Source organism: Podarcis vaucheri (assembly GCF_965113315.1).
Source record: "Podarcis vaucheri genome assembly, chromosome: 6".
NCBI classification, from domain to species: domain Eukaryota; kingdom Metazoa; phylum Chordata; class Lepidosauria; order Squamata; family Lacertidae; genus Podarcis; species Podarcis vaucheri.
The window spans coordinates 60,675,377-60,963,734 of NC_138764.1; the positions used below are offsets into that span (position 1 = coordinate 60,675,377).

Sequence of the window (288,358 nt, forward strand, 5' to 3'; positions counted from 1 at the left end):
GACACCCGGGACGGCCCACACCCACCACACACCCCTTCCTATGCCACCGGGCCTTGATAACGCACAAGGCTATCCCTCTGTATCTCTGTGTGCTTTGTGCCTGATTCTCTCACTACCTGACAGGAATGGCCTGTCCTGTTTTGCCACCTGAGACGAAACAGGAAGTGCTGCCTCCTTGCCCTACATCCCACTTCCGCCATGGCAGGGCCCCATCTCTCACCAAACTCAGCGGTAGCCAGGGCACTCCTCCAAGTGTTGCCAATTGGCTTACCCCGGGATGGGGGGCTCCAGGTCTCACTGAACTCAGGGGAGCTGGGGCGCCCCGCAAATTGTTGCTACTTGCTTGACTTCTCCTTCTGGGGGCAGGGAACACAAGCAGCAATGTCGCGTACTAGAACCGCCCCTCTCAGTGGTGGAAGCAGTGGGGCAGGTGGGTGAAGTGCCTCTTTTTGCACTTCTGCTGCCTGAGGCGTTCACTTAACCAGGCATAATGGGCAGGCCAGTTCTGTTACCTGCCTATCAGCATGCAGGTGAAATGTCTACAGGCACCTCTCCCTTAGACTGGTGATTTAAAAACCACCTAGTTCCATGGGATGCTTGGCACATTGACTTCTCTGTCACAGAACCCCTGAGTGCTGAAGAGGGTAGCAACAGCACAGGCCAACCCCAATGCCCCTTATGCAGAGCCGTGGGGGATTTATTAGCAAAGGGGTCCCCGTGACAGTTCAAGCTTCAGTGCCCCTGAAATGTAGGTCCACCACTGACAGCAGGTGGCACCCCAACCAATGGCAGGCAGGGCAACTCAATTTGAGTTTTGTCCCGTGTTCTACAAGGACAACACCAAGACTGATGTTATAGGGACACCCCACGGACTGGCTGTAAGAAAGACAGGAGGCAGGTCAGTGGGGGTTGACTGAGGACAAACTAAGACTGGTGGGGAAGTGCCCCATTTGTCTTAATGGAACAGCTTTCACCGCAGCTATGAGTGCCTGAGAGTGAAGCCCCATAATCTCTGCTGACTTTACAAGGAATTCTGTAACACGTGTCAAATTGGTGGCAAAATCCATTGGGCAGGTAGTCCTTTCTCTCTGCTTTCAAGGACTTGCTGCCCTTTCCCTCTCCGATTTACTGCCTTCATCCCTGCATGACAACCTTCTCCTTTGCATCTCCTCCTATGCAGCACAATATCCCCTGTAACCTGCAGGTTTTTTTTAATTGCCATTCCAAACTTTATTTGGGAACTACAAATGTCACAAAGTGCGGATCTCGTCTGGTGGCTATTTCCCTTCTCTTTTTTTGGTCCAATGATAGATTATCACGCTGCACAACTTCTAGGGGGAGGGTGTGTATGGCATGAGAGATGCTACAGAGAACTCATCCTTCTGATACTACATTGTACTTCTGGGTTAAAAGCTGAGGGCATTGGGGTGGGAGAAGATTTGTCTCACAGGCCAAGAATTCCTCCTTTTATATTTTCTCTCCCTGGAGAATTCCTTCTCTCCCTGACTTGGCTGTGAAAACAAAGCGTCCAGTGTCTCTTCTGCTCCTTCTAACACAAAGGCAGTTAGAGTCATTTTCACTTTCACATTGCCAGATACTTCTTCCTCAAATGCTTGCTGGGCAGTGGCTGGCTTACTGATGGCCAGATAACATTGCAGTGCAGAAATACTTGGCTGCACACACTCACTCTCACATGACTGGCTAGGCTGTGTGGTTGCAGTTGTGGCACCCATGGGTGCAGCTGCATCCTCTACGACTTCCCGGGTGCCCATGAAGTCTCTGACTGCCACCAACCCTCCACTCACTGCACCCTTTCGTTAGGAGGTGGCAAGGCTGGTTCCATTTCCCCCACTTGAAAAGTTTGTCAATTGGAAGAGCTTCCAATTCCATGAGTTTTTACAAGGCTCGTATCAGCAGCTGATCAGGAAAGCAGAGCAACTGGGGATAGGAGGGAAAGAGAAATGATCTGAGAGGATGGGAGGCAGGGGAGGGACACAGAGTAGCTGGGGGGCAGGGAGACAGGAGGAGAAATCAAATCACCAGCATGAACTGGGAAGAAAGACTTCTTTCTGAAAAGGTGGAGAACTGCTGCAAGTTAGAATAGACAATGCTGAGCTCAGCTAGATGGATTAAAGGTATAATTCAGTATAACACAGCACCCCCACATGCAGGTGCTGATATTATGGCCTTCAAAAAGCCCATCTTGTATTTCTAGGACTCACCTTCCAAGAATGTACTGCCTCTCTGGGGTGTTTGTTTGACCTCTCCTATGCCTTTCTCAAGCATGTTTTGCAATGTTGTTTGATGCTCGTTCAAGAGAAACCCGGGGTAGGTCTGTTCCACTCACATGGTTAGAACAATTTGCACCCCATTTTCTTTTCCACCTGTCATTTGTTCCACCCCCAAGAAACTGCTCTCTTTTGTCACTGCCTCTGTTGACATCCGCCCACACTTCTACCCTAGTTGTTATTTGGAGTCTAACCCAGTTTCCAGCGGCTGTGAAAGGAGCCTTGCTTTGATGTGGTCCCGCATGACAGCCATGGTGGGCATCATTCCTTCCTATGTGACATCTTCCTGCCAGGGGGAGGGCATCTGTGCCTGAGCATATTGGTGGTCTGTGAAGCTGAGGGAGAACATTTGTTTAAATGCAACGGTGTGAAAAACATGCCGAAACCAAAACTGATCCAAGGAAGGGTGTGCGCGCACTAGGAGTGGGTGGAGAGGCTCTGGTGCCAGAGGAAACTCCAATGTGCTGGGATGGGGAATCCGCAGCTTGAAAAGCTTCCCGTTGATGAACTGCAGCATGGAAAAAGAAGGCAAGCTAGCCAAGAAGAGAGACTGTGCCATGGAGACAGATGACTCTGCTGCCATAACCACACTGAGTCACACCCAGAAGTCTCTTGCAATCACTTCCTTTTCAAAGTTTTCCTAGATCCCCTGGTTAATATACACTGAGAAAGGATGCACATTTACAGTTAGATCCTTTCCCCTTGAATGGTGGGACTGGAGGCAGAGATAGCAGACTGCATGGGGAAAAGAGCAGACAGATGGGAGCAGAAAGGCAGCGTAATGATGACTAACTTGAGGAATCACCTCGCAGCAACGCCCTTCCATGCACCACTTTTCTGAGATGATGTCTCAGCCTCCCCCTCCCCCTCCCCCAAGATCACCAAGCCTTTCTGCAAATGTGGTGCATGTTGTTTTCAAGACACCAAGAAGACATATCATGCTGTGGCTTCTCCTTTCTCTCCTTCCTCTCACATTGGTTCTTCTGTAATCTCCATATACTCTCATTAATAACCCCCTTGACTCAAGGATTCACTAAGGTCTCCCCCCACCCCAAAACAGGTCTTATAATTATAATTATTATTAGGTTTTATAACCCAAAACAGGTCTTTTAAAACAAATTAGCCCACCAGTTTAAGTTATCCTGAAGCTATAGCTCTTCGTCTCTTTAATTTCTGGCTGGTAAACTTCCAAGATTCAATGGGCTAACTGGAGGTGATGTGGATTAAATGGCAAGGAAAGTGGTCCTGGTTAATGAGTAGCTCCTCAGTATTAGAACTCCCTCCACAAATTCATAACTGTGTCCTCAAAGGTCTCTTAGTAAATGGCCATTATGTTATGCATTCCAAGGGGCATGGATTTAAAACTTCAGTGCAGGCATAGTGCAAACGACCAAAGACAAAGAGCAGTGATTCATGGTTGAAATATCGTGGGATTTCTTGTCCATGTTAATGAGAGTTGCTAATTCAGCATAACAAACCTGAATCAATGATTTCTGAAGCAAGATGAGGTATCAAATTCCAGAGGGGATAATCTACTGCTGTAGCAGAAAAAAGCAAAAAGTCTTGTGGCACCTTCAATGCTCACAGATTGATTGTGGCATCACCTTTTGTGGACTAGATGCCATGCTGGCAGAGGGATGAAGTCTTATTCTGTTGGAAGACACACACACGATGGTAGGGAGGGAGAAAATATTGGCACCAAAAAACACAAAATGCAATAAATCTGTCTCATGTCTAAGCAAAACTCAAATATGCACAAGGTAAGCACAGTTACAATCAATGTAGTGGTAGTTGGTAACAACACTGTATTCCTAGCTTAGAAGTGCTAATTCAGGAGAGAGCAATGTTTTTCAGACCAAGGGCCATCTTTCATTCTGGACAAGCTTTCAAGGGCCACATGCAAAAGGGGAAAAGAGGGCATAGCAACTGATGTAATATCTGCCTTTGTGCAAGAGAGGCACAACCCCTCTTGGCACGCTATCTAGAACAGGGAGGTTCAACTTTTCCTACCAGGTGGGTAGGCTTCAAGCAACTGGTATTCAGAAGCATGACTTCAACTGTGGAAGCAGAGCAGAGCCCCCATGGCTCTGCCTTCTGCATGCAGAGCTTGTGAGATAAAATGTCGGAGTTGGCTGTGGTGTACGAAATGGAAACATGTCTACTCACTCCATCAGGGCCACCCCCCCCAGATCCTTACAAATCTTCAGGCCTGGACCATAAATTTGCATAAAAACCCACATGCAAATTTAGGGTGACTTTAGCAGGAAAGCCACCATGTAAGCAACATTTTTAAAAGTAGAATAAAAAAGGGGATAAGGGGCAAAGGCCCTGAAGTCCTTGTCAAAAGGTTAGGAGATAAATGTGACAGCTCTTGAGTAGCTGGGGAGAAGAGAGTGTTCAGTGCAGCTCTTAAAAGCGAGACCCAGTTTCAAGAGCAGCACCGCAGCTAAAAAAGCAGTGAGTTAATTTCTGACTGATTATTCTCCATCTGGGATAAAAGTTTCTAAATTTGCCCTGCTCTAAAAATGCAGCATTTCCTGACAGACCTGAATTTGCAGTGCCCCTGCAAAATCAGCATTACATGGTCTCCTAGCTCTGCCATATGTGTTGGTGTGTAATAGATCCCTGAAATATATCAAAGTCTAAAAATTGTTTGCATTCTGGAAGAGAACAGAAGGAAATAGATTTCTATTTTTAAACGTATTTGTTATTACAACAGAGGCAATAGGTAAATTTAAAAGGCAGCACATGGAAATGCAGAGCCATCTGCTGAAGATATTGTGCCTTCCACATCCACCTGGTGCTGATTTTAATGCCTGGAACCACTCATTTTAAGGCCTGGAATCTGCTCAGAGGTTCAGTGACAGAGGCTGGATGACCATCTGTCAAGAACTCTTTAGCGGTGATTCCTGCATGTAGGGGTTGGACTAGATGACCCTGGAGATGCTTTCCAACACACCAACTCAATGATTTTATGGTGTGTGCAGTCTCCTTCGAAAGATCCACTGTTAATCAACACTGTGGACTATACAAATCAGCAATTCACAGGGCTGACCCAATCTGGCAATTACTGCCTCTGTGTACTGTCAAGAGGTAATTCCTTATTTTTTTATAAGCTTCCTATGTAGGGATTTTTAGATAGGTTCAGAGTTATGCTCAGGGCATCCTTATACCTCCAAAATTCCAGAGACAGGATAAACCATAGCCAACAGTTTTCTAATTGGCTATAACAAGAGGACTTGCAACAAAATGTTGCAGTGCCTCCTCCCTCCTAAAATGAGTAATCCTTTTCAGGCAGGAAGGAAGCCAGCCAGCCAGCCATTCCCTCCCCACCCCACCCCACCCCACTTTCCCCTTTTCTTTTTCTAGATCACTCTAAATACTATGTCTTACTGAGCGTATTCAGTCCTCATTGGGCTGTTTTAAGTTTTGTTGCCACTTGGGATTTTTGTAAAGCCCCTACCCTTCTGCAAAACTTGCTTTATTTTTTCTACAATCCCTACATTGTATGGCAATGACCATAAACTTTTTTTTGAGGGGTGGGGCAGCCCTCTAAACTATTTTATTGAGGCAGGGCCAAAGACCTCTCGGCCCTTAGAAGCTGGCTTCTATGCAAGCAGGTGTGGTGTATTTTGCCTGGTGGGGTTCAGGTGCCTTTATTGGTTGCAAGGCAGGCAAAAACTTCGATGGTGAAGCTTTCTTCATCATTGTATCTCCACACTTGGTAAAGCTGCGCAGGAGGAGTTTATAGCTGTTACAGACACAGGAGCCAAAACGTATTTTTATATGCTGGGGTTTGTGGGTGCAGGTCACCCATAATTCTTAGAACTGTCAAAAGTTAGAATTAATCAAGGTGTGATTAAACTGCCAAACATGGACTTTCCTGGGTTTAGCTCATTCTAACAAGCCAATAAATGTGAGATGGGCGCACAAACCCCACAGTCTGTCAAGACTGGCCCGTTCGGGCAGGGGTACCTTTACCTTTTAACAAGCCAGGCTAGCTTGACAGGTCTTGCTAAGTGGTTCTCAAACTTTTTTTCTTTGGGCCACACTTTCAGAATAAAAACTTGCTCACGTCACACCAATTTTTTTTATTGGTAGGAAATAAATTGCAAAACAAAAAGAAACAACTCCTAGCAATGTTTGATACATAACAGAACACAGCTACTTTATAATATGCTCATGGGACATCCAGAAAGTATAAAAACAATGTAGCTACAGAAGAGCACGAATCATACTGTTTCTGGTTGTGTCTGTGTATATATAAATATGTAATTTTGATACTACACTACACCACGCTGAAATGTTTATGCTTCTTTGATTGTCCTTTAGTCTTCCCACCCCACTTGCCCTCTCTCCTGCCACACCCTTTCAGAACCACTGGTGTAAGTCATTAAGACACAAAGACTAGTGACAGCTCATCAAGGAACCCATCAAGCAAACACTGTCAGCAGTGGCGTAGCGTGGGGGGTGCAGGGGGGGCCGGCCGCACCGGGCGCAACATCTGGGGGTTAGGGTTAGGGGGCGCAAATCCATGGGTTAGGGGGCGCAAATTACTTGCCTTGCCCCGGGTGCTGACAACCCACGCTATGCCACTGACTGTCAGACAAGCTGTGTGTTGGTGGGCAGAGACCAAAGGGGTGTAGGATTTCAGGGTGGATGATGTAAGTGAACAGGGAAAAGGCGTCAAGCAAGCGGGTGGGTGGGTTAGTGGTGGGGGGCAACTTGATGTGGGCTGTCTGGGAGAAGCTGTAACAAAGAGACACAGAGGAGGGCCTTTTGCTGTTCTTTAAATACAAAGCTGCGTTTATCGAGGAAGCCTGGCCTGCTTCGGAAGCGAATTCTCTGCAAACCTTTCATCTAAGTTCAGGTTTGTATATATGTGTAAATAAACCATACACAGTGGTACCTTGGAAGCCGAACGGAATCCTTTCTGGAAGTCCGTTAAACTTCCAAGACGTTCGGAAACCAACGTGCAGCTTCCGATTGGCTGTAAGGAAGCTCCTGCAGCCAATCGGAAGCCGCGGAAGTAGCGTTGGATGTTCGGGTTCTAAGAAACATTTGATAATTGGAACAATCACTCCCGGTTTTCGATTGTTTGGGAGCCAAAACCTTTGACTCCCAATGTGTTTGAAAACCAAGGTGCGACTGTATCATAAAGACACTACAGTCTCTGTTGTGCCTTGTTGTCCCAAAAGGGATCACAGGCTCTGGTAGGTGCACCTGAAACACCTGGAATCTCACACCGCTTGGGAAGATTGTTGTGGTGTGCAACAGCATCTAGCAAGCAACATGAGCACCAGTGTGGTATATCGATTAGAGTGCCTGACTAGGACCTGGGAGAGCAGGGTTCAAATTCCGACTCAGCCATGAAGCTCACTGGGGGACCTTGGAGTGGTGGTCACACACTCTCAGCCTAACCCACCTCACAGGGCTGCCGTGAGCATAAAATGGGGAGGCGGAGAAGTCTGTAGGCCCCTTTGAGCTCCCTGGAGGAAAGGCGAGATATAAATGTAATAAATAAATAAACTTTGAAAGGAAGCCAGAACTTCTGGCACTACCTAGATGTTTTGGTACAACTCCCTCTCTTTCTGAAAGTGGTAAATACTGTTGTTTCAAAGAAGTTCTTTTGCGTGTGTCAAATACGGGAATCTGTTAGCTTTTTTTTTTACAGGGTTAAACTGATGTCAGGTTCCCCTTTTATCTCCGCCCCTCCTTCTTTCCCTGGGTCGAGCAGATTCTGAGAATAAAGGGCCGCGGCCCCTTTAAAAACAACTACCGTAGCTACTCTACAGCCAAGCGAAACAAAAGGGAGAGTTAGCCCGAGCGAGTCTTGGCTTTCTGCTCTTTCTCTCTCTCTCTCTCTCTGGCTTTCAGCGTGTCGCCGGAGGCTGAGCTGCAGCGCCTACCTCGACAGGAAGCCCGCGCGGCCGCTTGCCCGGACCGCGGCGAGAGCACTCTCGCGCGCAACTCCCGGCTTCAGCGCCACCAACTTTGCCCCCACGTGAATCAGCGGCGACGAAAGTATACGAAGCACGGGTGTGGAGTGGGCTTGTGCGTCTATGCACGTGTGCGTATATGCACACGTGCGCTCACTGATGTGCGAATTAAGAGCATTTCTCCTCGGATCGGATTCAAAAGCCCAAGAGAGAGCGTGGTAGGACTGTGAATGGAGAAGATTGGTGTAAGGAGGAAAAAAGAGGGGCGTGTGTGTGTGTTTGTCTGTTTGTTTTCATTCTTCATTGTCTTTGGCAGGAGCCTCGCGCCGTAATCGTGGGCAGTTCCGGCAAGAACAATCAGATAATGCTCCTTTTTGAAGCTCACCAAACGCACACACACTTCGGGCGAGGGCGGGGAGGTGGAGCAGAGGAAACAATTCATTTCCCTCCCCACCCACCTCCCCAAGTTTCTTGTTCCCTCCACATGCAAGAGAGGCGCTTCTTCAGAAGCAAAGGACTTTTTTTTCTTGCTTTCTCAATGCTGGAAAAGTTTCTTCCGTGGGTGGGAGGGGGCGTGGCCAGCAGGGGTGTGGCTTTTCCGCCGCCACCCCCCACCCCCCAGCTCGCAGTCCCAATTTGCATCGAATGTTTCATCGGGACTTCCTGATCGCTTTCTATTGGCTGCAGGTAGAGAGCTGGACGAAAAAGAGAGAGTGTCTCGCTGGGAACTCATGCAAATCTCTGGCCGATCTCCGCCGCTCCCCCCCCCCTCCACCGCGCGCCAGCCCCAACCACACAGCCGCGCTTCTTTCCCTCCTCGTTTGCTGCCGAGCCGAGCCGAGCCTCGTCCCGGCGGATAAGCCCAAGCACGTGTGAACGGAGGGCGATCCCTTGCCCGGACGCCCCTCTCTGGCGGAGGAGCCTTTGGACCATTGCATCCTGGTGCCCCGCCGGCCACATGGTGGATCGCCCGGGTGGGAGGTGAACAGCTCGAGAGAGGAGAAAGGGGGGAGGCGGGCAAGGCGTCGGGACACCAGCCGAGTTGGAATCATGAATGAGATGTCCAGCTTCTTGCACATTGGGGACATCGTCTCCTTGTACGCCGAAGGGTCGGTCAATGGCTTCATCAGCACTTTGGGGTGAGTTTGCAGCGCCCTTTCCTGCGGGGTTGAGGAGGGTGGGAGGAGAGAGAGCCAGTCCTTGCGGGGAAAGGAGCTCGGCGGCGGCGCTGAGAAGGAAACGGAGCCGTTTCTAGGGGCTGCGATGGCTTCACTGGTCTCATCGAGGGCGATGCGCGAGTCTTTCGTTAGCCTGAAGTTGAGCTGAAGTTCCGGAGAGCGCCTGAGTTGCACACACACCCCACGGCCCATGGTGTTTGTTTGTTTTTTGAGAGTGGTTGGAGCACAGACGCGGGCATGCAAGCGCTGCTAAATGGCAGCGGGGATCTCTTTCTGTAGGGCCTGGATCGAGGGTGAAGTGGTTTGTTGTTCGCTTGTTTTGTCCTGCAAGGATCTGCTTGCCGAGCGTGGTCAAAAGCTCGGCTGGTGTGGAGCTCGAGATGTCTTCCTGGTTTGGGCTGTAATTTAGTCCCTAGCCAGCAGGGGTCCGGGCTCGATGACAAGGGCAACTCAGCCTCAGAATCGCAGAGTGGGAAGGTACCACGAGAGTCATCCTTCAGTTCAACCCCCTCCCCGACATTACAGGAATCTTTTACCCAAAGTAGGGCTTGAAACCTGAGTCTCATTCTCTACGGACTGAGCGGACAGTGGGCTTCCTTGAGCCTCTTTAAGTTTTTGGGAAAGACAGTTGCTTTGGCCATAAAAGTCAGTGCCTGCTCTGGCAACCAGGAATAAAATTGCTCTGACCTCTGGGCCAATTTACACAATATATTTTTAAGCCACCCAGTTCTTCCTGGGTTTGCACTTTCCTGGGCGGATGTAATTGGTAACAAGTTATCATGCATATTGTCTCCAGAGAGCACCATGACTGTGACAATGGGGGGGGGGGAGTATCTGAACAGTCCTGGGGATTGTTGCCGCCCCCATGTATGTGATTGCCTGATCAACACATCAAGTGTGGGCATAGCCAAGGAGGAGGCAGGGAGGCAGCAGCCCCCCAAATCAATACAAATCTGAGGTTCTGCCCCCACTACCAAAACCCCGCCTCCCCTAACAAAAATCCTGGCTATGCTCGTGCTTGAGAGCCCCATTTATCCAGAACTATTTGCTAGGACATAAGATGTACTGAATGAACTAGCCCTAGCTGGCATTTTGATCCCCGAAGTGACAGGGATTTACTTTTCTCCTGCTCATCCCTGCCCCTCTTAAAGTTTTCAACAGTGATGTTGATAAATCCTGTTACTTTGCTTCTCACTTGTGATCAACAACACCCCCTCCGAAAGAAAAAAAGCATGACCCAATACCATTAATGCAATTAATACTGTCAATGTTGTACAGATGAATGCTAATCTGCAGCAAAGAGAGTTCCTGCTTTTGCCTTTATTTTAGAAAAACAAACTGTATCACGAACTGTAGACGCCTTTTCCTGAATCACCCTGGCCTGGCCTCGCTAGCGCTGTCTGCTCCCAGCTCACCCTCCCACCCTTGTTCCTCCTCTCTCCAAATCTCTCCCTTCGCTTTTGTCCTGTCTTCTGCTTAATATTGTGAGCCTGCTGGGCAGGGACTTTGTCACTTCTGCCTTGTGTGCAGCACCTAGTGCAGGGCTGGCGCTCCATAGCCGCTAATTAACAGCCATGAATCAGTGCCTGTAAACTGTGACATAACCTGCCAAGTAGCTTGTCAGTGCACAGTACTCAGTAGCTGCTAAGACTGTGCAGTCCAGCTGTGCTAATTTATTCTTTGCTCTGGTGGGCTGTTTGTATCCTCAGCAGACCCTGTAAGCCTTCCCCGGGAGAAGAAAAGGAACAAAGTAATGTTAGTGGCTGGATGTGGGTAGGTTCTTGCTTGCTGTCTGCCAGCCAAGGATCTTGCTTAGAGTTGTGCTGTTTGTAAAAACTATGCAGGATGCCTGCAAATCTAGAGTAGGAGTTAACAGCGATGGCGCTGCCCCCACAACCGGCAGACCCAGGCGTTCTTTTTTAATGGGCCTAGCAGTCTGCTTGTGCCTAGATGGCAGAGTCCTATGTTGATTGCTCTATATGGGGATTTATACATGGGTGCTATGTAGTCAGTCGCTGAGGACAAGAAGAATTCCCTTCCTGTCTGAAATGGAAGTGTTGAAGGGGGAGCACTGTGTTAACATCACAGCAGGTGCCATGCAGGCTGTAAACTGCTTTGTGTTTCTTGCAATCTTCCGTAGTTGGGAGGAGGTGCAGCAGAAGGCCCAACGAAGACTATGCAAGTTGGATACACTTCAAAGAAAATGCCTGTTAGATGCATTTGGACTGGTGCAAGCAGAACGTGAGTGACAAAAGTCACTTTATCCTCCTCTGGAAACAGGCAGGGGGTTTCTGTTATTGCTCTTCACTTGGTTCGAAGAACGGACTATAGAATTCCTTTAAGGGCCTGTAGCACTGTAACCCAGGAAGTTAGGACCAACTTTTTAGGAAGCAGCTACTTGGGTCCTGTACAACTGAGCATTACATTACCTGTACAACGGCCATTGTGGTCTTTGTGGGACACCACAGGATGAAATCAGATGATACATTTGTCTTTTCAAGATTCAACTTAATTTATTTGTCCACATCCACCCTGTCTCAAGGGGATGCAGGTGGCACTGTGGGTTAAACCACAGAGCCTAGGACTTGCCGATCAGAAGGTCGGCGGTTCGAATCCCCGCGACGGGGTGAGCTCCCATTGCTCGGTCCTGTTGCTCAAAAGCACATCAAAGTGCAAGTAGATAAATAGGTACCGCTCCAGCGGGAAGGTAAACGGCGTTTCCGTGCGCTGCTCTGGTTCCCTCGGCCAATAAAGCGAGATGAGTGCCGCAACACCAGAGTCGGTCAGGACTGGACCTAATGGTCAGGGGTCCCTTTACCTTTACCTTTTACTCTGTCTCTGCCTCCAAACTTGGGTTGTCATGTGTCTCTTTTTCCAGGACACGCCCTCTTTTTCAGGGGTAAAATTTGAGACAAATTGCATTTATTTGCTTTGAATGGCTGTCATATTTTTTTTTCTTTTTCAAAATATGGCAACCCTACTCCAAGCACCTTTTCTGGCACCTCAGCTGCCTCTCCCAATTCAGATGAAACAGAGAGATAGAGCTAGGTGCCACCTACTTATTGGTTTCATTTCACTCAGCAACTCATTATGACCGCTCCCAGATCACTCAGGAATTCATCAGAGTCTCAGAGATCAGTCTCAATTGGTCCCCCATCCCAGCAGTGTCAAATAAAGGCATTCAGCCCATCCCTTGCCAGGAAATGTGGTGGTTGCTCTTATATATCTATTTTCATTTGATGTGCACTTAGACACTGCAATATTAAGCAGCATACAAATTATTAAAATGAAAAAAACACAAAATTTGCAAATGTGAATTGCTTTGATGGTCCCATGTAGGGTGGCAACTTACTCAACCCCAAGAAAACAAATCAGGACACAGATTTACACAAAACATGCACGTGCTAGTTTGTGTGTACCAGTATATATAGAGATTTAGAAATGCTTGCTTTTAGTGATGCATTAATACAGTAACCCAGACTGTCGTGGTTAGGTAACTTGTGTGCCTGCAAGTATCTAGGTGCTAACTGAAAGGCATCTTCAGGGCCCCTCCTGCTTTCCCTTCTAACGGTTCTTAGGCTTTAAATCAGACAGCCCTTCAAATAGAGGACTGTCCTCTTTAAAATAGGACACATGACCACCCTAGCCCTGTTGCATGGGTAGGCAAACTAAGGCCCAGGGGCCAGATCCGGCCCAATCACCTAAATCCGGCCCACGGACGGTCCAGGAATCAGCGTGTTTTTACATGAATAGAATGTGTCCTTTTATTTAAAATGCATCTCTGGGTTGTTTGTGGGGCATAGGAGTTTGTTCATATTTTCCCCCCAAAATATAGTTCGGCCCCCCACAAGGTCTGAGAGACAGTGGACCGGCCCCCTGCTGAAACAGTTTGCTGACCTCTGCCCTATTGGAAAGGAGTAGTTCACTGCCTTTGCCACTGCAGTAGTGCAGATCAGTTAGAAATGGAATGAACTTTCAGTTGCTCATTTTTTGAAATACCGTAGTTACTTTCTCTCATTGAACTCATTGTTTAAGTGTAGTTGGACTGTGTGTGTGCCCTTTGTGCATAAATTTCAATCGCAGCTCAAGCTCTTTGCTAAGGTTGGTATTGAAAGCCTGCCAAAACACTAAAATTGCATGAAATGACAAGGTTGGAATGAATGCAGGAGACAATTAAAGACTTCTTGCAGAAATGAAAGGCTTGCTCTCCTGCCTGTAACAGAAGAACCCGTTGGTGACCAAACATGTCAAATTACCCTAAGGCTAAATAAAGCTGCCAGTTACACCCTTCCCATTGCATACTTAGTTTTGAAGGCTTTGCGTTAATCTCATCAAAGGTGGAGGGGGTTGGGGAATCTACCAATGATGCGGGATTAAAGCAGCAAACATGAGCACAACTGTGATCACAAGGACAGTTATTAAAGAGGGGCTTATTTCTATTAGCAGATGCAAGCCCTTATTTTGCTCATTCCTGTGTCTCACTGAGGAGTTATGTCTGCCCAGATAGTGAACCATTATTGTATAATTACAGTGACAGTAGCTTGGCTGTTGCCATGACTAAAGAAATGACACTCAGTAGCCATGGAGGTTACAATTCTACATCTCATGTGCCTTGCCATGAAAGGTCTTGCAATAACGTGGCTTTTAATTTGCTTATCTAACAGAATCTTTATTTAGGAAATGCTCCTGATATTTTTTTTCTATGTTCAGTTCAAACATCCATATTGGCATAATAACTATACCAACAACAGTAAGGGGTTAGAGGGGGATAGAGCGTGGAAATACAGGCTGATTAGCTTAATGTCTGTCCCAGAAAAAACTGATGGAAATCATTGTTAAAGACAGAGTTACTGAGCATATAGAAGAACAAGTCTTGCTGAAGCAGAACTAGCATGGCTTCTGCATGTGTAGGACCTGTCTCACTAGCCTACCCAAGTACTAGAAGAGTGTCAACAAGCATATTGATAGAGAGGTTCCTCTTGCCACGGTGTACTTAGACTTCAAAAAAGAATGTTTAGCAGTGATGGAGTGAGAAAAGTCATATTGCGGATTAGTAACTGATTAACAAACATGAAGCAGAAAGAAGGAATAACTGGATAGTTCTCCCAATGGAGGGATGTGGAGAATGAAATCTGCAAGGATCAATATACCCAGTGGCGGAGCTTCATGCTCCAGCACCGGGGGACGGAGAGCAGGCGGGGGCGGGGCTGGCGTGTGTCCCGGGAGCATGGCACGCTGCCCGTAGGGGCGTGGTGCCCAGCGTGGGCGGGGGGGGGGACAGCCATGATGGCACCCCACCAGGATCGCACTGCCAGGGGCGGTGCGCTCCCCCCGCACTCCTCTTCCTCCACCAGTGAATATACCTGTGCCTTTTAACTTTCTATAAGAAGGGAAGATGGGTAAGGTAGACCTAGGAACTGCTTCTGTTTTTGCTCTTTACTAAATCAGGACAGTGGTCTGTGCAGTCCACTTCTGTCTGCCCTGATTGGCAACTCCTCTTAGGATGCAGGTCTTTGCGAACCCTCCTGATGGTGATGGACCCTAAGACGTTCTGCATGCTAGGAGTGGGCTCTGTCAATGAGTCATGCACATTGTAATCATTTTCAGCCATTTTCAGATAAAGGCACATTCTAATCATTGCCCTGTACAGATGGTCAACTAGGGCATGGAAAGATTGACTTATTTTCAGAGTGTGACTGGACAGCAGATTTGGCTTTCAGTTCTTAGTCCTTTGTCCTAATTGTTGCTTCCTTCCTTGCTGCTTAGCCGTGAGCTAAACATACAAAGCTACCTTATATTGAATCTGGCCTTTGTCCCATTAAACCCAGCGCTGTCCATTGGCAGTGGCTCTCCAAGGTGACTTACTTCCTAAATGTACTACCTGAGGTCCTTTTTAACTAATGATGCCAGGGCTGAATCTGGGGACCCTCTGCCAGCAGCAAAAGGCAGCCCTGCTCTCCAGTGTGGAATTGGTCAAAGGGATCTATACCAGGCATAGGCAAACTTGGCCCTCCAGATGTATTGGGACTACAACTCCCATCATCCCTGACATGCATTGCTAGTGCTGTAATGCCAACCATGGCTTGGATCCCAACTACTCATACTTAGCATAGACCCATTAAAATCAATGGGATTTAAATTTGCTCTGGATATGACAAACCTGGATTTAGTCCTATAACTCTGGATGGGTATCCAGTGAATCATGAGAATTTGGTGAGAGAACTGAGCTAGATCTTCCCTACTGTTACAGTTCCCAGAGTACCTTGGGGAAAGCAAATTACTGTTAAACCTGCAGTGTCAAGACACCCCAAAGCTGACAGGGATAATTATGGCAGAAGGGTGGGCAGAAGCTAAATTGTGACCTATTACCCTGTTTCTGGTGAACCATTTTGTAATGTCTATGGTGGATCTATTCCTTGATCTAGACCAGGATTCCAGAATATAGACTACCGGTAGTCTATCCCAGGACTTGCAGATAATTCTGGGAGGAACAACACCAGTCCGCATGTAACTGTGAACAAGGAAAATACTCCGAAAGAAACCTCTTCATTTAACAACCATAGTCTCAGTCCATGTTCTGATTTCTAAGGGTCCCAGGCCTCTGAACTCAGCACTCCTAAATCCCTTCTGGTTGCAGGTTGCAAAAAGTGCTGGACTATGTGAACCTTGACTGGATCCACAGGACACTACTTATGTCTTTTAGCAAGAGTTCTTAGTCATAATTCTCTAACACGATGCCTTAAAAGTTGAGAGAACTTGAACTTAAATAAATAAATTATGCTTTCACAGTAAATTGGTACATATATTCTTCACTATCCTCCTCTCACTTTGAACAGGCAGCTAGTGTTAGTAAATGTTAGTAAAAGAGAAGAAGAAAAAGGTGGGAAAGTCAGTGTGGACCATAGGAAATTAAACCAACACCTGTTAAAATGTGTTTGGGGCAACACACACGTAGTTTCAGCCAATATTGTAGACACAAATGCAATTATTTGAATTAATAATTCTTTACACCACAAACCGCAAACTTGCGTTCCATCAATGTAGAACTACTACTGCTTATTGTGAAGAATGGAGCATGCAAACAGTATGTCAGAAAAGAGAGTATGACTATGTGCTGGAATTGCACTCTGACCTGGTTGAAGAGGAAGGGCTTTGAGTAAACATGGCTGTATAAGTGACTGCTATTTAGTTTTCAATCACACCTTCAGATAACTATTATTGTGGCTGCATGTGGATTTGCAGGGTGAGGCTCCATGGAACAGGATTTAGTACACAGGAAAACAGCAGCAGCAAATCTACATGGTGTGAAATATCATTCTGTCTGCAACAATTAAACAGGCACAATAACATGGCTTTGGCAGTTATTGTCTCATGCTCTTCCAGTGTTAAGAAAGAATGGGATCCATTTCAATTGGCTAGTAGGGAGGTAAATGCTCAGAGGGCACAGAAGACATTTTTATAATGCAAAGATTTCCTTCTTATGAGTAGTCAATATTGTCACGAGCCCTGTAGTGTGCAGTCAGAATTTGGTTGGATTGGCAGGCTCTGACTCAGGTATAGGCAAACTTGGCCCTCCAGATGTTTTGGGACTACAACTCCCATCATCCCTAGATAACAGGACCAGTGGTCTTAGGGAAGAGGGAGCAGGGATGCTAGCTTCTCCTCATTTTCCTGTAGAGTGGAGGCTGGGGAGGGCTTGGAGCAGCCATGTGGGGAGGCAGAACTGGAGGTAGCAACTGAACAGGAACCCGAGCCGAAGAGTGCAGTCTTAAATCAGGTGCTACCTTCACAGGTGGGAGTAACAGACCCACCCACCCGAAAGGTGGGTGGGTCCAACATTCCTGCAAGGCAAAGGTGTTTTGCAAAGGAGAGTGCCACACCTTGTCTTTCAAAGCTTGGTGGGTGAGGCGTGGAAACTTGTTAGGGCATCTTCATTGCTTTCATCCAGTTCTGAACTTCTTGTCCTGCTCTTCAGCTCCTGAGCCATGACTCCTGTTTCTTGTGCCTGCTGCTGAACCTGGACCATTGTTTGCCTGGATAAATATCTCTTTCTTACTTACAAGCAAGAGCCTCTTCTTGGGTGTGTCAGGGTGGCAGTCAGGGCAGATAGCCAATGTTCTCTGGTGCCAGCTTCTTGAGGCACACATGTTTATTAAGCTTATGTTGGCTGGTTTGGCTGTAAAGTAGGAATTGGAGGTTAGCTTCTAACATTAAACATAGTGCATGAATGATAGAAACAAAACCCACATCCTTCCTCTCACCCCTCTCCTACTCTAAAATGGTTTCTTCCACCTTTGCAGATACCCGATGTGAGCCAAGGGAAACCACCTTACAGCTGTGGAGCATGGGAAATTAAGAGAGAGGAAGGAACAGGTTTCATTCCAGTCCTCTATGCACGTCATTTAATTTTAAAGTTAACTCCTCCTTACCCACCCACCCCAAGCTGATGTGTTAGAATCTAATCAAATTCTTTCCAGGCTTAAAAAATGTACACATATGCTTTTTGGACTATGTGTGTTCTGTGAAAGAAAGTTTTATATATGCAGATAGTTAAAGAAGGCACCGATAGCTACACACATTGTTTGGGTAAGTTCACATTTTTGGCACCAATACGTGATCTTCTTCATAAAACAATATTTGTTGCAGTCAGTACTTCTCATAAGATCATTGAAATAGTCTTAACCAGGTCAGGGTCCTTTCTTCATTTGGACACTGTCTGCAGAGGAAGAATGTCCATTTGAATCTGAACCTTGCTAGCATATGGACTTCAGTAACTGCTATTCAGCACATTTAGCCCCTTTGAACTTGGACAGGGGTGTGGCCAGGCAGACCAAGTTAGCCCACTGGGCAATGAGGAATGACTGACTTTCCCCACTGGCCAGATCCAGTTCCATAGCTCTGATTTTTCTGATGGTGTCTTATGTGAAAGCGTAAGAAAAGCCATAGAACATCACCGTGTACTTAATGGAACACAAACAGTCCTTGAAAATTGCTCATAGCAATTTAAAGCGAATCTGCACACCTAATTGCGGCAATGGCTTGCTAATTTGCATGTGCAAAATTGCCATCTCCTGATGAGTGATGATGATGGTTCATTTGTTCTTACTGCCTCAGGCAATTATTCAACAGGAGCCCCTTCCCTCTCCCCATATCTGCCTTCACCAAATACCCATCGGAAGGGAAGATGGAATCAGGCTTGCTGTCACTGCTTTGTGCACTTGGTCAAAGGTGCGGTTAGAGCATCTGTGTGTACAAATAGACGCACACAGGCTGTGTACATGTACAGGGACCTTGCCTTTTGCAGAATTCACAGCTGCATGGAGAGAGCCTGTGCTGCTTGTTGAGATGCTGCAGGCCCTATTCAAGGAACACTCACAGGCTGGAAGTGGGGGCAGAGGGTACAATCCCATCCTGTCTTCAGAGAATGCATGAAAACAGCTAGGAAGGAGCAACACTGAAAGGAAAATAAGTGTGTCCTGGGTTGTCTCACAGCTTGCCTTAGACTGGATTAGACTGAATTATCCATTGAAAACCCAACAACCATGATGAGAGGTGCCTTTCAGGATCTCAGTCAGTGATCTGTTTACAGCAGTGGTTGGTTGAGTGTCTTTGGCTATTCACAAGCAGGGTGTACAGAAATGACGGTCTGTGTTTGCCTTCAGCACCTGGTTTTTTTGTATCCACTGCTGCAGAATGTGATGCTGGCTGGTTGAGCCGCTAGTTTCAAAGGACTAGACCTGCTTTCTCCAATATGGTGCCCCCTAGATCAGTGTTTCCCAACCACTGTTCCGCGGCACACTAGTGTGCTGCGAGATGTTGCCTGGTGTGCCGCGGGAAAAATTAAAAAATTTGAAAGATTTTTTTTTAAAAAAGTCAAATTTTCGATTGGGGCGCCGTCACTAGATGACCCCTGGGGTTCCCTCCCTCCCTCCCGCTCTGCACCTCCCTCCTCCTCCTCCTCCTCCGGGGAGGCCCTTCCTGGCTCTCGGCCAAGGCTTGGCGGCTGCCACTCACTCACTCGCTCGCCCACCCGTCCCTCCATCCCTGCACCTGGCCTCTCCCCCTCCGTCCCTGGCGCGGGGGCTGCCGGGATCCGTAGTCCCCTCGCCCTTGGGCTCCGCGCCCGCACGGGGTGCGCGAACTACGTTTCCCAGCGTGGCCTGGCGGGCCGGGCGTTTTGTTTGAAGCGCTCTTCTCCCGGCCATGGAATGAGCGCAGCGGCGGCGGCTGGGCGGGCAGGGGCTCTTCCGCGCAGACCCCACGCAGCCTGCCTGCGCCCCCGCGGAGATCGGGCGGCAGGATGGAGCCCGGGGATCCCCGCAGAGGCGGAGCGGCGGAGGCGGAGGCTGCCTCCCAGGTAGGGCTGCGTCGGGGGTGCAAGGCAATGCATGCGTGCAGGCGTTGCATGGAGTGCAGTGCAATGCAATGGCAATGCGGCGCCCTGCATGCATGCATGCAACTTCCACCGGCGCTCCGGACTTGGCAGGTGAGGGGGGTCCCCAGTGGGCGGCAGAGAGAGCCGGGAGGGCGAAGGGGAGCCGGGGGGGAGCAGCGCTGCTCCCCGAGCCGAGCCCGGGGGGAAACTTCGGCGTCGTTGCGCGGGGTGTTGGAAGCGGAGGCTGGCGGGGGCCCCTCACCTGCAAAACCTGGTCGCCTCTCATATATTTCGTGCATTGCATTCATCGCCCGCTTTCTCCTCCAAGGAGCTCCCGGGGGCGCGCGTGGTTCTCCCCGTGTTATCCTCGCAACAACAGCCCTGCAAGGTGGGTCAGGCGAGTGGCCCAAGGGAGCACCCAGGGATTGTCCTGGCCAGGTGGGGTGATTTGAACCCTGCTCTCTGCCCGGTCTTTGTCCTCATTTAGCCCCCACATGTGCATGACTGTGGTTTTCCCCCCTCGTCTTGGCTATGGTGTGAGTCTGTGCTGTTAATTAATGGGGTTCTGCCTTCGGAGAAGATGAGCCAGCCCTCAAGGAGGTGATTATGTAATTTGCTAGCAATTCATGTCCCTCCCGGCGTGACGCTGCGCACTGATGTCACGGGGCTGTAATGGTGGTGTGCCTCGAGATTTTTTTCATGAAACAAGTGTGCCTTTGCCCAAAAAAGGTTGGGAAACACTGCCCTAGATGTTATTGGATTACAACTCCCATTAGTTCCAGCCAGCATGGCCAGCAGTCAGGTATGATGGGAGTTGTAGTTCAACAGCATCTGGAGGATACCAGGGTGAGAAAACTAGGACTAAGTCTGACACCTCAGTGGTGTTTTGTTTTTTTAAAGGCTGAGATCACAAATGCATTCCCATCACTTTATGCTTGCAGCACCGGAAAATGATTTGAATGGAGCTTCATGTTGCATTTGTTTCTGAAGTGTGTCTTCACAATTCACTAAAACAGATTATAGATGGATGTTGATCAAATGGTGGAGAAGCAGGAATTCTGGTGGCAGATGTGTCAGTAGGAAAAGTGCTAAAACCACAGCTTCTATGTTTCCCTTTAGGGATTTTTTCCCCCAGGACTGTGTGGTTCATGGTGTGTTGCGAGGCTGCATTTGCAATTTCCATGTCACAGTTCCATTCAAGTGAAAGCTCTTTAGCTAGCTGCCTTAGACACCTAGAGTGGCCAGATGGTGAAGAGGAAAGGACTGCTCTACCTTGAGTAGTTATGTAGAATAAGGCACTTCAGCAGTTATAGGTCTACTCTACAAAGTCAGCACCACTGAAGTGCAATGTCTGCCACATATGGATAGCTTGAAGGGGCAAAATCAAAGGGTAGGGCCACACTTTAGTGTTGTGATGAGGGCAAGGGCGCTTGCCTTCAAACTGAACTACTATTTTTTCATTGATGGGAGAAAGGAGTACCAGGGAGTGGAGTGAACCATCCTTGGCTGAGAGTCTTGGGTGGGAAATAGCAACCTGGGTGAGAGCCAGAAAGCTGCCCAGAACAACACATGAGTGTGATTGCTGGGTGGCAATATCTTAAATATTTTATACGCTTCTGCCAATGTTTTTACTGTTGCCTTGATATTTTGCTGCAGACTAGATTGAGAGATTGGTGATTAAGAAGGAAGTGTTGGAGAGATTGGGTGGATGGAGCATTTGTGAGTATTGGTGGAGGTGTGGGAGTAATATGGCATGAGTGATAATGGATGGGGGCGTGCGCTGTGATTTGTGTTTATGCAGTGTGAATGGTCTGAGTAAGGAAATCGCTTGGGAGTAGGTAGAAGACAGAACTGGGTGTGATGTGCGTGTGTTAGTGGGGCGAATATGGCAATTTGCGAGTCTGACTGTGCTTTGGCAAGACTGAGGGTAAAGAGAGAAGGGATACTGCCCCTATCCAAGTGGTTATAGGCAGCATGGTGGGCAAGGAGGTGGATAAGGTTGGAGGGCTTGAGGGCAGGGTCAGAATAGCTGCAGACAATACCTCTCTTCTGTTCTCCATTCACCTTACTGACACTTGGTGGCCAGGCTACTGAGCCATTTCCCCGATTCCTAAAAAGTTTTCTAAGAGTGTTGCTACATTTTGGGTTTCTTAAAAAAAAATAAAAATTGTTTCATCTGTTATTGCAGTCTTAGTTGTATATTGTTATTTCTGTTTTGTTTGTCTGTCTATCTATCTATCTATCTATCTATCTATCTATCTATCTATCTATCTATCATCTATCTATCTATCTATCTATCTATCATAATCTGTCATCTGCCCCCCCTCCCACTTGTTATCTTTTCGTAAACTGCTTAGAGCAGGGGTCAGCAAACTTTTCCAGCACGGGGCCGGTCCACTGTCTCTCAGACCTTGTGGGGGGCTGGACTATATTTTGGGGAGAGAATAAAAATGAATTCCTGTGCCTCACAAATAACCCAGAGATGCATTTTAAATAAAAGGACACTTTCTACTCATGTAAAAACAAGCTGATTCCTGGATCATCCGCGAGCCGGATTGAGAAGGCGATTGGGCTGCATCTGGCCTCCGGGCCTTAGTTTGCCTACCCTTAGTTTAGATAGTGTTCTAGTATTAAGTAGCATATAAATATATGAAATAAATAAATAGAATAACAGACACTCCAAGTGTCCCTATTTTCCAGGGATGTCCCTGATTTAGAAAAGCTGTCCCGGTTTCTGATTTGATCCTGGAATATCCTGCCTTTCCTTAGCATGTCCCTATTTTCATCGGAGAAATGCTGAAGGGTATGGAATAACGCTTGCATTTTGAATCCTAAGAACAGTGCCTTGCTATCTAGATTGTCCTAGATTAACATCCTGTAGATTCATCCCAGCCCTCTGCTCTGTAACTGTACAAGAAATGCAGGATTTCTATTTTGGCGAGTTCCCTACTGGGACAATGCAGTGTGAATGCAAGTGCATCAATGGCCCAGCCTGGACCTGTGCTAATTAAACACTGGTTCAGCTTCCTTAGATCATGATACACTAATTGCCTGATTCTAACATCTAGATAAGGAACCCTGAATGGCCTAATTACAATACGGTTCTGTGTGCCTCACCTCCTTGCTGAATCTACTCTTGTATTAAATTCCATGTGTTAACTGTTTCACATCAGCAACACTTGCGCATGCAATTCGCTGCAGCTAATCCTTGAAGGACATTTCAAGGGAAAGCAGAAAATGTGTTTGATTCTCTTCTGACCCTGCTGCTTTTTCATTTCTGGATGCCTTAAAACAACTGCAAATTGGCATGTATTTTGTTCTGTTCAGTCATTGTGCTGACCACAGCAATGACATAACAAGATAATGAAATCAATGCACTACATACATAACATAAAATTGGGGATCACCAAATTCATTACAAAGTAAAAAAAGTACCCAAGGAAATAAAACAGTTGTCCACTTTAAAAGCAATCATTGACACAGCCTCCCTTTGTCTTCATGAGGCTTTGAGTATCCACAAATTCTTGTCACTCAGTGGGCTTAAACAGCACAGCGGGTGCCAGAAAATTGGATAGATACATACTGCACAAACAGAAGTTACACAACTTCTCTTTGAGCAATGTGTAGATCCAAACTTTCGTAATGGTGCAATCCTCTACATGCCTCCTTAGGGTTGGTCCTATTGAGTTCAATGGGTTTATTCCTAGGTAATTTGGTATAGAATGGCAGTCTAAGTGTATTTTGATTTTCTTTGTTGCTTATTTATGGCACTCAAAGATAAGCAACTTTTAGTAACAGATATTTATGCTCAGTAATTTTAAATATCCACAAAAATGTCAGACACCGTGTGAAATGCACCCTTTAGCTTTTGTTTAACAGTAACCTCTTGAAAACCTTTCATTGAAATTACTGTAAAAGGTTATTAAATTAAATGTTCTAATGTGCTTGTGATGCTTCTTTGATTCGCTCACCTTTGATTTGCAAAGGCAACGAGAGTCAGTGTAAGTGAGAGCCAATGTAGAGTGTCACTCTTGAGTCAGAAGACCTGGGTTCAAATCCACACTTGGCCGTGAATCTTACTGGGCGACATTGGACCACCAGCCAGTCTCTCTCAACCTAACCTACTTCACAGGGTTGTTGTGAGGAGAAAATGCTTGTAGAATGAGTGAAAGAGAATGAGGTATAATCTTTGGAGGAAAAACGGTTTAGAAATGCAATAAGTAAATGCAAAATAATATACTACATAATTAAGAATATGGTTGCAGTCATTTGAATCTCAAATTTCAGATTTACCTCCTCTCTACTAGAGTGTTTTATGGCCTGTTTTCCCCAACATAGCCCCCATTTGCGCTGGACACATACCCTCCAACATTTCTCTGATGAAAATAGGGTCGTCCCATTCCATAATGCTAATTTTACGATTTATACCCCACACATCTTACTGAGTTGCCCCAGCCACTCTGGGCGGCTTCCAACATATATAAAAACATAATAAAACATTAAACATAAAAAACGCCTTCCCTATACAGAATTGCACTCAGATGGCTTGGGGTTGGATAACTCCATACCTTCCAACATTTCTCCAATGAAAATAAGGACATCCTAGGGAAAAGTGGGACATTCCAGGATCAAATCAGAAACCGGGACAGCTTCTCTAAATCAGGGACATCCCTGGAAAATAGGGACACTTGGAGGGTCTGCTGTACATTTAAAGCAATACCATACCACTTTAAGCAAGCCATGGCTCCCTCCCCCCAAAAAGAATAATGTAAATCATAGAATTGTAGAGTGGGAAGGGACCACATGGGCCATCTATTCCAACCCCCTGCAAAGCAGGAATCTTTTACCCAACGTGATAAAGAGTCTCATGGTAGCTTGTTAAGGGGTGGTGGGTGTTTTTAGGAGGCTCCTATTCCACTCACAGAGCTACAATTCCCAGAATGGCTGAACAATAAATCCTTCTCCCCAGTGAACTCTGGGAAGTGAAAGGCAAGCTAAACATGGAAAGGAGAGAGAGCAGGCTACTTTCTTACCAGAAAAAAACGAGAAGAATGGTATATGTGCATTTTATCCCATATCTCAGATTCTACAAATGCTAGTGTGGTGTAGTGGTTAAGAGCGGTAGTCACGTAATCTGGGTAACCGGGTTCGCGTCTCCGCTCCTCCACATGCAGCTGCTGGGTGACCTTGGGCCAGTCACACTTCTTTGAAGTCTCTCAGCCCCACTCACCTCACAGAGTGTTTGTTGTGGGGGAGGAAGGGAAAGGAGATTGTTAGCCGCTTTGAGACTCCTTAAAAGGGAGTGAAAGGCGGGATATCAAATCCAAACTCTTCTTCTCTTCTTCTTCTTCTTCTTAGATATTTATTCTTTTTTTAAAATAATGAAAGCTGGCAATCTGGGGATTATGGTTCATCCAGTGAAAGCAGCTGCCCTTCTCTTGCTTGCCTTCCCCATGTGGATGGCCATGGTGTGGAAATCATTATTATGAAGTTGCCCCCTGGGGAATTAAATATCAGGAGAGGAAATAGACTATAAACAATGTGTCAGGCACACCTTAGTCATCACTGTTTTTGTCTTTGCAAAGTGAATATTGATGACTAATATCTCTGGCATCAAATATGTCTTTGTTTCGTACGCTTGTATCATTGAAGATTGTTCTCTTCTGTCATTATCATAAAATAAGAAAATAAAACCGACCATGTTTGCCTTTTTCCAGAGAGGGGAAGTGTCAGGCACTAGCCCCCAATTCCTGAATAATTGTGCGTACTCTTTGGAGGTGGGCATGGTATAAGTGAGATAATAAGACATGACAATTATTCTACAGCACTTTGAAATCTTTAAAGTCTTTTGCATGCATTATTACAATGTCTTGATGACAACCCTGGGAAGGTAGATCTAATAAACGATGAGCAAAGAGTTTTGTTGCTTCTGAGTCAGACTGGGATTTGGGAGAGGGTGGAAATTCAGAAGTTTCTAGAATGCAAGCTTCATTTCTTAGTCTTTATCTTTCTCTCTAGAGGACTCAGATAGATTGGGAAAGAAAAAGTGATTTATATGCGTTGTATATACGATATAACATTGTGACACTAGATGGTGCTGTGGAGTCCCATTTGTCTCTACCTGTTTTCCCTGTTTAAATTTACAACTGAAATGCTTCTTTGATTTGTCTAGATCCAGCCTCTGTGTGCTAGCATTCACGGTTACTCACTGTGCTATTGAGTTAACAGTGCACTTCTGAAGGGCAATTAAGATTCTCTGTTTGTTGGAGGCAACTCCCAACATTCACCCACCCCTCTATGAAAACAATAGGATTTATGCCCAAATATGAAGAAACGTAGAATCACAGAGTTGGAAGGGACCCTGAGGGTCATCTAGTCTAACCCTGTGCAGTGCCCACAGCCATCCCTGGATGGACTCAAACCACCAGCCTTCCGGTTAACAGCCAGACATACTAGCCCATTTCGCCCCAGGAGAAGTGTGTGATGGTTTCAGGACAAGCAGGACTTTGAGGCTCGGCACACATTAGCAGCTTGAAACGCAGCAAAGTCCACTCCTGGCCGCTGTGTTTCAAGACACTTTTTAATATTGCTGTTCATACCAGAGAAGGAGGGGAGGTGTCTTCACCCAGTCTCTGTTACCTGATTTGTTTCCCCTGCACCAAACTCCAAATCACGGAAGCTGTCATAGGTGCATATGCTATGATCTGTGCAGGCACAAGAGCTGCCTGAAATGTACTCGCCTTGGTTTAACTGTGGCTTCTGTTTTCTAATCCCATGGAAACTGGCGTGAGAGAAAGAGCATCAGGCAGGAGTGCTTCTCAAGAATCAACAGGACGCTTATGGCTTGTAGCTAAAGTCATAGAATCATAGGACTATAGACTCGGAAGGGAACCAAAGGGTCATCTAGCCTTGTGTACTTGGGGCTTCAAACTCTGCATTGATTACTGCAATGTGTTATATGTAGGGCTGCCTCGGAAGACGGTTTGGAAACGTCAGCTGGTGCAGAATTCAGCGGCCAGGTGGCTCACTGGAGAAAAATGGTTTGAGCATATTACACCAATCCTGGTCCGACTGCACTGGCTACTGATTAGTTTCTCGGCCCAATTCAAAGTGCTGGTTTTGACCTATAAAGCCTTAAAAGGCCCAGGGCTGCAATACCTCAAGGACTGCCTCTTTCCATAATCTAGTGAGCCGGGTTCAGGTCTCCACTCCTCCACATGCAGCTGCTGGGTGACCATGGTCCAGTCACACTTCTCTGAAGTCTCTCAGCCCCACTCACCTCACAGAGTGTTTGTTGTGGGGGAGGAAGGGAAAGGAGAATGTTAGCCGCTTTGAGACTCCTTTGGGTAGTGATAAAGCGGGATATCAAATCCAATCCAAACTCCTCCATATGAACCTACTTGGACCCTGAGATCTTCTGAGGTCCTCCTTCATGTGTCTTCTCCTTGAGAGGTCCAGAGGGCGTCAACACAAAAACGAGCCTTTTCTGTGGTGGTTCCCTGCTTGTGGAATGTTATCCCCAGGGAAGTTTGTTTGGTGTCTTCATTATATACCTTTATGCACCCAGCAAAAAGGTTCATTTTTAATTAGGCCTTTGGTTGAGCTGATCAACATCCCATACCCTTTTAAAATGTGGCTCCTTTTCGGGGGTAGTATTGGGTTGTTGCTTTTATTTTTGTCTTATATACTGTGATATTTTCTGTGAACCGTCCTGAGAGCTCCGGGTATAGGGCGGTATATGAATTCAATCAATCATTCAATCCATCCATCCATCCATACTCTGGTGGTAGGAGCATACTAGAGCCAGAGTAAGTGTTAATGTGTACACAGTTGGAGTTTTGATGTAGGTTAAGAGCAAGCACAGCACATTTGCATTTATCCTTCCCTGCCCCATATCTAATTATTTCCTCTTCCTTCCCCTGCTACAGATGGGCAGCAGAAAGAAGGGGTTGAAGGAAATGTTTGTGCGTTAGAAACCTGGGGAATAGCTGATAAGGTTGGGAGGGGACACGCCCCGTGTAGTCCCTTTAGTTTCATTTTCATGGAGCGTTTATGCCATCCTATCTCTTAAAACAGATAAGATTAGAGATACTGCCTTTTAATAAATAAGAATCAAACAAACCACAAATCAATGAATAAATATGCAAATAGAGCCTGGATGTTAAACTTATGGCTGGGTGGGTTAACAACTGGCCACGTGGCAACCCTAACTTAAAGGCATGCACTGCGGACTCTCAGAAGCAGGTCCTGGTTCTTGATATATGAACAGAAGCAGCACAAGCTATGGAGGTCCGGTGTCATGTAAACCCAGGCTGTGTTTCCAGAGCATCTGCTGCTACCTTTTTGTTGTGTTAATTAGGTCACACATCGAAATGAATGCTGCAGGATGCCCATTCGAAAGGAACAGATCCATTAGCCCATTTGGGAAATGAAACCCCACTAGTCATTCCAGGTCCCATTATGTGGCTGTGAAAGAATGTGATAAGCTGTGTAACCGGGGTGGGAAGAGGAGGTGGAACAATGTGGAAGGACCAGGAAGAGTGAATGGAAAGGTGAACTAACAGCAAGGAAGTTGTGTATGTCAGCAAAAACTGATTGGATGGAAGCCTGATAAATAGAAATAACAAATAGTTTCAGGGTTAAGCATGTGACTGATAGGAATACATGGGGAAGACTATTGTTGTTCTAGTTGGTCTGCTTCTCTGTGTCTCTTTTCCACTCCATATTTCCTCCTTTCTAATCCATCTCCTGCCTCTATTTTCTCATTCCAAAAGTGGATCCTGGGATAGCAATCTCTTCCCTGATTGAACCTCAGGAACTAAATCCTTCTCTTCACATTGTAGACAGAGTTTCATAATCTCCCCATTGCCCTCATTCACAAATCAGACGTCTTCAAAGCCAGGCTGCTGAACACACTCCGTTACTCTCTCATCTTCTTCCTACAAAAGTATATTTTTGTTCTTTTCCTTATTCTTTAGGTTTACATCCTGCCCTTCATCACTTTCGTGATCCCAGAGAGGATTGAAGCGATTTAAAATCTGCACCAAAATTAAAACAAGCCGTTTGCTGTGTAAAGCACAATTGTAAATCAGCAGCCAACAGCAACTTATCCCAACAAAGCGCAGCAGCAAATATATCTGATCTTCTCCAGCTGCATTACAGCAGCAGGCACATCCATCCAAGTATCTCTCATTAGCCCCACCAAAAGCCTGGGAGAATAAATATGTTTTTAATTGGTGTTGAGATATGCTCAGAGACAACCCTGAGTCTCGTTTGGAAGGGAGGGAGTTCCACAGCCAGGATGCTATGACAGAGAAGTGGCCCTATTTTGGGGTCACCACCCCACCCCTTGGTAGAATCCGAAGAAGGGTCTCTCTTGCAGATCTTAACACTCAGGCAGGATAATATTGGAAGAGGCCTTGCTGCAACCTGACACCTGTGTAAGCAGCATCATTTGAAAGTTTGCTGCATCCTTCCCCATTCCATTGCAGGACTGTGGCCAGAGGCAGACTCCATAGCCAACTCTTCTCATCCTCTACACTTGTTTTTTTATTTGGTTTTTCAGATTAAAGTTTTACAGCCAATTATCCAACATACAACATAAAAACAAGATTCCAAAGAATCTCCTGGATTTCCCTCCTCCCTTTTGTGGGCCCTATTGTTAACCATTTCCTCTTGCATCTTTTTGTAATAATCCAAATCTTTTACATCTCCGTTATGTCCAAAATTCAGCATTAAACTACAAGTGTTATTCCAGTCCTACTTATCCTCCACACCTTTGATTGCTGTTTACTATATAGTCCAGGGACAAGGAGCTTTTCAGAAGTCTTTGGAGCTGTTGCCCGCCTTCATCAGGACTTCCTGCTGCTCCCCAAGGCTGCCATTTTAATTATGATTGATAATTGTTGGTTATTTATATTTCCAGACATTATTTCATTTACTTTCCTAAGAATTTGGGCTGGAGTTGATGACAACTTTATATGCTCATCAAGGTGCTTTATTATATTTTAACTAATAAAGATGTGGTCCGAATATGGATTTTGGGATCCATCTCCCCCTGATGGAACGATGCAGCTAACTTTACTTTTTTGAGTTTTCTTCCTGTAATTCTATCTGTCCCTCCTTCTTCTGACTTTCTACTTGATACCATACTTTCACAGGGTTACAGTGTGGCAATTAGTGACAAAGCTGCCAAATGCTCAAATAAACATAACATTTGCCTTTTGGGAACAACTTCTTTTTTTTTCAGAGGCCCAACCTGTCTTATTTTTACAACAAGTTTTACTTTCTAACCGTGAACATCACAAAGCCATGTTCAAATATATAAAAGGATGTCACATAGAGGAGGGAGAAAGGTTGTTTTCTGCTGCTCCGGAGAAGCGGACACGGAGCAATGGATCCAAACTACAAGAAAGAAGATTCCACCTAAACATTAGGAAGAACTTCCTGACAGTAAGAGCTGTTCGACAGTGGAATTTGCTGCCAAGGAGTGTGGTGGAGTATCCTACTTTGGAGGTCTTTAAGCAGAGGCTTGACAACCATATGTCAGGAGTGCTCTGATGGTGTTTCCTGCTTGGCAGGGGGTTGGACTCGATGGCCCTTGTGGTCTCTTCCAACTCTATGATTCTATGATTCAATCACGGATTTTACCAGTTAGGCACCTAAATCAAACCATACAAACACGTCCCATGAAATGCCCCTTTCAGTAGTCCTGGCCCAAACCATTTTGATGCCTTGAAGCAGAGTCCAAATGGCAAACTGCTCCCTCCAATAGTGGTTGATGGGGGAAGTGTTGCTTACCTGGTTTCCCAATGCCAGGCTCACTATGGTTACCAAGAGGGAGACAGGTGAGGCAGCAGGGAGGTTGGTGTAGGAGTATTGCGAGCATCATCAGATTGGCTGCACCTGCATCTCAACAACCTCCCTGCCGCCTTGCCCCTCTCCCTCTCAGTAACCAGCACCATTTGACATTTATAATCTCATGCAAATCAGTGCTTTAATTCTGATGGTTTTAAACATATCGCCCCAATACAAGTGGTAGGCCATGCACCAAAAAGCTTTTATGGAATGCTTGAAAACAACTTTTAGGTCTTAAGATAACCAGTGCCTACTGTATAATATTGCTTGCTCACTGTCTCAGCTGAATGGAAATTTATCTCATCAAGAAAAGACCAAGGGCACATCAATTAAGTGCTTAGTAAAGATGCTGAAGCATATTCTGATTTCAGCAACCTTGATGTCAGATCAAAGCTGCTATGTTAGCTTCACAGAGATTACACTAGGTGCCAGAAATGAGAATATGTCACCTTTTGCTACATCATATCTGTAACTCAGTCAGAAGAACGTGAAGTGCTTCTTGTCAAGGTTGCGAGTTTGAGCCCCACATTGGGCAAAAAGATTCCTGCTTTGCAGGTGGTTGGACTAGATGGCCCTTGTGGTACCTTCCAACTCTACAATTCTATGATTCTTTGCTTCCTTGCACCTCTGATTTCCAGGATGGTTGCCTAATTTTTTTTTGTTACATCCAGGTTTGGGGGATCCAAATGAATTAGAGAATCTAAATACGAATTCCAGTTGGCAGAGCAACAAAAGAGAACGCTCTTCTCAGATTGTGAGAACAGTTCAGGGGATGGAAAAGGCTTCTTGTACAATCTTCATAATTTGAAGTAGCTTGAAAGCACTGCACTGAGAGACGTTAGGCCGTCTATTTCTCTCACTTAAGAACAGAGGCAAACAATGTTTGGTTTCTGGGTTTGTTCCAAAGTACTCAAGAGGCCTCTTGCTGCCTAAGTGCTTGCATCTATTTCCCAGCTCTTCGTTGTTCTCAAAGCCCTTGGGATAAAAGACTGGCTGGCCCTTTGCATGTCAGAGAGGTGAGCAGATTTTCAGTTAGTCGGTCAATTACACATATCTTTTAGGGAACTCAAGGTGGTAGATGCAGGGTTGCCTTTGAAGACAGTTTAGAAACTTCAGCTGGTGCAAAGTTCAACAGCAAAAATATTCAATTGTGCAACTGCCAGGACCATATAACACCACTCCTAGAAGATCTACAGAACGCTGGTTAATTCTTTGTTTCGCGTTCAACATAGTATTACTGTTTTGTTTTTTAATCTTTAAAGTGTAAGGCATCCTAGGTCTTGCCCTAGATTATATTGAGATTGTCAGAAAAGGTATTTGAAGTACTGTTGCTCACTATGAGATCTATTCTTGAGCCTTTGGAGTCAGATCTTTGCTCCATCTAGCTCACTATTGTCTACATTGGCTGGTAGCACTTCTCCAGGATTTCAGACTGGGGACATCTGAACACGTGTCAGACTGGGGACACGTGTCGACAGCTGAACCAGTGACTTTCTGCATGCAAAGGAGATGCTCTGCCACTGAGCTATAGCTTTCTGGATGCTGGTACCTTGGCTCCGGTAATCCCTGCCCAAGGAACCCGGGAACCTGCCTTCTATGGAGTCAGGCCATTGGTCCATCTACTTCATTATGGTCTACACTAACTGGAGGAGCCTTCCAGGGCTTCAAGGAGGGGACATTTCAACCTGGAGATGCTGGGAATTGAGCCTGGTACCTTCTGTAAGCAAGGCAAATGCTCTGCCTCTGAGCCTTTACCCAAGTTGATGTATATTCCCATGGTTTGCTTTCTACTGGCTTTCAGGTGGCAGATGAACTTCATATTTCTGAAAGCTCTTAATTGACATAGGGTTTTTTGGCTGGAATCTGCCGAACTTGGTTTCCTAACTTCTTTAATAAGAGAGTTCCCCACCACGCCATAAAATCACTTTGCCCTTGTTTGGGACATAGGGTTGTATCCAATCATGTTAGTCCTTTTCAGAGTAAACCCATTAAAATTTCAGGACATGACAAACTGAGGTCTGTTCAATTTACTCTGAGTACAACTTGAGATACAGCTCATCCTATCTAACTAGGGATGTTTACAGCCATACCTTTCAGGGTGTTTTCACAAGTTGCTGCCTGCCCTTTTCTTTCCTGCATTAACAGACACTCCCCTCCACAAGATTAAAAGCTCTTCTCAGTGTCACTTGTGAAAATGCCCCATACAGTACTTTTTCACTTGTGCTTTTGGGTGCTAGTGATGGCAGGAAATGCTTTTGAGTAGTGAAACAGCCAGAGGTGAAAAGGTTAAGTTCACCCCCTCCTTTTGTAGTCATTTTGTCTGCTTATGTTTTAAAAAAAGAAAGTTGGGGAGGAGAGATGTTTGTGAATGAGCATCACATGTAGTTGGGGTCACAGTGTCAGTAGTGAAAACCCTTCTCTGGATTCTTCTACTCCTTATTCACCAAGGTTCACTGCTGAAGTGTCCACGGTTAGATAATAGTTCAGCAAACAAAAAGAATTACTTTTTGAAATGGAAGAAAAGAACTCTTAAATTTGGATAAGTGTGCAGTATCATTTCACGGAATGCTAATGTCAACATGAATCTGGTGAGCCAATATACATTTTTTATGGTTAGCTGGCACACCCAAAAATGTTGAGTTAGTACTGGTAGTGCCAGTAGCCTCGGTATCTACCATAACCTAGTAACGGATCTTGATCAGTCATATTAGAATTGCTTGTTGAAGACCATCTCCAGTCACAAAGAGAAAGGATTACCGCTGTGGGACCCAACCTTCACCCTGAGCCTTCATGCTGAGGACACCTTGGCAATGTTTGAATGCATTGAGTAAAAACTGGTGTACATTTGAAATTTTGGCTGCCTGGTTAATGTGCTTCCCTAAGTGCCAGGAGCAGCTAGCTGTTTGTTTCACTACCATAGGAAGAGCTGGAAAGGAGACAGATGGAATGAAGTGCTCTAGCAGGCAGAGCCTGATTCTCTGGAGCAACAGGGTCCCCCGATATATAAGCAACAGGTTGTTCAACACGCAGCTGTTCTCAGATCCTGCTGGAATCCCCCTCGCCGCCTTTTGCAACATTCTTCGCCCAGCATAATGTATTGACAGCCTGTAATATGGCACCGTATTGTTTCTGTGAAGGCAATGGGGGGATTATTGTTGTTTAATCACCTTTCACATATGCCCCAAGGTGATGTAACAAATCTAAAAATAAAAGCTAAAGAACAGTACACAATTAACAGAAGTTGAGTTTAAAAACAATGCAAAATAGACATCTGTGGCACAGTCGTATTCATCCAACTGGAAAATGTGCTTTATTAGTAATCGGGGGGGGGGCCTAAAATAAGCTTATCACCTACACCCTGGTCATGTTTTCACTTGTACACTGTTGTGTCTGCTGCTCTGGCTCTGACTTACATGGCACGACTAACCTGCATCTCTCTGGCCCAAGGTGTGGTGGCTGGTGCCAATTGGTAGGGTGGCAAGTCAGGGAAGCTGAGCCAATGATGCACAGAATGATCCCTGAGTTTTGTCAATAAGAAGGCAAGCTGGTGGGGGTTTGGCTGAGTCAGACTGAGATTGGTCAGCCAGTGCCCCCTTTGCCCTAATGGACCTGCCTCCCTTGCCTCTGACTCTGAGGACTGTAGCTCAGAAACCCTCATGCAAGGACAGGGAACCTTTGGTCCTCTAGGTTGCTGAACTACAGCTCCCATCATCCTGGGCCATTGCCCATTCTTGCTGTCCCTGATGGGAATTGCAGTTCACAACATCCAGGGGGCCACAAGGGTCCCCCCCCCCGTTCAAGTGGAACCACAGGCCCTTCCACTCTGTTGAAGTTTATGACAGCTCAACCAAGGTGGTCTCCTTTCTCATAGAAGGCAGAGGGAGCTAGTCAGACCTGCAGCTTCTTAGTCTGAGGTTGACTGCTGCTGGAACATGTGGACTCTGTTCATATGGATTTTCCAGCCTGGGCACTTCATGGAGCTGTCCAGTCACTGTCACTCGAAACTAAGTTGCCTCAGAAGTTATGAGGGCATTTTCCCAGCTTGGGCTGGTGCAGCAGCTGCAACTGTTCCTGGATCAGAATAATTTGCCTGCAGTGATCCATGAGTTGGTAATAATCTCAAGCCTGGATTACTGTAGCACACTCAATGCTGGGCATGCTTATATGGTCTCCATATCTTGTGCCCTTCCTTCTTAGCTCCACTGTTTAAACAGTGACACATTCGAATGATTAAACATTCAATTACATGTTTTATCGTTTAAAGCTTGCTGCCATAGTCAAGATAGAAATAAACTTCAAAAAAGGGCAAGATGCATCAGGGTTATTTTGGCTCCTGAAATGAGGGGGGTGGGAGCCCTAGGTTTGAGGAGGTACAACCCCAGCATCTGTGTTATACTACTGGCCGCTATTGATTTATGATGACAGTGTTCTGCACTATGTTGCAACTGGAAGCATACATGCCAAAATACACGGAGGAGTTATGTTATTTTATATACTGAGAGGGATGATGGCAAGTTACCAAACCACCTTCCTCATTAGCATAGTGCAGAGGGGTTTCTGTTGACAAATAGGAAATAACTTTTTAATTGCACAGAATGTTTATGTATTAGGTACTGTTGCCTAAGCAGGCTGAATGAATTATAGTGGTACCTCGGGTTACATATGCTTCAGGTTGCATACGCTTCAGGTTACAGACTCCGCTAACCCAGAAATAGTACCTCGGGTTAAGAACTTTGCTTCAGGATGAGAACAGAAATCGTGCTCTGGCGGTGCAGCGGCAGCAAGAGGCCCCATTAGCTAAAGTGGTGCTTCAGGTTAAGAACAGTTTCAGGTTAAGAGCCAGTGTGAGACAGCCAGTGTGGTGTAGTGGTTAAGAGTGGTAGTCTCATAATCTGGTGAACTGGGTTCAGGTCTCCGCTCCTCCACATGCAGCTGCTGGGTGACCTTGGGCTAGTCACACTTCTCTGAAGTCTCTCAGCCCCACTCACCTCACAGAGTGTTTGTTGTGGGGGAGGAAGGGAAAGGAGAATGTTAGCCGCTTTGAGACTCCTTAAAGGGAGTGAAAGGCGGGATATCAAATCCAAACTCTTCTTCTTCTTCTCTTCTAAGACTGTCTCATATGTTTCATATCCAAGCACTCACTGAGTTCTTATATTAGCCAATGTGAAGAAAGTCTCCATTGTGGAGGAAGAGTATGTAGAGAGACAAAAAGCTTCTTCAACATTTAAGATCATATTGAAAAGCGTTCAAAAACATGAAAGGTTATCACTGCTGATGTTGCGTTATTTCCAAAATGAAACAAAAAGGAATTGTAATTCTTTGGTTATTGTGGAAATGATTGTGCATAATAGAGACGTTAGTTGACACTTAGAATGAAAGCGATTGTTCTCAAATATATGGGCTGTCAGAAAGATGTACCAAATTATGTCTTTTGAGTAACTCAGTAGTCTGGTATGAGTAACCCTAGATGTTCAAAATCATGAATTGGCTTCCTCAAAGTCACAAGATTAGACTTAAATTATTCTGCAATTTCAACACATAATACATTTTGAAGCTTTTGCATTAGCCGTCTGTTTTAGAACATCTTGGCAAATGATAATTTTCAAGTTTCGCTGCACTCCTACAGGATGTTCAAGATTTATTTTTATTCAGTTTTTTTTTAAAAAATGGAATTTTTAATTTATTTTTGAAAGCACATTTGGTCTCTGGTGTGTGTGCGCAAACAAAAACAAACAAACCAGATGCCTGATTCTTTGGATATCCCACCCCAGCGTGCTGCTGGTGTACCATAAAATAATGATGCTGTATCCCCCAAATTTATGACTAGGTCTAGGAATCTGTGTTATTGCTTTGAATTATTTTTGCAACTTTAGCAAACACAAAGCAGGACGTCACCCTGTGTCTCCTGTTCTCTGTGATAAAGGTAAAGGCAAAGGTAAAGGAGCCCTGGATGGTTCAGTTCAGTCAAACTTGAATATAGGGTGCAGCACTCATCTTGCTTCAGGCTGAGGGAGCTGGCAGAGCAAGGAGACAGTAGAACAGATAACTTTTCAGACCATTGAAATCACTGAGTTCAAAGTCAAATACCATAACTGAATATTTTCTTGCTTGTTTTTCAGGCTGGTGGATGACCGGTGTGTGGTGGAACCAACAGCTGGTGATTTGGATAACCCACCCAAGAAATTTCGAGGTAAGAGACTAATGAAGCAGTAAAGTCAACACTTTTGCTGGATCAACTGTTCTGAGATTCCCTAAAAACAATTCTCTGCTTAGGTGCTGATTTACAGTTGGCTTTAGCAGTGAGTGGCACAAGCTATCACTGTTACAAGTCTAGCATCATGGGTACTAATTTAGTTGTTATCCACAGCCCTCTCACAGAAAGACAGTTTGTTGGGATAACCACTAAACTTAAAAATCCTTTCCTTGTTAGCTCTGTCAAAGACAAAACACATTTCAAGCTTTTTATATTTTGGTGCCTTCAGTTTTGCACTCTTTGAGATAGTCAGTGATATCTTATTGATATCTTTAATTTTTTATCACATCACATTTATTCACTACATTAGCCCCCCAGGAAACCCTATTATTAATTATTTTATCTTTTTATTATCATTATTTTATTTTGGTTTATTATAGTCTTCACATTAAGGTCGCTGGATAGGTCCCAACAATTTAAAATACAACATTCAAAACAGTTTAAACAAATCACAAGAACAGGGTGGGTCCCAAAAACATATAACTTAAGTGTCAAAAGCTGGGATAAAGAGGTGTATCTTCAACACAGACAAAAAGGTGCCAGATATATTTTTGTAGGGAGGGAACTCCACAACCTAGGATCCCTCTCCTGGGCCACCAGTCCTTGAGTTTTTCTGAGGGTGATGGAACTACCAAGAAGACCATATCTGCTGATGTTAACATCCAATAAGGTTTGCAGGGAATGAAACTGCCTTGCAAGTATTTGGAGTCAGGTCATTAAGGCCTTAAAAGTTAGTGTGAGCATCCTGAATTGGACCAGGAAACAAACCGACAACCAGTGCGGTTGTTCTATAACAAGGGTTGTGTGGGTTCTAAACCAAATCCCAGCCAGTAACCTGACAATTGCATTTTTGGATGACTTCTTCTTCTTCTTCTTCTTCTTCCAAACTTCATTGACAATTTTAAAAACAATTACCAAGCACAAAGTGTTGTCTTCCAGGACAAATGCAGGTACAGATATTGAAACAGACTTAGAAAATCTTTTACTTTGGAGATTAAGCTCATGTCCTCAGGGTATACTTCAATCTAGAGTGTTACGATAATTTCTCCATAGTGACTGCTGTGACTGAGACAGAAGGGAAATCACTGTACTATTGTTAATCGTTTCTGAGTTCAAGGGCAGTCCCATGTTGAGCACATGGCAATAATCCAGTCTGGAAATTACTAGAGCATGGAGAGCTGAAGTGTAGAGTACAGTATAAACAAATAGAAGTGAACGAAATGCTTTTGTTTTCGTAAAAGGTCAATAAAAATATTAAAAAAGCAAACAAATAGAAGTCAATAACAATAAATCTTGACAAGGGTTCATAGCACAGGAGCCAACTCCTAGGGGCTGAGGTCCCTTCACCCCCACCCCATTCAAATGGTGTGCGCGCACTGTGTCATGTGGTCAATTATGTGGATCAGGGTTTTCCTAATCTTACTTTTCTTACTAATCTTACTTTTAAGTTTGGGATTGGAGCTGATTGGGATTGTAACAATTGGAAGTACAATCTATTTATGCTGTATCAAACCAATTGGATAATTGTACGGATGGATGGGAGGAAGCAAGCAGACAATGATTGCATTTCTTCACCCCACACCCCTGTGAAAGGAGCGAGAGTCACAGTGGGCTCTCCTAAACCACCGCAGCCATCTCCTCCCCATCCCCATCCCCATCCCCATCCCCATCCCCATCCCCAGGCAATTTCCATGCTTGGCGCTCTGCTGTTGTGTCAAATACCCCACAGGCCAAACATTTTAAATGGAGTCCCTCCCCTGCACCTTGCATCCAATATCCCACTCCACCCACTGCTCCCTAGTACACAGCTGCTTCCCCATGAAAAGCAGGAGCAGAACAAGAACGGGTTCTAAGGTGAGGGCATGAAGGGACCCCCCCCCATTTAGAATATCTGGCACTGCAGGAGCTGCTGAACTACAACTCCCATCTGCCCCAGCAAGCATGTCTAAAGGCCAGGGATGATGGGAGTTGCAGCGCAGCAACATCTGAAGGACCAAAGTCTCCCCATGCCTGGTTTAGAAGGATGGAGAGGCCTTCTGACATCCAGCACACTCAACGTGGCATTGGCTGGCATGAATGCCCAGGTACGGAAGGGGAGGCTACCTTGGTTTCTTATGAAAGGCCTTTCTGTGCCTGCTCCCCTTGTACATGGTGTAGGGTTGCAGCTTGTGTGTTTCAGCCAAACGCTGAGCAGCCAAGAAGCCACTCAAGCCAATGCCAAAGCAATAAATTTTATTGGGAGCTTGCACTGGCTCTCTAATGCCGGTTAGATGGCTGGGCTCCCAAGCACATTCAAGTCAGTTGGGATTTTCTTTTTTAACTGAATGCATTCTCTGATCTCTCTGGCTGATGCATTGACTTGGTTAAAAAAATTATTTGAAGTTAGACCAAGCTGGGGTAGAGGAACATGAGTTAAAGACAAAGCAAAATCTGAAACTTAAAACTGATACAGGGGTAGAATATTTTTTTGTATCATATAAAATATAAATCTTGGTTCTCAAGATTCCCCCTGCCAAATGCTATCGTTAAAGGGAGAATAATACTTAACTTTTTATTGTGCTTTCAAAGTTTTATTGGTGTTCAAAGTTATTTTTTTTTTTGGCATCTATTATCCGGATGCAATCCTTACCTTTAGGTAAGTCAGTATTATTATTAACCTCCATTTAGCAGTTGGGAGACTCAGGCTGAGAAAGTGGATCTCCCAGTGCTACCCAGTGAGCTCATGGAGTTGTGAGATATGAACCTGGGATGTCCTGATTCACAGCTCAGTTTCTGAACCACCACACAATGCGAGTTGTCTTCTCTGCAGTTTGTTTCATTCACTCTGTTCCGGCAGTGTAAGATACTTGGAGGTATGTCAACTAAGGAAGGGCACTTCAGGAATACGGTTAATTTGCTAAGCTTTGTGTATGTTACCTTAGATTATCTTTTAGTCGTCTCTGTGGTGCTTCTTGAGCTCTGTTAATTTATTGGTAACAAGAGTCAGTGACGTTCTGTCAATCAAACATTAAACATTGTTGGAAATGTAAAGATGAATGTAGGATGTATACCTAGGAAGGTGAAATCAATCTTATTGTATTTCAGTTCAAGGAACATTCCCCCAAGGCTATTGGTGGAGTGCCTCTTTCTCACCTCGTTCAGGGATGTTTCCATCTGAGCACTGATGAAAACAAAATTGCAGGTGTGGCTAAATAAACATGGTGCAGAATTACCTAGTCTGTTTTTCTAGTGATTTGAGGGAAACGTTGGGTCAGGGTTATCTAGCCAATGTTTCCTCCATCTTGATTTCTTTGACAGCTACTGTTGATAGGTAGCCATGCTGCCCCCCACCCAAGAAGATAATTCGGCAAGCTGCCAACAAGATCAGAGCCACCTCATGCTAGTTGCTAGAACACACAGTGAGAAGCAGGCCCATCCAGGGATATTGGAAGTTTTGTTCTCTCTCTCTCTCTCTCTCTCTCTCTCTCTCTCTCTCTCTCTCTCTCTCTCTCGTAATATGGGAAGGTACAGTAGGTCCTTAGCTGAGCAGGAGAACACCTGCTTGGCATGCAAAGGGCCCCCAGTTCAACCCCTGGCATTTCCAAAGAAGGCTGGACAGGATCTTCCTTTGAAATCCTGGAGAACCACTACCAGTAAGCATAAATAGTGTTGTTGTTTAGTCGTTTAGTCATGTCCGACTCTTCGTGATCCCATGGACCAGAGCACGCCAGGCACTCCTGTCTTCCACTGCCTCCCGCAGTTTGGTCAGACTCATGTTCGTAGCTTCGAGAACACTGTCCAGCCATCTCGTCCTCTGTCGTCCCCTTCTCCTTGTGCCCTCCATCTTTCCCAGCATCAGGGTCTTTTCCAGGGAGTCTTCTCTTCTCATGAGGTGGCCAAAGTATTGGAGTCTCAGCTTCAGGATCTGTCCTTCCAGTGAGCACTCAGGGCTGATTTCCTTCAGAATGGATAGGTTTGATCTTCTTGCAGTTCATGGGACTCTCAAGAGTCTCCTCCAGCACCCTAATTCAAAAGCATCAATTCTTCGGCGATCAGCCTTCTTTATGGAGTACTGAGGTAGATGAACCGATGGTTTCGTGGGATAACTTAATGTCCCCCATGATGCTGAATGCTGGTAGTGTGGAAATGTTGTAGGATAGTAGGAGAGGATATATTGATTAAATATTATCCTTCCCCACTCACGCTAGTGAGTCAGTAGCAGAGTACATTCCCCGGTGTATAGCAGGAAGCTAGTTGGTAGATTCCATTGAATCTCTTTACTTAAATAATCCCATCTGCCTTGTCCAGATTGGGTTTGTTCCTGGTAAATTCCCTTTGTTCCCTCTTAAAAAGAATAAAGACACAAAAGTCTTCTTTTAAAAGTAATGATAAAAAGTTTACTTGCATTCAGTTCACAATAGGTTCCCTGAAGGCAGGCATTAGCTTGTAGTTACAGAAAAAGGTTTGAGTTAATCCCGTATGGGAATGAGCCCATGTGCTGCTGGCTGAGAGCCAGCAGACAGCAAAATAACATCAATATCAGAAGAGAGTCAAAGAGGAAGATGGCTGTGTGACTGGCCCTTTTACAGGGTCTCACAGGGTCACACCCATCTACCTGGTCACATGCAGGGGGAGGATGCTCCAGACAGGTGTAACAGGAAGTCCTCCTGGCTGGAGTAACACCCCCCTGTGTGTCCACTCTGGGCAAACAGAAAGTGTTGTACTTGACTGCTTATGCTACATCCCACAGGAAGAGGACAGACAAAAGGAAGAACACTCTTCCCACTGTGCATAGTCAAACTATGGAATTCACAGCCACAAGATGAAGCAATGGTTCCCATCACCAACTTTAAAAGAGGCTTTGATAAATCCATGGATGATAAGTCTACCAATGGCCATTGACTGTGATGATGACTATGTCCTACCTCCAGTATCACAAGAGGTGTTCCTCTGAATACCAGTTGCTCAGGAGTACAATGGTTAGAGTGCTGCCGTGCTCAGGTCCTATTTTTGGCCTTCCCCTTGGCATCTGTCTGGCTGAGAGTACAGGCTGCTGGACTAGATGGGCCTTTGATCTGATGTAGTAGGATTCTGAAGTTCTTAGATAATCTGGAGGGAAAAAAATAAACAGAAAAGAGCCTTATGAAACTGAAGCCTACCAACACTTGAAGCCCAGTAGGCGTTCAGGATGTATTATCTGCTAAAGGAGCATGACGTGTCACAAACCATAGTATCACGTGAGCGTTGTGGACAGATATGTCACTGCAAATATTGAGGATTGGTGAGTTGCATTTTGCCAGAGTTTAATCAGGAAACAGTCAGAGCTAGTGGCCTGGAGGGATGCAGGCAGTTCCACAGAAAGTCAAGCTGGGAGAAGCAATCAAAGCAAGGGCTCAGGCATCAGTCAGTAGCTTTTAAGGGTCAGATGACTGACTTATTATATCTGGGCTGTGCTGGCAGCTGCATCATCATCATCATCACCATCATTATTAATATTTCTTACCTGCCCTTCACCATAAAGTCCTACGGCAGGTTACAGCAATTTAAAAATACAATATTAAAAACAGTTTATAACCAATTACAGTTATGAGACTAGACTGGGAACTAAAATACTGTATGTATATCTATATCTTCAGGTATCTCTATATATCCTGGGTGTCAAATACTAGGGTAAGGGTGTGTATCTTCAGCACCTTTGGTACCACTTTCTGGCCATCTTCTGTGGTGATCCGCTTGTGCGCTACCATAGTGGCATTGGAGCTGCCACCAGAGTCCTTGGTTTGCAACCTTTATACGTTATATCAGAAGTGGGGAGGTCCCCCCCCCCGGTTGAGGACATCATCGGTGGTGGGGGACCTGTATATCAGCAGTGGCTAGGGTCCAAAGTGGGTAGGTCAACCCTTCTCTCTTCTCTTCTTTCTCCCCATCCATTTTCCTTTCTTTGCTGCTCTCCTTTTAGACCTGGTGATTTTCTCCCTGGACACATCCATAATATGCAATTCCAGCACCTGTGGAAATGGGCAAAGTGCTATTGAGGCTTTTTTGTGCTCCTGTGCCTTTGATTAAAATGCTGTATACACTTGCCTATGAGTAAGCCCCATTGAACTGGGCGGACTTACTTCTGAGTAGAGCTGTAGAGAACTGCGCTGTGGAAATCTCTTTGGTGATGTGGACACGGTGCTGGGAGAAGAACTAACCTGAGCCACTCCCGTTTGGCACACTTCAGCCATGCCTTCCGTGACTCAACCTTTGCTAATTGTTTCCTATGCATGCGAGAGCCATGGATTCTCAAGCATGTCTTTGTGGTGTGTTGGCTGCCTGGTGTCCTGTTCCAAAGGGAAAAGGTGATGAGTCAGGGAAAGGGCAGGGCAACTCTTGGCCTGTGAAACAGGATGTCAGGGCCAAAGCACCGGGTTTCTTTGCTAAAACCATCCCTTCTCTTAGTCCTTGTCCATTCCAACAACCCCACTTTCTCTATAAGTATAGAGGCTCATTTCCCTTCTCAACGATTTCTCTTCTGACTTGCCTTGCCACCACACTCTGGCATAAGAATCCTCCTAAACACACCATTTGGGATGGAATTCATATGCTCCGGCTGTCCCTATGCAGCAGGGACAGCCATCAGGGCCGGCTCTACCATTAAGCAGAGTGAGGAAGCCATTTCAGGTGGCAGATTCTGGTGTACGTGGGTTGTTGTTGGTGGCAGCATCTCTCTCAGCTGCTCCTTCTGCTCTCAGGGACAGAGCTGTGTGTGCCCCCCCCCGGTGTTCCCTAAGCTAGCCAGCTGCCTTCTTTATTCCTTTTGAAACAATTTATTTATCAATACATTACACAAACATACAGAAATGAATACAAATACAAACATATTAAAAATACAAAAAGTATGATTCTTAAAAAGGAAGTAGGAGCGGAGGACAGGTATAGAGAAAACTCGTAAGAACAGTATTTAAAAGCAGTCATTCTAGAAAAACCATTACAAAATTCATCCCCATTCTTCCGTCTCCATGTTAAGGAGAAGGCTACATTTCAGGGGGAAGGCAGCCCACAACAAACAAACGGGGAAAGCAAAACCAGAACCTGAATTTTTTTGAGACGCAGACTTTTGACCTGTTGCTCAAGCAATGGCACACATTCCAAGCTGCCTATGCGTTTTGCAGCATTGTATAATGGTCATGGGTTGAAAATATCCTCCAGCTATTTGCAAGTTTAAACAGAGTAATTGGCAGCTTGTGTCAGTTTTACTGTGGCTATTAAATTGCTTGTTGCTCTTCCACCACCATTTTATCTAATCTTTTAATCCTTGCCCTTTTGTTTCCAGGAGTATCCTGTACAAGGCAACACTGTAGATATAATTGTATGTGGTAGTAATAATGTTTCCTCTATTTGAGATGGAAAGGGGTACAGTTATGCCATTGTCAGAAGTATTGGCTTTTAAACATTTGTGCATTTGCTTATTTCAAAATATATTTACGCTGCATTTCTATGCAAAGCCCATCTGAAATGGTTTACAGCAATAGAAGAACTATATCATTTAAATACAAAATAATAAAACCCATCCTATTCGTTAGGTTTGACTGGCTTGTGGTTTTCTGTGTGTATATATGTATTTGTGCTATGATATTTGTGCTTCTGGAAGTGAAAAATCCCCCTTTGCTCTGCTGTCACTTGTCCTTGTCTTGTTTCCTTTGCCACAGCTCAGAATGGAAACACACAGGAAAACAAAACAGAAATACACTGTATTTGGGGTAGAATGTTTTCAGGTCTGCAGACAGACATTTCTTTTCTGGGGCTTTCTGCATCTTGCTTCATTGGCTATGCAGTGGGTTTTTGAAGCAGAATGGATCTCATATTCTCATAAGGATATGCAACAAACCTAGCATGAATCCTCAGGTTTTTACACTTTGCCATCCTGGGATTCAGCAAATTTGACCCTGAATTCAATGCCAGCAGGGCATGTGCCACTCCAGGGCTGTTTCTCCTCTTGACATCATAGGATTTCAACAGGAGCAGCTTCAGGTTACTGCAAGGAAACCACTGCAAGTAACAGCATCGACTGGTCCAAACACTCAGAAAAATCACACTCTCTTGAAAACTGCTGGAGCTGACACACCTTTGGTGCAGAGTTCTATCTTTCAGGAAAATTCACTCTCAATGAATTTCAGAAGGCTGCTCAGACAGAGGTTCAGCACTTTTGATATTCTGTGATATAATCATTTACAGCCCAAGATTAAAAATGCTATCATCAACTGCTGGCCTTTGGCACATGTTATCACATCCTTGTGGGTCTTTGAGCTTTTTTGGTCCTAGGACTGTGTAGGGACTTACTGGGCAATTTCTAGAAATAGAACTCCCCCATTTCAGGTTCAGTTTTTGAGACAAAAACACATGGGCCTAGATTCAACAAAACAGTTGTATCAGCAATGAGTCTGGCTTGTGCAATGTGGCTTTCCCTCATCTTCTCTCCCCATGTGCCCATGCACCCCCCAATCAACCCCAGAGGGTTGGGAGAATCCCTAGAACAGCACATGGGAGCAGGAGAGCAAAAAATGGTTGTACTGGCAGAACAATAATAATAGTGTGAAATTGAATTCCTCCCATGGTTTTGTCGAAAAACAAGAGACAATCTATTCGCCAAGCAGCAGACATAGCTCTAGTGGTGACCTGCAGCAGACTACTTATGAAACCTCCAAATTAAACTAAACTAAATTGAACGAAGTATATAATTCTGAGACATGGATTTCTTTCCTGCCCTGATTTGGACCGTGGCATTTTGCTGACTGTATTCCTCTGATCCGCCTTAAGTCTCTTTTGTGGATTGGTCTTCAAAGATTACTGATGATATTTCACTTCATAGTGAAACTGCCCTGATATTCCTTTTTAAACATCGCCCCCCCCCCCGGACCCATGTAAATGTCAATTAAGGCTTTCCTGTGTGCCTCTGTTTGATTGCAAATGACACACATCCATGCAAATGGATATTTACAGAATCTGTACGTTTCTAGAGAAGCAGACTTCTGAAATGGCATTTGCACACCTCTTCGGAAACAGGTTTTAAGCTGCACATGTTCAAAAAGTCATGTTGGCGGCAGCCCTTAGAATCCAGCTAAAATCACATAGTTCAGCTATGAAGTGTCTGGACTTGGCTGGGCCAACAGAAATGTCTGATCACAGCTTGGCAGTTCCTGCTCCCCGCCCCCTTTCCATGCTTTCCCCTGAGGCTCTTTCAGCAAGGCAGATCCCCATGTTTGAACACGTTAGGGAAAAAAAAAATGAAGGCGTTCAAATCTTGTACTTTGTCAGAGAGATGACAATAAATGCTTTAAGATTTATTTTATTTTTAAAACACACTGTGGCTGGCTGGCTGGGTGTAACAGACAACATAATTGCACATAATCCCCACCCATTGAGGACACAGCAGCAGGACAGCTGATTCCATTCATATCCTCTGGTCAGATGCCGCTCGGTGTCCAGCAGGATCAGAAGGAAGCAGAGCCATTCCAGTAATGGATTCACACCTCTGCTCTAACTCTGGTGTTCAGTCCCCAGGGACACTTCCAGCTAAGTCACTGAACTGCTGGTGCAGTGTAACCTTGACACAACCCACTTGCAAGCACATGCATATTCCTTTGGTGATAATGGCAGAGGCAAGGAGTTGGGGGGGACGGGACCCTGCACTAAATGATGTGGGATGCATTGTCTACACTGACTGCCGGTGGCTCGCCAGGGTTTGAGTTAGGGTTCTTTACCAGTCCTACCCAGGGACGCGGGTGGCGCTGTGGGTTAAACCACAGAGCCTAGGGCTTGCTGATCAGAAGGTAGGCGGTTTGAATCCCCACGACGGAGTGAGCTCCCATTGCTCGGTCCCTGCTCCTGCCCACCTAGCAGTTTGAAAGCATGTCAAAGTGCAAGTAGATAAATAGGTACCACTCCGGCGGGAAGGTAAACGGCGTTTCTGTGCGCTGCTCTGGTTCACCAGAAGCGGCTTAGTCATGCTGGCCACATGACCCGGAAGCTGTACACCGGCTCCCTCGGCCAATAAAGCGAGATGAGTGTCGCAACCCCAGAGTCATCCGCGACTGGACCTAATGGTCAGGGGTCCCTTTACCTACCTTTACCTTTACCAGTCCTACCCAGAGATGGCAGGGATTGAACCAGAGACCTGCACACAGAGCAGATGCTCTACCACTCAGCTACATCCATTCCTTTTGCTGTATCCCTGGTGACGCCAGTGCATTGCTGTACCCTCAAGCTCCATTTATTCTCTGGGTTAACCCTTCTTTATTTAAGTGATGGTCTTTGGTGAGGGTGCAGGGCTGATTTCCAGGTAGGAATTTGACACAGCCCTCACTCTTGTCTGGCCTTCCTCAGAAGTCAAATTGACAGTATATATATGGCAACTATATATGGGCTCCCAGCTTGTTACCTGGAGGAGAAAATGTATGAAAAACAAGGAATGGTATCATTAATCTCCAGCACAGGCAATTGATGACGCATTGGGGCACATCATTTCTTGTACTGAGAGACAGTAAGAACCCACAGACCCTTCACACAGATGTTCAGTACATGAGAGGTTGTTTTGTGTGAAGCTCTGTCTAGTTTTCTATGTACAAGCATTTGTGTGTGAGGTTTGTCTGTTTGTGAATATTGAATCTGGGCATTTGTCCCATCTATGAGCACCTACCAGCAGTAGAACAGTACAGATCAGGCAGAGGTTGACCACTCAGTCTGCTGTTTGTGAGAAGCTGGTCCTAATTCATGAGGAGGAGACAGGACCTGCTAAAGTGGGGGGTTTCCAATATGATGCTCTCTAGATGCTATTGGATTGCAACTCCCAGCATTCCTGATGGTTAGCCATGCTGTGTGCGGACAATGAGAGTTGGGAGTCCAGCAAAACTGGGGGAGGGGGAAAGGGGGTCATCACATGCATTAACCATGTGCTAAGGAATTCCCCTGGCATGGGAGGTGAGGTGTCCTTGGTGTGGGACTTGCCAATAGCAGAAGCAGCCGTGCGGGATGAGACAACCAAAAAATGGCTTGCTTCCAGAACTGGTGAGAATAGTGTTTTGCGCCTGCTTATTCATCACTCTCTGATGAATAACTGACAGCAGGTTTGCCAGCAACTTGGGACGGGATCCAAGAATGGAAATTATTTTCTTCTAGTGTCTGATGTTTCTGTGGTGCTATTTTAGGAGCAATTAAGAGCCATCAAGGACTTTGGTTCCATCCACCTGGGACTGTCTTTCTAACAAACAATTGAAATCACTGCTAGGCCAATTTTCAAAGCAATTTTCACATGTTTTGCCAGGGTGGGGCAAAAATATCACTCAATGATTGGATTAATCTTAAAGCAGGGGAATTTAAAGAACTTTCTAGGGTAGACCTACCTTTAAATACAAGGTTGCTAGTTCCCCCTTTTAAAAAATGGTCACAGTGCAACTCTTCCCCCTGCCCCCAATGCCCAATGCTCACACATTGCAAGGCTGATTTTAATTCTTTCTCAACCCTCCTTTATTTTGATAATGCATTTTGTTCAGGGTCAAATGTGAAGAAGAATTATTCTTACTGCTTAATAGAACTTTTCCATCCTTGCCTAAAAGGTGTACATGCCATTACATTTGCAGGAATTGCTATTGCTTCCTAAAAGATGTATGAGAATCTCTTTTCCTAGTATTTGAGAGCTACAGGAGAGATGGCGATAATGAAAAACGTCCCTCTTTTTCTAGCATCTAAAAGCTGTAGAAGGATTTGCATTCTCACATAGCTCTTAGACACTAGCGGTGACACAAGGGAAGGTGGACCCCCACAGCCACGAGACTTGTCTTTTCCAGACTTTTCAGATATGTAACATTTACATTGTATTTAACCTGAAAGTTAACATTAGTAGAAGGAGAATAATTTGGTGAGCAGCAGCTCTTAATAATCAGTGGTGAGCGTTAGAAGAATGTAATGCTTTCAGGCTTCCCACAGGCAATTGGTTGGCCACTGTGAGAACAGGATGCGCTAGGTGGGCCATGGGCCTGATCCAGCAGGTTCATCTTACGTTCTTATGAATTGTGGTTTTAGCATGCTAACGCTTGCTAACTGTTATGTACTGAAGTTCTCACCCTGGGCCAGCAGGGGGATACTGTAGATAGTTTTCACTCAGGTCCACATATGCAAATAAGGGATTGAAAGTGACGTTCAGTGATTGGATAGTTACAGAAAATGGTTACTGTTGCGTTCTAGTGGAGCTCTATATAAGCAGGCTGGCTGAACCCTTCAGTTCTGTTCTGTTCTGGCCTGTGAATAAACAAGAGCTGTTTGAAGAATCGCTGTGTCGTCTGATATGTTCACCCACAACTTAACACTAACTTCTTCTCGTTACAGATTGCCTCTTTAGAGTATGTCCCATGAACCGCTACTCTGCCCAGAAACAATACTGGAAAGCCAAACAAACCAAACAGGACAAGGACAAAATAGCCGATGTGGTACTGCTGCAGAAACTTCAGGTATGACAAGCTCCAAAAAGGTATTAACCACATTTCTTTCTGATCTGGCAAGGCTGGAGGACCTTTCCATTGCTTCCTGCTTGAGACCTTGCTGTATTGTCTACCCTGGGCAGGAAGTGCAGTGGTGGCTGCTGCCCCCTGGAATTGGTAGGGTGGAAGGCAGGCAGACTAACAGTAGGGGAGAGCCAGAGCCAATGACAGGCAGAGACAATTCAAGAGGGGACCCTCTTGGTTTTTCTGCCACCCTCAGAAGCTCAGCGGTAAGGGATTCTTTGTGGCAAAGCCCAAGTTGCGGAATTCCCTTGCCGCAGAGGTTCATTTAGCAACTTTTATCATATCCTGGTCTCTCTCTCTCTCTCTCTCTCTCTCTCTCTCTGTGTGTGTGTGTGTATATATATATATATATGCTTTCATAGATTTTCACGGGTACAGGAATGCAGGTTTTGGTGTCTTCGGGTGTCTTCCCGTGTAAGAGTCGGGGTGTCTGGGCGACGTTTCGACGAGGTCTCACTCGTCATCTTCAGGCTGGTGCTTTCGGCTTCTTGTTACTGAACCAGATTCTGCTCTGTTCCAGTAACAAGAAGCCGAAAGCACCAGCCTGAAGATGACGAGTGAGACCTCGTCGAAACGTCGCCCAGACACCCCGACTCTTACACGGGAAGACACCCGAAGACACCAAAACCTGCATATATATATATATATATATATATATATATATATATATATATATATATATATGAGATACACTCTATTCTTGTGATAGTAAATTGTTTTTAATATTGTGTTTTTAAATTGCTATAACTCACCCTGGGAAGAAAAAAATAATAATAGTAAAAATAATAATAGTAGCAATCCTCCAAATTTATCTTCACTGCTTTATGGCATAAAAACTTTCTTTAAAAAAGAAAGAAAGCTGAGATTCTCAGGATGGTGAATTCTGTGCTCAGAACCATTCCTGCATGTGTGCATTGTGCAACTGGGAAATGCACACCGGCTTGACTATAGAAGGGCTTGTATTTGCACTGCCTTATTTTAGCCCCCCCCCCGTATAATGAGACCCAGCTGTTCTTCTGCTTCCCTGGATCACGTCCAGTGCTTCTCTCCCCCCACCTTGTGTAATGAGATTCTAAGAGTGATTCACACCATCAACAATTGTGGTTAGCCTACATGGAGACAAATGCGTAAATTAATATTTGAAATATAATGGAAGTAGATTTTCTGTGCAAGGAGAGGCATAGCTTGGCTCCATTGTTCCTCACCTCTCCCAGCTGAGGCATTTATGTAACGCGTTGATAGGCTGCCGCTCAGCCATAATTTCTGAGGAGTGTCCCCAGCAAAACAATAAATAAAAAGAGCAAAGCAAAAATGCAAGTCCAACACCCAAACAAAATAACCCACAACAGAAAAAAAGTTTTAAAACAGAGGCAGAAAAACCAGCTCCAACATTCCTGATTCTTCAAAAGTGCTTGTGTGTTTTAAGGCTACAATGCAGCCTTGTTGCAGACAACTTTTAAAAAATGAGGCCTGTTTTCATTTTTCAAGGACATCCTTTTCCCCCCTTCCCCACTGACCAGGTTAGGCTTATAACTGTATTTCAATCAGAGGAAATGATTTTCTAAAATAGAAACAGAAAGAACGGAAATCCAGTCTCACTTTTTTTTTTTTAGAACAATCTGAATTTTGCTGGGGCAATTCTCCCAAATATTTGAAGTTGAATGGCACCATCAGAGCCAGCCTTGCAGCAAAGTTTTGCACGTGTGTACTCAGTATCAAGTCTCAGTGAGTTCAGTACACAAATCCCTTTAAACTGTGTGTTGGGTTGCAGTCTAAATTCATTTTGGTGGCTTTGGTGAAATAGTAACCCATCTTTAAGCATCCTGATTGACTGTTATGCTCCATTAGGGTGACCAGAAGGAATTCCTGTACTCCTTCCCATGTTGAGCCTAGGTGAGACCCTGCGTTCTGAGCCCTTGTTATCTGATGTTCAGGCAGGAACAGCAACATCCTTTAGAGCTTCCCCCTTCTGATTTTGGGCCTTTCATATGGAACACCTTAGCTGACCAACTCCCTTCTGAGCCTTAGAAGACTGTTTTTTTGTTTTAAATTATTATTTATGAAGGCTCTTAAATTGTTTGGCTGGTGCGGTAGGTGGGATAGAGATAGAGGCTGCTTTTATTCAATCCTTGGCTATTTCCTGATCCCTGCTGGTTATGCCATTGTTTGCTAATTTATTTATTTTGGAAAATAATTATATCTTGCTCTGTATCCAACCATTTCAAGGCGAGGTATACAACAATCACTAAAACAACAAATACAGCTACAAGTCAGGAGCAGATAAAATACTAAAGTAACAAATAATCTTAACATGCAAATACCGGTCATTGCAAAATTAAGACAAGAGATTAACAAACAATTAAATGGCACTGTGATTTTTTATTGTGGGCGCAGGTTTTTCGGTGGGTGAGGTTTTTTAGAAATAACATTGATTCATATTAAAAGTAAATAAATGCACAAAATCCTCCTCCTTTACCAATCAATGTGGTTTGCAGGCTTCCACATGGGAAGATCTGTTCCCATGTGGGCTGCGGGTTCCCCTATGCACTGTGCTTGCTCAGTTCAAGCTCCACTCCTGGCCTAGCCTTCTGAAAATGGGATCCCTTACCTGCTTACTTGTTGATTTGCAGTTCCTTGCCACGAAGGTTATTCCTCCAGCTGTGCTCTGTCTAAGAACCAGTAAAGTTATTTAAGGTGGGTCCACCACTTACTCATAATTTACTTACATGATTGCAACCTTAGGCACATACCCAATGGATGGATGGATGGATGAATGAATGAATGAATGAATGAATGGAAAGTGGGGAAACTGTGCCACTGAAAGAGCTTTTTGAGTCCTCTGCTTTGCTGACCCAACTCTGGGAAGGGCTCTCAAGGGTTCTAGGAACCATGGCAAAGCAGAGTTCCCATATGTCCAACCCTTGGAGCGGATGTAAAAGGACACCATGACCCATGGTAACAAAATCTGCCAGGTTGTGGAACCAGGTCACACTCCCCCCCCCGTCTTGTTTCCAACAGAGGTGATCAAACAGGGAAACCAAACTATGTACACATTTTAAGCTTAAAATGCAGCTAAGGTCATTCTTATTCTCAATTTGGATCGAAGCTGGCTTGGGGAAAAACTCATCAAAACACAGTAATTCCTAAGAAACAACAGGACAGATCTAGATTGTAGCTGATATTGTATGTACACCACTTCCCAACTGCATTGGATGCAGAGTAAAATTCAGACACAAATTCAATCTGGACACAGAATTCAGGCTGGAAGCCAGATTGAAATGGAACTGCAAATAGCCCTATTGGTTCAAAAATATAATTGTGTCTTTTTAAAAGCTCTACCCTAGGCAGATGCTAAGGGCTTGCTTCCAATAATGCTAGCCAGGGGCTCCTGTTTCTTTTTGTTTGGAGTGGAGATGGGTGGGTGGGCTCAATTTGCACCTGTGCAGTGGCACTTCATTGTTCCTGGTGAGCCATAGTTTGTTTTAACTCTGGCTTCCGTTACATGCAAACTAGGCTGTACTATACTTTCTCCAGTCATGGTGTAGAGAAAGAAGCTACAGGTCACTGAGTTCTCTCCTCAAACAGTGGAAATAATCTGTCACGTTTTTAGTTTCTGAGACTACAAGACATGCTTCCAAACATTTTTTTTACAGCTGTTAAGGCATTCAAAAAGCAAGCAAACTAGAAAAGAATGGAGGTGCCTCTTTCTCCTCTCTCCTCTCCTCTTTCGTTAGGTTTCCCCTTTTCTTGTCTTTTCTTCTTTCTTCCTTTGTTCTATTTTAGACCAAGTAGCTGTTTTATATTGGTATATTATAAAAAGATACTTTGCAATTGGTATGTATTTTTGTATATCTCCGAATAAGTATCAATAAATATTTTTTTTTTAAAAAAAGCAAGCAAGAAATCTCACTAAACTGAATTTTGCATCTAGTATCTAATTCTACCCTTATGTGGAATTGGGAATATGCACAGCCCTGAATACAGACCATTGTGCCAGTTTAACCTTTATGGGCTAAAGGAAGAGCAAGGACTTCACTGAAGCACAGAGAGAATTTCAAATGGTGCCTTCATTTGCTGTTGTTTCTGATTTCTTCCTAGGACCAGAAGGTTCAGTCAGCCTTGCATACCTAGATCCGTTTCACTATCTGCTCCATCCCATACTTCCTGTACTCTGACCCAGCCCAGGAGCCTCAGGGGTTATTTGCTTATTTTTCTTGCAGTTCCTTTTGCTGCCGGTATTTCTCCTGAGCAGCAGGCTTGTCCCAAACTGTGCGTGCTCTGCTTTCCTCCCCTTTGCTACCAGACTGGAAACCGAGTCAACTATTAATCCTGTGTTTTGGAGAGATTAGGGTTTAATTAAATAAAAAGGGCAGTAGCGTTTCTGAGGGCTTTGGATTGCCAGTGAAGCATCCTAGAAGAGCCAGCCTCTGCCAAGGTGGATTTGTGGTCAGGGCACCACCTACTTGGAAGATGGTTTTATTCCATGGCTTGAAGTGGTTGACTCATGGCTAATGGCTGTTCTCTTGCACCGCAGAAGCAATTCTCTTTCCTGCAGGGCAACCTCAGAAATCCACCCTCACCGCTCCTTTATCAGATACTCATCTGACCAGCAATGTCCTTCCAGTTATATCCCCAATCATCCTGAAGTGAACTGAGAAGTAGCAAAGAGCTTAACAGGCTGAAAGGAAGTTTCCTTGAACTGATTTCATTTCAACAGTTCAGTTGTATGCAAAGTGGCAGGAACCTAGCACACGGGATGAAGAGTGGAGTTGTCATGGACATCAGAGCTGGTGTGAAGGGTTGACATGGACGGGCATCTGCCAGAGGCCTACATCCCAGGGGGGGTCCCACTGACAAGAGCTCCCTGGTCCTGCTCTTCCTCTTCGTCACTGCAAGCTGCCTGCTTGTTCACCTGCCTCTTGCTATGACTCTTGATTTGAAGTATTCCTTTCATTCTTTTTGTCATTCCTGGTTTGGATTCATTCTGCTATGGTCTGTGTTTCCATACAGCATGCTGCGCAGATGGAGCAGAAGCAGAACGAAACCGAGAATAAGAAGGTGCATGGGGACGTGGTGAAGTATGGAAGCGTCATACAGGTATGGAAGGTTGTCTTTCTCCTGAGCACTGGAAAAGGTGAAGGAAAGGCAACTCAAAGCTGTTGGGAGTGGGGTGGGCAGAGCAACTGGCCTACGAGGAAAAGAAAGGTTTAGAGAAAAAAGGTGATTGAGGAGGGATGTGGAAAAGCATGTATGGTGTGGGAAAATGTGGACAGAGAGAGGTTTTTCTCCCAGTCTCATAGGCTACCCAAGGAAGCTGAATCTTGGGAGAGTCAAGAAAGAAAGAAAGAAAGAAAGAGAAAAAAATCCCTCACACAGTGCATAGTGAAATGATGACATTCACTTCCACAATATGTGGTTATGACCACCAATTTAGAAGGCTTGGGAAGGAGATTAGATTACTTCCTAGAGGGTAAGGCTATCAATAGCTACTGGATATGATAGCTGGTTATGAGGTGGCATCCCTCTGAATACTATTTTATTTATTGGTGAACAACAACAGTGAGAGAGAGCAATTGCCCTCATCTCCTGCCTTTGGACTTCCCATTGGCATTGGGTTGCCTACTGTGGGAAGCAGAATTGGAGTGGTCTGATTCAACAGGGCTCTTATATATCTGATCTTACATTTTTGTTCTGAATTCCCTGACAAGAGCAATTGATTGTTAAGCCAGTCTGGGAATTGTAGCTCTGGGAGGGGTGTAGGGGTCCCCTATAAACTCTCAGCTCCCATAATGAACTACAGCTCTCAGAAATATTGGGTAGGGAGGAGCCATGATGAGTTAAAGTGTTATCATAGTGCTTTTAACATATGTTGTGAGTGTGGCCTAAGTTTTTCTCAAGCACTCTGTGTAACTGAGTACAGTGGTGCCTCGCAAGACGAAATTAATCCATTCCGCGAGTCTCTTCGTCTTGCGGTTTTTTCATCTTGCGAAGCACGGCTATTAGCGGTTTAGCGGCTTAGCGGCTATTAGCGGCTTAGCGGCTATTAACGGCTTAGCGGCTTTAAGAAAAAGGAAACAAACTCGCAAGAACTCGCAAGACGTTTCATCTTGCGAAGCAAGCCCATAGGGAAATTCGTCCTGCGGAACGACTCAAAAAATGGAAAACTCTTTCGTCTTGCGCGTTTTTCGTCTTGCGAGGCATTCGTCTTGCGAGGTACCACTGTACCACACAAGGTTCCAGGTAGGAACTGTCCTGCTTCGTGTTTGGTTTTCCAGCTTCTCCACATGAAGAGTAATAAATACCTGACCGTTAACAAGCGCCTCCCTGCCTTATTGGAGAAGAATGCCATGAGGGTGACGCTCGATGCCACAGGCAATGAAGGCTCCTGGCTCTTCATTCAACCCTTCTGGAAACTGAGGAGCAATGGAGATAACGTGAGTGTGTTATGGGGAGGCAGAAAATAATATGTGACTCTTCCCAGTAATACTGCTATAAGCTTTAGGCCATGTGGTGCCACCCAGCTGTGGCTGGACTACAACTCCCATCATCCTTATCCATGACCATGCTTTCTGGGGTTGATGGGAGTTGGTAGTCCAACAACATCTAGAGGTCACCTTGTTTGCTATCCCTGCTGTAAGCTATAGATCTCCAAAGGCTTTACAAGCTGAGATTGTTTTAGGACTGTCAACTTCTCGGTGGAGCAGGTGCCACTTTTAAGGAGGAGAAATCTCTGAGAGGGGCAGCAACTTGACTTGAAACATGCAAGGAATTTGGCTACTGAGCTCCCAGGGTGGATTCTCAGCCCCAAACCTAATTTCCCGGAAAGATATTTGCACATTTTCTGTCCTGAAATTTATTAAAGGAGAGATTGATTTCGGGGTACTGTGTCACGGAAAGGAGTACATAATCAGGCCAAGTTCACAGATGCTTCTTTATTACTCAGTGGTTGCAGTGTCAAATGATGATTTATGTGTGCGTGGCAACAGCTGCAGACTGAGTTTTCATATCAGCTCGCACAAAGTGCTTTTTGATAGAGGCGGTTCACATTGTTGCAAGTAATTGAATGGTAAGGTATCAACTTAAGAGCTAATGGGCGATATGCATGCATATGCGAATCAGCTCCCCCCACCCCCCCATTGGAAATGTATTTGCAATTCAAACAGATAACTAAAGATTTGGCAGGAAATGTGGGGTTTGTTGGCTGCAATCTTACACTTAGTTACCTGGAAGTAAGCCTCATTGTGCTCCTTGGGACTTATCTTTGAGTAGACATGCATAGACTTGTGCTGCCAGTTCCTCAATTGCCACATTTTATTCATGTTCACTGGAGATATTTTAGGGGACCTTACATACTTCAGGCCAATACTCACTGAGGTTCTCAGACTGTGGTCCACAGACTACCAGTGGTCTGCTTCATTCAGGTTGTCCATGGTGTGTCTGAAGAACACTTGCATGTTGAATTCTACAGCGTTCCAATTGTAAGACCGTAACCTACATACAATATAAGACATCAAAGAAGTGCTAAAAATACAATTAAAAATCCTACAGCATCTAGCACAGTGCATTACAGTTGCTACAGCAGGCAGGAAAGAATCATTAAGTGATCTGCCAACGTCCTCAGCAACATTTAAGTGGTCCGGGAGGGGGGGGGAGGCTTTGGAACTGCTGTCCTAACTATTATGACATCCTTCCTTAGGTAGTTGTTGGAGACAAAGTGATTCTGAATCCTGTGAACGCTGGGCAGCCACTACATGCCAGCAACTATGAACTCGCTGATAACCCAGGATGCAAAGAGGTACCAGGAATTGGGAGAAGGGAAGTGGTGTGAATATGGGGTGTTAATGACAGTGGCCTGAGCTAGATTGCTATTTTAGAACCCCCCCTTACAGGATTTAATTTGGGGCTAGTTGTGTGTAATGGGTGCGAGTGGTGCTGTGGTCTAAACCACTGAGCCCCTTGGGTTTGCTGATCAGAAGGTTGGCAGTTTGAATCCCCGCGACGGAGTGAGCTCCTGTTGCTCTGTCCCAGCTCCTGCCAACCTAGCAGTTCAAAAGCATGCCAGTGCAAGTAGATAAATAGGTACTGCTGTGGCGGGAAGGCAAACAGTGTTTCTGTGTGCTCTGGTTTCCGTCACGGTGTTCCATTGCACCAGAAGCAGTTTAGTCAGGCTGGCCACATGATCCAGAAAGCTGTTTGTGGACAAACGCTGGCTTCCTCAGCCTGAAAGTGAGATGAGCACCGCAACCCCCTAGTCGTCTTTGATTGGACTTAACCGTCCAGGGGTCTTTTTCCTTTTACCTTAGTCGTGTGTAGCATGTGGATCTTCTAATAGCTCATTGTTTTCCTAGGTGAATTCTGTCAATTGCAACACCAGCTGGAAGATCAACTTGTTTATGCAGTTCCGGGACCACATGGAAGAAGTGCTTAAAGGGGTAATAATGAGCGTGTGTCCGTCAGTCTTGAGTCTTTCTTCTGAGGACATCTGCTGAGTTTAGTTTGGCTTTCAAAGAACCTTGCTTTAGTGTTTGCTACATAGGTAGCGGGGCTCCTGGTTTAAAACAAAATATGGTTTGTCACTAAACAAGCTAATTTCAAACCATAGGCCATGAAGCTGGTTGGTTTAACTTATCATTGTTTTGAACCAGGAACCCTAGTTTTCACATAATGATAACTGAAAATTGTTTGAAAGGGAAACTCAGCTTGGCAGAAATATTCCTCCTAGTCTTGTGGGAGGAGGAGAAGGAAGCGGAAAGTGTTCAAGCTTGGTGTTTTACTTGTCCTTGTTGAAGCTCATCCACAGAGCTCTAAACCATGCTTTAGCGTTACTTTCAGAGTGTACTGTTATTCCCTTGCGTTGTGGTTTCCCTAGACAGCAAGGAACTATTTTTGCATATCTTTTTTGTATTTGACTGACAGGGGGACGTGGTCAGGTTGTTCCATGCAGAGCAGGAGAAATTTCTCACCTGTGATGAATACAAAGCCAAGCTGCATGTTTTTCTTCGAACTACCTTGCGGCAATCGGCCACATCAGCCACAAGCTCCAATGCACTCTGGGAAGTTGAGGTGAGTGCCAGGCCTATTTGCAGGTTTTTGCTTGCAAAAAGTTCCCTTTCCCTATATTGTTTATTTAATTTGAATGCATTATTACCTTTGCTTACATGGCAGGTCTATGTGTTCCCATTTTTGTGTCTCCCTGATGATCAACAACAGGAATGTCCTTGGGAGACAGCATTGCATTCTGGGTTGTTTTAAATAGTGACAATGAGGGATTAATTGTGCTCACATGGGCTTAGCCTTGGCATTTACTTTCAAAGCTTTAGACCAACCTTGGAACAAATAATTTTTAGAAATTTAGCACAGGGATAATGCGAAATTTCTCAAGTTTCAAATTCTTAGCTAAAATAAAGTGGTCTAAAGATTCCTTTTGGATTACTCTGCACACCAGGAGATGGTACATAACTCCCACTGAAGCCTTCGGGGAGCTAGAGAGACCAGGTCTCCTTGCTATTGATGCCTCTTTGGTAACAAAGAATAGCCTTATCACAAGAGCCAAAGCTAGGCTAGAAAAGAAGAGTGTATCCTGGGTAAATGTATAACAATAGTGTCATCAGATAATGCTTTGTTATTACTCATTGTCAGAGTTTGGCTAACACTTTACAATACGATAATCTTTATTGTCATTGTCCTATACAGAACAACAAAATCGGAAAAATCTACATCAGACATTCAAAACCAACAAGCCTCCTATCCCAGCCTGTTTAGCCCCCTAAAAGCTCTGATACCCCATAATTAAATACAATATACTCCCATAGAGATTACCTTACAGTGCGTTTAAAACCAAAATTGCATTTGGATAGAAACTGTTTCTCAGGCAGCTAGTCCTAATCTTAATAACCCTGTACCTTCTTCCAGAAGGCAGAAGCTGAAAGAGATCATTTCTGGGGTGCGCACTATCCTGCACTATCTCTGCAGCTTTCTTATGACACCTTGAAGCGTAGATTTGATCCAAGGTGGGAAGAGTGCTCCCAATTATTCTCTCCGCAGTCTTTACAACCCTGGACAGCATTGTTTATTCCCTGACCATGCAGCTCCCAGACCACACACGCAGACCATAAGTTAATGCACTCTCAACAGTACAATGGTAAAATGCCATCAACAGGTTCTTTGAAAGATTATTTTTCTGGAGGATTCTCAGATGCTTTTAAAAGCATCTCAAAGAAGAGAAAGGCTCTTGCTTCGCTTCTCAGCAAAATAAATCCGAAGGTGTTACCAAATGTTGATGTATCCTTTGTTTAAATCTATAAATTCCATGACCAGAGCCAATCACAAGGAGGGCTTCTGTGCAGCATTGGTGACTAATGCTTTAGTCAAGTGGCATGGACAGCTCAGGTAGCCAGGTGGCCTTGAAGAGCCAGAGGATTGAAGCATTCCTGCGCTTTGGCCAGCACTTGCAAAAAGGCAAGTATCAGACCTGTGACTTACAACACACTGATTTTGCTTTCCAGGTTGTCCATCATGATCCCTGCCGTGGTGGAGCTGGGCACTGGAATGGCTTATACCGCTTCAAGCACCTTGCCACGGGGAACTATTTGGCAGCAGAGGTGAGAGGATCTGAGTAGACTCTAGCAGGTTCTGTGTAGGCTCTAGTAGGTTGTGGTTTGGGTTCCCTTCACTAATCAGCACTACGTTAAAGCTGAACTTCAAGCTAGAACTTGGGAATATGTTAGGATGAGTCATCTTATTGGCTCCATTTAGGGTGAACTCTAGAGCCATGCCTTTTCATGTAGTATCAGTTTGACCTTTCCTCTTTCTTTAGCAAAGTGTCACAGACCCTAAAGCATCATAACATTCCAGAATTGCAGGCTGCATCACTATCTCCTCTGCACATCTCCCTGCCCCTGCAGCCTAAGTTTGACTGGTGGGTAAGGACTCTCACCTGTCAATTACCTGGTGTCCACAATGATGCCCAGTGACCTGTACTTGCTTCCTGTTATCCAGGCCTAATTGCCATGCCAGATCCAGGCTCATGCCAGAGCTGCCTACCTCACTCCCATCTTTTGCCCTGGTTGCTGTGAGTGTAGGGTTGCCGACGTGGTGATTGTTCTGCCACTTCATAAAACAGTGTTGTACAGTGGTACCTCGGGTTAAGTACTTAATTCATTCCAGAGGTCCGTTCTTAACCTGAAACTGTTCTTAACCTGAAGACCACTTTAGCTAATGGGGCCTCCTGCTGCTGCTGTTCTCATCCTGATGCAAAGTTCTTAACCTGAGGTACTATTTCTGGGTTAGCGGAGTCTGTAACCTGAAGAGTCTGTAACCTGAAGCGTATGTAACCTGAGGTACCACTGTACTGGGTGGGGAGTTAGCATTGCACCCAAATTCTGCAGAGTGTACTTCATATTTTCAAGATCACAAACTAGGCAGATTTTAGTTCGTGCTTTCATATAAGCACATGCAAATTGAACTAGGTACTCCCGTCATCTGACTATGCCGTACTTCTTAAGTGAATGCATTCTTAACAGTATATGTTCCATATAAGTGACATCCTATGGAGAATACCCCAGGGCTCTCCTGCACTCTCTATAGAGGGGCCTGCCATTTTTCTTATGTAGGACAGAGGCTCTCCAGACTCTTCTCTGATGCTGTTTACACGAACAGCCATTCAGAAGTAGGAGTGTGTGACTGCACTCCAAAGCGGGGTCCACACTCCTATTTCCTCCTTGCTCAAATTCCTCTGTCAGTGAGAACAGTAGGGACGTTATGGTGCATTGTGAGGTTTACTGTGCTGAAGCCACTCTTTATGTGAAAACAGCTGAAGGGGAGCCATCTTCTTTGAACTGATCTTTCTTCACTGTTCTAAATGGTTCTTGGGTGACTCTAGCCGCTCTCATAGCTCTTTCTTGCTTACAGTGGTGGACCAGGGCCATAAACAATATTATTGCTGGTCTCTGCCGCTCATGCCAGGCACTTCCCAGCAACTCAAGCCTACTGGTACAGCCTCTTCTGTTATGAAGCCTTTCATCACTTTATAGCCGTTTCCCTTTCTCGGCTTGATTAGTGGCTACAGAGGAAGGATTCTCTTTGTTTGTTCACTTTGAGCCAATATCTGCTTTCCCTTTTAGTGGATTATGCTCAGTGTTTAGTAGCTCCAAAAAAATGTGGCCTGGCAGGTTGCAGCTCACTCAAACATCTCTCATCCAAATCCTGTTTCCTTGTGCCTTTGGATAGTATGGTGATCTGGCCAAAGCAGCTGAAGCAGTTGCACAGGTGTCTCCCGGAGTCTGAATGTGTAGCATTATAAACTAAGTTATTCAACCTCTGGGCTTTTAGTGTCATATCACGGATTAAAAAAATATGCTGATATTTTTATTTCTTCAACTTTCCAGGAAAACCCCAGTTACAAAGGAGACACAGGAGAACCAAAGTCCACGGTAAGTTGTCTCTTGCATTTGGCTTGCTTGTGATAGTTTGGCTTAGCCAGGCATAGGCAAACTCGGCCCTCTAGATGTTTTGGGGACTACAACTCCCATCACCCTTAGCTAACAGGACCAGTGGTCAGGGATGATGGGAATTGTAGTCCCAAAACATCTGGAGGGCTGAGTTTGCCTATGCCTGGGCTTAGCAGTATGTAGGAGGCAACGTTTTAGATTGGGCTTTTAAAAAGTTCATTTTCCTTTTTTAAACTATATTTAAAAATTAATAAATTGTCCAGTAGCACGTTAGAGACCAACTAAGTTTGTTCTTGGTATGAACTTTCGTGTGCATGCACGCTTCTTCAGATACACAGTGTGCATGCACACGAAAGCTCACGGCTACCTACCTGAATCTTTTTAAAACTTACATTCATAAAATCATTAATTTATTTTTATCAATTTATTTATTACCCACCCTTCACCCTGAGATCCTGGGGTGGGTGGGTTACAGCATTAAAAACAATACTAAAAACAAAACCATGGGGAGCGTGAAACATTCCTCTTAGTAATAGTTTTCACAGCACTCTTACCTCAGTGCCTCTAACTGGGTTCTCAGGTTATGACATTATCAATGAAATTTTTATGCCAGTGTATGCCACAATGAATTGGCCTGGACAGGTGCCAGTCATTAAGATTTTTCTCTCTCCCACCCTCCTCTTCTCTCCCTCTCCTCTGGCTTAAATCGCTTTAGAAGTTTGTATCCGAAACTCATGGCCAGCAGCTGTGGAATACCAAAACTACATTTTGTTTGCTTTATTCTTTGATTTTAGACTTTTAGGTCGTGTGTGTGTATTGAAGGGGCATGTAAAAATGGCGGAATTTTAAAATTAGGACTAAATAATCAACAGTTCACTGAAATTACAAGAAAAACCACAACACAGAGAACAGCAGAAATTACTGCAATAACAAAAACAAAATTGACTAAATAAATTTTCATACCTGGACTGGCTTGCTGTAGGTTGGTGCCCTGGAACTCCCTGAAGATCCCATAGCAAGTTCATGACCATTTTTGGTGCATGAACTTTGGTGGTTTTTGCTTACACATAAATGAAAAAAAAATGCCTTATTTTGGAACAGGCCGGAACAAGTCGCTCCAGTCGGAGATACACAGGGGAAAAGATCAAATATCGATTGGTGGCTGTGCCTCACGGCAATGACATTGCTTCCCTTTTTGAACTGGATCCCACGACACTGCAGAAGACTGACTCTTTTGTCCCACGGTAAGTTGCTTTATCCAGGACGTCCAAAGAATCCAAGCCAGAATGTTTCAAAAGTTGAAATAGAAGGAGAGAAATATCTTCTTCATTCTTACCTTCTTGTGGTTTCAGGAACTCCTATGTCCGACTGCGTCACCTTTGCACCAACACTTGGATCCAAAGTACCAATGTACCCATTGATGTGGATGAAGAGCGACCCATTCGCCTTATGGTAAGTTTATTTCTGGGCCGGTGGCTGATTCTGCTATTAACAGAGAACTGGTCCTTGGTGAAGGGAGTACCAGCTTGTGACAGGAACCAATCTGGCATTTCCACCAGCCCTGTTAGTATCAGGAAGGTGGCCCTGTGGCTCTGTCCCACCACAAAGGCTGCTACTGCTTCTGACTGCTAGAAGCCTTTGGTGACTGATAGTGTATGGGCAGTTCCACAGTTCTGTTTCTCGTAAGCTATCTTGGAAGCATCCAGTACTGACTGCAGCTAAGAGACAGAGTTATGAGCTAGATGGATCGGGTGGTCATATTATTGTGGCAGTATAACGTCATGCTTGATTTTATGTATTAAGACATTTCTTTCTTGCCTCTCTCTAAAAAAAATTGGACATGCAAGGTAGCTTACGATACAAGGAATATGATGAAATATTGTTGTTTAGTCGTTTAGTTGTGTCCGACTCTTCGTGACCCCATGGACCAGAGTATGCCAGGCACTCCTGTCTTCCACTGCCTCCTGCGGTTCGGTCAGACTCTTGCTGGTAGCTTCAAGAACACTGTCCAACCATCTCGTCCTCTGTCGTCCCCTTCTCCTTGTGTCCTCAATCTTTCCCAACATCAGGGTCTTTTCCAGGGAGTCTTCTCTTCTCATGAGGTGGCCAAAGTATTGGAGCCTCAGCTTCAGGATCTGTCCTTCCAGTGAGCACTCAGGGCTGATTTCCTTAAGAATGGATAGGTTTGATCTTCTTGCAGTCCATGGGACTCTCATACATATGGCACACTATGAAACACCAACTATAAGAATCAGAAGAATAAAAAGGATTTAAAAACAAACCAACCCATGAGCAGAATCATCAGCTAACCCCTCCCCCCGCACACAAAAACCGAGTCCAGAACTTATGTCTCTCACCCAAATCAGGCACTCACTTGACCTGGGCACTTTTTGATCTGGCACTGAAAAGAAAGGCTGGCGTGTATGGCATGTGCCTCTTGGACCAACGTATTCTAGGACAGGCATGGCTAAACTTGGCCCTCCAGCTGTTTGGGGACTACAAGTCCCATCATCCCTAGCTAACAGGACCAGTGGTTAGAGATGATGGGAATTGTAGTCCCAAAACAGCTGGAGGGCCACATTTGGCCATGCCTGTTCTAGGAGGTATAAATTGCTTATTTGAGGGACAAAGCAAACTTTGGTATTTGATGACCAGGTTCTCTTTTCAGCTTGGCACATGCCCCACCAAGGAGGACAAAGAGGCATTTGCCATTGTCTCTGTGCCAGTGTCAGAAATCCGTGATCTGGACTTTGCCAATGATGCCAGTTACATGTTAGCCAATGTAGTGGAGAAGATGAATGAAGGATTCCTCAGCCAGAATGACCGGAGGTAAAAATACCCCAAGTATTTGGATTCACTGTGTATGGGAAGGCAACGGTGGAATGGGATTCACTGACAGATGCAATCAACATGTGTGGTTTTAGGTCCATCAACTTGAAGAACCAATAGCAGGTTGCATTTTGCAGGGAAACAAGTTTCATGTCCACGAGCATTTTATTTTGATTTGTATAATTTGTCTTGGACACATAAATTTGATGTTTCTTGCTGCAGAATGTGAAAATGTTTGGATGTAGAATTTGGTGTAGCTTTGAATTGTAAGGAAACAAGGCAAATTATTAAGTCCATAGTTCACATCTATGTTGATTTGGTTTCTTGTTAACTAAGTATGTGGGGTGTGTATGTATGGTGTTAATGACCCTGGTTTGAGGGAGTGGGGGGTCATTTATTGATGACGCTCACTATAACTTGTCTGGCAGGTTTGTGATCCAACTGCTGGAAGACCTGGTTTTCTTTGTCAGTGATGTGCCCAACAATGGGCAGAATGTTTTGGATATCGTTGTTACCAAGCCCAACCGGGAGAGGCAGAAGCTCATGAGGGAGCAGAACATTCTGAAACAGGTGATTGGGTCTAGAGAGAAAGACTTAAGATGGAGACAAGATCATTGCAGTATTAAGTGGAGCGCTTTTACCGCTTCTCCAGCCACAATTCTCTTCTGAGGCTACAAGGGAGTAAAGCACCTTACTTCTGAGTAAACATGTACAGACATGTCCTGCACATTATAGGTCTTTCTCCAACATTGGCGTATGTGGTTATCCTGAAATTTGTTATTCTTCCAAGTTGTTTCAACAGGAAAGGCTTTGCTTTATAACGTTGCAACTTAGCTTTAGAAGCTTTGTCCCTGACAGTTGGAGGAGCAACTGCCCTCTTGTAGCTTCTGACTCCTTGTTCCACTGTGATAGGGCATCTGAGGAGCTCACCATTTTCAACATCATTTTGTATTTTTTTGAGCAACAGGCAGGAACCTTTTTCTCTGCACCTAGATTAGGTAATCATAGTAAGGTGAAGGGAGCCTGCCATTACAAATTCCTCAGAATGAAAAGTTTATTCTACTTTGCCTGTTGCCTCAGTTTAAAGAGGGAAGGGGAAGAATGACCACTTTAGAACAGTGCCTTTCTGGAAGTGCCTCTGTAAACTGAGATGTTTTAACTCCCTTGTATATGTACCCTTAATAACTGAAGGGAATGTAGCCCAGTGGATCAAAATGGTCCTTAATAAAGACACAGAGGCCAAGGTGGAGCATGCCAGAGGCGGGTGCAAGATATTTATCATGAGGTATCTTCCTCACCATCTCCTAGTCCTGGTCCATTTCCATGGATGTTAAAGAGCATGGGGATGGAATGGCACCCAATGGGACCCCACAGCACAGCCATCATGGGTGGGGCCTAACAGAAGTCCTCCAGGGCCACTCTCCAGAACTGGTCCTGCAGGTCCTTTTCAGTTTGACTGGTAACTTCCATTTCCATTGGGTAGATCTTTGGGATCCTGAAGGCTCCATTCAAGGACAAGGGTGGGGAAGGCCCACTCGTACGACTGGAAGAGCTGTCTGACCAGAAGAATGCTCCCTACCAGTACATGTTCCGGCTCTGCTACAGGGTGTTGCGGCACTCCCAGGAAGACTATCGCAAGAACCAGGTAGGCCTTTACCAACATGAGGACGTAAGTCTGTGGGAGATAGAACTTGGGAGTTCTATTTTTATGAGACCTTTAGGCATAATGACGATGCATGTGGGAAACAAAGCATTCAGACAGTGAGGAATTAAGACTTGCAGCTCTAACTCAGGTGCGTTGTCCTCGTCCCGCAGGAACATATTGCCAAGCAGTTTGGCATGATGCAGTCCCAGATTGGCTACGACATCTTGGCCGAGGACACCATCACTGCCCTCTTGCACAACAACCGCAAGCTGCTCGAGAAACACATCACCAAGACGGAAGTGGAGACATTTGTGAGCTTGGTGCGAAAGAACCGGGAACCCAGGTGTGTGTCGCCCCACTGGCAGGGAGGCAGCCAGAGCTGCCAGCTTTAGAACCAGGCCTTTTAATCTGCAGCAGTTAGCAGGTGATAATATGTATCTCCATGGTAAAGAGCTTTAGCTCCTAAATCAAGCTGTTGCTAAAGACTGAAAAACAAGGCTGCCTTTTCTGGCTAGCTGGTGATCCGGGATACAGTTCAAGGTACTAATACAGAGGGAAACGTATTTCCCAATGCTTTTACTTTTTCCTTCCATGTGGTGCCTTCTATGGCAGCTGTATGTTGTGGCAATGCCTCTTGCATGCTTGGACGGAGGCTGGAGAGTTGGGCGTGGGTATATGTGAGAACCTCTGAAAGTTGCCGTACAAAGGGTCCCACACCTTTTGCTCCCCTTTTGCCTCTGCCCCCGCCATCACTGCCCTGCGGGCCCCTGGAAAGTTTCCCCCCAGAGAATGTGGCTGAAAAAGGTTCCCTTCTCCTGCTGTATGTGAACTCTACCCTTTTGTCAGTGTGAAAAACCACAAGCCAGTCACTCTTCTAGGTTTGTTTGACTAAAAGGAACTGAAGTGCTGTGGATATAGTGGGGTTGGCAGCAGATTGCTGGAGGGTAGCTGTGCTAGTCATGTAGGTGGAGGAGTTGAAGGAACTGTGGCAGGAAAACTGTTCAAAAGGATGGTCTGAATCAGACAAGGTGGGGAAAAAACTTACACAGTGTGTGTTGATAGCTGACATAACAGATGCACCGGGTTGTCCTTAAATATAAAACGTTGCAGTAGGATTTACTTCTATGTACCCATTTCTATGATGTTAAGAATGACGTTCTTGATGTTTGATTGCTATGTGCCAATGTGGGATCAGGAAGATGATTGATTTCCTGCCCGTAATCCAGCCAAAAGCAGCTCAGATACACCTGGGCGGAAGGTAGTCCTTGTAGGTTGTTTGGAAGATGATATGATAAAACCTCTCCTATGTCTCCTAGGTTTTTAGACTATCTGTCAGATTTGTGTGTGTCGAACCATGTGGCCATTCCCGTCACTCAGGAACTGATCTGCAAGTGTGTGCTGGACCCCAAGAACACTGACATCCTGATCCAAACTGAGTGAGTATCTAGAGAGCCCTGTTCCTTTGAACACTGGAGTTGCCTTAGTCTTCCGCTTAGAAATTACCTTCTCTGAGAAGGGTCACTTTCAGCCCATATCAGTTAAAAATGGGAAGAGCACCCCATATAAATAAAAAAACCAAGTACCTTGGGTCAATGAGTAAAACAAGTTAATGAAGAAGGTATTGAGAAGAGTTCTAATTTTTGATCTTACTATATACTTGATTTAATATTTGTATGCTGCTTTCCCTACTACAAAAGGGAGCTTCCAGGAAACCTGTTTATTGAGCATTTATGCTGATTCGTTTGCAGGGAGGTTAGAGGATGTGGCATCAAAGGAAGTTTCATCCCACACTTTCTAGTGCAGTTCCCCATCATTTTCCTTATTTCAAAAAGTCTGATCCTTTGAGGAAGTGGATTTGTTGCCCAATTAACTTTGACTCTGCAGCCTGAATTTGCCATATGTAATTGAATCCTATCTGAAAATCATAACAGTCTGAAAGCGCCCTAAGTTGAGCTCTGAGTGGCTGCCAACAGCAACAAATACACACAGCAATAACAGATAAAAACAACACTTCATCAGTCTAATGATATAAACAAACACAAGAGCATTTCAGTAAGCAAAATCCAGCAATTCAGTAAAAAAAGGACACAGTTCAATACAAACCCGTAATAATTCAGAAACAGTTCATTTCGGCAAATTCCAACTGTAGGTTATGATGTTATGTCCCACTCAAGTCTGAGGGTTGCCTTCCAAAACATTTCTCTATACTGTGAGCGGACGATCAACAAAGTTCAGTTTCTTCTAGATGTAGTTATTTCTCCAGCATGAATGAGGAGAATTACAGACAAATGGTGCTGATTACAGAGGAGGCATTATATTATAGCCTCCCTGAAGGAGTCAGTGCATCCTGAAGATTAAATTACTACATCATAATGTGGCCATTATTGGAGCCTCGTTCTGTAGTTGGAAAGCAAATTAGAAAAATAATGGACAGATTAATAGAAAGACAGGAAGGGGGAGAGACAGGCTACCATTGTCTGCCAGCTGCAATGTCAGTTGCTGGAAATCACAAGCACTGTTGCATTCAGATCCTCTTTGCGGGTTTCCCAAAGTCATCAAATTTGCCACCGTGAGAACAGGATGCAGACTCTTCATAAGTTCTTATGGGTGGAGAGGAGTCCCTTACCGGCTTTGAACTGACCTAGGGGTTAAATGGCATTCGGCAGGTTCCTTTTTTCCTCTTCGTTGCCATTCTACCTGTAAAGTGGGGGCAACAATCTTATGGGTTGGTTCAGTGTCCCATTCTGCTTTTCCAGGTTGAGACCTGTGAAGGAGATGTCCCAGACTCATGAGTACTTGAGTATCGAATTTTCTGAGGAGGAGGTGTGGCTGACTTGGAGTGACCGAAACAACGATAACCATGAAAAGAGCATCCGGCAGCTCGCCCAGGAAGCACGAGCAGGCAATGCCCATGACGAGAATGTCCTGAGCTATTATAGGTAACAAGTGGTTCTCCATTGGTATTGGTTCCGCCTGGTCCTCGACCCACCCTTTTCCTCTTTAGCAATTATTGCCTGTTACCCTAAGTCAGGCTTCCTCAAACTCGTTCCTCCAGATGTTCTTGGCCTACAACTCCCATGATCCCTAGCTAGCAGGACCAGTGGTCAGGGATGATGGGAATCGTAGTCTCAAAACATCTGGAGGGCTGAGTTTGAGGAAGCCTGCCCTTAGTAGCAATCCTAAAACAGTCTTCTTAGCATGTTTGTTTTTAAATAGAACTTTAGTTACTCTATTGTGATGATGGTATTTGCAGGCATAATTTGATTTCCCCTCTGTTGTATACATATTGGCTGCATCATGTTGTAGTGTTAATCTTTTAGTGGGGTGGGGTAGGAGCAGTGCTTTTTTTCTGGGGGTACTCAGGGGTACGCACACCCTAAACATTTTGTCAGTCTTTGTACTTTTGTCCATTTACTGTATTTATTTTTCCTGATTTGAACTATGAAACGGATATTTTCTTGAGTCAAAATGAGAGTGCCCCTAAACATTTTTAAAGAAAAAAAGCACTGGGTAGGAGTCTTCCTGTTTATAATACTGCAGGGTGATCACTTTTAGTAAATGTTGCTGTTTTATTCTTTTGATGTTTGTTTCACACTTTTGCATTTGTAAGTCTTTTTGTTAAACAAGAACAAGGGAACTGCCATGGAAGAGTCTTCAATTTTACTAATTCTTAATCTGCTCTTTTTTTTTTTCTACTTTCCACACATGCTCATACTTACGTGACTTTTTTCTTTTCACTCTTTGTCTCCTCTCCACCCCTGCTTTTGCCCTTTACAGATACCAGCTGAAGTTGTTTGCCCGCATGTGCATGGATAGGCAATACTTGGCCATTAAGGAAATCTCTAAGCAACTGGGAGTGGAGCTCATCTTCCTCTGCATGGCAGATGAGATGTTGCCCTTTGACCTCCGGGCTTCCTTCTGTCATCTCATGCTGCATGTACATGTGGATAGGGATCCACAGGAGAAGGTGATGCCCGTGAAGTTTGCACGTCTGTGGACTGAGATTCCTACGGCCATCACCATCAAAGAGTAAGGAATATCTGGAGGACAAGGGGATGCATGTATGGGGGGGGGGGACCATAGCAACTAGGACAGTGTTCTTCAACATTAGATCTCTGGTGTTGTTGGACTGCAACTCCCACCATCCCTAACCATTGGCTAAGCTGGCAGGGGATGATGGGATTTGTAGTCCAGCAACATCTGGAAACCAAGATTGAATAACTCTAATCTAGGTGCATATCCCACCCTCTTCACTGGTCACAGTAATAATAATAATAATAATAATAATAATAATAATAATAATAATAATAGTAATGATAATAAATACTAATTTATACACTGCCCATCTGGCAGTATGGAGAATATGGATGGCCCAGGTAGAATAACCTTCTAGGAAGTGTGTGTGCATGCCCAAATGATGTCATAAATGCAGCCACCAAGGTGATTGCAGGTAACTCACAACTTATGCTTATTTAACATATGTACCCTCAGCTTTGCATGCTTTGCTGAATAATAATAATAATGATGATGATGATGATTTTTAAAATGATGCAAAAATGGTGTATATAGGGGGGAAATAAGAAATGGTTTGAAAATAGTGTGCATGGGGAAAAAGAGGGTGGGAGAGCAGGAAAAAAATAGCCAGCAACCTTTGTGAGAATGTTTGGGTCTGGAAGAGGCAGTTGGAGAGGGTGATCGAAGGAGGCCAGAGAGACTTGAGGGGTTTGCAGCAGTTTTTAAAATGGGTTTTTTAATGGTTTTCTAGGGGTGGTGGTTTTGGCTTTATGCAGGTTTGCTTATATGTGCAATGGCCAGGAACTCAACCTCCCCGTAAATTACCTGTAATTCAATGTATTCAGAAAGCCTAGAGTTGATCTGTGGTGGAGATTAGGTACCTCATTCATTCATTCATTCATTCATTCAATCAATCAATCAATCAATCAATCAATCTCCTTTGCAGCTATGATGCCAATGTGAACAGCTCAAGGGATGACAAAAAGAATAAGTTTGCCAGCACCATGGAGTTTGTGGAGGACTATCTCAACAATGTTGTCAGTGAGGCAGTGCCCTTTGCTAATGAAGAGAAAAACAAGCTCACTTTTGAGGTCAGTTTCCCTTTGCCATATTCTGGGAGTTTGGCCCTGGCATACATTGCTGAATGTAAGCAGTTCTGGGTCTGATCAGTGCCTGGATGTACATTGCCTTGGATTCTGTGATGGCAAAAGATGGGATATAAATGTAAGAAAACAAATTAATAAAATAGTTGCACTTGGATGTCCTATCTTCTGTTTTTCCATAGGTTCTGTCCACACTGGGAAGAAATCCAGGTTATATTTTGCGGCTTTGGGGGTTGCCTTTGTTTCCTGTCATATAATGGCAGGCTGAACAATTGGGTTCTTTCCTGTATTCTAGACAAGCGTTTTTGGGTTCCTTTTGAGTCTATATTGTTGTTACAATTTACTATCTCACATAACACTGAAATAATATAACTGTGTGTGACTGTCTCCTTTCCACAGCCCTCATGAACTGGGCATGTGAGTTTTTAGGTACACAATCAGTTCTGGTACAATTTGTCAATTAACAATGTGTATCCTTTCTGTGGAATTCGGTGTATTTCCATTCACACAGTCTTTTGTTGTGTGTCAAACTGAAATATGGAAATCAGTGTCTTTTAAAAGCCGTTAAACACCATTGGCCAAGCCCCATTTTCCAGATTCCCCTCCCCACCCTGCCATACATACCACTTCCTCCAGCACTGGGTTCAAGGCTTTTTCATGGCTTGAGCCATAATATAAAGGGAAAAAATTCATGTGACATGGTCAGATCTTTCAATGTTTTGCTAAAAACAGCCTCCATGGCACCAGTGGTAGTTAAAACAAAACAAAACAAAATTTCCTCTCATGCCATTTACCCAGTATGACGTTACAGTGGTACCTCAGGTTACAAATGCTTTGGGTTATAAACACTTCAGGTTACAAACTCTGCTAACCCGGAAGTAGTACCTTGGGTTGAGAACTTTGCCCCAGGATGAGAATAGAAATCGCACGGCAGCGGGGTGGCAGTGGGAGGCCCCATTAGCGAAAGTGCACCTCAGGTTAAGAATGGTTTCAGGTTAAGAACAGACCTCCGGAAAGAATTAAGTTCGTAACCCGAGGTACCCCTGTATTCCCTTTATATGAAGTTGTTATTAACCAGAGGGGGAAATATACAGGTACAATGAATACCTGTATGTCCCCCCCCCCCCAGTTAATAGCAGCTTCAAAAATGTGAAATCCACCTTCCCCAATGCTGCAAGCTCAATTCAGATTTGGGCTCCAGTGGCTGTTTTTAACAAAAGTAAAAGGAACAGGGAGATCTGGGCCACAAGCTCTTTCATGTCACATGTAATTTGGCCCCAAGACCGAGGAAGAACTAGTTCTCACTGCTGCCACTGTCAGGTGGCACTATCAGGAAAATAAGTTGCCACTGGATGGCTTTTGACACCATCAGCTCTTATTGACCTCATTGGTAGTTTGGGGCATTTTTCAAGAGCGTTTTGAAGCTTAGGGTGATTTCATCTTCACTAGTTTGATAAAACCTCTCTCTCTCTCTCTCTCTCTCTCTCTTTTCCCAGGTTGTCAGTCTTGCCCACAATCTCATCTACTTTGGCTTCTATAGCTTTAGTGAGCTGCTGCGCTTGACACGAACTCTTCTTGGCATCATAGACTGTGTCCAGAACCCTCAACTGATGATGCAGGCCATGTACAATGATGATATGACTGGTATGTCTAGTGAGTCTTCGTCTTATGAGCCAAGGGTGAATTCCAACATTTAAATTAAAAATAACATCTATTTGTAAATGCTGCAGTCTAATAAAGCACTGCAAGGGTATGGTGTTAGATAGGGGTTGTTTGTCTTAGGTAGGACAGACGTGTGGCTCTCAGATGTGGCTAAACTTCAACTCCCATCATCCCTGACCATTGCCTTTGCTGGCTGGGGCTGGAGGGAGTTGGTGGTCCTACAACATCTGAAGGGCCACAGATTCCCCACCTCTGTTTTACGAATTACGGAAGAAGCATAATTCATTCCATTAACCTTGATAGGCCAGAAATGGTTAAAGTAAAACCCCACAATTCACCTTATATATTTCTCTTTTTTTGGTTTGTACATCACATTGATTCACTTAATGGATATGACCATGACTCACTCTTCATGGCCGGGGGTGTAATTTGGCAAGGATCATATAATGACCTGCACAGAATATTCATACACTGGACGACAATTCAGAAGAAATAAAGATGTCGACAGAATAATGAGGGGAAATAACTTGAAATTAGCACAGAAATAAAAATGTGCTCTGCTTACCCGCCAAGGACTCAGACCAGATATTTTTCAGTTTCGTAGTACTTTCCTTTGTACTATGCTTGTGGAGGTGCGTTTTCTGCTGATCTCCAGTAAAAGTCAGCAAATGGCCATTGCAAGAGGTCTATGTAAGTAGGACCAGCTTTCACCATGATTTTTGTGGTTGCTCTTCCAGGGAAAAATGTCCGGAGGTCCATCCATGGTGTCGGCCAGATGATGTCAACTATGGTGCTGAGCAGGAAGCAGTCCATCTTTGGTCCCTCAAATATGAATGCCGTGGTAGTTCCTGAACCTGCTGATAGGGGAAGGAGCATAGAAAATGAAAACATTGTGGTGATGGAAACGAAGCTGAAAATTCTAGAAATTTTGCAGGTTAGGGCAAGTCTGAAATTCCTGAGACCTTGTGGCCATGTGACACCAATAGTTGCTCATGATGGACCTTTTCTTGACAGTGACTTGGGGCTTAAGAAGGGAAAGTGATGATGAAAGGTTGGAAAGGTGTGCAAATTGGATTGATTGATTATCTCTCCGTACTCTCTGTTCTTCCTTAGTTCATCCTGAATGTACGTCTGGATTACAGGATCTCCTATTTGCTCTCTGTCTTCAAGAAAGAATTTGTAGAGGTCTATCCCATGCAGGACAGTGGAGCTGATGGAACAGCTCCAGCCTTTGACTCCACAAGTAATCTGCTACACCTCCCTTGTATTTTCTAGCTATTTGAACTGTGTCATTGATTCCTTTCTAACTTCATATTGCTTTAATAGACAATACAAAAGCTGGCAGGTGTTAGACCTTTACCTGCAGATCAATGGAACCCGTAACACTGTAGATGGTGTTGGATTACAACACCAATCATACATTACCATTGACCATGCTGACTGTGATTGATAAGAATCCAGCAACATCTGGAGGGCTACAGATTCCCCATCTGCATTCTAAACAGGAAAGCAATGGTGGGGAACTATTATTATTATTATTATTATTATTATTATTATTATTATTAGCCATTTAGGGTGAATCATGCCCGTCTTTCCCATGCCTGGATGCACTTCTGATTTTCCATTTGCAACCCTAGCTTGCATTTGGTGCTTTTTGAATTCAAGCCACAGCTGCAAATATCTCCCTTTGCATGGCAACAGAAAGGGGCATTGGATTTTAAAAGTATCAGATTCAAGCTGCAGCTGTGAAGGAGGAATCCCTATACTTCCTCTGCAGCTTGAGGTTTTCTGCACCTGATGAGGAAATGCCTGACCTCACAGGATGCATCTGATGTCATATGAAATCAGATTATTGAAAGGTGGGCCACCTGCCTGTCAAAGTGGTTCATGGAGTGTTGGCCACTTTTTGGTCCTGCCAAAAGTGGCTCCCCACCTTTGAGACAGATGGCAGGGTCAGAAATGTGGAGCTGTTCAGATGATTAGTTTTCCCTTCCTTTCTTATTTATGTTTCCCATTATCATCTCTGAGTTGTCTCCTAATGGTGCACAGCATTGCTCACTTCCTATGCATTTCCCTTTCCTGCAGCTGCAGCAATGAACCTGGACCGGATAGGGGAGCAGGCTGAAGCCATGTTTGGGGTTGGGTAAGTTCTTGTCACTTCCAGCTCTTCTTTTAGTGCTCCCAATTGCCTTTTTCAAAGAGCATCTCTTTGTTCGGAGCCAAAAGTGTAGGCATAGGAGATAATTAATCACTAGGAGCTACCATAAAAATATTTTTTTTAGATAATGCAACACATCGGGATTATTGCATGCAAATCATTATTGAAGCTCCAAAACCAGTGTTGGATATGATGTCCTTTTTTCAACTTGGCGGCAGGAAAACAAGCAGCATGTTAGAAGTCGATGATGAAGGAGGCCGGATGTTCCTTCGGGTGCTGATCCATTTGACCATGCACGACTACGCCCCACTTGTCTCAGGTTCCCTCCAGCTCCTCTTCAAACATTTTAGCCAGAGGCAGGAGGTCCTGCACACCTTTAAGCAGGTAACTCTCTGTGCCATGTGACTTCTGCCAGCCAGCAAGTCCTTTACACCTGCTTCCTTTCAGTGTTGTCTTACAATTCTTCCTCGATGGAACTGGCCACTTGGCTGTTGCTTCACTTTGTTTGGACCTAGCTGTGAAAGGAACAAGCATTGCCTTGGTACTGTGTGCATCAGGTGGTGCTTGATTCACTAAGATTCCCATCCGTCTGATATCAGTGTGGGGGCAGTGTGTGCCTCCACACATTCTTTGTTACGGGCAAATTTCATGATTAGAGGCATCGTAGCCATCTGAGGAACCCTTGAACAAACTGAGAGAGATACATGTCTCACATGCTATCTTTTAACAGAGCTAGGCTGTTGTCCTGGTTCTTTTTTTGACAGCCAGCAGCATCAGCAGATGTTCTTCATGGTATCTCAATGCAGGTTCAGCTGCTGATCTCGGCTCAGGATGTTGAGAACTACAAAGTGATCAAGTCAGAGCTGGATAAACTACGCATGATGGTGGAGAAGTCTGAGCTCTGGGTGGAAAAGAAGGGCAGCTCCAAGGGAGAAGATGGACAAGAAGGAGAGAAAAAGGAGAAGAAAGAGGTAGAGCTGGAGCGTCTCTGGGGCAGGCAGGGAGCACCTCTGCATTGCTGGTTCAAAGTCTGGGTGTGCTTTGAATGATGAATGAATGAGAATCAAGAGCCTGGATTGAGAACACTCCACACATTATTTCAGCAGTAATGTTTGCTTTGCCACTGAGTAATCCCTTGACAGGGCGCTTTTGCTAATCCTGGATCTCTTGTGAGTATCTATGACAAAAAGTGGATGGGAAAAGGAGAACACTCAATTAGGAATGGGTGTGTGTGTGTGAAACGACGACACAAGGTAGTCACTCTGAATCAGGTTTGGCTTTGCTTATTACACTATAGCATAATATGTACCTAAAAGATTAGTTTGTGTACAATATAGGCTAGCCTAGTTTTTGACTGCTATGAAGGGAGAGCAGGCTTCGCAGAAAACCCGAGGGTGCATTTCTTCTTCATTAGCTGCTGCAAGATGCCTGAATAGTTTTATTTCCTTCCCCTCCCCAGCGTACCGCAGATGAGGAGCCTGGGACCCCTGGAGAAAAAAGCAGTGAGAACTACCAGCTGGTTAAAGGGGTAAGCGTTTGCACCTGACATTCCTTCTTGGGAAGTTGTGAGGAAAGAGGGGAGAACCTTGCCCTGAGCTTGTTGGAGGAAGGTTGGGGTGGCAATTAATCCATACAGACACAATATACCTTGGGCTAAGCAGCACCCCTCAATTCTGGAGAGACGTGTGAGGGCACTTCTCATTTTGCTTCTCTAGAATCAGGGGTAAGATTGCTAGTTGCTTTCTACCACTAATTCATCTCCTGTTGGGCGGTGGTTTATGATTATGTTTTGTTTCAACTTGCTTTCCTTCAGATTCTGGAGCGGCTCAATAAAATGTGTGGGGTTGGTGAGCAGATGCGAAAGAAGCAGCAGCGCTTGCTGAAGAATATGGATGCCCACAAAGTGATGCTGGACCTCCTGCAGATCCCCTATGAGAAGGTGAGGAGGAGGAGATGAATGAGTGGCAGTCGGGATTAGGAGAGCAGAACGTGCTGGGCTGCTGGAGATCTCATGGGGATAATGCTGTTCTAAATCTGTGGGATTGTCAGCAGCGGCATGGGGGAGCCAGCAGTGGGGTAGAGTAGGGTGTGGCGAGGAGGTGAGAAGGGGAGAGCTCCAGGTTGGTGGTGTTGGTGTCCCATACAGTTGTCCCCTGATCTTGATGCCACTTCACCCCACTCATGGTCTACTCAAATTAAGGTACATTAAAGACTTTGCACCAGGGACCTACCTTTTATTCTCCGTGAACAGGGCGACACCAAGATGTTGGAGATCCTGAAGTTAACCCACCAGTTCCTGCAGAAGTTTTGTGCTGGCAACCAAGAAAACCAGGCCCTCCTCCATAAGCAGCTCAGCTTGTTCCTCACCCCTGGGGTAAGAGAAGAAGGAGCAAGTGAAATAAAAGGGGGGGGGGGTTCTAAGAAATGTTGTGTGCAGGCAGTGTGCAAGATATAATTTCCCATAGATCTCCTGTTTCTGTTCAGATTCAGCCAATACAGGCTTTACAACAGAGGCTTGTAGTTTCACTGTCCCACTTGGGTTGTGAGGCCATGTCTCCATGGAACCCAAACTATCCCAGTCTAATCTCACAGGGTTGCTGTGAGGATACAGTTGAAAAACCCTGTCTAGGCCTTTCCTAAAAGCTATGGGTGAAAAGTGGGATATTGTTTATTTTATGCTATTTCTTTACTCCAAGGAGCTCAAGGTGGGTTACATGGTTCTCTACCCCTCCCCTGTTTTTAACCCTGTGAGGTAAGTTAGCCTGAGGCTGTCACTGTCCTAACATCCCTCAGAAGGCTTAATGGGGATATGAGCCTCGGTCTTCCCAGTCCTAATCTGACACTGAGCAGACAGAAGAAAGAAATAGACTGGAAGATGTTCCAAGAAGCCAACGATCAAGGCCAGATATAGGTATGAGTGACACCTGCTGTGCCTCCTGAGGCCTCACCTTTCCTTCTTTCCTTCCAGCTTTTGGAAGCAGAGACAATGCAGCACATCTTCCTGAACAACTATCAGCTGTGTTCCGAGATCAACGAGACGGTGCTGCAGCACTTCATCCACTGCCTGGCCACCCACGGACGCCATGTGCAGTACCTGGACTTCCTGCACACCATCATCAAGGCTGAGGGCAAGTACATCAAGAAGTGCCAGGACATGATCATGACTGAGGTGAGGCTCCATCTCTCTCTCTCTCCCCCCTCTCTCCCTCCCTCTCTCTCTCTCTCTCCTCTCTCCCTGGCTGAGCAAAAAGAGGGAGGAAGTGAGGTACAGATCATGACACAAGGAGAAAATGGGAAGTCTTGTTCTAGCAGTAAGGAAATTGGGGTTTAAAGCTGGTAGGGTAAATCAGGCAGCCTCAAGTGTAGGCTTCCTTCAGTCCCTAACTGAATCGCCTGCCTGCAGTTCTCCCGTAATTTGAGGGGGAAAGCGTCAAGCTGCATGTTTCTGGCTGGGTTAATGGAGTGCCAGGCCTGTGGCACATGCAGTTACAATCTCATAGAAGGAAAAAACCTGACTTGGCTTGGGGGGAAGGGAAGAAGCGCCATTTTGTGGTAGGAAGGTAATAACAACAACATCAGCATCCGTAACAATGCACAGGCCTGAATAGCTGCTGTCTGACTATAACGGCTTTTTAAAAAAGAAGTAAGGAAGGCGCTGTGGTGACCAGCATCAATGCCAGTATCAGCCTTGGTGGGTTGCATGCTTGCTTGTGCAGCCCAAGTGCTGATGCAGGGACTGTTTAGCTGCCACCATCACCTACTGCCTTCTGGGTGATTATTTGGGGGCCCAGGATCTTGAGCCCCTACCTCTCAGGCACCTCTCAGACCCAAGTATATGGCTTGATCCCTATTGAGCCTGAGACTATGAGCTTTCCAGCTTAAGCTTCATTCTTCAGGCTGATTGTGAAATTATGCGAGGGGAAAAAACAGAACACTTACTGTATAAGCGATGGGGAAGAGGGACTTTCCCATCACAGTGACTACTGTGCTGTAAGATTGCCATCCTCTCATTGTATCTCAAGTCCTTAGAAGTATATTCTCTTTTGGATGAGACATTCCTCTTTAGCTCTACCACAGCCTGTATACAGGTGCAGTGGGGATGGAGAGGGGCTGAAAAGTACTATTTTTTTGCAGATGTTTGCCAACCTTTTGGAGCAGGGTTGGGGAACCTGTGGGCTTCAGCCTCCATTGCTCCCAATCATCATGGCCAATGTTCAGGGGTGGTGGGAGTTGAAGTCCTGCAACACCTAGAGAACCACAGATTAGCCACTTTTGTTTCTGGGCTGTGTTGCTTAGCCTCCTTGTCCTTTTCCCACAGCTGACCAATGCTGGGGATGACGTGGTGGTGTTTTACAACGATAAGGCCTCCCTAGCCAACATGTTGGAGATGATGACAGCAGCCCGGGACGGAGTAGAGGAGAACAGCCCCCTCATGTACCACATCTCTCTGGTGGATCTGCTGGCAGCCTGTGCTGAAGGCAAAAACGTCTACACAGAAATCAAGTGCACCTCTCTCCTCCCCTTGGAGGACGTGGTGCGAGTGGTCACTCACGAAGACTGCATCACGGAGGTGAGGACAGGATGTGGGCAGCTGCTTGAGGTGCAGGCACTGAATGGCTGTGGCTTTGTGGTTGTTCCTGGTTGCTGCCCTTCTAGGGAGAGTCATGATTCCAAACAAAGGAAAATCTGCTTTTCAAATGCATGTGAGGTGGTTATTCCCTAGTGTGATGTGGTGGATAGTGTCAGACACGAACCATTCCCTGCTTGGCCATGATACCCACTGGGCGACCTTATAGCCAGTCACTGTAAGAATAAGGAGCATCCTTCTGGATCAGGCCAGGGGTCCATCAAACCAGCGCATTGCTTCCTACTGGCCAGCCAGTTGCCTCTGTGGGGCCAGCAAGCAGAGCATGAAGGCATTTGTCTCTTGCCATTAGTCTCCAGTAACTGCTACGCAGTGGCATAATTCCTCTGATTATGGAAGCTTCATTTGGCCATCAAGAAGTCTTAATCTTCATCATGGAGTTGTAAGAATGCATCTTGGACTCCCTTTGCTCTTTGCAGCAGAGTGTTTAGATGGCTCAAATCCCCTTTTTCCATTTTCGTGTACAGATGTGGATTGGGGTTCAGGGAAGCATTTGGGGGGTACCAATATAAACAGAGATGCTCCTATGAAGTCTGAAGAGATAAGTGTGGAGGCTTCTTGCCTTGCCTCTTCTCATCCCACACCAGGCAGGGGCTTCTGACCCATCCCTTCTTCTCTTTCAGGTGAAGATTGCTTACGTCAACTTTGTCAACCATTGCTACGTGGACACAGAGGTGGAGATGAAGGAGATCTACACTAGCAACCACATCTGGACGCTGTTTGAGAACTTCACTCTTGACATGGCCAGGGCAAGTGTTGGTACCTAAATAGCATGGCTGGGGTAATGGGAGGAGAGAGAGAGGTTCCTACTGCCCTTTGTGAAAAGGAAAGCCTTTTGCTCATAGCATAAGCCTGATGTTTCGCTGACGGCAGTTATATGAACAGCTAGTCAGCTGAAGAATTGGCGGAAGGAGGAAGTGTCACACAACACCTCATCCATCTGTAGATTTCATTGCTGAAGGTGCTTTGTTGGTCATTAGCAAAAATAGCTGTTTTATTAAAACAAAAAAACCCCTGATGGGATTTAGTGACCACATGTGACGGATGGGTCTATTAGTGGCGCTTAGCCATGATGAAAAGGCAGGGTGGCATTAATGTAGGAATGAGCAGAAAGAACCTCAGAGGGGCACTAAATATAATTTATGGAACCCAATGTGTTTTTGATTACAGTTTTCATTTGGGGCGCTGTAAAACAAAACAGTGCTCTGCATTTTCTTGGTGCTCAGTTGCAAATGGATTAGCTGTAATAGCCAGCGTGACTTCAGAGTTTGAAGACGGTAAACCTCTGGCTACCAAATGCCGGAGGCTGTCAGGAGGGAATAGATATCCCTGATATGCCCTGCTTGTGAACTTCCCTTTGGCATGTGGCCAGCTGGAAGGTAGAATGCTGAGCTAGATGGTCTTGGCTCTTCATTACTGTTCAGTGTGCTGGAGCTGGTATGCCGTCCTCCAAGCAGGACGCTGTTTTATTGTCCTTGTGTTTCGTCTGACGAGAAATTGCTTCCTCAAATTATACTGTGCCATTATGATTGTAGGCAATGCACATTTGTTCCTGCTTGGCAGTATGCCCCAAGGCTAGGAACTCCCAAGCCAGGACCTACTATTACAGAATACTGGTAATTCATGATACAGACAAACTCTGCACAGTTCCCTGACTTTGGCGTTAGGGAAGGAGATGCCAGTCTTCTGTCTCACAGATGCCACCTTGGCTCTGAAAATATTATCTCCATGCTCTGTTTTCTGGTCCCATGAGCTATAATCCACTGCCTCAACAGTTCTGGTGGAATGGTGGCACTAAAAGCATGAGCTGAGGAGTCTCAAACTGAGAACTTGTCTCAGCCGCAAACCCATGAGGTGGCCTGAAGGAGGCCACTCAGCCACAGCCTCTTATCTGCAATGGGAGGATGATAATAATATTGACCTACCTAATAGGGTTGTGGTTAGGATTGCTAAGATAATGTTGAAGGAGTGCTTTGAAAGGTGAAGTCCTGTTTTTTCATCTCCATCTCCACAGGTGTGCAAGAAGCGTGAGAAGCGCCTGTCGGATCCCTCTTTGGAGAAGTATGTACTCACTGTGGTGCTGGACACAATCCATGCTTTCTTCAGCTCTCCTTTTTCTGAAAACAGCACCTCGCTACAGGTACAAATGGGTAGCTTCAGGTTCTCAAATCCGTTCCAGCGTAGGACCATAATTGTGAACTGGGAAGGATGTCACTGGTCCCAGTACTTCTAAGGAACAAGATTTGCAGTATAATTCTGTGTCTACATAGGCCAGCTGTAGCATGCCTTTCCCTTCTCTTCTGAGGGACAGATGCATTCATAAGGTGAATGCTACTTGGCTTGGCCTATACTTCGTTGGCTAAAAAGGTATTTGAGAAGCTCAGTGTCACCTGCTGAAGCAGAAGTAGAATATTCTCCATAGCTAAAAATTAGGATTCAGTTTGCACACTTTATATTATCATTCTTTCTTTCACTCCCACTTGAATCAGGATAGCAATCAGCAATATACTTTTTATGTTTCCCTCTGTGAGTTAAACTGCTATTTTGCAATTTTGATTTGGGAAAATGGTATGGGGGGAAAGGGTTAACCCTTCCCCAGTACCACAGCCCTGATCCTGTTCAGGCCTCCCCAGCTGCTGTTACATTCTCTTAAAAACTCCAGGATCTGTGGATCACCTATAGTCTAATCTCATGGTCCCCTCCTCTCATTGTATCCAAACAGAAGCTGATACAGCAGTGTAAGCAATGTGCTGAAACATTCCCCTTAAATGCCTCACCTCTCTTGCAGACCCACCAGACTATTGTGGTGCAGCTCCTCCAGTCTACCATGAGGCTCTTGGAGTGTCCTTGGCTGCAGCAGCAACACAAGGGCTCAGTGGAAGCTTGCATCCGCACGCTGGCTATGGTTGGTAAGGAACTGTCTTGGGCTGAGTGAGTCAGGGGGACTGTCTGGGCTTTGTTCCCTGAGGTCAACATGAGAAAAAGCCATCAGACCTACATCCTTCAGTGATCTGGTTTGGATGGACTACAAATCTTCTCTCCTTGCAGTTTAGGCACCTGAGATCTTGCATGGCTGAAATTCCTATCAGTGGCGGCCAACTGTGGTCTCCAACATGGGGTCTACTAGTTCTTCAAAGAAGGCTTGGCATGGGTGATCTGCCAGAACCAGGGCTGTGGGATATCACCCAGGTTTCCTGGGTGTACCTTGGAGCACCTTCCTTGTTTGTAAGCCTTCTCTCCTTTCAGCCAAGAGCCGCTCCATTGCGTTACCCATGGACCTTGATGCCCACGTCAGCTCCCAGCTGAACAGTGCCTCCATCAGCAATGCACAGAGGAATGCCTCCAACTACAAGACAGCCTCACGCACTTTCCCTCGGGTCTCTGCAACAACCAACCAGTGGGACTATAAAAACATCATTGAGAAGCTGCAGGTAGGGTCTGAGAAGAGGTCTTGTTTGGAAGATATCCAGGGTGTGCTTCTCCCTAAGGAAGGGCTTAGGGTGCTCTTCTGTCAGAAATAAAAATCTGAACGCCACTCTGAGGAAACTCCCATTTCTGTGTGCCCAAAAGGTGACAGCCTTTCTGAAGCCTGCATAAATGGGAGCTCTGATCTTTCGTATACAGTGGTACCTCGGGTTACAGATGCTTCAGGTTACAGACGCTTCAGGTTACAGACTCTGCTAGCCCAGAAATATTACCTCGGGTTAAGAACTTTGCTTCAGGATGAGAAAAGAAATTGTGCTCCGGCGGCGCGGCGGCAGCAGGAGGCCCCATTAGCTAAAATGGTGCTTCAGGTTAAGAACAGATTCAGGTTAAGAACAGAACTCCGGATTGAATTAAGTACTTAACCCGAGGTACCACTGTACTTGATATCCTCCCCTCTGGCTGTGCCCACACATTTTCAGGTTTCTCTTTGCAGGCTTCAGAACTAGAAACATGCATCTTCCTTTTTCTACAAAAGCCAAGATATTCAGGAGGCTGAATTCTGCGCTCAGTAACAAATGTCACACTGCTGCAGCATAATCTTATCTAGCTGCATCTAGCTTTGCCCTGACGACACTGTGCTTTTCCAGGACATCATCAATTCCTTGGAGGAGCGCTTGCAGCCCCTGGTAGAAGCTGAACTTTCAGTCCTGGTGGACGTCTTGCACCGCCCAGAACTGCTTTTCATGGAAGGCACGGAAGCCTACCAGCGTTGCGAAAGTGGTGGTTTCCTTTCCAAGTAAGTGGGTCTTGGAAGTCATGCTAGCCACATGGCTCAGAAAGCTGTCTGTGGACAAACGCTGGCTCCCTTGGCCTGAAAGCGAGATGAGTGCCGCAACCCCATAGTCGCCTTTGACTGGACTTAGCCACCCTTACCTATTTTACTTTTTACTCCTGGAAGGAGGAGATAAAAAGTGCTGGCATGAAAGAATTAAAGGCTTTGAGACTTGGTTGGCAAGACGGATGTGGCCTGTGGACTTGTCTATTTAGGAACAGGGTCCTTGGTATTTTGTAACATTCCTTGTGGGTGGGTGTGCATACTGGTAGTGGAAATGAGAGGAATTCTTCTTGTGTTGCTAGATTGGTCCAGCACACCAAAGACCTGATGGAAAGTGAGGAGAAGCTTTGCATTAAGGTGCTGAGGACACTGCAGCAGATGCTGATGAAGAGGAACAAATATGGAGAGAGGGTGAGTGGCTGAGGAGGTTTGGGCTCACATATAAGGTACCTCCACAGCAAACTCGCTTTTTCAGTCTGTTTTCCCTGGTAGGCTTTCTGGGCAAAGAGCCAGGCCGTGTTCTGAGAGGATCCCCCTTCTTGGTAACAAGACATTGCATCTCTTAACTACACAAAAACTGTCCAGTCACTGCTCTTTCACAGAGTTTAACTCATTCATTGAGAGCCTGAATGAAATGGATCATTAATATTAAAGACTTAGGAGGAGTTCTGCTGGCTTAGACCAAAGGTCTATGCAGTCCAGCATCTTGTTCCTTACAGTGGTCAGCTTTTTTCCATACTTACCTACTGGAACCTTAGGATCCTCTTTGGAGGCCCTGCTCCAGGTGCCTCCACTAAATGAAGTAAGGGAGTAATTCTCAGGGAGAGGGCCTTTTTGGTAGTGGCACCACTGTTAATGGATCAGCTTTTCAAATGAGGTTGCTTGGCATCATCTTTGTTAACTTCTGAGTGCCAGGTGGATACCTTTCTATTTACCTAAGCCTCCTAAACCAGTTATTGGGCCTCTCAGTTTTTAAATCCATGTTTTTAATCTGTGTATTTTCAACATTTGTTTAATTTTGACTTTGTGCTTTTATGCTTTATATTTCTTTCCTTTCTTTTTTCCTTTTTTTTTTTTACTGTAAACCACCCAGATAACTTTGTGTTATGGTTTGAAATACAAAAGATAATGATGATCATGATGAGCAGTTCCTCCCACTTCTTTCTCATGCCAGGGCAACACATTGAGGAAAATGCTTTTGTCTAATTATCTGCAAACCAAGAGGTCTGGCTCCAAAGGGGAGATTGTTGACCCTTCTGGAACTGGTAAGTGGTTTGCGGTTCTGGCTTTCATCTTCCTCATTCTTGTGTCATTTTCTCCCCATCCCTTCTCTGAGTCCCTTAAATCCATCTTCTGCCACTCAGGTGTGCAGGACACAGATATAGGATTGGCTTTTCAGATGTTCTTGAAGGTGCACATGTTGGTTGCATCCAGCTTACTGTGAGCCAGACTCCTGGTCCATCTAGCTCAGGGTTTCCTGGTGCAGACTAGCAGTGGCCCTCTCATGGTTTCAGCCCTGCCATGGCTTGGATCTGGGGCTTTCTATGTGCAGGAGATGTGCTCTGTCACTGAGCCTTGGGCCTTACCTTCCACTTTGCTTTTCAAAGCTATCACTGTGAACCAGGGGGCTGTTTAGTATCCCTGGCCAAGCAGAGAGAAAACTGATGGATAGAGGAGCCAAGGTAGCAAATACTATTTGCGAATACAAATTATTCACCATCACCAGCTACTTAAGCTGATATGTAGCCCTTAATACAGTTTAATCGCATCAATGGTTTTTGCATCTTTTTGTGCTTGATTGGGCCAAAGTCACATAAACCGCCCGAGGGTAGTAATTAAACGGAGCACCGTATTTTTCCATGTCTGAGGGTGACACATTAACTACTGAATTAGCCTTCCTCCCTGTATTAGTTAAGTTATGATTTTTAAGCTGTTCAGCTGCCTCCATCTCCCTCTTCCCCTAATGTTCTTTTTGCCTACAGGCCAAGATCAGGATTGGTCAGTCATTGCTGCCATTCAGTGCCGGCTGGACAGAGAAGGGGCCACCAAGCTGGTGTCTGACCTCATCATGAACACCAAGAATGAGAAGATTTTTCAGGAAAGCATCCGCCTGGCCATACGGCTGCTGGACGGGGGCAACACAGAGATACAGGTTTGTGTCTGCTGCGACAGCTTCCACTTAAGTTCAGATAACTACCCAAGTGCTCACTTTTTGCCTAGTGTAAATTCAGTTTAACTTCTAATGCCATACTGTGACTGTGGGGTACATATCTCAACCGTGGCAGGGACAGAGCTACCAAATTTGACTGTCCCATGGTGTAATGTGATCCTGCGGCAACGACTTTGGGTGCCCCAGCAAGTGAGTACAAAACATGTTTGGTGGAATTAACCCTTAAAAAATAATAATATTACATCAGTTGGTTGACTATATGAGTTGTAAGACATCTAGCCAGATTTCTTTAAAATCATACCCTTGAGATGCCTAACTGTAGTACAGTGGTACCTCTAGTTATGAACACGATCCATTTGGGGCGCTGTTTGCACCTTGAAAAGTCCATAAGTAGAGCACCGCTACTGCGCGTTGTGTGCAGATTGTTTCTGCGTGTGCGGCGAACCCAGAAGTAAACACTTCCGGGTTTGCCGCGTTCGTAACCTGAAAGTTACGTAACCAGAGCGGTACGTAACTAGAGATATGACTGTAATAGATTTTCTTAAACAACTTTTGCTCCCTCTACTGTGCATCTTTAAAATAGCATGTTGTGACAACATTTCACTTTACCATTAACATTCCTTTATTTTAGAAACCTAATCTGGGCATAACTAACTTTGAAATACACATATCCAACTTTGTTCTAATTTAAGCTTTTCTAAAAGTTTTTGAAAAGCTGATGGGAGTATAATTTTCCTCCACTATATCATGAATCATAAATCTTGTAAGATTTTAACTTCCCTACCTCTCAGGGAAATTGTTGATGAAGCGTGATGTCATATTATAAATCTGATGGTGCAGACCAAACCATGGACTTCCTCTGCTGCTGAGTATCCTTCCTTCCATTGTGGTCATTATCCTTTTCCTTCTTGATACAATCTGGAAAATGTTAATTAGTATGAGTCTGGCTTGTGGAAATCTGCAGGATAGGAATTTTGTGTTGTGACCATCAGATCCCAATTGTAATATGAAACCTGAACTGCCTGTCAGAAGACCTTGTGATTGCTAAAGGTAATTCAGATGGCCTTGGAAGAAATGGTCAGTCCTAGCAGGATAAGAACTTAACAGGAGCCCCACTGGATCAGGCCAAAGGCCCATTAATCCAACACCCTGCTCTTTTGCAACGGCTTCCCAAATGCTTATCGGAAGCCTGAAAGGAGGACTAAGTGTCTAACCACTCTCCCTGTTCCTCCCACCCTTTCTGAAGAAATCATTCTATAACTTGATGACGGGTGACAAGAAGTCAGAAAAGTTCTTTAAAGTTCTGCATGACCGGATGAAGAAAGCTCAGCAGGAAGTCAAGTCTACAGTGACTGTGAACATGAGCGATATTGGCAACAAACCTCGTGAGGACAAAGACTCCCCAGACCATACCAGCAAAGGTATGTGGAAACCCAGTTTATTCTGGGCTCACCAGAGCCTGTGACAGCAGAGAGGAGCCTGTGGTTTATGGGTCACATGTAACCCTCATCCTCATGTGGATGACGAGGAGAGAGACAGAGAGATAGAAGTGCCCCAACCACTTTTTGCGCTACCCTGCTCCCCCACACGCTGACTTTGGCCCTGCCCATCACCAGCAAGCATTCCCCCATAGATTACTCCTGAAGGAATGCAGCCCTCCATGGGAAAATAAAGGTTCCTTGCACTGAGAAACAGTACGGGTGCTATTTTTTTATCTCTATCCATCTTTAAGCCAGCTCCCTCAGCATTCTGCAAGTGTAGGGTTAACTTGGTCCTTAATAAACTAAAGCTCCAGGAAACACCCAGCTTAGGTGAAAGGCTGTCTGTCATCCAGGCTGGCAATAACTATATTAGGGAAACACCTAATTACTGGGGGCAGGGATCCTTGGTGTGTATCACTGTTGCCAGCCTAAACCACATGGTATTTCAGCTTCCTGGTAGGAGCCATGCTCCAGGACAGCAAATGGGTGAGCCTTCTGTCAGTACGTTACAAAGTCTTCAGTGGCCGGGTCTTCCAGAGTGTCAAAAAGGGGACATCACTTGAGCTGCTGGGTGATGCTTACAGGAAGGGAGAGGCTCAGTGGAACAAAGGGGGATGCCTGTTGGGGGTTCTTTTTCTGAAGAGTCAGACAGACTGGCTTTAGGCCTTCCAGACAGGTTGCCACAACTCATACACTAAGCCAGTAATCAAGTGTTGATTTCCTTGCAGAACGAGTCACATCTTTCATGCTGCCCAGCGCCCCATCCCGTTATCCAATGGGCGTAGGGCTCCGGACTGGCCATGATGCAAGGGATAGAAGCCAAAGCAATGAAATGGGTGTGTCCGTCTTGATCATGGAGCCAATTCTTCGCTTCCTGCAGCTGCTGTGTGAGAATCACAACCGGGATCTCCAGGTGGGCATCTTGCACTGAAATGGGTCCCTTCTGCTGCATATCTCATATCCAAGTGATGTCTGCTGTTGAAAAGATGCCTGCCACTGAGATGCCTCTTAAACTCTGCTCTTGGTTTCACAGAACTTCCTCCGCTGTCAGAACAATAAAACCAACTACAATCTGGTGTGTGAAACCCTGCAGTTTCTGGATATTATGTGTGGTAGTACCACAGGACGGCTGGGCTTGTTGGGCCTCTACATCAATGAATACAATGTGGCCCTCATCACCCAGACTCTGGAGACACTGACAGAATATTGCCAGGGACCCTGTCATGAGAACCAGGTAACCCCAACTGACTTGTGGATAAAATCACATTGCTTCATCATCCAGTGAAATCGTGAGTTCAGCTTGATTCACACACTCAGAATATGGAGATGCTGGATAGAGCATCAATTTTTATGTCACAGCATTTGAATAGGAGCAGAGATTTTGAGTCAGCTGTGAGCCAGTTGAGTAACTCGCTTGTATTAACCCACAGAGCTGCATTGTGACCCATGAGTCAAACGGCATAGACATCATCACAGCCCTGATCCTCAATGACATCAGCCCCCTCTGCAAGTACCGAATGGACTTGGTTCTTCAGCTAAAGGTAGATGGCTTGGCTGGAAATGTGGTGATGGGACAGGGAGGGATGGGAGATATGGGATGGCAAGAGATGCTTCATGTTGGGGGTTGACTTCCTGCATGCAATTATTTCATGGTCAGACTAGAACGTATTTGAATGTGATCATTCTAGCTCTTTGTGCCAAAACAGGGTTTTGCATGCACCAAACTCCGTCCACTTCCTGCCTCTCAAATACTGCCCACCCAATCATAGTGTGTGTTGGTTCCTCCTTGCTCTCCCTCATCCCTTTGGAATCCTGATTTCTCTTGTAGCTTTGATGGAGGATTGATCCTCTGCAGAGTGAGTGCGCTCTGGATACATGGTGTGTTGAAACCATCTATCTTTACTGCAGTATCTTTTGTTTGTTTGTTATTAGGACAATGCCTCCAAGCTTTTGCTGGCCCTGATGGAGAGCAGGCATGACAGTGAGAATGCCGAGCGGATTCTCATCAGCCTTCGGCCTCAGGAATTGGTAAGAATGTTGAGGGGGCTGGGATAGCTCTGTGTGGTCTTTCCTGCTTTTGAGAGATCTCTTGAAATAAAGGGGACCTGGAATTGTGTGGAGCACAATTGGGATATAGGACATCCATCCTTTAAGCAGCTTCTCATCCTCCTCTTTATCAGCTTTGCAGTTCCCTCTTGACAGAGCCTTGTAGAAATATAACCTGTTTTACTTCACGTACGTGGAATCCATTTGCTCCTAAGTAACTGGTCTCAGTCTGCACCATGTTAGATGGGTAGCATCTCTGAGCACTCTTCAGACAATATGCCAGCTACCTTGCTCCTTGGCAAATTCAGCAGAGGGACCAAGAGAATAATAGATTATAGCAGGGGTGTGGAACATTTTTCAGGCTGAGGACTGCATTTCCTTGCTGGCAACATTTTGGAAGCCTCATGCCGATGGTGGGTAGAGTTTGAGGCAGGAGTAGGCAGAGCAATGGATGTGACTCTGCAAAAGCCCAAGGTTTCTGTACCCACTTATCTCCATCTTCCAACAAGAAAAGCCACACACACTGTCCCAGTTCCAAGAACACATTCCAGCCAGGCAAAAGCCCTCAAAGAGGGTGTGAAGCAGGGTCTGTGAGGGACATGGCATGGAAACAGGGGAAGTGACCTGAGGAGAGTGGACATGGCCTTGGGAGATCCCTCACACACAATAAATAGGCCTGGAAGGGTCTTCATCAGCTCACAAGCCTGAGGTTTGCCCAGAGACCATAATACAGTAGGGTCAAAATTGAGACACTAGCTGGTCAGTTGACGAGAATTTGCCTTGCTGCCCTTTGGTTTCCATACTACTTGGAAACATTTGGCAAAGACTAGAATGGAATAAGGGGTTGGTGAGGTGGGTTGGAATTTGTGGACTCTAAGATGGGGCAGCTATGTGGGAGGGAAAAAGACTCAGGGCATTATTTTCAACCCTTCTGGATTCTGAGATTTTTAGTCCATTTCTCTACAAGAGCTAGTAACAGGAAAGCTGTGCGTTTTCTTATTAAAAATGAAAGCTGCGATTCTCAGGATACCAAATTCTTCACAGAATAGCAGATTCTCTGCTCATACGGCAAGCCTACCTGTTTACTATTCTATTGCTATAGCCTTGCCTATAGCAGATTCCTGCTTTAGTGACCAGGACTTATGTGTCAAATATTTCACAGGTTGATGTCATTAAGAAAGCCTATGTTCAAGAAGAAGAGTGTGAGAACTCTGATGTTTCTCCTCGGGAAGTTGGACACAACATCTACATTTTAGCCCTACAGGTATCCTTTGTATGAATGCTTTACTGCTTGATAAAGATTCCTTTCCCTTTTGCTAGGCGCTGATGCCCTTGAGGATGAAGGGTGGATTAGAAAGGGTTACTCTTCCCACATTCTCCCTCCAGACCAATTAAAATAGTTTCTCAAGCACAACATTGGAAGATTTCAGCCTCAGTTGACAGGTGGATGGAGCTGCAGTCTTGACCCGCATGCAATACAACACACTTCCAACGGAAAGAAATAGACATCTGGGGTTTTGTTCTCTCTTCAAACTCAAATCTGCTTTACCCTTCAGTTTTTATTCCTTCTTTCTCCACACAAACCAAGATCAAGGAAGTACATTGTTTTGTGTGTGTGTGTGTGTGTGTGTGTGTGCCATACTCTCATCCCACAGCTCCATATAAACCTTTAAATGGGGAGGAGGAAGCAATGGTGCAACTGATGGGCAGAGCAATTTAAAAACCCAATCTGCTGTGCTGGAGGGAGTTTAGATGTGATGGAGGTATCCCTCCACCCAGCCCAGCTTGGCTCTCCTGACCTTTGCTGTGGAGGTTGCTCCATCATTGGTGGGAAAGCCCTGCAAGCAAGGAGCATCCCAATGTTCCTGTCCAAATGATGGGCACCAGCGCTACTTTTGGTTGAACTGGTGATGTGCATTCTGAAAGGATGCACTGATGCAAAGACTTTTTTTTTTAATGATTGTAACTGAGTGACATCAGGCTTCAAAGCAAACAAGCTTTCACCTATCCACAAATGACTTTGTAGTCAGCTGTTAGGCTCTGGCAATTCAGTGTTTGTTTTCTTTACGTTTTCAGCTGTCTCGGCACAACAAGCATCTCCAGCATCTCTTAAAACCTGTGAAACGAATTCAGGAGGAGGAGGAGGAAGGGATCTCTTCTATGGTATGTGTATGCTCCCTATTGAAACAGGAAGGTGCTTAGGAAATACTGCTGACATATTGCGTCAGTCCTGGTAAGGGACAGTTCTGCAGCTGTTTCCCATAATTTAATTTTTCATCTGTTTACATTTTCCCATGAGGTGAAATGTGGAGATGGTGAAGCTACACAAGCCTTCAATGATCCAAATCCATAAGGATGTTAACTAAGGACATTGCTACTTTGTCAGTTTATAAAGGATTTTATTAAAACACTGTTGTAATGCTTTTGAGGTGTTTTGTGCTAGTGAAACCAAAGGCTGTGATTGAGAAACATTTATGCCATGGAATGTTCACAAGCATTTATTTTTTTTAACTGCGGAGGTAGTGAAGCTGTCTACATCAGCATTTTGGCAAAGAGTCTGTTTGTGAGGGAAATCAAATAGTTTCAAGGATTAAAATTATGCACAGGCCCAAGGGCAATGTGGCTAAGGGAAGGAGGCAGAGTTGGCAGTGGACCAAAAAACAGAAACTTAAAGATAGGTAGAAGAGACAGAGGCTTTGGGAAAAGGTGGTCGAAGAAGAGAAGCAGATATGAAACAGAGCTGTGGGTTGCAGGCAAACTTCAAACATTACTGAGTGGCTGGATGGCTAGAGTATGGCAGTTGGCTCTACTTAAGAAACTTTACTCACTGTTGTGGAGGTACACAAACATCAGAACAGGTTTGTGGACATATGCCTTATATTAGTGGCTATTTTTGTTGTATATATTATGATTTATATGGTGTTTTTACTGTTTGATTTTACTATTTGTTTTTGCTGTTTGACCCTGTTGAATTTGTTAGCTTCTCAGAATGACCCAATGTGCATGGTTAAGAGTCAGGTTAGCCAGAGGGTACAGGGAGGAATAGGCAATGGCTTAACAATAAAAGGTAAAAAAAAGAAAAGAAAAAAGGTGAAGGACCGCTGGATGGTTAAGTTCAGTCAAAGGAGACTATAGGGTACGGAGCTCATCTTGCTTCAGGCCGAGGGAGCTGGCACTTGACCAGCTTTCTGGGTCATGTGGCCAGCATGACTAAACTGCTTCCGGTGCAACGGAACACCGTGACGGAAACCAGAGTGCATGGAAACGCCGTTTACCTTTTCGCTGCAGTGGTACCTATTTATTTACTTGTGCTGCTATGCTTTCAAACTGCTAGGTTGGCAGGAGTTGCGGCAAAGCAATGGGAGCTCACCCCATCATGGGGATTCAAATCGCTGACCTTCTGATTGGCAAGCCCAAGAGGCTCAGTGGTTTAGACCACAGCGCCACCTGCATCCCTGGGTTCATAATAGGTCACGGAGGCACAGAATGGAACAATGAAATGGCCTTACTTCTTGGCCTTCAGATCAAGAACAGGGGGGGAAAGCTTTTGAGCGATAGTATGTTACACCAGAAGAGGAAAAAAGAACCCCATACACCAAAGTAGGAAATCTACTGGATGATTGTACAACTTTGTGTTGCTTTCCTGAGGGCATAGTGGTCTCTGTACACACCTTCCCTCACCTCCCGGTAGTTCTTTATACAGCAGTGCAGGTGAGTTTTCCCTGTGGTACAACCAACGTTCCTTTTATTTTTCAGAGATAGCCACATTGACTGCTTGGCTGTGAGCTTGTTTGCTCACATTGCACAGTCTAAGACCACAATCATTACCCAGTTATAATTCAATTTCTGTGTGGGGATTTATGGGCACTGATTTGTAATTTACAGATTAGTGGTCTTTGGCTGTTAATTAGTGTGCTGAATTGAATGGCTGTCTCCCAGGGGAAGCGCAGGCCCTGTCCACCCTGACTATATATGCTCCCCTCACCCCCCAGAGCTTGTCATACCTAGTAAATACAAGGAAATGTACTGCTAATACATAGCTGAAGGAGATTCCCCTCGGGCCTTTACAAGCTGAGGATATAGTATTTCCCCCTTCTCTTTCTCACAGCTCATTCTACACAACAAACAGCTGACCCAGATGCTGAAATCAACAACTCCTGTCCAAGAGGAAGAGGAAGATCCACTAGCGTATTATGAGAAGCACACATCCCAGATAGAGGTGGGGTTGACTTTTTTCATAGCTATCTCTACACGTTTTCAAATCTGCGTGTAATTAGAATTTTTGGGGGTCATGTCTGGTATCTGGATTTATCTAGCAGATGACCTAAACGGTGTAACATACAGTTCTGCATTTCATTATCTAACAGCATGTGGATGACCTGCTCCGAAATCTCCATAAGGGGCTAGTGAGGGGGCCTAGGATACTGTGATTCCCAGGCCTCCTCTGATTTGCCCTCACAAATGGCAAAAATGTACATCAGTTCTGAAGTTAGCATAATTGTTTTCTCTTCCATTAGTGTCAATAGTGGGAAAACTACTTTTCATGAAAGCTGAATGAAGGCAGTACACAATAGAAAACCTCCAGCTCTGGCTGGTGTGAGCCAGTAGGCTTTAGGAAATGGTGGTTTCTCCTCTACAGAATTTCTCTCCTCATCCTCAACTTTAGGATGGCTCTATTAGCCACCAGAGCTGCTGCTTTTGCAGCTTTTTAAGTTGCGTAACCAATTTTTCAAGAGCTCAGGCTCCTGCCTGTCAGCTGTCACCCCATTAGTTCTGCTTGAATGTAAGGAATCGTGCCGGAATACACTAATGTAGCCTCCTCCCTTGTGACTAGCAAATCTCTTTGGAAAATGCCCTGTGGTTGACTCAAGATTCCACCTAGTCATGTCCTTTCTCTACCTTATCCTGAGCCATATAAAAACCTTTATGCTGCTGCATCTGGTGATGCTAACTCTTGCCTGCCAGTGTTGAAGCACTGGCCCATGCTGTTTGCTGGTGCAGCGTCCTGGATTAGCTGCAACTCTAGCAGACATTGTGCCCCAACCCAGATGCTTATTTCCTGGGTTTCGCTGCTGGGGGTGCTTGTCACATATATAGATGCACTGGTTTTAGCTGTATGTTTTATACATACGGTTTTCAACTGCTTTGACCCATACGTAAGCTACCAGGATAAAGTGGGAGAAAGACCTAGGTCCCTTCCAGGATATGAACCAAAGACTCCTCAAATCTCTGCTTTCTCCCAGATTGTGCGCCTGGACCGCAGCATGGAGCAGATCATCTTCCCGGTGCCCAGCATCTGCGAGTTTGTGACCAAAGAGACGAAATACCGCCTGTTCACCACAACAGAGCAGGATGACCAGGGCAGCAAAGTCAGTGACTTCTTTGAGCAGTCGTCCTTCCTCCACAATGAGATGGAATGGCAGAAGAAACTGCGCAGTAAGACTAGAACAAGGCAGGAGGCTGTTTGTACAGATAATAATTTAGAATGCCAAATTGTATGTCAGCTCAAGCCCCTGCAGCACCTGTTGAGGAGGGGGGATAGTCAAGTGATGTTCACCGGGCTCCACTGACCCTGTCCTGAAGGTGGCACCCAAGTCATTCCCTGCAGCTCCCCAGAGAATCATGGGGCAATGCAGACTCCATAGCCCTGGAGAGGGCGCTTTGGAGCGATCATTTCAATAGCCGTTTCTGTTTCACAGTGAGACTACAGCTTTTTCAGGAGTGCCAACCACGTCAATCAGGAAACCCCTAGATGATTCAATAATCCATTGAATTCTATAAGTCTCTGGGGCAGACCATCTTATTTTATTTTTTTCTTTAAATTTGTATCTTGCCCTTCCTCCCAAAGCAACCCAGAGGCAGTCAACAAGTAGCAAAACAATAAAGGAAATATTTAAAACAATTCCAGGTGCAGACTGGGAAAGATTTCAGTGCAAATGTCTTGTTGAAAGTGGAAGGTCTTCAGCTGTTGCCGAAAAGACAAGAGATGGTGCCTGTCTAATATTCAGTAGTTCCACACCCCTGCAGGAGGATATTACTGTTGCCAGTCCAAGTGTCATCAAGGAATGATCTACCCATGACAATGAGCTCATTGCAAACTCTCTCTGCAGCCACTCGCTCTATAGCAAAGACCAGTTCAAGAGTGTGCCCTTCCACTTATTTGGGGCCTGTGATAAACTGAGATAGCCCCATAGTAGTCATGCAGGCCACAATGAGCTGAATTTGTAGAGGCAGCCTCTGCATGGACATTGACATCTCCCTACACTGCTGTGTGGGGATTCTCAGAGACCACCAGTCAGGGAGGTTGCTGGGTGGGTGGCACATCTGCAGCATCCCTATTCCCCTCTCTTAGCTCTGAGAGAGCTGACTGGATGTCCCTTTAAATCAACAGTGGCTAACCCATAGCTGCCCAAACTACAACTCCCATCATCCTTGCCATTGGCCATGCTGGCTGGGGCTGATGGGAGTTGGAGTCCAATAAGATATGGAGGGCTGCTGTTTCACCCTCCCTGCTTAACATTGAAAATCATAGTGAGCTTTTCTACAGAAAACAGGGGTAGAAAGAATGAAATGAGGACATGATCCTGGACCAGTTTTATGTGCTGCAGCCCACTGAAATGTGGTGAGCACAAATATGAGGTATCATTTGAAAATTATGTCCCAGTTTCTGGCAATTGATAGTGTTTGCAACTGGGTTGGGGAAACAAGAGCATTGATCCCTGGCTCTATAAATAATTGCACTGAGATTGCTGGGTCTTTGGAGAGTTCTGTGCTACTTTCCAAAAGCATACAAGATATACTCAGCTTTGCCTTTCTTTCTTCTCATAGGCAATCCACTGATGTACTGGTTCTCCCGCAGAATGACACTCTGGGGAAGCATTTCCTTCAACCTGGCTGTCTTCATAAACATCATCATTGCTTTATTCTATCCTTATGTCGAGGCATCCTCAATGGGTACATCAGGCTCACTTTGATTTTTATACAACCATTGGATCCCTTTGCAGGGGTACTCTGTCCACTTGGTATTCATGCAAAGAAAATGCTATCTGAGGCCCTGTGGTTCTTCAGTCAATTTTGCCAGCTAAGTCTTTGCAGCCAACTCGCTAGCAGTTCTTTACCTCAAATAAGCTATCATTTCAAAAACCCTAATCACTTACCTTTTTGTGAACATTAAAAATAAACCCCCTTTGGAAAGAACCTTTCTGCAAAACCTTTGGTAAACTAGTTCCCAGTAAGAAGCTGTGTTCTGTTTGACTATTATGAGTGTTTTTGGAAACAAACAAGCATGCAGATCAGTGGTTTTCAACCAGTGTGCCGTGGCACCCTGGGGTGCCTTGAATGATGGTCAGGGGTGCCACGGGCAACACTGGCCTCTGTCCATCTTTCCTTCCCTCCTTCCTCTGATGCCCTCTTGCATCTCTGCCTCCCAAAGGCTTGCACAGCTGTTTGTTGTAGCAGTCCTGGCTATAAGCTCTGCAGGTATTCACAAGGTATTATGCAGGTGTCAGGGGTGCTGGTTGCCAGGAGCTGAAGTGGCCTTGGGGTAAGAGAGCAAGTGGGCGACGTGATCAGTAGCGGGGCATGCAGAGCTATACTTCTGTCACTTGGAAGGTGTTGGGTGGGACAGGACAGTGGCAAGGTCAGGGCTGGTGGGTGGGTGGGTGCATCCAAACATCACCCTCCCCCACCCCTTCCAGGTAAGTCTCAGCGATGCCAATGTCAGGAAAGCAGTTCTGCTCCATCACAGCAGCTGCTGCTGAAGGTTATATTACAAACGTACGTCTGGCTACTTAATGAATTAATTTGTGAATTTCCAGGGCTGTTGGATTCTCCACTGATCCCCCTGCTCTCCTGGCTTTTAATCTGCTTCTCCATCATGGCTCTCTTTACCCGACGCTACGGGATCCGACCACTCCTTGTGGCGTTGATCCTGCGATCCATCTACCACCTGGGCATTGGACTCACTCTGAACATACTGGGAGCTCTCAATGTAAGTCACTTGGCTAACCTCAGGCCAAACTCTGGCTGCAGTCTTGTACGTATTTAACTGGGAATGAGTTCCATTGAACTACCATAAACTGTGCAACCCCTTGCCTATTGAGATCAAGTAGGTGCCTTCACTGTACTCTTTTCGACACCTGTTAAAAACATTCTTGTTTAAACATGTCTATCTAGATGCTTAGAAAATCAAAGTAATTTTAATCTAGTTTAGTATTTTAACTTTTGTGTGCTTTTAAGTTTGGCTGTGAAATTTTCTTGATTTTACTGTTGTATCTTTTGTAAAATGCTGAGTTGTTGTTTTTTTACAATCAGTGTATAAATTTTATTAAGGAGGCAAACCAACCAACCAACAAAAAAGCAAGGGGTTTTAGGTACTGGCACCATGCCTAGAGCTAAGACCAGTTTGTCTTTGCAAATCTAATGGCAATGGATTTATATCAGTGTTAACTGAAAGCAGAAGATTGCTATCAATAAAGCTAAAGTAGCATCATAAACAGCATAAACTCACTCTGGAAAGTAACTGCTTGCCTCTTTTCCCCTCTGCTTTGTGCTTGTTCCACAGCTGACAAATAAGATTGTGTTTGTGGTGAGCTTTGTTGGAAACCGTGGAACATTCATCCGAGGATATAAGGCCATGATCATGGATATGGAATTTCTCTATCATGTTGCCTATATCTTGACCAGCGTCTTGGGGCTCTTTGTGCACGAACTATTCTACAGCATCTTGGTATGCTAATTTCTTCTGTATTATCTGCCTGTTGTATGTGTAACATTTCACCTCTTTTTATGTCTGCCTTGTTCTCCCTAGCTAGCTAGGACTGCAATTATTCATTTTATGAAGTGGGCAAGAAAGAAATACAAATCATTGACTAGATGGGATGGTTTGGTACTGTCAAGCAACACCAAACCAATTCCTGTTTCGAGAAGCTGCTAGGCTCTTGAAGCAAGAGTCCAAAGGGCTTCTTGTTCCTTTACGGAAAAGAACGTTCACATTTATCTGTGAGAAAAGTGGGGATGTTGGTGATTAGATGAATGAATGGCAATCATTTTCCTGCTAATAAATACTATGTGCCTGAAGGACTACCACAGAACGCCTGTTCTCTTCAGACTGATTAGCAACTGATAAGCAAGTTATTATTATTTTTCTGTTTCAGCTGTTTGACTTGATCTACCGGGAGGAGACCTTATTTAATGTCATCAAAAGTGTGACACGCAACGGACGCTCCATTCTTCTGACAGCCCTTCTGGCTCTCATCCTCGTCTACCTCTTCTCCATTGTAGGCTTTCTCTTTCTGAAAGATGACTTCATCCTTGAAGTAGACCCATTGCCCAACATTAAATCAAAAGGTTTGCTTCCCCCACCCCACCCTGCTATCTCTCAAGTTTGATATTTAACAATAGGGTTTTAAATAGAAAGGATTTTAAGATTTGCTGACTTCTGAAGCAACCCATTTGTCTTCACCGGGGGTTCATCCAATTACACCGGAAACCTGTATGTTCCCTCCTGCGTTTATTTAAGGATTGGTTTTCACCTTGATTTTGTACTAGACCTTTCAACCAAGAATGAATAACTGGTAATGGGCAAGCTAAATCCACTCCAGCGTGTTTATGTCCTTAAGGCTTGCAATTTGGAGGCTTTGACGTTCAGTGCTGCACTTAAGGGAAGTGCAATTTGAGACTCCTGGATTGGGCACCTTTTGTGAGTGTATAAATAGCAGCTTTTACCAGCAAAGTACTGCAACTGTGTAAGAACTGGCTTGTATGTGTTTTGCATGGCAGTCTCTCCCCCCCCCCCAATTCAAAATACAACATATAACGACTCTTCTGTTCAGTGGGTTCAGATGCTTCACTTCAGGGGTTGCCAACCTGGCATCTTTGGGCATCAGTGTACCTCCCATGGCACCTGCAGGAGGTCTCTGTAAATCATCTCCTCAAAACCTTCAGTGCTTGAGACTTTGCTCTTCCTCCTTCATTCATGTTTTCACCTGATCAACTCCTCCTAGACTGAACATGCCCCCCTGTCAGGCTTCAGGGAATCAGCTTTCTCCCCTCGTGTCAGGAGATAAAAAGATAAAAGAAAGGAACATCTTACCAGTTAGAAACTTTAATAATCACAGTGAGAGAACAAAGAACACATCTCCTAGAAATGGTGGTGCTCCCAATTAAGTATCACACACTCCTCCATCCCTATTAATCTACGTCACTCCTCCGTCTTGTAATCTGAGTTTGTACCCTCTGCACTTTCTGTTCTGAGACTTTCTGAGCTCTTCGAGACTTTGGGGAGATCAGAGGAATGCTGTCCAAAGACTGTGAATCTGTTAACCGTAATCTCTTCCCGTGTTTCTTCTCTTAGCTGTTCCGCACCCAGTATTTCCCAGCTTCTGCCTTCTGATCTAGGCCCTTCTGCAAACCACTGTTCCAAATCTATACTGTCCTCCCGCTCCTGGGAAGATTCAGGCTCGGGGAAAGGGGTTGCTCCCACCATTCCTCCTCAGCACAGCCGTCCTCAGCATGGTCCCTGACACTCCTTAAACATGTCCACATGTCATTGAATGCTTGGACTGGACACCCTACCTCCCTTCTGTTCTGAAGAGAGCTTCTATTGGTGTGTGCACTCAATGCTGGCTGATGGAGATGCATTTTCCCCTCTTCTATTGACACAATCACTCCTAAGTGCTCTCTACAGCCATGGGGTATCTGGAAGGCTCCTTGGTTTAGTGAGGAGCCCTGAGTGATGAAGCAGGCCAGACGTCAGCTAGTGCAGGGAGTGCAAGTCCTGGCATAAATCTGACTGAATTGAGGTACAAGTACATAGTTGTTTGTACCACATGGCAGGGATGGGAGAAAGATAGTGTATGTCTTGGCCTCTATTATGTACTCAGTGAATTGTGCAGCAGAGCTATTCAAAGTGGTTGGCCCAGATCAGTATGGCATCATTAACAGACCACTCAATAGTCTCCTGTGAGAGATTTGTGAATTAGTCTGAGGGTAACATTACTTGGCTCTGTGCTGAACACAGTGTCACCATTAGTTCATGCTAGTTGGAGGTCCTTGGAGCATCATTCAAGTACAGCTTGTGGGATCGGTTACAGTTTGAGGATGTGGACAGGATGCTTGTGGTGGTGAGGCTATGTGACACTGGATACATAGCAGCCTAGAACAAGAACATCATGATGGGAGATACTTTTTGGCATGGCTTCAGTCAAAGGAACAACTTTTCTGGACTTTGTCATTGTTATGAAATTAAAGATGATGTTTTGACAATTCTGCTGCCTCCTGTCCTTCCAGGTACTCCTTTGGGGATGCAAGCAGACATGGACGCTTTCATGGAGACATGCAGTAGCGACAAAATGAGCTGCTCTTCTGGTGTTGCTAAGCCCAAAGTGATAGAAGGTAGGTGGGGTGGCTGAAGCAACTTTCTCTAATTCAGATGCTTGTGGGAGTGAAGAGAATTTTATCCGGCACCTTGAGAGGGCAACTAGGATGAAATTGATCTGTGTCCCGGAAGTCAGCACAAGATACTGTAAGATCGGATGTCCAAGTTAAGATGCAAAGTTACTTTGTTGGTACTTATCCACAGCATCTTACTGGGACTAGGGGCCACTCTATGTAAGTAAGGATGGCAGCCAACTAACTTATTTCTGCCACTGCAAGGATTTCTGCTTGCACAGTGGAACTCTTCTCCTCTCTTATCCCCCTGTGCCCCCCTCAGGTCTGCTTCAGAGGACCATGAGGACTCCCAGAAAAGATTTTTGGGGCAAACATGGGAGGAGTAGGGGAAATTTCGTTTCGCAAGTGGAGATCCTTGCACTGATGGAAAGAGTTGGATAGTGCCCTGACAATATAATTCAGGATGAATTTTAGAAACAAGCAGAGCTGTTGCCCGTGGCTATTGGAAATGTCTCTGCTATTTTCTTCCATCTTCTAAAAAGGAAGGATGAGGCAGAACAGCCAGGTATTTTCTGCATATAGTTAATGAAGCTAAGAAATATGGATTTCACAATACTGAAAGCTAATCATAGGTGCTCTGTTTGTGTTCCTGCTGACTGCACTTTTGCTTGCATTCCAGAAGCGGAGGAAGATAATTCAGAGCGTGCCTGCGACACACTGCTCATGTGCATAGTCACTGTCCTGAATCATGGCCTCAGAAACGGAGGTGGTGTGGGCGACATCCTCAGGAAGCCATCCAAAGATGTGAGTTAATTTGGGGCAACCCATGTTAGGCAATGCTGGCTAGAGGTCTAAACCAGCACACCAAAGGGTGCCTGTGCCCTACTGAAACCAGTGCATACCAGCGTGGTGTGCATATTTGGATTTTTCTAATAGTTTGTCTATTGCGCAGGGGCACCTATGCTAAATACCAAATGCCAAACGCCACATTATATGGGGCAAATGGGGTCCTCAACCTGAGGGGTGTGACAGATCTTGTCACATTGGTTTGCTACCTTCCCTTCTCACATTTTTGACTTTTAAAATTCAGATCTTTTCTCACAATTTCACCTTTTGTGAGATCTTACAATTCCAACATTATGCACACCTAACACAACCAATCCTTCCAAATATTTTCTTCATTGTTTACAAAACAAATCTATTCATCTTGTAGCCACTGGCATGTTGGCAACTTGTCTGCCAATTTCTAGAGGGTAATGTTTGGCATTTTTCAGCAAAGCACTGGATAAGAGAAGCCATGCTTTCTTTTAATGGCTGTCCTTGTCTTTCTGTCCTAAAGGAGTCTCTTTTCCCTGCTCGAGTGATCTACGACCTCCTGTTCTTCTTCATTGTCATAATCATAGTCCTCAACCTCATATTTGGTGTGATCATCGACACCTTTGCAGATCTGAGGAGCGAGAAGCAGAAAAAAGAAGAAATCCTGAAGACAACATGTTTTATATGTGGTAATTGCCCAGGGAAACTATTTATCCGGGAAATACCCTCATATATTCAGCAAACATCCAACAAGATCATTGCCTATCTGGTGGAGGAACTATCCCCTTCTCCAAAAGTAAACTAAGTATTCAGGGGATATTCTGCAGGCCCTGACAGAAAGGAGTTAGGCTTTGGGTGTTCATTTGACTGCAGCAGCTGAAACTGCCCACAATACAAACATATGTTGTACTTCAGATATTCATTGGTCTGCATACAGGATCCAAAACACAGCAGAAATGTATCCCATCTTAGTGCATTCAAATTTAAGTTTTCACAATTTCACTTTCAAAGCAAATTTTTATTGGCTTCTGATGGTCTGTCAGTGGGTGCAAAATGGCATAAGTGCAGTATCACTTGAGATAATATGCATAATATCTCAGCTTTCCTATTTTACACTGTTAACGTTGGTGTTTAGATTTCAAGAGGTCTCTTGAAGTGGATATAAACTACTCCATCCATCTTTTCTTTTAAGGCATGTTTTCAATTTTAGAGATTTCTTTAAGTGTCCAAAACAGGTACACTAATTAGAAATTTAACTGCTCAGCCGTGAACATTAGGCACTAGCCATTTTCTGCTCAAGACCTGCTAAAATTAGATTGGAAGAACCCCAAAGGCTTTCTCTTCCAGTTCCCTGCTGTGAACATGACCACCCATCCATTAGCACCCCACTGACCAACTTATGCTGTTCATATTTCTGTATGCTACAAGTGGAGGTCAAGTAGAGAAAAATGCGTGCAGAATCAGTCTCTTTAATGGGACTTATGGATGGGTGCAGCAGTTGCTAGATAACCTAGCATTCTCCTTTTCTTCATTACTTCCTTAGGACTCGAAAGGGACAAGTTTGACAACAAGACTGTATCTTTTGAGGAGCACATTAAATTTGAACACAACATGTGGAATTACCTGTATTTCATAGTGCTGGTGCGAGTCAAAAACAAGACTGACTACACAGGGCCTGAGAGCTACGTAGCACAAATGATAAAGGTAAAGGTGATCAATGCTCTTGCAAACACTTTGGAAAAAGGCAGCTTTAGTGGGCAGCCTGTGTGTGATGCATATAATCTCAAATAAAATCAGTTGCCCCAGGTCTACTTCCCTTCAGTTTTGCAATCTGGCTTCTGCCAGTGGCCAGATGTATGAGAGGATGTAACTTCAAGAATTGGTACCTGTACTGGCTTGTAAGCAAGGACTGCCTTGGTTTTTAATTTCTGTATTGTGCTTTTGAAGGGGTGCTATTAATACACTGGGTGCTCTAACTTTATTGCAGAATCACTTCTCCACCAGTGGATGGGTAACTCCTCTCTCTTGCTCCAACAGGCAGGACTTAGCAACAGAGTCTTTGTTCTTGACAGTTGACTGCCCTCTCTTAGGTTCTGCCCTACCTGTTTTGCGGTGCCAGGCTACCTTTGCTCTGATTCGTTATTCCCTTAAAACACTTGTTTCCTGCAATGACTGTTCCAGAACAAGAACCTGGACTGGTTCCCTCGGATGCGAGCCATGTCACTGGTCAGCAACGAAGGTGAAGGGGAGCAGAACGAGATCCGGTGTCTACAGGATAAACTGAATTCCACCATGAAATTGGTATCCCATCTCACATCACAGCTGAATGAGCTGAAGGAGCAGGTATGAGAAACTTTAGGAACAGGGTGCTTTGGGGAGGGACTAAGGGAATGAACTAAGAGAAGCAGCGCCTTTTCGGAACTTTGGGATGTCATAGAATTAGACCACATTTGCTAACCTTTCAACTAAATAATGCTCTCTGGGGGAAATATCCTGTTGTCTGAATGCAATTGCTTTTAGATGAAGCACAGAGCAGCCCTGGCAACATTCGTAGAAATACAAAGTTATCTTATTGCTTTGAATTTTGTGTAGGCTGTCCAGAGGGCATGCTTAATAACTGTCAAAATAAATAAGTAAAACGTTATGATTACAATTCACAATGTGGCAAATAGCTAGCCTTTGCCAGCCCTGAGATTCAAACTATTCCTCTCGTATAATCCAAGCACACAATCCAACTCGTAGCTATTGCCACAGTTAGTCTTTTCAAATAAGAGTTCTGCAAAGAACTCTTATTTGGTGAAAGCTAATAGCAGGTTGCCCCAAAAAGATTAACAGTAGAGGATGCTCTGTCCCAAAGATAACATCTGCCTTAACTGATCTCTTTCTACAGTGGGGGTAGAGAACCTTTATGGGCCACATCTTCATCTCCCCCACCTAACAGGACCACCCATCTGTCATAATTGGCCCACAGGCAATGGGGGGGAGAGCAACTATGGATTGAATTCTCTGTGCATCAGCTGATGAATGGGCAGCTTAATCCCCCCTGAAATTTTTAAGCATAGGCATTGCCATTCAAATAGTGTGTGCCTGCAGCGTCTTGTAATTAATCAGGGAGGGGCTTACTTGCCCCTCGGCCATATTTTATTCAAGTTGGCATCCCTGGCCTGTGGCTCAAGGTTACCCCTCTCCCTGCTCTACAACATGTAGGTCAGGGAAGTGTGGGTACATTTCTACATGAGTAATGCCAGTTAGCTGAGTACACCTAGCGAAAGACCTCACAAGCTTCAACATGCAGGGGTTCGTGGCAGAGAACACTTGTAAATTTGATAAAAGAATGGTGTTGTGAATTCAACTGAAGAAATGAAAACCATCTTTTAAATCCCCTGTTTTTATATTCCAGATGACAGAGCAAAGGAAGCGAAGGCAGCGGATGGGCTTTGTGGATGTCCAGAACAGCCTGAACCACTGAGACAGCAGAATCAACTTCACCAAGCTAAAACTCTACTTTACATATGCACTTCCTGAGGAGGATATTTGGTACTAGGTTGCCAGCACAGATCTCATCCATCAAAGAAAGCCGATTCATGTCATGATGATTCATATTTTGGCATTCCGGCACCACCTTCTGTTCAACTCCAGTAGGGCTGATTGCATTTTATTCAAGAGAGAGACCTGAAGCTGACAACTAGTATGATTTGTCGCTTTGTGCGGATTCATAGTTTACCATACATTTGGGAGCTTTGCTGCTCCTTATGATAGCTCTGTTGCTATAACATGGGTTATCTGTCTCCATGCACTACATTTTGATGGCTTCACAGCCAGGTGCAAATAGGATTGACACTGTTACTAGCAAGTAGTAGTTGCTATATTTTAACTTATTTTAACAGAGTCCATGAAATTCAACATACATGGATCTCTCTTTACAAGCTTGTCATCTCAGTTTTCCTGGAGTCACTGGCATTTTTCTTCATCTCTAGAATCCTATCTAACCCAAGAAGAAACTAAGAAAATCTACTATTAGCTTAACACTTCGACTGAAGACGAGCGGCAGATTCCATTGTTGAGAAATGCAATGGCATTTTGTTCCATGGAGAGACTTTTATCAGCGTTAGCGGAAGATTGCATGTTTGTGCTGCACTGTGAAAGAGAAATCTCTTCCCCCTCTCGCTCACACAATAGGTTAGAAGACAGTACACACTTGGGCGTTAGCCTGCTTCTGGGAAGGTTAAAAGGTGGTAGAACTGGATTATTTCAGTTGGCTAATGCAAGGTAGCAGTAATATTTCAACTATCAGCAGAATGGACATTGAAGGATCATTAGTTAGTTAGTGTAAGAAAACAGGTTTGGGGAGAAGGATGGAGAGAGAAAAAGAGTACATTATAAAAGTCCTGAGATGTAAATTAACTACACCTCTATCAGCCCTGCTATGCTGGCGGGTGCTGGTGTGAACTGGAGGGCACCACACTGCGAAAGACTGTTTTAGAATTTCCCTAATCAACATACACTGCCCCAGAGTATTTCCCCAACCATTTAGAAGCATTGCAAGTTCATCTTCAACAGCCAGGCTACAACTCAAACTCAACTGTAAATAAAACAGAGTACATTAGGTACAGGTTTGTCTAACTGTGAGAGTGGCCACTAGAGGGAGATGATGACAGTTCCTTGTTCCATATGCTTTTCCATTCCTTTCTGACCCAAGCAGGGTGTTCCTCCAGGGTACATATTACAGTGCAGGTTGAAGGGGGGAGGGGAAAAGATTTCATTAATCAAGAGTGCAGCTTTGCAATTTGTCTTACTCTGGAATATTTTACAAATATTGTTTTAAGTTTTAATGTGGTAACTTCCTTAAGTTAACACAAACAGAACCAAATACAATAAAATGGAAGGGAGAAGGAATCACCTCTTGATATGCTTGTCAGACATTAATATGACTGAGCAGATTTTTTAAAGATCTGTTGGATTAGTTGGATTCTGCTTGATACTGAAGCTATTTAAGCAAATATTTCAGACATACCATTTTCAGTAGGTTTTCATTAAATGCTCTGACTAGCCCGACTAATCTTGCCACAGGATTCCAGGGTGTTCCTAGGCTCATTCTGGGGTGAATTCCATGTTTGCACAGAATGCTGGAAGACCTACTGGCCCTAACTGTTTTCTCATGCTAGATGAGAACAGATGCTGCTTGAACTGCAGGGGCAGATTATGGTGAACCGTTTGTTTTTAGAAACTTGTCTACTATTGCCCATTTTTTTACAGCAAAAACTGGTATTCTACAGAACAAATAGCTTGAAAAGTAGAGCTTGAGTGCTCTACTGCAACAATTTTGCACCAACATATGGCAGTTGTGCCTTCCTTGAATAAGTGGTGGCATTCCAGTAAAACACACAAGACCACACATCTGTATGCCGTAGTGCCTGTATTTGTTTGGGAATATTCTGAATTCTAAAAAGCCATGAAATACAATTCAGTGATGGCCCAGCATATCAACTGCATACCAGCTGTGTTCAACAGCATATCACTTTTCCCTAAAGAACATGCAAACACCTAGACATGCCGAAGAGTGGCAACCACATCAATATATTTAAAGGCTTTCTAACATCTTCCTATAAATCAAAGTAATCAAGAAGGGCTTGCTTGTCCCATTCCAGAATAGCTTCACCCAATACTGAAGCTTTGTTCCCTGAGAAAGAAATGGTTCTGAGATGAGATGTCAAAACCAGATCTCTTTGCTTTAAAAAGTCCGACATCATCCTAGGTAAGCAAATGAAACAAACAAACCTCTGTTTCAAGGAAGCAAAATATAGAGCTTTAGGAAAATTGGCTAGTGTCACAAAGTTATCATTTGGAATCTTCTTCAGGATTCTTGGCAGAAAATTTCTCACGTAACTTTGTCCATTTTCCTTTCTTTGCTTCTTCCATCTGCTTCAAGCTAGCTGCATTAAGAGGAAGTCAGAAAAGACAAAAAATAATAATAGGGTTTTCATTATAAAAACAATTTTCTTTAAGAGGCTGCTTAAACAGTAACATGGTGATAGATGCATGTTTGCCATCATGTATACATGTGACAGAAAGCCACAGCCAGTCCTAGTTCCCTGGCGCATGTGCCTGTGCAGTTCACATGCCTGAACACTCACATTAATCATGTCCAACCACTCCATTTAAAGTACACTCTAAAAACCATAAGGTGTGAAACAACCATTCGTTTCCATCTCAATAAGTTTATGTTTTGCTGCCCAGGGCAGACCTGCTCTCCTTAGAACAGTACATGTGGAGCCAGCAAAGACTAGCATTTTCTATGCACTGCAGCCAGAACATAAGACTGCTATTTAGCTTCAGGACACTTCAGGGATGTTTAAATTTACTGTTTCTATAAAGGCTGTTTGTCTCGATACAGTTAGCTTAGATAAATCATAGTATAATAGAAAACTCTTGAACTGTAAAAAGTGAAACCAAGCAGAGAAAGCAGCTTCTACACAGGTTAATTTAGACTGTTCTTTATCGTATTTTTTGTTCCCAAGCAGAAACCACAAATGCAGGATAAATGGAAAGCAACAAAATCAGTTGATTACTGATGTCTATTGTGGGAGTGACCGGGAGTCTTAATTTGAGGCTAATTAGCTCTGGGAACACACACTCCCTTCTTCAGACTTGTGTGTCTCAAACGCAGGGCAATTAAACGCTGAAAACCCCAATTCTGTACTGAAAGGATTGGAGGCAAAACAGGGCTGATGAGCAGCAAGAGAGCAGTATTAGCACGGTCAGGTAGACCCTGAAGTATTCAATAGTACAAATTATTATTGTAAAAAAACCCAAGAGGCAGCACCCCTCCTTGGCAGCCCATGCAGCTTGCAAGAGAAGGAATGGCTGGCATCTTGAACAGCTGTTAGGGAGTGAGAAATTGCAAGTCCTACTTGCATCTATTTCCTAGACTAAGCTCAACTTTTTGGGACACAAAATCCATTTATCATAGTGTGCCACATTCCTCAAGTGTTACTCTTAGCACTAACATTAAAGACTGAATACAACTGATGCATTACAAACAGCTTTTGCATAATGTTTTGCTCATGGGAAGGCTATTTATGGGAAGGAGGGAGGGAGGAAACTCCTGGGCGCAAAGCAGGGGGGATGTAAAGGGCAGCTGAATCATTTTAGCCAACCAGATACAGAACAGTAAATGGATAAAGTATAGTTTGCTCAAATACCTGTTGCAAGGACTAGCTTGCATTCTTCAACTGTCACCCCAGTAAAGCTTGTATCTTTCAAACGTGGATACTATGCAAACAAACAGAAAAAAATATATAAATATAGCAGCCTCCTGCTTCCCCTGAGAACAATGTTCTCTTAATCTTTCTTCTCATATGACATCAAAATTGTATGCTGAAGTAAATTTGCTAAATGCTATAGCACGAACATGTTCACTGCTGTTTCATATATATTTTTCATGCATTTCTGAAAAAGGGATGGCTAACATGGTCCTCTAAATGCAAGACTACAATTCCCATCAACCCCAGCAAGCATAGCCAGTAGCGACGGATTGGGGCAATTGTAGTCTTATTAACACTAGGAGAGCCACAGGTTTGCCACTCCAATTTACACAGTAAAAGGTGAACTGTCTTGCTCAAGAAAAAGCAAAGACACTGTGGTAGATAATATGGTGCCCTCTGGATGTTATTGGACTTCAACTCCCATTAACCTTGATAATGGGATAATTATCAGGGGGTTGGACTAGATGACCCTTATGGTACTTTCCAACTTTACAATTCTATGATTTTATTGGACATGCTGGCTAGGGCTGATGGGAGCTGGAGTCAAACAACATCTCAAAGGTGCCATGTTGGCTTCCCCTGCTAAAGATAAATCAGAAGGGTCTTAGTATCAGGATTACAAAACACATCCCAGGGGCAGCTGTCAGATTCTAACACTGGGTACCTGGTCACAGTGATAGGACTTACCTTGTTTTTATAGTAATTGGTATGGATTTTGGCTAAACTCTCAAACATTTCATCGCAGGTCACTGGATCAGAAATCTGCAAGAGTACAAAAGTACAGTGAAATTATTCCTAGAGTGTAAACAACACTTCCATTGAACAGAAATTTTATATTACCAGTGTTGTAGAGGAAGACATTACATTTTAAAATGCAAACTAGTTTTGTTCTTCCTATCTATTCCAACAGAGTCACTGAGTTAAAAGACAATCAGAAGCCCACCCTTGAGCAAAAACCTATCTAAGCTTCAGCTCTTTCACATATCAACCCAAAAGTCCTGAGTATACTGTGAAGAAATGAAGCTGTCTGTTGAGGGAAGGGGGCATTTTCTTACTTACTCAAAAATGACAAAACCCAAATCCCATGTCAATGGCAAATTCTAAACCCAGGCCCTGCCACCATTCAGTCTCACTTATTTCCTTTGAACCCTTAGCTTACCAATATTCCTTAACTGTGGGGTACAGGCATGGTACAAAGCCGGTCAGATACAGATAATTAACAGAGATAATTACATTTATTTATTATACAATTATTATGTGCAAATGTTTTTCTGGTTACTTCAAAAATAGCCCTTTATCTTTAGATTATACTTTTTAAACTTCTTACTGTCACTTTAAATACCAATCTCTTATATCCAGCTAAGCTTTAAAGGAACAGTAAATTGGATAGCTCAGTCAGTAGAGTAAGAGACTCTTAATCTCAGGGTTGTTGGTTCAAGCCCCACATTGGGCAAAAGAGATTCTTGCATTGCAGGGGGTTGGACTAGATGACCCTCATGGTCCCTTCCAACTCTAGAGTTCTATGATTAAAGCCCTTTAGCCAAATTGCTTTTGTATTCTCTCCACCCCAGTTAACACTATTATGGAGGACTCTGTTGGAAGCCTCTTCATCCAACCCTTTACTGACCTATTGAAGAGATTTCTTTTGCTGCATTGCCCTGGAAATCTGCCCTCTCCTGCCAGTCACCAGAGACCAACGTTCAGGTTCTCCCTTTTCCTCCTCAGCCTAAGCCAAGTGATTCAGCTACCCACAGCAAGTTATCAGCCAACAAGGCATTCCGTCTTCCTTCTTCCCTGACTCCCTTCCTCTGCTGTCACTGACCACCCTTAACTCCAAGTCTCCAGCCCACTCCAGTTTTCAATTAACTAACAATATTGCACACATTTAGTCTGGCCACTCAAGTCCAGCTCCATCCAATCATACTGTCTAACTGAAAATTCCAAGCTTGCACCCAGCAAACAAAATATGCATACTCTCTCTCCCTCCCTCCCGAATACTAAGGATTCTCTCTCGGCTGTCAGTTAAGGCCCCATGCAACAGTTAAAACTAGTTTTCACCAGACCAGACAGAAAACTTCCTACATCGAATACATTACAATGCACAGTACGATACAAATGTCAGAACACATTACACAATACCCATTACAACTTAATTCAAATAAACAGGATTTCTTCACACTGCGTTACACTGATGAGCTGCAAAGAAGTGTTTGCACAATAAACAGCTCCAAAATATGCCAAACAGATCAACAAGCACGAGCAAACCTCTTCACAGAGGGGGGAAATGCATTTAATCCAAGATACTGTCAATAACTGTGGCCCAGATGCACTAGATAAGAGGACAAAGCACACTTCAAGGTCATGTGGAAGGTGTGTCATCTAACTATCATATTCATTTCTAAGTTTTATTATACTTGGTCTTCTCAGACGGAAAAAATGATGCATAAACATATTTTTTTAATGAGAGATTTTTTTTGGGGGAGATGTGACATAAACTACAAGAATGATATCTAGTCATGTAATGACCAAACGGCATCTTGGAAAGCAATAATCGGCTGCTTGAATTATGCAAGTCAGAATAATATGACGTGTCTTTTCTTCCACAGCCCAAGATATTGGCCGGTGTTCAAATCAGAAAAATGGGGCAGACCGCTTGTATAATACTGAGTTTTACATATTTCTGTATTCACACTGAAAAACCCTGATAGTGTTGCAGCTATCATGTGGAAAGCAGAAATAGCCTTTCAAAAAAGAAAAAATGCCCCAGCACATCTCATTACACATGGATAAAACAGACATTAGACTTACAAAGTACCTTTATATCTCTGACTCTGCTCTTTATGCATCCCTCCTGCTATTTGGCAAAAAATAATAATCTCTTTATAAAGTATTTTATACATACAAATTGATATCAGCGCTGCAAGCATCAATTTAAATTTTTCAAAACCGATGACAGTTTTGGAAAATTAAGGTAGGAATCAGCTGCTCTGAGCACAAAAAGAAAGGAAAAGCACGTTCTGAAATGGATGGAGCAGACAAAAGTAACAGAACAGCCCTGCTCTGAGGATGCTCAGAAGATAGTGACTCTCTTAAAAATGAGTGTCTGCCATAGATTTATTTCATTAATTTTTGCAAAGAGTGCATTCTTCTTCCATGGAGACCATTTTGTGGTGATGTACTACCACAATGCATACATACGCTGATGTCCCAGGCATTAAGAACTGACTCCAAAACATTTTCAGTGCTGAACAAATCATGACTTGAAATCAAGAAAAGCTCAAGGCCATAGAAATGGCCTCTATCAGTTAAGTAACCTGGAAATAATCCAACAAAAGCCGATACATCCAGCAAACGAAATGAACCTGGTTTTAAACCGGCATCAACCTGGAGGGCAAGGGAACCTAACAATTTTTGGCACTTGACTGCAGCACAGAAAGAGGGCTATCAGTTCAACCAAGAGACCAGCTGCCATTTGGCAAGTTCCTCCCCTGAATCGTTTCCAATGAAACTGATGGTTATAAAAACTAACTAAGAACTGGTCCCTGAGTTTCCTTATTTTTCTCTTCCCTTCCTTCCCCCTTTTTTTGTTTTTGTGTTGTGTCTTTTACATTGTATGCTTGTGGGCTCAGACTGTCTTTGCTTTACTCTGTGTATAGCCTTTGGATACATTTAGGTATTTCAAAAATGAAAAAGAATAATTTTTGAAAGCATCAGAGCCAGCAGAAAACCTAGCTCTGCCTGGAAATCAGAGACAAAAGACTTTAATGAGAAACTAGGGAACTCTTTAAGTCAGATCCAGATACCTACTATTCATTTCATCTGGCCCTACCTTCAAGTTCCCCACTGCACCAAGGTTCACATCATATACTAAATTTCTGAAAAGGAATTTCCATGTAAGAATTAATATGACACCCATTTGTAGAGCACTGTGATGATAATACACATAAGAGTATATTTTACTGGAGTCAGTCAAAAGAGGGAATTTCAACATGTGCAGCTCTTTTCACCACTGCATGTCGAAATGTACTTGCCAAAAGTCTCTATACAGTGGTACCTCAGGTTACAGACGCTTCAGGTTACAGACGCTTCAGGTTACAGACTCCACTAACCCAGAAATAATACCTTGGGTTAAGAACTTTGCTTCAGGATGAGAACAGAAATCGTTCAGTGGCGGTGCAGCGGCAGGCCCCATTAGCTAAAGTGGTGCTTCAGGTTAAGAACAGTTTCAGGTTAAGAACGGACCTCCGGAATGAATTAAGTTCTTAACCTGAGGTACCACTGTATATGCTATTAAAGCCACAGCCTTAACCTCTTAAGCCACCTGGAACAAGAGGTGTGTTCCTGTGATTGGGTCTTTTCAAAAATTGTGCTATAATCCAGAGAAAAACAGAGGCTATGGACATTACACAGCAGTCATGGTAAGTGGCTTGGGAAGAAGTGAATTTATCTAAGTATTTTTATACAGCACTTCAATCATTTACTCCTGCCAAGAGCAGTTTATCAGAGAATTTCATGCAACTGATATCATAATTACATTTATATCCTTCCTTGCCACATGCTGCAGTGGAGGGCAATCCCACCTTACACAGGAAAAAAACTGAAGAACTTTCTAACTTGTCACCACATTTCCAATGGAATCTTTTCATTCTGAAGTGTCAAAAACCCACAGTGAAGCAACCTGCATATTAAAGTTGTAACTCAACCCTGCTGCTGGCATGGCTAATACTGCATTCAGAGCCCTGGTGCAAACAGTGACTAAGGTGGAGGGGGCAGTACAATTGCAACATACAATTGGATTGGGCCTCATGCTGTTGCACAGCAGCAGTGAGATCGGCTCAAGCCCAGGAATACCCCATTTGGGGATCTTGCGCACTGTTACTGGATATCCCATCAATGGCACTCCTGCCCATTTAGCTTAGCCTTCCCAGCCCATTGCAAGTGGGGTGCAGATTGCTCTGCCCCTTGGCACCAAGTCCCATTAAACAAAGAGTGAGGTCTCAAATAAGATATATACATATATATTAAAAGCATTTAGATAGTGAAGAGCTCTAAAATGGAGTTCATTAATTCTCCTGGAAACCTGAGAGCAGAGTGGTCAGATGCACAGTGCCGGCTCTAATATTAGGCAGCACAAGAGGCAGATGATTTTGAGAGTCATGAAAGGGTACCAAACTATGATGCATTTATTATTGTATTTTACTGCCAGAACAGGGGAGAGATGCTTGTAGGATTTTCTGCCTCAGCTGCCCAAATAACAACATGACTGGCCTTGGCATACTCCACCTCTTGACTTGGGGAGGGAAGGATTCACCTCAGGCAGCAGAATGTCTTGGACGAGGCCCATAGATATAAAAGGCAAGGTTCCTGCACCTTAAAAATTGCTTGCATGGCAAGGACACCTGCCAAAAGCATCCCTCTTCTGAACAACTATTAAAGTTGCAGGGACCCCACCCTGTATTCAAATCTGGCTACTCTAGCAGGGCCGGCCTCTAGCATGAGGCAACCACCTCAGGCAGCAGGATCCACAGGGTAGCATATACCAATGAAGAGCTTTCTTTTCCTGTTGTCCCTGATTTAGATCTTCATTCCCCCCTTCTTCTCTGGCCCGGAAAGTGGGAGCATCATCTTAATGGTTCACCTCAGGTGCTAAAATTTGTTGGGCTGGCCCTGAGCACAGGCATGACTCACCCTAGGGCCTGCTTGATTCAGGCTAAAATCCTGTGCACGCTTACCTGGGGAGTAAGCTTTACTGAAGACACAGAAATACAGCTGTACCTTAGAAGCCAATCGCCTTGGCACTTGCACGTTTTGGCTCCCAAATGCTGCAAACCTGGAAGTGTTCCAGTTTGTGGATGTTCTTTGGAAGCTGGAACTTCCAACGTGGCTTCTGCAGCCAATCGGAAGCCGCGATTTGGTTTCCGAACGTTTTGGAAATCGAAAGGACTTCCGGAACGGATTCCGTTTGGCTTCCAAGGTACGACTATATTTGGGACTAAGCACCCAGAAGCCTGTGCCGTCTCTTCACCATTACGCTACGCAAACATCCAGTGCCAGATTTACATATAAGCTAAACAAGCTATAGCTTAGGGCCCCACCCTCTTGGGCGCCCCAAAAAAATTTAAGGAAAAAATATTGGATGTACTTTCCCAAAATATAAGATAAAAAATAAATAAAATAAAACCTACATACAGTGAGAGCTTAATAATTGTTTCATTATTAATATACTTCTTAATTGTATTTCAGTTCAATAATTACTTTGATAAAATACATATTTTATGTGTAAAAGGCTTTAGATACCTATTAGGTCCATAAATTACCAAATAGCATATGTTCAACACAAAAAACAGTGACCATTTGTTGTTGACAAAGGACAGCTGGACATATAAAGGGCCCCATTACCTTCAGTAGCTTAGGGGCTCATCAAACCTAAATCCGGTCCTGAAAGGATCACACAGAGGCACAAACACACACGGGTTTCCACCCCTCCTGTTTAATACAGGACATATTTCATGCAAAATGCTACCCCCTGTATTTGAGCTCTCTCTCCCCCAAGTTACGGATCCTCTCCAAATGCACGTGTTGGAAATTCACGTGTATGTATGCACGTGTGACAAGTTCCAGAGGGGCTGTTCGTCTGAAATAGATTGTATTGCTTTGAAGTCACTTCAGCACCAGATCAAACCGCCCTGTATTTTGCCAGAACAAGGGTGGCCACCCTAAGCACGCCACATAAATGTGAATTAAATAATACGGGGACCAGCCGGCCAGGGCGCCGACCTACCCCCTCCCCCTCCGGGCGTCGCCCCCGCCCCACCTGCGTGTTCTCTCCCTCGCGGAAGGCCTGCGCCACCCTCTGCCGAAGGAAGGTGCCCAAGTCTCGCCCGCGCTTGGTCTCTTCCACGGGCCACTCCTCGCAGAGCTTCAAGAAGCGCCGGTACCGCGTCACCGCCATCTTGGCAGACGCCTGAGTGACACCATTGGCGCGTGGCTCACGTGGTCCGGGCTATGCTAATCCCGTTATTAGTATTCCCAACGGAGGCGCGGCGATTGGCTCCTCCGACTCTCTAGTTCCTCTCTAGTTAAAGCGGAGAGAGCGGATTGGTACTTGCGCAGATGAAACCGGAGAGCTTCCCAGACCCGCGGGGCCGCAGAGATAAGAAAAATCAGAGAGGCGCCTCTCTGTTTCAGGATGACAACCTTCCGGGTTTACATTGGCGAAACGGATTCATGGAAATGAAGGGAGAAATCTGGGATACGGTCGCAGTGATTGAGCAGCTGGGTCGTGCCCACTGAAAACTATGAGTTAGCGGCAAAGGGACTTCAAGCTCCTCCTCCTGACTCGGGACTAATTGAGCATTTGAAAAGTAGCCCTGCCAATGCAAATTCCAAATACCGACCATCATTTCCCGAAGTTGGAAAATGTGTGGTTGAGACCAGCGCTTTATGACAGCTCTGCAGGGTTGCACTTTAGGGTTCAGTCTGAGACTTGCTTGGATTTTTTTTTGGGGCGGGAGGAAAAGAAGAGAGAAAGATTCACGCCAAGCACCCCCAAATTGCAGCCACAGTCGATCTCCCTAAATTCCTTCAGTAGCATACAGAAGCTTGCCCGCAGACATTTTGCATTAATAAATGTTCAGAAACTAACTGCATTCGTTTGTCACAATAAGAAACAAGTCCCGAATTACAAAGAGCACGACTCCTGTCTTTGCTGCTATCTTGTGAAATTTCTTTGGCCGCCCAATGACAGCTGCGGTAGAATCCAGAATTTCTCTATCGGTTTCTGTGGGTTTGCGCAAGGGGGGCGGGGGCGGAGTCCACAGAAACCAGAAATCTGGCAACATGTTACATCGTTATCTTTTTCTATCTCTATGAAGATTCGTTGGATTGGGAAGACTTTAGGGATGGCGCTCATTCTTCGGTATTTGCTGGTGCGCCCGTGTTTGGAGTGGAGAGGGATTGGTAGGGGCGACGTCTTATGCAAAGCAGCAAAAGAGAGTTTGAGTTTCATTCACACATGATTTCTCCCAAAGAATTCTGGGAATTGTAGTTTATCCTTCACAGAGCAGTAATTCCCAGTACCCGTAACAAACTCAAATTCCCAGTCTTCTTTGGGGGAAGCCACGTGCTTTACATGGCTAGTTTTATGCGATCTTTTTCTTACTTCCCTCTATGAGATGCGTAGTACCTTTTAGGGGTTAATTCAGAAGTGAGTCTCATTTAATGCAGTGGGACTTAGTCTTTCAGGAGCAAGTTCAGGACGGCAGCTATGCTGTGCCATATTATTCATGCTTACTTCAAAGTAAGAATTCATTGGGATTCACTGCGAAGTAAATGTTGACAGAATTGCAGTCTTAATCTGCACAGCCACACATAATTTTAAGGCTCTTCTTTCCAAGATGTAATCATATGGTTAACACAGAAGGGCTAGTTGGATAGCCCACAATATGTAAAATGCACAGTTGTTGTCTGACTCCTGGCAGAAAATGAACTACATTTGCATCTGATAATGTGGGCTCAAGTCCATGAAACTCCATGCCATAATAAAATGTGTTAGGATGGTATCTGGTGGTCACAGTAGACCCATTAAGATCAATAGATATAACTTGGCTAACTTAAGTCCATGGATTTCAGTGGGTTTACTCTGCAAATAAAACATTTTAAATGTGTTGTAAAGTGCAATATACAAGTGTGACACTAGATGGCGAGACTGAGCTATGCAAAATTCTATTTATTTTTCAAAACGTTTTTTAAAAAAAGCATTTTCACAATGTTTTTTTTAAATATGTATGCAGATTCCATACGACTGTTCTGAGTACTACTTTGCTAGTTGGCACCGGTGGCTTTTAAGTCTCCACAATACGCTTGGTTATTTTTGCAGCAACAAAAATGACTATCCCTCTGGAAACTTCAATTTGTATTAATTACTTTTTGAAGGGGTAGGGAAGAGTGATTCTTTTTTCTTTTCTTTTTACGTGTAACAAGGATTTGAATTCTATGAGCAGTGCAAATGAAGACAACAGCTATTTGTGCCTGGAGACTTTGACAGCTCAAATGCTTCTGCTCCGGATGTTCGCTGTCAGTTGCATGTTAGCAATATTTGGTATTGTGAACTACTTCTTTTAGCAATTTCCTGCAGCTGGGTAGCAGTCTAAGCGGAGCATGTACTGGGCCTAATGATTTAATCTTCCTGTCACAATCTGCGGCTATTCGCAAGCCACAGGCAACACATAGGCAGCAAAAGGATTTCCCTGGAGGCCTGAAATTTAAACGAGGGGAAACGATGATTTTTACAGCAATTATGCAAATGCCAACAGATCTTTAAGAAACAGCAGAAAAGAAACACAGACTTAACCAGTTTGTTACACGGCCTATGCAATTTATTTACAGTTTGACATTCCCATTTTGGGCTTCTCTCTATTTAAACATATTCTAACAGTTTTCCCATGTGACATAGGACACAGGAAGGAATCAGTTAATTGGTGGTTCCATATTCACAAAGATTAACAAAGTCTGTAAACATTTTGTCAAGTTTTGTCGGCGCGCACACACATGCTCAGAAATGCAACACAAAACATCTAGATGACACTTGGGCCCTAACAGGGGCAGAGGAAGGGGGCCGGGGACAGACCGCCCCGGGTGTCATCACTGAGGGGGGTGACATTCGACGTGGCGGCCACCCGTGACTCCCAAGCCTACCCCGAGCCGTCGGGGGAAGGGGCGGAGGTGCGCCGCCTTCCTAGCAGCCTTCTCCCTTCGTTTTGACAACTTGGGGGAGGTTTGGGAGTCGCGTTTGGGCGGTGCGCCCTTGCCCCCGGCTCCCAGGCTGCTTTCTGGGGGGGGGGAGAGCCTCCCCTGAGCTGGCAAAAGGAAGAGAGAAGGGAGGAAGGCTCCTGGCAAAGCAGCGCAACTCCCTTCTCCCCCTGAAAGCAGCCTGCTATGGGCAGCTCACTCTGCCCTCATGGGCATCTCTCCCCCTGAGACACTTGCCCCGCCCCCATGGCCCCGCCCCCAAGTGCACAGCATGTGTGCCGCTCTGGGTGCCGGAGCAGCTAGCTCCGCCTCTGGGCCCTAACCCTGATATCTGTGCACGCATGTCTTCAAGGCCTGTCTAATTCCTCAGGTGACGTCTCTCCAATATAAAAAGCCATGACATGAATTCATTTATGACTGTTATTCCACAGATTTTGCACCCTCTCCGTAACAGCCCTTCTAGCTCTTCCATCAGAGAACCTTTGAAAGCACTGCCTTATTCCAGGAGGGGCTATCTCGCCCCTGCCTGCTTCTGTGCCTGCTTCTTATTGCTTTACTCACTCACTCCTTTCGGCTGACACATAGATTCCTTGGAGAATACTTTCTCCCACACACTCTGGTATGGAATATAAAGAATCAAGGAATTGATCTACAGTCCATTTTTAAAGTGCCAGAGTTTGGTGGTGCCTGAGCTTGTGGAGCATGGTTGTCATCTGATTGCTTTATTGGAAGTCCTTGGCCCATCAAACAGCGAATTAAAATGTAAAGCTGGAGGTTTTTAAGGACTTGCTAAACTATCTACACCACCCTTTTCAGGAGCATGGCATGTGTTTGGCCTCTGTTGGCCTTGCAAGTCTAAACGGTGCTTTATAAACAAGTCTTAAAATGATTTTCAAGTAACATTTCCTTCTAGCTGAGAAATGATATGAATGGACAACGATAAAACAAGGAAGGGCAGTAACCTTCTTATAGATCGCAGGTATGATGAATTCTGTGTAATCCACAATAGCATTTAGTATCTTCAGAGTTTTTCCTAATATGCCATCAGTTCACCCCCTGAAAACTCTGGCTGTGACATAGTTGCTGGGAGAGCCATTGCTCTGAAGTACGGGGTGTGCCTTTTACAACCACAAGGTCTCTCGGTAGTTCAGTCGTTGTCATTCTCCCACAGAGATACTCTGAAAAGTTTTTATTAGGTTTTCTAGACCAAAAATGTAGCCATGATCTGGTCCCTCATAGACGGTGTGATTAAACCTAGAGCCTTTGTTGGTTGTATGAGCAAAGTCAATCATACGGACATCCACTTTGGGGTGGCTGTTTCCATGTGGAAGAGAGCAGCTGCTATGCTGACAGTGTCCCTGAGGGTGATTGTCTGAAGGCGTTGCTTTCTCCAGTCCCTCATAGTTTATGAGAAGCGAGCTGGAGTAGAACCGGTAAGAGTTCTGCTTTTTGATGATCGACAGCAGAGCCTTCAACTGAGACACAATGGGTTCCACAAGATCCGTTCGGAGGCGATTCCCATTGTGAAGGAACTGCAAGAGGGCTTGCCTGAAGCCGTCTGTTGAGAGTTTCCGACCATAGTACTTATCTTTGCAGAGATATTGAACAGTGTCTGCCTGGTAGACCTTGGGAAAAAGGAACAAAGGACAACACATTAGCTGTTTGAGAAGTTATTTTCAATAGGTTGTTCTTATTTTTAGGGTGTTACAGGAATCTTAATTGTTTTAGCAACAACAGCTACTCTGAGGGGATATTGTTACTGATTTTCAACAACATGAGGACTGTACTCTGTTTTTGCATAAAAAAGTAGGAAGTGGTTTTTTTAAAAAGCTATAATATTTAAGAGGTATCTTTCACCTTTCTATGCTAGACAACCTTCACAAATCAACAAATATTTCAGGTTTATTATCTCAATTTTTTTTTTACAAAGGAAATAGTCAGGCTAAAGCTGAGCTGTAAAATCAATAATGTTATTTTTCCTAACGCTACATTCTCAGTTGGTATATATTATAGTTTCATTCCAAGCCCTATTTCTTTGTTGAAGAATGTACTCTCTGATGACACACCTGTGTGCTTCTTTTCTTATTCTGAAACACTAGAATGAGCTGTTCTTACCTGCATCCCACAAATACGGGCTCCAAGGGATGCTGATGTGCTCTGTTCACACTTCTTTATTTGGCGTGCTTTCTTCTCCTCTGATGCATCATCACCATGCTGTCTGGTTCCCATCTTTAAGTCCAGAATGCAAGGGCATTTATATTTGGATACCACATTTTCAAGCAACAAAAATTCTGGACACATGAGTTAAGGAAATCAATTTTTTTTTACTTAGGTTTACAACTGTAGCAAAACTTTGCAGTCCACCTGCGCTAGCTCCCCTGACCAGCTTTTTGTTTCCATCTCAACTGATTTATCCTGGGGGTGTTCTACTGCCTCTGAGCTGTCCATCATTTTCAGTCACTGCTAAAGGCTGGTGGAGGCTTTCCAGGTATAAAGGACACCAACCAATGCATAAAGGTTGCTAGGAAGTTCTTATTACATGATTGGGCTTTGAGATGTGTATCAGGAGCTGGGTCTTACATGACTTCACACAGATTTTTGTGCATGTAGACTCCCCCCCTTTTTTTCACTGAGTGACATAAAGTAGAGCTGAAAGGAAAATCAGAGCAAATCCAGACTGCTTAAAACTTCCCTTTGAAACTTTTACATTTGAATGCATAGCTTTTAAAAATTGTCAAAGTGATATTAGAGGAGTGCAAAACTCAGCTTTTCATATTTTGAAACTCAGCTTCCTATACACGAAATAAAACAGTGAAGCTAAAAATCTATGAGATGCAATTCTCCTCCCTCCGATATTGTGAACATGGCACATTGTGACAGAGAACTTCTGTTATAAGGTGGACTAGAAATAATATAAATAAACATTTATTTGCATTTTTTCGTTTATTGTTTCAGTATTTTTGAGACAAGGTTCATACAGTGCTTGGGAATGTGGGCAAAATCCAGCATATATTAGTTGTGACTAACACTGTGATACTTGCCTGCTTGTAAGTATGTCTCATTGAGTTCCATGCACTTACTCCCAAGTAAGTGTTCCAGTCCCACTGAAACAAATACCATTACTTATTATGACTAAACTGTACGGGATTGTTCCTTATGTATTTCTTTTTTATCCAGTACTGCTAGAGCCTAAAATTAGAACAAGTTATCCACAATATATATATGTATGTTGAAATGCTCATCTATTATTAAAAGTGAAAGGGATACTGGGAGTTCTGCATTGCAACCTTGGGATTATAAAAATAAAATAAAATGTAGAAAAACAGCTAGGAAAAAGATACGATGAAGTTTGTTCTCATTATACTTCGAAGACATGCGGTTTAGATGCTGTTTATGGCAGTACAGTCCCCAGGGATTATAGCTGTTCTTTTCTGGCTGGTTCCCATTGGCATCCTCCATAATGGAAGACACGTCTCTGTGGTACTGAAGGTCTGTCTGTAATACCGCTTTCCCCTGGCAGCTATGCACAATGCAAAAGAAAAAGAAAAAGGAGGGGGGATATGATTAGCCTACTATCTAGAAGTAATAGCCTATCATCTGACCCTAAACATGTTTGCAGGTAACTCACAGGGGTTACGTTCTGGAGATGGCATGTATATACAAAAACATGTATAGTCCAAGCAACCCTTTGGAACTGCCACATGGGCAATCTTACCTTATGGAGATGGCATGCTGGTCTTACCTCCCACCCTCCCAGCAAGGCTTTTAAGCTCTCCACCTTGCCCCAGAGGCTCTCAAGTGGATTTTTATACGCACTGGGAAAACCCTGCACAGAAAGAGCTCTGAAGCTCTCTGTGTTCCATGCATTTGATTTGTGTGATTTCGACCAGTTTGTTTGCAATCATGCAAAGTTGACACCAGTAAAACTTAGTGCATAGTTCTAAGCCTGGCTGGGATGTGTCATTGAACTCTGATGGTGCCTCTCGCATGTCTGCATAGAGAATAGAAAGGTGTGTGCAGAAACTACCCAACAAAGGTAACATTTACATTCATTGCCGTGTCCAATTTCCCCTCTGGCCCCAACCACTACTGCCATGTGGCCCTTTGGAAGGTTGCCCAGACAGGAATGCAGCCCTCAGACAACATGGTTCTTCATTCCTGGTTTAGTTTATGATGGAAGGAGATATGGCCCCTTACTGAAGCCAAGTGCACTAACTTCTGTTCAACATGTGATGCTTTAAGCAAGGACTTTGCCACTGAAAAGAGTTACGTCCCTTGGTATGAAAGCTGAATGCATTTCCAATTGCTCTCAGTGCTTTTGCATTCCTTGGGATAGAATAATGTTATGTGCGGTTCCTATTTCCATGTGGAATTCCCATTTCTTGAGCTACCCTCAAGGATGAGGACAACCTGAGTTCAACCCAGTTGTGTTCACTGCTGCTTTGTGAAGCAGGGGCATTGCACAGGTGCATGTTTTGCTGGAGGTGGGCTCCTTACCTGTCTTTGGCGGTGTTTGTGAGTGGGCCATGATTCCATTTGACAAACGTGTGGTCACCACTGCTGGTGTTTGCCTGGTTGAGCTTCTGCCAAATTGTCATTGAAGACTCCTTGGAGGCATTGTCCAGGGAACTGCGGTTATCCGTTTGCGGGCAGGCTATGAGGCTCAAATTGCCCATGCTGTCCTTCTTGAGGTGTACAGAAACAATACCTTTAAAGGAAAGACAAAAATGACAATGTGAGAGATGTAAGTTCTCCTCCAGTACAGTATATTGGTGCTTGGAGGAGCAAAAAGGTTCACAAGTACTTTTAACGAGACAGTCAGTTACCCTTGCAATTTACGTCCACTGAGAACCTCTGCAAATATTGGTTTCCTCCAAATTACTTAGGGTGGAATTCACCTAATAAACCCCATTTGCACAAGAGGTATTCCCCTCCCCCAATGGACCCCCCAATTAGCTCTGGGGAAGTCAGGGGAACCCCTAAGAATAGCACTTGAGGTGGGGGGAGGGGGGTTTGTTCCACCTGGCAAGCTGAAATGCTTGTGCAGATGGAGCATTCATCACAATGCAATGTTGGATCCCACCCTTTGTTTGTGAATTTGGTTAGTATGCCATAGAAGCCATTACCTACGTTTGATTAGGGCAAAAATGAAATGACTGTGGCTTCTTGGGATGCTATCATACAATCACAGAATTGTAGAGTTGGAAGGGACCACAAGGGTCGAAAAATGCAGGAATCTTTTGCCCAATGTGGGACTCAAACTCAGGACACGGAGATTAAGAATCTCATGCTCTACCAGCTGAGCTGTCCCAGCAGTATTGCGTGAAGCACACTTAGCTTTGGAGGTCACCTGGGCCTCTAGCAACAAAGATGGACCCAGAAGCACCCTCAGACTATGAACCTGCTCTTTGTGGGGAGTGTGGCTATACTGTGTGAAGAGAGCTTACGAAAGCATTTGTAGTTGCATAGGAAGCTACAGACAGCTCTAAGCTAGTTCTATTTAGATCTTTGACTTTCAGGAGTCAAGCATGTTCCCTGGCATGCGTCAGAAAACAGTACTTGACCTCTCTGAAATGCCTTTTCCTTTCATCTCCATTCCAACACTGTACTTCATATGAAATCTATCCTATAAACGAGCGTGGGGCAAATGACCTAAAGTGCAGCATGGGGGTGTGTGAGAGAGAAGTGGGTGCTGAACCCTCCCTTAACCTGAAGCTGCTTTTCTTATCTCTGCGTCTCTCAGTGGAAGATACATCCAGTATTTCCACTGGGGGAAATGGCTAGGGAAGTGTTTTAAGAGAATAAAGTATGAGTTCAGTGTTCTCTTCCTGCATTTCAAATTGATCCCAACTCCCGCTTTACAGGAATTCAGCAACAGTTTGATTTTAAGGCATGGCTCTCCTGCCATACACAACTTTACTTCACTGTTAGTAACTGTTCCTGTGCAGAACCCGAACCTTCAAATAAGGCAATCAGATAAAAAACGAGTTCCTGAAATCTTACAAGCGTTCTTAAAGCTTGATTGTGTTGTCCTGTCCCCCCCCCCCAACCTCGGCTGCCCTCTCATCTGTAACTGGGACGAAAGCAGTGGTAAGTGGTCTTATTATCTACCCTTTAGCCTTTCCTTTATATATGAGATCTGCTGCTTTGCATGTTCTAGAATAGCACAGGCCCTACCCACATTGCTCAGATTTCACATGTGTGGCAATAGGTATTGCCCTAAAATAAAACACCATGGAAAACGAAAGCAAGGTCTGGCATACTTAAGACAGCAGATCTTGTTGTTGGAATATTTTAGAGCAGGATATTCCAAGCAGGAACAAGTGTGACGGTATCGTACCAAAATAGCCCTCATTATTTTTCATTTGTTTATTTGGGTTTAAACTTGCCATGTCCCAAAGGCTAAAAGCTCAGAATAGTCCATGGGCAGAAAGCCTGTTCTTATCCCTGATCCTTAAACCCATGAGACCCATTGTGGTGCAGTGGTTAGAGTGCTGGAGACCAGAGTTCAATTCCTCACTTGGCCATGAAGTTCCCTGGCCAGTTGCTGCCTTTAAATCTAGGCTTCCTCACAGGGTTGTTGCAAGGATTAAATGAGGATGGGGTAGAACCATGTATGCCACCTGGAGCTCCTTGGATAAAAGATGGCATATAAATGCAATAATAATAATTAACAACAGTAATAATAGTTTGGGAGGGCAGTAGTTCCAAATTAGGTGTCTGTTGCATCTGTGATGCTTCAGCTGAGGTTTTTGTTGTTGTAAAAAGAAACAAACAGATGCTGTATCAAAGTGGTTTTTGAAACGCATGCTTGCACAATTAAAAAGCTGCCTTGCACTAACTGCAGAGTGGCAGAGTACTTTGCGGTCGTCGTCCCCCAAAAAACCCCCTACATCCACATTTTCTTTTTGTTTTATATAGGCCATTGAGAAACAACATAAGCCAAAATGGCATGCCCTTTCCTCAAGGAAAAACAAAGGTGATAAAGCCAGAGAAAGAGGGAAGAAAGAGAAGAGGCATATCTAAGAAGGGCTGGTTGTAGAGATCAGATAAATTCTAGCCCAAATGCCTTTTCTCCCCCTCTCCCCCCTGGAGGACAGAACCTCAGGTTTGCAAGTGGTGCTATACCAGAAGAATTGTGGCCTGTATGACTGGATAAACCTTCAATATCCTACATCCAAATTGGGGCTGCTAGGCAACCACCTGAAGAGCCATCCCATACTGTGAAAATCAGGACTAAGGTATAGGATTAAGCCATGGGTTGTGACAAGGCAGCCCCAAAGAGAGAGCCCCTAATCTACTGCGCCAAACTTGCACCCTGTATTTCAGTGAAGTTCCTTCCTGCTGACTTTAATGGGACTCACATGGCTGAAGTGCCAGATGGGTAACCTTTTACATATTTACTCCACTCCCAATAAAGCCTGAGTGATCACACTTGCAGCCCAGAACATCTCAAATGACAGATTGCTTTCGGGCATGGCTTGCAGAGGAGGCAGCTTTGACCTTTGGAAGAAAGGCCAGTGGCAGTTGTCCCTCTTCCTTCAGGCACAGCCACACTGCGCTTTTCATCCCCAGCTCTGACTTCCGCACTGCGGGGCCAGCTGAAGAGTCTTTTGCATTGCGACTGCCCTTTGAGGATTAGTCAGGACTCCTCTGGGCCATGTGAGCTGCTCACAGCAGTGCCCAGAGGCTTCCAAATCTTCTGGTGGGAACTCGGGACAGAGCAGGGTTGCCAACTGACGCCCTTCTGCCCTGAGGCTGTGTGCTGGCAGGCATTTTACAGATGTTGCTCCACATATTAGCCCCTTCCACAGATACCGAGTGCGGGAGATTTGATGAAGCATGAGCACCTGGTTTTCTTCTCTATTCTAAAACCTGGAGATAGCCAACATCCCCAATTTTGTCAATATTTGATGAGTGGCAGAGGAATCCAAACCACGGCCAAGCAGTTGTGAGATGGAGGAACATAGCCTGGGTGGTGCCTGACGCCATCAAATGGCAACAGTGAGTCTGGCTAAGGATGCAGCAGATCCTGAGCCTGCTCAGTAGCTCACCTGCCCCTCAATGCCCCATTTTGGGGCTTTCCCTAAGCTGTCAGAAGCTGGAAGCCCACCGGCAGACCTTCCACCTTGCACATGCTGGCAGAGCTATTGTGGGCTGAGTGGATGGAGACCTCTGCCCCATCCAATACCCCCCTCCAGCAGTGCAGACTGAGGGTTTGGATTGCACCCTAAATGTATTTTTTTAGGTAATCTCCTGCACCATTAACTACAGGAGCTGTTATCTGTCCACTGTCTTACAGGGGGGGAAATGCTCATAAAGCACAGCATCTTCTTACTCTACTAACCTAGTTCTGCATGTATTTCACATTCAAGATGCTTCCCTAGCCTGACTCAGATATCCTAAGCAGGTGTTGTCTCTTGGTGATCAGCATTAAGACTCTTGGAGCCCTCCTCTTTTTCACAGCTGCTCAAAATGTAAGACCAGCACAGATATATGGCTGTGCTTGAGTGGCTGCTCCCACAGCAGATAGCTTCTGTGCTGCAGAGTTAAACCAAAAGCAGAGACAGAAGTACTGAAAGGTCTCTTATTTTCAGCAGAATTGGCCAGTGTTGGGCAATCTGAGATCAGTTTGATTTCCACCTCTTGATTATGGGGTGTTGGGAATGCTGAACTAACATGCTCTCAACATGCAGAAATTCTTGGTCCTGACTCTGGCTGTATACCCTAAGAGGTGGGGGGAAACACCAGATCTATTTTTGTTCATGAATCGATTAGTGTTGTGTGTGTCTGCCAAACAAGGAGGAGGGAATAGACAATGAATGGCTGCATAACATAACATTTTGTCCAAGACCAAGAAGTCTTAAACATAGCCTAGTATTCATGCACTGGAACAGAATCAGAAATTTTGGAAGGGATCTGAAGGACCATGCAGTCTAATATGAGGCAAAGCATCCTATTCTGTAGGCATCTGTAATGAATGCCAGCTCAATTCTTCTTGAAAATCTCTGAGGTTCTGTACCCTACCTATGCTTGTTAAACTTTGTTCCCAATGATCAATAAGCTAGTGGCAAAACCCTGACATACCCAAAGTGAGTTGACCTTTCATAGGTTAAAGCAGCAATGAGGGAGCCACTTCCCTATATTTTATTTCCATGTCTCAACAGTTACATTTGGGAGGTTTGGGACCAATTGGTTGGGACCCACACTTTTTGCAAACACAACCTATTCCTCTTGACCTGATGCAATTGGTATATATATACTAATTGGAATGGTCAACCAGTATTTTTATGGCGAAGCTCAGTGGAAGAATGGGCTAGAGAATTAATTGTCACATATTTCAGAGAAGGGGGGCACGTGCATGTTAATCTGTTGCAACAAAACTAGCCAAGAGTTTCATGGCACCTCATTTCACTGGTATGTGCAACATATGATAAAAAAAACCACCAGCACATGTAACTTTGTTTCAGTGCATGAGCTTCTGCAATGGGCTTTGCTACAGTTTAGAATATATCACCGAAGGGGCAAAAGCTGTTACCAGATTTCTACATCCTGAAGGCTTGGTTTAGCCTTCATTTTGGTACCCCTGGTGATTCAGTTGGGGTATGTGTATAGCAAATTAGTCAGGCAGAGAGTATTTATAGATGGTATCAGCATGCTAGAAGCATCTCAGCAATTCTCAGAAGCTGTTTTGCTATGTAGCTCCCTAGCTCCATTCTTGTGTGTATATTTTTAAATTAATAGGCACATTTATTTACTGCCATGTGCAATATGAATCTGGGCAGAACCTGGCCTGAAAAACAAATCTGTAATTTCACAGTAGTTCTCAGCAGGCAGCTTTTTTTTTTTGGGGGGGGGGGGAGAGAGAGAGAGAGAGAGAGAGAGAGAGAGAGAGAGAGAGAGAGAAGAGCAAACTTGTCTCAAGGTCATTTTTTCCTCTTGGAAATGCATAAAAGGAGCTGTCGTCTCTGTAAACAGGCACTGCAATTCTATGCATGTTTACTCTGAAGTAAGTCCCACTGAACTTCTAAGCACATATGGTTGCAGCCTAGATTGTAGCAATAGTCAAGCAAAGTTTTGCAAAATGGCATTCTTACGCAATGGTCCCTAGGCCCCTGTGAAGCCTTCAGGGTGTATAAAAATAGAAACAAGGTCCAGCCACACTGGTGAATCCAAGCCAGAGAGCGCACAGGTATTCCTTTTGACATTTAGGCTACCATTTTGCCTAATGGAAAAGAGCAGAGCCAAGATATTTCGCTGTCTGAGGCTGAACTGCTAATGGCACCCCCTCCCTCCACATTAAGGTAAATAATAATGAAGGCTGGCCAAGTGTTTTTGGCAGCTGAGGTAGGAAATCCCAAAAGTGCCTCTCCCTGGGAGTAAAATAACTTTAAAAATTTGCTGCACAGTATCTTGTATTAATTTTAGAATTATTAGTACCTTACCCTTTTTATACCATTTAAAAATAATTATTGTATATATCTCATTTTTTTTTTAATAAATATCAACATTGTTTTAAACTACACATTTAATATTATACTTATCAAATTTTATTGTGTTTTATGTGCTTTGTTTCCTTTTTATCTTCTCTACTGGGCATTGACCAAAATATTTATATCTGAAGCATCTAACTGATGGCAGACCTACTCATGAGTAAACAATCCTGTGGCCATTTGAAGCAGCAGACAGGGTGCAACCCATCCTGGGAGCAGACTTGCACCATGAAAATTCCTCTACCTTCCTTGCCTCCCCCAACTCTAGAGATGGGGAATGTCAGCATGCAGACAGCAGTACAAGAATACCCTGGCTAAGGTAAGGTACAAACTAAAGAAAGAGACTGATACAAGAAAAAAATCTGCAGAGGGGTCTTGATCCTCAGACAAGGTTCATGGCTTCGTCACTGGAATTGTGGAGATGTAAAATTGTTTTTAAAGTAAAGAGATACATCCCAAGGCTCTTTCTCAAATGGCCATTGAGGGAGCATTAGTTGCCTTTACTGGGTCATGAATAGGGAACACCTCGCATATCCAAGACAAAATATTGGCAAGAGGCTGAGCTAAAAGAGAAGCCTTAAAATGCAGGTGCTCTCTCTAAAACCTCTATATGTTATGCTGCTATGGAAATCTGCCAGCCCAGGGCATGAGGGAAATGCTTTTTATCTTGCCTCAGAGAGAGAGGTGGAGGCATAAGGAGTTTGGGCTGGGGCAGCGTTGTCTTCTGTTGCTTTACTTACGGTCACTAGGGGGAAGTTAATTAACAACAGTGGAGGAAGTGTGTGAGCTGAACTGCTTTTAACGTGCTTTAGAAAAAATAATGGGAGTGAGCGAAATATTAACTTTTGGGTTAAGGCAGGCAGCAAAGCGTTTGATAGAAGAATATCAGTTTAAGAGCCTCTTATCCCATAATACATATTGATAGTTCACTTCCCTGATCCTATTTTGAAAATGTATTGATTACAAGCTCTTTTAGATCTTTAAGGCTCTCTCTTCTTTCACAGATGTTTCATTTGAAACACATTTTATTGTGGGTCTGTGTAGATTAGAGTAACAAAATTTTGTTTTTAGATTTTAAGAAGCATGCTTCTAGATTCCTAATTTGTTCCTTTTTAATCTCTTAACTATGTATAAGCGTCTCTATGCTTTCCTAAGTACTTATAGGCCTCCCAATAGCCTGGTTCTTCGGGCAGCTTGTAATAGAATTAAAAACAAGCTAAAATTTCATACATTTGAATAAAACATGTGGGACCGGTAATAGGGACTCAGAAACTAGCTGATTAAAAATCTCAGGAAAAGGTCTTTGCTTGGCACCAAAAATTCAGTGCGGTTCAACTCATCCAGTTTATGAATTGCTTCACACAGGAAAAGTCCCAAAGCAATTTACAACAACAACCCAATAAAATCCTTTAAAGCAAAACAAACACACTAAACATGTTCATCCACAGAAAACAAAGAATATAAAATCAGCCATGAAGCCCATGTAAGGATGAACACCGAAAACCAGGTCAGAGCTAAAAATCAGAAAAGATACCAAGACTGGCATTTCACACCATTGAAAAAGCACTTTCCCCAGTAGAAACCCACTGTACCTCACTCAGCAGGGGCATCTGGAGAAGACCCTTCAAAGAGAATTTTAAGGTTTGGGTAGCTTCAAGTGGTGATGGAGAATTCTTCAGGTACCCTGGTCCCAAACTGTGTAATACTTTCAAAGGTCAACACTGCCATTTTTAATTGGTCTCAGAAACAGTTTGGGAGCCAGTGAGGACAGGGAAGCACAGGTGTGATATGATCATATACACTTTTTCCTGTATGGGCGTAGCCAGGATTTATGTTGGGAGGGGGCAGGCTTCATCTTAGAGAACCTCAGTTAAGTATTGGCTATGCCCATGCGTGTATATATTTGAGGTCCTCTTCAGAGGCCCAGTTCTGAGCACCCCCAGCCAGTGAAGTGAGGGAGAGGGTCTTTTCAGGCACAAACCCCTAGCTATGGAATCGACTCCCCTGAGAGGTTTGCCTGGTGCCTTTTTAATAGTATTTTCAGCATCAGATGAAGAACTTTTCCTTCTCCCGGGCTTAAAAAAGAAGTCAGAACTTCCCCCACCTGGCACTTTAGAGCAAGCATTGCTGTTCGGTGAGCTGAGAGATAGTGGAATTTGCCTTCTGGAGCATGCGCTGCCTCTCTGGGAGAGAGGAGATGACGTCAGCTCTAGACACATGATCCCCAGTGCCAGTTAGATTCAGACAAGATGCCTGGTGTCCTGTATCTTGGCTCACCTTACAATGTGACTTAGGAGAGCAGGAAATGGGCAAAGATCAATGCTGAGTGTTAATGTTGTTTAGACTGATGATGATTCCATCTGCCTGCCCTGCCCCCATGACTTTGCTTTCTAAGACCTTGGATTTCACATCTAAACAAGCACAGCCTTCCAGCAAGTTGCTAATGGAGAGGAGGGGAGATCCCACATTCACCTTTAGTTAATGATAAATAGCATGTACAGTGGTACCTCGGGTTAAGAACTTAATTCGTTCTGGAGGTCCATTCTTAACCTGAAACTGTTCTTAACCTGAGGTAGCACTTTAGCTAATGGGGCCTCCCACTGCTGCCATGGCGCGATTTCTGTTCCCATCCTGAAGCAAAGTTCTTAACCTGAGGTACTATTTCTGGGTTAGCTGAGTCTGTAACCTGAAGCGTCTATAACCTGAAGCGCCTGTAACCCGAGGTACCACTGTATATAACACTTAATGGAGTATTTTAAAGCTTTGCATCACATACATAGGGTTGTATCCGATGCTAGTCCTTAGTTGGATGCAATCCATTATTATCAGTAATCCTGACAACCACCCCATGTTGCAGGCTGGGAGGAGGAGTAGCTGAAGCTGACGGTGGTTGACCTGCCTAAGACCACCTAGTGACTTAATAGAAGAGGCGTCATTTGGCCTTCCCAGGTCATGCTCTTCTTAGTCACAGAAGTGCATCAGCTTATTTGAGTACAGCAACATGAATACAGTATATTAACCTTATGCAAGAAGACTTCACTGATTTGGGGGGTTCCTGCCAAGAAGAGGGACTGTCAAACAAGCACCTGTTTCTCTCTAAATCAATTCCAGGTGGCAGCCTAGCTCTGTAGGGGAACCCTTGGGGTCTCATTAAAGAAAAAGATCAAATTATTGCTGAGCAAGGGGATGGAAGTGCTTCTGGAATTGTCTCAGTGTGCTTGATGAAAGATCTGTGCCAGATCACAAAGAAATGGCAATATAACAGTGTAACTGCATAAGAACACTACAGTGGTACCTCAGTTTACGAACTTAATCTGTTCCGGAAGTCTGTTCTTAAACCGAGGTGCACTTTCCCATATGAGGCCTCCCGCAGCCGGTGCCCTTCCACCGTTCGGATTCCGTTCTTAGACCGAGGTAAAGCTCTCAAACCAAGACACTATTTCCGGTTTTGCGGAGTTTATAAACCAAATCGTTCTTAAACCGGACTGTTCTTAAACCGAGGTATCACTGTATTCAGAAGAAAGGGATGGACAATTAAAATTGCAACCTTAAGAACAAACCAACCCACCATTGTCAACATTTTATCAACAAAAAGTGTGTCTATTAATGCTCAGCTATAGGCCTGCTTTTCTCATTCTTAGATGCAGTCTCATTATGGGAGATGAAATGTGCACAGATGGCCTCCTCAAATGGAAATAAACACCATGAATCCCAGGCAGTATTACTTACAAACAGACATTGCAACAAGTGAGATATTTGCACTGTCAACAGGGAAATTCTAAATAAGGAGGACACCAGAGGCCTCGCCTCTCAGTTGTAAATGGGTTTCCCCTTCTCTTCCTGTTTCTGTATCTTTGAAAGGAGCTTGATCCAGCCCCCTTGTCTTCCATCCTCTTTCCCTCCTGTTTTTTCATGTCTCGTTCCCAGATGTACCTGTGAAGTTTCCTGGCCATCTGAGATTGCAGTCCTGACAACAACCTTTTTGGGGGCTTGCAGATGTTTGTTCACACAAAGGCACAGCTAGCATGAAAGTAATATGGGTTGTAGCCTGACATGATAAAACAGCAATGGGAAAACTGTGTCTCTCCAAATGCTGCTGGACTACAACTCCCATTATCCTTGATTATTGGTCAGAGGGCTACAAGTTCCCATCCCTGCTGTACAAAAAGTTGGCAACATTTTATAATGGTGAAGTCACCGCTTCTTGTTTTCACCTTCACCGTTTAATCATGGTTTTTGTTTTCAAATCAGATGGAAGCTGGTTTGAGAGAAAGTGCACCAATCAGCAGTACTTCTCAGTAAACTACAGGATATGGTTGGATGATGGCTAATGTCACACATACATGGCTTCAAACACCAGCAGCGGGAGCCCATTGGAGTCACAGTAAACAATAATGCGTACACAACCTCAGCCTGACGAATGTTAGATCTAGCCCCATGTTTTCACTCGTGTATCAAATTTCATTTTCCTTCACAAGCAGCAAACAACAACTGGCCTACATATTTTGGCTACTTTTCAGCAGCAAATAATTTCTCCATGGCACAGGTGTTTTTGTACTGCAGAAAGCAATCGTGTAATTGTAGACTGAGCAGTTTCTAGTTCTGCTTGCACAATGTCTTCGGCTACAGGCTGTGACTGTGAGAGTGACGCAGGCATAGCACTGACAGTGGAGTACTGAGCACTGACAATCCTGTAACCCTGATCAGATGGAAATTAAAAATTATTAGTGGTCTGATCTGCATGGGGAAGAAGGGGATGACAAGCCTTCCTCAACAAAATTCATTATTGGCAAAGTCCATTGCCACTGTTGCTGTTTCCCCACCACACTCTTTTATTTCAGCTTTGGTAACAACAACAACTAGGAACCATGCAATAAACACCAATCACTGAATGCAAACCCTCTTTCTTGCATTAACATTGAATCTTGCAGCCTGATTTCAGTTATGTTTACTCAACATTCAAAGGGACCTACTTTCCAGTAGGTGCTGGGGTCTTGAGCCTACCTTTGTACTGAGGTGTGAATCGTTTCATCGCTGCAGGGAGAGTCTCGTAGAACCACTGCTCCTGGGAGACGAGGGGTTTGCAGACGGTGTAGTCATCATACTTCATCATGCTCATGTGGCCTCCAACCTGGTGGATAAATGGCTCCAGCACAATCCATTTTCTAGAATCCCCAAGGTCCAGATTATTCTGCACCACCATGGTGCAGCAGAGGCACTGGAGCACCTCTCTGTGTGTCTCCGCCCGTCTCTCTTAGATGCTAAGCCACGAATGGAGAAACAACCTGACGTTCGTTCTCTCTAGCTGGGAATAGAAGATGGCTTGAGGCTCTTCACGCCAGCAAGTGAGCTCAGTTCTAAAGCGCCTGTGCCTTCTGGCTGCTGAGTAATCCTCTGAGAACTTTTCTGTAACCTAAAGCATAAATTAAGCAGTTCAGAAAACAGGAACAAATTGCTTCCTCGCTCCCAATTCTCCACCATCCAATGCAATTCCCATAAAGGTCAGACACTTCACAAGCATTATATGTGCTGATTTCTGGGCTAAGGGAAGGCTATATAGCCAGGAAATGAATGCATATTCCACATAACACACTTTTAGAGAGATAGTTACGGGCTGCGTTCCAAAGGCCTGAGGTATGTATCCAAGGTGGACCCAATTTAGATTGCATGGATAAGGTTGGCAGAGCAGAAAGGTAAGGAAACATGACCTAGGAGAGCTATCAGGTTAATGTGGCTCTCCTGAAAGCAGCTAGATCAGGGCATTCCTACTGCCAGCTAACATAAGGTTATTAATAAGCTCCTTCTCTCTCCTTATGGAGACTCCTGGTTGGGAGAACAATCTCCATTTGCTTACCGGGGAGCTGCTAATGAGCTTTTCTACTTTGTCTCTGGGACCCCAGGATCAGGACATCCCCTGCCAATAAAGTGACACATTGGGAAACCCACATCAGACATTCCTCACCCATTAACATCTTGGCATCAACAAAAGTGGTTTTTGCCTTTCACTCATGGAATCACTTCACCTCCCTGTACCCACATCTTCCCGAAAGAAACCTCAGATCAGGATGTTCCACATCTCCTAACACTACGACACAGGGAAAGGTTTCCCTTTTCCTTGTAAAGTCACAGGACAGTACTTTTCTTTATTTTTAACCTCCTCCTGCAAGGACAATATATTTATATATGCCCTGATGTGACTTCGTGAGGCAAGGGGGAAAGGAAAATGTTTGCTGATGACATTTTATTGACTGGTGTGGTATGTCCTGATCTGAGTTTTTTTAATAGAAAAACCGAGGAGGGCACACACAGAGAGAGGTGGCCTGTCTGTCTTCCCTTGCTCTCTCCCAAGATACAGCATTCACCCCTGACCACAAGGAAGGCCCACCCCATGACCAGCAGCAGTGACTAGAGGATGTTCTTGGCTGTTCTTCCATGAGATTGCTCACCAACTTATTCTATGCAAGCTCCAGGGCAGACAGTTATGCAACAGGTGAAGGTGGAGCTGGTGCCACAAGAGGCACTGAACCCGCTATCCTTGCTGTCTGCTGAGCCACTGTCAAAGGTGCAAGAGCATTGTTCCACCAGCACCAAAAAATGGTGTATAGGAATGCTTTGCTGATATCAAATAAAACATCCTCCCACTTCCCACTTTGGGAACAATTTTGATTTATTTTTTTGCAGATTTAATATTTACCTGCTTCTTGAAAACATTAACTACCCTACACATGTCTATATGTTTAGATCCATCAGATGTTATAAAGTGTTCTGTTTTAAAGTCAAGAAAGAAGCAAATGTGTCACCCAAACAGTAATGGAAAAATATATATACTAACTTTAGCCAGTAGAGGGCAAGAATGTACGCAACTGGTTCTGTACAATCTGCCTTAAATATCAGGCACAGGGGCAGATCCACACAGTGCAGTCTAGTAAAATACACTGGGGCTTCTAAGAAAACAGGATGTGGGTTGGGGCGCAATGCTGCCATTTTAAAATGTATTATAATATATTTATTGAATCCTGATCTTTATTTGTATTTGTACTTTAAAATGTCTGCAAATCACTTGTGCAAAATGTTATGCGGTATAGAAATTTTCTAAATAAATGAATTTGAGCCTGACAAACTGAAAGAAAGCCCCACTGAAATAAAGAAGAGTTGTTTTCAATTAGATATGCTGATTTAAAATATCACCGCCTGATCCTTTTTAGACTTGGCCATTAAGTAGACATGGTTTCTATCCTCCCAGAGGTTGCAGACACAGATAGAATAGAAATTTGGCATATTCAATCAAAATGCAAACAATTGCCCAAAGCTATTAATCACACACAAAATGGTTAAAGTTTGAAATAATTTAAGTGGCTAAAATATCTACTTTTATAATCCACACATAGTCCCTAAAGATGTCAATAAGTCAATATGCTTATCTTAAAAGCACTGAGAGTTGGGCTTCCACAAGACTTACAAAATCACTTTATACAACAAAATAGTGCCTCTGGGACTCCTCAGATCCATTTCTACTTTTCCATGCACTTAAAATATGGAATTTACCGCCATAGAATGTGGTGATGGCCACCAATTTAGACAATGGTTTTAAATGAAGATTACATAAATCTATTGAGGATAAAGCAACCCATGGCTAGTTAGGATGCCTATATATCATTCTCTGCTGTCAGAAGTAGCAGGCCTTTGAATGCCAGTCGCTGGGGCTCCACAGCAGGACTTTTGTGGACTACCTGTGGGCATCTGGCTGGCCACTGTGGGAAAGAGGATGCTAGACTAGAGAGACCTTTGCTCTCTAGTGGGGCTCTTCTTCTGTTCTTACTGAGTTCCAAAATTAATTGTTACATCAGTGGCTGGATGGGGCACCATGGGTGGCTTCACCAAGAGGCAGTAAGATAATCAGCCAGCTTAGCCTATAGTACTGTTATGATTTTGGGTGGGAGGAACAAGGCTGTATGCAAGATCCTTCTAACGCCTGGATCCAGCAAGTGTTAAAGCATAAGCCAGGCTATGTTGAGGAGATTGCTTGGGTGATGGACCATTAAGAGAACAAAGGAAAGAGAAATGCAGCACAAAAGGAAGTCCAGATCAGCCCTTAATGAATGGCACCATCTTTTCCCAGCCCATAAGAGCTGCATCCTCCATTGCCTCTGAATACCAGTTATAGGAGTCATGAGTGGGGAGAGAACTCAGGTCCTGTTTGCAGGCTTTCCCACTGGATGAATAGGGTGCTAGGCTAGATGGGCTTTGGTCTGATTCAGCAGGGCTTTGTAATGTTCTTAACACATTGATGATGGCCCTTCCCACTTGTACCATTACAGCCCATTAGGCAAATTTGCTCCTAGCCGGTGAACTAAGCAAGCCACTAGCCACACATTGTAGCGAGGCACTTATTCCAAACCAAAAAACTGCAAGCAAAGGAAGCCATTTCAGAACGAAGCGAGGAGGACTGTAATGGGCAAAGTAAGTTGCCAGTGAGTACTGTGGCAAATGCAGGGTTATTTTTTTGGTGAACAGCAGGGTGTTAAAGCAGTGGTCTCCATTGCTGCCAGGTGGCACAAATAGGTACACATCCAACTTTGCAATCATATATGTATATTAAGACTTGAAAGCAAACGTTAGTTAGCCTATTCCCAAAGGCCAGATTTGCAGCAGAATTGAGAGTGCAGAGTAAATGGAGCCCCTTTGGTAGTCCCAAAAATAGCCAGCTGATTTAAATCTGCTTCCCCCATTGTGTAATTCAGTCTCTCATTGCAGCCTGAGACATTTCAGACAGACAGAGAGACAGACAGACAGACACGTCTCTCTGTTGCTTTGTTGAAAGATTGCCCTAGTATCTGATCGAAAGCCCCCTGCATATATTGGGGAAAGATTTGGTTGACTTCAGCTAGCACTTTGCTTACTTCCATACAGACATTTCATGCACAAAGACAGGATGTGTAGCCTTAGTCCTCAGTGTTTTTCTAAATCTACTTTGGCTCCTTTTCCTTCATCTGAAAGAATAACTGTCTTGGGTGACAGAGTGCTGAAAATGAAAAGCTTCATTCTCTGTGAGGAGTCAAGTTCCAGCACCAAGGCCATAAATCCTTGTGTGCACAGACTCTGAGCCCTTTTAATCTTGTATTTCCTTTCCTGAAAGAATATGATGTTCATAAAGTTTATGTCTGGTCCCAGCATCCCTCATGTACAAGAAGCAAAGATACAGTTTGCTTTACTGAAGGATTTATATGGTTGCTCTGCAAAGCTAGAGGATTGCAGACAGCAAGGATGGGAGAGGCATTAGCCAGGATTGATATGCTGCAAAAATGCTGCATCTCTTTGCCTGTGATTGCTTGGGCATTTGGGATAATGGAGGAACTGCTGTTGCTTTGGCAGGTGGTTTGTGTACCTTTAGTAAATTTTCTGTAGCTGTCCCTTGGTCTCCCCCCTGCCATAAGATATATCTGAATAAGTGCCAATATTTTGGGGTGTGTGGCCATAAAAGCTTCCCCCCACTTCCTGCACCATAGTTGGCAGACACTTCTAGCTACCTTCATAAAAATGCTTCTGGCTTTCAGCTTTTTTCATTTCAGTATGGATCTAGGCCAGTTAGGCACTAAGTTCTGTGACCACCCTTTGCTAATTTAGGCAAAGGGAGGGTATTTTGCAAATATGCATATGGTACAGAACTACGAATAGGAATCTCCCTTGCTCTAATCTTTAGAGGGCTGAGCATATGGCCTGGAATGAACTCAAAAGGTACTGTGAAGCTGATCTCCAATTGCAAGGCTTTTCTGTGCCTTAGTCTTAATTGACTTTAATATAAGGTTACCAGATTTCCCCCCCAATGAATCCAGGGACAATTTCTAACTTCAGTAGGAATGATAGGATTTTGTCAGGGGACTGATTTGTAAATCTGGGGACTGTCCCCGGGAAACGGGGAGTCTGGTAACCTTACTTTAATAATGTTTGCAATCAGACCAAATTGTGACCTGAATTTGGTGACAGCACCAAGGTGGGAAAATCACTTTTTAATGGGGGCATAGGAAGGGCAAGAAGTTTGTCCCCAGTGACAGATTTCTGAAAGAGAAAAATATATTTCACTTCAACACTCTGGTGTTAACACATTTTCCTCTGTAGTCAATCATATTGATTTTGAAGAAGCCAACTTTCAAGTAAACATGCTTACAACAGCAGCTTTATTTTAATTCCCAGTGTAATTAGTATGTGAAAAGTGACTTTCCTTCAAGTAGCGGTCCGTGGAGAACAAGTAGCGGAGATTAAGTTACTTGTCCGGTGTGTGGGTGTGCGCTTCTCCTCTTTCCTCCTCCTCCTCCTCCTCCAGCATCAGCTAGGTCTGAAATATTCTGCTATGAACTGGAGGTTACATCATGGGTTTATTGACAGCCAATACAGATTTATTAGGCTAGCTACCTCTCCTGTTATACCGCAAAACAAATTTGATCTCAAAGGCAGTGATTTTTTTAACCAGAGAGTAGCGGATTGGTCAAAATGTTCCATCACTAAGAGAGTTTTTTAATGGAATGAACTGGTCACATCATAACAAATACTCCCTCTTCACCTCCACAGCAACATTAAGGTTAAGATTTGAGGAACATACTCCTCAACCTAAGAGTTTAGTGTTTCAGCCAAAGACTGCTATCATACAGTCTACTCAGCTGTGTAAGCAGATCTCATGGCCTTGGGCTTAGATCTCAAAGGCCTGCTAGTTAGAGACCCCTCTATAATTTTCAATGGGAATAATACCCTTTTTGTGCATGTTATAATATATTTATAGAAGACAAGGTCTAATATACTAAATTCTGTGCACTTAAGATTGAAATACACCTGCAGGTCAGCAAATATTTGGCAGCCTTTTCCCCACTCAGGAGCAATATGGGGATGTTGTAGAAACACTTACGCAGTGGGAACTAGAGAAGAATATTCAGAACGCCCGAAATTCTCTCTAACATGAACAGCAATGCAGTGAAGTTTTGTAGAACTGAACTTAGTAGGTTTCACTTATTCAACCCCCTTGATTCATATTCCATCCTCATTGTCTAAGTCTGACCCTTTCTGATCCAAATGAAGGCTGTATACCCAAGTTTAAAAATCAACCACAACAGTCTATAATTTCAGAGCAAAATCAGAACCTTCCCTCTCTAGAGCTAAAAGAAGACTTTGGTGAATGCACAAGATAGTTACTCACTCAGCTGTTCCTTTGATAATCACCAGTACATGCAAAGGATATGGTGGTTCACAACTATCCCAGATTCATCCGAGATGTTGATCCGCTTGGTTTGCTTGCTCTAATGCAGCCTTGCTTGGAAGTCCAGCCTCAGTATGTGAGTTGGGCTGTAAGGGAGGGAAGCGAATTGGAACACAAGGTGTCACCTGATCTTCTTGGAAATTCTTAACAAGCATCTGTTATGTGCAGCCGACAGCTGACGCAACTGGGCTTGGAGGGGGTTAAATGGCGACAAGGAGAAGGAAGAAAAACACTTGTGACAGTTATAGGGAAAAACCTGTGACTGTGGGCTGCTTTTAATATTTTGCATTTCCTACAAAGGACACTGCTCTGTCTAAGTCAGTGCTACTCAAAGTGGTTGTCCATGGACTGTTGCCAGTCTGTGAGCCATCGGCTGCTGGTCCATGGCGACTCCACCACAGCTCAAGTTGGGTGGGACACTTCAGGGACCAAATATGGTACTTGTCCATGGCACATTTTTTGGGAGGGGGACATTGCCAGTCTAGGACATCAGACAGCTTGAGAAGCACTGATCTTTGTGACAAAATGAACACTGCATGCAGATCGCCATATACATGTGCTCACATGTATTAGCATTTGCCACAGCTTCTTAACATGTGCACAGCTCATGTGTATGAAATAACATAAAGACGTGGGCATTATGGTCAAACATAATGACCCCCAGGTCCCCCACCGACTGTCATTGTTACTTGGAACTCTTCTATAATTCGAGTGAGCAATATATTTATCGTAATATTCGAGTCAGATTAAGGGACATGGAAAAACGAAACATCGAGTCAGCTGTAAATAAAATTTGCTCCCCCAAGTTTTATGGTTTAAATCCAACAGATAACAAGGTCACTTAGATTGCAAAATGAATAATTCCAGTCCAATGCAGGGCCTTTATGTTACCCCATAGCTTTTGTCAAGGGCAGATATTTAAACATCCCCAGAAACGATAGACATTGCAGATGTTTTTTGAATGTGCTGGACAAAGTAGAACATATTCTCTTCTACTGTCCATTGTATACCCAGCTACGCAAACACACGCTATCCCCTTTTCTGGGTAGTCTAACATTATAGCACAATGAAAATATATGATTCTATCTGTCTTACATTAACCCAGAAGTAACTGCAAGGGTGGCTGAGTTTTTATCAATAGTATCTCTTAGAGTGGTGAATGGCACTATTTAGCGGGAAGAAACGCCAATGAAAATCCTCGTTCTTACATATTTTTACATGGCTGTTTATTTGTATATATGTTAAAATTTTATATATGGGTGTTTTATGATGGCCTTTATTTGTAATGCCTAATAGAGGTTTGGAGAAGAAATAGACTGTCATTGTTACCTAGAACAGCTTGCCTTTGGGGGGAAAGCGAAGCATCTGATGCAGCTCAGAGCTGGTTAATGTAATAACTGCTGAAAGTTGCTGGTACCATCTTAGGCAGATGCATGGATATGCTTGATTAAAACAGCACAGTCAGAATGAAGGTTCTTGCTCAGTTTCACAGTTGGCATCTCCCAGAACATCCCTTCCTTGCCCCAGCCACAGAAGTGAGATGTGTGCAGTAGCGAGTTGAATGAAAGAAGTAGCTTACACCAGACAGCATTTGTGATCTGCATGCTTTTATAAGGGTCAGGCCTTGCCAGATGCTGTGGCCCATTGCCTTTCAAGAGTCTTCTCTGCTCATCTTGCTGGTTACCCTGAACTTTTCTTCTTTGGACAGAGCTGGAGCTGGCATGCAGATTGAATCTACCTGACACCCCTCAGATTCCAAATTCAGGAGTCATTGCAAACTTGAATCCTGATACTTGTCCTCCCTACCACCCTTCCAGCCAGGCATGACTTTCAAGAACATTCTGTGCATTCCAGGTGGCTGCAAATGGTGGATACTGCCCACAAGTTTGGTGGTGCTCAAAACCTACCTTTAACAAACAAATCCAAAGTTAAAACAAAAACCAGACTTCGCATTATCACACTCATATAGTTGAATTAACGCCCTCTAAATGCTGCACTTTCTGTCACTAAAGTGAATTAGCATATCCATTTCACCCATAAACACACATGGAAAGGATGGGGGAAACATCGTACTTCTTCACAACTTTGACTGATCCTACAACAGGATGGTAAAATGGTTTTTAGAGGTAGCTTGAGGAATGCAAAACAATACAAGGTTGCATCTGCAACATTACAGCACATTGCTTCCCTCATAGAATCCTGGGAATTGTAGCTCCATGAGGGGTAATCTACAGCTCCCATGCTTATTTGGAGGAAACCATCTGCTTCAAATGTATGGCGTGGATATTTCTTAGTCCTTCTCAGTTTCCAGTGAACACATTTCAAATAGGTGAGGGCTCTTAGTCCAATAATTAGTAATAGAATGCTACATAAAAATTTTGAGAAGCAAAAGTATTCAGATTTAATGGAGTGATTTCAATAGAAATTTTGGCCTGAGATTTTGTTGCTGCTGTTGCGATGATAGAAAGGTAGGACTATAGATATATAATCCTGATGTATCGCAAGTATTGAGAGAGACAGAGACTCATCTACACTTCTGCTTGTACTGTCACCCCCCCCCCCAGAAAATCCACTCCTTAATGTTGAATCGGAGCAAACATTAGCGGAGTTTTCTGCAGATTGATATTTGCTCTGATCAGGGCCAGTCCAAGACATTTTGGCACCTGAGGCAAACCACAAAATGGTGCACCCACTCCCCATCAGGGAAGAAGGGGTGAGTGAAGTTCTACATCAGGAACAAGTGTGTGTGTGTGGGGGGGGGGTAAAGATCTACACTGGGATTTGCTGCTCCTCTGGATCCTGCCACCTGAGGTGGTTACCTCACCTTGCCACATGGGTTGGCCAGCACTGTCTCCAATTCAGCAATAAAGAGTTCATTTTCTCAGGGAAAGTGGTGGGACAAAGAGAAAACTGCCCAGATCCATGCATATGAGGCACAGGACAAGAGGAAGTGTGGATGAGCCCAGAGAGAGATTGCACCCAAATTTAATCCCAGTTTCAGTTGGGTGCTGCAGTCAAGAGTCTATTAAAGAAAGATGTTGCATCCAGCCTAGGACGCACAAATGAACAAGAGAACAAATTGCTGGAGCAGAATTCCACAACTCTGGTCTTCATTGCCAGTTACACCCCCTTCCGGTTAGTTTCCCTGGGTAGGGCTCTACTAGCCTTCAGTTCTTTGAACCAAATATTCTTCACATATATTCTGCCTTTTTATTAAGTCCACATTGTGTTTTGGGACTCCCAGATGTTATCATAACACATGGATCACTGCTAACAATTAGCACTACACAAAGTGATTCATGTGGCTGAAGCAAATCGAGTTTTGCATGATGGGGAAGAAAAGTATTCTGTGGTGGGAGGGAGAGGTCATATATAAGCCAGGCTCTGGGAACACAGGGACAGATTAAACAGTTCTTTGAACTAGGATGCCTTGTTCGTTTGCTGGGAAATATATCAAACCCAACCCGTGTCTTCCCCTCTGCATAGCCCGAGGAACCCTGCTCATATCCAGATGTCATTTCTGATCTGACTCCTCAGTCCTTACCTTTAATGTTTTGCCTATGAATTACTTTTTAAACATTTATGTTATGTGGATCTGGAGAACTCCCTTTGAATAACTTTACCTCAGGCTACAGAGGGAGGGAGAGCAAGGTTTTTGCTTGGTTTAAATGATTCTAAAGACTCACTCTGCTGCTTGGGGTGGTGGCAGCGGCAATTTGGCTGCATAAACTGCATCACTCATAGCCTAAATATTGGAAAGAAAAGGAATGATGAGGACTCCAGGTGACATTAATACATATTTTCTGATGTTACCACATGCATCAGACTGAGATGGCGGAACAGACAGTATCTCTTCAAATGGTAGATTGAGGATACCTCTTTTGAAAGCTTTCCCAAGTTTTAAAAAAATTCCCTACAGATAGAAAACTAGCATATGAGGGAGAAGTGTTCTAGTGTAGCCCTTTGCTTGCTTACTATTTAAAGGGAGTAATTGATTTAGAGAAACATTTAAAAATGTAATCTCCTACCTAGAAGCTGAAGTACCGCAGTCTGTTCTTCAACCACAGCATTCTATTCCTTCATTTTACTGCACAGAGCAGCCTAAGTTACAATGCATTGCGACTGGGATTCATTTAATCAATTTTATTTAATCCTGATTTATATTTGCATGCCAATTAGCCACGGCCAAACCCAAGGGGTCTGCATCTGTTTTACTGCCAAATATCACTGGTCCAAGGCCTGCCTTGAAATGACAAGAAGCAAGTAGAAATTGTTCACCTAACTCAACATGTTCTGTCTGACTTTCCCTCTTTTTTTCTTGGGTGTGAGTGACAAAACCACTTCGATCATTGCTATAATTCAGTAGGGCTGCTCAATTCCCTAGGATATTTCTCAGTTAGGTAGGGCTGCTAAATTCACTGAAATGTTTCTCCTCAAACTGCTGGCTCAATTCTGCAAAATTTTAGTAGAATCAGTGTTTATCGCCAACTAGCCTGCTTTTGAGCTTGGGATCCTGTTTGTATGAAGCATGTGTTCCACCACTGTAAAGGTAAAGGTAAAGGTAAAGGTACCCCTGCCCGAACGGGCCAGTCTTGACAGACTCTGGGGTTTGTGCGCCCATCTCACTCAAGAGGCCGGGGGCCAGCGCTGTCCGGAGACACTTCCGGTCACGTGGCCAGCGTGACAAAGCTGCATCTGGCGAGCCAGCGCAGCACACGGAACGCCGTTTACCTTCCCGCTGGTAAGCGGTCCCTATTTATCTACTTGCACCAGGGGGTGCTTTCGAACTGCTAGGTTGGCAGGCGCTGGGACCGAGCAGCAGGAGCGCACCCCGCCGCGGGGATTCGAACCGCCGACCTTTCGATCGGCAAGCCCTAGGCACTGAGGCTTTTACCCACAGCGCCACCCGCTTAAATCTAAGGGTAGAGTTCTCACTTTGAGGATAAAATGTTCCACTTTAATGTCATGGCTGATGAGGTCCAATGCAGTGCTAATACAATCTGTGTAGTCCATAGGTGTGGTTTTCTGTGTTGAGCTTGGGAGAGCCTTAAGGCATCCCACCAGGTCTAGGCTCCACCAGGGCCCATTGCCAGGCAGCACTGCCAAAGCCTTTAGGATAGGATAATGAAGAAACCTAAATGCAGCCTACATGACCTTTTTTCAAACGAGGACCCTAATATTTAAAACAGGAACAAATCACATATCTTTTTTGGCCACTATTTTGGGAAAAAATTAGTTTGAATAACCTTGACTTCTGGTACTTGACTTCTTGACTTCCAGTATGGCAAACAGCCATATTGGAAAAGAAACTAAAAGAAGACAGAGGACAAAGTATGACTTTTTCCAATTTGGTTTTCCTTTATTTCCTATACAAATAAATTTGAACACAACCACCCCACCCCACTCCTACAGTGTATCAAGTTATTTGGTTACAAAAAGCTTATAAAGATCGACTGCTTTGCTTTATGTACATATTTCTTTGCCACACACACATTTTTACTCTGTATTGTATAAATTTTCCTGTTATATACTATTTGTTTTATGTTTGTTATTGAAAAGCAATAGAAACTTACATTAGAAATAAATAAAGTTTACAGCAGGAGGCTCTCAGCATTAAGTTTACTGGACAGTATAACAAAGCTTCACATCTGAAAGTTGCAAAAGATGTATCAGTCCTGCATAGATAGTAGAATTATAGAATCACAGAACCATAGAACTGCAGGGTTTCTGAGGGTCATCTAGTCCAACCCCTGAAATGCAGCCAGCAGTGATTTATTTAGTCCAAATATTCAAGCCGGCCTTTTCTTTAAAAAGGAAAAGGAATGTATATCATACAATGAAAACGTTCGTTAATCCCCTATTCATTTATCTTTGTTCAGAAGCGTCCCCTAATGTCAAGGTGACAGTGTTTTTGCTTTCCTTAATAGACATTGGCAACTCAAGGATAATGTTGCCTTACTATGGAAAATGAACATCCTTCCCTGCGACACAGTACTTTTCCTAGTGATTTCATCTCTTTTTATATCTCAGGGACCAGAATAGAGGAATGGAGATTCCAGACAGCACTTCGCGGTATTCTCCGTGGCATTCACTTGTGTAAACCCAATGCGAGTCTCTAAATAGTTTCTAACAAAGATTTCTGACCTCTTCTTTCACCACCACCCCTGCTTCGCTGAAGGCCGACTGTAGGATTTGTTGGTCTGGTCTCCTGGCCACACCATGATGCGTGTTGACTAGCTGTACAACATATACACTACTAGCAGGATTCAATGGAGTCCCATGTGATTCAAGGGGTCTCTGCAGAATCTATGTTCAAAGGGTGGTCAGCATTCAATCTACACAGGCAGGAAAGGGATCCATGTGTAGATTACAATGATCTTTAAAACATGTTCTTCATAAATGCAGCCAAAGGGGGAACAGATCCCTAACCCAGACTGTCGACATTCCATCTTGGACCTCAGGATTGCTTTACCTAAAAGGAAATATTTCAGAATGCAGTTGCTGCCAGGGGAACCAATATTTCCGCATCATTGCATAGCTATGTGACGGCCCTGTTCATGAGCTGAATAAAGAGCATTATGACTCTCTCTTGCTAAACAGTCACCATCTCCCATTCAGCAATGCACTGCATTCATGTCTAGCATAAATTGCAAGGTTTATGTACTCCGCTAAACGTACAGAGTATGTATTGTCGGATGGTATTTTGTATTCCCATTACTTTTTGTTCTTTCTTACACTTTGGCTTACTATTATTATGAAGCAGCCGAAGACCCATCACACTGAATGCTCAATTCCATATGTATGTATCAGATACATCTAGCATGCTGCTGACAAGAAGCTCATGTCAAATAATGAGTAAACATCTCTAGAACCATACAAGGGTGGGGCGTTTTTCTCTCCCACCACATTGGTATAAACAAACAATGCAGCTATTTGGAATTTGTCCCTAAATTTCTTTTTACATAGCCTGTTTCAGGTACGATGAATCTTCTTTTTCACTGAAGGCTGTATACCCTTGAGGAAAATCTTTTGGCGGGTCTTATGCCAGTAGTGGGGAGCCAGAGCCCATATTGGGAGGGACACAACTGCTCCTTTTCTCTCTCTTTCGGTCACCTCCCTTTCCCCCCATTTCCTCCCTCCATGCCATAACACAGGCATGGCCAAACTTGGCCCTCCAGCTGTTTGGGGACTACAACTCCCATCACCCCTAGCTAACAGGACCAGTGGTCAGGGATGATGGGAATTGTAGTCCCCAAACAGCTGGAGGGCCAAGTTTGGCCATGCCTGGATTAGCCTGAGGGCTCCAGTTTAGAAAAAGGAACCCTTCGATGGATGGAATTTCCTGCTTGCTGGTCATAGAAGCAATATTTAGCCGTGTGTTTGTATTTTGTATTAATCCCTGAAAGTGAAGATCCCGTCAAAATCTGTCATGTTGCAACTAAGATTTCATCAGGGTCTTCAATGTTTCTTTTTATTTCTGCTGTTGACTATGTTAGCCTGCAACTGTTACTTAACACATGCCAGTCCTCTTCTGTACTTGTGCAGTGACATAACTCACATGTCTGTGATAGAAGGAAGCAGACACATTGGCAGCTGGTGGCTTATTGAAACAGCAAGGCTCAACTTTCGCCACATGCTGTGGGAGGGAAGGATCCATAGGGAGACAAAGGTCCCTTTGAAACGTGCAAACAGGTGTAAAAAGGCTTTCAGGCTCATATCCATAGGCTTGGGGCAGGACCAGAGATCATCTTGCTCTCAAATGAAGCCATTGTTAACTATGCACGATAGGTGTAAAAATTACCATCGTGTTTTATACTTCCTTCATAGGGCTGTAACAGATGTGTAGGCTTGAGGAAAACTCAGCAACCAAAATCAGAGTTGAGGGAAAAATGCATTAAAAATACAGGATTCTCTATTACAATAAAACTATCGTCATATATACAAAAAGGCAAATAATAAAGCCTTACTAGGCCAAATCCTATGTAGTATATTTTAGAAGTATTTTAATAAATCCTTAATAGGCCAGATCCTGTGCTGCATATTTTTGAAATATGCTGCAAAGGATTTGGCCTGTTAAGAATTGATTACTGAAACATTTGCAGATATTATAATTATGTTACTGCAAAAAATAAAATAAAATCTGTAGTTTTTAAAATACATTTTTTTATTGACTAGGGTTTTTTTTGTGTGTTAAGGACTATTTGTGCCTCAGTTCTTTGCATATTTATGTTAAGGACAATTCAACCCACATTCAGAGTCTGGCATGTGAACGATAAGTACTGGAGCTGCAAAACTGTAAGTACTGGATTAGTACTGGAGCTGCCAGACTTACAACTAAATAACAGAACATTGTCTCCACACATTGCCTTCTCTTGTAAAAAGCAATTGTTCCAGATTCCTGCCCTAAACCCTATTTACTGCATGAATGGAAATGTTATCCTTAAAAATCTTCTAAATGGTCAAATAATTGCTACATAGAACAGCCTGGTTTTCATTTCTTTAAGAAAAATGTTTTTAAATAGAACTTCATTCTGCATTTAGAAATTGCACAAATAATTCCCCATCATCTCCCAACCCACGGCCCTGTTTTCAGCTACAGGCTGATTCATTCTAGCACACCAAGCCTTACATCCTGTATGCTGAGTCATGATCCAACCCTTCAAATGCCAACACTAGTGGAAAGAGTCAGGCTGACAACTTTCCTCTCAGGGCCAGTTCAATCATGCGTGTTTTTCCCTTTCTTTCCCTGTCCATGTGTGAACAGTCTTAGCTATCCTGGGGCAAGAAGTCATGTGGACAAATGTAGCATGCAAATTCAGAGCTCATACTTAACTCCGCAACAATTCCCATGGTGCAGCAGTGCAAAATTGCTATCCCTGTCTATTCCAAGTAACATGAATGCCAAGTAATGTCCAAGGGTGGCCGGGACTATTCAAGTGTACACAAAAAGAGTGCCGCAATTAAGTGTGATGGGGAATAAGTTGTTCATGGGTGAAGAGATTTACGCTTGATAAAGATAATCATTTCCTCAGGTGAAAGCAGTTTTGCCCTATTCTGGTCTGAACATACCAGGGAAATATTTGATAAATCCGTCATTGGCCAGGGAGTAAATAGCAAATTGGAATGAAATTGTGGTGATATTATGATCTAATGATAAATGCTGCACAGGGACATTCTATGCCAACAACAAAGAACGGGCTCATTTTTATAGTTAGCTCCAAGTTATCTGAAGTGCTTAGATGGTTATTTCAACCAAGTGTGAAAATTACAGCATGCTTAGTACCCTCTTGCTTCTGTGCTTCTATTAATAACAGTGCTGTGGCTCTCCTAAAGCTATAATCTGTGACCCTATGTGTCCCTAAAATGGCTGTCATCCTTCTACTTTTGAGTCCACATTTTACCTATCACGCTTTATTTAAGACTGGATTAATTCTTATGATTTACCTATCCTACCATGTGGCTGGATGCCTTTGAAATTCCCCACAAATGGAAACATGGTAGATGTTATGACATAGACAGAGAGGGTGGCCATTTTGTCAGCCAAGGAGAAAATGATAATATAAATAACAGGTTTAGCACAAGAGCAACGGGCATGGGCTTCATCTTATTTCACATTTCTGATATGGCATAAATGTTTCTGTATATGTATGCTCCCTGAGTGCCTTTGATAGATGAGAGTGGCAACTTAGGAACATAAAAACAGCCCTTCTGGATCCAACCAAAGGCCAGTCTGGTCCTATTTCTCACAGTAGCCAAACAGATGCCTCTCTGGGAAACCTTCTGTTGTTTCACAGCGACTGGAATTCAGGGCAGCACCCAAATGCAGTAGAACCGGTGGTGTATCAGTGCTATAACAATGTTACATGACCTTACCAGAGTCGGCTGAAGACATTTTTCTTGTGGAACAGCAAATGTCCCCCGTCAATCTCCCTGCCCCCTCAGGTCAGGATACAGGATGTACCTCAGGCTGGTCAAGTTACTTTGGGGCAGATAACCACACCAATTCTTCACTTCTTCCTTGGCAGTGAGAAAAGAACAATAATAACTTTAACAACAACAACAACTTCACAAATTAAAAAACTAACACCTTGATACCCTTTCAGGACATCCAAAAACAACTGCCTGAGGTGGCTGCCTCACTCTATTTAAGGACTGCTTCCTTGATTCTAGCTGGGCTATAAATTTATAATTTGACATTTTCTCTCACAGCAACTAGAATCACAAGCACCAAACAGCTTGCTTACCGTCCCCTAGTGACAGCTTCTGAGCCATTTATTTGTGCAGCTACTGCGACACACCAGACGGTGCTGAGGTGTTGCTTACAGTGATATTTTAGCTGGTCTTTATCCAGGCCAAGAAAAAGCAACTACATAACTAGGCCAAATACTGGTGATAATCCCTGACTTGCCCATATCAGCCACTGGGCTTTTAAAGCAGTCTTGTCAGATGGAATTGAAGGTGCTTCGGTTAGAAGGCAGTTCGGTTAGAAGGCAGCCACAGAATGAAAAATTTGCTTTCCCACCTTCCTGCCTCCAGCCTAACACCCTGGTACCTCCATGAAACGTCATAACTGGTGCATGCACTGCTATTGCTAACTTGAAGACTGGTCCCCTTTCCACACCAGTAATGCTAAGGTTTAGATGGAGATGAGTGAACAATTCCTTATTCTGCTTTCATAGCTTAATGTTAATGTTTACATGTTGTAATGGTGTTATGCAATAAAAACATTTTAAACTATTATTATTTTAAAATTTTAACTATACAGTACAACAACAACAACAGTTCTGAAGATGAATTTCTAAACAAAAGCTTGCCTCCATTACTTTATGGACTAGCCAGTCCAGTCAAAAGCTCTAATCCACTATCTCGCTTTCTCTTCCTAATATGAGGGATGTTTCTTGCAGACTAAAATGAATGACCTGTGAAATACCTGTGCCTCCTGTTGGACACGGAAAGAAATAGCACAGCACCTTGTTGCATTACAGCAAAAAGTGCTGTTGCAGCAAGTCTAGTCTCGGAAAATAAGACAAGGGGACCAGCTTCACTTTAAAGACTATTGCGGCAGAGTTGCTCATCTGGAAGAAACCTGCCAGCACTTTCCTATCACCCAGCTATTAGAGATTCCCTTCGATGCAGGAGGAGGCAGGAGGGACAGCAAGCCAAATGACCATGCACAGATGTGAATTTGGGGAAATGCGAGCACTGCGATTGCACTGGGCACACAGTAGAGGAGGAGGAGGCCTTCCCAAAGCCCAGTTAACGCTTTCCCAGCTTCAAGAAGGAGGGGTGAGGGCTCTGCCAAGGACCTAGACTCCTCCTTTCCAAAGACAGCCAAGCACTTACAGGACCCTGACAGAGCCTCACATCTCCTTCCCAAAGCATGGCTTAAACTGGTGCCACAAGGCTGGAGGAAGTTGTCTAATGGCCTTGCACAGGGTGGCATATTACCCTTGCCATGCATCAAGGGAAAAGGCAGATACCCTTGCCAGCCAGTTACCTCCATTTTCTCACTGTGCTTGAACAGCTAAATGGCAGGGGAGTGTAGGACCCATCCTCCACATGCCTTATCATGTCCCGAGCACATATTCCAATATCCAGAGCTTTATGGTAAAACACAGGCTTCAGCCAGCCCGCCGTTGTCCCTTGAGTTTTGTCATGTCCTTAATTTGGTCGTGGCACCCTATCATGTCCCGAGCACATATTCCAATATCCAGAGCTTTATGGTAAAACACAGGCTTCAGCCAGCCCGCCGTTGTCCCTTGAGTTTTGTCATGTCCTTAATTTGGTCGTGGCACCCTACAATGTGAACATGTGTGTGGGGAACTACCATAATTTGTTTTCCAGGATCTTCCTGTTCACGCCATTGATGTGGCTTTGCTGCTGAGAAGTTTCACATTGCCAGAACAGCCATCTCAGTGGCAACACCTGTAATAGTGAGCTTTACTTACAGCCTCAAAATCAAATAAAACAGTGGCTCTGTATTCAGAACCATTTGATTCATGCCAACGTGCCATGGAAGGAATTTTGCTGCTGTTGGAATCTGAAGAAGTTCCTTAACAAGGCTCATTATGGTGGCTGCAGGTGCCCTGGGCTCAGAATTATGAACGCCAGAGGTTCATTTTCACCCCACATGTAACTGTCACCTCATCAGAGCCTCCTTCAACCAATCCAAGCTGCCTGAATGTAATTATAGATTAACTTGACAGACTAACACTCCCTACCATAGCCTCCTGGGTAAAACAGCTGCACATCTGGGGGGGGGAAAGGTCACGAGATAACTTTCATTCTGCTGCCACTTCAGATTCTGCTGCGTGCTGTGGGCTTCAGAATAACCATAGTCCCTGGCCCTGCAAGTGATAAATTAATAGCTGTAAAACTCTAACTTGCTTCAGTCAATCTCACATAAACTGGTAAAGAGAGATGATGATGAGCTTCTGTGCTCTGGCTGCCAGAGTGTCATTAGCTTTTTGTTACATCAAATAAGCACCCTGGAAAGGAGTCTGAGATGAGCTTGTGGCATTGCCATCATCTCATGTTTGTACTGATATAAGCACACATTTCTTCACTGATTGTTCTCCTACACCCTCCACACTATGGAAGAACAAGCATAGATGTGTCACCACGTGAGTGGATGAGATTATTATTTTTTAAATGTTCCTGCTGCCTGCCATAGCAGTGACAGGCGTTTCTAACATTTCCCTTTGAGAAACAGATAGTGTGGAAGCAATGCTTTACAGCAAAAGTGCCCATGCCAACTTGATTCGGTTGCTTTGAATGGGGCGAGTCCAGACCTCTTGTTTCCACTGAGCTGTATCCAATGCACTAAGTCACACAGTGGAATACTTGCTACACTGGTGATTCCCCCCCCCCCCGTGCCAGCAGAATATGGATGCATGAGGGAATGCATAAGCAGGTTTCTGGTAACCTGGTTGCACAATGGATTGTGCAATCTGCTGCCCAATGAGTTTCTGCTGGTGCAACTGTTGTGTTGGAGCCCTTCCTTCAGAGCTCAGCAAAACCACCCTGCCAGGAGTGTCAGCTTGACCTGCAACCATGGGTGTCTGGGGCTGTGGGTGCTATGCAGCATGCATGGCCCTGGCACCAAAATTTATGGGAGCCCAGCCCCTTCGTAGGAAATTTTGTGGGTGCTCTGGCACCCAGGGCCCCAGGGAGTTGGCACCTATGCATCCTGCCCTGCCTCTCCTTTTCTCGTTAGCTGTAAAGGTGTCACAAGAGTCTTAATTGTTTTTAGCAGGTACATTGTGTATACAGTGGTACCTCGGGTTACATACACTTCAGGTTACATATGCTTCAGGTTACAGACTCCGCTAACCCAGAAATAGTGCTTCAGGTTAAGAACTTTGCTTCAGGATAAGAACAGAAATCATGCTCCAGCAGCGCAGCGGCAGCAGTAGGCCCCATTAGCTAAAGTGGTGCTTCAGGTTAAGAACAGTTTCAGGTTAAGAACAGACCTCTGGAATGAATTAAGTACTTAACCCGAGGTACCACTGTGTGTGTGTGTGTGTGTATATTACTGTTTTTCCCCCTTCCTTTTTAAAAGGGTCATGGAGATGCTTTATTGTTTGAGCCCTTTATTTGCTACTTTGGAGACAAAAGACTTGAAAGGTGGTGCAGTTGGAAATAATGAATAAACACACTGTATAAAGAAATGTTGGCTTAATTATGCGCTAAGAGGTATTGCACAGGGAATGTTGTGGCACCTCAGGGGTTCCATGCTCTAAATCCATGCAACGAAACAACACTCTTATGTGAGCTTGTGCATGCCTACAATCCCCTGCACAAAGTTTCAAAAGAAATACAAAGGAAAAGGGAACATCACCCCTAGAGGCTGTAAATGAATCCCAGATAAAATATAGTGTCTCTGGCACAGTTGTGCCAAGTTCGGCTCAAGAACACCTCATTAGATCTGGGTCTAGCTTGTTAAGCACACCTAGTGCTGTTTCAAAATGGTTGCCTCAGAAACCCCCTGCTTTTATGAGTGATAAGCTGGATTATTTATAGACCAAATATGCACCTGCATAATATGTTCAGCCAGTATTATTTGCAGACTCCTACATTTGAGGAGTGGAAAAAACACACACCTTGATATTAGCTCTTCTTGAAGCCTACAAGATGCAAGCTGAGGTGAGCTACTGTAGTGCAGCGGAGCTGGACAGCTCCTCCTGTTTCTTCCTTGTAACTGTTAGTCCCTCTTTGCCAAACTCTGCATCTCTTTCTCCATGTGCCGTGAGCTGGCTCTCTTCAGCCAGTTGAAATCAGCAGAGCCTCTGTGGTTTCAGTGGCATGAACTGCCAATGTGCAGATATGTGGTCTGACGACTTGTCTAGCTCACCTCCATAACAAACGCTGTGGTGTGTGAGAGAGGACATGTAGACTTCGTGAGCCCTCTCTCCCCTACAAGAGTCCACTTCCCATTCCTTAGCAGCACCTATCACAGGGGTTTTTAGTTAGTCCAGGTCCCATTTTTTTCACAATGCTTTTTATTCCTTGTGAAAATCCTAGTCCATATCATTAAACAGGCAGACAGACAGGTGACAGACATCACAGGGACAACTAGACACCCCCCATTGAGATTTCACTTCTCTTATCAAGTTAGGCTTAAAAACCCCCTCAAAGTTGAGAGCTTTCCATTGGCCCCATTCATAACTGAGGGCACAACCCTGCCTTGCGCTCATGCAATTTCATGCAATGCTACTGAGCCCCATGGAGTCCCCTCTCTGGCTCTGTAACCAGTCAGGGCAGGAGTCCAGCATATTTTCGGTTCCCCATCCAACCTGTCTACTCCAACACAGCATCCCAGCCTGGTATTTACTCAGGTTTGAAATTAATCCTGCACTGGCCCTTGCCCCTTAAAAAGGGTCTCTACTGCACCCTCTGATGGCCCCTCAGCAAGTATAGGGCTGAACTCACAGCAGGATGGATGGTGCTGAGTTTCAAAAGCAACACCCACCCGAGATGGAGCAGGTTCTTCTCTCAAGCCACAACAGCCCATTTTATGAGTCAAGACAGAATTCCAACTGGATTTGGGCTTTCTTTTGCCCAGCCAGAACCCACTAGAGTTTTCAAAGGACTTGTCAGAAGCCACACCAGGTTTTGTTAGATTTCCATTGGCTGAAGCCTGACAACACATGGACAAAGGTCTTTAAGCACCACTGACATCAGTATGTGCCACTGCCTAAAGGCTTTGGTGCAGACTCCATCTCACATGGAGGCTACAGAGTGGCAGCACTGGTGGTGGTGGTTCAGTGTGTATACAGAAAAGTCCTAGTTCGTGTGGCACAAGCTACAGTTTGCACTGGAAAGCCCTGACTAACAATCTTTTCTCAGAAGGAATCTCTCCCTGCTGCAAAAAAGACATGTGTGCAATCATAACGTGATAATCTAAATGTGATTTCATACAATTCCCTACACACAATGTCTGAAGAGGCATTCCTGCTATACTTGGTAAGGAATTATATTGCTGTGTCTCCACTAGTGTCTAGCTTCCAATGACCCTAAGATTATGGTACACAGTGTATCTCTTACATCAGTGAGATGTGGTGTTAGATAATCCACTGCTGACACCGCTCCTCACATCACATAATATAGACTTGGACATTACAATTGCACTAGCAACCACACTCATCTGTGGCACTGGATACACGGGTATTCTGCATGGATCTGTTACAAAAAGCCCATCCATGCATTGACGCTAGTGGAGACATTCCCCTTATTTCCATTTAGCAGCAGTCCTAAGAGCATGGAACTCCGATTCCTTTTGTAGAACTTGGTCAGACACTTGTGAGGCAGCTCCTGTGCCAAGCCAAATGAATGTAACATTGTGTGCATTTTATAATGTATGATTATTTGAAGAGATTAAATTTTCATGTCGAGTACATTGTGGTGCCAAGAGACGTGTCCTTTGCAAGTTATTATATCATTAAGACATGCAGAGCTGAGGATTGCTGAACAAGAAGTCTATGAAATATGGGGAGGTTGTGGCCTTTGCAAGGTCCCTGGGGCAGCTGGCCATGCAGAGTACCACAGCTGAAGGAGTCGCAAAGCACCGGAGCCAATTACTCAGCCACTTGTCAAAAGCACAGCACTCTAAGGGGAGACCAGGCCTGCTTTTGATTCAAAGTATGCTAATAAGCACTAATTATAGGCACAAAGATATTATTACTCTTGGCCATTGGCAGCCCAGAGTAGTATGCATTATGTTCTTGGCACTTGGAGCTGCTAAGGTAGGAGACTCTAGATCTGTAGCTTGTGCTCTGTTGCTGTGCAGCCTATTTGGCTAGAGCATCCTAGCTGTGTTTGCAGCAACAACATCTTATTTGGGGCTGAGACCTTCAGTCAGAGTTTTTAGTTACCAGATTTCATCTGAAGACAAGTTATGCAAGTAACTTGGCCTCTACTTGTACAAACACCTAATGATTCTGGACTCAGTGAAATCTGGCCTTTGACCCCAGGCCTTGCCCATGTGCCACAATTAAAAAACAAAAACAAAAGCTGGCATCCAAAATATGCACTGGCTTGTTATGGCAGTTTGAATTGGTGCTCAGAGTAATAACCAATTATATCCAAACTACCCTTGTGCTGTCAACTGGAGCTTTGACTATCGAGGGATCACTGTCATTGTGAAATCATGCAGACTAAACTATTGTACACTGGTAACTAGGGACAGGTGAATCTGTCAATTTCAGTTTCTCATTTTTACTCTCTTAAGTTCTTTTCTCCCCATTTCCACATCAGTTTGTGAATTTTTTAAAAAAGAAAATAAGTCCTCAAGAAAATTCAGCAGCACTTTAGTGTGAATTTCTCCTAATATGCACATGTTTATTTGGAACTTTACCTGATGCACACACTTTTGAAAAGCAATTTCCCATAATGTAATGCATTTCTGTAGGCTATTTTTGGAAATATATGCATTTTATGGAAACTTTACCTTAGTATCTGCATGTTTGTGCACATTGCTTTGCTGAAGAACTACACTGCAAAATTCAGAGAAGTGCAAATTTCACAGGGTTGCAGTGTTTCAGTTTGTGTATCATTTTGAAAAATGCAAATTAGGTAAGTTTGCCTAAAAATGTGAACCTTTCCCACATCCCTGTTAAGCCACACTAAAGTATACCCTTCTTCCAACTTAGACACACTTAACCTTTCCCTCACTTTTCCCAGGCATGGTCCACTATTTAAATCTCCATGTTTGAGAGCCCTTTTCTTTTTTGTCCTGAGCGTTCTCCGTGAAAACCCATTCTTTAAAGCTATATTGGAGCAAACTTCAATCCATGGGAAACCTGAATTGACGTTTGCTCTGATTCCGCTTTAAAGAGCTGGTTTTCATGGGGGAAACTCTGGGCAATAAATAAATAAAAATAAATGCTTGGGTATGGAGCATTAAAGTGCAGACCTCTTCCTGGAAAGACAAGTGTGGAAAAGCCCTGGGTTGACTTCAGCCCTTTAAACAGATATTTGCAGCAGTCCTAGACACAACTACCTGGGAGCAAGTCTTATTAAATGCAGTGAGGCTTACTTCTGAGTAGACAAGTATAAGCTAGCCACTAGAATAGGAATCTGTTTACATACCCATCAGAAATTTTATTCCATCCCACATTGATGGTGAAATTAATTTCCCAGGTTTCAGTCGGCATGATCTCAGGAGATTTATTAATAACAATCAAGTCGCACCCTGGAAACCTTATCCAGGATGTGTGTTTGGAGCTGTGTGTGGGTTGTGTAATCCTGTTTCCAGGCTTCATAAGTAGGTTTGCTCGTCCTTATCTGACCCATGTGGCTATCCTGTTTTGCTGGAATGCTAATTTTAGTTGTGTGGCAGAAGAGGGCTGAAAATATGTCCCACAATTTGGACTATAAAACTTTTATTTTTAAAGTGATCGTAATAATAGCAGCCCAAACCAAGGCACCATCTGAAAGGGCAAATTTAGAGACCCAGGATAACACATTGTGCAGTGCATTGAAGCCCATTGATTTCAGTGTGCTTCAGCATGCTTAACATTGTGTTGGACTGTGGCCCAGGTATGTAGCTTAGGCATGTGGCTGCCATAGCTAATGTCTGAAGAAGGGTTATATTTGTATGACAAAAATGGCTGCAATCTATGTTTGGCTGCCTTTGCAATGTTATATGTGCTATAAAACTCATATATAGACAAACACATGTAACTTTAGCTCCAGTGACATTAGCATTTGACCTGGACATTTGGAATGAAAAGCTGAAATCTGCAAGGCACGTTGCTTGGATAGCCCTGATAAATCTCCCCAAACCCTCAGTTTTAAAATCCTCTGCAAAATCATTCTCTCAGCAATCCTTATCATTTGGACTGTAAGAGCCTTCAGTGAAGTTTGTTCAACTCAGGCATATCTTGTTATTTTCATATATATGGGTGCTTTTAGCTAAAGGGTGAGAAATTGACCATTTCCCAATATGGCAGCTTTCTCTTACCCTGGATATTTTGGATCTTTCATATGCTTGTCACAGCTGTAAAATAAACATCCCCTGCAATTTTCAGCTTTATATTCTAAACATTCAAAATGGGCCTAAACTTTTCCTAAGTATATTGGACTGCTAAGTATTAGTTCACACATTCTGCAGAGGAGACATGCCTGAGCCAATGCATTTCCAAACACCTGTTTGATGCAAGCACACTTTCCTTATTTAGCTGAACATTTTAAAACAATATCCTAGATGTATACAGTATCTAATGTGTGAAGGAGCCCTTAGCATTGAAGTCTTACACATGAGTCACTTCCACATGGGAATGAAACCATTATCTGCAGCAATGCTATCCATCTGCCTTGTAAGCTCTCGTTCCCTTGGGTGTTGAGAATGTCATGGATTAATGCCTTCTAGGAATAGTTTATACAGACCTATTTGCCATGTGCTATCTCTTACAAAGCACGTTGCAAGAACCATGTTCAAACTTCTGTTCTGCAAGGAGAATTTAGTTAGTGTAAAGGGGACGGTGGACATGTCTACTGACTTTTTGTTTTTTTTAGGCAAGTTAATTGAGTGTCACAGCCCTTCTCAGTTTTATTTGCTCTGCTTTTCAAAAGGACATGATTTCGCTCATCCTTAATCCACCTGGTTGGGCCTGATAGGAGCTGTACTCCAAAACTCCAAGTTGGGGAAGGCTGGTTTAGTGGAACGATGCTTGCATCCATCTGCTTAACCACCATGTCTTATGCTGGGTGCCATCATGGCCAGGAGTCTGGCATTTGTAGAAATATGTTTAGAAGGTGCTACTTGGCTCCAATACTTTCCAAAACAAAGGATGAGTACCTTCTGGAAACTTAAAACACACTTGGACAGACATTACCTGAAAGCAAGTACAGTCGTACCTTGGAAGTCGAACGGAATCTGTTCCGGAAGTCCATTCGATTTCCAAAATGTTTGGAAACCAAAGCGGGGCTTCTGATTGGCTGCATGAAGCTCCTGCAGCCAATCGTAAGCTGCGGAAGCCCCATTGGATGTTCGGGTTCCAAAGAAGGTTCACAAACCAGAACACTCACTTCTGGGTTTGCGGAATTCAGGAGCCAAAACGTTCAACTCACAAGGCATTCGGGATCCAAGGTATGACTGTATTGTGTTACGGTGTGTATGTGTTGTTTTACAGACCAACCTTGGACCTTAAACACACCTGACCAGCTATAAAAATGATAAAATCATCATCATCATCTGAACTACTGTATAATAAATGGCTGTTATTTGGTACTTTGATTAGCCTTTTTTAAAAAACCCATCAGGTCAGTTATGCCTGTTTGCCCAGTGATGATCATCCTGTCCGTGCAGGAGAGGCTTTTTGATGCCTGGAAATGCACAATGCAAAACCCTCTTTCACATGATGAAGGAGGCAGTTCCAAGTAGTTGCACTCCACACATACAGGCTGTTGTTGGTTACTGCTGGTGTGGGCATACAGATGTGCAGGCCAATGCAATTTAGGCAGTGCAGTTCTGTCCTTCCTTGCATACAGGGTGGCTGGGAGCGTGCTTATGCATCCGTCTGTCAATGTGGATGTAGAGCTGCTAGCTCTGCGTCTGATGTCTATGTGGACACAGCTTTTCCACTCAGCTAGCTGCGGACAACTTCCTGAGCATTTGAGCATCTCTGAATCAGGACGGCTGCTGTGATTTACCACAGAATCAAAACACATTCGTTCTGGGCTGTGTACTGACTCATTGCTAAAGGGAATGAGCATTTCTTGATTTGCCCAAGCATTTGTCTCTAACGGTTTTCCTCTCGTTTGTTCTAAGCTGAGAGATAATCCAGACAGACATTGAAATAAGCAAGAAGAATGGCCATATTTTTTAAAAAAGTGTTTTCTGAGTTTCACAGCCCTTCAGACAGATTTTATTTGCTTTGCTTTTCAAAAGGACACGATTTAGTGCATCATTCGCCAACCTCATGCCTTTCAGATGTCCATGAGATATGCATTAGATATGCATTAAAAGAAGCAAGAAACTTGAGGCATATGATGAACTATTGCTTAGCAGAACAGCTATTGGATCTGGTACTGTATGTTAAGGAATGTTAGGGTGCAAGAAAGTGTCAGCTTTGGTGGGGAAGAATGTGATACAATCAGGAATGAAAGCACGCTCTGGAGATAACAGATGACAAGCCAGAGCCATACTTTGCCATTCCTTCTGCAACTTATGTAGAACACCCAGAATCATATTTTACTACCTTGAGCGATTCATTAATCCCCCATCTGAGCAGAGCACACAGCCGATATCACTACCTTTTTACAGAGCTTTCTAGAGGAAATCAGAGCCAGATCAGTCTCCTTCCTTTTGCAGCAGGGATGCCTTTTGCAGATGGTGTTGGCTGCCAGTGAGCTGCCAAGCCTGTGTAATTGTATAGTCAGGTCCTCCTCATGGCTAGGAAAGTGAAATGAGACTGACACGTGGCCTTGTGCAATGGCAATAATTTACTAGGGAAAGTGATTTAAGGCTCAAATTCATATGTATACTCCAAGCATGATTTACCTAACACCTGTTTTGTGTGTTGCTACTGCATGCTGCCATGTCCAGTGCTGCTTAATGCATCTATGCACACATGTAGTAGCCTCTCCATGAAGATCTGCCAGCTAACGGAACTAAAATATTATTTTTGCACCCAACATGCTTGGAGTCCTAGCCAGTTTTTCTCTTTTGTGTAGAGAATTTTCCTTCCATACCCAAAGATCCATTCATTTCCTTCAGAGCAGCTGCAAATATTCTACGATTGACCCATGTGCTATTTTCAGACACCACAGCAGAGACCCATGTTCCTGTATGTGCAAGGAGCAAAAATTACTAGTCTGCAAATTTACTAGAAGCTTGTAGAAAACTTACTGAGGCTTGGCTTGGGCTTCTAACCCTGTTACAGCTTGAGCATTTATAGGATGAGTATTGCTAACACAGTAAGACAGTTCTGTTACAGTTAACTATATGCAACCGTATGAAAAAAATGCCACGGGTCCAAGGATGACAGTATTTTTTTTTGCCTAGAGAGCAGAGACAATCTTTTTAAGGAGTATGGAAAGTGATACAATAGGGGCATCCTGTCTTGTGATGTATACACCACCTGGAAAAACTTTCCCTGCAAACAGAGAAAAGTGTGGGATGAATGTTCCCCATGGGCAACATTGCTTCTAATATTTAACAAGCCACCTTCAGCTCTCTCTCTGCCCACCAGAATGAATGAGTTTTGATTGTACACACAGAGCAGTAGGGACAAGGTGGGTGGTGATTCATTATGTGTGGAAATCCTTGGCGTTGACGCTGAGTCTTTTTATCTCTCCTGTGCAGAGTCTGAAGCTTGGTTTCCAGCATCACTCAAGAGGTTTGAGGAAGAGCCTCAATTTTTGATCAGGAAGAATAATTGTCACCAGCCTTGGCAGAAGCAAGTGGAAGGATGGCTCATACTCAGCAGTAGCTCCAGTAAGAAGTGCATGAAGAAGCTCCTCTTCAGTGACGGAAACGTGGGGCATCTGCCGCCTCTTGTCTGATCAAACACTGAACGGCAAGCAAGTCCTTCAGGGCTGACAAAGCACCAAAGCCTTTAGCTATATTTCGCTTGCATTGGGGTTGTGGACGGGGTTTTAGAATTTGTGTTTATGGGTTTGTGTTCTTTTATTGCAGTAGGTTTGCATTGCCTCCCTACCAGTTTGATTGTTATTGGGGGGAAATAAACCTTGTAGAACTGCTAAGCCTGCTGCCAATTAAAAGGACCAGCTAGCTAGGTTTGTAATATAAATGTACGTCTTTGAGGTTCTTTGTACAACTGTATATTCTGCTGTGCAAATTCTCCACAGTTCTCTTAAAACAGCTTTTAAAAAATCTATAAAGGAGCAGACAAACCCCCATGCTGCTGGAGTTCAAGAAGAAAACTCAAGACAAAAGGCTGGCGGGGGGAGGGGGGACCTTGCCATTTTAAAATGGACTTATCTACAGCTGTAGAGAACAAGGGTTGTCTTTATGATCTAACACTAGTTTTAAAAATCGTCTGAGTTATCATATCTACCCCAAAATTCCAGTGGTTAAATGCCCTGAATGATAGCCTTTCCAGATTATTTATATTTGTGTATGTGTATGATAGGGATGTAGGTGGCGCTGTGGTCTAAACCACTGAGCCTAGGGCTTGCCGATCGGAAGGCTGGTGGTTCGAATCCCCGTGATGGAGTGAGCTCCTGTTGCTTGGTCCCAGCTCCTGCCAACCTAGCAGTTCAAAAGCACATCAAAGTGCAAGTAGATAAATAGGTACCGGCGGGAAGGTAAACATGACCTGGAAAAACTGTCTGCCAGTAAAATGAGATGAGCACCACAACCTCAGTCGTCCGTGACTGGACTTAACAGGGGTCCTTTACCTTTTACGTGTATGATTAGATTATATACACAATGTTATACTTGTGATGACTCCTACCTGGGGCAGTAGCTATTCTATCCCCTATAAAAGAACAGGAGGAGGTATAGCAAGTGTAGCCAATATGGCACTTTCCAGATGTTTTGGCTACAATTCATGCTGGCTGGGGTTTGTGGGAAGGTACCACATTGGCTACCCCAATAGTCTTTCTAGAGAGATGGGTATAAAGTAGGCACTACCCAATACATGCCTATAATAGCAGAAAACATGTGCATTTGCAACAATGGAGACATTCCAGAGGAAAGAACAGCATTTTCCCAACAGTAAAATGCCAGTGGGAGAATGTGAGCTATCCCCAGATTAAAAGGACTACCACTGGGAAAGAGAGCTGCATCCCATGCAATAAATGCACAGTCATCACACTGAAGATGGATTATCTGCAAGGGAACAATGGACCTACCATTGCCATTCAGGGGACAAACCTTAAGCTCACTCTGCTTATTTGACGTTTTGCTGGAAGGTACCTTCTGAACACCTAGCAGTTCTAAAGCACGCCAAAGTGACAGTAGATAAATAGGTACCGCTCCGGCGGGAAGGTAAACGGCGTTTCCGTGCGCTGCTCTGGTTCGCCAGAAGCGGCTTAGTTATGCTGGCCACATGACCTGGAAGCTGCACGCCGGCTCCCTCGGCCAATAAAGCGAGATGAGCACCACAACCCCAGAGTCGTCTGCGACTGGACCTAATGGTCAGGGGTCCCTTTACCTTCTGCACACATAACATAAACTATGGACTTCGCTCCCAACAAGATGTGGTGACAGTTTCCACCCTGGAAGGCTTTAAAAGATTAGACAAAGTCATGGAAGATACCACTGCTGATGGCTACTAGTCAGCAAGCAAGTGAACATTCCCCTTTGGGTGTCATGGTTCTGACTCCCCCTGCCCCATTATATAAAGCAAAAGTGTAAAAATGTAAAGTCCATTTATGCATTTTGCGTACCATCTAATTTGGCCTAAGTGTTTGAAGGTTACAGTCCAGGCCTTTGGGAAATGAGATGCTTTGGGCACATTTCACCGCCTGTTCCTTTTTATTATTTACTTCATGCTGATTTTCCCAGTAGAACTGGCACTGTTCCCAAACTAGGCTCCCATAAATAGAAAACAGCATCAGCTGTCATGTCAGTGGGAGACAAAACATTTAATATGAAAAGCCTTTAATGGAAATGGAAAATAAAAAAGATAAAGGGCAAATTTTATTTTAGATGCTTAGTTGGGTGCATATTTTTTCTTTCTTTTTGACAGTAGGAGGACGCAATGGCATTATCAACCCAGATTTCTGAGATTTATAAATAGTCTCCCTAGCGTGTGTCACAATGACAGAAGAAAACAGTCAATGGAAACTGGAAACTGCCCCAACACAAGGCAACTCTTGCTGAAAAGGTGCATTTGGATGAACAGGCTAACTAATACATGGGCCTGCCTCTGTCATAGGAAAAAAAATACACAAAGCACATCAGCATCTCAGGACTTTTAAAAAGGCATAAAAACAGGGAATGCATCCAACACCCTGAAATAACTTTCAACAGAGCAGCTGCAGACAGTACCTTTGAAGCACAAACCATTTTAAACTAAGATCTGTAAAACTTTGTCTGCTACATCACAGATCAGGATGGGGCGATGTAGAAGCAGGGGATACCCCAATTATTTCATTAATGGCGAAGGAGGACAAAAAGAAAAACTAAGTGCTGGCTGCATTCAGTTTTTGTTTTCTCTTCGAGCCCCTCACTAGTGGCTCAGGTGACGTTTTCTGTACAGTGAAGGAATTCGACTTGGCCTTGGGTTCAGATCCCCAGCTTTGTTTAGAAGTTACTGTCTCTCAGGGCATAGTTCATTGCTTGTATTTTCATTTTGCAAGGGGTCCATTTTGTCTTACAAGTTATTTCAGTACATTCTGCAAACCAGGTCTTTTAAGCTGGAAACGAACCATGGCCTTGTTTGCATAAGACCCCTAAGCCAAACATGACTGTGTGATGTAAGGGCCCCTGGGTAGAAGCTTGAATCCATTTTGCTCCTCGTCATTTTTTGCAGCTGCACTAAGCAAGGCCAGGGCTTGGTGCTATTTGGATGTTTTGTATTTTATTGTTAGGCATTGTTTCAGCATTTATTAACATGAGATGTTTGTTTGCCCTGGTGATTATTAGTGTCATGCTTTGTTTAAATTGTGTTTTGTTTTGTAACTGTTAATGAATTATATTTAATTGTGGTTATATTTTATTCTGTATGTTGTTGTGAACTACAAACTTGTCTGGTTGGCACGCTAAGCCAAACCTTAGCTAGGAGGACCAAAAAAGAGCAAAGTGGCTGCAAGTTCCTCCCCAGGACACAGCATGTTCACATGCTCTCTCGCTAAGCTAAAGCCCAGCTTAGTGAGTTAGGGTGTTGCGGGAAACCAGGTGAATGTCTTAAGAGTTTAAAGCAGTTTGAGAGATTTTTATCCCACTATCACTTCTTGGTCAAACAGGCTTAACAAGTGTTTACTGGGGCAAAAGCAGGATGATCTCTCTTCCAAATCCATTATGGAAACTTATCATTTCCCTTCAACTTTTAAAATCCTCAGACATTGTGGATGTTTGTAAATTGTTTCTGAAGGCTGGAGTTTAGCTTTGGTTATTTGCAGGCCAGTGTAGTACCCTCCAGATGTTGTTGGAATCAGGCTCTCATCAGCCCTAGCCAACATGGCCAATGGTCAGGGATGATGGGACCTCACCCTAAGGGCCTTAGTTTTTACAAGTACCATTGTGCTTGTCCAGTGCTGTCTATAACTCATTGCAACCCAATATAATCAGATGAAGTTCAGTTCAGGAGTGCTTTCAGCATTAAATATCCAGAGAAATAAAATTGCCTGCATCTGCCTTGACAGGAGATGGTACTAGTTACCAATATCAGTCAGTCCCATTTGTAGCAAATTTTTATTTTGCAAGATAAAATGGACAGAGACAAAATGTATAATAAATAGCACCAGCCCATCTACATAAAAATAAATGAACAGCTTAGTCAACTGTACATAATATTGTTTGGCATTTCCTCTTGAGAGTCTGATGGTAAAAAATACCCACAAATGTTTCTTTTAAAGCCCTAAGAATGCAGGCACTGTGGAATTTTTTGCAAACATCAGCAGAAATTAAGAATACATTAAAAGCAATAATTTGATTATCTGCTTCAACAGTAGAAGGGGAGTGTTTGTGTGTAAAAAAAAAAGGATGGCTAATGTCACGGAGACATCTGTTACATCTCTTCTTTTGCTCTAAGACACCGCCTACGCTACAGATGGCAACATGTGGGGATAAAATTAAATGAATGCAAGATTTTCTTCTACTTAACCAATAAGACCTCCTGGTGCTTTGTTTTTGGAGGCTGCTTTTCTTTGCACTGATTTCAGCACTGATGAATCAGCAGGAGGCACATAATGAATTGCTGCATGCTGCTAAAACAGCCTCGAAGGGCACCTAGGTGAAAACTCCAATCCGTCAGTTTTTCAGCTCTGCCAGCAGGGGGAGTAAAAGGGCAAACTTCCAAGTTCAGGCTACCACCCACTTGCAAATAAATATGCCAGTTGAAACAAAACATGTCATAAAAGGTAGCATAAAGGCTCAGCTCATTTTACTTAGAGAGGCTCAAATGTGCACACTTTATTCCAAATTCATATGCCACTTGCTATATCCACCGGACAGAGGTGAAGTTCATAATGAGTTAAGTGGATGCCTTGAACCAATAATGGAATGACGTGCCATCATGCCAGAGCCTCGGACTTTATGACGTCACTGAAGAGGTGCATGGCAATTTTGGTGTGTTTCTCCCCCTCACAAACAAACCAGCATGAACGTGGACCAACTAAGGTGCTATATGCACAAAACATGTTCCTATATTGGCTGAATAAAAGATTTCCACTCCTTGGGCAATCCTGTAAACACTTGATTTGTGAGGAGTTGATTCTGTACCAAACACTGTTGGTGCCCCATCTGCTCTCCAGTATGGCACATGACCCAAAAGCACAGCTGTTGCTTTCTGGTGCTCCCCACCAAGCCATTTTAAGACTGAATGCTTTCTACTGCTCTCGTAAGAAAATGTGCTCCCCTACCACTGCCTAAGGAAAAAAGCTTTAAGCCCCTCCCACCTTGCCTCCAAAGGTTCAAGACCTGGTCCTCTCAGCCCCACCCATCACCCAATAAACAATGCCAGTAGATTATTCCTGATCAGTTTCTAAGAACAAATATGCCTCGCATATTTGCTGTCCACTCTTATCCACAGTGCTTCTGTAATGAAGACCTTTACAAAGCATCTTTTAGTGGTCTTAGCACCGACATTCTGAGTAGATGGTCAGATACAGGCTTCCCTAATACCAAAGCAAAACTATCAATGGCATCTTTCAATTGGGGCAAGGGATCCCGTTTCTTTTTTTTTAATTGTTACGTTATGGAAGCCAAATATATGCCATGAGAGTAACTTTGGTGTGCACCTGCATTTCAACATTTATATTCCTTACAGAAAATGATCACCCCCAAGGAGTCATTCTACAGCTCTCACACACATGTACAGTAGTATCAGGGGTTCACCTGAGTATGGGCAACAGGACATTCCCTAGCTAGAAGAGGGCACATTGCCCTGCACAGTGTTAAACCAATGGCTTGGCCTCTGGTCAGAGCTAATGATCTGAATCAGAGAGGTAAGAAGGCTGCGTCCAACGCCACACCAGCATATCCTCTCCTGCCACCCTGTGCGACTCGGTCTGAATACGTGACTCATTTGAAGCGAGGAAGTCCACTGCTCGGTCCCAAACCCGCTTCATTTTTTTCCTGGGGATAAAAAAAAAAAGAGCACTGTAACCAAAGCTGAGCATTTGTGCAATGCAGGAAAATGGTGGTCTAATCTAATGCTTAGAGCACGATCAACCAAGGATCATTTCTGTAGCAGCCAACATTTGAAGGTACAAAAGGGGGGAAAAGGCCCCTTTCCAACTTTCCATGTCATTGTAGATATCTCTCTCTCTAAATACTGGAACTCAAAAGACATCTTCTGCAAAAGTGTCAGGCCAAGCAGAAGGAAATATTCATTTGACCCATGAACAATCAACTTATAGAGCTCATTGCTGCAGGTTATCGTGTTCCCGAGCGTAGATGGCTTGAAATGATCAGGCACATCCCTGAAAGACTGGTCCTATCAGTGGCTATTATCTATATTTGGAGGAAAATAGTACTTAGGCATTCCAAATATTGGTGACAAATATGAGGGGATGCTTGCTTCCTCAGCCTGCTTCTCAGGGACAACTGGTTGGCCACCTTTTTGGAAGACTGACCTCATATCTCCACGGTACCTTAATCAGGACCGTTAATAAAGGCAAAGAAAAACTCACCTGTCTTGTGGTGGGATGAGTGTGTCTCTGATGTGAAGGATGCCTACATATGGGTACCGTTCCAGATTCTGCTCCCATTCTTTGTAGTGACCTTGGACGGCAGCTGTTGAGAGAACAACGCATGCAGTCAGGAAAATAAGCAAACTGATGAAACTGAGAGGATTTTACCTATAATTTGACTAGCAGGTGAATGCTACCTATGATTTTCTGCACCATTTTATACATGTCCCGTTCCTCTTCTTCCCTTTTCCGCCAGTAATACTTTAGAAGAATCAGAATCCCCCAAAGGAAAGCTAAACCTGTGAGGAAGGAAGCACAGAGATGAAATCTTCTAAATACACACGAGTTAGCCTGAAATATTTCATTGCTATCCTTAAGATCAGTTATCAAAGGCGCTCTCTAAAAATTCCCATCCATGCACCCAGCATACAGTGGTACCTCGGGTTACATATGCTTCAGGTTACAGACTCCGCTAGCCCAGAAATAGTACCTCGGGTTAAAAACTTTGCTTCAGGACGAGAACAGAAATTGTGCTGGGGCAGCAGGAGGCCCCATTAGCTAAAGTGGTGCTTCAGGTTAAGAACAGTTTCAGGTTAAGAACGGACCTCCAGAACAAATTAAGTACTTAACTCGAGGTACCACTGTATAGCCATTATGCAGAGATGTGTTTCTTGGAAGGTGCTATACAGCTACATTTGCAATATTTGTAGATTAAAAACAAAATAAAACCAGACTAGCTTTGCTAGTTCACGGGGTATCTCTATGCTTCAGCAAACCAAGTTAAATTACTGTTAACTGAAGACTTCAGTGAAGGATTGAGTTACAAATATGGCAACATAACACTTCGTTTTCACCAACTCGGCAGATCATCACAGTATATCACGTTTTCAGCAAAGAAATTCAGAGCTATCCCAATTTATCCTGACAATTCATAGTGACTGGTCCAAGCAAGCTTTATGACTGAGTGGGAATTTGAAACCTTGTCTCCCCCTCCCAAGTCTAAATCCAAACAACATCCACTATAACACACTAGCTGCATAAAGGCCGACTGCTGGTACTTTCCTCTTAAATCCTGTTCCCATTTATATCATTCACATGCACATTCTTTGCAGGGAATTCCCCCTACAACAGAAGACACCCAATGAGGTCTGCCCATTTGTGCAACGAAAATCCTCTTGCACAGTGGGGTTCTAGGTTTTGCTTCTTCTTCATGCAGCTCCCAAAATTTTCCTTTGGGGGTGGGCAACCTTCTGGAGGTTTGAGGGGGAGAACAGATGGCTGCAGGAGAAAGAGAGGAAGCAGAAACCCTGCTGCACGAATGTATGCCTAACCACACTACTTTGGATCTCACCTAATGTGTGTGCGTGATCTGTGCTTAGTCAGCAATGCATGACTAAGAATAATACTCTGACTGTTAAGGAAGCAGGGTATTAATAGTGCCTTGTGAGGAGGAGGGCAGAATTCATTGGGGTAAATGCCAGAGCACAACTGCATGAAGTTGTGGTGCACACAGAGAGACCTCCACGGGATGATTTTCATGAAATGGCAAACACCCACAGTGCATGAGCCAGTCTCAAGACTGCTTCTTGCTGTTAGGCCCAAGATTAAATATTCAGCAATTTCACTCATTATTCCCTCAACCTTCCAGAATCTCATACTGTACAAGACTTGGCTGTCACAGATAAAGTAGGGGAAAACTTACTCCAAAAGAATATAAATAGGTTAGTAATTGCTGTATGCAGTGCCCGGCGGAAACGGCAGCCTAAGCCCATCCGGGGACGGGTGGATTCGAGACAAACCACTTGGCTCACTGCGGTAACTGTTTCGGAACTCTCATCGCCTTGTAACCTGAAAGGATGAAGCAGAAAGATTCCTTGACTGAACAATGCAAAGAAGTTGATGGTCCATATTTATTATAAACATGCTATCCTCTCCATCACACTCCTTAGTTTCTTGCTCCCAACCTTCTCAGAATATTCCAGCAGTGGCTCATTAACAGCAGATTGAGGAGGATATGAGAGGAGAGCAAAGAAAGATAGCACACTAGCAAGGTAGTCCTCTTCTATAGTATTTTTGTTTCTTCTGACAGCACCTCTTAGTACAGTATACAGGAGATTAAACTTTTAAACTGGATTCCCTCCTCCAGTGACTGCACAGAGATCAAGTGAAAGTGTGCATGCATGTTGAGTCTATTTTCCTTGAAACAAATTCCAGCAGTTAATTTTGTTGGGGAAAATGTTAAGTTCACCTACATTAAATGTTGGTGCATCTTTGGAAAAGGATGAGGGGAAAGCCTACAATTATATGCACACCAAATTTATTCTGTGCAAATCTGCAATAAGGAAAAACCTCATCCTGCAGAATGAGAAAATACTTGAAATGGCCACTAGGATAATTCCAGCTCCTAATCCCCACAAAAAGATAGTTTGGCTAACTGTGCCAGAGGAGAAACAAAACAAAACAAATAAATAAATTCTTTCCAGTAGCACCTTAGAGACCAACTAAGTTAGTTACTGGTATGAGGTTTCGTGTGAATGCATACTTCCTCAGATACCAGAGGGGCTTTACAGGAACTTGGCTTCCCATGGACCCAGCAGAGTAAACAGTGATAAGAGAGTCTCAATGCAAGAGATGATTGACTCAGGATATTTGGTAACTGGGCATGGAGTGCATTCAAACCATGTACAGTAGTTGAGTAAATGGACTTGCATGACAGCAGAATGTGTGAATATAGAATTTAAGAGTCTGTACATGCTAGGCCTGGGTGATATATCAATTTATCCCCAGGACCGGTATGAGGAGCAGACCGTGACATCAGTTTCACTCAGCGGTATATCACTGGTGAAACCGCCACTGCTCCTGAGTCCCTCTGCTGGCAGCATCCACTAGCAGAGGGACTCAGGAGCGGTGGTGGTTTCCCCAATGATATATCACTGAGTGAAACTGCGGCTAACAGATTGAGGTTGAATCCTGACAAGACAGAAGTACTGTTTTTGGGGGACAGGAGGCGGGCAGGTGTGGAGGATTCCCTGGTCCTGAATGGGGTAACTGTGCCCCTGAAGGACCAGGTGCGCAGCCTGGGAGTCATTTTGGACTCACAGCTGTCCATGGAGGCACAGGTCAAATCTGTGTCCAGGGCAGCTGTTTACCAGCTCCATCTGGTACGTAGGCTGAGACCCTATCTGCCTGCGGACTGTCTCGCCAGAGTGGTGCATGCTCTGGTTATCTCCCGCTTGGACTACTGCAATGCACTCTACGTGGGGCTACCTTTGAAGGTGACTCGGAAACTACAACTAATCCAGAATGCGGCAGCTAGACTGGTGACTGGGAGCGGCCGCCGAGACCATATAACACCGGTCTTGAAAGACCTGCATTGGCTCCCAGTACGTTTCCGAGCACAATTCAAAGTGTTGGTGCTGACCTTTAAAGCCCTAAACGGCCTCGGTCCAGTATACCTGAAGGAGCGTCTCCACCCCCATCATTCTGCCCGGATGCTGAGGTCCAGCGCCGAGGGCCTTCTGGCGGTTCCCTCATTGCAAGAAGCAAAGCTACAGGGAACCAGGCAGAGGGCCTTCTCGGTAGTGGCGCCCGCCCTGTGGAACGCCCTTCCAGCAGATGTCAAAGCGATAAACAACTACCTGACATTCAGGAGACATCTTAAGGCATCCCTGTTCAGGGAAGTTTTTAACGTGTGATATTTTATTGTATTTTTGGTTTTTATGGAAGCCGCCCAGAGTGGCTGGGGAGGCCCAGCCAGATGGGCGGGGTATAAATAATAAATTATTATTATTATTATTATTATTATTATTATTATTATTATTATTATTCTACTCTGCCGACGGGCCTCGATACAGCTTGTTCCTCCTTCTGCATCTTTAAACTGAGGAGTGTGCAGCTGCCCTTGCCGCAGTTAAAGAAGCCCCTAGCTCAGCCCTGGCTCACACAAGCCTGCAACAGGGTGGGGGTTCTGTGAAACTGTTCAGTTGAGGGGAGTGTGCTTGCCGTTCTCTGTAGCGAACAGTTAAAGGAGCCCCAATGCTCTGCCTGTGCAAGAGCACGGGGCAATTTCACCCTGAAGCTTCTGTTGCTTGTGTGTGAGTGGCAAGAGCACTGGGTCTGTCTCAGCTGGGAGGGGGACCTTTCATCCTCCCAGCTGAGTGGCGCAAACAAGCTGAATTGTCCCACCCTGCGAGCCTGGGTGAAACTCGAGGTGAGAGCTGGGGCAGTTTCACCTGGTGTCTGGCACACAGAGGCCAATGCATCTTGTTTTTTCAACATTGTGGTATACCACCAAACCACAGTGTTTGGTTGGTGATACACCGTAATGTTGAAAAGCTGATATTGCCCAGCCCTAGCACATGCTGGTAAAATACCTGTGAAAACCTCTCTCAGCAGTTGAAGGCAGATAAAGGAATTACCGCAAAACAGAAAGATGGAAGAAGTACAGCAATTACCGCACTTTGACTCTAGTCTCTGCAGGCTCACTAAAGGAAATCTGGAAGAGCCCTGCTGTAGAATTCCCAGTCTCCAGGCCTTTTCAATCAGTGTATATAAAAAAAAATCCAGGTGATCACATTTTTGGCAGCTAACTGATGTCACACCAGGGTTGCAATTAATAGCTCATCCTACAGATAGTCCAAATCAGTTGGCCAAGAAACACTGCTGAGCAGTGCATATAAGCTCCTGACATACTGCATCACACTCAACTTTTTACCCATCCCCATGGATTATTTGGATCCCAAGTTTCTGAAAGATCTTAAAATATGCAGCAGGGTTTCCAAGCACAGCTGTCTTATTTGGTTCTGCTCTTAACAGAACAGTGTCAAATAAGTTCACACAACATTTGTTGGAAAGCCTGCAGCAGGTCTTTAGTATGCTGTACATTCTTATTGAGTTTCATATTGAGCTGCCAGAACAGGATCCATTTGCTCAAGTGTTGATGAAACTCTTAATTATGGTGAATACAAAACTGGGGAATGTATTTTACGCTTCCAGGCTATGACTTGTAACAGTGAAGAAAATCTTAATTAGAAAGCACTGAATTCCATCCCACCAGCAATTCTAAGCATGTCCCTAAGGGAACAGTGTTTAGCAGTGTGGAGTCTTCCTATACAAAGAATGGAAAAATGGAACACGTTTTCGAACATTAGGTTACAGCAGAGTTTTAGATAATGAGATTAGGGGAGGAGAGTATTTTGTTGTTGCTCACAGCCTCGGGCTTGTTGAATTATTCTACAGCAGTGAGAGAGTTAAGAAGGCCTCAAAATTATGTCTGAAATCTAATAAACACTACTGAACTGAGGCATTGGCATGTACCAACTTACATGAAAACACAGCAAGACTGTACTTTTGGGATCACCTTCAAAGCATTACTCAGAACTGTATTCCATACTAAAATAATTAAAATTTGGTACCTGGCATTCTATGCAAATTTGTGCACTAATCTCACTGGCTTCAAAAGGGACACATATACAGGCAAATTGTTTTACTCTTCTATCATTCTGCCTTGATAAAAGATTGAATCTGATACCATTTTAACAACAATGGCTCCCCACAACGAACTCGAGGAATTATAGTTATTTATTTATTTTCTTATTATTTTTAAATCCTACCTTTCCTCCAAGGAACTCAAGATAGAATACATGATTCTCCCCCTACCCATTTCATCCTCACAACAAGTCTGTGAGGCTGAGAAGCAGTGACCAGCCCAAGGTCACCCAGCAAGTTTCACGGCCTATTGGTGATTTGAACCCTGGTACCCCAAGTCTGAGCCCAACACTCTAATCACTACATCACGCTTATAAGTGTGCCGGGACTTCTGTGAAAGGATGAAAGGGCTAATTTAAAACAATTGTTCCCAATATCTTTGGTTAGACTGAAGCCACAGTGGCTGAACAGATTTAAAATCTGTTGAGAAAACAGGCTAACCCTACCAAAAAAAATATTGAACTGAGACATGACTACAAGCTCCATGAGAAACAGTAAGTAATTTGAGGCCTATGGGAATTTCAACAGTAACTTTTGTAGACAGGACTTCAAATGGAGAGTCTCAAATAAAGAATTCTACACCATACAGAAATAACTAAGATGAGTGGAGATGGAATAATCTTAGCACACTAGCTGGCGTGAATCCCTGGTAACTGCAAAGGAATGCATTTCAAATTGCTATTATCCATCCTTTCCTGCTCACCAAAATAATTGTGTTTTCAAATAGCACATCTGTATTAGAGAGTTTGAAAATATATTTATATGGGCTCCCTGCCGGCAGCAAGTGGCTCTTGATATCTCCCTCACAGTTCAAGAGAGTAATCTATAATATCGGGACGAGACAGGCAAGGAAGTCCTTATAAATATATAATAGGCACTCAGAGAGATGGCATGATTTTTCAAAGAGCTGAAATGATTTGCACAGGGTGATGTTTGCTCTCCAGACACAGTCTGCAGCCGCCATTTACAAATAAACAAACTCATCTGCTGAAAAAAAAAAGCTTATTCTGTTCTTTCAGAACCAACTGAATGACAGCAAGGATATTGCCCTTTATGCCAGTGAGCAAGTTAGCTACTCTCAAGATGTGACCAAGATCATCCAAATTTCGTGTGTTATAGATGCCTTAAAGAGCATAAAACTTCCCTTTAATATAACCACATTTACTTCGAGCACAAGAGAACGGGAACAAATGCTCCGTGAATCTCCTGAATTTAAATCACATGAAAGCTAGGCCAGCACAACCAAGCTCATATTTCAGCCACCTGTATAAAGTACATGGTATCAACCAGTTCAATCAGTATCAACCAGTTAAAACAAAATAAAATTAATAAATTTCAGAGGACTGGAATCAGTTTTACAGTCCACCTGAAAGACCAGAAAAGGCACAGTGTACTCTTGTTCCATAACTGAGAGATCACTGCATTCTGAACTGTTGGTATTTCAAGCAACACCCTGGTATTAGCAGGGAGAGAGACTCAGGTTTCTCAGTTATGATGTGCCAGAATATTGCTTACCTCATATGATCCATTGAGGTTTCAGACTGAGAAATGACAGCCAGTCTATGTACTGAGTTATATCCAGAGCTGTGCTAAATAAGCATCCTGCAAGCACAAGGATTTCTGAGTGTGCAGTGGGACTTCTCCTACCTTCCCCCTGTAGGGTAGGCTGTTATCATCTCCATATTACAGGTATGAATGGAGAGCAACTGTCCTAAGGAGATGCAAGATTTGAACCAGGAAGTCCCCATCATTACACCACACTAGTTTCCACAAATAAAAAAGGAATAAAGAGTAACAGCCAAGCATTACAAGTCAGGCCTGCAAACATCATCAAGGCCACATTAAGGCAGTTGGAGGGATGGTGCAGTTCATCAAACAGGCCTCTCTTCCTCCCAAAAGGAATGCATGAAATAAAGTACCAGAAAATATGTCAAGATATTTCTTAAAGACTCACAAATTTATTATTACTTTCATGGACTATCATATAAATACTCTGAGAATGCAGTTTTACAGCCTATAGCAAAACACGAACCTTTGACAACCAACAAAATGAATACACACGCGTTTTTATATTTTATACTCAAATCTCATTGGTTTTGCTCACTTCCTAACCTGTGTCAGTCAGTCAAACCTGTGTTGCATGCCTGTTGTGGAGATACAGGAGGAGGCATTAAATGGCTACAAAAGGGGACTTGGTGCTTTTATCATAGGTGTCAACTTTTGGTTCCTTTAACCAGAGCGATGCACCTTTGTACTACAAAAGCGCCAGATTTTTCTGCCCACTCCCACTTAAATATACCTCCAAGGCTTCAACCAATACTAACCTGGCCAGATGGTTGGATGCTTTAGATGCACAATTCCACTCGTGTTCAGCTGTGATTGCTCCCAGGTTAGAGTGCACAATAGACTTATTACTAAGGAGTTATTTTAGACCTATATCCCGTGTTAGAAACTGAGAAATGAAAGCTAGGAGCTAAATGGCATCTTAAACCTAGGTTATGTCTAGGCACACTTTTTTATAACAAGAATACAAAGCTGAAAATGAATTAACTGCTGCTAAAATATTATGTTCATTTTTCCGATGGTCTAGTCCTTTCCCTGCCCACCCCCTACTATTTTTAAGAGGGTCTGTTCTCCAGCTTTCAGAGTAGCTGGAAGTGGGGAGGCAGAAAAAGTCCTCCTTCCACTATGCAGTTTTAATCTGAAATCTCTGAAATCTTAGGTGCAGTACTGTGCCCAGAGCTCAGAAACTGCTTGCACTAATGAAATTCCTTAACGCAAAATGCGCCTAGAACAATGGGAGTTTCGAACACTACCTATAGCCACTGGGGGTGGGGGATTGTGGAGAGCAGATCGGTTTTCTTTCATTTTAAAAAGGAACAAAATGGAATGGAAAGAAACTATAGAAATCCCAAGGACAGAAGCAGGAAAGGAAAGCACACTCTAACGGGGAGAGGAGAAAAGCAGCTCTTTAGAACTGCAGGGATTCCTGTACTATGTTGTCCAAATAACTCACTCATCACAGTTCTGACTTCATTCACAGACTACAAACACTGAAAAGTGGGAGTAGCCAGGCTGGCTTATCTCTCAGAAATTGCTTAAAAGGGTGTTTGCACATCTTGCTTTATAAGATGTAGGGGGACACTGAAGAGTAGGAGGAGGAGAGAAAGGAAGCTCAGTCCAAGCCCCCTTGCAGGCATTGGGCCCTGGTACAACTGCACCTTTATAAATCCAGCCTTTCATTTCTTTGAGAGTCATGGAGCTGCACAGCTAGCAACTATGACCTTCCAGATGCCCGTCAACCCATGTTTTGGCAATCTCAGGCAGAAAGCAAAAGGAGGTGAATTACCAAACCACAGGTGGGCAACTTGGTGGGTATCAAATTCTGCAGGTCAAATGCAAATCTAAATAAAAACATCTTACAGTGCCAGGTTTAGAAGAACACTTGTAGTTAGCTAGTTCTAGAAGCCTGGGGGTCTTCCTAGGGAAAGTCTTACACTGCTTGTTTTTCAAACAGTCACTTATGGTTCCCTGAGTCACATCTCCACTGAATCTCATGGGATAGTGAACAGATATGGAGATAAATTTAACACAGGTCATTCCAATGAACTTACCATATGCCTGAGTCTCTGTGATTGTCCAGTAACTGCTGCAAAGCATCCGCAAACCTTTGTGCACTGTAGGCAGTCACATTCTGTAAGGAAGTGGGCCCCAAGATGTAAATTCTGCATTCAGCTAGCAGTGAGACTTTTCTGTAAATACATTCTTTCCATACTATTTAATTTATTATATTTATATTCCACCTGCTTTTCCACAGAATTTGAGAAAATATACATAGGGCACCCACCCAGGTAGTCTCCTATTTACAGCACAATTAGTTTAGCAACGCTTTAAATACATTAAAATGTGTTAGGATTCTATTCAGTTTTTCAAGTAGCTAAGACTATAATTTTATGATCATATTTGATGCAGGAACACACTCCATAGGTGTGCATAACTATAGTATACTAACAATCCTTTTCTCTATAGAGGTACACAAAAGAAAAGAGGAAAGCAATGTGTTTACTACTGCTTTGTAAGCAACGACTTTAAAATGCTGGAAGATTTTGGTTTCTCAAATGGAAAAAGAAACTGCAAGTTTCAGCAGTCATATTATTTAGGTTTTCCAACGCAACAACCCAAATAAAAAAATGCCAACCAAGTAACAGCCAAAATAATAATAAAAATTACTGAAGGGAAAAAATAAAATAGAAGGTAGTTTTAATGCACTAAATAGCAGATAGAAATATATACCAAAATAGAAAAATGTCATGACCTTGCTTACCTCTATATATTCATTTGCCACACTAACTGGAATGCATTTACTTTCTAGATTATCAGGGTTTCCACACTCAAAGTTGCCTGGTGGTGGTGGGAGAGACAGAAAAAATTATTGACATGGAAATCATGAAACTTGCCAAATAGTACAGAAGCACTGAGCTAAGTTCCTTTTTAAAGCACTTTTAATGCTAGCCAAAATGTTTTTACAGAATATAGACCTGGTTTAGTTTTATGACTTAATAAAATTTGCAGTGCTGTATATACGCTAGCATAAGGCAATCAAACCTCACATTTATTCCAAGAGAGCAGCTCATACCTTAGAAGAAATGCATGTATGTGTTCCTCCTTTGTGTAACTGTACCTTGCCTAATGCTTTGGGCTAATAGGATACTATTAAACAGTGCCTGAAAAATTTACTGAATTATACAAAGATTTATAACATGTCTGAGGACACCCCCACATGCCCCTTAAAAAAATGCTTTCATGGTGATTCACATTCGGGATGGGATCAGGGATGTTACACGTTGACCGGCTTCCAATGCTGAAAAAGTTTTAGGGTGGGCCTGCCACTTAGCTTCTGGTCAGGTTATGTTCTGTGGTTCACCTGATGCCTTCATTACAAATCTTTAGGTGCCAGGCGAAAACATTTCTCTATAACCAGGCCTATGGCTGATTAACATTCTATGGCCCTTAAAATGTGCTTGTGGGAGGAGGGCTAATTCTTTGTTCTTGTTTTTATTATGTATTTTGTTTTCGCCATTTTGTTGTGACTGCCTGTGATCTTTGGAAGAAGGGTGGCATACTAGTACTACAACTTTCACAATAAACACAAGAGGGGAGTGAGACGGGATTGCTGCCTTTTGTAATGGACACTCTAAGATACAGCCTGACAAGCAGTTGTCCAGTGCCAGTTTTCTTTTGAAAACTGGTTTCTCATCTGCAAGGCCATGAAGCCATCAAGAACGCTTTGATATTTCCACCACACGCTGATGACACAACCCAATTTTAAACTTAAACTTCAAAATCTGAACTGAAAAGCGGCCGAATTATTCAGGAGTGCAAGCAGTTTATGCACCGCCCCCCACTGTGAATGTACAGCACTGTGGTTATAAAGAACATAACCAGACATTGATTTTTAGTTCAAAAGACTTTTAAGTATCCTTCCCTGCAGAGTGGCCACAAGGTAAGAAAATGTGATGTACAAAGAACAAACAAATTAATTTCAACAAAGCTTAAGAACTACTGAAATTCAGGAAACAAGCCTACTATATGAAACAGTGGCATAAAACCCCTACCATCCACTGCCCTCACAGTAGTTTCGGCCAGCTATTAAAACGTCTGTTGTGCTGACAGCTGCCAAAAAATTAATGTTCAAGATACCAACTACCTTGAAAACTATGCAAGAGGTTATTTGACAGTGCAATCCTTTGCATTCTGATTTGAAAGTCCCACTGTGTCCAATGTGTGCAGAGGATTACAGCCTACTGCATTTAGGACCTTGTTGGCGTTAAATAAATGCTGCCTAGTAGTGATCTCCAAAGGTTTTTCCAGACACAGTTCAGTTCTGCAATGCAGATGGGGATACATACAGAGAAACGTAACGGTTAATGATATAAAATGGGCCAGCCTGGTGGAAAGGGGACATATACATTGCTGTGATCAGGGAACTCATTCCTGGAAACATTCCATATATCCAGGATGAGATAGGTGAAGGATGAGCTCACCATCAGCACACAACCACGGCTTTCACAGGGAAAAGCGTATCAATATCCTTTGGGATATTTTGATTAGTCAGCTGCTAAATGTAACAGTGTTCTGGAAATTGTTGGGTTGTGTTGGCCAGCCCTTTAAAACTATGCTGTGTATCTGTGAAAGCTAGAAGAAGGTCTTGAACTTAACTTGTGAACTGCATCTTTATTTTGGACATGGAGTGGGCGTCACATCAGGAAAGCACACCTGAGAAATGCTTGACATAGCACAAATGCTAAGGTTATGTTAGCATAAGGATTTTCCTTACTTGATGGAACCTTGTCCCCCTCTCTTCTCATCAAATTTGTACTGTGCTTTCCCCCATCCTCCCAGAGCTGATTTGGGAATGGCACAGCGTATGTGCAGTTGGAGGAAAGGAGGGAATACCCATTGCGCTAGTGGGAATCCTTGCATGGTCTCACACTAGCACAATGGATTAGTCGACTATGACCCTAAATCTCATTTCATCTAAGTGAAAACATCAGTGCCATACTAGGGGGTCATTGTTTTAATAATAATGCAGCTCAGATTTAGAAAGGCTGCTTTCCCTACATTCCTCTGCAGCCTTTGAAGGGAAACAAAACAGTCCTCGCTGTTTTAAATTCAAATTAAGGTTGAAAATAGCTAGCTAGTATACACCTATTTTCTTTGAACAAAGTGTTTGGTAAAAAGATAAATGAGAACTCACCAGCTTGAACTGCAAGATAATTGTATAGTTCATACAGAATGGTCATTATCATTTCTTCATGTTTTTCCTGACAGTACTGAAAAATTAAGAGAGAAAATTATTCAACAGATCTTTAATTCAACCAACTACAAAAATTACAACTATTAAATAGGACATTTCTCATGTGCTCTAATTTAGCTACTGAAAACTAAGGATGGACTCATAAGACCTCATTTCTTGCCAGAAGTTTAATTCTCTCTTTCTGCAAATGTCATTGCGAAAGTATATCATTTTGTATGATGACGGGGAGAATGAGAGGACTCAATATATATCAGTTCCCTTCACTGCAGTCACTATCAGAATAAAACCCATCACATCCTGTGGATTATGTGCACTGTAAAACATTGGATTTTGGGGTGGGGGGGTACAAAAACTATACAGCCCTCAGATCTCAAATTATAATATTCTAAGTAAGTTTGATGATAAATAATCTTAAATCTACGTATGTACAAAAAACAAATCAAGGGCTTTCATTTTAATTATATGCACTATATTGTATAACAAGGTTTGTCTTATTCAGCTACATGTTACAGAAAAAGTTACAACTACATGCGTACATCAGGAGAGATTAAAGGCTGTTAGCTCTATTAAGCTTGTTATTGAAAAGTAGCTTTACAGATGAAATCCTTGTCACAAATCAGTCTCACTTTTGTTACAACTGACTAACGAATATTTCTGTAAGATAAGAAGGATTTAGATTTGCAGCAGCTTAGATTTACATGGTCTGAATTACTAATCTATAAGAAGCTGTCTGTTAATTGCACACCAATAAATCATTAGATTTCTCTTGGAAAATAGCAGAGGCTTACTTCTGTAGCAACACAGATACTAAGTGACCTGTGGGCAGTGCTTTTTTCTATAAAAAAAAATGTTTAGGAATACTCGCATTTTCCTGCTCATAATGAAATACTGTCCCTCAATGAGGGGACACAAAATGTTTACGGTTCTGTGTCCCCCCCAGAAAAAAATGCACTGCCTGTGGCCCTCCAGATATTGTTGGACCAAACTCCTCATCATCTCTAGCCTTTGGCCAAACTGGCTGGGGCTGATAGCAGTCACAGGTAAGCTGTACATTGTACTTATTAACGAAATTTAACATTGGAGATAGTAAGAAGATTCACACTTACACCTTCTTTAGTTCTTTCACAATCCATGGACAATAGGTTAACTGTGAATGAGAAGAAATAAGGATTTTTATTTTTTTTTAATGAGTCTTGTAGCATCTTCAAAACTAACAGATTCATTGTGGCATAAACTTTTGCGAATTAAATCCCACTTCGTTTTGTTACAGAAGATGGACATGGCTACCCTTCTGGAATTTATTTTCTAAGCATGTTATTTTGTTAAACCTGCAATATGAACCTAATAATGTTCCTTGGAAGTGCCCCATTTTGTTCAATGGGACTTACTGCACAGTTAAGCACCCATAGATTTCCCATCAAAAGGAAATGATTGACATAACATAGTAACAAGACAAGAGAAATAACTATTCTGCATTCATGTCAAAATAAGCACATTTGTTTACTTTGCAGAGTATCTGGGGTTTTGATTCTGAATATAACTATAGACAGAAAATGTGATCTAGCTTATTGAACACTTATGGATTAAAACATAGTGCAGACAAATCTTGACTGAGACAGTATTTTGCTATCATACTGTAGGAAAAGTTACTTTGTAATGCTGGTGAAAGGATGCTAGACTGATTTCTGGAATGAGTAAGAACATCCCACTACCTCATCATAAATCTGTAACATAAGGGTAACAGCCAATATATATTGCCACATAAAAGTTCACCAGATTTTAAAATACAAGTGGGTGGGAAGAGTCTTTTACACATTTTCCCACAATGCTTTGCAAAAACAGTGACCAGAAAAACTGTCCAATTGATCATGAATTTGTAGTCACTGAAGTAATTGTTATGACTTTTGGAGTGGTAGTCTAAGACAGTGAAGGAAACATCCTATTAGTAACAACCATGTTCACCTCCCACTTGTCATTCTAAAGTCATACAAGAGAATTATTATTTGATACATCAGGAGAATTCAGTCTATCCTTTTCAAAAGGTAGAAAGAACCTTTTCATCTGCTTAATCTCGGTGGTGTGTGCAAATATTAAACATTTCAAGATCAGTAGTTGCTAGGCAGCCAATCTGAAAGACATCATAAAGCTTTCTTTTGACAACATATCCTTAGAACCTGGGCCAGGACAAACTTCCTATAATGGTTATTTGAAAAGGTATTCATCCTTAGGCTATGCACACACTATAACTTTCAAGCACATTGCAACATTCTTTCCCTCAAAGGATTCTGGGTACTGTAGTTAACCCATCATTGAGTTACAATTCCTAGCAACCCTTAACAAACTACAGTGCCTAGAATTCATTGAGGGGGGAAATGTGCTTTGAAGACATAGTGAGCATGCGGCCTCAGTCATTTTTGTACATTGATTATGAGCTTTTGAAGGAATGGATGCTAACTTTTGCCACAAAAAAGTTCTACAAGCTGTGTTTCTGTAAGCAACAAGCTGAAAAGAAAAGGGACTGGAACACCAAAACTCTAAATGAGGCTATCCGTAAGAGGAATAAGAGATGGAAGCGGAGTTGAAGAGGAAAAGCAGCGTTACATCCCGCACACGTACAATTCTCAGGCCCTTCCAGTCGGGGAGGTCCCATCATCTTCACCCAAAGGATGCCCAGGAAAATGACCAGCAGCCCTATGGTTGCCAGCCACAGGAACCAGGAGAGATAAAATTCTAGGCCTCTGCCTTTCCTCCTTATGCCCTGAGCTTGGGATTTCAAGCCTACATGCTGGCGCGTCCCATCCCAACGTGTCTCCCTACTCAGCTGTCTTGCCCCCCATGGCGGTGTTTTCAAATTCCTGGGTGGGAGCCCAACCTCCTTCTGCGCTTTCCACGGGGACCTGTAGGTCAGGCCCTCTTCACTCCTTTGGGTCAGCGACCCCAAATAGGAGCTTGGAGTGACCCTCCTTTCGGCCTCTAGGTGGGCCCTGTTACTGAAGGAGCTGGGGGTGACCCCCCTTTCGGCCTCTAGCTGGGCCCTGTTACTGAAGCCTGCAGCACTGCCCCCCACCACGGGGGGCTTCCAGGAAAGGCTGGGGCTCACGCTCTGCTCGTTTTCCCACCACTTGCTGGGACTTAACCCTATTCCACCTCCTGGGGATGCTGCTCCCCACGAAGGGCTGGAGGTGAACCTGGGAGCCGCCGCCTCCCTTTGGTAAGGGGCCTCGAAGCCTTCTCCCGCCTCCAGCCGGGCTCTCCTCGAAGCCAACCCGCTACTGCCCTCCTCCCAGCGGCTGCTCGGCGTCGCTCCCTCCCGAGCCGTCAACTGGGGCCTCCGGGCGGCGGCGAGCCCGCTGTCTGCCCGCCAGTCATCACTCTGAGGCAGCAGCCCTCGACTCCCGCTCGCCGCCTCCCGACGAGGCGGCTCGTAGTCGTTCCCTTCTTCTTCCTCCTCCTCCTCTTCCTCCTCCTCGCTCTCCTCCCTCCTAACCGGGACGCGGGGCCCCCGGGGAGCCGCCTTGGGCCCGGCCGCGGCCTTGGGCCTCGCGGGCCCGCTCGGGCCCTGAGGGTGTGTCCGGGCGGCGCTGCCGCGGCTCCTCAGCCCTGCGGCCACCTCGGCCCTCAGCCGAGTGAGTTTCTTGGCGTAGAGCTTGCGGGTGGAATCGGTAATGGGCCCCGGCTGGTAGCCGAGGGCCAGCAGCTCCGCCCGCAGCTCTGCGTCTGACAGACCCGCTGCGGCCATAGCCAGAGAGGAGCGAAGGAGCGCCAGCCGGAAGTGATACCTTCTCCGGCGAGGAAGAGCTTACCGCCATCTTGGTAGGGGCAAGCAGGCGTCTCTCTTCCAGCTGCCATCATGTGGAGGTCAGGGCCGCCTCCGACGCGGCCGCCATCTTGAGAGGGTCACTTATGGCGCTCCGAGAGGCTGCATTGCTTTTTATACGCTTGCCTGGGAGAAAGTGCCTTTGAGCTCAGCTCAGGAGGGCTTGCTTCCGAGTAGACGTCTATACTAGGATTGTACTGCAAGCCGGCCAGGCCCTTGTAGCGAGATAAATAAACAAAAAAGAAAGCAAAAAGCACGTACACGTATCAGTGGCATAGCTGTCAACATTTCCCCCTTTTTAAGGGAAATTCCCTTATTCCGAATAGGATTCCTCGCAAGAAAAGGGAAAAGCTGACAGCTAGGATCAGTGGCAGAGTACACTGCGGACTTGTCCCCCCTCCCCCAATCTTTGTTGCACCTTAAATATTGTTACTGTTTAAAGTCCTCCCATCTTTAATTCTGAAATGTGGAAAGATGATTATTTCTTTATTTTAGTACAGCCTGAATTCTGTCTGGCCTCTTGCCTTCCTTCCTTCCTTCCTTCCTTCCATTATTAAATATGCCTTAGGGATGCATTCCGGTGCATGTGTTTCTGCCAGTAAGGCAAACTGAACGCAGCGAGGCTTACTTCCATGTAAACGCGTATCGGATTGTGGCGCAAGATTGCTTTTATTGGTTTTTAGCGTCGTGGGAAAAGGCTCGCAGGAGGCGCAATGCACCCAGTGGGCCACTGGGGCAAGGAATAACGATATTAATGAAGAGCCGATGTGAATGATCCCTTTTCTTTGTTCATTCCTGTGTTCATTCTCAGCCCTCGTTCGTTAGGAGGACATGTTTTAGAGGAGCTGCAGCAAACTTGGATACAAATAAAACTAAAATGACCCTTTATTGTTGCGTTGCGTTTCATTCCACCAGCTGGAAATTGGGTAGCCAATAGAACTGTTCATCTTGCTCTAAAACTTTATCTAAAGAAATACTGTAATTGTAAAACAGAATTTTGTATCCTGCCAGCTCAAGAATTTGCGGCTATAACTTTCTGTTTTTTACTTGATCTGCGGCCAAGAGGGTTTAAACTGGCCTGGAAAAGGTCAAGAATGTAATGAAATAAACTGAGGAAGCACCATGCAATAAATAAATTCAGAATAAACAATTCAAAGTGTGTATATCCTGTGTATGGCGAAAACCTTGTTTCTCAGTTAATGAGCTTACCATTTTGCCCAGGCTGCTATGTATTATTATTATTATACCTTAGAAAAATTCCCCCTTTAGCTTGCATCAAATATAGTGTAACCATCAAATGCATTTCTAGTGAGGCAAAACATTACTGGATCCCCTTTGGTTCCAAAGGAGAAAATTACTTTCTGGGCACATTTTTCCTATTTGCATGATGGGCTATAACAAATTTAGCATTGGCTATTATGTACTTGATGTCAAATACTGGTATGATATAGTACTAAATATTCAGCTGACATCCAGGGCTGTATTAGAGTAGATTCATTAAAGGTATGATTAAGGCTGGAACCCTAGCCACACTTATCTGTGAGTAAGCTCCATTACATTCAGTAGGACTTACTTCTGAGTAGGCATGTCTAGGAGTGTGCTATTAGTTAGGATCCAACCCTCAGTCTCCGGAGCCGCAGTAGAATGTTTTTTGATAAGGATTTAGGGAGCAGGATTCATTTCAGCACTAATGTAATGGGCATTTGTCAAGGGGAACACAGATATGCCACTTCTATTGTCAGTTTACAAATCTCTGGACCCCCTCCATGTAGAATTCTGAACCAATGTCACCTTGCTCCCCTTTACAATTTACCTCATCTGATCATCTAACACAGAAGTTTACAGGAGCAGGAATAGGACTGAATTAAGGGGGGGAAAGAGACTTGGTGCTCATAATTAAATAAGAAAAAAAGGCGTGATTTGAAAATTAAATTTAGCACATCAGAGATGTAGAGTAATTGCTTTTCCCGCTGCTCTATATAAAAAATAAATGAAAACAGCTGAAATATTGCTGCTTAATATTTGAATTTAATTAAAGATAATGCGTAAATAGTGACTAATGTTCCTCATAACAGCAACAATATAAGGATCTTTAAACGTACCTTGGGCACTCATTGAGCTCTTCATGTCCTATGGGGGGGGGTGTCTTTGAGTACTGATACCCACTTTCAGAGTTCTGAAAATAAGAGGCAGACTTTCTGACAGAAGTAATGCGAGGGAAAGATTGAACTACTCTTTACTCTTTCACCATTCCAAACTTTTCATTTTATAATTTGATTGGGCTAGGATGTTGAACAACTGTCCCAAGCCAAAAAGCCTCATTCTGGGAGGTACATGCCAGATAGAACGTCGATAGAACAATGGAAGGGACCTGTTTGTGTACAATAGACTACATTCTGCCACACGAAACCCAGTGGTTTCTACACAGGATTTGACTTAGGGAGAGTGTCAAGGGCCCTCTGCCTATTTGCCCTTCTGCAGCTGCCTCTGCCTTTACACCTGCTGGGCTGCCAGCCACTGCTTCTTGCTTACTACTGCTGCCCCCACTCATCCTGGTCCATTGTGGCATGACCTCTAGGAGCATCACTTTGGTGGTGGCATCCCTAAAGTGCTTTCTGGAATGGTACCTACTGTCAGGGACTGGACTGAGGAGGAATAGTGGGAGCCACCCCTCCCCCTTTTCTGAACCTTCCCACGGGCAGGAGGACAGTATTGATTTAGAACAGTGGTTTGCAGAAGGGCATAGTCCAGAGGGGGAAAGCTGGGAAATACTGGGTGAGGAAAAGCTAGAAGAGGAAATGTCACGAGCGAGACAGCTGGCTGATTCAGTGTCCTTGGACAGCATTCCTGACCCCACCCCCCTTGGCTAAGACTAGACGGACTTGGAAAGTGATAGAACAGAAAGCACAGCAGTAACAAGCTCAGAATACCCGGCGTAGGGGTGATGTAGATTAATGGGGATGGAGGGGGCAAACCTTTACTGGGAGTAACACCATTTTTTTTAGAGAGAGATGTATTCCTTTGTCTCTTGCTGTGATTATTAAAGAACTTATCTGGTAAGACTGCTCCTTTCGTTTGATCTGCTTATTTACTGCCACCTGGGGAGGGATCCAAAGTCTGACACCTACGCCTTGATCTGAGAAACTGTTGTTCCTCAGAGTGAGGCATGTGGGCAAGGTGGCCCAGGCAGGACCTCTTTAAAGTTTAAATGTTGACTACTGTGAAACTTAGAGCTTGTTCACCCTGGAGTTGAATATGGATTTGAAGCTGATTGCTTGCTTGTTTTTATTTATTATTACATTCATATCCCATATTTCCTCCAAAGAGCTCAAGGTGGTCTATATTTCTCCTCTACATTTTACCCTCACAACAACCCCCTGAAGTAGGTTGTGTCTCTTCCATTTTGTGGCATCCACAAAAATGTTCTTATCCATGTAGCAGTTCCTACTTCCCTTCCACTAATTTCAGATTTTCCTGAACTGTGAATAACCTGATAAAGGAAGAAAATTCAATATAGAATTGAATGCTACCTGACTGTGAACGAGCTGTAGCGCATTGTATGGGTAGGCCTTTCAACATGTGTAATAATGTTTAATTGGGTGCTTTCTATAGCGCCCCCAGCCGTTTCCTTTCCATCAACCCAAAGGAAAGGATGGAGGCTGCCCTTTTCCACTGGTGGTTGCTGAAGGCACATTTCTGGTGTTTTTATTTTTAAAACATCTCTTTGGTGCAGAACATCTCTTGCACAAAACACTTATATTAAAAATAAAAATTGTCCTTGCAGGTATAGGAGGCTGGAAAAGAAAAAGGAAGGAAAGGAAGCAGCAGTCTTAAATGTGAGCAACTCCAAATCCTTGTCTGCCTTGGAGCAACAGACTTCTTTAAAAACAAAAGCAAAAAACAAATTGATTGCTCATTTGTGTAAATCTCGTATATTGGAAAACACATATCTAAATACATGCCACAGTGGACCTCAGGCACCCTGTTTTGAAATAATATTTTTATTTCTTTTTTAAAGAAGTATTGCTCCTGTGTGCAAATCTGGTATTTTGGAAAACCTGAATTTCAAAAAAAGCTTTGCAGAACATATGGTGATGGTGTGGAGTACTAATGGAGGGAGGGTTCAACAACACACCGTGCAAATATATTAATATATCTATATCTGTCTGTCTGTCTGTCTGTCTGTCTGTCTGTCTGTCTGTCTATGGGAAACATTGAGGTGGATTTCAGAGGCATAAAACTGGATAAAGGTGCATGAATACCCTGGTGTGTGCATAGACTTGCTGTTGCTGCAACAAATATTGTTTAAGATTTCACAGCAGTATTTGCCGCTGCTGCAAAATGGTGGCAGAGCCCACACTGTCTAGGGCGACCTCACCCATGATACCTCTGAAGAACGACTCTTCCTCATGGAGATATTATTTGGTGAGATGGACCCGGAACACCTGTGCTGCTGCCGCCGCTGCTGTTAATGTGGGAGCAAAAATTGGGGAAAGAAGGAGCCAGTGGAGAAGGAGCCAGTGATGGTGGTAAGTCCACCTGCCTTGAGCACTTCAGTGTGTGCAGGTCCACGTGAAACAAGTGGCACATGCCTTGTCTTCTGTGTGGTCTTTTGACTCTTTTGACTGTAATCCTATTATAGGCGCTTACTACTAGTCAGGCTTATGAATCAGGTTGCATGAAGCAGGTCAAATGGCAAGCTGTGTGAGGTATCAAATGCCCTTTAGGTCGGATAGTGTTTAACTGAACTGTCTCAATTCCTGCCCCTGGCATAGCTTTTCCTCCAGTCCTTTCTGTGCTTCATAACAGTTTTGGGGACTTCCACTGCGCTTCAGCAGACCGTGGTGGCTGCTGATGCTGTACATGGGCAACAGTCTAGGTTGGATTGTGACCAAAGTACAGCTCCCTTCATTGCAGCGAGGCAGACATCATGGCTCCCTGTCTAATATTTATATTGGCTGGCCCAGTATGGTTTACCCTAGTTGGTGTCTGGTGAAAAAAGAAGCCCTGGTTGCTTCATTATGATTTGGTCCTCTCTTAGGGCCTCTTGCTTTTCTTCAGGAGAAGCTGACTGCTGAACTGGAGCAAACATCAATTGGGTTTTCTGTGGGTTGATGTTTGCTCTGATTCAGAGGTAATGAGCAGGTTTTGCCAGGAAAAGTGGCAGGGCAAACAGAAAACCGCTTGGACTCGTATTTTCTAGGCATGGGACAAGTGAAGTGTGGCCAAGCTCACATAGCACACAGTAAAGAAACCAATTGTCCAGTCTTCAGACTCCACAATATTTCAGTGGTTTCAGCACTAAGAGTGGCTCCTGACTGTAGTACTTAACATGGTTACTAGCGGAGCACCATCCTGTTGGACTCAGTGAAAATGGCGGCACAGCTCCACCCCTTCCCCTTTATGCTACTAGATTGCCCAGGGTCTCTTGTCCTCTGTTCTGTTCAGATGAAGGACACATTCAGGCCATATATTTAAACGATGACTCTTTAAACAGTCATGGCTTCCCTCAAAGAATTCTGGGACCTGCAGTTTGTTAAGGGTGCTGAGAGTTGTTAGGAATCTCTGATTCCTCTCCCAGAGCAGTGATTCCAAGAGTGGTTTAACAATCAATCCTTCACAGGGAACTCTGGGAATTGTAGCATTTTTCAGCGTGTGCACAAGGAGGGAGGAGATGGTGGGGAAGGTCCTGTTGCACAAGAGGAAATCCTTGCATTGATGAGATGAGTTACAGTTAGTTGAATACCACCCATCATTCCAGAGAATGATGTCCAGGCCTTTCTGCTGCCTTTCATAGGAGTGGGCCATTAAGTTGGCACCCGAGCAATCAGCGTCATTGGCACTTCTATGATCAGTGTTGTGCCCTGTGCTTCTGCACTAATTCTAACCCCTCTCCCCAGCTGTGAATCCCTGAAACAACCCCCTCAGCAACTAGAGCTGAAAAAGTATTCTATTGGCTCTAGTAGATGGCTTTTACCAAGCCCAATTGTAGTGGAAGAGGAGATGCTAAGGGCCAAACAGGGTAAGCCTCAGGGGCCACATTTGGCCTTTGGGCTGGTAGTTCCCTACCTCTGTTCTAAATAAATGTTCAACAGTGGCAGTAACAATCAACATAATGCTTGTTTTATGTAATTTCAGCCAATAATATAAATCAATTTTTATTTTTAAGCTTTTTGTTTTTATAGATTTACTTCTTCGGAGCTCTGATAAATGATCAGCTTTAAGCATCTTTTTCATTTGTATGCATCGTGAGTGCCTAAATGGAGAAATTATGGTTGGAGCTCTCTCCCTTCCCTTTATTTATTTATTTATAAAATTGGGAAAGAGAGTTTTAACTGCCAGGTTTTTATTTGCATTTATTTATGAGAGGTTTTTTGTACTTTGTTTTATTTCTATTAATTTAGATGTTTACAGTTGCTGAAAATTATGGACTTGGATAATAATTATTTGATTATAGGAGATGCTGAAATTGGTAGAGCCTTAGTCTTCATAAAAACCGTTAAAGCTCTGAACCATGAGTTATTTTTTTTGTGGTCTGAGCTGTAAAACACAAATTGTCAACCCTGCATGACAAAATGTACACAATACATAACCTTAAACCATCAAATTTCATTTTCTTTTCTTACCTATTTTGTATTAGGCAGATATGTTAATAGGTACTATTCATTACTTCGCCTGACTATAACTTCTGGTAAGCAAGGGAACTCCTGGAGAAGTATATATTGGTTTATGTATGGGATGTATTTGAAATAATAATTGACCCCCAAATAAAAGAGTTTATCAGGTTCCGCTTGCATAACGAGGATAATATTTGTGCATTTTATGAGTATCCTTGCTTGTGCAATCAATCCTTGTGTGTGTGTGCAGCCTGCTCTGACTGAGAGTTCTCTCTACCTTCATGTACACAAAAGGGCCTGTGAGGGGAGGTAAGTGCTTGGGCACATGTATGTGTCAGTGAAAGAGGGGAGCTAGTGGTTCACATATTGTAAAGATAAGAACCATGAAGAGTTGAAAGGGGCCACAAGGTTCTTCTAGCCTAACCCTCTGCAATGCTAGAATCACAACGGAAAAAGAGGGCATCCAACCGCTGTTTAAAAATCTTCAACGAAGGTGAGTCCACCACCTTCTGAAGTAGTTGGAATATATATTAAAGGTAAAGGGACCCCTCACCATTAGGTCCAGTCGTGGCCGAGTCTGGGGTTGTGGCGCTCATCTTGCTTCATTCGCCGAGGGAGCTGACATACAGGTCATGTGGCCAGCATGACTAAGCCGCTTCTGGCAAACCAGAGCAGCACACAGAAATGCCGTTTGCCTTCCTGCTGGAGTGGTACCTATTTATCTACTTTCACTTTGACATGCTTTTGAACTGCTAGGTTGGCAGGAGCAAGGACCGAGCAACGGGAGCTCAATCCGTCATGGGGATTCGAACCGCCGACCTTCTGATCGGCAAGTCCTAGGCTCTGTGGTTTAACCCACAGCGCCACCTGCGTCCCTGTTGGAATATATATTACTGAGATTATTTATGCCAGCAGTGTGGAACCTCAGGCCTGGGAACCAAATGTAGCGCTCCAGAACTCTATTTTGCCCTCAAAACGCTTTTCAGGCCATACCCTCACTAGTCTTGCTTTGCAGCCCAGCTTCTTTTGCTTGGCTGGAATGTGCCCTTGAATTCTGGCTTTCAATTTTTATATGGTTTTTATTGTAAACCTCTTGGATTCTTTTTTAGTGAGCAGCGGCATACAAACACTTTTATCAATAAATAACAATACACGTTGCTTGTCTGAACAGATGAGAGAGTGCATGTGAGGGATGTGTAGGAGCTAGCCTACTGTACAAAATATGTGGTGTGCAGTCCTTGGAGGATTCCAGAAGGAAATGCGGTCCTTGGGCTGAAAAAAGCTCCCCAGACCTGATCTATGCAACTACAGAAGTTTAGCATTTAGCCCTCAAGCTCTGTAAGAAATGAAAACCTTGCATTTTGGAGAGTCAACTTTTCTTTTTCAGAGGCACGCCAGTGGGACATATTGCCTCGTTTCACATGTCCCTCTCTGGTTATTCATTTTAAACACCCTTCGTCCCAAGTTCTTCCAAGTTATGTAAATTGTAATAATTACTAGCACTGCTTGAGGGGGGAAATGGAACTGTATGTGGTGTATGTATTATTTAGCTTTCCGTAGCACCCCTTTGAGTCATTAGAGCAACGCAGAGTATAAGCTGACAGGGTGTTGCTAGACTGCTCATACATAAAAGTCTCGTGTGGTTGGTTCCATCAGTGGAGAAATCCTCCTCCTCTCATTTAGGCAGTTTATATTCCCTTTTAAGATGTGTGAAGACCTTTGAAGTTGAGAAATTTCATCTGGATTCTACTGGGTGCAGTCGTAAGGGGAGAACATGCAGCCTTTTATAGAGTTGTGTCAGCTGATTAGAAGATGCATTTTGGTGCTATTTCAGTGAGCAATTGTGCCTTTGATTTTAATGAATGCATTAAAGTATGAGGGGGTGGAAAGTTGGTTGTGATGCTTCTGCCTCCTGGTGCCTTCCTTTCAAAGCCACTCTGCTCCCATCACTTACTCTAATTTGGGGCATCAGGATCAAGCCATGCTCAACTTTCTTTCTTTATTAAAGGAGGCGCCTGCAAATTATAGTGCAATTTCTTAATCCATTTAGCAGCTGCAAGTGTATGTTTAACAAAGGATAGCGTCTGGTCTGAGGGGAAAAGCCTGGGAGCGTGAGACTAAAGTTGTGTCTTGTCTTAACTGGAAAGCACAAATAGCAGCTAATAGGACGGAGCAGGAACTAATATAAATATGGAATTAAAGTGCTACCTCCTTCTTTCACAGAGATTCTTAACTCAGTATTTAGTCTCCGGGCCTTCAAATTGTGTGGGTGAAGCAGACAAATCTGATCAATGTAACCTAGCAGGCTTCCAGACGGACGCTATTTTCTGTCGGGATTCAGCCAATTTTGCTTGTACAACTATATTTTATTATTACTATTTAATTAATTTTATTAGATGCTTTTTCTTGCCACAGGCAACTCAAGGCGACTTTTAGCAAAAACAAAACAAGAAACAAACATTAAAACTAAGAAAAAATACCGGTACATTAAAATGAATACAAATTATTCAAACTCTTTCACAACTAATCTGCGTTCCCAAGAGACTAGAATTTTTGTGATTAGGAAAATGATAGGAAACTGCAGTGGAAAGTGTCAGACATTACTTGCTTCTGTTCATTGTCATCTAACCTCCCTATAGACGTATCAGAATGAATGCTCATTAAATAGCCATCATCATCTAATCTCCCTGTGGACAAATCAGTATATATTCTTTTTAAAAAGATAATCTGGAAGGCCCCAAATAAACTCCCCCCTCTCTGTTAAAAGTGCTTTCTTCTAGAGAGGACCTTTACTGATTGCCATTTTGAGTATCATTTCACTTTTGCCCCTCAATGGCCTGGTATTACTCTTCATGCATTTACCATTTCAATGCCATACAAATGCTATTATGTAGTTTGAAGTGAAACAATGCCATCACTGACATAATAGGCATTGATGGTACGTTGATGTTTCCAGAGTTACCCAAAGATGCTTATTCAAAGGTTTTGATGGCTAGAACTGTGGTTCCCAACGTGGGGCAATTTGATTTTTAAGGGGGGCAATTCGAGAATGAGTTATTAACAGTTATTGGCCTTCCTCCATGTGACTAGGAGTTCACTTTTTGAATAATAAGAATCCTATGTCATGGGGTGGGTGTGTGGAATCAGGATTTCAGAGATGCTTGGGTGACAATTACGAAGCATTATTTAAGGCACTAGCATTTGATCAACAAAACTATTGAGTTGGTGCATTATTATTAATCTGTTCTAAGTAGCTTTTTTTTCTTTAAGAAATAATGGGGTCATAATTTAGATTTTTTTTGCTCCAGCTGATGACATTTTAAAGGCTGGCATTAACTGGGATTTTGTTTTTATTTCCGCCTCATTACTAGCCTTGTGGTCCGCCCAAAGTTTATTTTAGTGGCATTTCCCTCTCTTTTTGTCCCAGTCTCATCTAAGGAGGGGGCAGGATTGTGATAAATCTCTTCGGAGGCCTGTTTGCAGCTAGCCATGTATTCTTGGAACAGCAAATGGAGTTTGCCGTCCCAGAAACTGGATGAGCTGCTGCTGGTAAAAATAAATGATTAGAGCCGATGGAGAACAATTGAATGCTGATGATTGGGGTGACTGTGGGAAGAAAGGCTTCTAAGCAGTGAGATGGGCTGCTCTGCATACAGATGGAGAATACAACCTGATTCCTGCTCTGGCTCATTAGAGAGGAATGCATCAGAGGCAAGCAATGGCAGGGAATGGAAGACAAAATGTGTGTTTATATACAGAAATGGAAAATAGGTGGCAGGAACTGACTGTAGCCAAATGTTTCCAAAAAATAGGCTCTTCTATGCCATAATTTCAGATTTATGTTGACTGGTAAGGACACTGTTAAAATTATATTGCTTTGTTTTTCAAATTAGGCTGCATTTATAACAGCAGAATCCCACACATGTCTGGTCTGAAACAAGGCTCTTGAAGCTCAGTGGGACTTATTTGCAGGTACCATAGAACTGTAGAGTTGGAAGGGATCCCAAGAGTCATGTAGTCCAACCCTTGCAATGCAAGAATCCTGACTACAGCCATCCCTGCATGGGTTCAAACCACTAACCTTCTGGTTAACAGCCAGAGACCCTGACCCATTGTAATTGTGTGCATACAGTATTGCAATGCATGTTGCATCCTTCAAAACAACTCACTTCCAGGAAAAAGTGCTCTAGAAAAGCAGATTCTGGGTGATGCCATATCAATAGGAAAGAATCCAGAAATGTTCTATCTGTTCAAATTCTCTCTGCATTGGCTCCCACCTGCCAAAGCAATCCTTGTATGCATATTACCTTAACAATGAAGAGTGAAAATATATGTGAATGCTATTCAGTTAATATGGAAATGGTGTCCACCATTGGTGACCATAGGAATCAATTAGACCCTCAGAGGGTTCTCATTGAGACTGGCATCCATAGCAAAGTGCAGAGCTGATCGAATGGCATGTATGCCATTTTGGCAGCAATACTTGAGCTCGCTCAATGATTCAGAGTGACAGAAGAATTCACATTAACTTGGAAGTACGAAATTGGATTGGAATTGAATCTGTGTCACACATATCATTTGTCACGGTGCTTCTTTCTCTCCCCCCACCTTTCAAACCTTGCTGCTGTTAAGAGCGTGTGCCACCTAGAGAGTGACAGCTCTTTGTCAAATGTCAGGCCTTTAAGTGGCTAGCAATTAATGTAAAATTGAAGCATATCTAAGTTTTCCCCCCAGCAGATTTGTTTACAGGGTTGAAATAAGCACCAGTGTACATAAGCACCGAGTGCATTCCTAGATCCTATAACACCAGGCAAACCATGTTGGCAGGGGAAGACATGGGGGAAGACTAGAAAGCTGAGAGCTTGTAATAACAATATAGAGTTGATACTCTGGTGATTTGCATGTTCATGGAAAGTCACACGTGGTTAACATAACACCTCAATTCTTCCCTGTTTAGGGAAGTTTTTAATGTTTGATGTTTTATCGTGTTTTTAATATTCTGTTGGGAGCCACCCAGATTGGCTGGGTAGGCCTGACCAGATGGGTGGGGTATAAATAATAAATTATTATCACTATTATTATTATTATTATTATTATTATTATTATTATTATTATTATTAATGCACACAGCTGTGAAACTTGATTTCAAAACGTGTATTTGGCATCCACTGTGAGACAAGTAGGGGAGGTTTGTCCTGCTATACTATTGGCCACTAGAAGCAAAACTATTCTTTGGTCACCACTTGGTGTTGAGAGTCTGATGTGCAGGGTTGATTCAGCTGGCTCAACAATAGTGGAAATACCTTTGGAAAGGTGCTTGAGCCCGGAATCCATTCTGACATGCTGCCCTATCTCTCCACACTCATGAATGTACTATACAATAGCTTTGCATGACACCACGATGCCACATCTTATGATGGTAGCTGTTGCCCTTTTGTCAGCCCATCTGATGACATTGACATAACATCTTGGGTCAGCTTGAACTGCCAGAGATACTCGTTAACATTGGTACCACACATTTAAATGGTTCACATATTGTAGCTCAATAATTTATAAGATAGTTTTGTAAAGGCAGGGCAGGATTGTGTGTGGAGCCTGGCACAATAGCAGTTTCCCTAAAGGTGCAGTGAGCTTATCGCTGCAGTGAAATTTGAGCCAGGGACATTCTGACACTCTGATACCCTAGCTCTCTAATGTAATATGAGCATACACAGTTATTTCTGGTGTGAAGGTTCATGGGATCAGTCAGGAAGCAGGACAATGTTCCTTATTAGCTGGAGGAAAGTTTAGACGTCAGGACTCTTGCCAGGTGAAGGATGAAAGATCTCTCCATAACTGTGACACCCTCTTTTCTTCCCTCTTAACTTCCCTGTTCCACAGTATAACAAGCTCACTAATGTTTCGGCTGAAAGCAGAGTAAAATGAGATTGTATGAGACCTTGGTGCTTTGTGGGGAAAATAGGCAGGGATGGATAATTGTGGATTCTTGACAGCAAATTGTATGGTATGTTTTCAAAACCTTTAGTTAGTTTTCATTATTTAACTCAGAATACTGGTAAAGCATTATGAGAGTTCAGGAAAGCATGGAATCCACTGTCCACGACAAACCACACTTTAGGTCCTCATCTCTCTGACCCATCAACTTGACTTTCCTAGTCCAGCATTTGCAAATGGGAGCATAAGACGCAGGGCCGGATTTAGGTATAATGAGGCCCTAAGCTACTGAAAGGGATGCGGGTGGCGCTGTGGTCAAAACCACAGAGCCTAGGACTTGCCAATCAGAAAGTTGGCGGTTCGAATCCCCGTGATGGGGTGAGCTCCTGTTGCTCGGTCCCTGCTCCTGCCAACCTAGCAGTTCGAAAGCACGTCAAAGTGCAAGTAGATAAATAGGTACCGCTCCAGCGGGAAGATAAACGGCGTTTCTGAGGCTTGGTCATGCTGGCCACATGACCCAGAAGCTGTATGCTGGCTCCCGCAGCCAATAAAGTGAGATGAGCGCCGCAACCCCAGAGTCGGCCACGACTGGACCTAATGGTCAGGGGTCCCTTTACCTTTAAGCTACTGAAGGTAATGGGGCCCATTATATGTTCAGCTTTCCTTTGTCAACAACAAATTGTCGCTGTTTTTTGTGTTGAATATATGCTATATGGTAATTTTTGGGGCCCTCAAGAGAGTGGGGCCCTAAGCTATAGCTTATTTAGCTTATACGTAAATCTGGCACTGATAAGATGTGGCACTTTGGTGGCCTGCAAAGCTGTTTTATAGCATATACATGAGTTGAGAAATAAAAATGGTATGTCAGGATGGGTTCAGGACTCAAGCTCCATTTACTAGCACAACTGTAAAGGGAACCCTGACCATTAGGTCCAGTGGCAGACGACTCTGGGGTTTTGGTGCTCATCTCGCTTTACTGGCCGAGGGAGCCGGCATACAACTTCCGGGTCATGTGGCCAGCATGACTAAGCTGCTCCTGGCGAACCAGAGCAGCTCATGGAATCACTGTTTACCTTCCTGCCGGAGCGGTACCTATTTATTTACTTGCACTTTGACATGCTTTCGAACTGCTAGGTTGGCAGGAGCAGGGACCGAGCAACGGGAGCTCACCCCGTCGCGGGGATTCGAACCGCCAACCTTCTGATCAGCAAGCCCTAGGCTCTGTGGTTTAGACCACAGCGCCACCCGCGTCCAACTGTAAATATGCACAAATATGCACAGGCAAGCTTTCCTCTCTTCCTGAAGTTGCTGACACTAGGGCTTTATGCCTCATTATAATCAGCATAATACATTAGGCCCTGAGAATGGTACAGAGGACAAGCTCTTAATTGCTTGGGATTTGCAAAGTATTTTGATGTTGGTGGAAGGAAGTTAATGTATCTTACATATGCAGAGTGACTTGTAGTGACATCTTCCTTTCATGTTCTCAGATGTCATTTGGGTCAATCTTTCCAAATGAACTTTGAACAAACTAATCATATATTTAAGTTTCATGCTTTATTATCTTGCATAAGTATTCCCCCCACCCCACTCCTGACAGCCTTTCTGTTAAGTGGAATCTTGCAAATTTGCAGTTTAGTCTTTCGCTCTTGTCTTCTCATTCCGAGAACATCAATTAACTATAAAGAGAGGAGACAGAAACAACAATGTAAGTTTGTGAATCGATACTGTACAAGATCAAATTTGGATTTTCTTAATCCATCAAATGAAGAAACAAAAGGTGGTTTCAACAATAAAAATGGTTTGAAACTAAGTAGATTATCGTAACAGTTCTCTGTAATAATTACATGGTATTATTCAGAGGTTTGCTGGAACAAACGAGGTCATAAACTGTGGATAATGTTCTTGAGGGTAGGGAGGTTTCTTAGTGTGTTCAACTAAATGCACTTTGAAACACTCTACAGACCTTTGTGTTAATTGCCTGGCGGTCTAAAGAGGAACATGTGCAGAGACAGGGGGGTGGGGAGTTGCATGTGTGTTTTAAGATGTTGCATTTCTGGGGGAATGGCTAAACATGTCTATGATGTTAAACTGATCCGCATTTTCAAACAGCAGTAGTAAGCCCTGCTCACCCACATGTGTAGGACAGACTACAATCCTACTCTATTAGGCTATTGGCAGTTCTGATTACGATATTCTGAGATTTTAATTAAATTTTCAAAAGAGCTAAGTTGGCACATGTCTTTGAGTACCTGGCTCCAGTTACGGATGCAGAGGTAATTTGAATATTTTGTCACATCCTATCCAAATGTCTTTAGCTATTCAGTAGAATCCTGGGACTAGTATTTTAATTCCCCATTCCCGCTTTGCATAGCTTGGAACTTTTCAGCGAGATGAGGCTCTCTGATCGTGCCCAAGCTCATGTACATAAACTCCCTTTGATTTCAAGGCTGAAAGATAAGCAATCCTAAAGAGTTATTAACAGCAGTATCTTTTTACAAGCCCACAGTGTAATTCATTTCCAAGTCTATTATCAGTTCCAGAGAGAAACAGGAATAACTCACATGAAAATAATGCATAGTCCAGTCTGAAGCCCTTGATTCATTGCGTACCATAATCACACAAAACTCCAGGTTTGCCACAGAAGTACAATATAGGAGAGCAACTCAACAGTTGATGAAAATGGGCACAGAACGATGGTAGGGGTTGTTGTTTTTTTTGGTCACATATATGATTTTCCAGTAGCTGATGTATTGCCACAGGTCCAAGCAGTTTTTTTTTCTTGACCCATATTTTCTAGGCATGGGACTGAGTGGTTTCCCCCTTGCCTCGCTCCTTTACCCAAGGAAAACCTGACATTGGTGGTCTAAACCACTGAGTCTCTTGAGCTTGCTGATCAGAAGATTGGCAGTTCGAATCCCTGTGAAGGGGTGAGCTCCCATTGCTCTGTCCCAGCTCCTGCTAACCTAGCAGTTTGAAAGCATGCCAGTGCAAGTAGATAAATAGGTACCACTGTGGCGGGAAGGTAAATGGTGTTTCCGTGCGCTCTGGCACTTGTCATGGTCCTCCGTGCACCAGTAGCGGTTTAGTCATGCTGGCCACATGACCCGGAAAACTGTCTGTGGACAAACACCAGCTCCCTGGGCCTGAGAACGAGATGAGTGCTGCAACCCCACAGTCGCCTTTGACTGGACTTAACCATCCAGGGGTCCTCTACCTTACCTTTTACCTAGGCATGGGTCTGAGTGGTTTCCCCCTTGCCTCACTCCTTTACCCAAGGAAAACCCGATCTTTAGTGCTAAATTGGAGCAAATGTCAATCAGGTGAAAACCCAAATTGCTGTTTGTTCTGATTGAGTGCCAAAAGAGTGGTTTTCCCTGGAGGAAAGCAGTAGGACAAAAGGCCACGTGGATGAGCCCTATGTGGGGAAATATTGTGCCATTGAAAAATGTGGCTGGGGTGTACTTTTTCTTGACTGCAATCACTGCTGATAGAAGAAGGATTTATGATCTTTGGTCAGGAGTTTTCTAAAAACAAGTCAACATGAGACAAAAGCTATTCCTGGAATTTCTGCGCCGAGGACTTCCAAGGAAAGGGAGAGACAGATAATATCGTACCATTCTGAGTATCGGGTAACATCTCTGTTAGGAGTTCCTTCAGGACATCTTGATATTTTTCCAGCTGTTTGGACAGATGTATTCCTATTTCTACTGGAGCAATCAGCTGTGAAGAAAAGCAGGGTTAACATGCAAGGAAAAAGCAATGTTTCCACAACTTTCTGCCTCACACACGCTGAAGGAATCATTAGTGTTGGATCATTTGTTATTGCTTAAAGGTATTTCCTGATCCAGTATTTTAGCATTTGACTTTGTGACCTGTGTAGCAGGGTTAAGTTGCTCATTGAAAGGGAGGTTGCAAAAGCCAATGCCAGTTGTTTCTCATCTTGTAAGTCTTGACAATTTATCAAGTTTTTAAAAGCTCGATGCTGCAATCCAGTACACCATGAGCAGCACCATGTCAAATCAGTGGAACTCTGATCTGGATTGTGGTTGAGCCATAGGCCTTAAATTAAAATATGTCAAGAATGTCACATAAGGAAATATCCGGTCTGCATGGATGCAGACAAATTCCTGAAATACAGAACTGCAGGATAAGACTTCTGAGAGCAAACTTAAATAATATGAACTCCATATTTAGTTACGCTACCCAGTTTCATGATTTTAAAGCACTTCCAATAGGCAATCCAGCTAAATGGATTAGAATAATGAAGATTTTGGTGAGGTAAATTTGAGATGGATGGGAACTTGATCACAGGTCTTGAGTGGTTGGACAAGCTTAATTTATAAAATTACTTAGCCACAAATAAGTCTTCATCTACTGAGGCTTGTCAATACTGAACAGAGGGTAGTACCTATACTTTAGGGACATGGGAAGCCACATTATCCTGAGTTGGACCACTGGTCTATCAGTTTGGTATTGTCCACACTGGCTGAAAGCATCTCTTCATGGCTTTAGGCAGGGGTTTCTCCCAGCCCCACCTGAAAACATCAAGGATTAAACCTGGAACTTTCTGCTCTACTCCTGAGCCACAGCCATTTCCATTTTCAAAACACCTTTGCTTGCAGTAAGATCAGTGAGAGGGATGTGGAGGTAAATTTGGCCTTGGAGATCAAGACACCTGTCTACATTTTTGAGGTTTGCCATTAACATAGTGTTGCTTCTGGAAGAGTTAGTGGAAACTTCACATCACAATATGAACATAAAATATATTAAAGATTATGAAGGAGACTAAACAATGAAGTAGATGAGAGATGCATAAACTGTAGATCTGAAGTAAGTGTTGCAGTTAATCAGTAAGCTGGTGGTTGGGGGAGACAATTTCCTAAGCCAAGTTGTAATTCACAATAGTAGCTAGGCAGGACAGCTCCTGAAGCCTTTGTAGCTTTGTAATTCTTAAAAAGGCCAATTCGTATGTGTGATTAGTTGACTTGACTGTATGATATCCTGTTAGGATTTCGGCTGTATATAACACATTAAAGCACACACCTTTTACGTAGGCACAACATTTCAACAAATATAAAATGATATTTCAGACTGTTCTCAAGCCATTTTCCTACTTTCATTTAGATTGTTTAAGGGAATGAGTCAACTTCATTCAAATAAGAGGAAAATAAGTCATATTTTACTAGTGATTTTTGATAATTTCTCTTTCATTCAGCTCTAGTGCCATTCTAGGGACTAAGTGATAGTTTTGATATAAGTAAAATAGCTGCTTCTTTTCCCTTGTGGGGTCCCCAAGAGCCCATATAGAGTCCTTTTGTAGGTTCTCTATTGATAGGAGAAAATAACAGAGACCAACCAGAGAATCTGGAGAAGCAAAGCAGCTAATCAGCCTGCTCTTTATTAATTGTTGTAACAGGGTGCTCCCCCACACGCAGGAGAGAGGAGGAAGCCCCAGAGCAATGCGTGCCAGCCCTTATATAGACATTTTAAATTGCTCACCCTGGAGTCAAAGACCACCTCCAGAAACACCATACATACATCACAGTGGGTGTAGCCCAAGACCACCCCCCAGATACATCGTAACTACATCACAGAAAAGGCGGTCTACAACAGAAATCTGAGTGCGTTGTTTATCTCCTGCCTGGGAAGTTACCTGATTGCATTATCTGGGTTTTGGCCATTCTTTTGTTATTATAACTACTTAATTCCTGGATCTAAGTCACAGGCCACAGGCTCACACCCTGTTCATATGTTGAATGTGCCCTTAAGACAGGATTTGTGATGACAAGATTTGTGAGGAAAGAGAGAATGGGGAGGTTTCCCACTTTGACCTTGCAGAGAAATATTTGAGGTCAATTTGTTCAGGACCTAATCTGTGGGGTTTCAGACATGTGGTTTATATATACAGTTATGAACATTTTTTTTAAAAAATATATGACCTTAAAATTCTTATAACAGTTTGTTGTAATAATAGCATGTGTATGAAATTGATAGATTGTCCCACAGATTCCCTTGGAATCTTGCAAGACATTGGATGGGTGATACAAATTAATAATAAAAAGTTAGAGAGAAGTGAAGACAACAGTGAATTTTTACCAATGAAAGCTGAGATTCTGCCCAATGAGAACTGAAATAAGCTTGGCTCTTCATCCGTATTTTACCTGCTAATCAGTATGATGCTTTGTCTCATATGTTAGAAGAACTACCTGCCTGTATCTGTCTTGTTTGTTTCTTTAAAAGTATTTGTAAGCCACTTAATACTTTTAAAATCTCTAAGTGGTATACAATACAAGAAAAAAGCAGTATCATTAAAACGTAGCAGCCTAAAACCACAGAAAAGCAAATAACGCAAAAATAAAGGGAATTGAATCACATAAAACAGAGTATAACCTTATGGTTCAGGGAAAGCCAGGACAAAAAGTTCATGAATGGTATTCAACTAAGTTTGGACACCCCCCCCCCAGCACAGGTATCATATGTGCACATCTATGTGCTTCATTCAGCAACTTGGCTGCAGCATTCTGCACCATCTGTAGCTTCCGGTCCAATCCCAGTTGTAGTCCACAGACTCACTCATATAGTCTCTGTCTTACCAGGATTCAATCTCATCCAGCCCACCACTGCATCTAGGCACTGTTTTAAAAAAGTCATGGCCTCTCATAATTAAGGTGCAAAAGAGAAATAGAGCTGGGTGTCATCAGTGTAATGGCTGACATAATTTGGAGCACAATTTACCTTGATGATCTGTCCTTCATCTTCTGAAAGCTCAGGAAAATCTCCTGTGTCTGATTGCTGCTGCAAAGTCAGAGATTTCTTCTGTGCTCGGTTCCTCTCTTTCTCCTGGGGCCAAACAACAAGAGATATTAAGAATGGCACTTTGGGGTGGGTCACTGTATGAGAACCAAGTTGGCTATGTTGCCATTTCAAATGAATATAACAATGGTGACAGGCAATAACAACTGGTCACAGCATCACTGTCAACAAAATCTGGCTAAAGCTCACTGCTTGAGCAGTGTCACTGCCCTGAACTAAAATTCTTCAGATGCAGAGACTTCCTACAACATCATTTCCAAGGAGAAGCTTGTTCCACTCCATGGTGCTTTGAATTTAAGTCTGATGGCACTGGGGTCCACATCTCATTTCTTGAACCCCGAGAAGATATCACTGCTACCTTACTCTGATTACTGGATCACAGGCTCTTCTGAGGATCAGGAGATCCCCAATGAGCTTTCTCCAAAGCAGTCCCCACAGCTTGAAACCCCACTGTCTAGAAAAAGCCAACAGCTGCAGCAAATGGCACTGGCATTTTAACTGGCAAGATCTGGGACTCATGGACTACCTGGGTCAGATTGTAGAACTTTGCCAGCTGCTCTAAAACACTGCTGAGACAGCTTGCATTTTCTGTCCATGGTTCTGAACCAGCAGCTTCACCCTTATCCAGGGTCCTGACCTTGCCTTACTTTTCTGTCTGTTCCTGGGTTTATTGAACTCCTGTGGGCTTGGGCCAGAATTTCCATTGGTGGTGGACATCACCATGGATCATGCCAAGCAGGAGGTGGAGAAACAGTTGCAGAATGGTGAGCATATAAGACTTCCCAGTACTCTTTCTAATTTTGTCATAGGAACATACGAAGCTCAGTAGACTGGCAGTAGCTCTCTGATGATTCAGACAGGAACTTTCTTCCAGCCCTGTCTGGAGATGCCCAAGACTGAACCTGGGACCTTTTGTATGCAAATCATGCATGTTACCATTGAGTTGTGGCATTTCCTGAACACTGGCACACTGTTTTCCAGATACCAACCTGCATTTTTCTGAAGTCATCAGGAGTGTAGAAGGCAAGATACCCTTCACTCTGTTTAGCCAGCATGGCTACCATGTAGAGGAACAGAAGAGTTACCACCACCTTTCTTGGAACCATCCTAGAGCATGACAAAAAATAAAATAAAAATACATGTGATTGGCCATAGACTTGCCTAATACCACATGTGACTTCCCAATTCAGGTTTGTGTGGTCTTTTCCACCATGAGAATCTACATGCCAGAAATTATGGTCACAGTTAAGGCTGAGTGGCACTCTCTGGCGAGTTCAGATGGACATGATTGTGGCAGCTCAACCAGCCAGAGCTGCAAAGAATCTTGCACAAAAGTGATGTCCATGTGTTCCACTATAGGTTTTCCAGTCCTCTACACCAGGAATGTGAAACCTTTGAACATCCAGGTGCCACTCTACTACACCAGCCCCAGCAAGCATGACCAGTGGCCTGGATTGGTAAGAGTTATAATTTGGCAACATTGGGCCAAACACCAGATTCTTTTATTTTTATTTATGGGATTTCTATCTCACTCTTCATCACACATAATCTAGGGACAGGTCACAGCAAGCTGAAATATAACATCCGGTAAAAACAAAATGGAAAGCACTTAAAAATATTACTACCCCTCCTCTCTTAAATATGTTAGTCAGAATAGCCATGTAACGCAGCATAATACAACAAAGAAGTGTTTGGTAAGCTGGACTCTTCAGCAGAAATGGGGAACCTGTGGCTCTTCTCATGTGGAACTCTAAATTCCTTCAACCCTAGCCAGTGTGGCCAATGGGCAGGGTTAATGGGAGCTGGAATTCAAAAATGTCTGGGGGCGGGGCTACAGGTCCCCTGCCCTTGCTCTAAAAGCTGAAATAGAAAGCTGGATCCCTGTTTAGAACATGGAAAGCACTATATAGGGAGAGCAAAATATGATCTGATGGCTGATGATTAATAAGCACTTATTAGTTATTCAGCAAGTCAGCTGAAAAGCGTTCATAAATCTGCAATTTACAGGCGAAACTGCACACCATCTGAAACTGCTATTATATTGCTTAGGACTTTGCTTGCTAGAATTGAGATAATGAAGCAGGAATGTGATGCAGTAAAGTGTATCTGGAACTACATCTTTTGCCTAATAAAAAACCCACCTCTTTTCTCAGTGGCCATTCATATTCCAGAAAGTAAGTCATCAGAGCAACTGTATAGGTAGGGGAATTGACTCTGTACTTCTTCTAATGGTTTGAGAGCCTAAAGCTGCAGTCCTATACCCATTCAATAATAAACCACATTAAACTCAACAGGGGCTTACTTCTGAGTATATAGACACACAGGAGTGCACTGTTTTTGTAGCATTCAAATTTATGCTCCTCAGGAAATGGCAACTGGATGACTCAAGATGCAAAGTGCTGGAACACAACCCAGACAACCTTCACAGACTTCTTTGCTCACATGCCAAGTGGATTCACACACAGCCATTTCCACTTCTGTGAGTGTGGGGCTTGTCTGCTCCTGTGTTACCTCTTCTTGCTTCTTGGCGCCATTATTCCCAACACCTGTGGGCAGCATCTCAAGATCCATTTGAGAAAGCTGACCTGGGCTTGCTGGCACATCAGAATGCTGACTTTCTTCTTCTTCTTCTTCTTCTTCTTCTTCTTCTTCTTCTTCTTCTTCTTCTTCTTCTTCATCATAAATGGAATTATGAAATTGTGTTTCATGTGAACTGATGCATTGTCCTGAGCTGAAACAAGGACTTGGGGAGACATTGGTTGTGTTTTCTTCTCGAGCTACCAGATTACATCAAGACCCACGGATATTGACAGAAAGCTTTTATAACAGTTGACCAACACCACTGGCTTGTTATAAGGAAATAACCTACTGCATTTATAACCAAATCTCCAGGAATTTTAAATTGCTGTTCAATGTTGCTAGCTATGCTGTAGATTTATAGCTGTGTTTCAGAAATCTAGTCATTCAAGTACGGGAATGTGCACGAGGGTTTTGCATCTTTCCTCCTTACCATTTGTCCCCTGATGAGAAAGCTCTTGGCAGAGAAACATATTGCTTTTCCTATTAGTATTATTGTAATTCCCCCCTTTTTCTTTTCCTCCATAAGCTTCACAGAGGGGAAGAAAAGAATCAGACAGCTGTGTCACAGTCCCTAATCTTATAAGAGACCTAATAAGCTCATCTGGTCAATTCCCATTGGCGCGCTGAGCTCCTTAATAAACCTTGATAGGTTGTACAGAGCTAAGAACATGGTTTGTCACTCTCACTCTATGGGAGCCTGACTTTAAGGGGCTGCTGTAAACCAGTTTTCGACTTGACTGGACAGCAATACCACATCACAAGGAGGATTTATGTAAACATTCAAGAGCCTTTTAATTATTAAATGCTCTTTGTTGAACAAATTTAATGAAGCATGGTCCAAGTACTTAGAAGCTTTGCTCATTTTTATCCTGAGACTTAATTAATTTTTTTTAAAGTGCTTTTGGCATTATTCAAGTATTGCTCTTGGGTCAGATTTAGTTCTAAACCAAGCCTTTATGTACCAATAAAATTGTGCAGGATCTGAAACCAATATTGTACAGCACCTAAAAACTAATTTTTCTGGTGCATTTATTACCCAGATGTATTAGGGCATGGAAGATGAAAAAGAACTGAGCGTGGTGCCATTTATATGACGTTCCTCTGGGGAGTTTTGAGGCAGTACTTTAATTTAGTACATCAAAAATCCAAAACTTTCATTGGACCCAGGAATCTTGATCTTACACCTATCTGCTCAGGTGCTACAGGGTTACCCAGGATGTGCTGCAGTACTCACATGAAAAGTTGAAAAGCTAGTGCAAGAAATGTTGCACCACATTGTGCACAATGCACATTTTTGACCACACACAAGAGCACAAACCTGAGAAGTATGTGATGTAATTACACCTTTAACATGGATGACGGGGGTTTCAGTTCTATTCCTGGATTATGTTCCATCTAGATCAGAGATAGGGAAGCTGTGGCCCTTCAGATGTTGCAGACCTCTAACTCTCATCTGCCCCAGTCAGCATAGTCATTAGTTGGGGATAATGGGAGTTGGTGTCCAACAATATCTAGAGGATCACAGGTTTCCCATCCCTGATATAGATAATGGTCCAGATCACATGTTCACTTGCAGAACAATAAAGGAAATTGTGTCACAACAGCTACATATGCACAAGGTGTTTTGATCCCCGAATCCAGCAACATAGAATCATAGAATAGAATCATAGAATGATAGAATCATAGAGTTGGAAGAGACCACAAGGGCCATCGAGTCCAACCCCCTGCCAAGCAGGAAACACCATCAGAGCACTCCTGACATATGGTTGTCAAGCCTCTGCTTAAAGACCTCCAAAGTAAGAGACTCCACCACACTCCATGGCAGCAAATTCCATTGTCGAACAGCTCTTACTGTCAGGAAGTTCTTCCTAATGTTTAGGTGGAATCTTCTTTCTTGTAGTTTGGATCCATTGCTCCGTGTCCGCTTCTCTGGAGCAGCAGAAAACAAACTTTCTCCCTCCTCTATGTGACATCCTTTTATATATTTGAACATGGCTATCATATCACCCCTTAACCTCCTCTTCTCCAGGCTAAACATGCCCAGCTCCCTTAGCCGTTCCTCATAAGGCATCGTTTCCAGGCCTTTGACCATTTTGGTTGCCCTCCTCTGGACACGTTCCAGTTTGTCAGTGTCCTTCTTGAACTGTGGTGCCCAGAACTGGACACAGTACTCCAGGTGAGGTCTGACCAGAGCAGAATACAGTGGCACTATTACTTCCCTTGATCTAGATGCTATACTCCTATTGATGCAGCCCAGAATTGCATTGGCTTTTTTAGCTGCTGCGTCACACTGTTGGCTCATGTCAAGTTTGTGGTCAACCAAGACTCCTAGATCCTTTTCACATGTACTGCTCTCAAGCCAGGTGTCACCCATCTTGTATTTGTGCCTCTCATTTTTTTTGCCCAAGTGCAATACTTTACATTTCTCCCTGTTAAAGTTCATCTTGTTTGTTTTGGCCCAGTTCTCTAATCTGTCAAGGTCGTTTTGAAGTGTGATCCTGTCCTCTGGGGTGTTAGCCATCCCTCCCAGTTTGGTGTCATCTGCAAATTTGATCAGGATGCCCTTGAGTCCATCATCCAAGTCGTTGATAAAGATGTTGAATAAGACCGGGCCCAAGACAGAACCCTGTGGCACCCCACTAGTCACTCTTTTCCAGGATGAAGAGGAACCATTGATGAGCACCCTTTGGGTTCAGTCAGTCAGCCAGTTACAAATCCACTGAGTGGTAGCATAGTCAAGACCGCATTTTACCAGCTTCTTTACAAGAATATCATGGGGCACCTTGTCAAATGCCTTGCTGAAATCAAGGTAGGCTACATCCACTGCGTTCCCTTCATCTACCAGGCTTGTAATTCAGTCAAAAAATGAGATCAGGTTAGTCTGACATGATTTATTTTTCAGAAATCCATGCTGACTATTGGTCAGCATTCCTTTCTAGGTGTTCACAGACTGTTTGCTTAATGATCTGCTCCAGAATCTTCCCTGGTATTGATGTCAGACTGACTGGGCGATAATTATTTGGGTCCTCTCTTTCCCCCCTTTTGAAAATAGGGACAACATTTGCCCTCTTCCAGTCTGCCGGGACTTCGCCTGTTCTCCAGGAATTCTCAAAGATGACTGCCAGTGGTTCTGAGATCACATCTGCCAGTTCTTTTAATACTCTTGGATGCAGTTCATCTGGCCCTGGAGACTTGAATACATCTAAACTAGCCAAGTATTCTTGTACTATCTCCTTAGTTATTCTGGGCTGTGTTTCCTCTGCTGAATCATTTGCTCCAAATTCTTCAGGTCGGGCATTGTTTTCTTTATCGGAGAAGACTGAGGCAAAGAAGGCATTGAGGAGTTCAGCCCTTTCTGTGTCCCCTGTTTGCATTTCACCATCTTCTCCTCTGAGTGACCCCACTGTTTCTTTGTTCTTCCTTTTGCTACGAACATACCCATAAAAGCCTTTTTTGTTGCTTTTAACCTCTCTAGCAAGCCTGAGTTCATTCTGTGCTTTAGCTTTTCTGACTTTGTGTCTACATGTGCTGACTATTTGTTTGAATTCCTCTTTGGTGGTTTCCCCCCTTTTCCATTTTTTGTACACATCCTTCTTTAATCTTAACACAGTTAAAAGTTCTTTAGATAGCCACCCTGGCTTCTTTAGGCACCTTCCATGTTTCCGTCTCATTTGTATTGCCTGAAGTTGTGCTTTTACTATCTCCCTCTTAACAAACTCCCAGCCATCATGAACTCCCTTTCCTTTTAGTATTACTGTCCATGGGATCTCACCCAGCACTTCCCTAAGTTTTATGAAGTCGGCTTTCTTAAAGTCAAGAAATTGAGTCCTAGTATGCTTGGCTTCTCCTTTCCGCTGTATAGTAAACTTCAGAAGAGCATGATCACTCGCGCCTAATGATCCTTCCACTTCTACCCCACTAACTAGGTCATCAACATTGGTTAGGACCAGATCTAAAATGGCTGTTCCTCTTGTTGCTTCTCCTACTTTCTGGACAATGAAGTTGTCTGCAAGGCCAGTGAGGAATCTGTTTGACCTTATGCTCTTGGCTGAGTTTGACATCCAACAAATATCCGGGTAATTGAAGTCCCCCATTACTACTATCTCCCTTCCTTTTACATGCTTGGCCATCTGTTCCAGGAAGGCATCATCTATGTCCTCCGTTTGGCTTGGGGATCTATAGTAAACTCCCACAATGAGGTCTCTGTTATTCTTCTCTCCCTTAATTTTGACCCAAATGCTCTCACTTTGGCTTTGAGGTTCTAAATCTTGGATCTCTTCACAGGTATACACATCCCTGACATATAACACCACTCCTCCTCCTTTCTTGTCTGGTCTGTTTCTCTGAAATAGATTGTATCCCTCCATTATTACATTCCAATCGTGGGACTTATCCCACCAGGTTTCAGTGATGCCTATTATGTCATATTTAGTTTGCTGTACCAAGAGCAAACTTGGGGACGCGGGTGGCGCTGTGGGTAAAAGCCTCAGCGCCTAGGGCTTGTCAATCGAAAGGTCGGCGGTTCGAATCCCCGCGGCGGGGTGCGCTCCCGCTGCTCGGTCCCAGCGCCTGCCAACCTAGCAGTTCGAAAGCACCCCCGGGTGCAAGTAGATAAATAGGTACCGCTTACCAGCGGGAAGGTAAACGGCGTTCCGTGTGCTGCGCTGGCTCGCCAGATGCAGCTTTGTCACGCTGGCCACGTGACCCGGAAGTGTCTCCGGACAGCGCTGGCCCCCGGCCTATAGATGTGAGATGGGCGCACAAACCCCAGAGTCTGTCAAGACTGGCCCACTCGAGCAGGGGTACCTTTACCTTTACCTTTACCAAGAGCTCAAGCTCATCTTGTTTATTTCCCATGCTTTGCGCATTAGTGTACAGACATTGAAGTCCATTAATCATTCCCCAGTGTCTCTTATTTAAGGATTTTTTCCTCCCACCACTAGGTCTGCATGCTGTTTGCTCCATTTGGTCTATGACATTTGGATGATCATCTTCATCAATTGATAGACTCCTGCCTTCAGGAGCACTGTCTCCCTCCCCCACATTAGTCAGTTTAAAGCCCCCCGATGAGGTTTCTGAGATTTTTGGCAAAAACATTCCTCCCAACCGTTGTGAGGTGCAGCCCATCACTTGCCAGAAGTCCATCTTCAAGAAACTGCAGTCCGTGATCTAAGAATCCAAACCGTTCCTGTTTACACCATTTGCGAATTCAGACACAGAACTGGAGGCTGCAAAGACACCAGCTAAGGAGCTAGATCAAGGAGCAGGTTTCTACATAGACTGCTCAACATCAGGAGACCACTAGAAGTCCCGAGAAGAACCTTTCATTACACCAGGGCTTGTAGAACCAGAGCCAGAAGTCTCAAGGGCACCTTCCCATGAGCCTGAGGAACCAGATGCCTCCCACACTACCTCACTGGTCCAGCAGTGCAGGGCACACATCAGACAGGAGGGAATAGAATGGAAGAGAAGCACCTTTCTTCAAGCCAGAGGGTTCAGCCTTTAAGAACTTGAAGTTCTCCACATAGGGGCAGAGCCTAGGAGAAGCAGTCTGGAGTCAAAGGCTTAAAATCTCAGCAAGCAGTCAGTTTCTGTTATAGCAAGCTGCCTACATGGAACTATCCTACATTAAATCCCTCACTACTGGGGAAGGCACATCCCATTTCCCCACCTGAGGCACTCCCCCCTCCACCACCTCCCCCATCAAAGCCTTTCTTACCAGCATTGCATGGTGGTGGCTTCCAGCAAAATCTCACGAGAGTTCCGCGAGATCTCATGAGATCTCACCAGAAGCTGCCGCCTCTTCTCCTCACTTCTCCAGTGACAGCGTGGGGCAGATTCTGCCACCAGGGCAGCTGCCTCAGTCTACCTTATGGGCTGCCCAGCCCTGCTCACAACTCTCTGAAACACTGAAGAACTGTTTCCAATGTGGGCGATACTGAACTAGATGGATCAATGGTCTGAATATATAAAGCAGATTTTTTTTGGTGATCCTACCATAAGGCTCCCAATGCATATTTGCAGGGGCAAATAACCCTTTGAAATCCTGCAGATGATAAAGCAGCTTGGAGGTCAATGTAGAGTGGAGAGGTGGCTGGCAAGGAAAGGGGTAAGCACCCATTGGCCCCAACACCACACATTACTTCACAAAGCTGCATTCTCTGCAGGTGGGTGGATCTGAAAGGGCCACTAGGAGTTTGTTACACATGCAGCATCTAATTTGGCACTGAGCAGCCAGGTGCAAAGGAAGACTGAGCTTTTGTTGCTCTGATAGTAGAATCTAACCAGTCTTCATCAAGTCACACAAAAACTGGGCTAGTGGGAGCATGTCAGGGAGGAAGTTATACTTTTAGTAATTTTCCCTACTCTCGTGGAGCTGTTGCCACGATTCTGGAACTCCTGCACCTGTATCTGTATATTCAGTGGGAGAAAAAGCAGTCATTTGCATATTTAGTTCGTAATGCACTGTTTGTGCCAATTAGTGCCCTCCTCCAACCCCCTCCGATTGCTACTGGGAACCAACAGATTGCAATAAATCACTATTTTGCATGTGCTCTTTATTTGCAAACCACTTAACCGCTGCCATTATCTTCTTTTTACATTAGCACTTCCATCCTTCGTTGGAACATTTGGAGCCACCTTCATTCATTTCAAATGGTGCCCTTAAATAAACCCATTTCTTTAAATAATTGCTGTGTTTAGTCCCCCCCCCCCAAAGAACCTGACAGTTCAGAACTATTATTTTGGCTATTTTTGAACCCAGTGTTGATGAGCTTTGTTTCCATTCTGCTGCACATTTGGCTGTGCATCATTTCCATGGACACAGTGCGCACAGAACATCAGAAACTGGAAAACGTCCAGTTTCTAAAAGATTAAAATAAAATGTCTTCCTTGAATAGGAAGAGAGACAAAAGGTCGACATTTTTCATCAGGTAAAAAAAGCAGCAGCAGCATATATTCTATTTCCTGACCAGCTGTCATGCCTACAAATTGTTGCTAGGGACCAGAACCCCAGAGTAAATTCGTGGATTCTGCTTCGAGCCAATTGCACCATAAGGTTGAGGGAAGTGTGGTTTGCTATGATTTGAAAGGGTGCTGCCCAAATCTATATAACACAATCTGCCTCTCTCTCTTTGCACCTTTGCATGATTGTGCTTTCGTGCTACTTTATTTGTAATTTCAGCATAACACTGCAGAGCCTCAAAGCCAGTTAGCTTCCCCCTTGCTCTTGACTAGTCTTGCTGTTTCTCTGCTACTGGGGAAAGAGCCCCTAGTTTTTCTGTTGTTTGATTGGTGAGACTACGGATTGCCCCTTCCTTGTTTTGCAAACAGGGCACGTCTTTCAAACATTAACACTGCAGCTCGGTGCCTCCCAAGGCGAATAGTGTGTTTGCTGTTTGTAAATTAGCTGCACTGGTAACATTTTGAAAAGGTGTGATTCAAAATTGGACATCTTCAGGGCCTGATTCCCTTTCTCTGACCATTTTTTTCAGGTGTCATCGTGCGCATCGGTACAAAACAAGGGGGAAATTAATGTGGAGGCAGAGAAGGAATTGTAGGAAGCACTGTCTCTTTTGTTTAAACATTTGCTTTTATCTCTCCTCTACCCAGAAACATTAGAATTGGGGAGCCAAACAAGACATAACATTTGCCAGGTTCATTTTTCTTTAACAAATAGGCAACTTGGGGAGGGGGAGCTGAATTCGGACCAGGTCAGGGAGGCATGGGAGTGTTAACCCTTTGTCCACACCATGGCCTGGGGTTGAAATCAGACTGTTTCCCATACCTGCCTTTCGCAATGGGAGGAAAACTCCCATCAGTGTCAAGGAGGGATTTCTTCCTATTGCAAATAGCAGGTGTGGAGGGTGAACAATTCCAAGTGGGAAACTGGTGGGGGCAAAGGGTTAAAGGTCTCTGCCCATAATGTCAAGGTCCCCCAGTTCAGCTTTTTGTTGAGGAAAAAAATCAACCATGCAAGGGCAAGCAGTGTGTCAAACATCACATTTATTTTGGACCAACATTGTTCCTACTGTTAAGCAATTTTTGATAGTCTGTTTTCTTCTTTTTCCAAATTCTTTAACTTGAAAGAGTTGCACATTGCTTCTCTGTTTATGATTGCCTTGCCTTCCCCTATCGTTCCCCCTGTGTTGGATTTCAGATTGTATGTTCCCTGGGGCAGCTGGGACCTGTGCTATTGTGCTCTGTGAAGTGCCACGCACATTGATGATAATTTTTTAGCCATGTTCAGTGAGCAGAAACTCTCCCCATGATCAGAAACAGTGGTAAGTCAGGATTCTCACTCTTATGGAGGTTTCTCAGACCTTCATGCTAATCATGCAAAGATCTGAAGCACAACCTGCTTGTGCCTGAGGACATTGGGGATGGTACTTAAGTTCATGCATGCCCCTGCCCTCATCAGCAGTTTAACATTTCCCTGGTTTAACATTTTGCGTGCTCAGGCAAATGCCTGGATCTAGCTTTAGTGTTGGGGCTAAACGACATAGCATCACAAATGTGTGGCTGCTGCCAATTCACATTGCCTTCCAGATCTCCCGGGTGATTTTAATTAAAGAAGATGCATTACATGATAATGTGGAGCTTGTTATTTCCCTTCTCTACTGCAGTGCCTGCTACTTAGAATGGGACATAGAAACTCTGAGAACAGTGAATGATAATGGAGATTCTGCGACCCCCTGGGTATTGCTGGACTACAACTCCCATCAGTCCCAACCAGCTTGGCCAGTGGTCAGGGATAATGGGAGCTGGAATCCAGCAACAACATTTGGAGGGTTACAGCTTTCCCATACTTGGTGTAAGGGATGGGGGAGAAGGGAGCGAATGTGGGAATGCAAGTAGCTTTCCAAAAACGATAAAATAAAAAGTCATATTTGGATTTGACCTTCTGTCCAAAAGTAACCACAGTCCTCATTGCAATATGATAGTTGTTTTAAAATGGTTTTTATTCTTATAAACTGCTCAGAAGACCAACTGGGCAATGGAGGGGGCTATAACTACAAGCAATGAAAGTGCAGAAGAGAAAAGTGTATAGAAAAGCAATGTGTATGTGCCAGAGACTCTGTTTTAATGAGGCATCAGCTTTTATAGGTAAGGATTTAATTTATCAGGTACACAAAGTGGACTGTGACACTGAGAAGATGCAGATGTGATGGGACGTTGTAACTGCAGAGTCCCAATCATTGTAATAATATTGGTGTGGACACAATGGTAGCCTTTCTTGACATCACTAGAGTGAAATTCACCCATACTTTGAGCCTCCACAGAAGATCTGTGCATTGTCAAGAATTTTCTAAAGTATGCTTACATTGCACAGAGATCGAAAATGGTTTTTTAAATTATTATTCACACAGGGAAAGAAGCCAGAAGCCCATTCTTGTTCAGTTGTCCTGGGCTTACAGAGTGAACATTCTGGGCCACAAAACAGAATGAAATATCCATATAAGGAGACATCTGAGATCCCTAAACTCCACTGTCTCTCCACGGAAGATTTACATTGCATAGAAATGAATGGGCAGAAATGCTTACCTAGTGAATGTGCTGCCTCCTTGTCTGTGGAACAGTGCTCTGCAGATTCCCCTTGTCTGTTCTTCTCTCTGTTCTGATCTCATTGGCCTTTATATAACCATTACCAGCTCCTAATGACATCAACAGCCCTTGTCAGTATTCATGGCCCTTGAATACATTGGATTGATTGGAAATGTAGGAACATAGAAATAGTTTTGTTGCACATACCAGGTAAGAATCCTGAGTTTCCAAGGAGCGTTGCTTCCCTTGGTTGCTGCCACTGGGAATTCTGGGCTGTGCTTTCATCCCCATCCCTTTCCTTGCCTCCTTCCCAGTGATTTTGTTAAAATGTTTGATCCACAATCCTAAATAATTGTAAACACAACGCCATTTGAATTCAAGGAATGGCCTTTTCATCTTAGTGACAAAGCTCTTGCTGAGTGTCTCTTAATGCAGCATTACATATTTTGGAGCACATCTTAAAAACGTACACTGTGAACGCAACAAATATGTTTGCAAATACAAGTATATGCAGAGGTATACGCATCAGAATGCCAGCCTTGGCTGTAGCTCCCTGTTGAGTATATACTTGCTGACAAACCCAAGTTTACTTTGGGTAACAGGGGTGGGGAATCTCAGACTTCAAAGCCAAATGTGGTCCTTTAAGCCCCTCTATCTAGCCCTCAGCATTGTCCCCAGAGCACAACTGAATGTGCTCCTTGCCTGTTGTCTGGCTCAAATGCGTGATGATGCCTCTTGCTTGACTGGATAGAGGTTGCAGAGGTGGCTGTGTCGAAACCTGTGACTTTTGCTTGGCTGGAATGTAGCCTGCCACACATGCTCTGCCCAGTTTTGTATCTGGTCCTGAGCACCACGGACATGCGCCCCCACCCCCCGGAAGGTTGTCCATGAATAAATGTGGCCATGGGCTGAAAGAAGGGGTTTCCTTTCCTTGCTGTAGAACATGGGCCAGGCTTCAAGCCCGTGAATCTTGTCGACCATTCTCTGTGTTCTAGAGTAGCTGGCTTGATTTCCTGTTACTTAATTTGCTAAGTCTTAATATCTATAATTAGGCTGTGCAGAATTTCATACCAACAGAGAGTACATCCATGTTTGTTTGTAAAGGAAGTCTTTCAGTGTTTATCAGTTTGGATGAATTGTGGAAAATTACAGCTTTTAAGCATTTTTTTTTAACCACTTACCCATATCTTTTAAGTATTACAGAAAATTAAGGTGTCACTCCATAATTATGTAAACACTGAGATTCTGAAAGTTAAATCTTTACCACTGTCAGAAATGATAACTCACATTACTTACACAAAGCTGTGCCAAATAAACATTTTTAATTCAATGTATCATCATCTGGAGTGTGCAATTCATTCCCCCCCCATGGATTACTTTGCCTAGACATACATGACACTGATTTATGACGAACCTTTCTATTTAATGCTTTGTACATACATGGTAAAAGTTACTTACAAACGGGTAGATCTTCCAAGTCTGCATTTCATTCTGTTATTGAACTATTGCCCTGGGGGGCTATTCTTTGAAACCCAGACACTTGAAACCCGGCAGACTGGAGGAGGGCAAATGTTGTCCCTATTTTCAAAAAGGGGAAAAGAGAGGACCCAAATAATTACCGCCCAGTCAGTCTGACATCAATACCAGGGAAGATTCTGGAGCAGATCATTAAGCAAACAGTCTGTGAGCACCTAGAAAGGAATGCTGTGATCACCAATAGTCAGCATGGATTTCTGAAAAATAAGTCATGTCAGACTAACTTGATCTCGTTTTTTGACAGAATTACAAGCCTGGTAGATGAAGGGAACGCAGTGGATGTAGCCTACCTTGATTTCAGCAAGGCATTTGACAAGGTGCCCCATGATATTTTTGTAAAGAAGCTGGTAAAATGCGGTCTTGACTATGCTACCACTCAGTGGATTTGTAACTGGCTGACTGACCGAACGCAAAGGGTGCTCATCAATGGTTCCTCTTCATCCTGGAGAAGAGTGACTAGTGGGGTGCCACAGGGTTTTGTCTTGGGCCCGGTCTTATTCAACATCTTTATCAACGACTTGGATGATGGACTCAAGGGCATCCTGATCAAATTTGCAGATGACACCAAACTGGGAGGGGTGGCTAACACCCCAGAGGACAGGATCACACTTCAAAACGACCTTGACAGATTAGAGAACTGGGCCAAAACAAACAAGATGAATTTTAACAGGGAGAAATGTAAAGTATTGCACTTGGGCAAAAAAAATGAGAGGCACAAATACAAGATGGGTGACACCTGGCTTGAGAGCAGTACATGTGAAAAGGATCTAGGAGTCTTGGTTGACCACAAACTTGACATGAGCCAACAGTGTGACGCGGCAGCTAAAAAAGCCAATGCAATTCTGGGCCGTATCAATAGGAGTATAGCATCTAGATCAAGGGAAGTAATAGTGCCACTGTATTCTGCTCTGGTCAGACCTCACCTGGAGTACTGTGTCCAGTTCTGGGCACCACAGTTCAAGAAGGACACTGACAAACTGGAACGTGTCCAGAGGAGGGCAACCAAAATGGTCAAAGGCCTGGAAATGATGCCTTATGAGGAACGGCTAAGGGAGCTGGGCATGTTTAGCCTGGAGAAGAGGAGGTTAAGGGGTGATATGATAGCCATGTTCAAATATATAAAAGGATGTCACATAGAGGAGGGAGAAAGGTTGTTTTCTGCTGCTCCAGAGAAGCGGACACGGAGCAATGGATCCAAACTACAAGAAAGAAGATTCCACCTAAACATTAGGAAGAACTTCCTGACAGTAAGAGCTGTTCAACAGTGGAATTTGCTGCCAAGGAGTGTGGTGGAGTCTCCTTCTTTGGAGGTCTTTAAGCATAGGCTTGACAACCATATGTCAGGAGTGCTCTGATGGTGTTTCCTGCTTGGCAGGGGGTTGGACTCGATGGCCCTTGTGGTCTCTTCCAACTCTATGATTCTATGATTCTATGATTCTATGATTCTATGAAACTCAGCTTTCTTCCTTTCATTAGTCTAAGTGAGTGTGTGTAGCTCTGAGGTGAGTGGGAAAATGCTTCAAAGTATGAAGGTAGCAAACTTCCTCTGAGACTGACTATCTATCTATCTAATCAGTCAGCCATTTCCATTTCTTGATACAGTGTACAGTGGAACTGTCTGAGTGCAGATGACCAACAGAGGACACGCATTGACTCCAAACGTGACTCCCTCAGTGTTATCCCATTGTTAGGGGAAGAAGCAACCACAATGGAGTTTGGCTGGAGAAGCCACAACTCTGGACACAAAGGCTTCCAAATATATCTCAGTTCTGATTAATTTCCCCTGTTCATAAGAGGTTGCCAGAGAGACTTGCCTGGTTTATTTTATTTTATTTATTTGCCAGGTGAATTCATCTTAGCCTTCTAAAGTAGCCTGCATTTTATGCTGGGTTTTAAAAACCTTTTAGATGTTGGCCCTAATTGCTGCTTTTATTATGATTATCTGTTTGGTTCAATTATTTATTATCGGTTGCATCTATCCTTGATTGCATTTGTAAGGTGCTCTGGAAGCCTTGTCGACCAAAGCGTAGGGCAGACGTATCTAAAATAAACGACAAATAAATAACAGATTCTTTCTTTCTTTATTTCAAGGAACATTTCTCCTGCTGTGTACGGATTCCGGGCATTCTCTCTGCTTTCCAGATACAAGGGGGTTGGAGACGTGGGCTGCTTACAAGAGTTTTCCTCATCTGCTTTGGCTGACAATGCAAACACGTTCAACTATAGAATTTCGCCCAAGTTTTATGACACGTTCCCAGTTATCATCCCAGTCAATAATGTCATCTTTGATCAAAACACACCCTAGAAATGTGCTGGTAGTTAAGGCACTCCCCAGAGCCCTTTGTATTTATGATAGGTTATCGTAAATCCTGTGAAGGGGGCCCAGCTGTAAACCTCCAGGAGGGGTCAAATGGCTTTGCTGCTCAGAACTTTGTGCCTTCCCCTGACAAATTTGTGACACCAGTTTTCATTTTAATTGAGCTTTAATTTTTTTTACAGCAATGATGGATGTGGCTGCGAGACAGCAGATGGTGCTGGGAACAGCAAATTAATTATCAGGAAAGGTCATTCTTTGAAAGCACAAAACTTTCATATCTTTCTCCCTTTTTTGTGCCAGTGAAATGTGTCTGCCAGCCAGCATGAGGGACAGTTTTAAAAATAAAAATAAAATGGTTAGATCAATCATATTTGTATCAATTAGATGTCAGAGGACAAATTAACTATGCCGATGTGGTTTCCATGGCATGTGTTTGTAGAACTGCTGCTGGAGCACAACCAACGCTCTTCAAAAGACATACCTGGTGGAAACTGCCAAGGAATCATTAATTACAGTGAGGCGATGCTTGTTTTCAACACGTGAAGATGAGATCAATAGTCTTCTGATGGAGGAAGACTCGCAGCTCCTGAAATCCACTGCTAAATCCACTGTTTCAATTTAAATGGAGCTGAGTTTTGGGACCAAAAGTTTGGATTAGCGCCGTAGCAGACGGTGCAGTGGGGCTGTTCTGCTTACCTGGCCAAATTGCTGCTGCTGCATACTGTGACGGAAAGGAATGAAGTGGAAGCATGGGCAGCATGGTGCAAATGTCCCGGCAGGAGCACCAGATTGGCTCCAATGGCGTGTTTGCACTGCACCAATCTTGCTACCCTCTCTGTCACGGTATGCAGCAGGGACTTGGCAGGAGGGAGGTCGGCAAGCAACACAGCCTGACCACATCATCAGCTACTGAGCATGTCCAGTCCCTACTATCTCCAGAGAAAAGGATCAGATAGCAGGTGATGGGAGATTTCTCAGACAAAGGTTCTGGAGAGCCGCATGGGCTACATCAAGCATGGGGAACCTTTAGCCCTCCAGAAGTTTCTGAATTACAACTTCCATGATCTCTGGCCATTAGCTATGTTTGCAAGGGCTGTTGGGAGTAGTAGTTCAGCAACATCTGGGGGGCCAAATATCCCACTCCTAAGCTAGATGGGCAAAACTCTCATCTGTAGCTTCCTATGACATGATGCTCAAACAGAATGGTTATTGGAGATTATCTCCATTGCCCAGTGGATGCATTCAGATGATTGCCAAAGGCTTCCTAGCCATGGCATACAAAGCTGTGAATGAACACCATAACTGTGTGCCCTTCTCTTAATCCTTCCTGGCCCTCTTCCTGTTGTGCTGGCTTCTGCATTAAGAGCCTGTTTTGAGTTAAGCCAGGGTTCCCTGTTGCATCTGAATAGGCTGATGTGACATCTGTTCTGTCTATGATCCTGGCTTATTTTCCTGGTTTGTTAACTGGCATGAACCCTGAGTTCCTGGGTTCAGATATAACAGGAAACTCGGCTTAATGCCGAACCCAGAGTGCAATAGAAGGATGGCAGTGTAGAGGAGGGGGGAGTGAGGAGCAAACAGCCTTGGTGCTCATCCACACCTCCATAAACCATGGTTTATAAAACCTTTGCAGACCATCTAAACTCAGCCATTGAGTCCTTGGACCAAAATTATATATTCAAGTTGCTTTTCCTCTTTTCCTGAAAATCCACAAGTCTTTGGATGGTTAGGTGATGGAGGACCAATTCACGCAATCCCTGAGCATGTAGAGTAGGTGGTACTATAGAAATAAATACAATTAACATGGGTGGCTGCTTTTTCTTGATTGCACCATGATTAACAAATGATTTGTTGTGAACACAAATTGTGATTTGGCACATCTCTGCTCAACTCTCATTAAGTTGATTTGTGCATAAATCACAGCATAAAGGGTTTGTGTGTGTGGTGGGGATCCATGTGCTGTCTGTTCATGAGAACTAGCATTTATTTAAATATCAAGCTGCGTTTGGTAACCAAACTCAAGGAAAACACAGCTACACCACAGATTTCTAACACTGCGTGTGCAAGCACCTTACTTGGAATTCTAGGTAATGCAGACACATCATCTTACAGAGGTTTGTTTTAGAGGCACCCATCTTGTCCACTGGATCAAGCCCACACAAAACTCCAATTTTAATCCCTCTGTTTGCAAATGATTTGATCTGTGGTGTAAAACAGAGCATATTCTTATCCAAGCAGCATTTGCAAACTGGTGCCAGTGAATGCACAGATGCATTCTGGACAACAGCCGCCACCACCGCTATCTGTGGGTGTTCAGCTTTGCTAATGAAGAAAAGTGCCTTTGGCAACTTTTAATACATTTTTCTTAATATTAGATTTTGTCCCCCTGCATACATAAATATTTGAAATTCAGAGGGTTTAAATACATGTTCACTCACAGCATAAATATTTTAAATGCACAGCCTTTAACTTGTGTTTCTATTCTTCCCTGCAGACTGGTTACATTTCTCCCAACTTCTCAGCAATGTAATTCATGTTAATTCACTGGAGCATAGCCGGGTTGGAAAGAGACAATCAATAGTAAGATTTAACTCCTGCTGGGTTCAGACCATATTGCGTACTCTGGCTCTTGGCCGGGGAAAGCAATGTCAGATTAATGGGGAATTCGGTGGGGGGGGGGGTTGTAACTTTCCTGGATTAACATTAAACTCTCACTTTCCCTGTCTTCTCAGATCCATGCCAAAAGCCCTGTGATCCTGGTTCTAATTTCAGCTGGGAATGTTTACTGATCCTAACAAGAGCTGATTCATTTTCCATGAGAGACCATGGTCCCCTACAGATTGTGGCATCTTGTCATCTTGTGCTCCCCCATAAATAACAAACTGATTTTGGCTACACCATTAATCAGATGCCAATGGCTGCCCCAGGCATGTGATAATGAAGGATATCAGAAGTGAGGTTTCATCCTGTCTGTGAGTGCTACATAGCCTGCTATGTACTCCTGATTCAGATGGAAGATCAGTGACAGGCACATTGATTCAGCGTACCTGACACTCATAAGCCATATAAGAATGGTGCCAAATCCTGGGCTCCATTAGGCCAGGTACCACACCTGAGGGTATCAGGGACTGGCAGGGCTCTGAAGTAGAGGCAGGGGGCTAGGAGAATGACCCAGGAATGGGGGCCAGTGATTTATGGGGTTGGGTGCTGGTCGCAAGGCAGCAACCGGGCCAGGGTGCACAGTATGTGGCAGAGGAAAAAGGGACAGTTCAGGTGAGGGATGGGTTAGTACTGTCCTCACCTTCCCCCACCCCACTGTCTCCTTGAACCAGGAGGGGCTTGAAAAGATTCCTCCCAAGTGCCCCATCTGGGGACTTTCTGGTGGTTACCACTAGCTGGAAAACTGCTGGTTTTCATACCCACTAGGCCTGTGCTGTTCCTCTTTGCAAGTGGAGGCTAATGGAAAGATGCTTGTGTGCTATTCTCTCTGCTCCCAGCACCGACAAAGGGGAGAGCATCACTGCACTCTTAGTAAAAGTGTAGGAAAAACAAGCGATGCTTAGTTTCACTTGTAAGGAAAAGAAGCAATGAAGATCCTTTCGTATTTCATATGAACTTTATTGTATTGGTATTTGGGGAACTGCTTCCTGGGTTGGGCTTCTCAGTCAGAATATTGGGAACTGCCTTTTAGTCATACAGATGGTCCGTTTACAGATATAGATGAATGGAACTGTCAATTCCAGTTCTCTCTATTTCTCATTTTTCCAATCTTAAATTTATTTCTCCACTCTTCTGCAGCAATCTGCATTACAAAAATCCCCATGAATATTTGTCAGCATTTTAGTGCAAAATTATCCTAGGGGGGGGTACACATTCATATGCAGTTTTGACTAATGCATTGGCAAGGAATTTCTCCTAATATAATGCATTTTGCACATTGTTTTCACTAATGTGTTCCTCATTATGCATCTTTGCAAACATTGGTGGGTTGGAGCATTGCATTGCAAAATTCAGAGGAGTATAAATTTCAAAGAATGGCTGTGTTTTGGGTCTTGTATTGTTTTCGAGAGTGCGAATTAGGTAGGTTTAAATGCAAACTGAATAGAATTCCTTCCACATCCCTATTGACAGGCCATCTGACAGGCACATTGGTGACTTTTAATCATTTTACTTGTTCCTTCCCTCCTTTCCCTCTTGCACATTCTCAAGAGCAGCATACCAAACTGAAATATATTAAGCTAAGCATAACAAGATAAAATACCACAGAACCAGGAAGGACATTAACTATGTCTTTGTAAGTTGCCTGTACAATCAAATGAGTAAGACAATGATGCATGATACCCAAGTCCCTCTTGACAAAGGATGAAAAATTGGCTTTAAAAAAGGAAGCAGAAAAAATGACGAGGCTGTCCTCTGAGCCCTGAGTGACCAAGGTCTTTTTGCTCACACAAATTTCTTACAGAAACCAATGGATATTTTGCCTGGGTAAGAAGTGAGAGACCCTTGGATTCAACTTTACCACCCAAGTCTTGTCAGTAGATATTAGCTGTCACTGTAAGAAAGGTGCACAATGAAAAGAAATAGCTGTTCTCAATGCTGTACAATTCCCTGGAGATTTTCTGATAACAGGAATTGGATTTAATCAGGCTTGGATGCTTTAGATTTTATCAGCATTTTTGATTGACAGTTGCGTGTTTTGTTCGCAAAATTCTGTGCAGTCAACCTTACTATTTATCTGCAACTATTAGCGTTTGTTTGTTTGCAAAGATTAGTGGGGCGGCCATTCGTTCAGCATTGACACACGGATGAGGAACAATGCTTCCACCCCCAACCCCCATATATGGTGCTGCCCTCAGTAGTGCTATCACAGCAGTAGCAATGTAGTAATATCTATGCATTAAAATAATGTTTAGATCACTTCCCAACCACGTACAGTATCCTGAAGCTGTTTAAAGAATAAAATTCTAGCACTAAAATGTTAAAAAGATATAAAATCAATTGAGTATTCAAATATGAATAAAAACTAAATAAAACCAACAGTGAACAATAAAGAATGTCAGGGATGTGCATCATCATCATCATCATCATAATTTATTTATATCCCACCTATCTGGCTGAGTTTCTCCAGCCACTCTGGGCGGCTTCCAGCAAAATATTAAAATACAATAATTTATCAAATATTAAAAGCTTCAATAAACAGGGCTGCCTTCAGATGTCTTCTAAAAGTCAGATACAGTGGTACCTCTGGATGTGAATGGGATCCATTCCGGAGCCCTGTTCGCATCTTGAAGAGAACGTAACCTGCGTCTACATGTGCATGGGTCACAATTTGCCGCTTCTGCGCATGTGAGTGACGTCATTTTGATGTCACCGCAGAGCGCAACCTGAAAACGCTCAACCTGAAGCAACTTTAACCCGAGGTATGACTGTAGTTGTTTATTTCTTTGACATCTGATGGGAGGGTGTTCCACAGGGCGGGTGCCACCCTCTGCCTGGTTCCCTGTAACTTTGCTTCTCACAGTGAGGGAACCGCCAGAAGGCCCTCAGCGCTGGACCTCAGTGTCTGGGCAGAATGATGGGGATTGAGACGCTCCTTCAGGTATACTGGGCCGAGGCTGTCTAGGGCTTTAAAGGCCAGCACCAACACTTTGAATTGTGCCTGGAAATGTACCAGGAGCCAATGTAGGTCTTTCAGGACCGGTGTTATGTGGTCTCGGCCACAATATCTAAAACGAACCAATAATCTAGTTGGGGGGAACTGGCACAAGTATGTTAACAGGCAGAGTGTGAGAGTGTGGACCCTAGGATCAATCCAGATGTGCTCTTCTCAATAGCAGATGGCATGGAGGGGCTGTGCCACTCAGCTGACCTCCCATTGGCTAAGTCACAGCTACATAGTGAGATGGAGTGGGGGAAAGAGGGAAGTGGCAGCATGGACCTTGAATTGCAAATGTGCTGGCATGAGTGCCCCATTGGCTGCATGGATGCATTCACACTGCGCTGACCTCCCCCCCGCCTCCCCCCCCACTCTCTTCAGCAGAGAATTGGCCAGAAGGAGGTCAGGTCAGTGTTTCAGCCCCACCATGCTATGGCTCTTCTACTATGCACACAGATGCTCAGCAGCTAGAGAATTCCATAGGTTTTTGCCCAACTCCTCACCCTAAGTAGTACAACACTATCACAGTGCTAATCTGCTGGGAAGGATAGAAGAGGGACATAGTGCCAGGACACTCCCCCTCTATTATTATGTTATATATGTGTTGGAGAGGGCATGCATGCTTTTTTTCTTACCACAAAATTATAACTGTTGAGAGGACCTCAGACTTAGAGGCCCCCTAGCACCAGTGGCAGAGCAACATGCTACAGCCCCTGGAGCAGAGAACAGGCGGGGATGTGGCTGGCGCGTCACCCGCGGGGGCGTAGCATGCGTCTGGGGTTGTGTGGCATGCAGCGTGTGTCCTGGGAGGGCGTGGCGCATGTCCCAGGGGGGCAGCCGCGATGGTACCCTTTCCCCAAATGGTGCCCAGGGCGATACGCTCTCCCGCCCCCCCTTCGTATGCCAGTGCCTGGCATAACACCCTGCTCAGTGTTTGCTTAGGCTGCATGCTCATTATCAGGGCACACACAGAGAGAAGGAGAGATGTGACTTATTCCCTCAGGAACAATTAGTTCTAGAGTTCCTTAGTCCCTACTGGCATTTCTGTTCAATGCTGACTGCAAGCCCCACTTTGGGCAGGGATTGGCTGCATTCTGGAGCTCCTGATCACAGCTGACCCAAGCAGGTTCCACTCTGGGAAAGAATCATCTTCACTTGGGACTTTTGAGTTGAGCTAAACCCAGCTGCAGCTGTTCCTGGACTGGGAGAGTCTGACCATAGTAGTTCCGGCACTGGTAACTTCAAGACTGAACTAACAGAATGCACTCTATGCGGGGCTGACAAGAGTTAGTTCCTACCAGCATATTGCACATCTGCTCAAAGATCTGTACTGGCTGCCAATTTGTTACTGGTTCAAGGTTTTACTGTTAGTACACAAGGGCCTTAACAGCTTGGGGCCAGCTTACTTGAAGGATTGCCTTGCCCCTTATGTGCCAACTAGACGGCTTCCATCTGCAAAATTTGCACTTTTACAAGTGCCATAAAATGTCAGTTCCACATTTTGCTAGGAGCTAGTTTTTCAGTGTAGCAGCACTGTTGCTTTGGAACTCCCTGCTGATTAATATTAGGCAGGTGCCCTCACAATGCTGTTTCAGACGCCTGTTAAAAATATTTTATTTCAGGAAGCCTATCTGGACACATAATTTAGTTGTGTACACTTGTTTTTAACTTCTGCTGATTTTTATCTGTATTTGATTGATGATTGCTTTATGCACAGCCCTCGGAGGTTTTTATTTTTAAATTAAGTGGTTTATACATCTTTCCAAATAAAATAAAACAAACTCTAGTTTTACCATTATTTTCCTGCAAACTACAGAATGTCAGTGCACCAGGTTAGCTTGTCTCCTTTCAAGCTTTCAAGCTGTTGCTTTATTTTTAGTCTTGTGTAAAATTGTGCCTTCCTGTAGCCAGCAGAGGGCTTAGGAGCACAGAGCTGGAACAGCTACCTGAGCTAGAGTTAATCTTGACTCTGAGGGGGGGAAAACAACAGCACAACACCAACAAACCTAACTGTAAATATATCTGTGTCCTACTTCTTCCCTGTCACACATTTAAATCTATTTGATCCATACTAATGGATTGATCTACAAGTTTGTGCACACACATCCTGCTTGGGGCGGCCCAGCTGACAGCAATGCACAGATCATGACCTGTCACATCCACTCAGGCTCACCTTAGCCAGGAGCTGCTGGGAATGAATCCAATTACAGGATAAAGAGTTTTCTTCCCCTTCCATATGGTCTCTACCACTCTCCAGCTTTATCTCCATTTAACCCCTTTCCCATTGGGTGAGCTCACAAGCCACAGATAAGCAGCTCAGCTCCTCAACAATGCACAACTTGGTCTCTACTGGGGATAGAGAGGGGCAGGCAGGAGGGGTGGAAGTCTGGCTATAATAGGAGATTTCCTTTCTCCTGCTCAGCAGGAAAGCAGCAACCCTTGCGGAGAATTAGGAAACAGGTCAGGACATCATTTAGGGAACTGAGCAAATGTTTAGCCAGCCTGTAAGCTTGCTTGCCTCACTGCTGGTTTCCACTGTGACCTTGGGCAAACCTCATGGTCTTGCCAACTATTCTATTTCCTAGCTCTCCCACCTCATGCACAGGATAAAATTGATTTTATTGCAGACGAGACAATTTTGTTCCTCTGAAGCTGCAGCCAACGGGACCTTGTTTTGAAGGTTTTGTTTTGTTTTGTTTTGAGATGTGGACACCAACATGCCTGCATCAGTGTGTGGGGAAGTGGAGATAAGAAATGGAACCCCACCCAAGCAAGGCATTGCAAGGGGCAAAATGGTCTAGAGAACAAAATGTACTGGGGTTAAATAGACAGGAAGGATGGGCAGTGTAAGTGGAGAGATCTCATGCGGCAGGTGTCACAAGCACAGCTAATCTGTTCCTTAGGCAAGAATTGGAAAATGTCCTGGAAATATTTGTAATGGCCAAGGTCAACAGGCACTAATGATCAGGGAGGGGGTAGGAGTTCAAGAAGATATCTGGAGGATGGGGATGCAGTAGGTCTTCTAAGCTGAGAACATAGAGCAGTGGTCACTTATCCCAGAGTTGCTGGAACAAGCCTAACAGCTCCAAGTTTCATATTTGTTCTGTACCACTCATTTTTACATCAATGGTTGTTAACACATAGCATGCCTACTATCAAGGCTGGCTCAAGACATTTTGCTTCCTAAGGTGGAATAGTGAACGGACACCCCCCACAGAAGCTAAGAAGCATAAGACCCAAGCCCTGAGGTCATCATGGCGCACATATCTCCACCCACATCTGCAGCACCCTGATGAAGTTGAAAGGGGTGAGAGTAAAGTGAACAGTGTAGTGACTCCTGGGTAACTTGAACTAAATATTACGAGATAGAAGGAAGGTACTTGGCATGAAGCTGAGTACAACCCATGTTCTTTGTAATGTGTAGTTTTGCCCAAGTCAGGACTAGATTTCTAAGCAAACTGTATTTCACACCCTCAGCTGGCCAGAGGCATTCTTTTCATACCAATATCCCCTCTTTTCCCACCAGCTTTGCTGAGAGTAAGTATATCATAGCATACAAATGCTGAGTGCTTAATGCCTGTTGCATTATTTATCCCCTGGCACTCTGATCTACAGCCTCTCTTTAATGAAGTACCAGGATTTAACCCAAAGAGATCATTAGTGATTATTTCTAAGGTGAGCACAGGAAGTGACTCTGGTTTTATCCCGTTGAATAAAAATAAGGTTTCCATAGTGTCCCCATTCCAGAATGAGTAGCTGTGAATTTGCAGCTCTTTGAGACACAGTATATTAATATTGGGTTTTTTTTGGTGTTTTTTTTTTTTTGAAAGTTGCTTTGAGTTGCCTGTGGCAAGAATAAGCGCCTAGTAAATTTAACAAATAATAATAATTCAGATTTTAAAGTGCACATATGATATTGGAGGTCATGGAGAAGCTACCAGGTCCGGTCATCCCCCTTAGTCAGGAAGGAGTGATTCCCTCTTTCAAACGGTGAAAAGAATCTTAAATCCCCTGCACAGTCTGAAAAACTCTCCTCCTTCCCATTTACTGCAACTGAAGGACAGGTCCAATTTGTATAGAAAGCAGGCTCAGGGGAATGGCTGGGAAGTGTTAACAAATCACACTTTTTGTTATTTAAACCCCAGCACATCTTCTCCAAGTGACTCAGGCCCAGGCCAAAAATAGCATTGTTTTATCACCCCCAGTGAGTGTCCTTGCCAAGAACCTTTCTGCTTTTCAAACTGTATTGTGCAATCAAAGCTGTCCATTCCCTTCTTGTTCATCCTTCCCCCTTCCCTAAGCCATTTCCTCCTTTTTTGCTTCCATCTCCTGGCCTGGGGTTATGCACTGGAGGGAGCGTAACCACTGAGCTTGGCAGGCAAACACACTCACCTCCTAAATGAGTATACCAGAGCTTGTCACAAAGGTGCATAGATGGCTCAGAGCGATTGCCTTACAGACTGGGAACACAGAGAATCACAGCCATTTCAGGCCAGGAAGGGAATTCATTCAAGGGTGCTGATTGTAACACTGCAAAGACATCTAAAGTCGTCTCCTTACAATGCTCCTGACCTTTGAAGAAATAAATTGACCCCAATCTCAGCAGATCTGTTGTATGTGAGGCTAGGATTTAACAAACTTTAATGCTATGAGGTATAATAACTTGTATGTCTAACCCACACCCCCTCGGGCTTCATTCATGACTGGGCTTGCTAAGCCAACCTATTTTCCCCAAAGACGGGAACAATAGGATTTTTTCAGAGCCCAGTTTCAACTCTAAAAAAACCTCTTGCACTCCTGATAACATATGAATGCCCTTGCTTCAGGAGCTCCTGGTCCTTTTCACTTATCTGTGGCTGCAGCAACACCAGGGACAGCAGCAGAATGCACCTATAGGGAAAACTCCATCTTTCAAGGCCCTTGGCTTGCTGTTTCAGGCACCTGGGAGGTGAGAGGAAGGCCTCCAGGTCTTCCTGTCCACTGTCATTGTTGCTGCAGTCACCACTTTTGCCATACTTCAAGCTGTGAAAATCTGGACAGACAGAAAAGCTGTCCAAAAGTTGGGCAAAATGGCAAAAAATGCAGTTTTTGAGCTATTTTTATGGGAAAACAGCTGCCATTCACCTGGATTTTCCCTGACATTTCCCAAATTTCCACCCGGACACTGCTCCACTGATGGAAGGCTCCATTGGATCAAAGAGCTTTTCATCAATGGAGGAGCACCAATTGGATGTAACTCACAGAGAGCAAGATGCTACAGTGGTGCCTCGCAAGACGTAAATAATCCGTTCTGTGATTCTCTTCGTCTAGCGGTTTTTTCGTCTTGCGAAGCAAGCCCATTGACGGATTAGCGGATTAGCGCTATTAGCGGCTATTAGCGGCTTATCTGCTGATCGGATCAGCTGATAAGCGGCTTAGTGGCTTAGAAAAAGGGGGGGAAGGGAAAAACCCAGCAGGAACTCGCAAGACATTGTCGTCTTGCGAAGCAAGCCCATAGGAGATTCGTTTTGCGAAGCACCTCCAAAACGGAAAACTCTTTTGTCTAGCGAGTTTTCCGTCTTGCGAGGCATTCGTCTTGCGGGGCACCACTGTACCTTGCTTTGAGTTTCCTGCTGCCTTGTAGCCCTGAATCCTTCCTACTTTTCTTGGAGTGTGAAGGCCTAAAGAAAAAGGAGTCATGCAAGTGTGCTTATGTCCAATATTGAACAAGAGGGCAAGGGGCAAGGGGCACATTCTGCACCAGTATCATAATAATGGTGGCATCTCATTCAGTATTATAACTGATGTTCATTGAGGCCGAAGTTCACGGTGGTTAAACTCCTTGGAAAATATAACCCAGACAGACTTGAGATTCTAAATGGGAGATAAAGTTCTTTGAAACCTTGGCTGAAAAGTATAGGTTGTAAATTACCAGCATCCAAATTGAGTGCTTGTCATTTATGTTTATGAAATTATTAAGGCTGTATATTTTTCACAGTAAGCAATTGCTTATTTCACGGTACAAGGGGTATTTTTCATGGTATGTTATCCCCTCCTCAAGATTTGTTTCTGAAAATCTTAATACAGGAAAATAAACTGTGTGACATGAGGTGGATTTTAACAGTTAAGCTCTGGTGGTTTCTTTCTTTTAAATGAGATGTAGAAACTCAGGTGGCATGCTTTTGCTCATTGTAACATTTGATAAGCCAGAAGAAGAAAGACTGGGAGTGACAGGACCACAAAGATCAAAACTGAATGTTCCTTGTTTGAGAGGAATCCTTTAGCTCAATGAAGGTGGTTATCTTGGCCTTTTTTGACCAATGATGGATGTTTACACACCATATGGATAGATCTTTCCCCTCCCTTCTAAGGCAGAATCCCATGCAGGTTGCCTGAATGAAATTCAAAAATCTTGCTCATGCATTTTAATGCACTAAGGATTTTCATAGAAAATAATAAGGTATACACATATAATAACCCTTAATTAGAATAAAAGCATTAGATTTCTGAGGCTTGAGAAATACTTCCTGGATTTCAGCATGGCACACAGAAATATTATTAGATCTTAATACTTTAATGTGTTTTTAATTGCAATGGCTTAAACAACTCTAAGACCCAACTGAAAAGATTGCTGTGAAAGAACTCAGATGAATGAATAAACAAGCATTATTTCAGATTGCTTTTTCTTAACAGATATGGGGGTGCTATTCTATCTGATATTGGGTCCCCCCCACTATTTTTTTTTTTTACTGTTACTGGATTTTATTTCTTTAATGATGATTTGATGTATATATGTTTGATTATGCATACTATATTGTTTTATGGAAGCTTCCGAGGATGTTTTCCATGAAAGATGGTTTCTATCTTTCTATCACAGCCTTTCCTGATTCAGATGGAATGGAGGGGGAGAGAGAGGGAGGGAGGGAGGGGGAGAGAGAGAGAGAGAGAGAGGGAGAGAGGGAGAGAGGGAGAGAGGGAGAGAGGGAGAGACTGATGACACTGTGCCACAACCCCCTGGATGATTGCTCCCAATGGCTTCATATAGAAGAGCATAGGAGGCAGAATGGACCCCACTGCCCAAAAGCCATGAAGCTTTGCAACTGTCTCCTAGTGCTACTTCCTGGTAGTAATGCTGCAGGTAGGAGCCGAGCTACTGTAATACAACACCTCCAACTCTCACTTCCCTGGGTCATTCTAGGCTGACACCATGCATGGCCAATGGTGCCGAAAGCCACTGACAGATCAAGAAGAACCAAAAGAGTTGCCCTCCCATTGTCCCTCTTCCAATGAAGGTCATCAATCAGGGCAACAAAGGCTGTTTCAGGGCTAAACCTGGCCTGAAGCTATTTTGAAATAGGAAACCTAGATGATTTGCTTCCTCCAAACATACATGCAGCTGGTTGGCCACCTCTTGATAATCTTACCCATGAAGGGAATATTAGAAACTGGGTGGTAATTTTATACAAGCTTTGGATCTAGGGAGGGCCTTTTCAAAAGGGGCTTCAGCCATCTCCTGCAGTGAGGCATTAACCACTTCATGGACCCAGCTAACCAATCACCTCCTACTAGATTTTACCAGCCATGGTGGGCAGGGATTGAGAGTCCACATATTCAGCCTTAAGGCTGCAAGTATCTTGTCCATATTATCAGGCTGCAGCAACTGAAACTGATCCCATGGCAGTGCTTCAGGGACTTCCAACAAGCCTGAACTAATTGTGGCATTAAATTTGGCACAGTTCCAAGCAATTTTGTCCTCAAAGTGCTTCTCAAAATCTCTTGCAGCAGGCTATTGAATGGTCCATTGTTAATGATACTGTACTGGTCTGTACTCGAAGCAGTTTACAACCAGTTTTAAAAATAAATAAATGAATGTTTTAACAAGAACCTTCAACATGCAGTTTTTCAAAGTGATTGTAGCTCTCCCCCTTTTATAGGCAGGAGGTGTACATGGTTTGAGTGGGGAGGCAGCAGTTTCAGGCATCTGGATATACCCTAACAAGCTTTGGATTAAATATATCACTTCCCAACTCTATTACTAGTGAAGAGAAAGTTGGGGAGAACCTAGTTCATGTCCAAAAATGCACTGGAAAGCCAGTCAATTGACCTGTATCATTTTCCTTCCCTGAGTTTAGCTGAGGTCTTCAGCTGTTTACTGCCTATTGCTGATCTGATGATAACTCTAAATCCATGTCAAGTAAGGACTTCAGCATCTATCTATTACTCTTAAGTCAAGATCGGGCACATAGAAAGACACTGGAATGCAATATCTAGCAGACACAGTGGAAGAAGCACAGAGCCAAATAAGAAATCTGACCCATCTGTATTAGCAAAGAAGAGATCTATCTATGTATCATATCTCTCTCTCTCTCTCTCTCTCTCTCTCTCTCTCTCTCTCTCTCTCTCTCTATCATATCTCTCTCTCTCTCTCTCTCTCTCTCTCTCTCTCTCTCTCTCTCTCTCATCTATCTATCCAGCCAACAGAATATCCATTTAGGTATGGCATGGATTCCAAAGAATTACTGGTATTTGATCAGTGGATCCTAAAAATTCAGAATTGCATAACTGTGAGTCAAACACTCACATAGACATGTGAGTCAAACTCACATAGAGAGAGGGTGAGATGATAATGGATTCCGTGGTTAGTTAAGGATAGCATTTTGATGTTTTGATTTGGATTTCCCTGTTGAAAATGTGAATATACAAAGTAGAAGTGGCATTTTCCTTTGAAATAAATATTTGCCTTGGAGGCAGCCCACACTGTTGCTAGCAAAGAAGCACTTGGGACCATCTAATGAAATGAAATTGATTGACAGCTGGTTCAGGATAAGCAAAAGGAAATGTTTCTTCACATAATACATAATTAACATATGGATTTAATTGCCACCAGATGATGGCCAGTAGTTTTAGATGATTTTTTTAAAGGATTAGACAAATCAATGGGGCATGATTCAGTTAATGGCTCTTAGCATGGTAGTTACTCATGAAACCTCTGTATTATGAGCAATGCAATCCTCACATTGTAATGCCAACCCAAGAAGCAGAACCTTGCAATGTGGTGCCCATATATCACCAGGTGCAGCCTGATGCTTGAGTGCCATGGCCTGATCTTTCTGTGCTTTATCAGAGGTGTCCTAGATCTCTGTCCTTTTAAAATCACGGCTAAAGGATCAGAACATGCAGGTGATGCAGATATTGTTCCTATTCTCTGGCCTTCTGTTCTTTCCTGGAAGCCTCTGCTACAAAACCTCCCCCCACTGTTGCTCAGTGCTCACAGAGCTTTGGGGACAATCCAGTTCCTTCATCTACATGACGTTGACTTTTTCCATCTCTCTCATCCTGGCAGAGGGGAGGGGAAAAGGAATGAGAGATTACAGAATTGGATTAGGGCAATGAAACCCGGCAAATGGCACAGATTAGACAGAGAGCTCTCTTTACAAGGTTTGGATCCTTTGCTCGTTTCAGGAAGGCCTCCAGTTAAAGAGAACAGTCTGTGAGAAGGCAAGCAGTAGACAATTTGGAGGGTTTCGGTTTGGATTTACTTCTTCTCCTTCCATGATCTATCCATGGTTTGAAGTTCTCCTTGCTCCTTTAACTACCCATGGTTTGAAGTTCCACGTAAGTTAGGGTTGAGGCCCAGGCAGCATGGCCAATGATAAGGGTGATGAGTGGACCACAAGTTCCACATCCCTGAAATGGTTCCTAGGCTTTCCAAATGTCCCTGTTTACCAGGAACATCGTCTTTGTGGTTAATCTCCTTCCCCAGAGTTTCTAGAAGTTAACAGTGCTCTCTTAATCCTGCTCAGAAGCAAATCTCATTACGTTCCATGAGGCTTACTCCCAGTAACTGTCTATAGAAATTCAGCCTAAGAGCACAATCCTATTCTTATTTACCTAGGAATAAGTCCCAGTAGACATGGATATAGATGGGATTGCACTCTGTATCTGGTGAACGGTGAGTGGGCACAACTTGTCTTGCACGCATATAGTGTGCACGCATATAGTTCAGGAGGTACAGGGCTCCTCCTGAACTTTTCATAGCTGTGTAGAAGAGGGGCATTTCAGCAGGTGGAACTTGCATGACAACCCCTTCATCTACACAATGGTCCTCTTTTGTATCTGTCCACCCTAAGCATGTGCCTGTAAATCCATGTACATGAGTGATAAGCTACTTGTGATGCACAGCATACCATATTACACACTGTAGCTGCTGCTGAGACATATGTAATACATATAAATTAACCTATTTTAGGACAATTATGTTTTATAGTATATCTGTAGCCTAAGGTGCAAACACACGCTTGGTTTTTATATCAGCTGGGCATGTTGCTGCAGAGTAATGGAAAAGATCACCCACAGCAGGTCATTAAGAGCCTTCAGTGAGGTGTCATAATGGAGGAGGTGGGGCTAATGGAGTCATCCTTCAAATGGACAACTGAGGTGTTGCATGCCTGTTGCTGTCTACAATTGTGAAATGTTGGAGGGTGATGGCTTCAAGTTTCTGGGACAAAATGGCTTCACATTTGTAGAGAGGCTGTTCCATGTTGCAGGCCATTCCTCTGAAGCAGTTTGCACATGATACTAACTTTATATACCTTAAAGTAGTGAAAAGATATGGCTAAACCTTGAGATGTAACCGCTCAGATTTCCGGGCCATAAGGAATGATGACTGTTGTGTCTCTTAAATGGAAGGGTGTGTGTGTGTGTGTGTGTGTGTGTGTGTGTGTGTGTGTAATATTCATTCCTCATATTTTGGCTCTCAAAGGGCTGGCTAAAACACCACTTAAAAAACTGTATGTGGGAAAATCTCTGCCAGGCGTATTTTCCCTCTCTTCTCTACAGCAGATCACCTATGTTATGAGTCCACATTTGCTCAGCACATCTTAGAAGTAAAACCTCCCAACTATGTTTATCTTTTGCTTCGAGAAATTATTTGCAGGCTTGAAAACTAAAATTGCATAGGACTGGGACATCTCACTGTATTTGCACAGTAGCAATAAGGCAAGTCCTGATAACGGGATTCATACTTCCTTAGAAGCCTTGGAGCTCAATTTATTGCAGGAACTGCTGCAGGCGTGGGCTATGTTTGTTTGAGAAAAAGTATTGCCAACTTTATTTTGTCACCCTACAGCTCCAACACAGCTGTATGTCTTTAAGGCTATAACCCCTACTGTATGTACACATACCTGGAAATAAGCTTCATTGAACCCAACTGATTCATAGGATTGCATTACAAGCCAGTTGCTTTCTGTGGATTGTGTATGCATATTAGGGCTGGTACATTAATTTATTGATCAGCTTACTCAGTTATATGTCTTGGGGAGTTTGCAAAATGAAAGTCATATTAAAAATATAAACAAAAGAGAAACATTAGTAAAATTCTCATAAATTGCATAATAAACAGCATCATGAAAATGACTTACAGAGTAAGCTGAGGTCCCTCTGCACTAGGCTGTCTGGGTGTGTGTGTGTTGGACTGGGTAGAGGTGTCACTTTACTCAGCCCTATCAGCCTCCATCAGACTCCCATTGGACGCTGCCTACAGAGGGAAACAGGACCTGCCCCTTCCATTGAAAATGGCAGGGAGAGATCAGGGCAGGCTGGAGTTGCTGGAGGAAAAAATAGATTTGGTCCACACTGAAATGCAAGCCTATTTAATCTTTCCAAAACAATGTGCAAAGTGAAACACAGACATCCTTAATGGACCTTTGAAACAAAACTGAGAACCCAAAGTTGGACTGGAAGCAGAAAAGCTGGAGAGAAGTCCAGTTAGGAGAACAAGAATCTGAGTAGGGGATAGCTGGCCATGGCCCTACATCAGCTTAGGAGCAGAAGGACAGAGAAGTCCCTGAGGAAATACTCCAAGCCTGAACCAAGGAGTAGGAAAATATTGCTTGCTACTCCAACATTCAGTAAAGCTAGATTCAGTTTGCATTCAAAGGTCAACCTGCCTCATTCACACTTCCTGAAACAACAGGAGGGCTGAAACACAGCCATCCTTTGAATTTCACACATCTCCAAATTTTGCAATGCCATTCTCCAGCCAAGTAATGTATGCAAAAATGCATCTGTTAGGGGAAAGTGTGAATTCAAATGAATATATTAATGAAAACATAAAAAATGTGCTATGTTAGAAAAAAAATTGCATATGAAAATGAAATTTGCAGTAAAATGCTGGTGAATTTTACGAAGGACTTTTAAAAAAACAATTTGCAAACTGATGTGAAAAGGTGAGGAACTGAATGTAAGGCTGGGAAAACTAGAAACTAGGAGAAATCAGAATGGACATCCCTGGGTAACAATTTGGGTCCTTCTCCCCCATCTTCTACCCTAGCAATTACACACAGGTCTGGATTACCCATAGGCGTTAGACGTGCGGGGCACCTGGGCGCCGGGCTCTCAGGGGTGCCAGGCCGAGAGTCCAGGGCCGAGATTTGGAGTCCGGGGATTGAAGAGCCAGGCCAGATGACAGCCGCTGCTGAGCGGAGCAGAGCCCGTCGGAGCACCGCAGGCTTTTCTGCTGCGGGCGCTGAGGCAGCCGGCTGGATCCGCCCTCCTGTGTGCCTGGGATTGGTGGGCCTTTGAGAGGCCCGCCCAGTGCACGCATGGTGCTCACACAAGGTGTGCAGCTTCCCTCCCAAACCTCTGCGGGAATTGCTCTCCTCCTGCAGTGGCATGGGAGAGAGTTGCGTGTCCCCCCAAAAAAGCTCAACAACTTTGGTCTCCCCCCCAAATTGGGGGTGTTGGGCAGTTTTTTGCACCCCGGCACTGCATATGCTAAAGATGGCCCGGATTACACCTGGCAGGGCTTTCGATGTACTGGCACCCCTTCCCCACTCTGTTATGCCTCACTTGGCAGGGGGTTAGAATTGTTCCTTTCACCCACCAGACTCTAAAACAGTGGTGTGCCTTGGGTCTTAAAGATTGGGGCACAACCAGTAACAGCTGGTGGGGCAGCACAGACAGGGCTACATTGTTCATCTGGCTTCCCAGTGCTTCATGTTGCCACAGGTTACTAAGAGGGAAACTGGCAAGGCAGCCAGAAGCTCAGTGTGGTTTCGGTCCAGCGCTACCAGCATCAAAATGGCTCTGCCGCTGTACCTGCACCACACCAAGCCCTGCCCGTTCCTCCTGTTGGCAGATAGCAGTGATACAGATCACTGGAAAGCCAGGTCAGCAATGCAGCGCCCCCTGCCACGTTCCACCAGAAATACATATTTCAGTGAGGAGATGAGATCGTTCGAGAGAACATTTGTTATTTTGCTGGATCTTGCAGTATTTTAAGCATCACCAGAGTAAGAACTGCAACCCTTCTACTTTTTCATACCCTCCCACATGTCGAAGGCAGAAACCAGAATTCCATCTTCTGGGATGCCATTTTTTCCTCATGAGAGCACGGCAGCAATTTTGGGTGCCATGATCTCACACAATTTTGTGCCACCCCTGAAAAAGCAGGTTTTTTTTGGGAGCACCGTGCCCTAAAACATGTGTTTTGGGGTGCCACATGAGATCACAAGAAAGCCACTTTTTTTTTTGGGGGGGGGGGACTCACACAAGATCACAACACCCAAAATGGCCACTGTGCTGTTGTGAGAGAAAAATTGAGATGTCCTGATTTTTCCAGGACATTTGATGGGTACACATTTTTAGCAGGCTGGAGCCATTGCAGGACAATCTAACATTGAGGATCTCTGTCTGTGGCTTCATATGCATGCAGTAGTAGCAGCATGAAGCCACAGGACTTGAGCAAACATTCATATGATGAGTTCTTTTTAAAGCTATTTTATTGGGGCTCAGCTTTTCAGTCTGCTGTGAATATTAGCAAGTCATCTGCAGGGGGCTGTGACTGTCTGATGTCATATATCAGTGACAGCCCACATCGACAAATTATGAGACTAAATTGAATTTCTATAAAAAGCTGGTGGCATGAAGTCCCATGACAGATCCTTCCTGATGACAAACGCAGAAAGGATACACGATGACATAAAAAGCAAGCTTCTCTACTACCATTTTTCTGAGTTAAACTGTGATCAGTTTGTGGCTGGAATCCTGAAACTGAATTAGAGAGCCAGGAAAGGCTTGCTGGGGTTAATTACATCTGTTTATTTCTTTTCAATTGCACAGATGTGAATTTACTAGGCTTTTATGGGGTAGACTGAAGTAGCAAGTAGAAATGAAGCCCCTGAGACTTAGGGAATCCTAACTTTGCAACACATACTTAGGAATTTTATAGAGCATCTCATGTTTTTCCTTTCCTCTCATATCTTTCAGTACCCTGGGAAAAGAAATCGTAAAAAGAACATTGTGGTTTGAAAATCTGGGTTGTGAAACAGGCAGAGGCATTCCAGCCCAGTCAATTAAGATTTTGTGCCTGCCAAAGGTGGACCTGGATGTGGTGGACTCATTAAAGAACTGCATTTGGAACCTGACAATTTCTATTGGATTACAGACCCATACATTAGGTACACTGGTACCTAATATTAATGGGATGAGGGCATTGTCTTCTTTTATCCATGCACCCAGCCTGGTCACCCAGCCAATACCAGGCCTCATTCACTGTGAGAAGCCGTGGATGTCATCAATCCTTGAATGTGCTAGACCAGGGATGTCCAACAGGTCGATCATGATCTACTGGTAGATCCCCGCGAGATTTTGGTAGATCGTGGTCAATCTCTGGCTCCCTTTCCGTAGCGCCGCTAAAACTGACTCCTCGCCACCCTCTTGCCCTGCTCTCCATTGTTGTTTGATTTGTGGAAGGGAAGATGGAGCTTTCTCTGCGCTGCTGTTTTCATCCATAGCTATCTTTTTAAAGTGACCTTACACCTTTGTCCTTCACCTTTAACCCCCCCAAAAAACAGAAGTCCAGCCCCCAAAGCTTTGTTTTAAACCCCTAAAAATGGGGCTAAAGAAAAGCTCAACTGGTAGATCACTGCCAGTTTTTAATTCTGAAAGACGTCTTTGGAGAGTTGGCCACCCCTGTGCTAGAAATTTTAGTGAAGATAATTTCAGAGCCTATCATAGACAAAATAGATTGCTAAATTCATAGATTATTTAGATTGTATATAATGCTTTCTATGCGTAGTTTTGCAGGTGCAATGGGACTTCCATTTCCTATCATCCCCAAAAATCTGCTCTAAAGCATTCCATAACTCTCCAGTACTGGTTTTGAGGGTGCCTAAGTGTGAGTAGAAGAGGCAGGAGAGGAAGAGGATTCTCAGTTGCACACATAGAAGTCTGTTGTGCCAGTGGAGCTGCAGAGATGGATATAGCCCTATATTTTGCTTCAAGGTTTTGGAGAGACCAAAACTCATTTTTTTCTGGAGTCCACCAATTTTTTTCAGAATGGAAGCTGACACTTCCACAACACTTCAAAATGATGCTTAAAATGAAGAGGTTTATTGGGAAACCCAGAATGCCTAAGGTGTATCCATGTTTGGTAATCACTGGGGGCCAAAGGATTCTGTTCAATTTATTGCAGTAGTTTCTTGAAAACATGTTTCTCCCCCCCCCCATAGAAGGTGAAACACCAGGACACACAGGGCCACTATATTTCCCAATAAATTTCTCAATTTCAAAACCTTCCCTTTTTGGGGGAGTATCTTGTCTTCTTGATGCTACTCTCCCTCCCCATTCTATTGGTGTGAGTGCCCATCTGAATAATGAATGGTATATCTGCACCACTATTTGGGTTAAGTTTCCTGCTTTCTTGAAATTTGGCACAATCTAACGGAAAGGTCCGTATAGTTAAAGCTATGGTTTTCCCAGTAGTGATGTATGGAAGTGAGAGCTGGACCTTAAAGAAGGCTGATCGCCAAAGAATTGCTGCTTTTGAATTATGGTGCTGGAGAAGACTCTTGAGAGTCCCATGGACTGCAAGAAGATCAAATGGATCCATTCTGAAGGAAATCAGCCCTGAGTGCTCACTGGAAGGACAGATCCTGAAGTTGAGACGCCAATACTTTGGCCACCTCATGAGAAGAGAAGACTCTCTGGAAAAGTCCCCGATGTTGGGAAAGATGGAGGGCACAAGGAGAAGGGGACAACAGAGGATGTGATGGTTGGATAGTGTTCTCGAAGCTACCAGCATGAGTTTCACCAAACTGCGGGAGGCAGTGGAAGACAGGAGTGCCTGGCGTGCTCTGGTCCATGGGGTCACGAAGAGTCGGACACAATTAAACAACTAAACAACAACAAATGGAAAAGTTGAGCCACAGGTTTCTGGTTAATTGGGAAGGTAACCAACTTGAAAGGTGTGGACTGCTCAGACACCGATTCCTTAGATGCATGTTCCATAGATGCTTATGGCAGCTAAAAGAGGACGTGTGGCACACATAGAGCCATTGAATAACTTTCCTTCTTGCACATTTAGTGGCAACCTGTCAAGAGGATATTAGAAGCAACAGCCAAAGAGCTTCTAAAACCCTCCAATCCCTGCAAAGCTGCATGGTGATGGATTGGCACCTCATTTCCTGAGGAGGAGTTTTGTCAGGGCAGGGAAGGTGAGCAGAAGGGGAAGAACCCAGTGACCTTCTTCAAGCTTCCAGAGAGATGGCCAGAATACCAAATGGAGCCCTGCCTCTATGTTGGGACATAAAGCAAACTTTCTTCTTACTTTCATTCGGAGCGTATGACTGAGACTGCATTGGGGGAAAATACTACCTGCAAATCAGTGAAGGGTGCGCCAGAATTCCATCATGTGTGAGAGATTGGAGTAGGGCTTCTGTATTCTGATTCCAGGGATTGGTGCTTTTCTGCTTGGCTGCTTGGTTGGGTACCCCAGAGCTCACAGAGAAGAAAAGGGAAAAATTAATGAACTAGACCAAGGAAAGGAAATCTTAACATTCTAGTGCTATCCTTTTTTTTTTTTTTAACAGTGCAATCCCGGTGAGGACAGTGTGAAACCGAATGATTAATATAGTACCAGAAATGTCAGATTCCATGTAATGAAGTTTCACACCTTTGAACAGCTACAGCATGGCAGATGGCCTGTCCCTGTGCTTCAAACATCTGTAGCACGGCCCATCTCTGACATACTTTCCATAGTCTTCCATCTAAGATTCAACTTCTGCTAAATTAGGCTAAGGTATTACGCTAAGTGGCAAAGCGTAAGATTACAAAGTGCAAAGAAGATCCCCAATAAGAAAATAGATGACCCTTGCCAGCTACACTTTGTGAAGTGCTGAAGTAGGTCATGAGGAAAGCTCATCTACAGAGGTGAAGAACATGCCACCCCCACCTTGGATCAAATAAACACAAAGTATTGGCACAAACAAAGTCAAAAACTGGAGAGCTAGGGTGGATAGGGTATTGGACTGGAACCTGGTAGATTCAGGTTCAAATCCCCATTTGACTGTGAAACTCACTAGGTGACCTTAGGCCATTCTCAGTCTCAGACTAACCCACACCACAGTGTCATTAGGAGGACAGAATGCAAAGAACCATGTATGACACCCAGAACTCATTGGAGGAAAGGTGTGATATACATGTAACCAAACAGCAGCAGCAGCAGCAGCAGCAGCAGCAGCAGCAGCATAGTGTATGTGAGAAAAGGTTGGGGTACCAACATATTCTGGTTTCTGATTTTCTACCAGAGATATATTCCTTTGAAGGTACAGAATAATTATCATGTTTGCCCCAAATCAGGGTTTCAAAACCATTTGGCAGCCTCAGCACTTCCCACCATACCCTCTGTGTTATCAAATTTATTTATAGCTTTCCCTCCACCAAATGGCACCAGGGTGGGTTACAAAAATATCACAATTGAAGTTAGTCCAAAGAGCAATAAAAACCATAAAATAAAACCAAAAGCTGGCCAATATCAGAAGAACAAAACAGCAACACAGAGCAGAGGTGCAGTGTACAGAAATGTGGGAAGACATACACTCAACCAAAGACCTGGGTAAAGAAGTGCATTGTGACCCATCGTCAAAAAGTATACATTGGTGGTGCAAGACACACCTCAGGGCAGAGGCCATTCCACAGCCTGGGGACCACCAACAAGAAGGTTCTCTCTCAGGTGATGCCATTATTTGAACCTGTTTTGTTTCTAGATAGCATATGGTAATATCCTCAGCTCAAGATACTCTAACAACACTGTCTTGTTATGAACTTGCCTAAACTTTGAGGTCCACATTAAAAGTTCTCTTCTGTGTTCCTCAGCTGTCAAAGTTGAGGGAATGATGAAAGTGGTAGTCCAATAACATCTGAAGGCACCTTGTTGACTATCTCTGGAGTTCTCTCTCGATTTGCAAGTTTGCAACCAGTTTGATTTTCATAAGGAAGGAATTTTATATCCTTTCATACGGGTGTATTTTTCTTTTCTTTTCTGTATTTTGGTACAAATCTAACATTCTTCTATGACAACTACCTGCCAGTCTAGCTGTCCCCCTCATCTCTAAATAAAACAAACCCTTTAAATAATATTAAACACTTAGTAGAAACTAATACGCCTTAGAGCAGGTTTTGGGGCCAACTAGCTGCTTAGAGGGTGCTTAAAGCATCAGCCCCTCTCAATCCCATTGCCCTTGTCATATAAAGTTAGCCTAGACCCTAATCCTCCTCTCCCCTCCCCTCTCCTTCCTCTCCCTCCAGCAGGACTGGGCAGAGGGTATAAAAACCCCCTTTGGATCCTGGCTGCGCCAGCCCCGGGACATAGATGACGGCAGACGCACCAGCCCTGCATTCCCTTAGGGGATTTGCTATTTTTTTTAGAGTTCGTAGAAAAATAATCAAAGTTGGGGGGCGGGAACCCCAAATCGATTTGACTTAAAAACCAAACAAAAAAGACAACCCCCAAACCAAAAGAAGCAGTTGATTAAATAAGTGAATCATGAATGGAACAGAAGGTATCAATTTTTATGTGCCTCTTTCCAACAAGACAGGGCTGGTGCGGAGCCCCTTTGAATATCCCCAGTATTACCTAGCGGAGCCCTGGAAGTACAAAATGGTGTGCTGCTACATCTTCTTCCTCATCTCCACTGGGCTGCCCATCAACCTCCTCACCCTCCTTGTGACCTTCAAACATAAGAAGCTACGACAGCCGCTCAACTATATCCTGGTTAACCTGGCGGTAGCAGACCTCTTCATGGCCTGCTTTGGCTTCACGGTCACCTTCTACACAGCCTGGAATGGCTACTTCATATTTGGTCCCATCGGCTGTGCCATTGAGGGCTTCTTTGCAACACTGGGAGGTAAGATCCACGAGGGGAGTAGTGAGCACTACTTTCTACCAAGTTAAAGGAGTGGTCCTCTTAACTCAGTATTGTCTTCATTGTCTGTCAGTGGTTCTCTGGGGTTTCAGACTCAAAATTCCCTGCCATACTGGGAGATGTCAGGGGATTGAACCTAGGATCTTTTGCAGATGCTCTAGCAATGAGCTATGGAAGCATTGCAAGGAAGCAGTGGCACATGACTAGCCAAACGGTGGGGAGAAGCAGCATGGCTGGCTCAGCTTCTGCTGCCTAAGTTAGGTTCACTTATCATCAGACATCTTGAATATGTGAACCAAAACACAGCTATCCTTTGAAATTTGTGCATCTCTGAATTTTGCAGTGCAGTTCTCCAACCAACCAAAATGTACAAAAATGTGTATGTTAGGGAGAAATGCCTATAAAATGCATATATTGGTGAAAATAATTATATTGGGGAAATTGCTTGCAAAAATGTGTACATTAGTCAAATACATACAAAAATGTGTTTATTTGAAGAAGTTCTTCGTGAATTTTCATGAAGATTTTTAAAAGAAAAGCGTATTGCTCCAAAAATGTACCAAAGTCATTTTAAGATTGAGAAACTTAGGCAACCAAAATGGACAGTTTTGTCCATCCTGACCCATTTATGTATTATTTTTTATTTGAATTAGTGGCCAGCTTCATGAAGATATGAATCCCCCTTTATTTGTTTCAACTATAATTACTACAAAAAAATGAAATATTTCATTATTCATCGTATCTATTGGTTCAAAGACTCGGGGTTGCTCATTTGACATAATTCCTACCTGAAAAGCATTGTACACACTGCGATACATATCTGCGTGCAGTCATTGTGTACGGTAATCAACACATGATGTTTCCTACATGGAGACAGTTTCCATGCAGGTTGTGTCTCAAACGATGGAAATCTGGTAGAGGCTGGTTTGTGTATGTCAGTGTAACATCCTCAGGGAAATATGAAATTCCACCTGTAGTAAGGAAGGCACAGTTCCAGTGAATGAATAGAAAATGTTGTGCCCCCTAGATCCTTTCTGTTTGCAAAGAATGTTTTACTTAAGCATTCCTACTGACAGGAGATTATTGTTTCACATGGAAAGAGAAGTGATCCAACAAATAAATTCCAGTGCACTAAACTTGCAGTAGGAGATGTTGCCATATGTTGACAGGAGACTCCAGCCCATAGGCTTCCAACAGCATACGATTGAATTGGGTATCTCTTCTGGCAAACGTATTGGAGTTCATTTAAGAACTGCTTCTCTGCATTGCAAGTTGCAAGAGAACATTATTACCCTATGGAAACCATTTCCCTATGGAGTCTATGTGCTCTGTTGTTTCTCTGCCATCTGGAGAGAACACAAACTAAGCAATGCTGAATCTTTGGCCCTTGCTCTCTGGAATGAATATTTCAGGGATAAAACAGCTCCTACTTGGGCACATGGAACAAAGCCCATGCCTAGTTCAACCACACTGACATCACTCCAGGGCTGAACCAAGCCAAGTTTTAATATAGTTAACATATACTAGGGTTGCCATATTTCAAAAAGTGAAAATACAGACACAAAAGTTGTTGAAAAAGGAAAATCGGCAAAAACAACACTTGATGACATGGGTTGCCGTACATCTCGATCTCACCAGACATTTTATCAATTTTTGCCTGGGCACTGCAGTATTCCAGGTATGTCTGGGAAATTCTGGACATATGGCAACCCTATAAGGGTGAGGAAATCTCTACAATCTTTATTATTATGTCAAGCCTGTGTGCATGCAAAAAATAAAAACACACATTTATTTTCAATGTGCATGGCATAAAATATATACAATTCTTTATGTTTGGAGATGCAGGTAGGCAATGGGGAGGTATTCAACTGAAGGCAAATTTACTATTGATAAATGAAAACCTATCCCTTAACTAGATTATGAATCAAGTCAGTGTTGTTATTTCCTCTGCTTGAGAAGTATCTCATGTCCTGCAAATTTCTCACATTTTGCCTAATGCTCAAATAGATGAAAAATGTCACTTCTTATTCCACTGGACACATCTCCAAAAGAGGCTCTGAAAGGACACAGCTGGTGCCGCATTATTCTCTGCACTGCCAAAGAAAACGCTCGGCGCACATCTGCATGATGCTCCTTACGGGAATTGGAGCCAATCATGTAGAACACGGTCCTTAAAATCCGCATGGTCTGGGGGGCTTTTCCTGGCCTTGGGTTCCCTCTATATCACTTAAAAGGGCAATTGCAGGAGCAAGCTGGGCTGTGCCATGTGCTTCACTTCTTGGTGTGGTCCTGAGAGGAAAACACCAGCCTGCTAATCATATATTGCTTTTTCAGAATATTAAGGCTAATGCTTGAACACACAATTCTCTCTAAGTTTTGGCTTGAAAACGGAAGGTTTCAATTGTTTTCTACATAGACAAAAAAATCTAGTTACGAGTAGGAACTTGTAAATTTCACTGATTTCAATGCGAAGAAGTGAAATCTGTGCTTAATCTATATTACTGCAAAGCTGGAGCACAATCAGCTGATAAAATAATAACTAACATGGACATACCATAAGATAAGCTATACATGCCAGCTTTTTAAAATAAACAGTCCAAACCATGATCATGGTTTTGGAATGAGATAAGGCAGTTGACATTTGGAGAAAAATTGGTGCTGTGCCAGGGAGGAGCATGTCTTGTGTATTTCAGAGGGATTGAGTTTCAGGGGGAAAGCCAGGACATAGGTACAGAAGGAAGCTAACAGTAAAAAGGCAGGGAGCAGGGAAGAGATGTGGCAAGATACAGAGAATGTCAAGGAAAAGCATGGCAAGAGCAAGAGAAGAATGAGCAAATGGATTCAAGGCACAGCCAAGGTGCTCCAGTTGGGAGCCATTGAACAACCTGCCAGTAGCATCTTCTTGCTTCCTGGAGTCAAAGGGAAGCCCAAGTGCTCTCAGGTGAGCTCACATTCCAAGATGGGGTGAGGCCATGGAGCAATTCCTGTGGACACAACTAAACATGATATGAGAGAGCCATGATGAAGGCTTCATGTGAACCTTTGAAAAAAATACCTGCCTAGTGGGAACATTCAGATTGGGACTGCAGTACTGGCATTGATGCTTGCAACCCAATTCCATGTGGTTTTTCTGAACTAAAAATCAGCACCCTCTATCCAACATGCTATTTGCTCTCTGAGAGAAAAAACATAGCTACCCCACATCTTCCTTATTTATTTGTATTCAAAAGGTTTATTCCATGTTCTTTATACAGAAACACTCCCAGGCGCTGATAAAAATAACATTTGAAACATGTATGATTTCCACCACAATTTCCACCTTCCCTTGGGGGAAGGGAGCAATTTTATTGGGGAATCTGCATGGAGGCAAAAATATACCAGATCACCATCCTCCAGCTGCTATTAGTTATTTTAAAAATCTGTGGGAGATCCCAATCTTGGATCTCCTGGTGGGTCAAACCTAATTGTGTCTATAGATGGTAGAGCTCCATCTGGTTCGTGCTGATTTGGTTTGGAAATAGTCTAAATGATTCTCTCTCTAATCAGGAAACAGATCACCTAATTTCAGATCCAATTTGAATTTGCTATTTCCCCCACAGCTGCAATCTTTGAAAGTAGTCTCTGTGCAAACAGATGGAGATAAGGGTTTCCTTCTATTTGCATATTGGCTGCTTTCAAAGACTGCACCTGGAAAAACTGCTGCTTTGGGGATAAAAGCCCTCTCTCATTAGGAGATTCATGGGGCAAGAGGGTTCCTTGAAGGGGATAGATGTTTATGTCGCACCAGCAATTTTCCAGGATGCAGCCCTTCTAAGCAGGGTTAAGCCAGGAAGTCCTCTCAGCTAATAGTTTAATCCAAGCCAGAGAAGATTCACCTCTTCTTTGTGCTACTGAAGTCCTTTTTTGGGTCCAAGTTTGGCAAAGTTTATTGGCATCTTTAGTTGTGCTGTGAGAATGGCGAAGCAGTTAGAAGTCATCTTCAATGCTCTGCACAAACCATCCCCAAAAAACAACAACAGAAAAAGGGAAATAAGATAATATAGCCTGGGGCTTCTATCAGTATTTTTGTGATGAAGAATGGGCTCAAAGAGACACCTAGTAGGAGCTCTGAGACTAAAGAAGTGACATTAAGAGCATCAAGAAAAGAAAAGTCACTTGTTTTTAGCTTGAGCTGGGTAAAAAAATTTCTGCAATAATAAATGTGCAACTTCAAAGGGTTCCATGTGTTTCTTTAGGAGCTGCATTTACCACATCTGATGATAGCCCTCCTTCCTTGTCCATGTAGTGAACAGGGGTGATTGCAAGGCTTCTACTGGCTACACAGACGGGTTTTCTCTTTCAGTACTGCAGGATTCCAAGGCAAAAGTAATTTCCTTTGACAACATGTCAGCATTTGTTGCGCTTCTGGCTATGTGCTGTAGTAGCCAAACTGGAATCTGGAGCGGATTCACGAGTCCCAGAAATGTAACTGAGATTTGAGGGCCCCCTGCCTCCCCCAATGCTTTTCAAAGCAGAATCAGTACATGTTGTCTTTACTCACCCACTGAATGAGCAACCTTCTCATGAGTTTTAGTTGGCTTGAACCCTAGCAAAATCTTCACTATCGGTTGGTAATGGTTGTGGTGTGCCTTGTTTGTTGGTTGGTAATGTGGGACATCTCATCACACAAGGAGGGATAAACCAAAATAAAAAGAGCTGGAGCCAAAGAGCTGGAGCAGACTAAATCCTTAGTAAGAAATGAGAAAGCTCCCATTTTAGTGCTGCAGTTAAGCCTCAATTTTTGACCACATTGTACACTTCTGTTTAATGCATCAAACTTGCCCCAGAATTTCCTGATGTGCACCCGCCCTCACATTTTCTCTTGCTTTGAAATAAATGAGTTGTTTATAAATGAGCATTGACAAGCATTCCCTACATCAAGAGAATAATCCAAATGGTGATTATAAGGTCCCAATAGGATTATATGAAAAGGATGTGTGTATATTTAAATAATTACAAAACAAGGCACATGCATGTTCATGGCGCAACAGGAAATTGTGAAGCATCACTTTACACTTAAGACAAAAACTTGTCCTAGGTCCACAGGAAAACAACACTGTAAGTGAGATACCATCTCGGGTGGGGGAGGGGGAGAGGAAATCATGTTATATTTCAAATAGAGAGTGAAAAGAACAGTCTAGATATAAAAGCGGCAGCTGCCTTTCCAACATGAAACCCTGCATACTTATCACTGGATAATCACATGCTGGGGGCATTAATAGGCTTAAGGCACAGCCTAGGCTCAGATAATCCCCTGAGTTTTGATTACATTTGATAAAGAGATTAATAGGTCCATATGCTCATGTACACAATCAAAGGATGATAATACTTGTACCACTGTTGGCATTTTGTCAGGAGCTTTTGCATCGCCATGCCGTGCACCACAGGTCTTGCAGACCATCTTCCATTAAATGTGGACTCAGATGATGTAATGTAAACTATGAGGCTCCTGATTCCCCATCCTTCACTGAAACCAGCACATCATGCTTCTGTGCTATCTTAAAAAAGACCTGAATTAGGCAAACCCTCACAAAGGGCATCCAACCAACCTATATACATTAATTGCATTTCATTGCTTTGTGTTTTTCTCTCCCCCTTATTACTTGCAGGTCAGGTTGCTCTCTGGTCACTGGTTGTTCTTGCCATAGAGCGCTATATCGTGGTCTGTAAACCAATGGGAAACTTCCGCTTCTCTTCCTCCCATGCCTTGATGGGCATTGCTTTTACTTGGGTTATGTCCCTATCCTGTGCATGTCCACCTCTTTTTGGTTGGTCCAGGTAAGTAAAAATGAAAGTTTTGCATTATATACAACACTGGAGTACTATGTTGCACTGACTAAATACTGAAATCCAATTACCGGTAGTTAGGAACTGACTAGCTAAGAAGTAATTATGGGAACAGCTATAGACTTGATCTCTTTTCATAGGCATCAATCCCATTTACCCATTTATGGCAATACCCCCACCTCCCGCAAAAGCCCACAGGAGCCTCCTGTGGCTCCTGTGGGCTTTTCTACGAGGAGGGAGAAGGGACTGACTGGCCGCGTCAGTCCCTTGTCCCTCCTGAGGAAAAGCCCACAAGAGCCGTGTGGAGCTTGTGTGCGGCTTTTGGGGGCTTTTCCTGCCTGCCTCCCCCCTGCATTCGCTCCATAGGACGCACACACATTTCCCCTTCATTTTTGGAGGGGGGAAAGTGTGTCCTATAGAGTGAAAAATACGGCACTTGCCAAGGCTGGCACTTGGAGTATGGTACAATATCAGATATGGAAGCAGAATTGAATGAAAATTTTGGTAATGACTGCACATATAAGCCTTTATGTGCAATTTCCTTATATTCACATAATATGCATTCTGGCAAAAGTTCATCATAGAGATGATGAAATCACCCTGTTCCAGATTAATCTGGGGACCTGTTGTATGATGATTCTATCAATTTCTGACATCAACTTCCAAATATTTTCCTCCCTATGGAATGCCCTCCCATCAGATGTCAAGGAGATAAAGAACCACACAACTTTTAGAAGATATCTGAAGGCAGCCCTGTATCAGGAAGTTTTTAATGTTTGACTTTTATTATGTTTTTATATGCGTTGGAAGCCGCCCAGTGTGGCTGGGGCAACCCAGCCAGATGGGCGGGGGATAAATAATAAAATTATTATTATTATTAAATATCTCCATGGGGTCTCACTCATCATGGCAGACAATCTCAGTTTGAGGCATCATTCTCAGTAGAACCATTAATTCTCTAATTTCAGGCCCACTCATTTATGCAGTGAGAATGTGGGTGAGTTGAGTGGATAAGGGCAAAGTCAGTTTGGCATGCCGTAAAATTGGTTATATGAGGTCTTCACAAGTCACCCGGAGTCTTCTAAACTTTACACTATTTAGTCTGAGAAGCCAAAGCCCTTAAGTGAAGGGGGTGAAGTGCCTGGGAGAGGAGAGATTCTCTGTACTAAGCAGAGAGTTTAGTGGAAGTGCTGGCTGCTTGTAATGCAATTGTCTAATGCCATGTTCCACCTGCTGTGCTCCATTTAACAGCTGCTTTCTCTTCTGGAGTGCCCGAGGCACATTTGTGCATGCATGCTTGCACAGGTGCCTGGGCACACACACAGCATCTCTTTTAAGCACACGTGCACACAGAGACCATCTCTTTCTACTCCAGCAGCTGCTACAAATTAACCTTAGCTTTAACGAAAAGAATGGTGAGTCCTATTTTAACAGCCCTGAACCATTCAGTAGATCCCTATGCATTTGTGTCATTCTCAGAGTCCGTGGGTTGCCTTGTGCAAGTAAGGGAAGCTGAGGTCATGCTTTTCAGATGCGGTGCTTAATCAATTGCCATTTACTTCTGAACAGCAATAATGGGAAGGAGCTGGGTGATGATCTGCATTGGGTCACTATGCCGGGCATCGTGAATTGGCCTAGTATTTGCTTACAGTTCAATGGAAAGACAGGGGATTTCTCTACCATAGAAAGCTGTCTATTCAGTATCTCCATTTCCAGCCTTCCAACACAGAAATATTCCCCACGGCTTCCATTTAGCTTCCCAAATCCAAGGTTTGCACCAGCAAAGTAAAAGCAGTGACTCACACACCTAATCTTTTTCTCCACACACAATGGCCAGGATCCACAGAGAGCATGTAGACATGCCCAAGGGGTGCCCAGCAAGATGCTTGACTTTTCCCCCCTTTGAACAGCAGCCTTTATGCTGCATCACAAATACCTTTGGAATTTCATCTCCGTTTCAAAAGCAGTTTGCCACGGGGCATTGGAGGCCTGCTGTTCGAGAAACACAAATTCAAGCCCTTTTTGAAAAAAGGCAATAGTTTGTGTGCCCCCCCCCAAATCTAAGCTGAAGAGTTTTCTTCTACACCTGACCATTCCTGGTCCTTAGTATACGGAAACACAAAATCAGTAGCCATTACCGAAAAACCTCACCATTGGTTGCAGCGGCCTAGCGTGGGTTGCCAGTACCCAGGACCATGCGGGGGGACGGGGGACTTGGCAGAATATGTATGTGTTCATCTGCCTAATGGCATCTGCACCACCCAGGAGATTGCAGCCACAGAGATAAGAAAAGATAAGTTGTTCAGTTGTCTGGAGAGGTCACTTCTTGGTTCCCACGGAGAAGACATTTTCAACGGACCCCAGTGATGGAATCACATAGCTGTATTGAGGCAGCAGTGGGTGTTGAAATTTTGTGCCTCTAAGAATTTTTGGCCTGGGGGAACTGCCCCTTTGTCCCCCCATTGGTGGTAAATCTTAACTGCAGTCCTGGACATACTGGTGAATTTTAGTAATTTTCATGGAGTGCTAATGGTGTTCAGGTCAACAGACTTCTGCCATACGTACAAGTGGAAAGTATCAGTATTTAATATATTAGTGCTTTATCAAGCAGTAATGCTCTAGCATGCTCTCTTATTATTACATACTATGTTACACGCAGCTGAAGTGAACACTTAAGACTAGGCTTCCACAGCTCTGCTTCCAAAGCATTGTTTATAATTCTATTTACAACCTAGCTGTGTGCTACTTAGGTATAAGGGCCTGGCAAATGGGCACTTTGATACTCCCCTCCTCCACTTCCTTTGGCAGCTGCAAATTACAGACTCCTTAGAGTTAGCAGTGCCCTCAAGGACCCACATAATCTCTGTTCCCTTCCTCATCTGCTTGCCACAACGCGATCAGGTGTCTGACAAGTTCAACCACACGCACTCAGCTGCGCAGAGATTAGACTAAATCGATAGTTCCCCGTGGGAGGCAGCAAGCGTCACAACAAACTGATGTTATACATCCAACTGCAACATGCCGGCTTGGAGCGCATTGTGAATGTGTTCAGCTCATTTGTTGCCTCCTTCCAAGTGAATATACATGATGGCATGGCATTGTCCCTGTGAGACTGGGAGCAGGAACCACCAGGTCCCCCAGAGAAGAAAGCCAGTGATCCCTGCATGTAGTGTCATTGCTTGAATATGGCAGTGTTCCCTAGACATTTTAATTAACCATAAGACTTTCAGTTGATGACTAGATCAGATTTGCCTGTTTTCTATTCTTTTTCTATTTTTTCATTCATTCAATGTATTTATTTAGCAAATTTTTGTATACCACTTGATTGTACCACCCTATAAATAAAACATAAAAATTCTTGATAAAAACAGTTAAAAGCAGGCATTTAAAAACATTCAAAGATGTCTAAAATCAACACTAGCTAGAAAGAGATAAAACACATGCAACTTATACTGGTGAAATTCAGAGTAGCATATGTGCATGGCTAATGAAATCCCTCTACGTAACAGGAATTTCCTTCCTCTCTTTTCCTCTGTGCTCCCTAAACCTGTTTCAGTTCTGACTCTGCTGGCTACTGGTTTTGGTTCCACCTACCAATAGCATATGAACCTGCACAGATCTGCCTCAAGGGAATGTGGTTTTTGACAGAAAAAGGTTGCCCACTCTTGCTTTAGAGTAAGCAAGAGGTGGTTATATATCACTGGATGTACAGTGGTACCTCGGGTTACAGACGCTTCAGGTTACAGACTCTGCTAACCCAGAAATAATACCTCTGGTTAAGAACTTTACCTCAGGATGAGAACAGAAATCACACGGTGGCAGCGGGAGGCCCCATTAGCTAAAGTGGTGTCACAGGTTAAGAACGGTTTCAGGTTAAGAACGGACCTCCGGAACGAATTAAGTTCTTAACCCAAGGTACCACTGTACCTCCTTTGTCAAATCATCTCCTGCCCAAAAATTCTGGAGACACAACTGATCTTGGAGAGAGGCACCAGGTGAGCAATCTTCCAGAAAAACACTATGGCCCCTTATTAGCCTACAATGACTATAGCCCAGGACTTCTCTGGATTGGATGGAAGTGCCTGGAAAGAACTGTGTGCTGAAAGTGGAGCTCAAAGTTCACACTAAAGGATAGTGGGTGAACATGTCTGAGACCAGGTCGAGAGCGACTATGGAATGCTGCAAGAGTCTCTGGTGCATTAGCTGAACTGTTGAAGGGAGATGTAGAAGGGAGTGCAAAGACAGCAAACTGCTAGAGAAACTTCACAGAAAGATATTCTGGAATTATAATGACTTCAGTTAATGCTAACAACTGGGAATCAGTGGAATCATCCTGAAACAATTTTCAGGCTTTCTTGCTTCCCTCAGAACGTCTTAGAGGCTGCAGATAAGTGAGTGCCTCCACATTAATGTTGAAATTTAGTTAATGGCTACTTAGGGAGGTGTGCAGTTGCTCTGAGAAAAGTTGTTAGTTTTAACTACATTCTTTGTGCTTCCTTTGAAACCCTCAGAAGTTTCACCTCAGAAAGAACCCCCAAATTTAGCTGACAATTTGACTTATATGTGAAATTTGGTGGCAACAGCTCTACTTGAGCCAGTGACTATTGTACTGATACAGGCTTTGTGTAAGATACACAGATGATTTGCAGATGATTTGGTTTTGACACTACAGGAGCCAGAGTCCAGCACAAAAAGAGCTTTAGAACTAATCTCTGAGTTTGGTCGGGTGGCGGGATTCAAGTTGAACAAACAAAAAACTAAGGTTTTGGCAAAAAACTTGACACCTTCAGAAATAGATGGGTTTCAGAAGGAAACAGAATTAAATGTGGCTACAAAAGTGAAATACCTGGGGGTTAGCCTGACTGGAAAAAAATTGAATTTGTTTAAAGATAATTATGAAAAATGTTGGTCTGAAATTAAAAAAGACTTAGAAATTTGGTCAAGATTGAAACTTTCCTTGCTGGGAAGAATTGCAGCAGTTAAGATGAATGTATTGCCAAGAATGTTGTTTCTGTTCCAAACCCTTCAGATCGTGGACAGAGTGGAGTGTTTTGGAAAGTGGCAGAGGGACATTACAAAGTTTGTCTGGCAGGGCAAAAAGCCCCGAATAAAACTCAAAATATTAATAGACGCAAAGGAAAGAGGGGGATTTGCCCTGCCGGACTTAAGGTTGTATTATGAAGCGGCGTCCTTCTGCTGGATGAAGGATTGGTTTTTGTTAGAAAACACTGATGTCCTAGATCTGGAAGGGTTTAATAATGCTTTTGGGTGGCATGCATATTTGTGGTACAACAAGGTAAAGATTCATAAATTGTTCAAAAACCATATTGTCAGGAAAGCTTTATTTGCCGTCTGGACCAAATATAAAGACTTATTTGAAAATAAGACCCCGAGGTGGCTATCACCGACGGAGGCTAAGGCCATAAAATTAAGTAATATGGAGACTGGCTGGGTAAAATATTGTGAGATAATTGAAAGAGTTGGTGATACTTGGAGGCTACAGAGTTTTGAAAAATTGAAAGGAAAGGTGCGAGACTGGTTTCACTATGCCCAAATTTTAGAGATTTTCAAAAAGGATAAAAAAATTGGTTTCCAGGTGGAAAAATCAAAATTAGAGTCAGAACTACTTGAACCTAAGACGAAAGTGCTTTCAAGAATGTATAACTTGTTGCTTAAATGGAATACTCAAGATGAGACAGTTAAATCAGCCATGATAAAATGGGCACAAGACATTGGGCACAACATTATGTTTGAAGACTGGGAAAGGTTATGGACCACCGGTATGAAATTTACGGCATGTTTTGCCTTAAAAGAAAATATTATGAAAATGATGTACAGGTGGTACATGACCCCAGTCAAACTTGCAAAGATATACCATCTGTCTGACAACAAATGTTGGAAATGTAAGGAGGCTGAAGGAACATTCTTTCACCTCTGGTGGACATGCCCGAGGGTGAAGGCTTTTTGGGAAATGATTTATAACGAGTTGAAAAAGGTATTTAAGTATACCTTTCATAAGAAACCAGAGGCCTTCCTCCTGGGCATTGTGGGCCAGAGAGTGTTAAAGAAAGATAGAACTTTCTTTTTATATGCAACTACAGCAGCAAGAATCCTTATAGCCAAATATTGGAAGGCACAGGAGCTACCCACGCTGGAAGAGTGGCACACGCAACTGATGGACTACATGGAACTAGCTGAAATGACTGGCAGAATCCGGGACCTGGGAGAAGAGGCAGTGGAAGAGGACTGGAAAAAATTTAAGGACTATCTACAAAAACATTATAAGTTATTTGAATGTTGAGAATTTGCTAAGTTTTGGGAAAAACATGCTTCAGTATTGAAATATGAAAACGATGGAAATCAAGTTATGACTGTGAAAAGTTTAAATTCTAGAGTATATAATTAGAGGAAAGCACAAAAACACATGAAACAAGGTATCAATTTGCTGTTTAGATTTATTGTAAAGAAAGCAGGGGATGGAAGATGTGGGGAAGTCCAGTTGATTATGAAAAAAGATTCTGAAAAGTGAATTTTCTTTCATTTAATCTTTCTTTTTCTTTCTGTAAAACCGCTTTTGCTGTGTTATTGAAGATGTATTCTGACCTTGGAAAAAAAGCAATAAAAATATTATTAAAAAACAACAACAAAGGCTTTGTGTAAGATAAACATCTTTACTGACTTGTTTTTGTTGTTGTTCACAGATATATACCTGAGGGGATGCAGTGTTCCTGTGGCCCAGACTACTACACCCTCAACCCTGATTACCACAATGAGTCCTACGTTGTCTATATGTTTGCCATCCACTTCGTTATCCCCGTGGTGGTCATCTTCTTTTCCTATGGGCGGCTCATATGCAAAGTCCGAGAGGTAGTGTATCTCCCTCCACACTCAAGGTATGAGGAGGCAGAGGCCAAGAGCAATGAGGTGTACACTGGACTGTCTCAGGGATGCTGCAGGCTGGTTCCACATTGATGGGTGGTCATAGAGATAGCTGGGCATGACTTCAGTGCTATATATGCGCCTAGGTTTTATGGAGACTCTATAAGGGAGACAAAATGGAAAGGCTACAAACTTTGAATAGGCAAGATCACAAGTGACATGAGCCAACAGTGTGACGCAGCAGCTAAAAAAGCCAATGCAATTCTGGGCTGCATCAATAGGAGTATAGCATCTAGATCAAGGGAAGTAATAGTGCCGCTGTATTCTGCTCTGGTCAGACCTCACCTGGAGTACTGTGTCCAGTTCTGGGCACCACAGTTCAAGAAGGACACTGACAAACTGGAACGTGTCCAGAGGAGGGCAACCAAAATGGTCAAAGGCCTGGAAACGATGCCTTATGAGGAACGGCTAAGGGAGCTGGGCATGTTTAGCCTGGAGAAGAGGAGGTTAAGGGGTGATATGATAGCCATGTTCAAATATATAAAAGGATGTCACATAGAGGAGGGAGAAAGGTTGTTTTCTGCTGCTCCAGAGAAGCGGACATGGAGCAATGGATTCAAACTACAAGAAAGAAGATTCCACCTAAACATTAGGAAGAACTTCCTGACAGTAAGAGCTGTTCGACAGTGGAATTTGCTGCCAAGGAGTGTGGTGGAGTTTCCTTCTTTGGAGGTCTTTAAGCAGAGGCTTGACAACCATATGTCAGGAGTGCTCTGATGGTGTTTCCTGCTTGGCAGGGGGTTGGACTCGACGGCCCTTGTGGTCTATTCCAACTCTATGATTCTATGATTCTATTCTATATAAGAGTGGAATTTGCATATCCACAAGGGTCTCTGATTTGGGGACAACTTTATAGGCGCACCTGGTCTGTTTTGTTGCTTCTCAGGCCACATTCACACCATACATATAAATCAATATTATATCACTTTAGACACCCATGGCTTCCCCCAAAGAATTATGGGAGAGTTTTTAGGAGACCCCAATTTCTCCCCACAGAGCTACAGTTCATAGAACTCCCTGTGAAACAGGATTGACTGTTAAACCACTCTGGAAATTGTAGCTCTGAGAGGAGAATAGGGGTCTTCAAACAACTCTCAGAACCCTTAACAGACGACAGCTCCCAAAATTCTTTGTGGCAAGCCAGGACTGTTTAAAGTGGTATCATAAAGTGTGGTGTGAATGTGATCTGAGCCCCAACTATTCTAGGCCTCTGGTCTCCTGGAAGGGCCAATTCAGACATTGGCCTCTTACATGAGGAAATGTTTGAAACTCATTTTCCCACCACTTGTTTTGACCACTGGAAGAATATAGGCGATATCTCAGAGAACTTACCTCCCCCAAACCAAAGGAAGTGGGGACTGGGACCAGTTCACAGCCACAGCTTCCACTTGCCTTAACCAAAGGGAGAAACCAGCAGATAGACGTCTTCTGGTTGCCTGAACAAATGGAATCTGGAGTGGGGAAAGAGAAGATATGAGCACCAACATCCACTTCCCTGCAGAGAAGGACAAATGATGGAACAGCCTTCATTTGCCAGTCCTGTTTTGGCTACTGGAGGACAACAATCTACTGCCTTCTTCTGATGTTCAAGGCAACTGCAACTCAACTCTGAGGGTGATGTTGAAATAGCTCCATAGCTGCTTGGCTGGAGAGTAACTGTCTTCTCTTGCACCCCCAGGCAGCTGCTCAGCAGCAAGAGTCTGCAAGCACCCAAAAGGCAGAGAAGGAAGTTACCCGCATGGTGATCTTGATGGTGCTAGGTTTTATGCTTGCCTGGACCCCCTATGCTGTGGTGGCATTCTGGATCTTCACCAACAAAGGAGCAGACTTTTCTGCTACGCTCATGTCAGTGCCTGCCTTCTTCTCAAAGAGCTCGTCCCTCTACAATCCCATCATCTATGTCCTCATGAACAAACAGGTGAGATTCCCCCCGAATCGAGAAATGAACCCGACTTCCCCTCCAATAGACTCCATTGCCAACTTCTCTGCACTTAAAACATTGCATATGCCTCTCTTAAATAATAACCTCAAGCCCAGGTGGTGTTAGAAGTCCTCATTTGCAGGTTTCGGACATTACAGTTTTGAATGTTAATATAGCCCTCTTGATAAATGTCTGTGCCAAAGGGGGAACATAAAAACAATTAAATCTCAGTGGCTATCAGTTAACTTCAATTCCTGCTAACCAAGTCCGAAGTCCAAGTGGATGCAATAGTGTATCTTATTCTGCTACCTAGAGTTACTTGGAATGTCATACTGCCATTGAGTTGCTTCTCTGAAAACACATATTTGTGATGACGGTTAATATGCCTAGAGTTGACAGCCCAACGAGGCATGCAGAGACCCTCTGCTTTCTACCAGAATATCTCCCTTGCAGCTGAGCTTCTCTGACTGTGTCGTACACATTAATTGTTCCAGAGCATCTCTGTCCTCTTTTTCTCTTTCCAGTTCCGTAATTGCATGATCACCACAATCTGCTGTGGCAAGAACCCCTTTGGGGACGATGATGTCTCATCAACTGTATCCCAAAGCAAAACCGAGGTATCCTCTATCTCCTCCAGCCAAGTGTCACCTGCATAGGCTATGGACAGTTTGAGCTTTGGTGACCTGCCACACTTTGGAACCAGGAAATGGAAATGGGCTCACTTAACTGAGCTCTGGTTTATGAGTTCCTCTCACCCAATTTTTCTTTTATGCACAAATGTTGTATGCCACACACATACAGGAGTGCACAGTCTAGCATAACCTTTTTGATGGTATCTACTTGTAATCTATGTAATTCCCTCTCTGCAATAGTTGTGTGCATCCTATAACCATTTGTGCAAGCATTCCTCTGGGCAAATACCTGTCCATGACACCTGGGATAGCTCAGTCGGTACAGCATGAGACTCTAATCTTAGGGTCCTGGGTTCGAGCGTTGGGCAAAAGATTCCAGCATTGCAGGGGGGGGGACACACTAGATGACTCTGTAGATGGACCCTTCCAACATTACAATTCTATGTATTCAGCACACATTTGTGGAAATGGATACATTTATTTGTGTTGTTTGTACATGAGAACTGCAGTTTGTACAAAGGCCATGTCGACTCACACCTCCCTGCTTGACACACAGTCAAAACAAAGCTTGTCTGTTCACTTGCACAGACAAAGAAAAGGAAATAAAATGTTCTCCATGTCATTGGATGCTGATGATTGTTGGCGGGGGGGGGGGGCAACTGACTTGTTAGGTCGAGGCACACTGGGGTCAAACTTGGTCAAACAAATATGCATGGCAGTGCAGGGGTGTGGTATTTGGCCAAAATGGTGAAGCTTGGCATGCAGCTCAGCTCTGCCTTCTTAGCAATGCTTAATGCTTTAAGTGCTGTGTGCAACTGCCTCCATTTGAAACAAAGCCAGAGAAGATGTCCATATTGAGACTGACATTAGGAATCAGCAGCTCCCGGCTACTGTTCTTATAGGAAGATTGCTAGATCACTTAAGGGGCCACACAGGTTCATTTCTAGGTACTGAGTTTTTTTAAATGAACAAATGCAGTAAGCCCACAACTTAAGTACATTTAACTTGGGTGCATTTATCTTTGCACAGTTGGCATTTTAAAATAAATAAATAAGGGGTGGAAAGGAACCCAGTGACTGGGAAAAAGGCCTTTGGCATTCTACCTGCCATTGCGCCCAATGTGTTTTGACTATATGCGATTTTGACTTTAGGTGCTATCCCTGAAATGCAACCCCCATGTAAGTTGCGGGCTTACTGTAATAGCTTCTGCTTACAGAATGCAGTTATTCTTAGGTTTTAACACTTCTCCAGATTTTGAGATGCAGTCGTTCACTAAAAAAGAAACCCAGAGAAAAATATATACCAGAATGTTCTTAAAAATGCCTATTTAAGGTTGAAATGTATCCAGAAATGTGTGTCTTGTGAAAAAAAGGTTATATGTGAATTTTTGTGCAGGTTTTAAAAATGCAAATTGATGCAGAAATGGATCACATGTGATTTATGAATGAATTTATGAAGGAATGCATGTGTTACTAACATGGAGCAGAAACAGACTTATCCATCCATACTTTTTACCACTTCACCATGGAACTAAACTATGTAGCACAAGGGAAGGCTAGGATATCGGATCAAGAAGCAATCTCTGCATTTCATTCAACAGTGGTTACAGCTAAGGAATGGTATGATTTGCTTTCTGTGTGCTTTGAGGACAAAGATTGGAACAACCACCTGAGCTGTAGGTTCAGCTTTCCACATGTTCACCAAAGTCTGCTGGAAGGCAGAAAAGGAGGGAAAAGGGTGAATTATCACAGTGGTTGCTTTTAACCCAATGGAACAATGCTTTGTTTCTGGATAGTTGCTTTTAGTTCAGGGTCTCCCAAATTTTCTGGGACCAAAGGCACATATGGCAATCTGATAAAGTCATGGATACCATGACAAAATGGCTGCTTTGGGGACCAGCCTGGTTATAATAATTTGTGTGAGAAACTAAAAAAAGGCAAAGCATCTAGCCCAAACAAACAAAAAACAGGCAGCCCCCCAATAAACAGACAAATTGCCCACACCCCAAAACAGGTAACACACACACACACACACACACACTAAAAACACACACCCAGGCAAGACACCTCTGCCTCAAAACAAACACACCCAATCCCTCACAAAATGCAGACAAGGTACCCCCAAAGAAAACAAAAACAAGCATCCTACAACAAATAAGACAACACACAGACATGGTAGCATCACCCAAGCTTACCAGGCCAGGTCCCTCCCGCAGAGTTTTAGACAAGAGAGGCTGGAAAGCAAAGTACTGGCCTCCAGCTCCTTCACCTTATTTTACTATAAAAAATGGGAAAGGAAAGGAAGGGAAGGTGGCAGGGTTGCTGGAGGCCTACACATCTCTTTCCAGCCAGCCTAGATGCCCCCCAAGGTAAAAGAAAAGAAAACAACAACAAAGTAAAAATATTGCCATAAAAAACAAGAAGACAGGTAGCTTTGCCCTTTGCCACTATCCGTGCTTAACTTGCTTTATTGACTGATTAAAGACATCATCTTCACTCAAGCTGTTTGTTACTCACTGAATCCTATTAGAAGGCACAAACACTTCTGCTTTTTAGCCACATTGTTTCTAGGAGGAAGAAACCCACTTCATATTTGTATTTTCCTTGTGGTGGTGGGCAGGTTCCAGAGTCCATTCCAGCTGGACCCACAGATGACAAGCCTAGCTTCTTTGTATTCTGAATCCTCTTGAAGGCACACGTTGTATGCAAATTATGAAAGCCTCAAAGGATTATTGAACTGAATTTTTCTCTTTCTGGAAGGTATTCAGTGTGTTTCTGAAGTTACCCAAGATTCAGGGGCTATTTTCAAGGCATCCATTTGTATCGATAAAACATGGAGCAATGAATCCAGAACTGCCTCTTTCACTCTTTTCTAAGTACAAGAAAATGAATGCAAAGTCATCTGAGTTGTACATTCTTGCTGTAAGTGTATGGATGATGGAAATCAATATACATATCACTGATAAATCACTATAACAAATGGAACTGTACAGAGTTCTGAGTCTTGCACAAACCTCTATATCCTCAAAATGGCACCATAGATAGCTTTTTGTCTTGAAACCTGTAAATATTTGCTTGCAGGCTTTTAAATCTTTCTGGTTTTTTTGTTTGACAACAAGCTCTTTATCCCTCCCGTCCCACCCCCAAGGCAGAGGAAGCGTCTTTTGCTATGACATTTGGTTTATGAGCCGAACGGACTATAAAGGGCGGAATGACTACTGTGGCAATTTTCTGTACATATTTTATAAATAACTTATATCAGTGATGACTTTGTAAAGTTGGAAAGTAGAGATTGGAAAAAGAGAGAGAAAAGAATAAACAGCAGCTGTACAAAGGAGGAGAATGTTTGCCTCTTTTCTATGCATGTCAAGAAATAACATTTTTTTCTTTATTTTGTTGGGTTTGTTTTTTATACCCCTTTCCAGACAATTATTGTCTTGCAAAGCAGCTCATGTCAGTAAAGAAAGAGGCCCCATCTGCTGTACACATTTCAAGCAGTACCATAACATTCTAAACAGATAATCCCAGAAACTGTACTTTGTTAAGGATGCTGGGAGTTGTTAGGAAACTCTTATTTGCCCTACAGAGCTACAATTTCCAGAGTCGTTTAACAACCAATCTATCTTTCCAGGGTGCTCTGAGAATTGTAGCTCTGTGAGGAGAATTGGAATCTCCTAACAATTCTCAGCAGCCTTAACAAACTGCTATTCTCAGGATTATTTGGGGGGGGGGGAAGCCATGACTGTTTAAAGATGGGGCCTGCCATCAGACTTACAACAACAACAACAAAAGGGGGAGGGGGAATCACACACGGTAAAGGAAAAGTATCTCCAAGGCCAAAAATGAAGATGTAAGCTTCAAGTGGGCATCTATATCCAGTTTGGGACAGACTGATCTTCCCTTGCTGGTGTTCTTGCTTGAAAAGCAGTTGGTTCCAATGGTTCCTTGGGCCGATGAGTGAGGTCCTATTGTCCTTTCTCCTTGTTTCTGCAATTTGAATCCTTCAGCTGCTCAATCCCTGGACAACATCTGGTGGGCAAGACACTTTTGTGGATGAGCTGAATGAATCCATACTAGGAATATATTTCCAAAGCTTGAGTTTTCAGATCTTCTGCAGAGTATGCATGATGTGAACAAATATACTACATATACAGTGGTACCTCTGATTAAGTACTTAATTGGTTCCTGAGGTCCGTTCTTAACCTGAAGCACCACTTTAGCTAATGGGGCCTCCCGCTGCCACTGCACTGCTGGAGCATGATTTCTGTTCTCATCCTGAAGCAAAGTTCTTAACCTGTGGTACTATTTCTGGGTTAGCAGAGTCTGTAAGCTGAAGCGCCTGTAACCTGAAGCGTCTGTAACCCAAGGCACTATACATATATTGCTTGATTTTTGGTTGAAAAAACACCTATTTGAGCTACTTTTACTGCAACCAGCTAAAAAGGGTCTCTCAGAGAGGAGCGCGCGCACACGCACCCCCCCTTCTTATTGGGGGTTGAAGAGACTGGAGGAAGTTGGTTTTAAGTCTGTCATTGCAATTGTGGATCACAGTATTAGCCTGTCACAAGTATTTTGGAGACAGAAAGAAGGGGGCACCATCACAATACTTGAATAGATTTGGTCTGAAACACCCTCAGATTGCATCAGAGGAAGATGTCGCACAGTTTCATCTTCCAGGTGATGGGCAAATCAGAGCTTGCTTGGAACTTTAACCACTAATGGACAGTTTTGGCAGGGACAGTGCATTCATTGGATATGTGGAGTGTTTGCCTTTCCCAAAGGAAACAGCCAATTTGTGAAGGAGGCTGTGCTGTTATGGATAAGATATTGGAGGATTGCACTGGAAAAAAAATGGCAGTGGATGGACCAGAACTGGGAGCAGGGCAGGGAGCCATGGAGCCAGGCTCTTATCTATAGTGTATCCACCCTGATCTCAGTGGAAAATGTGGGTACAACTGCAGTAATTAAATTACTCCATTTTAAAAGGACTTGTAATCTGAATATCTGCTAGATTCTTCAGTGTGCATGTGAGGTTGCCTTTTGTGTTGTGTCAGTGCTAGGATTTCATCATATTTATCATCTCAAGAGGAGGAAGATGGATATCCATACACAGTTGGGGGCACTCTACTTCACTTAAAGGTCAATCCTATTTTTTTTGTCACCCCCTAGATAATCTCTACTGGAATCAAAGAAATTACATTAAGAGCTAACTATAGCATTGGGGGTATATTCCTCACTGGCTCTTCTCTTTGATTCTAAGTGTCCCACTGCATTATCCCCCCAGTGAGAAGAGGATATTAAAAATAGATCATGCAGCAGCATAATTGCAGCACAAGCTTTACAAACCCAGCCTCATGCCCATCTAACTCACTGCTCAGTCTTCAACAATAGTTCGTCAGCAGCACCAGAAGCTTCAAGGACATGTGGCATAAGGAGTTCTCTTGTCTGGATTCCCCCAGCTTTTGTTGTAGGTACGGGTCTTCGCTTGCAGCTTCGAAATGGATCTCTCCTCTTTCCCTTATCATGCAGTACTTTTACATTTCCAGGAAAGCTGGCTTTGCACAGCATTCAGCAACAGCTAATTCTGGTCTCATTGCTACAGCAGCATATTTACAATATTATGACACACGCGTACAATGTGTGCTTTATTTTGCTTCCCCCCTTCCTTGTAATCTTCCTTCATAGAGCTAAATTAACTATTATGCTATGCATGCTACAGTACAGTGTAAGATCTCAGTTGATAAGAGAACTCTGTTGTGGTGTAATTATTAGGGAAAGGTCCTTATTTACTTATATTTTACATTTCTATCCCCTCCTTTCTCCAAAGAGCATAGAGGACGCGGTTCTTCCCTTTCACTTGTTCCTTATATCACACTAGCTACATGTCTGAAAGTGGGGGGAGGGGAAGTGAAGAACTCCAGTCCTTCCCAACTCTCAAAAATCCCAAGCTCCTTTACAGTTCAACCCCATAATGTCTCAATTTAGCATAAGAAATAGAATGGGTAGGTGCCATTGGCAGACTAACACTGCTTTACAAAGATGTCTGCTTACATGATACAGAGTCTGGCAACATTAACCCCACTGTGTGTGAACCCTTTGCAGACAACCACAGGGCCTGGAGACAGGCAGTCACAGCAGTGACCAGAGGAGGAATGACCACTGGGAGGAGTGCTGAAAGAAGATACACCATGGTGCATCTGCAGCAGTGTAACTAGATGCCTTCATCTGCCCCACCAGCAACAAATCATGTCTCTCCCATATTGGTCTCTACAGCCACAGCAGGTGCTGTAACTCTCCAATGATTTGACTTCATCCCCAAAGGCGCACTCTTCCATTATCTCCCAAGGCAGATAGATGCCAATCATCACATCTGAATTTCAAATCACTGTTCTTTCAATTTCCCTAAAGAAGGACCACTAGCATTTGAAATGAATTAATCCCTGTTCATAGGGAAGTCTGGGAACTGTAGCTCTGTGAGGGGAGTAGGGGTCTCCTAACAACTCTCAGCATCTTTAACAAACTGCCAGGATTCTTTGTGGAAAGCCATGACTATTGAAAATGGTACCACAGTGTTTCAATGTTTGGTATGAATGTGGCCCTTATTGAGCAGGGCTGAGCAGGGCCTGGAGAACTGCATCAGCACCAGATCCAGTGGCAAGGATGGGAGACTGTGCCCCACGTGGTCACTGCATGGTCTGGTTGAGTGTAGCCTTGTTACTGCCAGCTGCAGGTGTTGATGTGAGCTGAGCAGAGCTAGGTTTAGAGAAGGGAGCCTGCCAGCCTTTGCTTCACCCACAAAAATGCTGGGACTCAGCTACATTAGTAATGATAAAGCATTGTAAATGCGTTATAACACTGTGACACCAGACAGCGCTGTGGAGTTCCGACTTTCAGCAACGTGATTTCCCATTATCCGATCTCAGTGATTACGGGCAGGAGGAGGAGTTATGCTAAGACCAGACCATGTCATTACCGAGGAGGCAGGTTTGGTCGTTGTCTGAGGACTATCCCTGCCTCCAGGTCTGGTCCTGACCGGAAGGATACAGTAATCAGCAAGGGAAACCCACATGACCTGAAAGTGTTGCTGTGTAATGCCAGGTCAATGATGAATAAAACCACTGCCATCCACGACCTGATTGTGGATGGAGGATTTGACCTGGCATGTGTGACAGAGACCTGGTTGGATGAAGCAGATGGGCCTGTCCTTGCCGCTGCTTGCCCACCAGGTTTCTCTTACGCACAGCAACCCAGGTCATGTGAGCGGGGAGGGGGGGTTGCAGTGATTTTTAGGAAGTCATTAGTCTGCACCAGGTGTCCTATTGGGAAGACCCAGTTTTCTGAGTGCATGTTCTGGAAGTTGGGCAATAGGGGCAGTACAGGATTCCTACTGGTGTACCGACCTCCCCGCTGCACCAAGGATTCCCTGCCCGAGCTGCTTCAGGTCGTGGCGGATATGCTCCTGGAGACACCTAGCTTGGTTGTCCTGGGGGATTTTAACATCCATGCCGACACGACCTTACAAGGGGCCGCTCGGGACTTCGTGGAAAGCATGGCCTCCATGGGGCTGTCCCTGAATAAGTTTGGCCCAACTCATAGCCATGGACATGCCTTAGACTTGGTGTTCACCTCTATGGATGTTGGTGATCTGACACTAACTAAAAGCGAAACAAAAGAAGTGCCATGGTCAGATCACTTCCTGGTGCAACTGGACTTCTCCGCAACCCTTCCCCTCTGCAGAGAGGTGGGAACTGGTGCTATTAAATGTTATTATTCTAGTTGGGTAATTGGTTTGACAACTTCCATGCATATGATGTGTGATGCTAATTATTTTCCCCAAGAGTTAAATGATAACTACAGGAGAGCTATGAGATTCAGGTGAGGGTCAGATGCCTTGTCAATCCCAGCAGGTATATAAGAGGATGACTCGTCCTGCCCAGGCCGTAGGCACCTAGCATGGAAGACTTATATAGTGTGCAGATCTGAAAGGGCCACAAAGGGTAAACCGCCCAAAAATTTTTGAATGCTGATGACATTGAAATGAATTGAAGGGGCTCTAGCAACAAGGTAAAAAGTATGAGGGGATTAATAATAGATAAACTAATAGATTATGAATTTGCTGAACCAAATTTAAAAGGGATACAAAAATGGGAGACGTGAGGAAGTCAGGAAAATAAGTTAACTAAAGTGGAGAGATTAAGAAAGAGAGAAAATTTTGTTTTTCTTTTATATGTGTTTTTTCTTTTTTCTTTTTTGTGCTTAATGTTTGTATTTTTGTATTTTGTATTTTTGTGCTTTTGTATTTTGTATCTGTTTTGCTTTTGTTGTTTGTTTTTCTAAACTTTTCTATCAATAAAACTTAATAAAATATTATAAAAACAAAAACAAAGGGTAAACCGCCCAAAAGGTATGCTGAAGAGTTTGCTAAAACAGTCATAGCAGATACAGCTGTTAGTAACTCAGAAACAGTTTGGGAACCTTGAAGCTTCCAAGAGGTTCAAAGTTTAACCTCAGAGGATGCTGAGCTGTGGTTAAATGCCATGAAGGCTGAACTTGATTCCTTAGAGAGGAACAAGACATGGGAACCTGTTCCAGGCCTACCCAGACCACAAAAGGTTTACAAAGTTCAGTTATTGCAAGTTTTTCAATTCATTTTTAAAAATCACCACGGTATTTAACAATAATATCTTATGTCCTTTAGAAGAGAAATTGTGAATTGTAGAATTTTAAATACCCGTCATCATCCTTGGCTTCACTCAATTTTGTTTATAACACTGTTCCATTTCCTTCTAGTTGTGAGGGTGGGGGAGGGGCCTCACAAGTGGAGTAGCCTAGGGCCTCTCTTCATCTAAATCTGGCCCTGTCCCCACCCCTGGTATAAATGATGAAAGGGGAGATGTGGAGTGGCCTGTGAGAAGCTAGTTTGTTGCAGTCATTGCTACATGCGGCATTACGGTTTTTTTGTGCAATGTTGCAAGGGTTCAAAAAACATTTGGAGATGGTTCACACCTGGTGTGTTCTGGCAGCACCTTCTGAACCATAGCAAAAAACCCCCAAAATCTGCAGACTCCCTGTAGTGAGAATTTGCAGCAGGGTTATACTGGCTTCCATTAGTACTACTTGGCTCTGCGTACATTTCACATCAGCGTTCACACAGCTTAACATTAGGATGATCCCTTTTAGAATACATTACCTCCCTTGTCTTGAAGTTCTGAGTGCACTGGCAAAATGGAATGTCCTCCAGCCCCTCTCCCTGGGCCATCTTCAAATGACCAGAGAACCTGTCACTGCGATTTCTGCTTGCACAAACTCCTTGGAGAAACTAAACAAAGAGAAAGAAAGCAGGTCAAGCACCACCAAAAAATAGGAAATTTGCAAGTTTGCAGGTTTGCAGGTTTTGCTCTCCAAAAGCTGCTGGGGGGACGGGGACTGCTGATAGAACCTAAAACAGCAGCTCAGCCTTTGTTGTTTCTGAGAATCCTAAGCAATGTCTCTTTCTGTATTGATACTAATTCTTAACTGAAGAATTCTAGGGTAAATTCCGTTTTCTCTTACCACAGTGTAAATTCACTGATTCCAATCAAGTGACAGATGACTAAACCAGAACTTCAGAAGTAAAATGCACCGTGATAGTTCTTGTGATAGGGCTCTAGAATTTGATGGAAGTGACATCCTTTAAAAAAGAAGTAGAAAAGCGATATCTGGCATAGCTCTGAAAGGAAACTGAGAGCAGAATAAACTGTTTGGTTTCCCTATCCTCTGAAAAACCTCTTAAACACACACACACACACACACACACACACACACACACACACACACACTTTCTCTCTACCATCAGTCTTTGGTGAATGTGGGCTCTGGGAGGTGGCTTCTCCTCTTCCGTCTAAACTAACACCATCCATTATTGCTCAGCCTTTAATATTTAAACATGCCCAACATAGCCTTAAATAAAGCAATTCTGTTGCAGTAAAGGGTTTTTTGTGGAGTCAAAGTTCCTCTCCCTCTGGAGCCCTTAGAGTCAGCATCGTTAAAGGAATTGGCAGCGTCAGGGGGAGAAAAAAAGACTGTTCCCTGTGTCAGTGAATTTGTTATCAAACCAGTTAGTCGTGGCACTCCTTCCCTCCTGCTTTGCTTTCCTCTTCTCCCACCCCTCACTGGCAGCTTCTGCCTCGCCACCTTCCAGCTTGAAACAGCCGACAGTATATGGCATCACCCAGAGCAGAGAGCTGTAATGTCGTTTGAAAAGGAACAATGGACCGTTCTCTGCTCCCTTTAAAAAACCAAACCCCAACCTCTCCCAAGAATCTAAGCCACAATCAAGGAGAGACCTGCCAGGCATTCAGCAGCACTGCCAACCCAGCTTGAGTAGGGGTCTTCTGGAAACACTTTCCATGTGGGGGCGTCCTTGCCCCATCTGTGCAAGCCATCGCTGGGTTGAGACTGCATGACATCAGAGTTCCTCTCCCATCTCTGTCTTTCTGTCTGGCTTTGGAAGTGATGCTTTTCAAAATCCTCTTTGCTGTTTTAACCTTTTCAAGGCTGGATCAAAAAAGAGCAAGCCAAAATAGTTGGAGGTAGGTCTGCCTGGAAGGGAGCCCCAGTGAGTTCAGCGGGACATACTCCCAGATGGTTACCTTACAATACTACATACTTGAAAGTCAACTCCATTGATTTCAATATGGTTTCCTTTCAAGTAACTGTGTGCACAGGACTGGGACATGGGCTACAAAACATAAGGATTGTTCTGGAAGGCTGAGATTGCTTCTATACTGACCAGATTTGCTATCCTTCAGTCCCACTTTAAAGAGAATCCGATGTCACTGCTATTCTGTTGCATTCCAGAGTTTTCTGTGATATCCTCCCATCTTTTTTCAGAGCCCATCTTAAATCACAGTTGCAATGCTAGGCAATCCAGGGCTAGTATACTTTTACTTAGAAGCTTCCTTCTTGTTGCATCTAATTGCTTCCTGTTCAGTGTAGCTGGGACATGACTGATAAACTATCCTTTAATGTTCTGCTTCTGCTCTCACAAAAGGGTTTCTTTTCATTTTTTTGTTAACTTGTGAAATTATGCTATTTTCCAATAAGAAGAAAATATCCCCCCAACCATTAAAGCCCCTCCCCAACATCAGGTTCAAATAGGAATTGATCAGTTATGGGGACTTCATTAGTGATGTGCTGAACAGGAAGCAATTACAGACAGAAGTTATGTCTGGGAGAAAGATGTACTAGTGGAGAAGCAGAAACCTGGGGAAAAGTTAAGCACATCTTCCTTGTCTACTGGTTCTTCAGTTCAGATTGTGCGTTTCCCCTCTCCTTTTAAGATTTTCCACGGAGACTCAGGGTGCTATCATTCTGTCACAATCTGGGACAGGAGTCAATAATATAATGGCAAATTCAAGGCATGCAATTATAGCTGATGGGGGAGGTCTCACACAACAAACCTACTTCCTCTAAAGTTCAGCCTTTTGTGAAAAAGAAAGTGATGGGACAAAGCATTGGGAAGTGTGGGATGACACTTGTTTTGACACAGCATAATCTCCCTGCAAACAAATCAGAGTGAATGCCCAAGAAACAGACCTTCTGGAAGTGCCAACAGGTATCAGAACCTGAGTCTACTGAAGGTCCACTGGGAGCCTTAGTCCATGCAACAAATTGTAAGGTCATTAAAATGCCAATAAAACTAGGTCAGACCTTTCTTCCTAAGCTTTTGAGGAGCAGAAAGTGTTGTTTCTTTGTGGATGAGCACTAACACTTGTAAACACCTCATCTATAGTCCAAAGCTGGGGAATTCCTGATTCTGCTGAGAATCCAAGCATTCTTAGTGAGTCCTAGATGCACTTCTTTGAGGAAAATGTGCATGCCAGTGCTTCAGATGTTGGATGTACATGTCACTGGGTGCTGGGTGCTTCCTTGTAATGCCTAAAGCCACCCTGAGAAGATATTCCGCTCCCTGCTTAGAATGACCAGATCTAACCGGATGTGAAAGATGATTGTTGCAATCTCTAGGATGTTCACCAGCTAACAGGGCCGCAAATTCATTAGCAAGGTGAAACAAGATGTTGGGTCCTTGCTTCCTTGTAGCAAAGCGTTCTTAATTAATTGACTTTATTCTCCATGCTGTTAAACAAAAGAGGGGATAAGAACAGCCATAGGTGCCTTGAAAGACACTGTGCCTGGACTCATTAGTGTGTAATTAACCTTTGAGCCTGTTGCTTGGCAGGCTTGTGGCTGAGAATGCTTGTCAGCCCAAAGTGTTTCTAGGTTGGAGGAAGGACTGGTGAGGCATTCAGGATTCCCAAGTTTGCCTTAGTATTTGTGGGGTGGAGATGCATTCAGGTTCAGGAGCTTAACTCTGCACAATCACAACATACAGGTCTTCACTCCACAGCAGTACTATCTGTGGACCTGTTTTCCTATGAATGCGTGGCATCAAGTGCTCCCAAAATGCTTCAGACCAGGGATTGAAGTGATCTATCAAGGGCCACATGCTAACTGTGGACAGGGCTGAAGCTAGTGGTGGAGTCCAAAGCAGGTGGAGTCACTCCTTCTCTCTGTCTCTCTCACTTCCATTTGTCCCAAGATTTCTCGGCATGTCTCAGAGGTTTCACTTTTGTTCTACCACTTTCTCCAGGAAAACCCTCTGTTTACTGCTGAATCAGAGAAAACATCAACTGGGCAGAAGTATCAGATTGGCTCAGCTGGTGAATTTGCATCATGCCAATCTCCCTCTCTGTAGGCAACAGTGACCCACCTTCCAGGAAGCTAGTGTAGCAGCTCCGCCGCACCTGGTGAGCCACTTCTGGTAACATCTATTTGCATTGGTCCATTATATACCCACCTTGCTGAAGCAAGCTAGCTCTGGGTCTGGTTAGCACCCAGATGAGTAATCCCATGTATCCCTTGAACTCCTGGGAGGATATATATATATATATATATGTCTGTCTGTGTGTGTGTGTTCAGGCCCAGGCCCAGGCCTATGCCTATGCCTATGTATGTATATGGGTTTGCTTCTCAGTGTACAACTAAAAATGTGATGTAGGAATGTTATGGACATATCTCACATGAGTACACTCATCTGGAAGCTGCGATTGACTGCATGATTTATCCTTGGTATCCTTCAATCCCATGCATCTCCAGGTAGGGCTGGGATAAACCCCTGCCTGAAACCTTTGAGAGCCACTGCCAGTCACTATGGACAGTTCTGAGTTAGTTGGAGAAATTGTCTCAATCTGCATAGGGCAGCTTCCTAAGACCCTTTTGTAGGAGATCCTGAAAATGACTGCAGATTTGGAACCTAAAGGGCACCAGATGTTACATAGGAAAGATGCTCCAACAACTTTTTTCTTTCTTTCCTAAGTCTTGTGAGGCTGCAACTTGGAGCAAGAGAAGCAGCTATTAAAAGGGTACCAAACCTTCCCTCTGTCAGCTATTCTTCTGTTCAAAACCACCACAGCTTTGCTTCCCACCCTGAGGGGTTCTAGATGTGTTTATTTAACCTTGTAAAGATGCGTCCTGAGTCAATAGAGGGCAATTGGTAACAGGGACAGAATTCCTCCATGGCTGTCTTTGGAGTTCTTGTTTGAATACAACCCCCTCCCCCCCTTCCCTCTTCTCTTGGCTAAAAAGAAACTTCTAACTCTGCCTACAAAGGGAAAAACATATTTTCTTCTGGTCTTTGAAGTCAGGGACAAACAAAGCAATGGAAGCACCACCAGGCTATTTTATGTCTCATGACTGAAAATGCAGCATTCAAAGGAGACCTTGTCGGTATTGTTTATCTTGCCCTATAGACTTTTCAGGGTAATAGATTATCTGCATTCAGATCCTGCAACCTGCAAATCTCTCCCTCTGTTGCTGGGTGGGTTCCCTCTCTATTTTTCTTTAAACACTGCAGCTGTTTCAGGTGAGAGCCGCTGTTCAACTTCGTGCTGAACAATGTATTCCGGGGAAATTTGTAATGGGGAAAACAGATTCTGCAGGAAGATAATAACCAGATCTGAGAAGGTGAAGGGTAAACAAGAGCCCTTGGGGATGCTGAGATCTGTGACACCCACACACATAAACACAGGGGTCTAGGGCAGAGGCACATTCTGGGTGGGAGCCCCCTTGCATTTTTCTACTGCAGCTCTGAACTTTGAGGACCCCCTGATTTCCATGACACTTTTTTAAAAATCGCAAAGCTTACACATTTCTTTTAGGTAAGTCTGCAAAGAAGATATACCATGTTTTCCAAGGAGAATAACAATTCAGCTAATCCAGACATTATAACAAAAGAGACTAATACTAATTATACAGTCAACTGAATGTTGTTACTCTATATCACCCCATCTTCATATGTCCTCATGCAGATTAATTCTAGATCAGTGTGTATTAAAATTCCAAACAACAGCATCAATAGGTTTGTTGTAACAAAGCACAGCACTGATAATATAAATATAACCATGTTCAGTACAGTTCAAGATTATAAAATACAGCCATTGACAACAATGTCATATAATCTCATGATTACTATTTGAAATGAGTTTGAATAAATTACACGATTCTCTTCTATTCCGTTCTATCATCAGAACACTTGCCTGCTGCGCAGGAGGCTCCCCCTTCAGTTTTATGGCCAAGAAAAGTGTAGATGACTGTGACAATGAACTCCACAAATTGTGGACCACATCAATGTAAAGGAAACAGCAGCCTTAGTAGCACACAGCCAGGACCTAGGGCAGGGCAGGGGAACCCATGACTGCCTGGTTCCCGTTAAATAACAACTCCCAGAATCCCTGACCATTGGCCATGCTGGCTGGGGCTGATGGGAGCTGGAGCTGGAGGGCCAATAACAGGATTGCTTCCACCCTGACATTTCCAGTGCTCCCCGCTCCCCTCTCTGAATGGCCAGAAACTATCCAGAAGCCCCTCCAACTCTACAAGTCTATGAATCTATGATAATGATGAAATAGTCTCCAGATACTCCCTCCTTCACTTAGACTGCTATTTTCTACAAGTTGTGTGATGCTGATCTAGCCAGCTGCCCCTCCTTTCTCTGCAGTAGCTTCCTTTGTTTGGAGTTTCCTTAATCAGACCTCTTCTGTACCAAGTTTTGCTGCATTCCCCTGACATTAAGAGAGAGAACATGACAACATGAATAGCCCTACTGGATCAAACCAGATGCCTATCTAGTCCAGAACCCCTATTAGATGCCTGGGGGGGGGGCAGCCCTTAAGCAGGATATGGGCACAGCAGTCCTCTCTCACTGTTGTTCTCTGGCAACTGGCATTTGGAGGCATGCTGACTCTGATAGTGGAGGAATTATATAGCTGACATGATTAGTAACCCACTGATCTCAAGCTGCATCACTACCTTGGCAACAAAGCAAGGTTTCAGACACCATACCTGCAGTCTTTAATCTCTCCTCGCATTCCTCTTTATCTGCCATTCTGAAAAACAAAGGGCCTTCCTGCTTCACAGCCTGCCTTGTGTCCCCAAGTTACACCACCAGCCACCTGCCAAGTGCACACCAGCATCCCCCATCCCCACCCTGACAAATGGGTAGCTGCTAGCAGTGATTTGTTTCCATAAAGCAGAGCACAAGGAGGATGCCGGTGGAAAGTCTAAGATAAATCAATTAGGCATTTGCGAAGCAGGCATAGGTCACAATTATCCTGTCCATTACCATCACGGTTTCAAATGTGTGCAGCTGACCTCAAGTGATTCATGTTGGGCTGGAGAGGGAATCCCCCTGATAAGGATCTACACTTACTCCCTGTGATCTGATGGGCCAACAGTCACCTCTCCCACTTCCCTCTGCTGTATTCAGCTGTGATGAATGGCTCACCAGGGGGCTATAGCCTCCCCACTGATAAACGCTCTGAATAGGTATGACTCTGCTGGGAGCCTTTAAACACTGAACTACTTTGTTGGCATAAACAGATGCAGCCTCAGAAATCCTCCTGACCATGAAGCAAACATCTTGTGGTGCACAACTGGCCCTGATATTAAGGAGGCAAAGCATTAGATGTTGCTACTGAAGGGAAGCCAATTGGAATCACAGAACTAGAAGATCATCTAGCCCAACTCCTTACTGCAATTCAGGACCTGCAGTTCAGGATTCTGGTACAGTATGCCTGGGAGATGGCCAGTCATCCTTCTGCTCCACTGAAGGGCAGTGCACCCATTGCTGAACATCTCTTACCATTTGAAAGTTTCTCCTAATGTTTAGCTGAAATCCGCTTCCCTGCAGTTTCCACCCATTGCCCACTAAACGGTCAATTTTAAAATTTGTTGTCAATTTTTTATAGCCAGGTGTGTGTGCGTTTCATGATACAGTGGAGCCTCGGGTTGCGTTGCCTCTGGCTTATGTCACCCTCAGCTTGTGACCAGAACGGGTTATTTCGTGCATGCACAGAAGCACTAAATCACGCCCTGTGTGTGTGCAGACATGTCGCTTTGGGTTGTGTCGTTTCCGGGTTGCGGCGGGGCCTCTGGAATGGACCCCACTGTAACCCGAGGTTCCGCTGTATTGTTATGAAAGTTGTGCACCACTCTATCTCTGCTGAGCTGCAGCAAGATTCCAGGGGGTTTCAAGCATGTACCCACGGTCGCGGTTCTGTTGGGAATCAAGACACAATGTAGACTGTCATGTCTTTAAGAAATATAGTTTATTTTACACATATTCACAAACTGGGTGCAGATGGAGGGAGTGCAACCTTTACAGCATTGGCATATCAAGAGGGGCTTGTTCTCCACAGCAGTGCAGCACTGAAGTCCAAGCTATCTCTGTGCCTCTGTCTCAGTCTGCCAACATGGTTCTGGCCTTCAGTTCCCACATGAAGTTCTGCCAACGTCCTCCTCCTTCCCAGCAGTGTTTGCAGAAAAAACCTCCTCCTCTCCCACTTCCTGCATCCCCGCTATCTCTCCATCACCTCCATTCAAAAGTCCCCTGCAAAATGCACTTTTTCCTGTGGTGACATCACATCTGTAATCTTGGCAGCCTCCCCCTTTCTTGTCTGATGCTGAATGTCTCACCTTTTGTCTGAATAATGACTCTGCTATCACTTGTCTTTGTTCCTTGATGGCACCTCTCTAAGATCAGAGCCTGAGGGTGCTGGCTTGACTTCAAGTCCACATTTACTAATTTCAGAAATTATGGGGAGAACCTGGTAGCTAGGAATTTTAGGGAATCCTTGGCCCCTACAAACCCATAACAATACAATGCTTTAATCCGTCTTAGCATTTCCTAATGTTATCATTCAGATGAAAACATCACTTTGATTACAATGCATTTTCAGTGAAAATGGAGCTCCTCTGCTTTCTGTCCCACAGTCCCATCTGGATACAAATTATCTGAATAAGGCCCTGTGGTACTATTAGATGTGTCACGTGTAAATAATACGCTCTTTATATTAACCATTCCTGCATCACCATTTCATTGGGCATACAGCACCTGTTGAGATTTTGCCCATTGCAACCTTTTAAAGGCATCAAGTCAAGGCGATATACATCCAATTTCAGTTGTCATTCTCAGTTAAGTATACAAAGATGCCTATGATTGCCACTGATGTGATGCCTTTAGTGTCAAAGAACATTTAATATATTTTCCCCTTTTTAAAATGCTGCACTGGAGACTTGAAACCATAATTTTCTTGCACCTATCTGCAGGCTTCACACACCTCATTTTTCACAACTAGGTGCTTTTAAAGATGCTCTTTATTGATCACACACTTATTTATATGCGAACAATGAGAGAAGACAGTTAGTTCAGTTATTAAATTTAGAGCTCTGACAAAAGCAATCAGAAGATATATGGTTTAATAGGAGATTAAAAAGCTGGCTGCAAGAGTCCAGATACCTGACCTGTCATCACAGAGATTTCATATATGTGTGTGTGTGTGTGTTTGCTGAAGGGTTTCATTAATTGATTGTGTTGCAGACTTCCTGGTTTGTCTCTGGCTCAGAATAATTAATTTGAGAGCTTCTTGATTTGGCAGGTTGCTGAGGAGAAAGGAGAGGAGACCCACTGCCGTTCCCTAGCAGGAGATCTGAGTTTTGAAAGCCAGGTATAGTGACTTGCATGCTCTGTGACTATATAGGATTCTGACACACACCTGGGCTACAAATTTATCACCTCTAGTGCAGAACAGGAGAGATGAGGTTCCAAGCATGTGCATAAGTCAAATCCTGAATTGTGCCACAGTGCTCAGTTTCAAATCAAAGATGCTTCTGATATTCAGAGGATGTCCCTATAGAATTCTTGGGTGGGGCGGTAGTTCCACATTGAATGGTTGCGTGTAGCCCCACTGAAGTACATGACAACAGGTGCTGGAAATACTTTGCAAGATTCATTAGCAGCTACATCAACAGGTGTGGTGGTTACTTCATCCTGATGATTACCTGGGAGTAAGCCCCATTAAAGTCAGTGGAGCAGGACCAAAGCTTGGCGGTAGGACACAAACTTTGCATGCAGAAAGTTCAGGCAGGAGATGATGTGAAAGAGCCCCATGAGCTCCTTACTGATTCTTTGGGAGAACATCAACTGCTATACTTACTTTTGGCACATACATTCACACAGAAACATTAGCTCTCCTCTCCTAAACTGTCTTATCTAACACTGTCTCTTCTTCAGTGTTCATGGAGATGCAGCCATTCCAGGCAAATCACTCATGCGCAAAACAAAATGGAGCCTGTAATAAGATACCTCCCATGTGACCAAAGTTAACCAATCACACAAGAGTTACTGGGGAACATTCCAGAATTAAACAAACAGTAATGCATCTAAGCACTCACAATTTCAGTAAATTAAATCACTCTACCTAACAAGAGACCTGCAGAGAGCACACTCTGAGACACCGTCCCTTGCAGCAGCCTGAATAGCTTATGCACATCGGTAGTCTCAATGGCATCAGTGTGTACCAATTGGCCTTGCAGATAAGCACTGATTTGTCTGAGCAATGTGCAATCTCCCCCTTTCTTGCTACTTCTGTACTTGGCATGGATGGGTCATTGAGCCCCAGGGCAACTGCTCCTCATCTCTGCTATAACCATTACTCTCACCCACTGACACAGCATTGGTTCTTGAGCCGAATGGAATGTGAGAGCTGGGAGTCAGATCAGAGCAAGGGTGAGGTTGAGGAAGCTTGCTAGAGCTGCTGGCATGACATAAATTATGGGAGCCCTCCCCTCTGCTGTAGTCCCAAGAGGGGGATGGTTAGAGGGTGGCAGTGGCAGCAGCTTCATTTTAGCATGATGAATGGCTGTTCCACAGGGAGCCAGAGTTTTCCAATTTGCTGCCCATTTGGAGTACAGTTTACCCACAATTCAAACTGTCAGGGTCACAAATCACTCAGGAGAGTCTGCAACAGCTAATCCACAAAGTGCCCAGGACATCACCCACGCAAATAGGAAGTGACTCAAGCCCAGGACTAACCCATACTAACATAACATGAATCAGACATTTTAGAACATGTACAAAAGATACACAACTGGGGCAGTGAAGAAAGAGCATCAACATCTGGCTATCTGAAAAGTAGCATCTGGAAAGTAAGCTCCTTTCCCAGGACTATCCATTCTGATTTTTCTACCATGAAGGTATGTATGCATGGTAAAGCGATTGTCTGCATGCTCTCTGATGTGCAAAGTCCTCTGTTTAATGTGGTGCATTGCAAACACCTGAAAGAATGTTTGCAGCAGCACCATAACTGGATTTCTGCAGGGAGAGGCGTACTCAAATGGCCACTCTGTTTTTCTGATCTTTTGTTTTCACTTTTCTACATGATGCAGCTCTCCCTAAATTAGCAAGATCTGCCCAGGATTCCAAGAAATGAGGGATTTAGGCACCATATGGGGATTGGCTGTACAATTATTTAACTAGACTGGCAAGTGAACATAACTGACAGTTCATCTTGAATGCTTTTAAGATTAATAAAGAAGCAATCATCTCCCCATGGCCCTTATTTGACTTGACACTAAATTTGATGTGACATGACACATGGCCCTTAGTTCTTTTTCCAATCAGCACTCCTAAGTTTGAGGATAGGGAACAGATGATATACTTCTTCTAGGTTACATTTGCTACAATTTTCTCATCTCTCTAGGTCTCCAAAGGATTGAGTGAAAATAGCCTCCTGAAAATCATCACTCAATGGAGGTCATCTCATTGATGAAGTCTTGCAGCTCTTTTAATTCACCATTGTCAATCTTGCTCTTTGTGTAATCATTATATCGGGGACTTCAAATCACAGCAGGGTCCATGAGCACTTTTTATCAACCCAAAACAATGAGAAGAAGTTGACTTTGAAATGAAATCTGGTAACCCTTCACCTGAACATCTAAGAACATATAACACTAGTGTTCTGGTGAGCTTTCTTGCCTTCTGATTGTGTTCCAGCAGTAAGCCTGGATCCTGGCTTTGACCTATGAAACTTCCTCTCCTTACGACATTTCATCACAATTTGTACAATCTGCTCACGCATCCTCCAGATGATGTCCAAGCAGCCTCTAAATCAGGTGTGGGGAAATTTTTGGGTTGTCTAGATGATTCTGAACTAAAACTGCTATCAACCATGGCTATTGGCCATGCTTGGTAGGGCTGATGGAAGTTGTAGTTCAACAACCAGGCAGAGGGCCTTCACAGTAGTGGTTGCCCGCCCAGTGGAACACCCTCCCATCAGATGTCAAGGAAATAAACAACTACCTGACTTTTAGAAGACATCTGAAGGCATCCCTGTTTAGAGAAGTTTTTAATGTTTGATGTTTTATCGTGTTTTTAATATTCTATTGGGAGCCGCCTAGAGTAGCTAGGGAAACCCAGTCAGATGGGCGGGGTATGAATAAATTATTATTATTATTATTATTATTATTATTATTATTATTTATTCAACAACATCTGGAGGACCAAAGGTTTCCCACTCCTGTGCTAGAGGATGTCCTGCAAGCATTGGGTATGAATACAAAGGATATATAGAGAGAGGTATTCTTGGCATTCCACCCTTTGAAATGCCATTTCCCTGATTTGTGACAAAAATGTAACAAAAAGCAGGAGCAAAAAAAGGAAAAAGAATGAAAAAAGAGGAAGTGATCCTCACAAGTGCCAGTTGTTAAAGTTTTAGTGTTTGTAGTTCAGTGTGTGTATTTCAGAACTAAAGTTTCTTCTTCAGTAGCAAGACATTTCCTAACTGTGTCAGACAGGGAGGAGTGTCTGTGTTAGCTGCTCCAGAAAGGCTAAATATTATCCTCTAATATCAGTTCTACTCAAAGTAGACCCACTGAAATTAATGGACACGGCTAACATTAATTTCAGTGGGTCTACTTTGAGCAGAATAAATGTTGGATACAACTCTAATATTGTTTCTGAAGGAGGAACTTCTGAAAAGTTCTGAGATACAGCAAATAACCCTCTGGAGAAGAAAGATCTCAAAATGTAACTCTGCATACTTGAGCCATAGCTTAACTCTTAAAATCTGTGTTGAATGCTACTCTTGGAATATGAGTCATAGTAAAAATAATAATAATTAAATGACTTCAAATATATCCAGAGTGCTTTCCCTGAGTAACCTAAGCTCACCCTTACATATCTGGAGTGTGCGTCATGTTTTCCAGGTCCAGGCAGGCTCGACTGGTGGTGCCTCTCATTTTACAAATTAATCATAATTTCATCCAGTGTAAAACTATTTTTAAACTGAAGGCACCACCAAATGCTCAAGTATTAATCCGAAGCTATTTTAGTGGGATATTTTACAATATATTGGTATTATGTTTACATTTTTTTTTTACCATGCATTATAGCTACTTTTAAAATCATGAAGTTAAGAGCTCTCTGACTTAGTTTAGGAAATCAAAAAGAAGCAAATCATGCAGAACATGAACTATGATTAACCACTCAACAGCCTTTAAGCGAATTGAGACACCCACTGGGGCAGGGAGTTTAAGTCTTCATAATGTTCCTATTGACCTGCTTGCTGAGGAACTCCTGCAATATGCCTTCCACAGAATCCCTGCAGAGAGGATTTTGGGGTGCATTTTAGGACATACAGGCAGGGGCAGATTTGGGGCTTTCAAATTTCAGCAGCGTCCTGTGCAACGCCAAAATTTGGTCCCCCCTGCCTCTCACCTTCCATTCTAAGTCATTGTGGTGGCACCCTTGTGGCACCCTCTTGTCAAAGCACCCCCTAAATCCACCTCTGACACTGACCAGGTTTGCTTGATTTCAGCATCCACTCATCTTTACTGCAAAGCACACCAGAACAAATTCAATTCTTTGCCGCAGTTATTAATTGCAGGGGAAGTTCATTAGCAATGAGCAGGCTGCCTCTCAGGGCATCTTCTCTGTCGGCTGATTTTATCACTGAGAAACCTCAGGGTTTCCCAGAACCATTTGAAAACCACTGCCCTAGGTGAATATCGGAGAATGGTTCTGACCGTTAATGCCTTCTCATTAACGTCTCCACAGGCAGAGCTGAACTGAAATCCGATGCATAGAGCAGGATGCTGAAGATTATTCTGCTGTTTACTTCCCCTGCTTTTCTCTGACCATTTGTTCAGCACCTGAGAGTGGCTCTTCTTACTTCTCCTGCCTGCCTCCCTCTCTTCTCACCTCCTTGCCCCCCTTCACCCTCCTCTTTACTAGTACTTGCGTGTAGAGGTGCCTGTCTCAGCGCCAGCAGCACCCCCCTCTGTCCCTGGCCAGATGATGGATAATTCTGGATTGGGATGTTATTTTCTCAAATTGCCCACAAAGTCCCAGTATTTATCTTGTTTGAAGGAAGAAGAGGTATCATCTTTGCAACGCTGGAAGGTTAGCAATGTGTCTGGCACAGTCCTATTTATCTTTCCCTGCCTGGTAATTCACCCCTCAGAAGGCCAATCTGGCAGCACCTTCAAGGCAGCGAGAAGACAATGATGAAATTCTCCTGGGATGACAGTTTGTATATCAACAGCTGGCAGCTGCAGGGAATCCAATGTACTCATTGGACCTCAGACAACCTCCTACCTATCACACAAGACAGATGGAGAGGAGTCAGTCTTCCTCCCCACCATGCACCTTGCTTCATCCTACCCAGTGCTACGATCTTTTTTAATTGATACCCCAAGGGAAGAGGGTGCCTTGTTTGGTCCAACCAAGGGGAAAAGTGAATATTTGATATTAGATTCAACAATTGCTGCAGTGAATCCTCCTGAGTACATATGATATTTTCCTTCCTATGCTGAGATAACTCAGGATTCTTTTCCACTGAAATCAACGATACAGTGGCAACTAAAGTGAGAAAACAACTTGGTTTAGGTGTTTGTTCCACAGACTTAGTAAATGCCTCCGCTGCAAATGCCATCTCGTTTTAATCCAGTTTGACTAGCATGAATGTCAACTCTGGAAATGGTTGTTTTGGGATGGGAATCCCTGTTCTCAGGACTTCAAGGGAAGCCATGAAGATGAAGAAGGTTTAAAACTGGTTTAACACATATGGTGCCCATAGAGTCATAGAAGGAACGCAATAGATGATTTTACTATTATGTCCAACATATGTATATCTCCTGAACATTTTCTTGAAAAACCCTGGCAGACTATCTCATAGCCTCCCCAAGAGCAGCTTGCCGTTATAGTTAGGATGCTTTTCCTAAGGCAAAAATGGACTGGTCCCAGACCAAAGAAAGAAGAAACAGGTCTTGCTTGCCAAGGTGACCTCTCTTCTTCCCTTGTGAGCAAAGTGTGGTGCAGGACACACAAACAGGAGTGGGAACGGTAGGAGAATACAGTTTGTAGCTTCCCTGTCCTGTAGCCTTGGCTCTTAGAAATTGCACAGGAGGTCTGACATGCATCAGATGAAATCCAACTGTAAACCTCGTTCTATGAGGCTCATAATAATAAAAATCAACAGAAACGAGGACATGGATTATTGGATTTGGAATATATACGGAGAGTCCTCTGAATGAACATGGAGCACACAAATAGATCAAGCCAGCAGTGACAGAACTGGTCACAAGGAGCCATCTATCCATCCATCACTATATCGCATGGTCTGAGCAATTACACAATAATCATAACACAGCAAATCAGGCTGAGTTGGGCCATTTTGAAAAGACACATCACCAGCACAGGATATGTTCTTTCCACCTGAACCCCCCCATCCCTTTTTAAGAAAAAATTCCATTTGGCATGCTTCATTTCTTCTTATTGCCTATCAAAATAAAGAGTTACTGTAAATGCTTTTGTCTGTGCTGATTAGGGATAGCAGCAGGTTGTAATTGATTGGGGGGAAACAAGGAACCAAAAGGGATGCACACCATTCCCTCCCAGTTCTTATTTTATCTCACAACAGCAGCTGTCAGGCAGTGACTGGTTCAAGGTCACACACTGAGCTTCCTGGCTGAGTGGGATCTGAACCCTGGTTTCCCAGGTTCTGGTCAGACACTCTAGCCACTATACCACACTGATATAGCACACCCATATGTGCTTATATGACAGGCATAGCTGAATAAACATTGTTCTGTCCTCCCCCCCCAGTGGAAAAAAACCCACTTTGAGCCTAAGGAAAAGGAAGTTCTGTGAAACCCACCACACCTGGATTGGTTGTAAGTAAGAAGGCAAACAGGTGTAGGTTGACTGAAGACAGACTGAGACTGGAGGGGCGGTGCCCCAGTTGTCCAAATGGACAAGTTTACAGTGTTGGACTCGGCATAAGGCAGTTTATTAGTCCCCGTTTCCTTTTTCTCCCTCGTTTCTCCCCTCATTATTATTGCTTTGTTTTCTGTGACCTAATCCTTTTGGCGGAACCTCTCTTTATCCTCTCTTTTAAGTCCGTATCTTTGTACTGCCTTCAACTCAAGGGATCCTGGTTTTGATTGGATTAATCAAACTAGTCTCCCAAGGCCTCTAATGGCAAAGGGTCTCCGACTTTGGCCTTGTAACCACATTAAACATCAGAGTGTATACGATGCGCAGATATTCTCAGCCATCGTCAGATATGTCTGTCTTTGTTCTTCATGTTACATCTATGCCAACAGCAAGATTAAAGAGGCAATTCTGCACTTTTATTAGCTAAACACCCCAAATAAATGATCTGAGCAATGCCTGATTCCCAGAAGCAGCGTGTCAGCAAACTCCCCCCTCTTTCATCTGCGTAGATAAGTGCAAATAAAAGCAAAGGATGATTGGTGCTTAATACTCTCCCACTGTCTGTATTGCATTGTGGGGGGTCCTTCTAAGATCCATTAATGAAGCTGGGTGCAGCTCTGTTTTTGCCCTTGATGACTGGAGGGAGGCAGGGGGGTGTTTGTGGTTCAAGCACTCAGCTGGTTGCTTGTTGATTTGTCACTTGGTCTGTAACTAGCAGGGAACTAAACAGGAATGTATTGCAATGGCTTTGGTGAACAGCGCTGGGGCAGCCCCTGTAAGTTAAATTGCTTACTTTTAGGGGAGGGGAACACACATTAATGGGGTCAATGGAAGAAAGGAGCCATTGGCTCATGCAACTTCTTACTCTTGCCATTCTCTTCATCTCTCTCTCTCTCTCTCTCTCTCTCTCTCTCTCTCTCTCTCTCTCTCACACACACACACACACACACAGTTGTACAAACAGCAGCATTGGGAATCAGTTATGTTCTGATTCTGGAACTAGATTTTACAAGAGACACAACTAAGGCAAGAGTAGGAAACCTTTTTTTCAGCCCAAAGACCACATTCCCTTCTGGGGGCCACATGAGAGTGGTAGGTGGGGCCAGAGGCAAAAATGGGCAGAGCAATGACTAGAAAATCCACCTTTGTACAGTAGGCTAGTTTCTGCACAGATTTCCACACCCTTCTCCATCTGGGGAAGCAGGAGGCATTATCAGCACTCAATGAGATGTTCCAGCCAACATAGGGTTGCCATAGGTCTGGGGAAACCCGGACGTGTCCTCTTTTGGGAGAAGGCAACCTGTCCATCTGGGCAGATTTTTATATTTTAAAGGTTCAGGTTTTTTGGCTGGCAGCAGCTTGGACTCAGGTGACTTGGGTTCAGTTTGCTCTGCATGCTGCGGCCACTGCCAGCCTGAGCTGGGGAAAGAGGCGTGCAGGTGTGGTGGTTGCGGCTCAGTCTGTCCTCTTTTTTGCTCTTCAAAGATATGGCAACCCTAAGCCAACAACATCTGGATAGCCCCAGGAAGGGGAAGGCTGCCCAGTACTGTCTTCAGATGTTTCACAGATGTTTTACAAATCTGTGAAAAGTTCACTAAGTTAGGATTCCAATCTTACAGTAAGAGCCCTACTGTAAGACCTTTATCCTTCGGACAACTATTCTGTTTGTGTTGGTCATTTTTGTTACATGAGCACAACCCCAATGTTCTTGTATCAACTTTATCCTGCTGCCTGGTCATTTCACAATACCAAAAGATATTTAGCTTTTAACATTTTTATCCTTGCTGAGCCTTTGCATGGACTTACTAGGGAACTAGCCACGGCCACAGGACAATGCTTTGGTTCAATGATTTCCCTGCCCCTTCCCATTCTAATTATCTTTGTTTCCTCATCCTACACTCTACTTTTCTTCACCAAGTTTCAAAACAGACCACAGAAAAACTATTCCCCTTCAATAGGTTCCTCCCTTGTGAGACCTTCAAGAGACCCATGTAGACTGGGGATCTTGACACGGAAAGTTTGCAGCAGACCATTCAGTTCCCAGGAAGCTCCAGTGTACTGACCACTGGCCTACCAAGCAGACCACCAGAATCCCTTTCCCCACCCCTAGTCTACACTGACTGACAGTGGCTTTCCAGGGTTTCAGGTGGGAGTCTTTCTCAATCTTACCTGGAGCTGTCAGAGACTAGATCTGGGGTTTTCTGCATGCAACATGAATTGACTGCTGCTGAACTATGGCCCTATACATCCCAGAATAGCACTTCAGCAGGTGGGTTCCAAGCATTCCTTTAATTCCTTTTGCCTTCACCACATTATTCTCCCCTCTTGCCCTTGTTGTTTTAGATCGTTTCTCTTTGTTTTTCTCCTGTCTATTCCACCCCCTGCTAGCTTTTCCTCCTCTTTAATTCCCTTTTCTCTTCCTGCTGCCAATTCCCTGCTTACCCATCAGGTGTATTGATCCTGGTATATAAAAACTTGCTTTTTATATGTGCTTTCAAGAACAACCTGTTTCTTCTTCCTTGTTTTATTCATCAAAGTCAAGTGGCTGCAGAGAGCAGTCTAAGTGAACTCTCCCACCCAGCCTTCTGCCCCATACCAAAGAGTTCTTGCTTTATTCTCTAAACTATCAGTTTATTGCACAGTGTGCCAGCCACTAGGAGCACTTGATTCTGTTATGCTTTCAAGGCTTGGAGAAGAGAGAGACTGAAATCTCCCATTTCTGCCCCTGAATGAATGTGTTGCACTGTGGCGTGTTTTGGGTTGAAGGTGCTGCCCAAAAAATATTTCCTACCCAGCCAACCATTTAACATTCCCGTCAAATGCCAAGGGTTCATATATTGCAGATCTATAACTCTGAAAGCTGACACTATTGACTATGATGTAGTTGAATAGTTATCTGTATTCTTGTGGCAACTTGAGACAGACCATGATTGTACCAAAATAATATACTTCCCTTAAATATACTTCATTATCCATGTCCAGAGATAACTGTTGTTGTTTTTTGGCCTCCATTCTGAGGTGGGCTCAACACATGGCAACTGG

At 43.8% G+C, this 288,358-nt stretch overlaps 6 protein-coding genes and 1 long non-coding RNA gene across 9 annotated transcripts; 2 read left to right on the plus strand and 5 right to left on the minus strand.

Annotated features, from left to right (window-relative positions):
• The first annotated feature begins 8,877 nt into the window (after window positions 1-8,877).
• On the plus strand, window positions 8,878-106,977 carry ITPR3 (inositol 1,4,5-trisphosphate receptor type 3). 2 transcript variants are annotated; one of them, XM_082226818.1, is made up of 58 exons: window positions 8,899-9,366; window positions 36,757-36,827; window positions 49,236-49,357; window positions 54,422-54,508; window positions 55,687-55,845; window positions 57,108-57,206; window positions 57,760-57,843; window positions 58,328-58,474; window positions 59,917-60,012; window positions 61,798-61,842; window positions 62,962-63,104; window positions 63,213-63,312; window positions 64,529-64,689; window positions 65,118-65,259; window positions 66,173-66,334; window positions 66,505-66,677; window positions 67,651-67,770; window positions 69,091-69,273; window positions 70,112-70,363; window positions 71,295-71,439; window positions 72,948-73,095; window positions 73,851-74,047; window positions 74,227-74,356; window positions 75,199-75,256; window positions 75,490-75,655; window positions 76,078-76,242; window positions 76,731-76,799; window positions 77,085-77,210; window positions 77,523-77,645; window positions 78,240-78,440; window positions 79,590-79,841; window positions 80,540-80,665; window positions 81,931-82,056; window positions 82,705-82,825; window positions 83,163-83,347; window positions 83,990-84,138; window positions 84,480-84,588; window positions 85,352-85,442; window positions 86,160-86,329; window positions 87,594-87,768; window positions 88,557-88,741; window positions 88,862-89,062; window positions 89,259-89,369; window positions 89,761-89,856; window positions 91,037-91,138; window positions 91,951-92,037; window positions 93,983-94,093; window positions 95,118-95,310; window positions 96,703-96,828; window positions 97,692-97,864; window positions 98,438-98,602; window positions 99,030-99,222; window positions 101,164-101,268; window positions 101,945-102,069; window positions 102,605-102,770; window positions 103,625-103,785; window positions 104,263-104,424; window positions 105,482-106,977. In XM_082226818.1, the coding sequence occupies exons 1-58, from the start codon at window positions 9,278-9,280 to the stop codon at window positions 105,548-105,550; spliced, it is 7,998 nt and encodes a 2,665-aa protein (XP_082082944.1). In that variant the 5' UTR covers window positions 8,899-9,277; the 3' UTR covers window positions 105,551-106,977. The 2 variants fall into 2 exon arrangements, with proteins under 2 accessions (XP_082082945.1, XP_082082944.1); XM_082226819.1 differs by lacking the exons at window positions 99,030-99,222; window positions 101,164-101,268; window positions 101,945-102,069; ... (2 more) ...; window positions 104,263-104,424; window positions 105,482-106,977 and having other exon boundaries at window positions 8,878-9,366; window positions 95,118-95,326; window positions 98,438-98,579.
• Window positions 106,978-107,482: 505 nt separating this feature from the next.
• Window positions 107,483-116,355, minus strand: UQCC2 (ubiquinol-cytochrome c reductase complex assembly factor 2). Its single transcript, XM_082226904.1, has 4 exons — window positions 116,161-116,355; window positions 110,034-110,108; window positions 109,284-109,353; window positions 107,483-108,014 (listed from the first exon to the last, which is right to left on the minus strand). The coding sequence occupies exons 1-4, from the start codon at window positions 116,296-116,298 to the stop codon at window positions 107,920-107,922; spliced, it is 378 nt and encodes a 125-aa protein (XP_082083030.1). The 5' UTR covers window positions 116,299-116,355; the 3' UTR covers window positions 107,483-107,919.
• A 2,346-nt stretch (window positions 116,356-118,701) lies between these two features.
• On the minus strand, window positions 118,702-140,934 carry IP6K3 (inositol hexakisphosphate kinase 3). Of its 2 annotated transcripts, XM_082228437.1 has the most exons (6): window positions 140,775-140,934; window positions 134,594-135,002; window positions 123,594-123,804; window positions 122,438-122,616; window positions 121,212-121,387; window positions 118,702-120,721 (listed from the first exon to the last, which is right to left on the minus strand). In XM_082228437.1, exons 2-6 carry the CDS (start codon window positions 134,790-134,792, stop codon window positions 120,254-120,256), a joined length of 1,233 nt encoding a protein of 410 aa, XP_082084563.1. In that variant the 5' UTR covers window positions 134,793-135,002; window positions 140,775-140,934; the 3' UTR covers window positions 118,702-120,253. The 2 variants fall into 2 exon arrangements, with proteins under 2 accessions (XP_082084563.1, XP_082084564.1); XM_082228438.1 differs by lacking the exons at window positions 134,594-135,002; window positions 140,775-140,934 and adding an exon at window positions 125,100-125,204.
• Window positions 140,935-166,643: 25,709 nt separating this feature from the next.
• On the minus strand, window positions 166,644-185,168 carry LEMD2 (LEM domain nuclear envelope protein 2). The gene is made up of 9 exons (XM_082226859.1): window positions 184,024-185,168; window positions 182,514-182,554; window positions 181,348-181,423; window positions 178,915-178,991; window positions 178,205-178,284; window positions 170,806-170,951; window positions 169,301-169,402; window positions 169,104-169,206; window positions 166,644-168,546 (listed from the first exon to the last, which is right to left on the minus strand). Exons 1-9 carry the CDS (start codon window positions 185,144-185,146, stop codon window positions 168,396-168,398), a joined length of 1,899 nt encoding a protein of 632 aa, XP_082082985.1. The 5' UTR covers window positions 185,147-185,168; the 3' UTR covers window positions 166,644-168,395.
• Window positions 185,169-199,337: 14,169 nt separating this feature from the next.
• On the minus strand, window positions 199,338-216,812 carry MLN (motilin). Its single transcript, XM_082226903.1, has 5 exons — window positions 216,715-216,812; window positions 205,581-205,698; window positions 204,514-204,618; window positions 201,393-201,498; window positions 199,338-199,454 (listed from the first exon to the last, which is right to left on the minus strand). Exons 1-5 carry the CDS (start codon window positions 216,795-216,797, stop codon window positions 199,447-199,449), a joined length of 420 nt encoding a protein of 139 aa, XP_082083029.1. The 5' UTR covers window positions 216,798-216,812; the 3' UTR covers window positions 199,338-199,446.
• A 28,052-nt stretch (window positions 216,813-244,864) lies between these two features.
• Window positions 244,865-262,718, plus strand: LOC309535494 (green-sensitive opsin). The gene is made up of 5 exons (XM_082228597.1): window positions 244,865-245,389; window positions 251,056-251,224; window positions 257,935-258,100; window positions 259,851-260,090; window positions 260,618-262,718. Exons 1-5 carry the CDS (start codon window positions 245,029-245,031, stop codon window positions 260,747-260,749), a joined length of 1,068 nt encoding a protein of 355 aa, XP_082084723.1. The 5' UTR covers window positions 244,865-245,028; the 3' UTR covers window positions 260,750-262,718.
• On the minus strand, window positions 258,183-266,206 carry LOC309535495. Its single transcript, XR_014221267.1, has 3 exons — window positions 266,096-266,206; window positions 259,505-259,623; window positions 258,183-258,272 (listed from the first exon to the last, which is right to left on the minus strand). It is a non-coding gene; the product is annotated as an uncharacterized lncRNA (long non-coding RNA).
• Window positions 266,207-288,358: the final 22,152 nt, after the last annotated feature.

Bases quoted from the DNA above. Each gene is read 5' to 3' on its own strand.
- ITPR3 (XM_082226818.1), top strand. From the start codon at position 9,278: ATGAATGAGATGTCCAGCTTCTTGCACATTGGGGACATCGTCTCCTTG. The intron at 77,211-77,522 runs GTGAGGAGGAGG...CTCCGTGAACAG, and splicing joins TGCAGATCCCCTATGAGAAG to GGCGACACCAAGATGTTGGA. The intron at 89,857-91,036 runs GTAAGAATGTTG...AATATTTCACAG, and splicing joins GCCTTCGGCCTCAGGAATTG to GTTGATGTCATTAAGAAAGC.
- UQCC2 (XM_082226904.1), bottom strand. From the start codon at position 116,298: ATGGCGGTGACGCGGTACCGGCGCTTCTTGAAGCTCTGCGAGGAGTGG. The intron at 109,354-110,033 runs GTAAGTCCTATC...TTGTTTGCATAG, and splicing joins CCAATTACTATAAAAACAAG to TATCCACGTTTGAAAGATAC. The intron at 108,015-109,283 runs GTATTTGAGCAA...CTCTTAATGCAG, and splicing joins CAAGCTAGTCCTTGCAACAG to CTAGCTTGAAGCAGATGGAA.
- IP6K3 (XM_082228437.1), bottom strand. From the start codon at position 134,792: ATGGTGGTGCAGAATAATCTGGACCTTGGGGATTCTAGAAAATGGATT. The intron at 123,805-134,593 runs GTAGGCTCAAGA...TTTCCTTTAAAG, and splicing joins ATTCACACCTCAGTACAAAG to GTATTGTTTCTGTACACCTC. The intron at 122,617-123,593 runs GTAAGGAGCCCA...CATTGTGCATAG, and splicing joins ACAAACACCGCCAAAGACAG to CTGCCAGGGGAAAGCGGTAT.
- LEMD2 (XM_082226859.1), bottom strand. From the start codon at position 185,146: ATGGCCGCAGCGGGTCTGTCAGACGCAGAGCTGCGGGCGGAGCTGCTG. The intron at 178,992-181,347 runs GTGAGTTCTCAT...CACCACCACCAG, and splicing joins TTATCTTGCAGTTCAAGCTG to GCAACTTTGAGTGTGGAAAC. The intron at 178,285-178,914 runs GTAAGCAAGGTC...ACTTCCTTACAG, and splicing joins TGGCAAATGAATATATAGAG to AATGTGACTGCCTACAGTGC.
- MLN (XM_082226903.1), bottom strand. From the start codon at position 216,797: ATGAGATCAGAACAGAGAGAAGAACAGACAAGGGGAATCTGCAGAGCA. The intron at 204,619-205,580 runs GTTGGTATCTGG...GTTTGGCCCCAG, and splicing joins ATGACTTCAGAAAAATGCAG to GAGAAAGAGAGGAACCGAGC. The intron at 201,499-204,513 runs GTAAATTGTGCT...TTTTCTTCACAG, and splicing joins ATGAAGGACAGATCATCAAG to CTGATTGCTCCAGTAGAAAT.
- LOC309535494 (XM_082228597.1), top strand. From the start codon at position 245,029: ATGAATGGAACAGAAGGTATCAATTTTTATGTGCCTCTTTCCAACAAG. The intron at 245,390-251,055 runs GTAAGATCCACG...TATTACTTGCAG, and splicing joins CTTCTTTGCAACACTGGGAG to GTCAGGTTGCTCTCTGGTCA. The intron at 260,091-260,617 runs GTGAGATTCCCC...TTCTCTTTCCAG, and splicing joins ATGTCCTCATGAACAAACAG to TTCCGTAATTGCATGATCAC.